Source organism: Enhydra lutris, unplaced genomic scaffold (genome assembly GCF_002288905.1).
Source record: "Enhydra lutris kenyoni isolate GAN:26980312 unplaced genomic scaffold, ASM228890v2 scaffoldscaffold8, whole genome shotgun sequence".
NCBI classification, from domain to species: Eukaryota; Metazoa; Chordata; class Mammalia; order Carnivora; family Mustelidae; genus Enhydra; species Enhydra lutris.
The window spans coordinates 22,010,229-22,258,922 of NW_019154092.1; the positions used below are offsets into that span (position 1 = coordinate 22,010,229).

General features: G+C 39.9%; 1 protein-coding gene across 1 annotated transcript; it reads right to left on the reverse strand.

Moving 5' to 3' along the window:
* Nucleotides 1-42,592: 42,592 nt before the first annotated feature.
* On the reverse strand, nt 42,593-228,527 carry LOC111142738 (carbohydrate sulfotransferase 9). The gene is given in 5 exon segments (XM_022496030.1): nt 42,593-44,194; nt 69,986-70,023; nt 141,992-142,033; nt 166,991-167,029; nt 228,416-228,527. Coding segments are annotated over 5 exon segments (1,317 nt in total). The 5' UTR covers nt 228,522-228,527; the 3' UTR covers nt 42,593-43,102.
* Nucleotides 228,528-248,694: the final 20,167 nt, after the last annotated feature.

The window sequence follows — 248,694 nt, forward strand, 5'->3', positions numbered from 1 at the left end:
CAGCAAGCCCTCTCATTCTCCAGTCATGAAGGAGATGAAAATTATCGGCAAGCAGGGACCTTAGCTGAGATAGAAAATGACTCTGGCTTTTCCTAAGTAGGGGAGACTTTACTGAAAGGATATTGAGACTCAAAGAAATGAAGTGGGGCTGGAGAACCAGCTTGCAAGGGGCCACATCATAGGCAGCTCCAGAAGCCGAGGCAGGACCTGCATCTAGGCTGCTGGGATGGGTGGCCGTCAATAATTCTTCTTCTTGCATAATCCCTTTTAGATGAAAAGTCCCAGGAATGAGCGCTCAATCTTATGGCATGGGGAGAGGTGGGTTGATTGGGGAGAGTCACCCAGAGTTATTTGGCCACTGAGGCCACACTCAGTGGGTGAGAGTTGATAAAGATGGCAGCTAACTCTTTTTTTTTTTAATTTCTTTTCAGTGTAACAGTATTCATTGTTTTTGCACCATACCCAGTGCTCCATGCAATCCGTGGCCTCTCTAATATTATGAGACTGACGCGTTACCTACTGCGCTAACGAGGCACCTGCCTCTCTAATATTAGAGGCAGCTAACTCTTTTATAGAAACTCGCGTAGTCCTCACCTCCCGCCATTGCTGACGCCCTCTCTTTCTACTCATACGGGACTGTGTCAGATTGCGGAGGCTGCCATGACAAACAACACAGACTGGGTGGCTTAGACAACAGAAGACTAGAAGTCTCTGCGTAGGTAACTCATATTTTGTTCTTCAAAATTCAAATTCAGTTTCACTTTCTCTGTAAAAACTTCCCCGTTCCTCTGATTTTTTTAAAAAAGATTTTATTTATTTATTTTACAGACAGAGATCACAAGTAGGCAGAGAGGCAGGCAGAGAGAGAGGGGGAAGCAGGCTTCCTGCTGAGCAGAGAACCCAATGTGGGGCTCGATCCCAGGACCTTGAGACCATGACCTGAGCTGAAGGCAGAGGATTTAACCCACTGAGCCACCCACTCACCCTTGTTCCTCTGATTTTATTTAGATACCATTTCTCTTTTCTCTACAACACCTTCTAAAATAGCTTTGTACACTTCTTGGGGTGCCTGGGTGGCTCAGTCAGTTGAGCATCCAACTCTTGGTTTCAGCTCAGGTCATGATCTCAGGGTCACGGGATCAAGCCCCAAGATGGGCTCTGCTCTTGGCGAGGAGTCTCCTTGCTCTTCTCCCTCCCCTTGTTCATGCTCCTGCTCCCTCTTTCTTTCTCTCTCTCTCAAATAAATATAAAAATCTTTAAAAAAAAATCAAATAGCTTTGTACCTTTCCAATTTTCAAGCATGTAAATCCCAAATTCCCCCCAAAAGATGTGGGGTACCTCAGTAAGGAGGTACAAAAAGCAGAGGCTTTAAAACTAGTACTTGACAACGAACAATAAGAATTGTGCATGGGGTTTCCAAATACAGTTGCCATAGTTATAAATAAACTGTTTGGCAATTAATGGTTAATGTCTATGCCTCTAACTTAAGAAAAAATTCCTTAGGACAAAGATTTTGTGTTAGATTTGTTTTTGTTTTGTTTTTTGATTGTGAAATAAACTATATTGGGAGTTTTTTTTTTAATATTATTTATTTATTTATTTGACAGACAGAGATCACAAGCAGGCAGAGAGGCAGGCAGAGAGGGGGAGGGGAAGCAGGCTCCCCGCTGAGCAGAGAGCCCGATGAAGGGCTCGATCCCAGGACCCTAAGATCATGACCTGAGCTGAAGGCAGAGGCTTTAACCCACTGAGCCACCCAGGCACCCTATATTGGGAGTTTTGTAACTGCTCTAGTTTTGTCTTCCTTTTTTGTTTTGCTTTCATTAAAACAAATTTATATATATATATTTTATTTATTTATTTAAAAAAAGATTTTATTTATTTATTCGACACACACAGAGAGAGATCACAAATATGCAGAGAGGTAGGCAGAGGGGGAGGAGGAAGCAGGCTTCCTGCTGAAGAGAGAGCCCGATGCGGGGCTCGTTCCCAGGACCCTGAGATTATGACTGGAGCTGAAGGTGGAGGCTTAACCCACTGAGCCACCCAGACGCCCTTATTTTATTTTTTCATTTCAAATTTTTATTTACATCCTAGTTAGTTAACATACAGTGTAATGTTGGTTTCAGGGGTAGAATTTAGTAATTCATCACTTACATACAACACCCAGTGCTCATCATAACAGGTGCCCTCTTTAATACCCATTATCCATTTAGCTCATCCCCCTGCCTGCCTCCCTCCAACAATCCTCAGTTTGTTCTCTATAGTTAAGAGTATCTTATGTGTGTTATTTTTTTATGCAACCCTGGAAAAAAAAGAAGGTGGTCAATACATTTTGGTTGGTTAAATGAATAAATGAATGAGTGAGGAGTTTACCAAAGTGGTTTCACATGTTTTTCTGTTTGTTAATGAGATAAGCAGTCTTACTTTCCTGGTTTAGATGTGAGTTAATGGAGAGTTTGAGTGATCTGGAAGGTCAGAAACCAATTAGACCAGATTTGTCATATATTAATATGTCATATAAGTACATTTCCTATCTACTATTGGGCTGTTGGCTGCTTTTGAAGTACATTAATTCTTTCAGGGTACAAGTGTACCTTTTCATATATTGTTCCACTTATTTGAGAAACTGGAAAGGAAGTTTATGCTTTGATTTTCTTTTGAAAATAGAATAATAGTTTGTAGAGGAATTGGCTAAGTTGGAGTCATTTGATAGTCTTTAACAAACACAATCCTATTCTTGTTAACTGGTTAGATTATCTTATTTTTTTAATTAGCCTTTTCATTTTAATTGGGAGAGATTTAAAAAAAGAAGTGTAGCGAATCAGTAGTGTAGACCTAATGAACAATGAGTCCTGTCCCTGTCTGAGAGTGGTTGTACAATAGAACATTATAACAAGGTACAAAGAGTTTATAGATGTGCTCAGTATAGTTCATAATTTTGTTGTCACAGTTTTCTGTGTGCTTTCTAATCACCCAAAGGGACATATGAAAACCACTTTATAAACTTACAAGAGCAATATAATGATTACTTATTATTATTGATAATAATTCCATTTTCAAAATGAGAAATTGTAGTGTGGAATAAATGAAAGAACTCTACAGTGTCTTGGTGCTAACAACATTACACCCTTCGATAGCATATTACATTATGATCTCACAGAAAAAGTTTGCAAACCTCATGCCGCCCTTCTCATTCTGCACCATATTTTCAGTAGAGAGAGTGCTGCATTCAGTGGCCTGTGGCTCATTGGATATTTAGGGAGGCAAAAAGAGATTATTAGTATCAGAACTTGTGAAAGTTGTTGACCTTGACTTCAGCTGAGAGGACCTCAACTTGACCTCAGCCCAACATGGGGATATTGCTTCTCAAACACTTCAGAGTATTATGTAATCCTCTGAGCCTTTAGCTGTGGCAAAAGTAGAGCAAGTGCTTCCACAGCTGGGGAGTCCGAACTTCTAAAGGTGGTCACAATTGCACAACCAGGGTCATGAACCAATCTAGACTTTGGGTTCTGAAGATTTCTCTTTCATGATTAGAATTTGTTCACTTCAGACAAGGAAGCTGAGCTTTGATTTTTTTTTTTTTTTTTTTTTTGGCATCAGATTTTCACTCTGTAATGCATTGAGTCAACAGTCCATATTATATCTTTTGAAAGAGAAAAGGAAAACAAATCCATTTGGCCGTTTTCCCTAGTCAAGCTGTTTGCTCTCTGAAGCTAAAGTAAAACAACATGATTGTCAATTGTCCAAATCTTCTAGATTCACATTTCAAAATCAATATTGGAAGTAGGATTAAAAACTATGTATTTATAAAATCAGAATATAAAGAGTGGACTAAAACTATTAATAAGGTATTTTAAGACATTTTGTAGTATCTAGCAATAACTTAGCCTAAATATTCAGTCTGTATTGCCTTACGGCAAAACATTAGTGTTGTTAAAATGGTGGTGGTGGACAGACAGGTATTTGAGATACTGTTCTTTCTATTTCTGTGTGGTTGTAATAGTAGATGGATAAGAGGATAAGAAATTTAATAATTATGGTAAAACCTGCTCGTGGTACCCTCCTGCCCAACTCCTTTGGCAGGGTCAAGAGCATAGGGTTGTTGCTGGTTCAGGAATGTTCTCCCCACCTCTATCCCCATGCTGTTCAGCATTTCCTCTGCATGGCTCTGGCCAGGTGGTTCTCCTTTTCTCCAGAGCTGCTCCCATGGGTCCCTCAAATTCCTGACCCCCCTCACTTTCCACAGATGAACGCAACCCCTATATCACAGAGAAAAACAAGACTTCAGATGGGAAGTCCTTCAAATTCTTGACACCAAACCCCAAATGTCTTGGCACCTGTCTGATCCTTTCCTTCTTCTTTGTTTTCTATGGGAGAAATTGTTTCCCTTCGTCCTCGGTGATTCTTCCACTCCACTTCTGGCTGCCACCCTCTCCTGCCTCCTCTGGTACCCTTCTTTTCCCAGCTCTTTGGACAAACTTTTGAGTCACAGGAGCCCTTTGTAATTGACAATTATTCAACACCCCAATGAACTTCCTGTCTTGTGAGCTATATGTACATATTGATGCTTAACATATTACTAACTGAAACAGAGAATTAAAAAAATTATTAATTTACTTAAAAAAATAAACCCAGTATATGCCAATTAAATTACACTTTTAAAGACAAATATATTTTCCAAAGCAAAAAAAAATTGTGAAAAGAGTTATATTATTTTATACTTTTGCAAATTTCTTTAATGTCTGGTTTAACAGAAGATAGCCATATTTTTGGTTCTGCTTCTGTATACACTTGTGAAATGACTATTTGGTTGATGTACAGGAAGAGAATCTTGCCTTACATGTATATGTAGTTGAAAAAGGGAGGGCTGTTTTATCAACTTTTTCAGGTAATTGTGGGCATTTTTATTTTATATTATACCAAAACTCAACAAGTATTATTTTTCTAAAGATTAGCTGCAATGTGAATTCTGAAGGCATGTTAAGGAATTTTTCATACCCTGTTACTTTAAAAATTCATTAATCATTTTGCACTTTGAGTGAATCTTTTACCAAGAAGGCATGATTTTAAACATTATGCCTAGTCTTTTGGAAAATATTGGTAAATTGAATTATGCAGGTCTTCCAAATGTTAGCACATTTTATTTTATAATATAAAAAATGTCATATTCATAAATATCCCCACCAATCACATCAGAAAATTATGAAAAGTATTGAGAGCTGTTGAACACACAGTGGCAGACACAAATTTCCCAAAATTATAATTTTCGTTTGAAAGCTCAAATATTATTGCCAACAAACACTGTCAGTTTTTCGTGAAGGGACAGGCTCATTTTGCTCACTTCCAAGACAATGTCCTCCGAACACTCATTCAAATAGCCACAGTTTGTAACCTATTTTTGGAAGTAAAAATGGTATTCCATGACAAAAGTCTAATTCAACTCTCAGCGAGGTCAATCCTAAAGACAACCCTCACACCGAGTCTACAAAGAAGTGCTTTCTGTGTACCTCCCATTTTGTCCTATGGATTATTGCAAAGATGTGCTCTCAAGGGTCAAGGTTTAATAAAATTGGTAATTTTGTGCTTCAGCAAGAACATTCTTTTGTTGTTGTTGTTGTTGAATATTTTATTTATTTATTTGACAGACAGAGATCACAAGTAGGCAGAGAGGCAGGCAGAGAGAGAGAGAGAGGAGGAAGCAGGCTCCCCACTGACCAGAGAGCCTGATGTGGGCCTCGATCCCAGGATCCTGGGATCATGACCTGAGCCGAAGACAGAGGCTTTAACCCACTGAGCCACCCAGGGGTCCCAGCAAGAACATTCTTAAGAGGAGCTGGCACTGATTTTACTGTGTGTGATGCTGAAGAAGAGAACCACCACCATGACCGTTTGGTGTCTTCATTCACACCAAAGTGCCAGCAGTTTTACCCACCATTGTTTTTGCACTGACAATACAAAAGCCATATAGTGAAAGGCAAGTAATACTTCAGTCTTTCTGAAAACAGTTGTGATTGCCCAGGCTCCCTGAAAAGGTCTCAATCTGAGACCTATAGATTGAATTGATTATTCCCCTTTTCTTATCTTAATTCCCATTCGATATTGTCTCTTTCTTTCTTTCTTTCTTTGAGAGGGAGAAAGAGCAAGAGAGAGAGCACATCAGTGGGTGGAGAGGGGCAGAAGGAAAGAGAGTCTTAAGCAGGCTCCATGCCCAGTGTGGAGCCCAATATAGGGCTTGATCTCATAACCCTGATATTATGACCTATGCAGAAATCAAATGTGGGATGTTTAACCAAATGAGCCACCCAGGTGCCCCCTTTCTCTCTCTCTCTGCCTCCCTCCCTTTCTTTATATTTATTTACTTCTTTGAGAGGGAGAGAGAGATAAAGTGGTGTGGGTCGGGAGGAGAGGGAAAGAGAAACTCAAGCAGATTCCCTGAGCACAGAACTTGATGGGGACTTCATGACCCAGAGACCATGACCTGAGCTGAAACCAAGAGTCTGATGTCTAACCAACTGCACCACCCAGGCACCCCAGGCACCTCTCTTTCTATTAGCTTTTAAACATGCTTATGGATTGTCCATATTGAAAAAAGAAACATGAAAATAAATTTCTCCTCAACTCCAAGTTACTAGAGAACATCAAATCTATTTTCCCCATTAGAGCCAAATATCCATAAAGAATTATTACCATTTATTGTCTGCTTTTTTCATATTTTATCCTTTGGCACCCATTGCAATCTAGTTTCTGTCCCTATCTCTTCCTGTAAATTGCTGTCTTCAAATTCCCAGTTCTTCACTGAACTACCAGTTCCAGGAAAGTGAGACTGTCTGCTTTTTACTTTGCACACCCCAGAGTCTAGCACAGGGCCTGGCACTGGGTCATCTGTCAGTATTGTTGAATAAACACCACGCTAGGTTTGAAGAACTAATAGGATGCTCCTGAAGACTCGTGTATCTGGAAGTGGTTAATGGGGAAAGGTGCTCATAAGAGTGATCTACAGATTTTATCATTATTTCAGATACATAGTGTTTGAAGTTGTTGGTATGGATTAGAAACTATCAGAGAAAGAAGAAAAAAGTGCTGAGGACAGTGTCTTGGGGAACGTGGATAGACGAGTTGGTGAAGAACATTCTACTAGATGAATTAGAGATGTCAAACAAGTGGGACCAATGCCATAAAAAACAAAAAAGGAGAAAATTTTACGAAATAGGGATACCCTAGCACACAATGGTTGCAGAATCATTAAGAATAAAGACCCAAGAAATGCTATGTAGTGTTGCAATTACAAAAATCACTTGGTGATCTATAGATTTTATAGATTTGAAAGAACTGTTTCAACTGAATAATGAGGAGAAAAATCAGAGACTGGGGAGGAAGTGGACAGTGAAGTGGACGTTGAGGGTGAAGGCAGGTGGTGTGGATCAGTGGTCCTATAGGTAGGTATGACTTCAGATTCATCTACAAAGGTGTAAAAATCAGTTCTGGGTCCCATTCTCAAACTTCTCTGGCTCAGTAGATCTCAAATAGGTCTTGGACTTCCCTAATTTTAGAAAGCACAGTGGGTGATTCAACCTCCGCTTGGAAATCATTAGGATGTATCCATTACTTCATTAGTTTGGTTCATGCAGGAAGAAGAAGAAAATGGTTAAGTGTTATGGACTGAATTGTATCCTCCCCAAAGTGTGTATTCTGAAGCCATGAGCTTCCAAGGTGACTGTATTTGCAGCTAAGGCCTTTAAAGAGGTAATTCCATTGGACTGAGGTAATAATGATGGGGCCCTAATTCGATAGGACTAGTATCCTTATAAGAAGAGGAAGAAACACCAGAGATCGATCACTCTCTCTCTTTCTGTGTGTGGTACAGAGGAAAGGTAATGTGAGGATAGAGTAAGAAGACAGCATTTGTAAGATGGAAGCCAATCCTGTCAACACCCCTGTAGGCCTTCTAGTCTCCAGAAAATAAATGTCTGTTGTTTAAGCCACCCAGCTGTGGTCTTTCGTTACGGCAGCCCTAGCTAAGATGTAGGTGGAGAACTTTATTTCTAGAACACTGGAAATCCAACCAAGTGAGAGGCAGAGAATGAGACAATAAATAGGAATGACTGGGAAAATCCTGAAATTACTGAAGTGAAAGGCCAAGTCAAGAGCCAGAATCCAGAAAATGTAAGGACTGAGATTCCAGAAAGGAGGTCAGCCTTGGAGAGAAGCACATTATAACTTGTCCACATATTTCTTTATTGATCTTTTTTTAAACATTTTATTTATTTTTTTGACAGACAGAGATCATAAGTAGGCAGAGAGGCAGGCAGAGAGAGAGAGGGGGGAAGCAGGCTCCCCGCTGAGCAAAGAGCCTCAATCCCAGGACGGGAATCATGACCTGAGCCGAAGGCAGAGGCTTTAACCCACTGAGCCACCCAGGCACCCCGTTATTGATCTTCGGAAAGCCTCTGTGAGATGAGTTGATGAGGAAGCTCAGTTTTGTAGGGGTCAGATTTGTACAGGCTGAGAAGTAAAAAACCTGGGATAAGGACAGTGTACTTTTCTGGAATGAGTACTCTTGTACATAGGGTTTCCTAAATTTCTATCATTTCTATTCCACCTTCATCATTTTGCCATATCTAAGTCAACTCCTTACTATGATCTTAAATATATATATTGTTAATATATTACAAATATAAATTAATATATTGATATATAAATTAATATATTAATATCTAAAAATCAAATATATTAAATATATTAAAGTAATATAAATATATTAAATTTATATTCATATATTTATATATTTAAGATCAATTCAGATTTTTACATAGCATCAATGTATGCAACAGTATCACTGGTTTGACATGTTAGATATTTATAATGCATATTAAATTTTGTAAATAATTTCAGAAAAGTTCACTCTGTATCCACCTTGCACACCATCTGCTGCTTCCATGATGAGGTAGGGCACACTTTCTGAGAAAGGGGAAAAAGAGTACAGGAAATGCTTTCTATCAAGAGGACATGCCTTATATCAAAAGGGAATGAAAAAAGGGAGGAAAATGAAGATTTGTGTGTACCTCATTGGAAGGGTAAAACAAATAGTCCTTCAGGCTGCACAGACCAAGGAATATTTGATAGAGCATCACAGAAATTGTTACAGAATTAATTACTTTGGAATAAGGGGATTTGGATTTTTCAACTGCAAGGCTAGAGTTCTGCCATCCATTGGTATCTGTTATACAAATCAGAGAGCCATGAAAATGGCAACAGTGCTGTCCTCACACCCAGGCAGTGGGTCCCTGCTGGGGGCCCCTGCTCTGGAAGGCTCTGCCCCAGTTCTAGGTGCACTGTCCTCCTCCTTGTGCACATGAGAGACCCTCTAGATCACATACAACACCCTCAGCTGAGACTCTAGAGTTCTGTGCCCCTGGGGCTTGGGTGCAGCTCTTCTTCTGCATCCGTCTTCCCACCTGGACTGCACAGCTGATATATGCAGACTTCGGGGTGGTCAACAAAGAGCTGTTAGCAGATGCCTACATATGGAGCTTGGACCGGGGTGTCCACAATTGTGCATGCAAGGCTCTGCGTGGTGTATCATGGAGCTGTGACTGGGAAGAGAAAGGGGGAACCTATGCAAGTATGAGGAGCAGGCTTGATTATCCCAGAGTTAGAGAACTGAGCAAAAGGGAGAAGTGATTCTCAGCCAACAGAAAGGTCAGTTCAAGGGTAACAGGTACAGCGAGTCCCATCGTTGCACATTATTTGTCAGTTCCTGATAGGAACAGAATTAGCTGGAGCTGAACAAGTATTATGAAGAAGATTATTTAAATGAACAATCATGGACTAAGAGAAGGGCTACAGTGTGCAACTAGTACAGAAGACTAGATTCTAGATGTCACCGCTGTGACACTGGTGATACAGACCCAGTTGGCACAGGGTGGGGTACAGAAGAACAGTAAAAGTAGAGGAAAGAAGATGATAAAAAGGGACCTGAATGGGATGAATCCAGAAAAACTTCCTTATGTGCATTTGGTTAAGATCTTCCCCAACTCATTAGAAAGAAGGAAATGGAGGTTTGTGTAGAAACCACCTTGAGTACTGTTGCTTGGGTTTCAATCAGATACCTTTAGATCAAACAAACTCTACCTTTCAGGAATTATGCAAGACACTGGTGTACACATAGAATTGTATGAAGATCCATTCCTAAGGAGATCAAGTTGGGGAAGAGATTTCAGATGGGAAAGAATTAAGAAAGAGAAGATGGGGAGTTATTCATTTAGGAAGTGTGCTAGGGGAGGGCATGCGAGATACATAAGTTTTTGGTCAGCTAGGGGTATGTTTGAACTTAGCTTGAGTTTATAGGGAGATGAGCAAAATTTTTTGGTTCTTACTATATGCCAGTTTCTGTTCTTAAGTCTTTAAATACATCATCTCTGGCCTAGGCAGCAGTCATGTGACCACCACAGGGTTAGCAGGCTGGAGAAGATGGAGGGGCAGAATGATTCCAGGGGTTGGTGAAGGTTCCAGAAATTTGTGTTCAATTGCTTCAACTTATACTGGGGATGGATGGCATTTTGATATGAAGAATTTAACTTTAAAGATTTGACAATTCCAGAATGAACACCTGGGATAGAGTATTAAGATCTTCCCCGAAGGTCATTTAAAAGTGGATGTGTTATTTTGGCTGTCTTGGCATATTTTAGATGTGACCTTATTCAGAAGCAGGGTTATGAAGAAGATAATCACTGCAAATCCCCTCCTGTCTTTAAGGATGTGAAATGAAGCCTGATAGTTTTTTTTTTTTTTTCTGTTTTGTTTTAGGTTTCTGATGACAGAATAAAAAAAGATGATTTAATCTCATTATTTAGAATTCAGAAGATAAATTTTCAAACAAAATCATTTGGCTGCCTGTACTATGGTTGGGAATTGTGGCTGTCTGTGACAGTGTTTCTCCCTTTTTAGGTGAAAAAAAATTCAATCCTGATTGGGTTCCTCTTTCATTGGGTAAAGATTTGTAACAGGGCCATATGAAGGAAGCAATTTGCAATCATGTCCAGAAGATCTTAACTGGCATTTGTAAATAACTAACTTGTAGAACTTCTGGTTAGAGGCATCTGGAAAAAGAGACACAGATTTGAGCCCACTTGGCTTGTTTGCCTGTGTGTAGGGATAGGACAATCTTCATTCAGATATCGCGAAATTCAATGGGCCATATAGCCAGAATCTTTGGTGAAGCTGATTGTTCATGCATGGCAAAACTCCCTTTCAATGACTGAAATCAATTTTTCCCAATGCCTCAAAGCGGAAATCATTCTGAGGCTTTTGAAAGTAATTTTTCATTTTATTTCTTTGCAAACTGACACACCCCTCTGTTTGCTTTGTAACAGGACAGCCGATGTAAAGCTCTTTGCAGCTCTGGCTTGCTCTCTCTGCCTCTTCCACCCTAGATCCCGCAATCCTCCCTACAGTTGTGAGTCCCAAGCCCCAAGATGGTGTTCTAAATAGGGGTTGTGCGGCAGAGTGATAAAAATGGCATGGATCTATGTTGTAACTACAGAGATTTTTTCCCCAGTATTGGTACTGACTTGATTGTTCTGATTCCTATGTCGATTTGGTTGCTTGGAAGATTGTAAGACGGAGCAAATGGGTTTTAAAGAATTTTCCTTTTCTACATAGGTGGGTCACCTACTCAAAATTGTATTTTCCGATTTAAATCATTTTCTGACTAATATGTTGTATCTGATCTCTCAAGTGTAAGCAAAATATGTTTTTTCTTTTAGTGATATATAGTAAGTTCACTGCATTTCTGAGAACAAAGCAGTCATCCCTGATAGCTTCTCCTCATCTCCCCAGCTTCCCTAGGTGGATATTGGCTTATAAGAAAGGAGTGTGTGTGTGTGTGTGTTCAAAATAAGAGGAAAGTCCATTGTGCTGTACGGTGAGTTTCCAAACAACAAATTTTGCCTTGCAAGTGATAGTTGTAAAGTACTTTGGATTCTTAAATTTATTACCACTTACAATTCATATTTTGTGACTTTGCTGTTAATCCTGGAAATTCAGTTACAGCCTTAAGTTTGAATCCCATTGAAATCACTTCCGGGAGCCTACAAAAGGGTATGAAAACACTCAGGAAGTATTTCATGGCCAGCATGAGGTGGAGTGGAGAGTTGGTGGGGAAGGGGTAGTTGGGAGGAGAGGTCCAGATGGAGTGTCTCGCTGACCAGAAGTCATGCAGATGATGCCTTTTCCCCCTTGTTTTTATAATATTCAGGAGATGTGCAGACTGATCAGTAGTTCTTCAAAACTGCTACCTTGGTTCTCGGGGAGTGTCCCTTGAGACAAATTTCTTGAACATATTCTATGGGCTTGGCACTGTGCCTCAGACCTCATAGGTTAACTATAGTGATAGACTAATGACTAAAAGTTATTTCATATTTGGATGTTTTCTGCCATTTGGTTTTTTAAATGTTTGAATTTTCAGAAACATTACTATAACTTGTATATGCCGACTTTGTTGTTGAAAATTAGTACTGGTTTTATAATTTTGTCTTGACCTCCAGGCTTAAAAAGCTTTATTTAGGACTGCAATACACAAGAGATCATGGGTCAGATTCACAGAATCACTGGGATTTAATTATCATGCATTCCTATTTCCTCACTTTCCAAAGATGAACTAGAGTCCTAGAGAGATTTATTGATAAATATGAAGAGTTGTATTTCTATGTATTAATTCATTTTTCAAATTCAAATTTAATTAACATACAGTATTATATTAGTTTCAGGTGTATAGTATTATGATTCAATACTTCCATACCATTTCGCAGTGTTCATCTGAGTGTACTCTCAAAGCATCTGGATAGCTCCATCAGTTAAGTATCCAACTTGATCTCAGCTCAGGTATCAGATCTCAGATTCGTGAGTTCAAGCCACTCATTGGTCTCCTTGCTGGGTGTGGAGCCTACTTAAAAAAAAAAAAAAAGTGTACTTTTAATCTCCTTAACCTGTTTCCACCTTCTACCACCCTTTTGGCAAACACCATTTTGTTTTGTATTTAAAAGTCTGGCTTGTTTGTTTGTTTGTCTCTTTTTTCTTTGTTCATTTATTTTGTCTTTTAAATTCCACATATAAGTGAAATCATACGGTATGTGTCATTTAGAGACGTATTTTTAACTGTACTCTTATATCAGAATTTTTCACAAAAAATTTAATTTGGGTTTTGTTGCAGTATTTAAGTATCTGATACTCAACAGGTATGGAGATTGAAGATGACTTCGTAGAACAAAAGATTGCACAGCAGCTGAGAGCAAAGAACTTATTCCTTCCCAATGCACTAGCTACTTTTAGGTCCCCTCCAGATGAGATCTTGACATCTACCTGAGCTTGAATTTGTCCAGTTTGTTCCTTCAACATGGAGCTGTTAGATAAGTTTTTATCTTAAGCCACAACCATTAAATAAGTATTCACCGAGATTTGTCTGTGAGCCACAAAAAACAAAAATAAACAAACAAACAAACACCCAAACAAACAGACATGATTCCTACTCACAGGAGGAGATGAATGCAGGTGAGACAGAGAATAACACATCTTTCAAATTATTACTATTATACGATGGCATAATGAAAGCTAGGTTGAATAGTATAGGTAATAAATAAGGAGGACATACCTGAGTTGCTTCTGAGGTCAGAATCTGGTTTGTGTCTACTAAACACATGACAGTTGCTGTCTTGGTTTCCCCATTCAGGCTACTTATCCTGTTGAGAAATGAAGATTGAAAAGATTAGTGGCTTCATTTTATGCTGATACCTTGAAAGAGAGAGCGTGGGACGTGTGGCATAAAAAAAATTGTGGATGGGCATCTTTAAGATCAGTTAGAATGGCTGCAGTAGAGAATCCAAGAAGACGTCTCTCGTCACCTTCACAACATACAAGTGATATTTGTTCACATGTGTGCCTAGTTACAGCAAGAGCTACCTACGGAGCTGTGGTCGTTCGTGGACAGGGTTAAGGAGAAGAGTGTATGTTAGGAAGCTAAGTCACACTGGGAGAGGAGATGTGTCAAGATAGGGTTCTGAGGTTTACTGGTCACAATCCCGGATTTGGGATGAAAAAGTTACTCTTTTGTTCAGTGTTCAAGTTGGGGGTTTGCCCTGCAAGAGAGTCAACTGCTGACTTTACTTGAATGTATTTGGAAAGAGAAGCACTTAAACCAGCCATGAACAGGAGAAGAATGCCAGGTTTTCTCGAACCATCGCCAAAGCCCAACAATTTCTCAGAATTTTCAGAGGTGCCAGAGGGGTGTTTGCATTTCAATGGAAAAGTTCTGAAAGCTCTGGAAACTATTCCCAGTTTTACTTTTTCATTAAAGGCAAAAACCATTACTGTGAATAAGGGACAGAAGCACTTGCTAGGGCTTTGTTGAGAGTTAAGAAAAGGGACCTCTGGGAAATTTTAAAATTGTTCAGTCCTTTGCCACAAAGCTGAGACAAAGGGGATCAAGTCGTAATGGCAAATAGGAAAGTACTGTTCGCTTTCATACAAAAGTACCCAGAGTCTGGAGCCCAATGTCTGGAGCCACTTTTCACTAGCCTGGCTCTGAAATAAAGACAGAACTTTCTAGGTTTAAAGAGATGTAGTAGCAACAGCATTGCAATAACACAAGGATTCCCTTCATAAGCACAGAGTCATCATAAGTATTTATTCTCTCACACACTGCAAATATCTGGTTAGTTAGCTTAGAGATTATAGTCCTCATGAAGACACTCTTCCAGAAAAAGAATAATACTATTTCCAGTTGCAGTTTGGAAGGATTTTAAGACTTTAGTCTTATAGTAACACTGGAAAGCAGAAAATCTCAGCACTTTTTTTTTTTCAAAAATTTTATTTATTTGACAGGGAGAGATCACAAGTGGGCAGAGAGGCAAGCAGAGAGAGAGAGAGGAGGAAGCCGGCTCCCTGCAGAGCAGAGAGCCGGATGTGGGACTCGATCCCAGGACCCTGAGATCATGACCTGAGCTGAAGGCAGAGGCTTAACCACTGAGCCACCCAGGTGCCCCTGAAGGCAGCACTTCAATAGAAATGTAATGCAAGCCACATAGGTAATTAAAGTTTTCTAGTAGCTACATTAAAAAACTAAAAACAAACGGGTAAACTTAATTCTAATGTATTCTATTTAATCTGATATATGTAAAATATTATCACTTCAAAATCAAATCGATATAAAAAGTTAGTAATAAAACACTTAACAATTTTTCCTTACTAAGTATTCGAATTTTGTTAGGTATTCTATAGTTATAGGCTTTCTCCACTTGGATGCTAAATTTTCATTAAAAATCCTCAACTGGTGGGGTGCCTGGGTGTCTCAGTCAGTTAAGCATCTGCCTTTGGCTCAGGTCATGATCCCAGGGTTCTGGGATCTAGCCCTGCATCGGGCTCCCTGCTCAGAGGGAAACCTGCTTCTCCCTCTCCCATTCCCCCTGCTTGTGTTCCCTTCTCTTGCTGTCTCTCTCTCTGTCAAATAAATAAAATCTTTAAAAAAAAATACTCAGTTGGTGTTCAGATGTCATGAAATTTACGGTCAAAAGAGTGGATTCACGAATATACTGTAACAACGTCTAAGAATTGAATGGAGTGACACTTTCTAGTTTTAAGCTAATTAAAATTAAATAAAATTGAAAATTGAATTTTTCTGATTTTCTTGCTCCATTTCAGGTTATCAATGGGCAACACGTGGCTAAGTGGCTACTGTATTAAACAGGGCAGCTCTAAGATGTTGCTAGAGATTTGGTTTTGTTTTGTTTCCTATTATGCTGTAATCTTTTTTTGTTTGTTTGTTTGTTTCAAATATGAGCTTATTTTTTTAAAGATTTTATTTATTTCAAATATGAGCTTATCAAGTGAATTTTTGGAAGTGGCTGATTATACCTTTTTTAAGTAGAGATATTTTGGGGGCAATACAAATGTTGTATGAGCTTTGACCTGTCTTTTGCCATAAGGCTTTGTTTCTCCATTTAAGATTGTGTGCATATCTTGCTAGAATTTTTCAAAACCCTGAGCCAGCTTGGCCCGTGGGGCACAAGGAGCCACTTGCTGGTGGGGTTTGGGGGTGGGAGAGGAAGATGAGATAAACCAGAGTCTGAAGGAGGAGCATTTTCCCTCCATGTTCAGAAATGTGAACATTATCTTTCAGGTAATAGGACCACATATTTTCTGACTATTAAACTGATGATTCTTTATTATAAAAAATTAACAGCATTTAGATTAGCCTGCAAAGATAATAAAAACCATCCATAATTCCACCACCCAGAGATAGCTACTGGTAACACTGAACATAGTTCTTTTTTGACATAAAAATTTATTCAAACAATGACTGCTTTCTAGAAGATTCTATAGCTCTTCAGGAGGTCTTCTCCTGACAGCTAGTAGGGAAATGTTGCTCAATAATGAACAAAATCTCAGTCTTCAAAGGACTTGCTTTCTGTTTCAATATTCAGTCTTTGCAGAGTTTAAGTTGCTGTCAGGGCTGGTTTACATAGTTCCTTTCAGTTGACCTAGACTCTGGAGTTCAATGCTCAGTCTTCCAGCTCCTTTCTCTTCTTCCCTCCAAGGTGACAACTGAGTGTGTAAAGCAAATTGTGCACCCTTCCAGCAGGGCGCCTGGGCTCTGGGACAGAGGGGCTGCTGTGATCTACTCCTGACTGGTGTCCACAAGATGTCCTCTCCCTCTAGTCTCTTGACGTGATGTATTGGTACCCACTGCTGGAGCCCCTGGTCCTTGCCAGTAAAGTCTGTATCTCTTAAGGGTCTCTTCCTCTGGAACCTTGCAGTCCCTGCATCCTCCCAGAACCTTTGTGGCCCCTCAGTGGGCTCATGGAAACCTCTGGATTTCCTTCAGGCATCACACCAGCCACAAGGAGCCAGACATACTCCCTGAGACGCACCTGAGTACCTACCTACAAGTGCTGCCTGACCTCACTGTCACTCCTGCCTTGCAGGAAATTGCTACCAGGAGGGCATTTCTGGGAACCCTACCGTCTCCTCACGGTTTGCCCAGGTCACTGTGTCTCCAGTCCTATCCGGACGTTTCCAGGTCCAGGTGACTTACTTCTTGCTTCTTTTACCTCTATTTTCTCTTGTTCCCTTGGGCAAGAAGGAGTGACCATTGTTCCTCTATGTTGGGAGTTCTTCAAGTGTAACTCACAGATCTCTGGTGTCCTAGAGACGTTTTCAGGGGGTCCGTGAGATCAAAACAATCTTCATAAATATATGAAAAATGATTTCCCCTTTTCGTTCTGACATTTGCACTGAGGATGCAAAGGCAATGTAGGTAAGATGGCTGGCTCCTTAGCTGGTCAAGGCAGGAGCTCTGTGCTCTACTTGGAGTCATTGTATTCGTGACACCATACAGTAAACACACACACACACACACACACACATACGCACACACGCACGCGCATACACACACTCACCTTCCAAGAGACAGAAAAAAAGTTCAAACAAAAATAACCTGTTAAGTTCACTTAGGAAAGTCTTTGATAAAGTAAAAATTTATATATTAAATCTCAACTCGGTACTCTGTGTGGCTAACTAGGAAGTAAAAATAAAGTACTTTCTGATTTATACTGAAATATGACAATTATTTTGAAGAAGAGCTGGTATGCCATTATTTGAATGTGAGCTGAATTAGCAGTTTTGTCCATGGAACTCCTATTTTTCCCTAAACGAAGAGCCGATAAACTATGATACTGTGATAAGCTGTATAATCAGAAAAACTGGGATGAATCAGAGTTGAATTTTTGATGGACATTTTCTCAAAAACGAATGAGGTGAGACTGTCATTTCATATCATTGAAAGCATTTGTTGCCAATAATAACATTGGAGCTTTCAACCAAAAAGTAGAAGTTTGGAAAACTTGTATCAACTTGTATCAACCACTATGAACTTGACAGATTCCCAATATATTTTTAAAAATTTAATCCAATATTTACAGATTTTTCTGAATGAGATTTGTGGTGATGGTAACTGATGTGATTTTTGACATTATATAACAAAATATGTCAACATTTGGAAAATTTACATAACTCTGTGAATTAATAATCTCCAAATGATCAAGATGTGATTTTTAAAATAAATAAAATAAAATGGGTAAAAGATCCATTCAGAATTCAAGAATAATAAATGGACTCCAAGGTAGTAGTATGAATGAATGTTCATATATATGGTTTCAGATTCCATATTGCAGGTAACATTTAAGAAAGTATTAATTGTCAAGTTAGTATCAAAGAAGAATATTCACAACTACCTAAAAAGGTTATTAAAATACTTTTTCCTTTTCCAGCTCTGTGTCTGTGTGAGGCTGGACATTCTCCCCCCTGTACTTTAAACCAAAATAATGTCACTCTTCTTGCTCATTGTTTTGGGGTATGAAAACTGGTTTTTCTTTTCTTTATTTTTTAAAAAATTCTATTTATTGATTTATTTGTAAGAGAGAGGGAGAGAGAGAGAGCATGAGCAGGGGGTGGGGTAAGAGGGAGAAGTAGGCTCCCCACTGAGCAGGGAGCCCGATGCAGGGCTTCATTCCAAGGACCCTGAGATCATGACCTGAGCTGCAGGCAGATGCTTAACTCACTGAGCCAGCCAGACACCACAGAAAATAGGTTTTCCATAAAAATATGTAATTGTGTGGTAGGTTTATTACTATCTTAGGTGTATTAATAAATAAATATTTAAAAAATTTCCCAGCTTTGATTTCTAATATGGTATCTTACTTTGGACTGCTATAGCAAAATTGTCATAGGCGGAGTGGCTTACACAACATATATCTATTTCTCACAGTTTTGGAGAAGATCCAAGATCAAAATGGCAGTAGATTCTGGTGAGTCTGGGGAGGACTCCATTCCTGGACTGTAGATTGCCCTCTTCTTGCTGTATCCCTACATGGCAGAGAAGTTCTCACGTCTTTTCCCATTTTTATGAGACCATTAAGCCCATCATGAGAGCCCTCTCCTCATGACCTAATCTAATTACTGCCCCAAGTCCCCACTTCCAAATACCATCACACTGGGGATTAGGGCTTCAGCATATGGATTTTGGGGGGCACAAACGTTCAGTCTGTGACATATAGTAACTATCAATATATGTGATCTACATAAGCAAATATCTGTCAGCAGTTAAAATAGTAGATATTATTAGGGTCCTGGGGCGCCTTGGTTAGGCATCTGCCTTCTACTCAGGTCATGATCCCATGGTCCTGGGATTGAGCCCTATATTGGGCTCTCTGCTCATGGGGAGCCTGCTTCTCCCTCTCCCTCTGCTGACTTCCCTGCCTACTTGTGTTCTCTCTTTCTGTCAAAAAAAAAAAAAATCTTAAGAAAAAATAATTAGAGTCCTAAATAATTTTAAAGAGTTGTGAAGGGGTTGGGGTGCCCGGGTGGCTCAGTGGGTTAAAGCCTCTGCCTTCAGCTTGGGTCATGATCCCAGGGTCCTGGGATCCAGCCCTGCATCGGGCTCTCTGCTCAGCAGGGAGCCTGCTTCCCTTCCTCTCTCTCTGCCTACTTGTGATCTCTGTCTGTCAAATAAATCAATAAAAATCTTTAAAAAAAAAAAAAAGAGTTGTGAAGGGGTCAACCCTATCCCCAACCAGGTAGCTGAAGGCTCAAGCTGACTATAGACAAGTCTCTCCTCAGAAATGCAAGAAAAAAAGTCTGACTGTGTTTCAAAACATTACTCCAGCAATACACATATTATTAAGCATACAGTATTTAAAAATTGAAAACCTAACGAGTATATTTATTTATAATTTGATTTGTCCCACTCGGTTGTCATGAGCATAGTTTCACGTCAGGAAATACTCCTCTAAAATGTGATTTGTAGAGGTTGTATTTATTGTGTCTCCTGCCATCAGCAAGGTTTAGTCAGAGGAATGATGTTTATGTTCTAAGAAGGTAACTCGAATGACAATACTGAGAGAAGCTGCTAGAAATCCAGGGCAGGAGTCTCAGTGAAGTAGATGCAGTGGTCCTTGAGAAAGCGCAGACTTTGGGATTGTGTTGGGGAGGGAGTGATTGTACATTAGGGTGAACCACTGAATGAGAGGGAAAAAAAGAGATAGGACCTCTCATGGGCTTCTCTAGCATAGAGATAAAAGACATTTATTAAAGTTACATGGCAACGTTCAGTAGGTAACAGTGCATTTTCATTCTTTTTTATTTTGAAATAGCCTCTTAATAACTGTTTACCATTAAATGTGGGTTTACATTTAAATGCCTTCATTTGTATTTACACGTGGTTTCTTTCCACAAAGGATTGGAGAGTAGCTACAGTCACAAGCATTATAAAAATACTACTACTACTATTACTACTACTGCTACTAATGCAGTAGGTAAGCAGATTTTGCAACTCAGTTTTATTTTGAATTTTAATATCTTGTAGCTATCATCCAGGAAAATTAAAAAACACATCACAAAATATTGAATTTTCTTTCATCATTTTCAATGTAAGGATGATTGTAGTTATTTCATGTTCATAGTGCCAAAAATTTATGGTCTTAATCTTTTTTTAATAAAAATTTTATAAAATCTCTACCTATTAGAAATGTCAGGAATAGATAGTTCAGGATATGCATTTCAGTTGTTTATAATAAAACATTTTCATAATTTTTCTCAATGATAATATTTCAATGATGTAAAACTAATTTTAACTTAAAAAATTTATTTGCCAGAAAAATGACCTCAGATTTTAAAATATTTAAAATTGTGTTTTTAGCTTTTAGGAGTATAATTATTTTATATGTAAGATGATCTAATGATCATTGTTAGTAACAAGCTTTAGTTTTACTATAAAAAGTCATAGCCAAAAAATTAGCTTAGGCATTTATTATTTCATCTGCTTGTTCATTCATCCATTCATTCTTCAAATGTTCAAGGATTCCTAAGTTATATTTCAGACTCTAGGCTAAATATTTATTATACGAAAATGACAATATCTTTCTTTAAGGACCTTGAAAGGAATATGGAAATCAAACAAAATGAAACAACTAGTAAGAAATGCTGTAAATACTAAAACACAGGTATTTTGGTTTTCTTGGTATTTAGGATTGTCCCAATCAAACTGGGATTTGAAAGAAGTAGAAATCGTAGTTCTCACTTTAAGAGGGATTATTCTGGAGGTAGACTGAATTACTGTTCACTGGTATCTAGTACCCTCTTTGTGGAAGGCTTATGCCCCCCGCCCCACCTTGTTGAACTCAGACTTGCAGTGATATCTTATTGTGGTTGTCTTTAACATATCTCTGATAACTAGTGATGATAAGCACTTTTTGGCCATTTTTAATTGGTTAGCTTGTCTTTGTATTATTAATAAAGGAAAGATAGTAAGAGTTCTTTATCTATCTCGAATACCAATCATTTGTTAGATAGATGTTCTGTAAATATTTTCTTCTAATTCCTGGCTTACCTCTTTATTGTCTTACCAGTGTCTTTGGATGAGAAGATTTAAAAAAAATATGAAATCTACCTTATCTTTTTTTCTTTTGTGGCTATTTACTTCCTATGAAATCTAAGAAACTTTTGCCTACCCTCAAGTCAGAAAGATATTCTCCCATACTTCCATTAAGTGTTTTATGGTTTTAGCTTTTATGCCTAAGTTTATGATCCATCTCAAATTAATTTTTATACATAATTTGAGGTAGAAGCCAAGGTTAATTTCTTTCCATGTGGATATCTAGTTCCTCTAGCAACATTTGTTGAAAAGACTTTTCTCATTGGAGTGTTTTGTTGAATTTGTTTGTAATCAGAAGATCATATAGGAGCGGGTCTATTTCATTGTGTTTCATTGATTTATCAAATCGTATGCCACTACTTCATTGTCTTGATTATGTAGCTTTGTAAGTCTTCAGGGAGTATATTAAATTCATTCTTTTAGATAGGTTAGGTCTTTTGCATTTTCATATAAATTTAAGAAACTGGAGCTCCTGGGTGGCTCAGTCGGTTACGTGGTCAACTAGATTTTGGCTTAGGTCATGACCTCAGGGTCATGGGATTGAGCCCTGTGTCAGGCTCTGTGCTCAGTGGGGAGTCTGCTTCAGGATTCTCTCTCTTCATCTCCCGCTGCCCCTCTCCCTGCTTGTGTGTGTGTGCTCTCTTACTCTCTCTAAAATAAAAATAAATAAATCTTAAAAAAATAAATTTAAGAAACAGCTTTTTAACTTTTACAGAAAACCCAGAGGGATTTTGAATGGGATTGGGTTGAATCTATAGATCAATCTGGGGAGAACTGACCTATTTATTATATTGGGTCTTCTGATTTATAATCCTATGTTTAAGTCTTTATTTCTTTTTTCAGCCAAATATTATAATTCTCACTGTAAAATTTTTGCACATTTTTGTGAAATTTATTCTTTAGTTTCAGGGTTTGACATCATTATAAACATAATTTTAAAAGTTTCACTTTTTTAGTTGTTTGCTGCTAGTATTAAAACATGCAATTGATTTTTATATATTAAACTTTTACCTTGCAATGTTAAATTTACATATTAATTCTAGTAGTTGTCTTATAAATACCTTGGGATTTTCTACATATATCATCATGTCATATGCAAAAAGAGACAGTTTTTATTCTTTCTTTGTAATATTTAAGCTTCCTATTTCTTTTTTTTTTTTTTTTTTTTTGGTCTTAGTACGATAGCTAGGAACTCCAGTATAATGTTGAATAGAGGCAATGAGAATGAACATTTTTACCTGTTCTCCATCTTTGGAGAAAAACATTTGATACTAGTTTGTGATATTTAGTTTCAGTTTCTAGTTTGCTGAGAATTAAAAAAAAATCATAAAAGTGTTGAATTTTATCAAATAAATTTTCTGCATCCACTGACATGATCAATTCTCATCCAAATTCTCTGACAATTCTCATCAGTTCTCTGCCATAGGGTTCATCCTTTCCTACCTTTCTTTCCAAAGTGACCTCTAGGCTCTGGGCAGTGGAAACAGCATCACAGCCTCTAGAAGGAAGTGCTTGCATCAGGGACTTCCTCTAGCTGGTGTAGCCACCTCTGAGTCTCTCGCAGCTGACCATTTCTGGCTGCTGATGCCTGTCATTCTGGCATCTTCTGAGATGCATTACATCATAGTGTCTCTGTGTTTTGGTCCGCATGCTGGGAGTTGTTCTCACCCCTGTGGGCCCCTTTATGTTAGCTGTCTGCTTGTTACCTCTCCTCGTTCCTCTGGGAGACAGAGGACACAGGGTACTGTGACAGCTTTCCTGCTGTTCCCTAGACATTAGGGAACTGTCTCAGGTTCTCTTTCGCTAATCTGCTTGCTCACCTACCATTCTGGCTCTTTTGTAACTCCAGTAATTTCTAAATAATTGTTTAAGAAAGTATATAGATAAAGCGGGCGGGGCATTGTTGTTATTAAACCTGCTTGCCAACTTCTTTATGGAACTAGCATGAGATTAAATCATTTGGATTGTTCTTTGATAAAAGACATTCCTCATGAAGGCAGAATATCAGAAAAGAATGTTTTCTTTTAATACAACTGTGATTTCTCTATGATTAAGTAAGCCACAGATCTTAAAACAAGAGTCCCTTATTTTAAGATTTCATTTTTGCAAAGTCTTTTTAGAGCTGAAGGAAAACTTAGGGATAACTGAATCCCCCTTCTGATTTTCCATAGAAGAAAATTGAGGTCCAGTGGAGGAAATGACTTGCCCTAAATTAGACAGAAGTTAGATTTGGCCCAGACAACTGCCAAATAAATCTTCGGGGAGCATTACTTTGAACTTGTCATTCTCCTATTTAAAAATTCTCAGTGCCTCTCTATGGACTGCTAATTAATTAAAGCACTGACTCCTAGACCCAGCAGTAGTTGCCTAATCTAGCCCCTCAAACTACCTTTCTTCTCCTCTAGATCCCACTCACACACCAGCTAATCTGGAATATTCTGTTACCGGAAACCACTCTCTGCTTCCTTTTTATTTTATTTTTTTTTTGTTTTAAATAAAGATTTTTATTTATTTATTTGTCAGACAGAGACACAAGTAGGCAGGGAGGCAGGCAGAGAGAGAGAGGAGGAAGCAGGCTCCCTGCTGAGCGGAGAGCCCAACGTAGGGCTCCATCCCAGGACCCTGGGATCATGACCTGAGCTGAAGGCAGAGGCTTTAACACACTGAGCCACCCAGGCGCCTCTCTGCTTCCTTTTATTTTTTATTTTATTTATTTATTTTTAAATTTTTATTTTTTATTTATTTTCAGCATAACAGTATTCATTGTTTTTGCACCACACCCAGTGCTCCATGCAATAAGTGCCCTCCCTAATACCCACCACCTGGTTCCCCCAACCTCCCACCCTCCGCCCCTTCAAAACCCTCAGGTTGTTTTTCAGACACACTATTGCCCATACTCTTTGCTCTTTGCCTTGAAAAATCTTTTCCTATTCCTCCACTGTTGTAGGAGCCTAGTTCAAGCTTAAAAATTCAGCTTGAATGCCACTCCTTTAATATATTATTTCTGAGTTTCTCCACTCATGGATGTGATTTCTCATTCTTCCATATTATCATAAAAAGTTCTTTAATGTTATTGTATTAAATTTATCATATTCTGAGTTTTAAAAAATTTGCATTTTCTCTTCTGAATTATACGATCCTTGGTATATAATCTTATTCATACGCCTATCTCCTACAGAGTTTGCCTGTACAAAGGGGGAGCTAAATAAATATTTTAAAATTAAATTAAATATAATGGGAAAATATAAAAAAATAAATCAGTGCAAACAGAGCTAGAATAATATAAATTACACTTAAGAGAATTTAGTAGCTTTATTTTCTCTGAATTTGTGCCACTAATTATTCAGAAAAAAATGGATGGTTCATTTATTGAAAGAGAATCTTGAATTTAATTTTAGCATGCAATTTCAGGGAATATGAATAGGCTTTTAAATATTCCTATGAATAATGAAAGACTATTGTTACCTTTTATAGAATTATTTTAGTTTGGTCTGACTTACAGATTAGAAAACACACTAGACATCTAGGATTGCCTCTGTTAGCTTCTCTAACTCTTGAGCCAAATGTAGCAGTAGCTCCATGATGAAGGTGATCCGCTTCTCATGAGGTCATTTCCATCAGCAAAGTTGAGGGCTTGGAGGCCGCGAGAGATAGGTGAAGGTTACCCTTTGTCCTGATCTTCTCCACTTTGTTTCTATCTTTCCTCCCCAACTGCCTACTTTGCTTACTACAGGACGTTCCAGACACAGAAGCATCACCATGCATAGACTGTTTAACCAGCTCCCAAATAATATAAGGTCAAATCCCCACAATAAAACTCTTATTGTGTTGTATATCACTCCTATGGTCTGCTTGTTGATCAAACTCTGACTGCTACAAAATTTGGTACTAAGGAACAAAAACAGAACCTTAAGGATTGGTTCTCTAAATTATCTGGAATTGCTTCTTTTAATCAATTAGATTTAAAAGCAGTAATAACACTGTTTACAGTCATAAGAGGAACACTAGTAGTTCATCACATCCAGTGGCAAACATTTAATTAAGTTTTCCTCTGTAATAAAGTGCTCATAGAAGGTATGGCTTTAGGTGATCAAGTATTTGCTACCAGATTAGTGGGATTAAGGAGTATAATAGGATTGGTTGGTTGCTTCTAAATAGGTGGAGAGCTTGGGGAAAGAAAATGATAAAATCCATGCTTTAAATTTTTCAGTACAAGATCTACATAAGGAACTTGAAAGTCTCTGTGAGTGTTCCCCATCCTTCCAACCCTTATATTCTGTAGGTACAGGGCTGAGGTTCCTGAAATCAAACCCAAATTCTAATCCTGTAGGTATCTGAGTTACAATATAAAATAAATTCCCAATTTCACTGGATCTCTTGGTTAAATAAAGTACTGATTGAGAAAGAGAGGGATTTTAAATATTAGAATGGAGAACTATGGGCATATTCTCATAAAGTTGGGGATCTTGAATCCTGCTGATCTTGAATCCTTGTTCTCTGCCAGTACATGCAGCCCTTATCTTCCTACCTGAGACATTTTTTTTCAATTTATAGCTCCAGATATCTGGGAACAGGTGTAGAAATGGATCATAGGGTGTAGGATCAGGGTGAAATGTATAAAAAGTTAGACCCAGCTGAAACAGTTCAATAGCGGATGACTGGAAGTAGTAATGAGAAGATCGCTGCTCCTTCCATAATGGGAGTGATGGTATATAATCATTGAGTCATCAGGTGACTGGTTGGTGCTGCTGGGGACTGATATGGTGTCATATTAGCATCAGGAGTCAGTTGGGAATGGACTAGGATAGTGTTTTCTACTGTTGGCAGGTTTGGTACTCAGTGGCTCTAGCCAGATCTGCTGGGGTGAATGGATGTACATGTTTCTGAGACCTTATATAACAGAACTTCCATTTCTGCCACAATGGCTGCTGTTTTCATAAGCCCATCGAGCCCCTTGTTTATAAGCCAGGTTATAAACCCGCATCCGATTTTCATCTTCCAGTTAACGGATTTCTGGTTCCCATAGGTCACCTGCAATCAAGGAAGATGGAGACTTCCAGGTGGCAAGTGACTGACACAGGTACACATTTCTCCAAGGCTAAAGCTTGCCCTGCTGGGTTCCAGTTTGTCCTGCTCTCACCCACTCCACATGCACTTATCTTTCCCAAATGCTTGCCCTGTCTAGCACCGCACACGTAAACATCAGCCACACACCAGCTCTTTAACGGTTTCACATGACTGCATAAAACAAAACCCCTATTTAAAAATCCCTCTTTCTATTCCACTCTTAGTGGTTCTTTTATGATCAAACTCTAACTGATAAAGTCTAGGGGATCCGTCCTAGAGAGCAAGAGTCAGAGACAAGAAGAGTGAAACAGAAAAGAAGAGAGAGAGCAGATTGAAGAATTCATTACCTAGCTGATTGCCATTAAAGGTGATTTATAGCCTGGTATTGAGGGACTGTCAGCTTCTGGAGCAACAACAACAACAAAAAAACCCCAGCATCTCAAGAAAGAGAAGAATTTATCTTCCAGTTCCTATTTTTCATTGGCCAGAAGTTCACCCAGTGGGATGTTGAAGCTCCCATAAGCTGTAAATCGGGAAGTCCTGGAGAAAGACACAAGAGACCATGAGTGCACGCCTAAGGTAAGGGGCTGTCCGTGTGAGTCTGTGTGAAGTTAGTTGGAGCCCATTCAAAGCGGGTTGCTTCCATGATAGCTGAATAGAAGATGGGTAAGGCTGAGAAGGTCTGAAGTGGTGTCTGTGAAGTTTCTGATACTGTCCACCCCTTGTACCACCCTCATCTACTTCTGCCTACCATTATCTCCTCTCACACTATAATATCAGCTTCCACTTTTGTGAAAACAAGTTACGGCCACTTTCTTCCCAAGTGGGAAATTATAAATACAGTCAGGTAGAGTTTCCTTCAAAACTGAAATTTCTAAAAGAATAAAATAAGAAGTTTCCCTCTTGTTGCAGCTTCTCTCAAGATCATCATAGATACTCGCCACCAGCCACCTCCTTCATGCATTCTAAATTTCCTCACTCTCATCTGGTACATTTGCTTGTTTGGAGTGCTTGTCAGGTGTCACCTGAAACATTTCATTGCTTTATGCTCGTTGGACTGTGGCTGCTGGGACTGTTAATTTACTTTTCTCACTGAGAATAAAAGCACCAGGAGATATTCAAAGAATCCTCTGAGTTCTAGGCTTCTGTCTTCCTGCCCTCATCAGGTTGTAGCATCTTTAGTTTCTTATGGAGATCAGAGTCAAGCTCTCTGGCTGGTGACTTTTTTCTTTGCCGTTTCCCCCAATGGCTTGAGGGGTTCAAAGTGTTCAGAAAGTTAATGGGAATTTATTGTTTTTCCTACTTGAAAATTTCCCCTCCAAGAATGTGGAAATTGAAGCCAGCAGAGTTTGTTTCCAGGGATGGGAAGCACAAATTCTGCAAGTCATCCACTGTGAGTAATGGCGAGGGGGATCAATCCTTTTTCCACCATAACTTGTATTCCAGTTATTGGGACACAGCACTGCCATTTGGTGCATGTGCTACATCATGGAGGTCAGCGCCCTAATGAAGGAAGTGTTCTCAAGCTGGTGCATTAGCTGGGTCTCTCACAGGCTACTCCATTTTTCGCTGGTTATTTCTGGGTAAAACAATACATGGTTAGTTTAGTGGATTCCATGGTTGTGTACATATTGTCATACTTGATTTACCATAAAATGAGCTCCCTGATTGGAGGCAGTTCTTGATGGGACCCATATCACTAGATCAGTCTTTCTGAGTGTCCTGGATAGTGGTGCCGATGATGATGCTAAAGGCAAACCAACATTTGGAGTAGATGTAGATCCCAGTAGAGCAAGCTGCTGCTCCCTCCATAGTGGAAGAGGTCCAATGCAACCATCTGATGCCAAGTAGCTGTCTGGTCTCTGCTGCAAACATGGCGCATTCAGTAGGAGAAGTAGCTAGATCTGTTTTGGTAATGGGGAGTCATGCTGTTGGGCCCAGGCATTGCTTTCATCCTTGCTACCATCATCACTCTGCTAGTGGGCCCTCTGTATCCACATTGAAGAGGTAGAGCCAAGAGGCAAGCTGGTGGTCGCCCTGCATGATGGCATTGTTGAGACCCTCCCTTGGGGTGGATAACCTGAGACTCAAAGATCTGCATGCACTGCTTGTGCCCATTCCCATAAGTCCCACCATCCACATACCTCCCCCACAGATTTTATTTTCCTTGGTCTTTCAATCTCATTTTTTTATAGGCTTTTTTGTGAACAAAGCCAAACCATGGGTTTCTACCCAGGGACCCTTGCATGTCTACCTCTCAGGCTATTCCCTCCATGTAAAGTGGATAAACAAATGCATTTTCTTGCAGTTTTGTTATCTGTGAGAAATTCCCTTTACCTCCGTCCTTTAGAACCACCCCTGAGGGGCTGTCATGGAGCCACAGTGTATTCTTGCCTAAAACTCAACCCATATTAACCCATCTGTGACTCAGATCTAAGTTATTTTCTCCTTCCTGAGTTGCTCAGAAAGAACCCGCGTTCAGACCATAGGTGTGAGCTGAAGAAGAGGCATTCATGCAATTGAGGCAGATGACATGGGAATATGGGCTACTTATTCATGATCTATTTATGTGGTTTACTCATACCTTCTAAAACTGCTGGCTCTGAGCCTAAATGTAACTTCTCTGTTATACAATGGATTGCTGTTGTGCACATCTAATATTATAAATTTGTGGATCTGGTAATACTCCACTCTTCACAGGAAGGTCCAGTTACAGAGACACCTGGTGTCCCATGGTCAAGTAGAGCTTCTGTTAGGTGCCAATAACTATTTTTCAAGTGGAGACCACTCTTACACTGCTGAAGGCATGTCTTTGCTCCAGAACCCAAGAAGTATGTGTTGAAACAATCCTGTTGGGACTTGTCAGTAAGCTTACACAGCATCTTTATCTATCATAGGAACATCTGGTACCATCAGGCATGCTGGGTCATATGGCCAGGGGGCAGAGAAACTTGTACCTTAGCCTGGGCTTGCTTCAGAGTCCTCTTTTGATCTCAGTCCCAGTTGAAATGGCAGTCTTCTGAGTGGCTCCCAACGTGAGTTAGACAAGATTCCCAATCACAGTATTTGCTGTCTCCAAAATTCAAAGAGGACCTCCAAGAATGAGGAGTCTTTCTTGGAGGTACAAAAACTTGTCATTTAGCATAAAGGGAATGCCCCACATCTCCCAGACTGCCATATCCCTAAAATCTTCACTGATGTAGCAGACTCCTAAATTTCTATGGGGTCTGGGGCGCCTGGGTGGCTCAGTGAGTTAAAGCCTCTGCCTTCAGCTTAGGTCATGATCCCAGGGTCCTGGGATCGAGCCCCACATCGGGCTCTCTGCTTAGCTGTTTCCCCCTCCTTCTCTCTGCCTGCCTCTCTGCCTACTTATGATCTCTGTCAAATAAATAAATAAAATCTTTTAAATTTCTATGGGGTTTAACTCCCACTCAGAGCACACAGGCATCTTCTTAGGACATCAAGGGAACTTTCCTGTTCTATAAGGCAAACTGACCTGCTGTTATCAGTTTAGGGAGTGAATGTGATGATTTGTAGAATGTCAAGCTAGTCCAAGTCCCTATGGACCATATTATGACAAACAACAACAGAATTAACATAGCCCTGGAGCAAGACAGTGTGTATTCGATCTCTTCTGTGTAAGGGTGATCTGTGTTTGATCTTTTCTACTGAAGGAGAAGAATGTTTTCACTAGACCAAAATCCACAAACTGGATATCCGAAACTGTGTTATTTTGTTGCAGCAAAGACACCAAGTATGATCAGCTATCACTTGGTTCAGATTACAGTTATCCCTTGAATAAGGATGCAATGAAAAGTATCACCCTTGCATCCTTTAAGTCTTGGAAGACTAATCTAAAACTACTACCAGGATGTGGTATTGCTTCTGAGTTAGCCTCTTGGCTGGGACAGGAAGCAGTTTCAGGGGATTCTGCCTGTCTTTTCCTATCATGATGGCTCTTATTCCACAGCTAAGTGGACCAATGTGAGAATTATGCCACTTCTAAGTATATCTATTCTGATTACAAAATCAGAGACAGTGTAGGTCTGTGAACTTATTAGACTCACTAAAAAACAGACATATGTTGGAATTTCATTTACCATCAGGTCTCCATATGCCTCAACTCTAACTGGAGGACACAATGGTGTTTTGCATCCCAAGGTGTCAATGTCAGTTCAGACTCTATCTTACAGACCTAGAAAAGTTTGGGTATTACCTCAATGCACAGTTACCCTAACATAGAGAGTAAGTCCTTTTTAAAAAAGATTGGTGAACATCTACCATATATTCTTGTAATAATTTTGCAAAGTTCTTCCTTGGAAGAATAGGATCTTTACAACCAACTGTCTATAAACCAACGTAAGTCTAGAAACTATGAGCACCCATGATTTTCCTCTGAGGCATTTTCACCATTTGTTTGATGTTTGATGACACAAACAGAGCAACGTCTAGATCAGTTGTCCAGATATTTCACCTCTAGATACAAATGACCTATTACCCATTGCCACAGACCCTGTAGACCATGCCCCCTGACCACCACTCCAGCCTTCTTGCCCATCATGGAATCACATCTACCTTGTTTCAGAAAGTGAAGTACATATGTGGCTTGTATCATTCTGAAAACTCACTTTTGGTCAACATAGAGGTCCCTTTTTAATTCTCCCCAGTCTTTTCTGCTATGGAACAAATGATAGAAGGTCTTGCCTTCTGTTACATGTAATGCGGTCTTTAAGAATTTAGTCATAAAGTAACTTCTATGTAATCCTTTTCAGTCTGGCAGGTGCCAATGTCCTATGACAGAGGAAGATTGAAACTCAGAGCTTTGTACATTCAGATGGTCAACATGAGGCTGCTGAGTGTTGACTACATGCTTGGTAATGAAGAATAAGTGAGAAATATGACAGACATTTTCTGACCCAAAGAATCTTCTCATTTACCAGAGAGAACATGTACCTTTGGAAAAGTGAGTTAGACAAGTGAGTTAGAAAAGTGAGTTAGACAAGACAACTTAAAAAAGACTGAACCTGACCTTGGGGTCAGGAAAGTCTTTTCTGAAGACTGATGAGATCTTAGATTGGTCCCTATTGTTCAGGCACTGGTGCCTTCACAGAGCTCCAAGGTAGGGAAAAGAGTAGCTTATCTGTGGAGATAAAAGTTCAGCCTGGTTAGGGCATAGAGCTAATGGAAAGAAAGGGGCTGAAGATGAATAAAGTCACAGATTTTTAGTTTATTTATTTGTTTCTATATTGTAGCTGTGGAGCCCACTATTTTAAACTATTATCTTATTAAAACGAATCCAACACTCGAAAGCTTGAAATTCAATTAGATGTACATTCATTGAGCAAGACATGGTTACTTTGAATCTAACAGAAAAGTTAAGACACATTTTCATAATGTTATTAAGTCAGAATGTGCCTTAAGGGAAAGGCAGAGCTCTATGTGAACATAGGAATAGGTGCGTGGGATTTGTTCTTGCCTTCTTTTCTTCAAGAGGTATTTACCAAGTACCTGTCTGGAGTTACAAAGATGAACAAGATAAATTCAATCTACTGGAGGAGCCAGATACGTACATAAATAATTGGAGTGCTATATGTGCAAAGATAGAGCTATGCACAGGCTCTAAAGGGATAATAAAAATAATTTATTGAGTGCTTATCAAACACTTTACACACATTTTCCCATTTATTTCTCACAGTAATCTTATGAGGTAGGTATTGCTATCCTCATTTTTTGAGATTGCAAAACTAGCACTCAGAAAAGTTAAATAAATTGGAGAGAACCCAAGTTTGAAAGTTGAAGACATGGAATTCAAATCCAGTTCTTTCTGTTGACAGCCCAGGCTCTTAAGCACATAGTATGCTGTCCTAGTCACACATGGTTGCTCAGAGCAGGGGGTCTCATCCAAACCAAAGAAGAGGTGAGGAATGCCTCCTTGAGCTGAGAGTAGTGATTAAAAGCTGTAGGGGAGCAGTGATGGGCATAAGTGGGTGCTCAGCAGAGGAACAATGTGAGTAAAGGCCCAGGAAGTGGGAAACCACCCAACATTGGGGGACCATGGCCATTCTGTGCTGTTGGAGACTCAGCAGGAAGGCAGGAATTGGTAACAAACATGACTGGAGAAGGATTGGATTATGGAGGACACTGCATGTGTGTTAGGAAACAGAATTGGAGGAGTAAGCCACTAAGGAGCTTTGCATGAAAAAATGCTGGGCTTGAGTTTACATTTTAGAGTGGTTCTAATGGCAGTGGTATCGGGAATAGTGTGGAGGGAACAAGATAGGAGAAGAGAGGAGGGTTTGGACTAGGATAGTGGCAGAATGGATGGGAAGAGAGGAGAAGCTTGAGAAAAATGTGGGTGGTGGAGTTAGTGGGCTATCCTTGGCCTGTGGGAAGTCAGCACAGGGAGAAGTCTGACTTAGCTCCTTGGTTCCTGATGTGGAAGACAGAGTAGATGGATGGTGATGTCATTAATTAAATAGGTTTGGGGTTCAACCATGAGTCAACGTTAGTCACGGTGAGTTGGAAGTGCCTACAGATTATCCAGGTGAAGTCCATCAGGAAGTTACAAATCTGAGTCACAGTGCACAATAGACATGTAGTCTGGAGAAAGAGATTTGGGACCATCAGCCATGGGTAGAGTTAAGGCAAGAAGAGTGGGAGAGAGTCTCGGGCATAGAGCGGATGAAGAAAGCTGAGTGAGGGATGGCTATGGGAGAGTGGGAAGGAGGGATGAGGTGGGTGAGGGGCAGGTTGGAGGGGTCACGTGAGGAGGTTGTTAAAGAGAGGAGAAATGGATACTTTAGGCAGTGTGAAACAGAATAAAGTAGGGGGAAAGGTAAGAATATTTTTAAAGACTGTAATAGATTTTTTGAGGGGGTGGGATTGGATATTAACGGGTTTGATGTAGTTATTTGGTGACATTGGAGTGTGGTCCTTGAATCTAGCAATGAGAACCTGGGATCAGAATGATACTGTAGAAAGTTTATTTTCAAAGTGTGCAGACTGGATTAAAGGGAAGAGTTATACATACAATGCAATATTATTCAGTCTTAGAAAGGAAGAAAATTCTAACACCTGTTACAACATGGATGAATTCTGACGATGTGATGCTAGTGCAATAAGCCAGTCACAGGACAAAAGCTGTAGGATTCCACTTCCGTGAGGGACCAAGAGTTGTCAAGTTCATGGAGACAGAAAGTAGAAGAGAGGCTGCCAGCAGCTGGGGGAGGGGGAGTGGGAGTTATTATTTCATGGGTATGGAGTTTTGGTTCTGCAAGATGAAAAGAGCCCGGGAGATGGATGCTGGTGCCGCTTAAAAATGGTGAAGATGGTAAATTTTATGCTTTATGTCTTTCATCGCAATTACAAACTTAAAAAGAAAAAGAAAAAAAAGGGAAGGAAATAAAAAGGAGGGGGTGGTGATAAGCAGGGCTTCTTTTTGGATGCTGTTTTTGATCCCAGGTGAGTGCTCATGCGACTAGAACAGGGTAGGGACCTGTGGACTGTCAAGAGTTCCTCTGAAATGAAAGGGCTGTGTTCGCAGGTCACAGAGGGTCAAACATTGGCAATGTCATATGGTTCATCCTAATAGGAAGGCAAAGGAGAGACAAATTCTTTAATGAAGTCCAAGGAAATGTACATTCTTCCCATTTAAGTTAAATTGCAAAATAGTTCCTGGGGCACTTGCTTTCAAACTAATAACCCAAATAGCAAATATTTTCCACTTTCAATCATCTTAGGTCAGTTTGAAAACAGCTTTTTTATTTTTTATTGGAGAAACCCATACTGTCTTCACTTTGTTCAGCATGAAGTAGAGTTGCCAAAATTGCCTTCAGTCCACATTTGTCTTTTGTGTTTCAAAGAGGAAAGTTCCCATTTCTTCATTTCATCCTGAACGCTTTCAGAGAGTTTGGGCAGTGACCAGTGCTGTTCCCGTAAGTCCCTTCCATCATTTCAGCCCTACTTCTTCAGCTGACCGGCCTCGGATGCCAAGTTTCAGCTTCGGCACTGGTCAAAATCCCACGGAGGGCTTTGGTACCAACAGCCACTGACCCTTCTCTGAGCCCAGAGGGGTTAGCTTTTTTAACAAAGTAACAGAGCAAAGGGAGCAGGCTTTATTATTACCCATAACCCACCAGGATTAAAAAAAAAAAATCACATACACACATACACAAGCGGCGCTCAAACCTTGTTGCATATGAGACTCATCCCAGGAGACTCTTTAAAAAAAAAGAAGATTCCCAGGGCACCTGGATGGGTTAGTGGGTGAAGGGTCTGCCTTCCGCTCAGGCCAGGATCCCAGGCTCCTGGGATCGAGTCCCGCATTGGGCTCCCTGCTTAGCCGGGAGCCTGCTTCTCCCTCTTCCTCTGCCTGCTGTCCCCCACCCCCTGCTTGTTCTCTCTCTCTGACAAATAAATAAATAAATTAATTAATTAATTAATTAAAAAAAAAAGAAAATTCCCGAGTGGGCTTCAGAGAGATTCTGATTCAGCACATGTCAGGTGGGGTACAGGAGTCTTTTTTTTTTTTTTTTTTAAATTTTATTTATTTGTCAGAGAGGGAGGGAGAGAGAGCGAGCACAGGCAGACAGAATGGCAGGCAGAGGCAGAGGGAGAAGCAGGCTCCCCGCCGAGCAAGGAGCCCGATGTGGGACTCAATCCCAGGACGCTGGGATCATGACCTGAGCCGAAGGCAGCTGCTTAACCAACTGAGCCACCCAGGCGTTCCTACAGGAGTCTGTTATTAACAAAGATGTGGATAACTCTGATACATGGTGCTGACCCATGCACTCTCTTCTGAGCACTTGATAAACCAAATCAGGGTTTATTTTTGCCTAATGATAATTACAGTCACCCTAATAATACTGTCACTTTCAAAGTTTGTGGTCACACTAGTGCTCTGAGTACGTTTTAGCTCATATTTTTGAAGAACATTTTTCTAAATTTTAGGACTATTTTAGGGAAATGAGCGGATAAAACCAGTACAACATGGTTTGCCCCAGGTTTTCCACTCTTTAGGGACAAAAGGCATGGCGATCACTTTTCATGGCTGGGTTCCCGTCTTCTCCAGCTCTCTAAGTATTCAAGTGCAAGAAGGAGGAGGTCAGAGCCTTAAGAAGGAAAGATAGTTGGAATGTCACTGGGAGGGCGAAAGTCACCCAGGATTGTACCAGGAATGGGGTAGAGAGGCGTGTTGTGAGCCAGATGGGGGAAATCCGAGGAAAAGTTGGGAAATAGGTAATTTTCAGAGTTAAGGAAGGGTGGGTACCCCTTTAAAACAGGAGGTGTTTTTGAAGAAAGGTTATGGAATGGCAGTCTGGATGCGTTAGAGCAACCACTTTCTGTCCTAGACACTGGGGTTCAAGGGCGTGGGAGAATGACTCATCTCTGCGGAAGCGGATGGGAAGGAATGTTGTTGCCAGGGGGACTCAGTGGCTAAGACAGAAGGATGCCAACGGAAGGTGCTGGATTTCTCCCAACATCTTTGTTGTTGGTCTGAAGAGATCCGCTCAAATAATGAAATATTGTTTGGCAATCCCACTGGGTATAAGACTAAAGCACAAGCAGCATTTTGAATGAGGATAAGGAAACCTGGATTGCATAACACAAATCTGGTCAAAGAAAATGTTCAGGGGGTGCCTGGGTGGCTCAGTGGGTTAAAGCCTCTGCCTTCGGCTCAGGTCATGATCCCAGCATCCTGGGATCGAGCCCCGCATCAGGCTCTCTGCTCTGCAGGGAGCCTGCTTCCTCCTCTCTCTCTGCCTGCCTCTCTGCCTGCTTGTGATCTCTGTCTGTCAAATAAATAAATAAAACCTTTAAAAGGAAACTAATAATTAAAAGAAAAAAGAAAATGTTCAGGAACCGCTTTTCCTTTGGGAGTGTGGTAGATGTGAGAACACATACGTCAAAGCAGGGATTAAAAGGTGGGGCACTTAGGGACTAGCCAGAGAAGGTAAACGAGGGATGATGCCCGCAGTGTGATAACATCACAAAGGCACAACGAACTACAGTTCTGTACCTACATTGTCAGGCACGTTTAACATGAACAGCAAGGGATCTCTGGCTTCTCCGAAGGGGCTGACCTTGACTCTGCCCAGCTGTTTTCAGGCGAGCACGTACGAAGCAGGGTAACAAATTCCCTATTATTGATGAAAGAGTTCCAGTTTTAAAATGTTGACAACTAATTCAAATATTAACTAAAATGCACTGTAGGCCAAACCAAACGAATCTGTGGCCAGACCTGGCTCGTAGGCTGCCGGGTGTGGTCCCAGCTTTGCAGCCAAAGAGACCCTGGCAGGAAGCTCCCCTGCTGCTAGCCATTAAACCTCTCTGACCCTCAGTTTTCCCATCATAAAATGACCGGTGGAATAATACTGAACTTCCGCTATTTTGGGGGGAAGGATTAGACCTACTCTTCATGTCATTAAATGAATGTATGTAGAGGCGCCTGGGTGGCTCAGTGGGTTAAAGCCTCTGCCTTCGGCTCAGGTCCTCTGCCTTCGGCTCAGGTCAGGATCCCAGGGTCCTGGGATCGAGCCCCGCATCGGGCTCTCTGCTCAGCAGGGAGCCTGCTTTCTCCTCTCTCTCTCTGCCTGCCTTGCTGCCTACTTGTGATCTCTGGCTGTCAAATAAATAAATAAAATCTTAAAAAAAAAATGAATGTATGTAAAGCAATTTTCCAGTGTCTGTTCCCTGCTCAATAAATAGCTTTCAGAGTGACCGGAACCATGCATTTTTTTCAATATTTCTTCCCCAAACCTAATATACAAATATGTCATCTTAGAAATCTGAAGGATTGCTGTGTCCACAGCTCTACTTCCGGTTAAGGTGTGACTGTTAGGATAGAGAAGACATGTGGCTTTGATAACTTCCCCCCAATTTTTTTAGGGCCTTTTCTTTAGATCCATGGACCGTACAGTCATAAAGCAATAATGCACATATTATGCACTAAGAGAAGCTGTGGAAGAGCCCTTAAACTGTATTGTCAAGAGTATTTATCAAGAACTTTTTCTTTCTCTGCAAGACTGTGCTTGTAACAGTGCAAAACAAATTAAACAGACACACTTCCTTTCTTCGTGGAAGATCTTGAACATATTCCAATGGCAACAGAGATTTTATATGCATATGAAGAGGGATGTAGCGAATGAACAAATGAATAAATGAAGCAAAAAAAAAAGTAAGAGAAGGAATGCCTGCATTTCTTGGTAAAAGAAGAATCCGACTCATGTCGCATCAGGGGAAAATCATTTTGCCTTTTTCTGTTGATCAGCGAGCTCATGAAGTCACGAGGTTGCAAAACCGAATCATCTAAAGAGATTCTTTGGTGACCTAACATGAACGGAGTGTCTAGATATGAGAGAGGAGAGTATTTCAAAACAGAGTTAGGATTTAAATAGAGGCCTAGAGATAGGAAAAATGATTGCTTAAAAGGATTTGGATATGCCTACAAGGATAGGATTGTGGTGGATAAGATGTGTGTGTGTGACCAGGCAGCTCTGGGAACTACATGGTGTGAGACAACGCCATTTTGCGGAGGTCCCCAGACTTGGCCTTCCTCATATGGGTTCTCCTGAAGACCTGGGAAAGTGTGCCCTCTTCTAGCCGAGCACTTGTTTACCTTGAACTTTTCAGGGTGTTTTTCAGTTAGTTTGAGTCAACCTGTTCCTCTGAGGACAGGAGCTCAGGAAAGAGACTATACATGACTGCTTACTTCTAGAAGTATTTAAGGAGCTTTCTCTTGGGCTGACCTGATAAGCCACGACCATCTTCAAGTGCCGATTTGGGGAAAGTTGGCCAGACTCCCTCCCTCTTTCATCTAAATTCTCCTTGACCTTGCCCATTTGTGTCGCTGTCTGGGCTTTCTTGTCAAAATGATATTTTGTTTTTGTTATGATAAATTTGTTCCAGGGACTTCTTTTTTCTGACACTGCATTCCATGATCAACTGGGAATTTAAAACAAGGGGGAAGAAAGCTTAATTTCTTATAAAGTCTTTGAATCTGTCAGTTTAACTCAACAGGAATAAAGGGATAAGCTGATTTGAAATGCGAAAACCAGCTAAATACACACACGTGTATATATCTATATTTGTACTGAAAAAGTTTCAAGATGCCAATATATGTTTCCTGCTTTTCTCAAACCAAGGAGAGAGTTTGGTAATAGTTTATGCTGCTTGGATTCATTCTGGCTCCCAACCCTAATTACCAGCTGTGATTCTTCTTTTTTTTTGAGAGTTATTTATTTCAGAGTGAGAGAGAGAGGGGGGTGGGGGAGGGACAGAGGAAGAGGGAGAGAGAAACTCAAGCAGACTCTGCGGTGAGTGGGGAGTCAGACATGAGGTTTGATCTCATGACCCTGAGATCAGACTTGAGCTGAAACCAAGAGCTGTCTGCTTAACTGACTGAGCCACCCAGGCGTCCCACCAGCTGCGACTCTTTAGAGAAGTCACTGAACCACTCTGATTTAGTTTTCTTTCTTTCTTTTTTAAAAAGATTTTATTTATCTGAGAGAGAGAGAGAGCACAAGAAAGGGGAGCAGCAGGCAGAGGGAGAGGGAGAAGCAAGCTCCCCGCCGAGCAGAGACCCCAACATGGAGCTCGACCCCAGGATCCTGGTATCATGACCCGAGCCGAAGGTAGATGCTTAACCAACTGAGCCACTGAGGTGCCCCTAGTTTTCTTTATTATATTATTGTGTGCGCGTGTGTGTGTGCGCGCGTGCGCACGCACGCATGTGGGCCTACATAGCATCTCAGATTGACTATGGAGACTAAATTAATGAATAATGTTTGATTATGATTATGATCTTGAATATTATTATAATGATTATGATTGAGATGAAAAAGGTATGACCTTAGAGGTAGGACTAAACTGAGTTAGCCTTGGCCTAAGGTCCTCATATGCTTGAACTGTTCTTAAAGGCCTAAGGGCAACTATCCTTCAGATTTCAGAGCATGTTGGGGACGTCAGCCATGGCAAAGTTTCTGCTTGCCATATTCTATGAAAGCCTAGAGGCTAAAGAGGCCCCAAGAGGTTGAGTGAGAACTTAGAGTAGGGCGATGTTTACGGTAGTCTCAACCTATGAATTCCAAGTTCTACCAATTCTGCTGGTGATCTTTCAAAGGGAACTCACATTCAAAATTCCCTGCATCTGCTTATATATTCTTTCCAGCTAAACACTATATATTTTAGGAGATAATACTTCTTTGATGAATAATTATTCATATGTAAAGTGGAAAATCTTTTTTCCTTTTCTTGATTATAAATGGTATCCAAGTAGCTCTTGAATTGCTGGATAATATTTTATAGCCTGTGAAGTTAGAGAATTTAACAAGTAGCTGCACATTTGCATTGACTTAAAGGATATTTCCAAACACGTGTGAGAAAATTAGCAAGTTGAGTGTCCTGTACATGCATTTCCATTGAAATTTATGGCAGTTCCCGGGCACAATCACATCAACCACACATATCCATAGATAGTTTACCATGTTAGGTAACTGATTTTGGATTTAACTGCCAACTTTTACTCTACTAGTAATTCCAGACAGGGGAATAACAGAGTGAAGGAGCCTGCTCGGGTCATTACTGTTGCCTATAAAAACAAATAGGATCCTTAGGGTTTAATTAGAGGACTTGCAATTATACCTAACACATGCTAGTGTTAGAATGTGAACATTGGACATATGGAAGACGAGTCTAGATTTGGTCACTTGCCTTTCAGAATCTAAATGGTGACCGTCCAAAGGAACAGTGATGTGCACACCTGGCGCTTGTGCCCAGGCAGAAACGATAATGGTGAATGTGAGCTGATCTGCAAACAGAAGAATTCAGAAATGATAAATGGAAGAGGTATTTAATATCACAAGGAATCCAAGATGATGACTGGCTTCTTTGGCTCTGCCATGAACAGAAGCCATTTAAAAGAAGAGTAGGTACATTAAAAATGTGTTCTTTCTTCATAACCCCCTTAGGAAAAAAAAAAAAAAAATATATATATATATATATATATATGTATTGGAGAGAGAAAGAGCATGAGGGAGAGGCAGAGGGAGAGAGAGAGAGAGAGAGAGAATCCTCAAGCAGAGCCCACTGTGTGTGGAACCCAACACAGGGCTCGATCTCATGATCCTGAGATCATGATCTGAGCTGAAACCAAGAGTCAGCTGCTCAGCTAAGCCACCCAGGCACCCCCTTCATAAGATCTTTTTAACATGTGGCCCCTGGAACTCACAGCCACACAGGATGCTTGCTGGTGTCGGAGTCTTTCAGGAAGAGCATTACTGAAGGACAACCTCTGGTTATGTAGGCTAAGTGGAAAGGGTACGGAAAGGAGAACAGACAGCGGAAGGCATAGAACAGCCGTAACGGAAAGCAACAGCCCTCTTCTCTCCCACCTGTGCCAAACAGTATTATAGACATACATGTGTGTGTCATATAGACATATATATGTATGTACACACACATACATATATGCATGCATATTCCATATATGTACTCCATCCTCATAAGTGTGTTAGAAATGCTAATAAGAGAAAGATAGGACACCTGTTTCCATTTTTTTCTTCCAAAGTTATGAAAAGAAGGTTTTTTTTTTTTTTGGTTCCTTATAAGGTTTTAGGAATAACGTTGAGAAAATTGCTTCTATACTTTATAATAGATTCCACCCATATAAAAACTAGGGTTTTTTTTTGTGTGTGTGGTTTAAGAATAAAATTTCAGGCTTCTTGGCATAGTTTCTATTCCTCTCTTCCTCCATAAAAAGATCATTTCAATGTTTCCAAGTTACAAGGAGTCCACTCTACATGGTACAGCAAAATTTAAATTATACGATTTAGATTACTCTAGAGTAAAACTCCTTAAAAACAGAGAGCACAGTTTAAGTGTATGGTCTAGAGGCAAGAGTAAATGGAGTGGAAAGTAGTAAAAGGTTAGCTTAGAAGGTTTAATACTTATGATCAGGGAGCCCGCTGTAGTTTCGTACTTGTCGGGAGACACAGATGGGACAAGCAGGCATGTGTGGAGTAAAGCAATTCATGAATACGCAGCCATGAAATGGAAAATCAGAATGAAATAAGTACAACTATAACTAGCTTGGTCTATTAATATTTAAATATTAATGCCTACTTTTCTCTGAGAAACGTTACTGTGTATTTACTGATGAGAAGCAATGATGGTTTGGGAAGAAGAACGTATTTGCGAGCCGCGTTTAAACAGGGTTTGAATGATATGTGGTTTTCTCAACTCAAAGCAACAGTCAACCAATTAAAATAAGTTCTCCATCTAAATGTGTCTTCAAACTTAAGGTCTGCTGGAAAAAATTTCCAAAATGCATTACGACTTTTGATAGGGGTGACACCTGGTCCTATTTTCCAAAAACTTGGATTTAATATTTGAATGCAATGGTGTTTTGCATTAGTATAGAATATTTAAACTTAAAAAGAAAATACCTTTATTTGTTTATGCATAAGCCTATTAAAAATGTTTCTAGGGCTCTAATTTTGTTTATTCTCTAGAATATAACCTATCTTTGAAGTGGTATATGAGTTTTTAAAAAGTCATTCCCAAGCTAAGTAATTAGACTGGAAACAAAAGCTATTCTTAGAGCACATTCTGCAAAGAAAGCTACGCACATGATGCTTTGATTCAAATAATATTCTTATAAAACTTTGTTATTGTTTGAGGCCATTCAGAAGGGCAACTTTGTTTTTGATGATTATTCCATCCTGAAACAATTTCCCTTCTGCCCAATTAAACCAGAATTAGGAGCACATTTATATCTGATGAGGCTTAAACTTCTCAACCGCCCACTTCAGAAGCGAAGACCTTTAGTGGTTATGCTCATTCTGTCTCTGCACAGAGGGCTCAAAAGAAAACAGAATCAATTCCCTTAAGTTTTTCTGGAAGGGGAAGGTTGTTGTTGCCGCTTTGATCGTAGCATGCTGTGCATTTTTTATTGGCTGTTGAATATAAAAAGCCATAGCCTCATCTGGTTTTTCTGCTATATTCTCATGTTGTAAATCACATACGCCTTCCTATCTAAAGTGAAATGCCTAGGTCCAAAATATTATTTCAAAATTGATTTATCATCACAGTTGATAGGAAGATTTCTGGGGTGTCAGAAAACTCTCCAGTGTGCAGGTAGTATGTCACAGACTGCTAAAAATACATCCATGCACTTTAGACATCAAATTCCAGGATGTAGACATATACTCATGCTATTTTAGATCCTTTTTCCTATCATTGCAAGAGGCTGTTGAAGCTAATGCAGCAGCTGGCTAGGTTATTGCTTCTATAATATAATCCATAATGCAAAAGCAGCTATTTCCCAAACATTTGAGAGCAACTCAAGTTGTTTACACGTCTCTGTAAGGTAATTTTCCTATAACTTTGTGCCAATTGGTGTCAGACTATCTGGGAAAAATCTTCATTAAATTGAGACAACTGCACTTAGTTAAATTCTCTCTCTTACAGAGAATGGTAGGAAAATTACAGTTAGCTGATTGGAGGCCATCATCATGGAGTAAATACAGGGTTTTAGAAAATGTATGCAAACTACAAAAATGGAGTCGTATAATTAAACATCAAATAGTCCAGGTAATAAAAGTCATAGATTAATTGTCTCTCAGTTCTAGTAAGATCCTTTAAATATTGTCTCACGACCTGAGCATTGGTTCTTTCATCAGAAGAGTGCCTATCCTTAAAGTTTGGAAATTTCAGCTCTTTTGGAGCACCCACGAGCTGTAAAAAGTAATTGGCATCTTCTTCCAAAGTTTCGAATTTCCCTACAAAATCATAGTTGATCAAACACGGATAGCATAGTTTGCTGACCTTCTCCCAGTGAATGTCCATTCCTACGGGACGGCGGGAATCCAGCAAATAGTGCACGAACTCTTTGAATTTGACTCCAGATCCATTATTTAATGCTTCTTCACAGGCATTTGGCCGATATTTCTTTATAATCGCTTTCCCAAATACCGGATGGTAATAGCTATTGGGGTGTTCAAATTTGTCCCTAAATGCTGACACTAACCTTTCCATGGGATCACGAACAAAAACAGCTTTGGTGTAGGTGTTCAGACGAGTGTATATCCCTTTTAAGTCGAAACTATCTAGTTTCTTCAAATGCTTCCCATAGTGAACAGCATCATGGGAGATGTTGTATGCAGACGAAGCCAACCCACTCAGTACCATCAGAATTCTCTTCCAGTTGGAGCAGCCAGCCTTGGGTACCTCACAATATAAGATTTTGTGTTTATCTTCCACGTAGATCCTGGATACCATATGAAAAAGATGTGACTGAGGACGACTCACCCCACCATATTTCTTGCAAAACTCCTGAAGGAAAGATCTGCGTGTCTCCTGGGCCACATCTGTTTCCTTCCATTTGTTGTCTTTGACTAAACTTTTGTTTAAAGGGCGGATGTCCAACGGCCACTTCATTTCGTTGAACTTCTTAAAAACAGTCCTACTTCCTTCATGTTTTTCACTCAGCTTAATTGTTGGTGGCCCCGTGGTCTTACCTAAAGCCCCATCCTCTCCTTGTGGGTGGCTGGTCTTCCTTAAGAGCCTAGTTGGCCTCTCAGAGTTGAGCAGAAGATTTTCCTTTTTTCCCTTGGGAGCCTCAGTTATATGGAACTTGGAGTTCTGTTAAATGGAGAAGGAGAAAAGTTGAAAGCATATTCACAAACCTGGTTATACAAGAATCATAACATATTTGCTTTAGAATACTATTGAAGAGAGCACATTTCATGTAAGCTGCCAAAACAATTGAGCAAATGACTATACATTTTGTAGTTAAGTTTCTTCAGAGAAAATATAACAATGAAGAATAGTATCTATGCTTCCTTCTAAACCAAAGTTTCACATTTTATATTATATATATTTGGGTTACTTACATGTTATCATTCATTTAATGTTAATATCCTGCATTACATTAATAGATTTTTTCATGCTATATTATGAGTATTATCGAGATAAAACTACTAGTATTGTTTTGAATGTATGATCATAGTGAATCAGTTATTGTTTTTGTACTATCTTTGTTATCTATGGTTATCAATTATGTAACCTTCCAACACACACACACACACACACACACACACACACACAGTAACCACAAGATGGAAAAGAGAGTATCCTGAATTTTCATCTTAGCTTTGCCTGTAAACACAATAGAACATACTCCATCATCCTGTAGGTCAATGATTCTTGAGCTGTTCAGGAACATATTACCTTCATCACTGATTCAGCACTAGTGCACTGAATGTAAGTACAAAATGCAGCTGTATTTGGATTGAACTTTTTTTGTTGTTGCTTTTGGGGTATACTATAAAGCACAGAAGAGTTCAAAGTCATAAATTACAACTTAAAATTGTAGCAAAGCTAACTATAAATCCTCAAGACCATTTCAGTATTCCAAGCACTTGCAAAAAGAGATATCTTTTTCCCTTGGAAATGTTTTATTTTATAAAATTTATTTATCATAATAACTTAGTAGCTATAATCATGCAATTTCATTCATGTATGAAACATTTCCTCCTTCCCAAATGAAGAAAGATTAGGGAATCCAGAAAAGTTTACTTGATATCCTGCTATATAAAATTGTATGAAAAGTAGAATAAGGGAGGTGAACAATGAGAGACTATGGACTCTGAAAAACAACCTGAAGTGTTTGAAGAGGTGGGGGGGTGGGAGGTTGGGGGAGCCAGGTGGTGGGTATTGGAGAGGGCACAGATTGCATGGAGCACTGGGTGTGGTACAAAAACAATGAATACTGTTATGCTGAAAATAAATTAAAAAAATGTTTAAAAAAAAGAAATTAGTTCTCTTGTCAGTGGGATGAATCAGTTTACCTGCCATCTACTGTTCATCTGACTACATCTGACTACGGTTCTGGCAATGAATGACTACATAAGGGAAGACATGGAAGATGGGATTTTAGGGATAAAAATTTTAAGGACTTTCGTTTTTACTTTGGGCAAACTAGGGAGATTTTGAAGGGCTCTGAGCAGAGAAGTAACATGATCTCACTTATACTTGAAAAGGATGGTTGAGGAGAAGACTGGAATGGATATATACATATAGAATTGTCAGCATGTTGTCGGAAAACTAATGAATAAATAATGTGCTGTGGGAGTAATGTATAGGGTCACCAGCCCAGTGGTGAAGGGAGTGGTGGGGAAAGTTTCTTAGAGGTTATCTATTTCTCTATCTATTTATCATCCATCCATCCATCCATCCATCCATCCATTCATCCAACCATCCAACCTTCCATCCATCCATCCAGTTAACCACTGTATCCCCAGTGTCTAGAATGGTCGATAGCCTATAATTGCTCTCACATATTTGTTGAATGAATAAATGGAATTAGGTCTTCCAGGTTGATTAGGAATATTCTAGCAAATTGAACAAAAGAGCAGAGAAATAAAGTCCTGTGGATGGGAACCACCTCCAGGTATCATTGTCCTACTAGCTAAGCTTTAAGTGGGGTAGGGTGCGGGTGGGGACTGCTTCTTTCAGGTGCAAGAAGATTGTGTGAATAACCCCTCATCATCATACACCAACTTGGTAGCCACATAAAACAGCTGCTCAACTCTTCCTTACAATTGAGACAAATGTTTGGAGTCCCAACTCTAAAACCATTTGTATTCTGTCTTCTCAGAGACGGCCAAAATGACGTCAAAATCCTGAATACATCTTTACTCTTCTTATCAATGACCTGAAGTCCATAAAATTTTCACAGATGATGTGATATTTGACTAGAACTTTGGAAGATCATGGAGTTATTGGTTGACTGCCTGTAAAGTACTTAGCATAAGCCTGATATAAAACTGTTAATGTATTTCTGCTGCTACTTCTTCTACTACTACAACTATAAATAATAATTGCTATTATTATTTTATAGTAGTAGTAATAATGTTTTATCCCAGTGACCTAGTAAATTTCAAGATTTCCCAGCTGTCCATTATTATCCAGACTGTAATTTGTGTGTCTCTACACGTACCCCAATTAGTTCTCTCCCTGCCCCACCGACAAGAACAAAAATGAAATCAGCCTTCCACCGTGCCCTCTGGACTTTCTGCTTGTGGTCGTCAAATTCCCCTTTAATCTCCAGAGACTTCTGGAATGTTTGTTTCCCATGACTTTCTCTACATGAAACCTGGCTGACCCCCAAGACTCTGCTTCCCTTGTACTTTCTCAAGTAGACACTACTTTATTTCCTTGAACCACTTGTCCCTCAGGCCAGAAGGGAAGGGAATGATTTCCTTGGACTTTACTGCTGCTTCCAGAACATGTCCACCAGCAAAAGCTTCGCACTTCTGTGAAGTGCGTGTGTCCTGCTGAAATTCCCTTCCTCCTCCTCACACCGTCAGCTGCCTTTGCCCCTATCTTTCTGTTTCATGCACTGAAGGGAGGTCCTAGCTTAGACTTTACTTCTCATCCCCATTCTTGTCAGATGACCCTGACATCCAATGAACTCTCAGCCCCTTGACCACCTCGTTTTTTGTTTGTTTGTTTTTAAGAATTTATTTATTTGTGAGAGAGAGTGCAAGAGTAATAGAGTGAGCTTGGGCAGGGGGAGGGGCAGAGGGAGAAGCAGACTTCCCGCTGAACAGGGAGACAATGTGGGGCTCGATCCCAGGACCCTGGGACCATGACCTGAGCTGAAGGCAGTTGCTTAACCGACTGAGCCACCCAGGCATCCCAACCACTTCACTTATAACTGAAGTGTTCTTCATTGCACGTGGACCTTGCCACCACCCGAGGCTGCGCCACTTCGATCATCTCTCTGACCACCATCCCCTAACCTTCCGGCTCATCACTACTTCCAGTTTTGCAATTCTCTACTTCTATGTTACTCAAGCTCTTAGGAGCCAGCACACCTGGTTCTTCTCTTCACTCTCAGAAAATCACCTCTGTGGGGAGATATTCCCTGTCCACCTTCTCTAAATTACGTTCTCCTCTGAGATTCTCTCCCATATAAGGTTCCCCAATAAGAACCCTGGTTATTTTCCTCATTGCATTTATTGCAATGTGAAATGATTTCATTTACTTACTTCTATGTTGTCTCCTCCTTTTCCTATCTCTATTGCACTAGAATATGACTGTAGAGGTCTTATCTTTTTAGTTCTCTTTTGGATCTCTGGTACCTAGCATGTTGCCCGACACATCGAAAATGATCAATAAATAACTGTTCAATGACTTAATGTGATTCTCTAAAATCAGAGGTGGATTCTTTATTTCACAAGTTTCAAGGTGAAAATGTGATTTTTTAAAACCAGAGGTGGATTCTTTATCTCACAAGATACAGTAAAAAAAAGTATCTGTACATCTATTAACGGGATTTATTTACACAATTATATTACACTTCCACCAGCCTTTATACCATATTTAGTTAAATAAAAAATAAATTTACAAAAAAGTCTACCAGAGTATTCTTGCCAATGCCAGCTTCTGGTCTTTGTAAACTTCTCCTAAACATCAATAGTGGTTATACCTTGATTGTATCAGATTATGATTTCTTCTACTTTTTAAATCAATTAATTAATGGATTAATTTTCCCATTCTTTTTAAATCAGAGAAACTAGTGTCAGTTTTTTTGTTATTCTAAATAGGAAAACAGTGTGGCACAATGACTCCCTGCACATAATTAGGACGTCCTTCTCATGTACACAAAGTGAGAGTTGTGCTTGCACAGTCACTTGAAAATACAAATCATTTTTGCTAGGGATATTTTAGATTGTCTTGAAATACCAAAAAGGAGAAATTCACCTTCTTTTTGATGACTACTACACATTTAAAAATCAGGCAGTGCCTCAGACAATATGATATTCAGAAATTTTACATTTTCATCTATGTTGGAGAGCAATGATGGAGGACAAAGATTTTCATGAAAATAGAAGTTTCCTTTGCTTTATTTCTTGTGGTAAATGTGATTTTGATTTAGTGATGGGTTTCCACACAATTGTTTTATAACCTTGTCGAAGAAACAGTATTAATCAAAAGGTCAAGGTTAACTTAAATACTTTGCCAATTCTTGTCAAGGTGCTGAAAATCTGTATTCAAACAAGACTTTGGCAGAAGAGAGCACAAATAAAATAGGTACACACAGCGCCGCTCATGAAGTAGGCATGGAGGGCTTGGAGTCCTACCTGCCTGGCAAATCAGATCGGTTCAAAGTCACTCCCTATTGCCTGGGAATGTCTGGAGGCTCGCCAGCATCCTCCAGCCTCACTGTGGACACACGGAAGCCCAATTTCTGGGGGTGGTGCTCCCAATTAACTTAAACAAGCTCTCTGGGCACTCTGCAGGCAGTAATGGCATTTGAGGAACTGACCACTCAACAGAGTATTGCAAATGAAAGTGAAAAAGTAAGAGTTCATCTCATACCATCTAGGAGAGAAAGACATCCAATATGGTGGGTGGAATATTTTAGTTAAGTAGAGACAAACGGTCCTCTATGGGTAGGGATGTCACATCAGTCTGTGTGAGGACACAGACCAGATAGAAGTTCTTATTCCCTAAGCTGCTTCCTAATGACAAATTTGGCTAGGGAGATAACTGCAGGGGGGGGGTTTCATTGTTCATAAATGAGACTTCACTCTCCTGTTAGTTTATTGAGTACTAATTAGTTTCCTCACCTCTGAGTAAATCAAGGGATGGGCTAAGGTTAATAAGTATTGACACCTCAGAGGCTTCTTGTTGGAAGGCCATTAGACCGCCTAGTGTCCCTTATCTCACCATCACATCACCTTATAAAAACCATTACTAAGGAGTGGTGGCCTCCCTCTCCATCCCCAGCCCCACTCCATTTCCTTCAGTCACAGCAAAGGCTTTCCATGACTGAGGGGTTTGGGTCACTAAAACTGCGATTAATGGTATTTTATTTTATTATTATTTTTTATTAAGTTTTTAAATTTTAATTCCAGTACAGTTAACATACAGTGTCATATTAATTTCAGGTGTACAATATAGTAATCGAACAATTCTATACGTTACTCAGTGTTCATATGATAAGTATATACTTAATCTCCGTCATGTGTTTCATCCATTCCCCACCCATCTCCTTTCTGGGAACCTTCAGTGTATTTTCTATAGTTAAGAGTCAATTTTTTGGTTTGTCTCCCTCACCCCTTTGTTCATTTGGTTTTTTTTGAGTGAAATTCACAAATGAATGAAATCATAGGGCATTTGTCTTTCTCTGACCGACTTATCTCACTTAGCATTATGCCTCCTAGATCTATCAATGTTGTTGCAAATGGCAAGATTTCATTCTTTTTTGTGGCTGAGTAATATTCCAGTGTGTGTGTGTGTGCGCGCACGCGCACGCGTGTGTGTGTGTGTACACACCACATCTTCTTTGTCTATTCATCAGTCAATGGACACTTGGGCCATTTCCATAATTTGCCTATGAGATGATGTTATTTTAAATCCAAAGCTTGTACTAGTGAATTTTCACCACCATCATTACCACGCTGTTAACAATGACAGCAGTAATAAAAAGAGTACACTCTTCCATCCCCATTTTCCTTCAGGACACCTTGTTCTGCTTGTCCCCAAGGCAAATGTCTATAAAGCCAAATGTATGTTGTTCCTTCTCAAAGTGGCTCCTCCTGCGCTTTTTTCTATTTCTGAAATGGTTCTACTACATTCTTGCCACCCACTCACAAAATCTGAGAGATGCTTTAACAATCAGAAAGTAAATTGGTTAATCTACATCTCATAATGCCTCTTAAAATTCTTTTTCATTTATTATCACTTAATTGGATATTCTTTAGTATCCTAATTGGTCTCCCTGAAAATTATTGCCAAATAAGTCTTCCTAAAACATCTTAATTTTCATCCCTTAAAATCCGGAATGGGCTCAACTATATATAAACCCGAGTCCCGATTCCTGAGCTGGTATCGGCAGTCTGTCGCCACTGGGCTGGTCACTTTGTGCTCTGCTCCTGTCTTGACGTATACAATCTTCTACTTTCTTCCTCTGGGCTCTCACCACCCTTCACTCACGTTCTCCCCCTTGCGTTGGACTCTCCAAATCTCCTAGGCTGATAGAAAATCCTGCTCTCCCCCTGAAAACCACCCATGACTCCAGCAAGGGATTCTGCTCTCTTTAAAACATTAGCATTTCGTCTGCACCACCTGTGAATAAAGTTATTTTATTCCAGCTCACATTGTTATTTGATTTTTTTCGTTGGGAAAACTCTTTCAGCCACAGCTAAATTGTACACCAAGGCAGAAAGCTATAGTTTTCCACAAATACCTTTGAAGAATGGATCTGCTTGACAAGTCAGGTGAAAGATAGATCATTACAGGTGAAAAAAATGAGTATTCAAAGAAATCTAATGGAAAAAAATTGTGGACTATTCATGAACTCTCCAGTAAATCTGAAAGCTTTGTTCTTAGTCCTTAAGGCCTCTGTTTCCATATGCCTCATCTGTACATTGACATTAATTGCCCTTTCTTCCTCTAAACTCATTGAGGGTCTACCGCACATGAAGCACAGGGCCAGATGCCCAAGATGGTGGACTGTGTAAGACAAATGTGACCCTTGCCCACACGGAGCTGATATTCTTATAGGGGAAAAGATCCTAGGCAAGTAATCACACAATTAATTACTCTATTATTACAGTGGCAAAGGCTCAGCAGCATTCTAGTGGAGGCCGGGGCAGCAGGGTATAAAACTAGTCTGACCTGGTTGAGTGTTAAGTTTTTGCTGAGCACCTTCTATTTTACCCTGGTTAGTTGTTACAGTTGGATGTTTAGGTGACTGTCACTCCCATTTAGTTTAAACTTATTAAAGGTCATTGTATACATCTGTGGAATCCCCACTAGCATCTATAATAGTCTTGAATAAACCAATGTTTTGCATTTAATTGAAGTAAAGAGCATTATCATTCCCATACTTCCCTTTATTTGGGTAATTAACTCATATTGGCTTTATGCAGTTGACAAGTACTGTACTTCTATAAAACTTGATCAACTAATGTGCTATTATGTAACTGAAGGAATTTGATCATTCATCTGTCACACATATATTGAACTACTACTATATGCTGCATTTGGCATTGTAGAAACAAAGATAAAATAGATAAATTTTACAGCCCCCTGAGGAGGTCAAAGTTTAATTGGATTGATAAAAAAGGAGTTTATGAAAAAAATATGATAATTGCTATAATAAAAGGATACATAGGGTATTGGGGAACAGAGATAAGAGTACTTAGTTTGTCTGAAGAAATTTTGTGGGGGAAAATTTCACAGAGAAGTGAAGCCTGGATGAATCTGGGAGGATACTGGGGAGTTGGTAGGTCAACAAGCCAGGGATGGGAAAGACTATCTAAGCTGATAATGAGAAGACACTTGGGAGGATGAGATGTGGATAAGAGGGAGAGGCAGTTGAGGTTGGGTTTGACTCCTCACACCCATATAAAGAGTCTAGACTTTGCCATGTAGATGACAGGGATTTTCCATAAGGCAGGGACTTAGAATGAACATTCTAGCCACAGTGGGGAGGTGCAGCTGGGGGTAAGCAGGTCTAGATGTAGAAGACAAGTGTGACATCCCATCAGGAATTCTTAGGACAGGAACCAAGGCAATGAGGTAAGAATGTAGAAGAAGGGAATTATTTGAAGTAAATTTAAGAAATTGATCAGACTGTAACGGTGGGGGCAAAAGAAGTGTAAGGAATGCCTCCCCATATCCCAGAGAGGGAGTAGAAGGTACCACGGGAGGCGATGGGGTGGTTGTAAGTGTTCACTGTCTTCAGTTTCAGACCTTTTGAGTTTGAGATGCCCTTGAGAGATAGGGGTGTTGGTATTAGGACTCCAAAGCTGGGTATACAGATTTGGAAGTTGTTGGCTGGGGGAGGTACTAGCTGAATTTATGGGCCTTGAAGGTGTTCCTTAGAGCTGCCATAATGATCATGGCGTCTGCCAGTTTTGAGTGCCTGCCACGTACCAGACCCGTAACCCACCAGCACCTGTCGCTATGGTCATCTTCCATTTCCATTGTACAGATGAAGAAATGGAGCCTCAAAAACATTAAGGAACTTGATTAAGACACATAGCTTGAGAAAAAGGACATTGCATGAGCCCAGGATTTTTTCTGAGTTCAGATTTTTTCTGAGTTCCACAGTGCCTGTGTCTTTTGTGGGGGGACCTTTGTGGTCTATTAACAGTTGCCCTTGGTGATGATAATATTGGTGATTAGATGTGCCCCTTCCTATCACTGAGTTTTGACATTTTTCTAGTTTAATGACATAACATTACTTTTAGCAATGTATCTTTTGTGATTGAACTTCTTTCTAGATATGAGCAAGTTAGAATTCTTCAGACCCTCCTGAAGCCCCAGTTATTTCTAGTGGTTAATAAGGGTGATGATGGCAGTGGGTGGGTTGCTAGAAAGTGGGTCCTTCCTAAGGATGCAAACCAGTGTGTCTCTGTCTGGTCCCTCCTTGCCACAGCTGTTCCTCTCAACTCTCAAGCCAAGGGCTTCCAAAGCTGATTGTTTAGTTATGAGAGGGATGAAGACAGACTGCATTTCCAGCAGGACACTGGGACAACGGGAGATGCATGTGAGCATCCAGTCCTACTACCAGCGCCCTCAGCCCCGTCTCCTCCATTCTTATACCCTGCTCTTTCATCTTTAGTTACACATCGAACAAATGTTTCCTGAGCACCTACCGAGTGCCAGGCACGGGGCTGCATTTTGGAGGTAGAGCTAGCATGTCATAGTTGGTTCCTGCTCTTATGGGGCAGCCTCAGGGGCAGGGGGTGGGGAGGGAGATACAGAAGAGAAAACCAAGAATTATCACACTTACAGCAGGAGGCAAGACAGGAAGGAGGTGATGCTAGGCGAGCATTAAAAAAAGGGGGGGAGCGTTTAATCCCAGCTTGGAGGGTGGGGAGGGTTTCTTGGAGAAAGTGTATGCTGTGCAAAATCACTTTTCTTTCCTGTCTCGGTGACTTATGTCCTTTCTCTAGAATATTCTTCTTCATTGTATTTGCCTAGTTAAAAGGCCAGGGGAATGGAGCAAGCTAATTTAACTATTGCATCAACCCCCAAACAAGATACAGATATGTTCATTCTACAGATGAAGGGCTCGAAGCTCAGGGAGTTTACATAACCGGCCCAAGTTAACACAGCTACTGCTGAAGTCGTGCTTCCCATCTCGGTCTTACTCATCCGTGGCTTTTTTGAGCTGCAGCATACATCAAGCAATTTACTCCCCGTTTAATGCCCATTTAATGAATTGATGTAAGTAAAGCATAAAGCATATGTCTGCCACAAGGGAGGATGGTAGTTGAGAACTGGGATTTCTCAGTCATGGGGACCTGGTTTTGTGGCCCCCGTTTCGATCATTTTCTATCAGAGCAAACCTGGCTACCCTGTTTTAGTTCTAAGCTTCAGCCTCCTTGTCACTAAAATGGGGATAATAACAGCATCTACCTTGCAGCGTAGTTGAATGATAGGAAGTGTGTGTGAAGTGCTTAATGCAAAGTTTGTTTTCTATAAATATTAGGTTTTTTTATTGATTTGTTCCTTAAATATTTATGAGCATCTCTATGGGACAAGCATTTTCTAGGCGAATAGGAAGGCTTTTCCTCTGCTTTTTCAGTCTTTTTCTCCTCTTCTCACTTAAAACATGACAGACTTAAGAGTCTATGATAAGAGGTGCCCGGGTGGCTCAGTGAGTTAAGCCTCTGCCTTCAGCTCAGGTCATGATCTCAGGATCCTGGGATCGAGCCCCGCGTCGGGCTCTCTGCTCAGCCCACTGCAGGGAGCCTGCTTCCCCCTCTCTCTGCCTGCCTCTCTGCCTACTTGTGATTTTACTCTCTGTCAAATAAATAAAATCTTAAAAAAAAAAAAAAAGAGTCCATGATAAATGCTAAATGGGGATAAAGCTGAGTGGAAGAAAGAAGGCAGAAGACAACTGAGAGACAGAAATGGGAAAGGAAAAAAAATCAGTGTAGTGGCGATAAAGATGATGAAAGAAAACAGAAGAAAAGAAAGCACACTTACAGTCCCAGGAAGAAATAATGAGCACGTGAAACTGGGGGCGGGAGGGGGGGTAGAGAGAGAAACTAGTGACTTTTGGTTCTCTCTCAGCTGCCACCTTCAAATCTTTGAAGCTGCTTGAACACAAAACAACACTTTCAATACTGAGATTATTCCAACTGGTCCAACGAGCTCATTTCTATAGTCAACTTGGATGCAGGGACTGAAATTCTAATTTCATTTGCCAGTCCTCTCAATTTTGGATTTAATTCCTCTCTCTATTTTCTCCCTTAAAGCCAAAGAAACGCAAAAGACGAGGACGTAGGGTGATGTCAACATCAAGGAGGAAGTTTCTACTGAGAATAGTGCCGTTCTCTGGTTTGGCGAGACCCGTGGAACCTGGAAACAGACATAACCTCGATGTGTGTAAGTAGGTAAGGCTTCTGTCCAAGGAGTCCATTGTGCTTTTATAGATTTATCATTTTATCTTTCTTCTAAGGTTTCTTGAGAAAAATGAGGCTATTGCTTTCAAATTCGTGGATAAATAAAACTGCTTGCGTCGTAATTTGCCCAAGGTCATTCTGCGGAGTCAGTGGCAGAGTCAGGAACACAGTCCAGTTCTCTACTTCCATCCTAGGAAGAATGAGCACAACACTTTGCTTTTTAAAGAAACTCAAAACTTTAATGAGGAGCTGCAGGGGGTTAACGTGAAATCCATTCCGAATGTTTGATCCTCACCAGGTTGTCGCCGGGGTGTGCCTTGCACGTGTCCAGTGGGGAGGAGAGTGACAAATACAGTCAATGATATTTGCAATAAAAGAAGGAGGAGATAAGTGGATGTTGCACTGCAAGGATTTTGATAGCTCACTGGAATTGTAGATATCTAATCGATTTGGAATAGGACTCTCTAATATCTCTAAGTTGGTGTTGAGTTTTCTAAAAATTACCAATTGTCAACCCGCTGCTTATCCCCTTGCACTGAAGATGAACAAAAACAAGAGTCTGTATACCTGAGGGTTCTGGAAGAGACATGGAGGAGGCAACCTTGACTCTGACACCTTCTTCTAGACAATGCAGTTGCTAGACCATCCTTGCTCTTGTTCAGAGGGGTATAATGGGGAGGAGGGAGCCTGCTGCCCTGGGTTGGAAGCCTGTGTGTGAAGTTTTCTTTCTTCTTTTCTCCCTTCCTTCCTTCCTTCCTCCCTCCCTCCCTCTTCCTTTTTCCCTTCCTTCCTTCCTTATTTCCTTCCCCCCGCCTTCCTTCTCTTTCTCTCTCTTTTGATGTTATAGGTATGGATTAGCAAGCAAGGGGAATGAGTAAATGGGGTGATACTGAAACAGGGGACTAACTTAGGGTGGACCAGGGGGCCAGGGAAGGCCAGAGCCCTGGGTCAGCCGTGGAGGAGGGGCTTGGCTGCTTCCGTAGGACGGAGATGTAAGTGCAAGAGAGAAGAAAGCCGTTGTGAGGCCAACAACATGGTGGCTGGATAGACCCACAAAATATAAAGAACATTTAATTTTAAGTCAGATCCACCAGGCTTTCCACATATTCATTGGGCGATTTTAGGGCAGTGTCTTTATTTGTGTTTCCCTAGAAGCAGACCTTGAGTCAAAGATTTGAGGCAAGTGGCTAATTCGGAGTAGATTCTAGCAAGTACGTGTAGGACAATAGGAAAATAAGATAGGGAAGAGAAGGCAGAGAGGATAGGGTGAATTTTAAAGAAAGTTAGCACAGTAGGAACTGGATCTCCGGTCCACTGGGGAACTTTGAGAGCTCCAGAGTTATCCCACCAAATCCCATCAGCCATGGTTGGAGGCGCTTACGGGGAAGAGGTCTGGCAATTCTAGGCTGCTCTACAGGAAGCCAGGGTAAGCTCCTTCAGGCAGTGAGTCACAGGTGTCGGTAGTCAGCTGGAAGTCTGGCCAAAATGCAAGGAAATATTAAGAGATGAGAGGATATTACAAAGACACAGCCAGTGTTGTTACAGGAAGTCAATTACCATTCTAATTCTGTTTTTCCATTTTTAAAGTGAGAATCCTAATATTTGTTCTTGGACATGTAGAAATGGAAGTGATGGCATTGGCTGGCATCCAGGATCCCAAACACCTCGCCCTTTGGAAGTGTCACTTGCCCTTTGGAGATGTTCATGGTGTGCGTTTGTGTACATATGTATAAAATAAGGCTGAGAAAAGGAACCCCTTATGGAATCTCATCTTATTGCGCTGAACTAGACTATATAGATTGGTAAGAATTCTCTTGCCCAGAGCAGGCAGTCCTATGACGTAGAACCAACTTTGAGCCAAAAAGCCTCTTTGGACCTATTTACCCAAGGCCATCCTAAAATCTCAGCCCTCTAATTCTGACACGCTGGTGGCAGGAAAAAAAAAAAAAAGGAGTCTTTTTGAAAACATATTAGATAAAGGCAGTTTCAAAGGGCCCAGTACAGTGTCTGATATATAGTAGGTTTCTCCAAAATGTTAACACATCCCGTCTCTGTGCCTTTCTTCTCTGGTAGTCCTTTGACACTGGGCAGCTCATGCAGAAGGCCCGCTTTCCCAGCGGCAGGCTGAAGTGACTAGAGCAACAGGTCCTATTCCTGTTCGACCTGATGGAGGTGGACACCAGTTAGGAGTAAGCACCTGCTGTAAAGGCTGCCCATCCCTAGGCCAGCTGGCAACCAGTAAGAAAGTTTGGAGTGATCACCTCTGCTCAGGGGTGTGGCCAGTGACTAGCTAAGTCCATTAATCCATCTCCCCTCTGGCTGTGGGCTGGAAAACTAGTTATCAGTAAAGAGGAAAAAAGGAACAGCCTTAAAGAGACACAGAGTCCAAGAGAGTCCAAGAGAAGAGCTACGTCAAGGCGGTGGTGGTGGTGATGGTGTTGGCGTGGGCGAGAACTCAGTCCCAGGAAGCGGCGTGTGCTCCAGGGCTTGTTTCGCTCCCATTCATTGCCTATCAGTCCAAAGTCACTTGAGTTCTGGGAAGGGCCACGCTGTGAGAGCCACAGTGACCCTGGCAGGAACACATTCCATTCGTCTTATTTGGTTAAGTGTCTGCCAGCCCCGGATCAGATTTGCCCGTGTCAGCACCTTTGAGTGCCACACAGGCCTCTCTGGCTTACTTGCCTGCATATTTGACAACTCAGCTTTACCCAAGTTTGCCTCCCCAAAGCCTGGCCCAGCCCTCTCAGTCCAGAGCAGGCCCCTCAGCCTTCGCTGCCCCCGTGGCTTACCTGGGCCCTGCACTAGGAAGAGAGGGTTGCCTTAGGCACCAGATCAGGCCTTGGCGATCGTGAGGTCATGCTGAGTGGGATCTCTCTTGGGGATTTCAGCGTGAAAAAGAATGCCAAGGGAGAAAGTAAGACAAACTCACAGCAAAGGAGAGGGACAGAGAGGCAGGGGGCAACAGAGTGAGTTACGAGATGAGGGCATCAGAAGGAACAGATCCCTGCTGAAACGAAGTGATGTTCAAAATGCGTATTTGTAGGTCTTACCTCTTCATGCCTTCAATTTTACCCATTTTATCTTACCGATATTATTTGAATCCAAATTTTGAAGCTTTTTGGGGTTTCTAAAATGACTTGTTTCTCCTGAAGGTGAGTCTACTTGATTCAAGAAGTCATGGAAACTAAGAAGCATTAAGGATACTGGCCCTGGATACTCCTTTGGGTCCCCCTTTCTTCGCAAGGCCAGGTATGAGCAGCGCTGGTCCCCATCCCTTAGCCTGAGGCTGGGAGTCTTCAGGGTCTGTACAACTTCATTCCCCAGAGCTGGTATAGAATGAGCTGCGAGTGGACATGGGAGGATGACAGAGAGGCGTCTGCCCTCTGCAGCCCGGACTCGGTAAGCGCAAGTGGGACCCTGGCCAAGGCGGGCGGTGGTGCTGGGGGTCGTCCAACCCTTTCTGTTGCTTTCTTTAGGCAGAGCTCAAGTCCGGGGAAGCAGCATATACCTGGGGAAACTCTTCTTCCACCACCCAGTACCTATTAGTCCAAAGCTACTTGAGCCCTGGGAACGGCAATGCCGAGTGGGAGGGCAGGGCTTGTGTTGATATCCAACTACAATTTTCTTTTCTTTTTTTTTTTTTTTTAAAGATTTTATTTATTTATTTGACAGAGAGAGATCACAAGTAGACAGAGAGGCAGGCAGAGAGAGGGAGGGAAGCAGGCTCCCTGCTGAGCAGAGAGCCCGATGTGGGACTCGATCCCAGGACCCTGAGATCATGACCTGAGCCGAAGGCAGCGGCTTAAACCACTGAGCCACCCAGGCGCCCCCCAACTACAATTTTCTTACATCCAGTCACTGATGGACTGTCTAACCTATTTATAGAGACACTGATATCATCCAGCCAGCAAGCAGAATTCTCTGAAGGTCCTTCAGACATGGCATCGTCGCCTCCCTTGCCTCCTTACAATGCTGTCATCTGCTCCTCGGAAGGAATGAACACATCTCGGCACCCCCCGCTCAGAAATACACCACAGCTTCTTGATTCCACCTACTTCCCACACAAGGGAAAGCTGTGCACAACCGGGGGAAGGAAGTCCCAGGCTCCACACAGGGGATTTCCGTAGGGTCTTCTATAACTGAAGGCCACTGCTAACTAGCCTGTAGCCAGTATGGTGACTGAAAAGTAGATGGAGGTGTGCTTCTAGATCGGTTCTCAGGCCCATGGGTTAAAGCCTCCTGCCTCACCTGTGACGCATGGTGCGTCCAGTGAGGCTCCCAGGTTCAGAGCACGCTCCCTCCTGAGCGAGGAGGGGTGTGCTGACACTAGATGGCAGGAAAGGGTCAGTTTGCCTGTCTCCACCCCCCACCAGGGCTCGGGTCTCCTTTAGTTAAAGGCAAGCTCCTGGACCGAAGCCACAGGGAGAGGATGAGTGGTGAGTTGGTGTTGGATTGATATACACACATTACTTAATATGCAATTGTCAATTACTATTATACCAGCGCTTTTCTACTAAATCAACCTCCCTCACTGGAATAGCATCTCTAATTGAACACCTTGGTGGGAGCTGACTCAGCTTCCCATCCATAAGATGGAGAATGGTGCCTCCCTAATGGAGCTGTGAAAAATAATGAAATATATATATAATGTCCAATGTGCAGTATATACTCATAAAATGTGGCTTTTAATTACGATTTTTATATTTCTGCTGAGAGTATCACCTTTCTGCAGTAACCCCAGGGGCCTCGTGTTAATCTTTGTCTTAGACCGTTACTTCCCTTCATATTCGGACACCAAATTCTATTCAGTTTTTCTCTAAAGTGTTCACTTCCACTATCAATATAGGACATGCACACATTTTTTTTCATGCCCAGACCACTGTTACTGCCTGCCCACAGGATGAATTAAGCGAAGCATTCGTTTGAGAAACATTTATTGAGCATCTAATATGTGTACTGTTTAATGCCTTGGGACAAACAACTCCTGCTCTCCTGGTACTTATGTTCTTGTGGGTGGAGGTAGCTAATGTGCAAATAAACAAAGGAATAATCGAGAAAAAAAGGTCACTGGTGGTAAGTGAGAAACAAACACCAAAGCGGACAGTGATGGGAGTGTGAGTAGCGGGGGCGGAGAGGAAATGGAGACAACACGGATGATAGATGGCTAGGGAAGATCTATTTCAGGAGAAGCTACTGGAGCAGAAGTCTGAATGACAAGCATGTCTGTCAGGGGTAGCGAGTGAAAGGGTCTTCGTGTGAGGGTGAGACAGGCCAGGTGGAAGGACGGAGGGCAGGGCCCGTGTGGTTGTTGCATGAGCGGGAGGGGCACAGTGACACAAGAGGAAATCGAAGAGGAGGGTGGGACCCTATCTTGTAGGACAATCAGATGGTGGAGAGCATAGGAAGGACCCTGGGTCTCATCAGAAGCATCATATTAGCTGCTGGAGGTCTCAGAGAGGTCAAGAACATGATGTGACTAATGTTTTATAAAGCTCACTCTCCCCGCCCAGTGGAGAATGGACCGGGGGCCTGGCAGGAGGGGAAGCAGAGTAGCCTGGAGAGAGGCTGGTGACTGGTACCACTGGAGACAGAGCAAAAAGGAAAATACAGGATATGGTTTTAAGAAAATTCCACACTCATTTTCCCGAGGTCATTTCTCAACTCTCAAAACTTTGTTGCCAGCTCATTGTACTTCCCGCTGAATCAAATCTAAATAAATGTGGTTTCAAGTTCTCCATGATCCTTTCCTGGCCTCTTTTCATTGACTGTTGACTTCTCCAAACTCCCACAGTGTCTATACTGGGTGGTTAAGAGCAAGTAAGCAATAACACAGTCTGTCATTCTATGCAGCACTTAAGGCGTGTTAGTCTTCTCTTCCAAGAGAGACAATCCCCTTAGAAGAGTGTCGGTGCTGGCACTTTCCTCCACATCTCGTCGCACTAAGCTCAGCTCCAAGCATAGGGCATGTACTAAAATTGCTTATTGATTGATTAAAAACATACATGAGTAGCATTCATCTCCTCCGTATTTCTTTCATATGAGGAAGGGTGATTATCTGTCAATATTCATTGCGCCATTGAACCAATATGCAATGCATTAATCATCTCTGAGATAACCAGATGAGGCTTTCTTGTAATCTTTCTATTTTGCTGAGATAATTTCACTTGCTTTGGAGCTTATGAGGCCATAAGTGGCTCCCATCTGTTGATGAACATATTTCTAAGAGTCATTTAGTATCAAGTATGGAATACTTGGGGGGAAGTTAAATTGTAACTTTTATATTAAGTGTCATCTTAGTAACAGAACCAAAATTGGAAGCATGTGTTCAATTTTGGTCTTTCATTTTCAAAGCTTTAGGTCAGGCAGAGAATTAATTTCATTTGTTTACAAAGTAGATTATGCCTAATAAAATCTATTTTGTTTATGGTCACATTTTAGTCAATCCATTGCCTTAGAAAATGAGAGAAATCTGATTGGCTAATCATTCAACAAAGTAAATTACATTATTCCACATCCACAGAACATTGGCCTAATTTAATTATTCAGTAATAGCATGATGAAAATACTCCCCTTTAATACATTTTGAGCAAGGCGCATACCCATGATGAAACAGTGAAGAATCGCGTTTATTCCTTCCTTGTTTGATGATTGACCATGGAATGTAACATAACATTTCTGTGAATAATAACTTTTTCCACAGGGAGGATAATAAACACAAGGTAGCTTTCACTAGGGATCCTTTCTGGTACTCTGAATTTTCACTACTCTTCTGTATATTTTACAAGAACAGAAATCGGTTCTCTGTAAGTACTACTTTACAAATAAAGTTGAAATGATATTGGTTTCAAGTTATGCATAATGAAAGAAATAAGTGGGATCACTTTTTATCTCTACTGAGAGGTAGAAAAACTCTCCAGGACACTTTCTTTGACTCCTGAGATTTTGACAAAAGACCAAGGAACATTTCCTCAACAAAATGCAGGTACACAGAAAGGTTCACAAAAACTCAAAAGGAATCTCTTGATGGATGCCCAGGGAATCTGCACTGAGGGGGTTTAAACTGTATATATAATGTGGTTTCTGGAGAGTTGGTCTAGTATTAATGATCACTTCTTGTCTTTTTTTCCTTTTGGGGGGTTTTAGAAATATGTAGGGTGGCCAAATATTGGAAATAGTGAAATTCACACTGATAAAGATCAAACAGTATTTAAAGTTTTAAAATGCAAAGGAAATACGGAGTACATCTGAATTAAGCAATGACAGGTATACACTACAAAAATACTTCTGATCCCTTAATCACTACTTCTTTTTTTTTTTAAGATTTTATTTATTTATTTGACAGATCACAAGCAGGCAGAGAGGCAGGCAGAGAAAGAGGGGGGAAGCAGGCTCCCTGCTGAGCAGAGAGCCCGATGTGGGGCTCTATCCCAGGACCCTGGGATGATGACCTGAGCCGAAGGCAGAGGCTTTAACACACTGAGCCACCCAGGCACCCCCTTTGATCACTACTTCTTAAAACATAAATTTTTATGGCAACCAGCCACTTTTACTCAAAATGATGACCCCTTAAGCACCTCTTTCCCACAATCCCAAAGATACCAAGTTTTCACTTGATGACTTACTCAATTCCTATCATGAGGAGAAAGAGCAATATGGGGAAAATAGTTTAAAGGTAGACAAAATCAAAACCAAACCAAACCCTGTGGTTTCGAGTATATACCAAACAAGGATGACATGTTGGCTTCGTGGCCCATTTTGATCAAAGCTTTAATCATAGAAATGAAAAAGAGACATTCCACTTGGAGGTGGTGTTTGAGCTGGGGAATGCTAATCATTGCACTCTTGGCACCTAGAACTTGGCTGCTGAAGCTCGTTGCTCCGCGTGGAGAGAATAATCCCAAACGAGGTGCTAACCATTTTGGCTCATAAAATCTGCTAAGCTGAAAAATTCCTATTACCCAAATTATTCATCTTGAGCTCCAAAGTGCTAGCAAGGAGGGAGGGATGTGATTAGAAAAACTCAAAAGAGGGGAAGAAAAAGAAGGAAAACAGATTGACAAGAAAATCATTCGTGGGATCCATTTCACTGGGTTATCTGTGTTCTAGGGTCTCACCATCATTGGCTTCAGGATTAGTGTCAAAATTGGGGTGCCAGATTAGGGTGGTCATGGTGGGATCATTGAGTTAATAGGAAAACTTTCAGAACAAGTAGCAATATAGACCAACAGTGAAGAGAAATTCAGAATGATATATATCTGGATTCTGATTCCGACTCTGCCACTCACCAGCCAGGTGACTTTAAATAAAGGTATTTCAAGCAGTATAGAATAGTGGGTGGTGCTTACATGGTCAAGTTCCATTATTTCAATCCTGACGTGCGATCTTGGGCAAGCCACTTAATGAACCATGAATCCCTTGATTTGTACCTACCTTGCAAGATCACTGCTTGTAAGGTTTAAATGAGGTTTAAATGAGATAATTTTATGTAAAATTGAGCCTTGTGCCTGCACACAGAAAGCTCATCAAGGGCCTAGTAACAGCGTTGACTGGTATTATTAATAATTGAGTGCAAAGCATTGCAGAACCTGAAAAATTATGAAATCTTTCAAGCTTGAGTTTCCACCTGTAGAAAAAGGAGGTTAAAATATGTATCCTCATAGTGTTGTTGTGACAGATAAATGAGATGGAGCATTGAGTGGCTGGCACAATCAGTGGTCGCAATTATTCAGACGCATTTTGAGTGCTTGAGTGAGAACTATCTGCATATTTGATTGCTAATAGATCATGCAGTGTTGCTAATAAACAATTCTCTTAATCTCCGTCATTATTTGCTTCAAGTGCTCATGCTTTTAAAGTACCCGAGGGCCATTTTCTCATCCTCCCTCTGTCTTAAGGGTTTATTTCCACAGACCGCTCTCTGTTGTCTGTTTCCTCAGACACCCTTACACAATATTTTAATTTCCTTGGCTTCCGATTAAAGAGGTGAGCCCCAGCCTTTTGACATTTACACCTACGTATTTTCTAGATAAGAAGCCATCTGACCTTTAATAAAGATCATCTTTTATAAATCCTGCTTTGTTAAACACTATGCACGCTACTATCACTTTGGGAGCCTTTCAGTCTTGCTTTCAAGCATTCTTTAAAAAGGCTCATAAATCGGACAGCTTTTCTAAAGCATAACTTCCAGTTCTGGAAGGTAATCTTCAAAGAGAATGAGGGGGGTGGGATCTTTATGAGTTCCATTAGTGCTAAACTTGAAGTGAAAAACTCTCTTTAGGTCAAAGTTTTCTCCTTGAGTGCATGGCCATTTTGATAAGAATAGTGCGAGGTAATAGAATCCCACTTTAAATTTAGAAGTTGTGAAGTTCATGCTACACTGAAATTCGAGAAATTCATTCAAGAAAAAAAAAAATCCGGTGCTTATGTCTTGACCCAAGCAAACCATTTAACATTCTATAGGCTGTGGCGGGATGTGGACACAAAGATAAAATAGAGGTGTGGGGGTCCCCCTGTCCTTTGATTCTTTCATCCCTCTGACAGTGGGACCATTATTCATAGAGACCATGTGCATTCTTAGCTTATCCTTTCTGTTTCTAGCTGAGATTTCTTGCTGAGGAGGGCAAAGGACAACACTTGGTTCCCATCGTGTAGGTATCAATGACACAACCATTTAGAGCAGCACCGTGTATAGGGAGTGGGCTGCCCACATTTAGCATCCCTCTGGCTATCCAGACAATAATTTGGTGACTTGAAAAATTTACATTTGACCAGCAATTGGTTGGTTATTTATGATGTGCAAGGTCTAATGGTAGACACTGAAATGAACCAAACATGACTTTGTCTCATTAGGATTAGATCATCCAGTTACAAAATCATATAGGGACAGATAATTGGAAACTAGAGTAGAACATGCAAGGATCAGTAGCAAAAGGACTGAAAAATAGTATGGGAGCATAGAAGAGGGAGAAATTATTCTCAGCCACATGATGAAGGAGAGTTTCATGGAAGAGGTCGTATTTAAGTTAGGTCTTGTAATATGAGTAAATTTTGCATGTGCAGGAAAAGGGGTTAGGATGTTCGTGGAACAGGTTTCTATAGCACACAATCGTTTTACAGAAAGGAGCAGAATGGGAAATGAATCTAGGGAGGAGCTTGCTGTCCAAAGTATTATGGGGTCACAAGGCCCTGGGTTTCATACTCAAAGGCTAGGGTTTTATCCTATAGACAATATATGAGTGGGTTCAATCTGGGCTTTTTATGACACTCACATATTGAGTTTCAAAGCTGCAGGTGTGTGAGCAGAATCATTCTCAACATTTTTGGGCCCAGAGCAAGAGCACGAATGGAGGCCCACATACTGTGTGTCTAAATATTTCGAATTTTCTAAGTAACCAATACCCAATACGTGGCCCTCATTTTCACCCAGGGTCTGCAGCTTGTCCAGAAGGGGACCGTCCTGGGCCTGGAGGCCATAGGAGACCTACTCTCCCGGGGAGCCACCCTGCCACTGACGACTTGAGTGGTCTGTGGACCTTTAGGAGGAAGTCAAGGCAGAAGCCATAGTCAGGCCAGAGACTAGATCTGCTGAAGGAGGTGGATGACTCAGTCTCTTTAGGTTCCTTGGCCAGGGTGGGGTGGGGGCAGGGATCATGCTTCACTTACCTCACAACTCACTTTTCTGACCTCAGGATTGCGAGACGTTTCTAAATATCACCCAAAACTGTATCCCCCACTCCACTTCTCTCCAAAGCAGAGAGAAGGGCAGAAGTACACCTTAAAGCTATTGAAGCCCCTCCTTCCTTGGTTTCCAAACCAAGCCCCACTCCACTGGACGAGGGGGCCTGACTCAGCTGCTCTGTCCTGATGCCCCTATTTTAGGTGCCCTCTGCTGAGTATCAAACTTCAATAAAACACCATGCTCCAAAGAAAAAAAGTCTTTGCATTTCTGCGTTTGTGATGTCTGGGGTCTTGGAAAGTATATGACCCCTTTTGGCCTGGTCTAAGGGTTGTGCTAGGTCTGAACCCAACTCCTGACCCAGAATTCTTGGGGTGGGGAAGGAGTTCAGTCTCGGGTTTGTGCAACAAAACCTCATATGGGAGTATAATGCACAAGGAGGGCTCGTCATCACTGCTAAATGTGGGGGAGGTGTTTCAGTTTGATTTTTGTTTTGCAGCAGAAGATGGATACAGAGCGTTGGTATTTTAGAAAGCAAAGAGGAGCAGCAGGGAAGGTGAATGGAAAGGCGGTGAACAGAAGCAGGAGAGTTACAGGGAGCAAAGGAGATGAGGGTCTGGAAGAAGAGGTGCAGGGTGGGGGAGGGCTGGGCAGAGGAGGAGCTGGAGGGAGGGGTGTCAGGAAGTCATCATAAATGATCAGGGGTCAAAGGGAAAGTTGGGTTCAAGGATCACTCAGAGGTCCCCAGATTTTTATAGTTGAACTGTATCCCCCAGATGGGTATATATAATTCCTAACTCCTGACACCTGTCAGTGTGACCTTATTTGGAGAGAGCGTACTTGCAGATGTCATCGAGTTAAGATGAGGTCATTAAGATGGCACCATAACCCCATATGGCTGGTGTCCTCATAAGAAGAGAAGAGATGGGGTGCCTGGGTGGCTCAGTTGGTTAAACATCCTGACTCTCAGTTTTGGCGCAGGTCATAATCTCAGGATCAGAAGTCCCACCTCCAAGTCTGCACTCTGCCGCGAATCTGCTTGAAGCTTCTCTCCCTCTGCCCCTCCCCCCCCACTCTCTCTGTCTTTTTCTCTCTCTCAGAGAAATAAAATAAATCTTAAAAAAGAGAGAGAGAGAGAGAGAGAGAGAGAAGAGACACGCAGGGAGATGCCACGTGCCGACAGAGACAGAAGCTGGAAGTCAACACCAAGGATTGCCGGCCGCCACCAAGCAGCTAGGATGAGGCAAGGAGGGGGGATCCTCTCCTACAGGTTTTGGGGGGGGAGCAGGGAGTCCTATCAACACCTGGATTTTTTGGACTTCTAGCCTCCAGAACAGAGACAAACCCATTTCCATTGTTTGAAAGCACCCAGTTGGTGGGAGTTTGTTACCACAGCCCTAGGAACGAACGCACAGCTTTCATGGCACAGCAACAGGGCTGGCTCTTTCTCAACTGGGCATTCAGGGAGGGCGAGCCTTTGTCCCCACCAGCGCCTGGGTGGGGATGTTCTCCCCAACGTGCATGTCCTCTCCACAAGAAATGAAGCCCCTCTCTGTCACCTCGCCATGTAAAAACAAAGTCCTAATTCACAATGGGTTTCAATCACCTACTATTCAAAAAGGCATACACAGAAGGTATTAATTTACTACAGGTTTCCCTTGACTACTCTGTAAGAAGGCAGTTTCCAAGTTGAAGTGAGAAGGTTTTATGCACCGTATTCCCATTCTGTATGGGCGATATTCTAATAGAGGTTTCAAAGGTATTTTTGGTAGCATTTTAGGGTATTATCTTTCATCTCCCCTGGTAAAAATTATTCAGAAAACCTAAAGGAGATTTCATCTCTAGAAGGAACATTTTTCAGAGAGGAAATGGTTGCAGCACCGAACTGCCAAAGAGACAGCTGAAAAAATGGGTCATGCTTTCATCCCATTCTGGGACATAAGCTGCCAAGCGGTTCACTGCTCATTTTTGTCCTCTTCTCGTAAACAAGCTGCGTTAACAAGTTACTTTAAAAAAGCATACTAATTTCCCCAGTGAATTACACAGGAAAGAATCCAGCGTTCCCTCCAGAGAACTCAAATAGTTGTTTGTTCTCAGAGCTCAGGTGTGGTAAAATTGCTCTCGGCTAAAAATGCAGGCTGGCTATTGGCCAAGGGACTGGAGCTTTCCATCCGCCCCAGCCCTGATTCCTCACATTGGTGTGCAATTCGTCACTTAACTTAATGGAAAAAGAAAAAGAAAAAAAGAAAAAAAAGGACTCGATTTTCAGTTTCAATTTAATTACACAATCTATAGTGCCCGATGGGAAGGATTTAGGGGCAAAGATTAATGCTCAACAGTGCTCCGTTTTACATTCTTTTCTGATAAAGAACACTGTATTGATCATCCAAAGTGAGTTTTCAAATTTGTTTTTTAAAAGCCAAATATGGGGGGCGGGGTTGGCCCAGTGATTTAAAGAAGGGGTGTGACTTCATTTCTTGGTTCTCTGCCAAAATCAATAAATTAGAGGTGTAAGGTGCCTCTTTGTATTGTACTGTCTGTGTGTTCGTGAGAGTGGAGAGCTCTTCTCTACTTGGGAGAAGAAAGAATAGAAATCCTATTGTAAAATGAGACATACCAGCTGCAGACAGTGAACAACACAACTGTCTGTTCTGAGAACGACTGAATAACAAAATATACTTAAGACCCTTCCTTGTATAATGAATGTACTGAAGACCATTCGTTATTATGTTAAAGTCCAAAGAATCTCACTCTCTTATTGGGACTGGAAACCATTATGATTTCATCTGGCAACACATCAGTGTTTCAGATTACAAGTAAATATTTGGTGTTCTATTTTGGTGTCCACATATTCTGTTAGTTTAGCCAAATGTAAAAAGAAGTAAAGTATAGGAAATGAAAATCTGCCCATAAGAGGTGGCCTTAATATATGTGTTGGTCAACTGCTTTAACTTGTTAACATAATAAAGAAAACAGGTATTCCCTATGTGACTTAAATAAATAAAAATGGTAGCAATAAACTTTACCGGTTAACTGTTGCTCAGCCTTACCAAACTACTTGAGCACATACAAATAACTGAAAATATAGTGATCAAGAAATGAAGCTCAAAAAGCAAATAAACTACTTGAAATGGCTCACTGATTTTTCCATTGCACAATGATGGCAGTTTCAAATATCAAGATGGCTGCTGCTATCAGTCAACATATCCAATTACAGGCAAAAGCAAAATGGTACCTGATCAGCATTAAATTTTGCCTCCTGAACTTGTGGTATAGTACATTAGCCTAATGAGTTAACTATTTTTAGAGCTTGATGAGTTACAGGGCATCTGGCACAGATTAGGTAAAGCTAGAACTTAATTGGGGTGGAATGACAATGAGGGCTAGACTTGGAATTTACTTGGGAGGGCATTAGAAGACTTTGGAAAATGTACCCTTGACTGGTTTAAAAGTAGACTTACCACTCTTCTCCTTGGCAAGGGTGAGTTATAATTTATGCCCGGGGAAAAATCATTAAAAAATAAAAGGACATGGAGATTTGTGTTTGCGAGTGGAGCCCAAGCATGCCGCTATTGGCTCTCCTGGAGTGTGGTGGCACAGGCAGCCTTTGGGGAATGACAGTCCTATCACCTATGGAAAGAAGAGGTGGGGTGGGGGAAGACAGGGTTTGGTGAAGTTCTCCCTTGGTTTTATGGGTGGCTGTAGTCAACTCCCTTCAAAGTGACACAGAGTGACTCCATCTACCAGCAAATAAAAATAAGTCTGTAACAAGACTGGGTAGGAAAGCAGTGAAGCAGACAGGAAGACGCTGGCTAACCATGCTGCATAGAAATCAAAGATCAGAATGGAAAGTCAACTTGTATATTTCCCCTGGGAGGGGTTCTGTTTGGAACTCTTTGGGAGGGAGTGACTTACAGCTGGCCAATTTAAAACTTGGGAAGCTCACACAGGGGAGTCACTCAGTTAAGGGAAAATTAGATACAAGTGTCTATTTGTAGCCATGAGAATATCAATGCAGAGGTCATGATATGTTCAGGGGAACCCTTGCAAATCAGAACTGGCAGGGTTTTACTTCACTGTTTCCTTCGGGGGGGTGTGTGGGGGGAAGGAAGGAGATGGGGAGACAGAGAAAGCAGATGATCATCCATGTCTGACCAATGTATTTGTTCTCAGAACCAACGGCATTGCTCATACTTAATAATAATACTTATTATTGCTAATACTTAATAATTAGCAAAACTTTTTTTTTCCATATTTACAAATGCTTAACTATTAACATCTAAAGCATAACTTTACAATTTATGAGAAGGGAAGAAATACCTGGTCGGTGACATGTTCCTGGATTTTTTCTCTAGTCACTGAAAGAGAAAGCAAAAATAAATGTGACATTAAAGTGTGAAAAATGAATAAAATGCAGTACTGATCCCGCTCTGTTCTCATGCAAATACCAAAGCAGTCAAGGGCTATCTGCGTAAACACTTATATTGCGATATGGACCTTTATGATCACTCCAAAAATTGGGAGGAAAAAAAAAAAAGCCAAATCTTAAATAAACCACATGAGGCAAAAATGTTAGAGAATGGAGGGGACATCCAGTAAGAGTGATACCCGAAGACTGCATGAAACTTTGGCAGAGAAGTGGAGAGAAAAAAGGACTGAGTAAAAACTTGAACAACAGCCAATCAAAGGTTTCCAAACCATGACAACCTGTTCAAGTATAATATGAACACTGAGCTCCTGGAACTTTGAGGACCAGAGAAGGAGCTCTAACATGGCAGGTGGCACGAGCACTACTTTTAAAATCTTTTCTTTTACTCCTGAAGATAATAAAGACGTTATTATACACTGTTGTTACAGTGCCGCAGAGATTAAAATGAAAACCAACAGTTTTATGAAAGGTATCTTGGTCAGGACAAAAAAAAATCATGGTAACGTATGAAAGGTAACAAAGATATAAAGAATAAAGATGCTAAAATGGTAAAGCTTCATGGTGAAAACAGCCTGAAAACGATCAGTGTCATGTCTTATGTAGAAGAAAAAAAAATCCTTAGTAATAATAAATAATCAACAAACCAACCAACCAAGAAAGAGGGGAAAGAAGAAATTTTGCACCACTAGAGTTATTAAATGCTTGTGAACATCTTGGTATGATACACACTTGATTAAACATGTCCTTAAAAATTTTTATTTTATTATTTTATTTTATTTTTATTTTTACTACTTTTATTTTATTCTTATTTTAAATAAGGTAACTGTGTAGTCACTTGCAATTTTAGGAAACAATACAGACCGATCCTGGGTACCCTTTACCCAGTTTTCCCTGATGGTAACATCTGGTAGATCAAAAGCTAGGATGCTGACACTGATGCAGTCAGGACCCAGAGCATTTTCATCACTGCGAGGATCCTTCCTGGTGTGCTCTTAGAGCCCCACCTATTTCCTACCACCCCCTCCCTCCTTTTAGCCCTGGGCAACCACTAATCTGTTCTCCATCCATTTCAGGAATATTGTATGAATAGAATCCTCCATTATAACCTTTGAGGTTGGTTTTCCACACTCAGCAGAGTTCCCCAGAGAGGCAGCCATGTTGGCCTGTGTATTCCTGTGCAATCTTTCCTTTTCATTGCTGCATAGTATTCCATGGTGTGGAGGGACAAGGTGTGTGTTGCCACTCACCCACTGAAGGTCATCTGGGTAGTTGCTAGCTATTATGAATAAAGCATCTATCAACATTTGCATGCAGGCTTTTTTGTGAGGCTGAGGCTTTATTTCTTTGGGATAAATGCCCAGGAGAACAATCACTGGGTTGTATGATAGTTGCAAGATTAGTTGTTCAACAAACTGCCAAACTTTTTTTTTTAAGACATGTAATGAATAATTGATATTTACTAATCAATTAATGAACCAAAAAAAGCACATTTGAGCATTTCACTAAGGATTCAAGCACTAGGCCAAGTGTTTTATGAGATACGGCAGAAGTGTAAGGAGCACAGAAATTGGAATGACAGCGTTAAGAGTGGACTATCACGCCACTGTTACAAAATGCCAGGGGCCAATCTTGGAGTCTTCAGATAATAAGAACCCATTTCCTTCCTTTCTTAATGGCATTGCTCTATGAGATACTCTTGATATGTTTTAATAATTAGATATCTTGTGTTGGATTATACACAGAATGTTTGAAGAAGAGGCAACATGATTTGTGGAAAAAGCTTGGCCTTTTGAGTTAGAGCACTAGTCTTGCCTAGAAAAAGGAGTAGAACATCCAGCATAAGGAAGAGCATGTGCAAAGTCAGGCTACAAGGGGGAGCAGGGCGGGTCCAAGGCATGGAGAGGAAGCCATCATGGCCAGAGTAGAGACATAGGGTGTGTGGTGTAATATGAGGCAGGGAAGCAAGTAACATAGACCACTTCTGGGAGATTTATGATCATTGCAAGAGCTGTGGGAAGTCAGTTATTAAGGAAATTTAGGGCAGGGTGTGGGGAGGAACATTGGAACTATGTGGTCAAATGTGCATTTTAAAAAAAGCACTCAGGGGCGCCTGGGCGGCTCAGTGGGTTAAAGCCTCTGCCTTCGGCTCAGGTCATGATCCCAGGGTCCTGGGATCGAGTCCCACATGGGGCTCTCTGCTCAGCAGGGAGCCTGCTTCCTCCTCTCTCTCTGCCTGCTTCTCTGCCTACTTGTGATCTCCATCTGTCAAATAAATAAAATCTTTAAAAAAAATAAATAAAAAGAGCACTCAATACAGTGTTGGTGGGAATGCAAGCTGGTGCAACCACTCTGGAAAACAGCATGGAGGTTCCTCAAAAAGTTGAAAATAGAGCTACTCTACGACCCAGCAATTGCACTACTGGGTATTTACCCTAAAGATACAAACGTAGTGATCCGAAGTGGCATGTGCGCCAGAATGTTTATAGCAGCAATGTCCACAATAGCTGAACTATGGAAAGAACCTAGATGTCCATCAACAGATGAATGGATAAAGAAGATGTGGTGTATATATACAATGGAATACTATGCAGCCATCAAAAGAAATGAAATCTTGCCATTTGCGACAACGTGGATAGAACTAGAGGGTATTGTGCTAAGCGAAACAAGTCAATCGGAGAAAGACAATTATCATTATGATCTCCCTGATATGAGGAAGTGGAGATGCAATGTGAGGGGGTTGGGAGTTATGAAAAGAGCAAATGAAACAAGATGGGATCGGGAAGGAGACAAACCATAAGAGACTCTTAATCTCACAAAACAAACTGAGGGTTGCTGGGGGTAGGGGGGTCTAGAGAGGGGGGTGGGTTTATGGACAATTGGGGAGGGTATGTGCTATGGTGAGTGCTGTGAGGTGTGTAAACCTGGCGATTCACAGCCCTGTACCCCTGGGGCTAATAATACATTATATGTTTATAAAAAAAATTTAAAAAATTATAAAAAAAGAAAAGAGCACTCAATGCTTGTTGCTAACTGCGAAGAGGCAGGAGAGGAGCCTGGGGTGGCAGCGGCAGTACAAAGCCTTCCTTTTGTTTCCTTAGGAACCGAGGGAACTCTGAAGTAACTCAAGAGAAAAATGAGAGCCCAAGCAATCAGATCATCGTCATCTAATAATGCAGCAGCCCACTGGACTCGAGTGAACAGAGCAGAGAACAATCTGGCATCTAATCACAGCCCTGCCATTTACTAGGTGTCTGATTTGGGGCCAGTTAACGAATGCCCAGCCTGTTTGGCCATCTATAACAAAGAGTTCACAATATCTCCTTGTCCCCAGAATTGGGAGGATTAGAAGGAAGGGAGCATGCATTTTGTGGGCAAAGGATAAGTGACGGGCATTCCAGGGAGTTGTGACAGGAAGAATAGTCTCAGAGGCGAGAAGAGGGTGTATTTGCATGAATCTCGAGAGGTTCTAGTGGTTTAGAGAATGAGAGTGTATACCAGAGCAGGTGAGAAGTAGCGGGGGTGAGAAGAGGGTAAGAGAACAGCTTTGGGGCGTCGCTGGCTTGAGGTGAGGTTGAGAAGCGTTTTTCAAGCTGTGGAAAGCCAGCAGAGGTTTTTCAGCAGGGGGGTGAGGTGACCAAAGCCGTACTTGAGAAAGATGACTTCGGTGATTGTGCGGAGGACGGGATGACGGGGAGTGGGAGACAGGAGGCAGAGAGAGCAATGAGCATGTCCAGTGCTCAAGCAGGAGGGAGGAGGTTTTCAGCCCAGGAGGGAAAACAGAGATGGAAGGACGCCTGGACTTCCTGAAGTAAGTTCTGGAGACTAAGTGGATGTGGCAAGTACAGGAGAGGGAGCGAGGCCAAGCCCTAGGTTTTCAGTGAAGGGAACGTGTAGGAGACTGGTGTCCTCAAATAGACGGGGGGGGGGGGGGGGAAGGAACAGAATGTAAAGAGAAGTTATAAAGGGAGCCCTATGGGCTTGTCCCCATAACTAAAATGAAGATATCTAGGTTATGAAAACTGACACGGCAAATATGGTAAATAGGATAATGCCCCCCCACCATGTCCATATCCTAAACTCTGGACCCTGTGAACGTGGTACCTTACATGGCAAAGGGAATTTACAGATGTGATTAAATTAAAGGTCTTGAGATGGGAAGATTATCTGGGATTATCTGGATATGAGCAATGGCATCACAAGGGCCCTTTTAAGAGAGAAGTAGGAGAATCAAAGACAGAGGAAAGGGGATGTGACAATGGAAGTGGGGGTCAGAGGGATGCCGTGGCCAAAAGAGGCCACGAGCCTGGAAGGTGGTCAGCCTCTAGACTTGGAAAAGAGAAAGAAGTGGATTCTCCCCTCAAGCCTCCTGAAGGTATGCAGTCTTGCCATACCTTTCTTCTAGTCTAGTAAAACTCATTTTGAACGTCTGACTTCCAAAACTGTAAGTGTAATACACTTGGGAGAGCCCTGGCTCCAGCTACAGGTAGGAACCCAAGACACAAACCTGGGCCATGTCTTGGGATGACAAGACAGGATGGATACAGATTTCCTTGGCAAAGGATCCAAGTGAGTCCGGGATTTGGGTCATCTGTCCAAAAGAGGAAGAGGCAGGTGACAGTTCGTGGTAGAAGTGGCAGGAAACACTTCCATGTTTCGGATGGACTTAATTACCAGGTCAGGTGCAGCTCAGACAACAAGGTGGGTGCCATGCTGGGGGATCGAGGGGTAAGGCAAGGGCTGATTCAGAAGATAACAGGGCAGGCTTCTAATTCCTGAGGTCATTCAGTCGCTAGAGGATCCCAGGGACTCAGAAGCCAGATAGACCACTTCTGTGAGTTACAGTTATTTAAACATAAGAAAAATCATCTCCTCCCTTTAGCTATTAAAACTCTAATGACTTAAAATATAAAATTATATAATTATTTTGTAGCCCTAGTGGTTATGACTGCGGTTAATGATAATTTTTCTTTTCTCCTGCTTATGGGTAGTCTTAGGCTGGTGGAGATGTACATGTTCTCTGGTCGATGCAGGAAAAAGGGAGGAAATCCCACTCCAGGAAAACCTAAGTCATTCCCAAGTTTATTCAAATCATATCTGAAAAAGAGCAATGGAATTTAGGGCATAAATTGTAACTGCATAAGCCTTTGCTAATAAAAGATTAAGAAGTATGCGTTTTAGCATCTTTTAATTATTTTTTCTAGCATCTTGAATATACAATGTTTGAAATCTCTGGTTGGATCAACATTATTTTGCTCAGAGGTTTGTGGACTTTGCATACTGATTCTTTCCTGTTTCCAAGTACATTTGCTTTTAGGCTATTTTTATTCACTTTAAAGGAATTTTAATAACTTTCTGTTGACAGCATGGACAGCTGGTCTTGAGAATTAAAGAAAATTCACTTGCTGACTGAGGAAGGAAGTGACATCAATGAGCTTCTAAAGTCAGCCCAGAGGGGGAAATTGGTTTGTGAGAGAGTGGCCTTTCATTGCCCTGTATTTATCGAGCAATGCCTTGAGATGCAAATTGCTGTATCAATCAAACCCTTGGTGCCTACCTCCAACCAACTTCGTGCAAACTGAAGGAACAATGCCCTGAAACACTGAGAGAAAAAAGGATGAGGGGTGCAGGAACCTAGGGGTAAGTGAATTATGGGAGCTCATGATCCCCTCTCTGGGCTGATACTTCCTTCTCTGTCAAGCCTCAGTTTCTTTGTCTAGAAAATGAGTTTGATGCAATCTGTTGGTTGAAGTCAGTCTGTTTCTGTGACAGATGGCTACCAAGACCACGTCCCCATATATATAGTGTAGAAATGTTATCTCTCCACTTGGTCCCGAAGAGTGCTATCAATTGCTTTATATCCCCCGCTGAGAGCTATCTGGAAAGAGCGATTGTTAGGTAGTCATATGTAGCTACTAACTTGATCTCTTGACACTTTAAAGATCGGCATTCATTGTTTATAACTCTACTGCAGAAAAAGTCAGGCACCCAATTGGGACTTTAAATAACAATGACAATAGTAATAACAATTTAATTGTCACAATAATGAATGGCTTCATTCTTCACCACCATCAGAGAACTTCCCTCTGGAGCTACAGCAATCCATTTTTCAAAGATAAGTTTGGTGCAAGTGGATTGCACACACGTGCGTGCGTGCGTGCGTGTCACGTGACACGCTTGTGTGTGTACACACATGCCAGTGTGAGGCAGGGAGGAAAGTACCTAGATACATTTTATGGTACGAGCTGAAAAATTAGATTGCTATTATTAGCTTACTTTAGTTAAGTTGGTTACAGTGGTTACACTGGTTACAGTGATGATTCAATAATAAATAATTTGAATTTGAGTTAATGGTATATTATCAAAGTGAATTTAATTCAGCCTAAGAGATAGATGCATTAATATTGGTTTCTTTTCTTTGTCTCAAAATATATTTGGGGTATTCAATTAAAAGTTCACATTTTGTGAATTCAATATGTAATCTGAACCACTCAAAAAAATACTGGTTAAGTAAAGAATGGATGAGCTCTCAATAGCCACTGTCCTCAGGCCAAAGGATTTCAGACTATCCTCAAGCCTAGAGATACTTTGAGTCTAGCAAAATTCATTCATTTGATCCTACAGCAATATTTTAATGAGCATCTATTCTGGACAATATGCTTGGTGTGCTGGAGGCACAGAATAAAGTGGAAGAAACAGGATGGGCACACAAAAAGGCAACCATGTGAAATCACAGCTGTAACGGATTATTAGTAAATTGTATACGTATGCAGATCAAAAGGTATTTAAATCTTGATATAGTAGAAATGGTGACAGATTTACTTTCAGACTTTTCTGGTCTTGGCTTTGCCGCTATCAAGCTCTGCGGTACTTAGTAAACAACTTTACTCCTTCAGTCTTTGTCTTTGGTACATAATGATAGTGCTTCAGGGACAAAGGGTTTCTAAGATTGTTTCTAAGTACTTAAGCTCTTTGGCTCTAAAAAGAATGAGGGAGCTTGAAAATTTCCATAGAATTGTCACCGCCCCCCAAAAAGAGGTGATGTTTGGTGGGGGCACCTAGGGATGCCTCATGGAGGAGATAGCATTGGATCTGTAGGACATTAGCAGAAGATGATTGGAAGAGAGTCATTTTACCCAGAAGGAAAAGCATGAACAAAAGCACAGAATCAGGAAGTGCACAGGGCAGGTATGGGAAGTCGTAAACAGTGGCGCTTGACTTCAGTGGAGTCTGTATCTTAGTGAGGAATAAGAGGCAAGGCAAAACCTGTAGGCTAAACCAATGTTACGGAGGGGTCTAAATACTTAGGGGGAGATTTTGACATTTGTTTGGTAAGGGAGCTCTGGAAGGTTTTTGAGCCAGAAATTGATCAAAACTGTTTAAAGATAAATCTAACAATGTTATGGCTTGAGGAGAGGGGCCGCTGGTAAGAATGAAGGTGAATGTGACACACTGGGTGAGCAAAGCAGGTAACAATTCAGATGGGGGCTGAGGTGGTGGGACAATGGAAAGAAAGGAATTAAAGATGGTCAATATCTTTTGTGTTCTTGCTTGGTGTGTGTTTCTTTATTTTCAATTTTTTATTCAAGTATAATTAACAAATCCTATTATTAGTTTCAGATCTATAATTATAATGATTCAACAATTCTATACATGACTCAGTGCTCAGAGGTGACCAAGAGCTTAAGCTTAAGTGACTTGGGAGAAGATGTGCTTTATGCAAATGTGGAAACAAGGAAGTAGAGCCCGTTTAAAGCAGGTAATTTGGCAAGTAATGGTGGAAATGGGATCATCAGCTCCATTCAGCACTGGTTAAGTTTAAAATACCAGTAAGGCATCCTAGAGAAGGCATAGAGTGAGCTCAAGGAAGAGGTCAGTATCAGGCAACCTTCTGCAGAGAGATGACGAAGACTTGTTTCACAAGTAGAGAGACGGAAATAAATGTCAAATTACAATTTGGGGCAACAGTTGTATTTTATTTATATTTGAGTGGTTTGATGCCTCCTCAGGTAACAGAATTCAAAAGTTTACATCGTCTGCAGTGAGTATGAAGAGATGCTGTCTCTCTGCTAAACTAAGCCAAGCTAACATAAGGATTTACTGTCAGGCACTAGCAAGTTAGAAGTCTAGTTTCAGAGCATATCTTCTCACTGGTCCTGGATCCGAGTCAAAGGTTATGAATTCTGATACCAGTCTGATGTGTGTTTTCTCTTTCACACCAAATAATTAGTTCTTCATGAATGCTATTTGGGTATCCCACATATTTAACTCAGTTTGACACTATTTGACACTGGAAAGAGTGTCAGGTCCCATAGATTGAGGGCTCAGTCCTATAGGACTAACTCCCTCCCCTCATCTCCCACTTTAGATACCAGGTGCTAGTCCTCGGGGCTTTTGACTGACTAGGTATAGATGGAAAATGTCAACAACCCCCTTCTTCCTGGGTTTAATTTGCTGGAGAGGCTCACAGAACTAAGAAATATTGTACTTACTGGATTACTGGCTTATTAAAAAAGGATACAACTCAGGAACAGCCCGATGGAAAATGCATGGGGCAAGGTATGTGGGAAGGGGGCAGAGCTTCCAGGCTCTCTGGGCAAGCCACTCTCCTTGGATCTGCACTGTTCTCCAACCCAGAATGTCACTGAACTCTGTGCTTTAATTAATTACTTGATGCTTTTATGGTGGCTGCTCTGCATAGCCAGGATTGATTAAACCACTGACCACTGGTGATCACACTTTAAAGAAGAATTCAAACAGGATTTTAAGTCAAACAAGTTTTCTTTTTTGTTGTTTTTGTTTTTTAAAGAGCGACACTTTTGTTTTTTAAAGAGTTCAGTGGGAACACTGAACTGAGCTGGTTAATTCCTAGCTAACTTGTAGATTGCTAGAAACTTCCGACAACATATATAGATGTTTTTTCAAATACCTCTTTTCCATACATCAACACCTACTCACTTAAGGCTAGAACCAGCTGAAAGGACTGTTAATGGGCTGTAATTGTTAGTCAATCTCCCAGCTTTTTATGCAGGAGGTAAACATACCTCCAGAGTTTGTTTGGATAGCTTAGATCACCATTCCTATGGAGAGAAAAGGAGAAGGCGAGGGTTTTTTCAGGGGTCCCTCTCTATGACCCAGGGTCATGCTGTGGCATGCAGTGGGTCTGTGGTTCAGGCAACAAAGACTGGGTGTAAATGGGCAACTTTTAGGTGGCTCCATATGGTACCATTTTCCCAGTATCAAACTACAAGATCTACCAACCAGAGAGGACAGATGCTTGATTTTTTTTTTTTAAGATTTTTATTTATTTATTTGACAGAGATCACAAGCAGGCAGAGAGGCAGGCAGAGAGAGAGGAAGGGAAGCAGGCTCCCTGCCGAGCAGAGAGCCGGACGCGGGACTCGATCCCAGGACCCCGGGATCATGACCCGAGCTGAAGGCAGCAGCTTAACCCACTGAGCCACCCAGGCGCCCCAGATGCTTGATTTTTATACTTTTATTTCATTTCCTTTACTTTTAGTATATTTTTTCACAATTTGGGGAATGTTGCCATTGTTAGTTTGTTTTACATTTCAGAGTTCCCAAGTATCTTTTAATCATGTCTCCTAGCCCAGGGGTGGGGGTATAGAGTAGGGGTTGGGGATGGGGGAGATGGTAAGGGAGCATAGGGAAGTGTCATAAGTCAATTCTGGGTAGGAACTCTTTTTCTGATACCCAAGAAATGGTAGAAATCACAAGGCTCAACATGTTGAGCTATGTTCACAATGGTTGTACCCTAGTGACTTCTTTCATCAAAGACGTACTTATTTTACATCATTAAAATTAATTAGAGGGAAATTATTTAATATTCATTTAAATCCAAATTGACCCCTAGCTTCTTGCTTTTTGTAATAAAAGATTTTGGGGTTTTAGAGCTCACCATTTTTTTTTTTTAACTTAACAGGAAAACATGTTGATTATTCTGTTTTTCAATGGTAACAGAATAATTTTCTTTTGTTATTTTCCTTCCTTTCGGAAAATTTATATCTCTGGTTAAGTTTGGCTGGTACTGTGACAGTAATAATTTGAACAAAGCACTTACACTCATAAATCCTTAAACCATTTCATAGATGAATTTTTATGTGATTTTTTAAATTTGAAAATCTCTCCTTTTTTCCCCCTTGAAAGAACGAAGAACATAAACCTTTAAAGTTTTATGGTAAGGCAAATAATAGCAATTCTGCCAGAGTGCCATAGTGAGTGCTTACATCTGTATAATTCTTCTTACATTTAAAACGCCAAATAGTATAAATAAGAACTTAAGATAAGAGGAGATAAATTCCATCATTCTCTGTTAACCAAATTAAGGTCAATAATATTTTGGTAGTTTGAATCACCAATCACAATCTTATGTAACTAGAAGATCCCTTCTTCTTGGCTTTGTTAAAATTCAGTACAGATAGAGATTTTCTTTTTTGTCTGTGAGGGAACACTTGCTATGTGAAAACTGGTTATAATAGCATGATGCTAGTTCTGAAATAACTGGATACATTCTGTTTCTTCTGTGACAACACTGACCCTGGGAGGGGTCTGTTTCAGAAAGCAGCCTGTGAATACTTGTTATTTTAAATTACTACCTAAGATTCCTTCCACACACATCAGAGCATTTCTGAAATCTAGATCCTTTGTAAGGATTAGCTATACAGCAATGATCATAGAAAGTTAATTCAACACCCTTGGTTGTAAACAAGACAGAAATTTGAAATCCATGAAAGTCTCATCATGGCCATTGTGTTGAGATGATTTTCAGAAGGTCTGGGTCAGAAGCAGAGGACAAGCGAGGATGCCATTTCAGCGCCCCTGGGGAAAGGCAAGAAGGTGAGGAGATCCTGAGGGCAGGCAAGTGGTATTGGGAAGTAGAGGAGGGACCCAAGGCTGAAATGTGCAGCAGGTAAAGGCAACTGCTAGATGGGTTAGTGAAAGGGAGAAATCAAGACAATTGGCGGGTTCCAAGTTTGGTGTCTCCTTGGATGGTGATGCCATCCATGGATCAGTTTTAGAGGGCAAGATAATGACTTTTGATCCATACATGGTGAGACACCATGTGTGACATCTAGGGATGAGAAGAAGTCTAGAATGAGAAGTCGGGCTAGGTGTGATCGGAGGAAGAAGTGCTCAGAAAGCTTAAGAGAGAGGCCGGAAAGTCATAAGAAATGAAATGAGGGAGTGATATCAAGGACATTAAGTCAGGAAGGATCCACTCCCACATTACTGGTCCTGGAGGCACAATGACAACCCCTTAGGAGGAGAATTCGTCAGCCTCTAACAAAACGTCATAACAATTTGCCCCTTGAGTCAACCTTTTGACTTCTACTTCTAGATCTGCCCTTGAAGATACACCCATGCCATATAAAAGGTATATGCACATGGTTGTTCAAGAAAGCACTAGAAGGAATAACAGAAGACAACAAACAACCCATTAGAAACAACTAAAGTACACCCACACAAGAGAGAACTATTTGTTTATAAAAGCACACTACGGAAAATCTCTCTGAGATAAGAACATGAATATATCTATATGGTTCTATTTGCAGAAGAAACGTAGAAGAAACAAACCAGAGACTACTGAAAATACTTCCTTATGGGGAAGGGTATGGGTGGGTGTGGTGGAAGAGAGTATACTTGGGAATAAGACCTTTGTGAGAGACATTTTATTAGAGTCGTGACCTTTGAACCACGTAAATACCTCACGTACCCAAAATATGCCACCCGTCTACTTCTCCACACAGTGTGCTTTCTGCTGCCTCAGGTTGTCTCCCTTCAAGAATTCGACAGACTCATTTTGTCAATATGATACTTAAAGCCCGACTCCTCTGCCCCTTCCAGGGACATCACAGACTCTGGATCTACTATTATGTCTTGTCTTCCTCCAGATGTACACTTTTACGTAAGGCTGGCAGTTACCTCCAAGCTTCTAGAAGTCTGCAGCCTGGAAAGTCATTACCGGGACTAGTCGTAAAAGCTAATGCGGGTGCTTATTACTGAGCTGTTGGGTCTATTTTGGGGAACTCAGAGAATGAAAAGATTAGCTGCCTTCAAGCTCCCCCATCTGTTCAAATGGAATAACTTCATGGAGCTCTAGGGTGCTGGACCTCATGGATTCAAGCTTGTACTTTTAAAAAGCATTAAAAAAAATAAGTGAAACAACTCTTTATGTGTCTCTTCAAATGTATACACTACTGAAACTTAAAGAATATTCTGTAATGGTAGGATGTAGTGATTAAGAACACAGACCTGGGTGTCAGACATACATGGGTTCTAAGATACATGAGCGCCAACTCTTCTGTTCACCAGCTGTGTGATCTTGGACAATTTACTTAGCATCTCTTAACCTTGTTTCTAAACTTCGTTTCTCTAAAGTGGGGATTATCAGAACAATACCTACCTCATGAGGTTTTCATAAGGGAGGAATGACATAAGGCATGTACCGTAATTAGCACAATGTCTGGCACATAGTAGATGCTCAGTAAATGCAGCCAGTATCTCTTATCACGATTATAGGAAAGACAGAGGAAATGAATGTAAGACCCAAGCATTTTTTGCCAGGATAGCCAAATCGTGGACTTACCAGAAGAAAATTTTAGGTACATTTAGAGAGAATTCATAAACTTCATTTTACACAAGAATATTGAAGCAAAACTGAGATCTTGATGTAGCTAACATAGGTCTGATAACATGTACTAGAGCTCTAAAGTTTTATAAACATTGGAGAAGAGAGAAGACAAATACTGTGTGATCTTACTTCTGTGAGGAAGTAAAAAAAAAAAAAAAAGAAACAAAAATCATAGGGCAAAAGATCAGACACGTGGTTACCAGAGAAGCAGAAGATGCCGTGGTTGGGGTGGGGGGATTGGAGAAAGGTAGTCCGTCAAAAGGTACAAACTGCCAGTTACAGATAAACATTATGATGAAACGTACAATCTGATGACTACAGCGAACACTGCTGTTTGATAGAAAAGCTGTTGACAGAGTAAATCCTAGGAGTTCTCATCATAGGAGAAACCTTTTTTTCTTCTTTCTTTTGTTTTTGTTTTATCTATTACAGTATGATGGATGCTCACCGAACCTATGGTGATAATCATTTCACAGTATCTGTAAATCCAACCATCATGCTGTACTTGAACTTACACAGGATAGGCATCAATTATTTCTTAATATAAGCAGAAAAAACTGGAAAGGAAATCTAAATCCATATCATGTCCTTTATCCCCTTGCCCACATTTAACTGGGTCACTAAGAAATCAGTGTAAAATTTTACAGGTTTACTTAGAGGCAACTCTTGTTTTGTATGTTTCAGTTAACTGCCTTCCCGAGATACTGGTTATAGGGAGTGTACATTCGTTCTCAACCATCCATCTGGTTCCTGGACTGGTGCCTAGAAAGGCCAGGCTGCCTCTGCTTTGGCCTGTTTTGGTCTGTTTGCATCTGTCCCCTACAGGGGGCTGGGAGGGTTTTGTTACCACTTCAGCAAAGGACAATCACATATTCATGGGAGTGTAGGCAGGGAAAGAATGCTTCCTCCCCCCACCCAGAAACAAATATCATTTCAAACTTCAAATTTCTTTTTCCCATTTCGTGCACATCACTTACATGTCTTTTTTTTTTTTTTTTTTTCCTTGATGCATAAGCCAGGAAAATCGAAACTAGGTCCAGGTCATGGTAATGGACAATTTAGTGTTCCCTATGGCCAAGCTTCTCAGGCCTGCACAAGGAAGAGGAAACACCTGTGCCAAATTAATGATCCAGCCCCCCACCCCCCAAGCCCTAGCTCCCAAGTCTCCAGGCCCTTCACCCTCCCAACTCCAGCAGTATTGTCTGCTTGCCACAAAAATGTACGTGCATTCCACGTTAGCAACACCATTTTCTATGTGCCTGGTGATGTGAAAAAGGGGGGAAGCCCCGTGTGGGAGAAGGAGCAGCTTGGGGTGCTGCGTTTTCAGAAAGGGACCAAAGGAAATGCACAGGGCCCAGCCTGTGTTTCACAGTATTGCACATGGATGGAGCACGAGGCGATCCCACACACAAAGGTGCAGAGCAAGAAGTAAGATGGGAGGTCTTTTTGTCTCGTGGTCAGTCAAGAAGGCAGGAGCTTTCATCTAGAAAATAAGAGGCACATCTCCTCCTTCATGTTCGGAAGCGTTATCTGCTGCTTCCCTTCATTCTTTGTTGTCCAAAGTCAACACCTTCTTGAGAAGCTTCTTTAAAACAATGTAAAACTTGGGGCACCTGGGTGGCTCAGTGGATTAAAGCCTCTGCCTTCAGCTCAGGTCATGATCCCAGGGTCCTGGGATGGAGCCCCACGTTGGGCTCTCTGCTCAGCGGGGAGCCTGCTTCCCTTCCTCTCTCTCTCTGCCTGCCTCTCTGCCTACTTGTGATCTCTCTCTCTGTCAAATAAATAAAAATCTTTAAAAAATAAAGTTTAAAAAACAAACAAACAAACAAAGAAACAAAAAAAAATGTAAAACTTAGTATGAGGAATCACTCCCAATGAACAGCATTGGGCCAGGCATTATTTGGGTTTAAAATTTCAGCTGTGACTGGCCTCTGAGCCTCAGGTGAGGAGGGTCACCTGGTCGGTGGGTCACGGCCCAGGCAGCCCAGTGCAACTCGCAGTGCATTTCACAAACATATTCCTGTGAGGTAACCCGTACTGGTGCCTGGAGAGTGTTATTGTAAGAGCAGTCCAGTTTGCTGGGAGGGCAACCAGTTGGTAACTATGTGAAGACTGGTATATGGAAACCCAAGTGAACTGGCAACATAGTATTCATTTACTCCAGTAACAGTCCTGCTTTTTATAGATGGGAACCCCTGGGCAGCGGGCCATCTGGCTTGCCCTTTAATTTGGCCCTGGCCTGTAGCACGGGCTTTGGCAGGGCTTTGGCAGGCACAGACCCGAGTTCAAGTCTGAGCACTGCCACTCATTAGTTGTGTACCTTAGGCAAGTTCTCTAACATCTCCAAGCCTCGACTGCAAATCAGAGAGCTCTGGGTAATGATGGGAGGACTTCAGGATGTTTCTTGGCAGACTCGATGAATAACCCACTGCCAAGGGCCTAGAAGAGCTGACTCCATGTTTTCTCTTCTCTTTATCCCCTGCAAGCACAGGACAAAGCACCTGGAAAGTCAATGGTAACTAGCTCTCTCCTTAGTACCATCAGAGGCTGAACCCTTTCATAGGCATCAGAGAGGCTTTGTGGCTGGACTGGTAGGCCTAGGGAGAGACTCAGGTAGGAAACATCTCCTAGTAGGACAAGAAAGGATAGTCAAGAAGTGAACACTGAAGAAAAAAAAAACCCTCTGGAATTCTGACTATCACTCAGTGAGATGGGATTGGCAATTAAAATGAAACAATGGTATATGATCCATCTCGGTCTGGTAGCAAAAATATGTAATTTATTCATAATGCTGCTTTCATTCCTTCAAATAATTGTTTTGTTCTTTTCAAAGTCTCTAGCATTCCCAATGGGTGGATCCAACAGATCGTTTAATGTGAGAAGTGTAAGTTAGGAAAATTCAATATTGTTCATAATTCCTAATAATTTTTTTGGTGGGGGGCTCCTGGGTGGCTCAGGCCACTTAGTGTCCGACTCTTGGTTTTGGGTCAGATCGTGATCTCATATGCTCTGGGATGGAGTCCTCCTCCTGGCTCCTAGCTCAGTGGGGAGTCTGAAATATTCTCTCCCTCTGCTCCTCCCCATGCTTGCACCCACATTCTCTCTCTCTCTGTCTCTCAAAATAAATCTTTTTTTAAAAAATATTTTATTTACTTATTTGACAGAGATCACAAGTAGGCAGACAGGCAGGCAGAGAGAGGGGAGGGGGAGAAGAAGGCTCCCTGCTGAGCAGAGAGTGGGGGATGCAGGGCTTGATCCCAGGACTCTGGGATCATGACCTGAGCCAAAGGCAGAGGCTTTAACCCACTGAGCCGCCCAGGCGCCCCTCTCAAAATAAATCTTAAAAAAAATTTTTTTTTGGTAAGTTTAAAAGGTGAAATACTTCATAAAAACTATACTCTCTATGACCACAATTGTAAAATAAACCAAAAAAACAAAAAAAAAAAAGATAAACTGTAATTGGTAGGATACATTCAATTTTTCTAAAGAAATTACTTTTAAACCGTTGAAAAAAACTAGACACAACAAAAGTGAGTCAAAGCCTGGAAAAAATATGTTCTAGTTTTACACTCTACAACAGAAATATACAACCGTTTTAAGTTGCAAGAATAATATCTAGTCCTTTGGGGCTTCAAAAACTTTCATTTCCCTGCCTTAAATTCTTTTGAAACAACATGGCAGGAATACAAATATTGCATTGAGTACTTCTTGATTTAAACTGAATCCTCGACAAAATGCTGATACTGGTTCAGAATCTGCTCTGCGTTGCACACATAGATCCATTTGCACACACGTGTGTGAGCACATACATGTACACATATATAGTTCTTTGTAACTGCTTGGCCTTCCAACGTAAATCTTATTATTATTATTCAATCACAAATCTTCTTATTACAGCGGGATGTCTTCACAACTGTCCCATCAATTTCCTAGTTCCCTTGGTGATGTTGGAAAGGATCCTGAGTTGGTATCAACTGAAGAGATGAAGGGCAGTTGGCTGTTTTGAGGCACATGAATTATTTTAGCATTTTAGGTTCTCCCTGGTTAGTATTTTGGTGATCACTGGTGATAAGAAATAAGACTTTAATTCTCCCTCTTTAGGAGGGATTTACGGAAGTTCCTGCAGAAGTTTAAAAGATTCTGGAATGCTATGTCACCTAATGCTCCCGCTGGCAAATGTCTTGGGTGAGCCTGAGGATTTGCATAATTTGAAACTCAAGAATAATCAAGGGAACACTACAGATGCACTGTTTGGGGGGATTGGTCAAAAAGATAGTGTGAATGAAGTGTTGAGGGCTTTATTCTTTCTTTTATGAAATTCTAAAAGTAGTCATATTCCCTGTGGGAAAAAATGTCCAATATTAAGAGAGTTTAAAGTAGAAATTAAAAGTGTCACCTTGCTCCCCGGCCCTGCTCCCCACGGGAAGCACAGTTAATAGCTTCTTGGACAACATTCTGAAAGTTTTTGCGGCACATGCAAGGATTTTTACCTCTGTCTTCCTCTCTCTTTTTGCCCTTTTTTTAAAAAAGTAAGTTCCATGCCCAGTGAGGAGCTCAATATGGGGTCCAAACTTATAACCCTGAGATCAAGATCTGAGCTGAGATCAAGAGTCAGATACTTAACTGACTGAGCCACCCAGGTGCCCCTGTCCTTTTGTTTTTTAACACAAGTGTGCCTTTGCTATCTGTGCTGGTTAGCTACTTCTGTTTTTTTCTTTCACTTAACCGTATTTTAAACTTTTCTTTCTCAGTCCATATAGATACACCCTATCATTTATGCGTCATATTCTCCTGAACAGAAGCCCTGTCACTTTTTGAGCAGTTTGGGGGAAATTTCTGAATTACAACCACTTTGTCAATGAACTTTCTTTTACCTTATGTGCTCATAAAAGTATATTCTGTAGCTTCAATTCTTAGAACTTAAACTGCTTGGCCAAAGGGTATGTCCATTTGAAAATTTGGTCATTAAAGGGCTATAAAAATAGTTACACAAATTTACATCTCACCCAACAGTGTATGACAGTATCTTTTCCCCATGTTCCTTGGGCTTTAGCATTCTCGAGCTTTGAAATCATTGCCATGGCTAACTAGTGGATTTAATTGGAATTCCAAAAATTACGAGTGAGAAAAATAGCCAAAAACTATCATGAATGAGGCTGATTCTTTTATGTTTATGAATCAGTGGTGATTATCTTTCTATGAGCTGTCCATTGTCCTCACATCTACTTTTTACTTGTAATAGTTTATTACCCATTAAATTCATTAGATATTTGTTGGAAAGGTCTGAAGAATTTTTAACTCTGCTGTCTTTTGACTTGGATCATGGAAAATTCATTTTGTGTGGACGGTATTACGATTTGTGAAGTAAACTGATGAAATGTTCTACTATGCTACATGCATTTCATGTCGTTCTCAGAACTTGTTTCTTAATCCCCAGCTGTTTTAAAAAGTCAGCTATTTTTTTCCCAGTTCCTTTACAATTTGTTATTTTTGACTTCTGATCTTAAACTTGGATGTGCCTCAGGTTCATTTTGGTGCAATGCTTGAGCAAGGGGGGTCGCGTCTCCTCTCATCTCCACTGTCGACTATCTCTTCTTGTTTGGATTTGTGTACTTTTATGTTTTAATGCTTTACCATGCTTCTCTCCCCCACCCCCACCCCGCCCCATCCCCTCCATTAATCCCTAAATAATGTAAGGTACGAAAGCCTCTATGCAGGCAGAAGGTGACCTCTGGTTGACAGTATGTGTTTGGCAATTTTGCTTGAAGATTGAGAACTTGTTTTACTCCACAAAATAGTTTTTGAAAGACCACGGGCCAGCCACTGTCCTCGCCTTTGAGGACAGAGCAATGGATAAGAACGAAAGTGTCTCTGTTCTTACTGAGCTTACATTATAGACAGGGACGGGGATAGATAATAGGCAAATCAACAAATACAGAATATAATATTGTGCCAGGAAGTGGCATGAAGAAAATAAATTATGGCGGTGACACTTAGAGAGAGGGAGGGGGCAGGTATCCTAGATTAGCTGTTGGGGAAGGTTTCCGAGTGACATTTGAGCATCGCTCTCAGTTAGTCAAGCTTCATATCTGATTTCTTTCTCAACAGCTTGACCTTGACACTTCTGCGTCTAAAAGAGAGTTTGTTATCTTTCTCTTAAAATCTCTTCCCCCGCCGGTCTTCATCATTTTGGTCAGGGCTATCAATAAATCTCGAAGTCACCCAGACCCTGAAACCTTCCAGTCCATTTGGCTTCTCTCTTTCCTTACCTAGCCTGCCCGTTGGAAGGTCTGCAGCCCCTTCTCTAGGATGCCTTCGACATCCGTCTCCTCCACGCTGTGGCCAGTCCCGTGGCAAGTGCTCTCAGGTTCCCACAACGAGATGATCGAATCTGCCTCCAAACCCATCTCTCGGCCCCGACCTTTCAACCCCTGCTCACCCTGCTGTAATATTAACCATCTAACGCTTTCTGATAAAAACTTCTGAAGTGCTAGTGGAAAATATTTTTGCCCACAGAATGAAACAGCAGATTTTTTCATCTCAGATTTGAGATCCTGCAAAATCTGCGGTCTGTGCAATGTTTACCTCTTCTTTCCAAATCAACCCATACCCTCAACCGGTACTTGTCTAAACACTACAGGTACTCACTCTCCTAGGCCTCAAGACAACGCTCTGACGCAGGTTCTACTGTGATTCCCATTCTACAGATAGAGCTGTCAAGGCCCAGAGGCAATAACTGACTTATCTGCAGCCACAGAGCCAACACGCAGACAGCCAGGACTTTAACGGACCTAGTCGAGCTCTACAACCTGGCCTCCGACCAGAGTGGTATATGTTCCTTTCTACTATTTCAGAACATGCTCCCACTGGTGAGTGATGGATGCTACTCCTCGAGGCAGGGATACTCCCTCCCTAGCTCTATTTCTGCTTGCCCAAGTCCTCAGGGCCCAGCTGAGGGAGCCTGGCGTCCCCACCTCTCACTAGCCTCCTTCTCAGTGGGTGGCCCCACCTCTGAAATCTCAGAACAATCCTGCGAGGTGTCGCCTACTACCGCAGAGTGGCACACGGGATTGTGTCCACGTGTTCTGTTTCTGCAACTAGTGTGCCCACGACATTAAGGCAGAAGCGGTGCCTTATTCCTTTGGGAGCCCTAAGAAAGACTGAACTCATGCAGTAGTTACTCCACGTTAATTGTTGTCAGGGTCGGTCATAGAACACTGTGGAATCCTGTCTCCAGATATTACTGTCTTTAGTGGGTTTACATTTAAGACATACCATATAAAAACTGATGAATTAAAACAGAGGAATTCACTCAGCAAACACTGAGCCTCTGCTGTACACCAGGCTTTGTTCTAAGTCCCGGGGATGTATCAGTGAACAAATGACACTCGGTCAGATGAGGCCAGGTGATACGTGATAACAAACCATCCCCAGGTTACAGGGGCTTCAGATGAAAGGTTTATTTCTCGATGATGCTGTATTTTTTTTTTTTTTTTGGATGGCTCCCAGGGGGATTTTGCTCAACTTACTCACTCAGGGACCCAGCCCAGTGGTGCAGCCTTCATTTTGAAAGGTGCGGGATGTTGTGTCAGAAGGAGGAGGGAATATGGTAGAGAGTGTGCTAGCTGTGAAAGGCTCTGCCCAGACATGGCACACATCCTCTCTGCTCATCTTCTGTTGGCCAAAATAAGTCACACAGCCTTTTCTCCATCCAAGTAATCAGAAAAATAGACTCCTACAGTAAACTTGGAAGGAAGAGCCGGATGTCAGTGGATGGCCCTCATGGCTACACACAAGGATTTCTGCCTTTTGGAATTTACTGTAGACTGTAGAGGGGGATGCAGACAATGAGTTATAGACACAATAGGTAAGCAAACCATAGCCTATGTTAGAAGATGGTAAGTAAGAAAGAGAAAGAACAGGTAGAGTAGGGCAGGAGGCTGGAGCAGAGATGGCGGCACGGGTGTCCATTGAGGCAATGGCATTGAACAAGGGCTAGATGGAGAGGAAAGAGTTAGTTGGGGCTATCCAGGAGAGAGGTTTCTGGATGGAGAGGACAACAGGGAGCCCACAGTGAGAGTGTCTCTGTGTGACTAAGGAACAGCAAGGAAGCTAGTGTGGCTGGGGCAGAGGGGGATGTGCAGGGACCTGAACCTGGGGCCAGACCGTGTGAGGCCTTGGAAGCCACTGTAAAGATTCTGGCTTTTACTCTGAATAAGCAGGGAGCCACGGCAGGGTTCTGAGCTGAAAAATAACATATTGCACTGAACTTCAAGAAGCGTCTGCATTAAGGACGAACACTGGAGGGTGAGTGGTTGGTGCAGCAAGCCCGGTGGGAGCTGACGGCCGTTCGCACGGGCTGATGGCACTTCTCCTAACCATGGGCTCTGATTGCAGATTTCCTTTCAGGCGTGTGCGTGTTTGAAGACGTGGTGTTCATTTCAAACGTTGCAAGGCACTGAGCGTGAAATCCGGTTTCTTCCCACGGTCCCCACGATGGCCTCTGCCTTCCCCCAGCCTCAACCTCTGACACCAGGTTCCCTAACTTCAAGCACACCGGCCTCCTTTCTGTCACTTGATCACCCCGAGTTCTGTCCAGCCTCACCGACATTCCCTTCACCCAGGGTACCCTTCTCATGTTCCACTCAAATGTCTCACGTGAGGGAGGCTTTCCCTGGCCAGGTAACTCAAGGGGGCTTCCCTTCGTTGTCCTTGGTCCCATCTCTCCTTCATGGCTCCCTTTACTGTCCGCGGTTCTAATGCTTCACTCTATCACAGTTTAATCCCTTGTTAATCGTCCCAGTCTGACCGCTCGAATGCAAGCTTCAACGACCGCACAGCTGGGATTGGGTCTGTCCGGTTCGAAGGGGTGTTCCTGGGGTCTCCAAGAGCACCAGGCATCACGGGTGCCAGGTCAGGGTGAGCTGGAAGAAATGAATGAAAAGTCCCGAAGGGGAAGCTGGAATCAATGAGGCAAGGACGCGGCTCAGTGGATAAAAGATCCTAGGGGAATTTCAAGAGATTTTCAAGTATCTCCGAAGGCTTGAGGAGGGGATGCTTTAGATGGCGAAGTGGTTTTCGAAGCCCCCTGGACGCCATTGCTCCGAGCGTGCTGGCAGCTGACCACATCCTGCCTTAATGGTATGTTTCTGTATCTGTGTCTTCCACCAGGAGCTATGGGGTTTTCTTCCTTCTATCCTGGTGCCTAAGCGCTTGACAAATACTTTTGGGAACAAACTGTAATGACCACTCATGTCTTCTAACTCTGTCTTGCTGAGCCCTCTAATGAGACCCTTATTAAAAATAAAATCTTATCATGAATCTCGGAGGGCCTCCGTGGAAAGAAACTTTGCATGCATGCCATGATCCTTCAGACACACCGCGGTGTTTCTAATCGAGCCACCATCTGGGCCACAAGTGTTATTGGCTCTATTATGTTGTGTCCCATCAATGGTGTCGATATTACAAAATGTGAATTATAGGAGTTGAGCTATGATCTATGACATAAATCTCACTGAAGGTGTCTATCTGCCCCTTGAAGTTTTAAGGCCCGATACATTTTGGGATGAGAGAAATGCAGCACTACTTACCAGAAAATTAGGGCTTAGGGACAGAGAGCGGACAGTGGTAGGCCTTAGAGCAAGTGCAGCAAAATTCTCTAACCAGGTGGAGGAGGGTGAGTAACTGAGAGAGACACAGAAGGCAATGCTGCATTCCCTACTTCCTCTAGCATCTATGCGGAACGCTGATGGGCTCCTTGAAAGAGAGCAAACGTTCAGATGAAGGAGGTCTGAGGAATGTGGGGGGAAAAGAAAGGTGGGAGGACACCAAGATGTGAAGTACGTTTTCTGAATCTTAAAAATTGCTTTGAGTTGGTTTCCTCTATAAACCTAGATGTGATTTCAGTATTAGGTTAAAACAGAGTCTCCTTATGATTGCGTGATGCTTGGCTGCTTTTAAATGCTTGCACGGTCCGCAGTCCCATCGGATCCTCCCAAGGACCCATCAGTAGGCAGAGCGGGGATCATTATTTTTCATTTTACGAATGATGATAGAGGAGGGCTGAGCTTCGGGCAACTTGCTGCTGGCCACACGGCTGGTACGTAGCAGGGATGCCGGCATGAGTCTTTTGATAACACACCAACTAGGTCCTGTCAACTCTGCCATTTAAATCCACTGTTTTATAGATGCGAGGGATGTAGTAAGAATGGGCTCCCAGGAGAAGCTAGCAGGGCACGGGGGAGTGGGGTGCGGAAGGGGAAGGAGCCAAACAAGGGCGATTTCAGAAATGCCAGACTCGGCTGGCTTTTCGAGAGGGATGCTTAGAGCCTAAATTACATCTCAGAATTCATTCCACCTCCAGGCAAAGGAGTTGGACTTTTATATTCCCATATGCATCTATGTTGGCCAGTCAACACGGGCTGACCCCCACCACCTTGGAAGGGCATCCGGTGCTCTGAGGCAATCCGCTGAAAAGTACCAAGCATACTTGATGGGACTCCAACAATATGCCCCAAATCTACGCTAATCAGGAGGATTATATGAGCTACTATACGTGGGATAAGTGAAAACAACTTAGAATTTTCCAAATTCTATTTGAATATAAGAAATTATCTTCTTCCGGTGCATTCTTGGGGCACACTGAGTCATCTGAGCACCTTCTTTGAAATCAGAATCAGATAGACCTGCGGGAATCTTACTGAATCTGATATGAGGACATTCGTTTAGAAAATGGAGACATGGCCAAGGCTGGTTGTTGTTCGATTGAATTTAAAGGAATTAGTTCTATGAACTCATTCTGTTCAGTGATGTAGACCCAAGTCCCTTAAATAGTAAATGGCAGGGCTTGAGTGGGAATCAGGTCCCCTGACGCCCCAACCAGGGTCCTTTCCAGGGCCCTCCATACCAGCAGTAGGAAGGAACTCTGTTTTTCTGCTGGGTAGGGATGAGGTCAGGAGGAGGGCAGGAACCAGGGGAGGGTTCTCCGACAGTCAGCAGTCCCAGGGCTTGCCCAGACAAGGAGAGATGATGGAGTCTTTTGCATATTTTAAAAGTCCTTCTCTACTGTGGACAGACTCTTATAGGACAAGAAGAAAAGTACCCTGTAACTCATTTCTAGAGGCTTCGTGGTGTGACAGCATCAGAAATATACCACACAGAGCTCAAATGGAAATCACCAGGGCCTGGTGAGGGGAAGAAAGAATCTGGGGACAGGAGAAAGCATTGCTCCTGGGTTTAGAAGGGGGAAAATATCTATCTCTGCACTCTCCACCATGCAGCCCTATCAGGTGCATACGCATAGCTGCCTGCCTACGTTGAGAGGCTGTATCCACCCCTCCCCACACTTCCCAATTTAAAAGGAATGGTCTTACTTGAAGGGACGGAGAGGGAAAGAAGGGATGGGGAGCCCCAGGTGCCTTGGAGCACACTCTGCAGGCCCTCAGCGGGTATGCAGGGCTGGCCTGGGCTGGGGGAATCCCGGGGAAGTCACAGCGCTGTCTTAGAACTCTGACACACACACTCTACTCTATTTTCTTAAATTTCTAACGAAAATGAACATCTCTAAAGAAAATACATTACCAAAAAAAAAAAAAAAAGAAAAAACGTTATTTTTATATATATATAAATAAATATATATATATTTATATATATATATAAAGCCATTTAATTTGTACTGAAGTTAAAGAAAAAAAAAAAGAGAAGTTTAAACAAAACCCATAAGGAAGCTGTCCAAATGCTTGGGTTAGAAAGAAGACTGGGTCAAATATAACAGCGGGTCCTAAAGCAATAGCCTGTTACAGGGAGCACAAATCTATCCACATTTAGTCTAAATGTAGAGTGACCTTTCACTACCAAGCCTTGAGCTTGAAGTCAGCAGCGGTTATTGGAAATCATTTCCAAAGGTCATTTGTAAAAAAAAAAAAAAAAAATAGTATATGGATTTAAAGATGCCTCCCATATATGTAGAAACCAAATCTGCAAGGCTAGTCAGGAGAATATGGGGGATATCCCTGTTGCAGTGATGAGTTTTAAAAACAAGCTAGAAGGTTCGAGGGTCACACAGATTGCAATTTCATTTTCTTTCCTTATCCATCAGTAGACATGTTCCTGTGTGTATCACTGAGCTGCTCACCATCACCACATGTATGGCAGGGAAAGAGTATGCAATATTATTTAGGAGGGACTCACTAAGAACCATGTGCTTTCACTAGATCAGGGCAATATGACACTGCAATCAGGCAGAGAACAGTTCAACGAGCCAAAAGTCTGACTCTCATTCTAAGTGGTGACATTTATGTGCAGGACGTCCAACAGGTCATTAGACATTTTTCAAAAGGCATCTAGAGCCGAAGTCACTAGGCCATGCGTGATTCCTTGCGCCACCTTAATAAGTTTTTTTTAAAAATGGCAGTAGTTCCACGGGAGTGCTGAATGCTCTTTCCCTTCATCAGTGAATGCTAAAGGAGCCCCCTTTCCAGATGCAGGCAGAAAGAGAGCAGGTACGTGGCTACGTAAGAAGACGTGCTTTGATGATTCTCAAAGACATTCTTTTCTCCCATCCTTTCCCCCCTCCACAATGTAAAATGATGTTCAGTGCGGAATATCAATTTGGTTTTTTTTTTTTTTTTTGGAGTGAAACCGAAAATAATAACCAACAATTCTGCTTTATTTAATGAGGACTCTTTGTTTCAATGTTTTACTTTTCACTCTTCCTCACTGAGCCTGCCCCTACTTTCTCCTGTTTCTGATATTGGCGTTTATATATATAATGTTTATGTTAATAAATATATATTATGTTTATATATATATATAAAAATATATATAATAGACTTTGCTTTTTTGAACTTCAGCATAGACTCCTAAAAAAAAGACACTATCAATTTGGATGACTTATTTAGGAATTGTATGTTTATTAAGTATTAAGTCAGAGTATTAAAAATTATTTTGTTCTTTGCCTCAGCAACAACAAAAAGTTGACAACATCTATCCTGTGCTAGAACTCACCTAGACACGGGAGCCCGCATAGATTATAAACAAGCCACTTCATCTGTCCTCATGACATTGGTCTGCTTTTGCTGGTTGAAGAGGAGTTGCCTACAGTTTGGTGTTTGTGATACACAGGAACAAACACCATATTCACTAAGAAACTTGGGTTCCAGTGTCGCTTTCAGCACTTACTGGCCTTGTCACCGGAGGCAAGAACATTCCTCTAAGTCTTACTTTCTTCCACTGTAAAATGAGAGAAAGAATGTCTGTCTTACTAACTTCATAGGGCAGTGGAGAAAATAAAAATAAAGACTTTATGAAAATGCTTCCTAAATTTCACAGCGTTCTATAAACTTAAGGGAGTGACGCACTGAGTCAGCGGTAGCTCCAGGGTCTAGCTCAGGGCTAAACAGAGTGGGTTCTCCACATGGAGATGAATCCAAGAGTCATTTCTTTGGCAGACAGTAGGAATTTGCTGGATGACTTATGTGACACATCGTAGATCTATGTGTGTGTGTGTTTTAGGAATGGGATGGTATGTCAGGGAGCAGAATGCAGTCCTGCGCTGTGGTGTCCTGGAAATATGCCCACTCTCTTTTGTTCTGTTTGACCATGAATAGTTCTCTTATAAGATGTGAACATCTTGTGCATTTTACTCCCCTGCTGACAACTGCTTGCATCTTTTTCTTTCATTATAAAAGCAGTATATTCATAAGAGAATATTTGAAAAAGGCCAAAAAAGAAGTAAGTAAAAGATCCCCTGTAGTACCACTGCTCTCAGACAACCACTATTAATCCTTTATTTTTTGCTTTCCCTCCCTCCCTCCCTCTCTCTTTATATATATGTATATGTATCTGGTTGGTTGGTTGGTTTTGTATAATTGTGATCAAACTGCATATTCAGTGTTAGAGTCTGCTTTTATTTCCCACGTAACATTATAAAATAAAAACATTTCTATGTTTCCATCTCCTTTCTCCTCTCTTGTCTTTCAAAACTCAAGTCTTGCACCATCTCCTTTTGGTAGCTTAATGTGTTCTGCTCATCTGATCACATGAGCTTCAGATGTTTTCCAATAACATCTATAGGTCAGCATTGGCATTCACCTCTCTTCTGTGAGTAATCAGAATCCTCTGTACTCCCATTTCACCACAAGCTCCTTCAAGTAGGAAGCACGTCTATTTGACTTGGTGGATACAGAGCCTAGAACAGCGCCTGACATAGAATGCTCCATAAATATACGTAGATGAAACCACCGAATGTTGTGATAAATTCTTTCATGAGTTTCTACTCTCTAGTCCTTTGAGTACATGAACCATAATTGCCTCAAAAACTCTCCATTGCTGGTTCCAATATTGTTACCACAAATAACTATGTAATTAATATTCTTAAATATATATTTTTTCTGTATTTCAGGTTTTTTAAAATTAAAGATTCAGAGAAAGGAAATTCTAGGTCTAAACATTTTTTATAACTCTTGATATATATTGACCAATTTCTTTTAAAGAAGGTGCATTTACTTTCATCATTTCCAGGCTATATCCCAGCATTGGTCAAGGCTCCATAAAGAGAGCACATGTTTCTTCCTCCAGGAAAACTTCTCTGTTCCCCTACCAACCTCTGACCTGTCAAGCTTGAGTGCGCCCCCTGTGTACTTCCGTATATCCCTCCACCACAAATTTATGATGCTCAATTGCATACTCTTTCTTCCAGAGCAGAGTATCAGCTCTTTGAAGGCAAGAGGCAAATTTCACTCATTTTTACAATCCTCAGCGCCTAAAAGACTTAACAGATTTTCAATACCTTCTTGGTGACTACAAGTAGCTGGTGTTTATTCCGACTAGATAATGAAACCGATAAATAGAGGTAATAATGGCAATAATTACTATGTACCCAACAGAGAGACAGAGAATTAGTGGAATTCTTTGCTCTGGAAATCTTGACAGAATTACTGTTCAACGCCTGCTATGATGTTCGGTTATTCGGTGATTCACATGCTGGAATCAGGAAGTTTCAGAACCATGAATTTCCATTTTTCCATCAACCTGCCTTTCCTCTGTTTTATACACCAGGATTCCTTCCTCTCAAAAGTCCTAGAAAGGTTTACAGCTTCAGCATACAGATTCAATTACTGGTAGTGCTGCCTTCGGCAAGCAGCCCTATCAGCTCCAAATCTGTTAAAAAGGAAAAAGTCTAGACTTTTCCTGGGAAAAAAAAAAAAAAAGAAGATTTTATAATTTATACCAGTTAATAATGAATATTTTACCAAGGGCAGAAAATGAGCAGAGTGATGTGAGAGAGGCCGTGGAATTATTTCATAGCAACCCATTGGCTAAAACAGAAGCTGAAGGAATATATTCCATGTTTAAACCTGAGTGCAGAAAGCAGATGTAAAAATGAAATAATCTCAAAGAACAGATACCACCTTTCACTTCTTTAGCCTTTCTTCAAAATGCTGATCAACGGTCAACTATAAAAAAAACATGATCCTTAAATATGTGAGGAGAATTCCGTGATGGTGATGGAAATGGATGAAGTCTTCAGGAGGATTCTTTTCCCCTTCATTTTTGCGCACATCTGCGTAACGGAATTGGAATAGTGCGTTTCACCCCGTAGTTTCCCAAATTAAGAAGTAGGCTGAGAAACTGGAATTAGTTGCATATTGCATTTTACACGTTAAAGAAAGGTTTTTGGTTTTGAAAAAAAAAAAAAGCATAACATAAAATACTGGTAAGAAGCAGCTTCCGTGTTCCCTTTTTTAAGGGGCCAAAGACATAAATACGCATGACCGGATGACTTAATGACAACTTATGAACAATGTCTTGCCCATGACCCACACGGATACACTGCATAGTCTTCAACGTGAGGTACCCGTCTTCATTCCGTTCACAAGAAATAACCACTCCCGTCTGGCATCAATCAGCATGTGAATTCCTGACATACTTAGCGCAGCAAGTATTTGCTAAGTGGCATGTTTAGAGCAGAAAGGCATCAATCATTCAAGTGTTACTAATTTCCATTGTAATGAGCACTTGAGAATGAACAGTAAGTTCATTGTTTGGGAGTACATGTGCGATCCTGCTGGTGATCACCAACAAACATGAACTCATTTTCAGACTCCCAGTGCTTGCCTCTGGCACCCGGACTTTGGAGGTATGATTTCTGTGGGTAATTATCCCACTTCGAATGTGTTCAGCGCTTTGTCGTTAACAAAGCCTTCCATTACATAACCTCGCAGATCCAGTAGAAGCGAGGCTTGACAATGTAATTACTACTATTAAATTCAAAGCTAGCTCTAATAATTTCTGACAAGTCCCCTATCTTTGTCAGCAAATTGAGTGGGTTGAGTAACTTACGGAATATCTATTGAACACAGTCCCTTGGTCCTTTTTTTTTTTTACCACCCCCCGCCCCCAATGGCCCTAGTTCAAGTCCTCATCAGCGTTCTCTCCGTCAGTATCAACATTTCTTTGAACTGGTCGTCCTCCGTGCTCCAGTCTTCGTCCTCCCCTTCCCACCTCCCAATCAATCCTCTGCACAGCAGTCAGAGTGACCTTTAGAAAAGCAAATCTATCACATTATTTTCCTTCCTTAATATCATTCGATGGCTTACAGCTGCCTTTAAGATAAAGTACAAACTCCTACACGCAGTAAACAAGACCCACAAGCTCTTCATGGTCTGGCCTCTGCCCAGGGGCCAGGTTCACAGCCTCTAAACACTGAAGAGATTATGGGGCCCCACTTCCTAGTCCCTTTACCCATATGTAAGTAAGAAAAAGAGAGGAAGAAACCATAAAACACGAAACACAGATGTATACTGTAGTTAAACGAATTTCTTAAAAACATTTCTGATTACTAAATTCTAAATACATTTATCAAAGTCAAACTGTTCTCACTTTTTTCCCTTCTGCTTTACTGGTGCTCTTAAAAAATTGTATACTCAGCCAACTGGGGGATCTAGAGCTGTAGCTGTCTCTCCAGCAAAGAACAGTCAAGCAAACAGAGCAGTAGCAATAACAAAACCATGTATGTCATTAAGGGACTCATTCATTCATTCATTCATTCATCCATTCACTTATGGTGAATTCATTGTGTACTGGGCACTGAACCAGCCTCTATTAAGGACTGGGGACACAAAGTGAATAGGATTTTGTTACTGGCCTCAAGGAGCTCACAGTTTAGAAGAGGCAGTGGAAAGGGGTTGCAGAGTCCTTGGAGATTTTCTAGTCTTTTCTTGAATGCCTCTTGTGACAGGTATTTCAGTGCTTCTTACTTCCTTGAAGTCTCTATTCACTGTACCTTGTTCTGGGATTTTGTTTCCACAGAAGAGTTCTTCAAACAGTTACTGATTTACCAAAATAAACAAATAAATAAATAAACCAAAAAATGTAATCCCTTTTCAATATGAAATTCCTTTAAGAATAAAGTTGAATACAATTCATTTACTAAAAAAATTGTAAAGAAAATCTGCTATATCCCTCACTCTAGGAATTCAAAGGCCCTTACCTTAAGCTCCTTGTGGTCTAGTGGCAGATATAGATAAGCAGACAATGATAAAGCAGTGTTGCAAGAAGACTGACTGAGGGACTGAATCCAGACGTGAGTGAGTGTGTGTGTGTGCACATGCACGTATATAAGGACAGGGAGTCGCTTATCCCTGAGAAGATATTAGCCAGGCTAAGGATCGTGACAGAAATCCAGGCAGAGGCATGGTCAACAAGCACTCATTTGGAGGTAGGACTATACATGACAGATTAGAGGAAGCCCTGAAGGGGGGTGGACAAAATGTAGGCCCTGGACCAGTGTGTTTCAAATTTCATGGACCTGAATAAGCTATTAAAACACAATTTTCCAGTTTCCACCTTCAGAATTTTTGACTGCATGGGTCTTGGGTCAGGCCCAATAAGTGTATTTCTAACTAGTTCGGGGGTGATATTGGTGATAGCAGATAGGGGAACCACACTTTGGAAACCACTGCTATAGACAGGTAAGGAAAAGATCACAAAAAGTTTGTCTATAAAAATCATCTGTGCCTTATGAGTATAAATCACAAAACTCTATATTTATTCTGATCTTTTTTACAATTCAGTAAATTGTTCCTGAGCTCTGCTATATATGAGGCACTAGTCAAGGTCCTCTTCTTTTCTAGGATCAATACTTCTTCACCTTCACATTCCCAGTGCTTTCCAACCCTTTCACTCTCTTGGTTTTCACTAACAAAATGTAATTATCCCTTTTGATAACACTGGGATTTAGGATTACCTTAAGAAAGGCTTTGAAGTCAAAAGACCTAAGCTCAAAACCCAGATTCCCAATCCCTACTAACCATGAACACTTGGGAAATTAATTTAACTCATATAATTGTTATTTTTCTCATTTATGAAGTGAGGAAACACCTATCTTATAGGGATTTGGTGAAGATGAAATGAAGCATAATCAATGCTCAAAAAACTGCTAACTCAGAAAGCATTGACTTTTCCATTAATTATGCCCCAGAACCTGGTTACTCCTGTCTTGACCCCTACTTCACACCACAAACAAAAATTAATTCCAGATGGATTATAGAACTAAGTGAGAAGGATAAACAATAAAGCCTTTAGAACAAAACACTGGGTAATAGTTTTATAAACTTGGAGGAAACAACTAACAACTTTCCTAAACAGGACACAAAGAAACTAACCATAAAAAAAATTGATAAACTTGACTACATAAAAATTAAGAAACTCTGATTATCCAAAGACGACATTAATTAACATAGTAAAAAGAAAATTCACTAATAAGGATAAAATCTTTGCAATGAATGTATCTGACAAAAGAATATATAAAGAATTCCTACAAATCAATAAGATAGTAAACCACTCAGAAAAATGGGAAAGAACTTACAAAACCACTTTGTGAAAGAGGATTCTCAAATAACAGAAACATGATAAAGCTACCCAAATTCAGGAGTCACCAGGAAAATGAAAATTCTATGCCGCACATACTCACCAACATGGCTAAAATTAAAAAAAAAAAGCAAACAATGCCATGTGCTGGGGAGGATTTGGAACAAAAGGAACTCTCCCACACTAATGGAGGAGTGTAATTTGCATAATGACTTTGGAAACTGGCTATCAGATTCCACTAAAGCTGAGCAGATACCTGTCCCATGAAATGGAAACATCATAGAAACTAAAGAGAATTTAAGCTTTAAATTTGATTCTCTTGGGAAGAGTCAGAACTTTAAAGTCTAGAAATGAAGGCAGATATTGAACAGTACGCTTGTGCCAATGGTTGTCCCATAAAAAATAACAGAAGAACCCAAGAAATGTTATTCATCTATTAATTTCTATGGTATTACCTTAGTGCTAAGATTCCTATCTAGCCACAAGTATTGTTACTAAACCACTGTAAAGGCAGCTTAATATTATCTTAGTAAAGATGAGGCAAAGACGATCGAGGAAACAATACCATAATGGGTAAAAGAAGAAAAGCCAACACAAGACAGAAAGAGTAAATTAATTTGTGTCCTTTGGAGAATTCCAAACAATCCTAAAAATAGAAAGGTTAGGACTATGTCCAGGGGAAACTAAAACAAAACAAAATAGAATGCTTACTTTGCTCTCTATGAGGGCACTAAGAAGTAATGACACATGAAAATGCACACAGAGATTTTGGTTAAAAAATAACGGGTTGTATGAGTTTGCAAGGGCTGCCACAACAGAACACCATGCACTGGGTGACTTGAATAACTGCATCCTCACAGTTCTGGAGGCTGTAAGTCTGAGATCAGGGTGTTGGGGGGCCGATTTCAATTGGTGACTCTCTTCTTGGCTTATGGATGGCCATCTTGTCCCTGCTTCCTCACATGGCCTTTCTTCTATGTCCCTGCATATGTGGTGTCTCTCTTGGTGTCCCAATTTCTTCTTCTTATAAGAACACCAGTTAGACTGGATTCAAGCCCAACCTAATGACCTCATTTTAACTTAATCACCGTGTTAAGAACCCTATCCCCAAATGTAGTCACATGCTCATGATGTTAGGACTTCCACATAAAACTTTGGTGGGGGAGACAAAATTCAGTCCATAACACTAGTCTTCAGAAAGAAATTTACATATAATGCATATATTTGAAAATATGCTAAGAAGTGCTCTATTTTTGTTTTCTTACGCTTCTCCAAGTACTAAAGTATCCTAATTTATAAAAGCTATGATCAGTCAAATGCCTACTATATGTGTTTGGGCCGGGGGAGAGCTGACAGCAACCTTTTCAATACCTCTTCTCAGTTTCCTTTTCTCAATTCTTTGTCTCTTTTGATTTTTGCTAAATAGCTCTATTAGGCAGCTGATAAAAGGTCTCTCAATGATCCCTCCCTTCTGGTATTCAAGCCCTGTGTAATCCCTTTCCCTTGAACATGGGCTGAATTGATTGATTCCCTTCTTACAAACAGCATACGGCAGAAGTGTTGGAATATCACTTTTAATTTTAGGTTATAAAAGGGCTGTGGCTTGTATCTTGGACATTCTCTCTTGGATTGTTCACTTGTGGAGGAAGCCAGTTGCCACGTGGTGAGGCAGTCCTGTGGAGAGGCCCATGCAACAGAACCCGGAAGCAGATTTTGTGAGGTCTGTTCTCAAGAGTGAGCTCGAAGTAGCAAGCCCTAAGAGGACTATAGCCTTCTGGGAAACCGGAAGTGAAAATGCTCTAGCTAAGTGGTGACTGGATTCCCGGACCACAGAAACTCTGAAATATTAAGTGTCTGCTGTTTTCAGCTGCTCAGTGTTGTGGTAATTTGTTCTGCAACAATAGATAACTAATATAAGTTCAGCCTACAAATATAGTCAGGGATAGCCTTCTGAAATAAAAAAAGAGAGCCTTCTGAAGCTGTAGCTCATAGACACATGAAAAAAATAGTGAGTGTTTATAACATCCATTTTGGACAATCTTTATTAACAATTTTAAAATCTCAGCTGAGACTATGCCAGTTTTTAACCTGAAAAGAGAGTTGTTTTGTTCTGTCTTCCTATTATTACATGAAAATGCTTTAAAATGTCTTTCTAATCTTTTTAATTTAGTTCTAGAATTATCTAGTTTAGGTTGTATTTTCCTTTATTTCAGTTAAAGTTTCAGTTTCCCTTTTAAGGGGGAACTAAAAAAAAATCCAAGAATTGTCAAAGATCTTGTTTTTAATAGTTTTAATAAGAAGAAATTACATGGTTAATAACGCAATATTCACCTGGGGATAGAGATGGATTCTCTATGCGCGGCTTACGCATTTTGTTGGCAAAGTCTAGAGCTGATCCAGCCTTTGGATCATCGTGCTTTGGGCAGCACTGCCTCCTGGGGTGCTCCCTAGCCTTCCCTGTCCATGCAGGATTCTGTGGGCAAGCCTGGCTGACGGCTCCAAGAGACTGTTCATACCACTCCATTCCCACACCTCATAGTTGGCACTTACTGCTCTTACTATTTATATCTGTAAAGGTGACTCTTAGCCAGCAACCTATCTTTTCTGGGAGGGCTCAAGACACAGGAAGTAAGGGAGAGGAAAGGTCTGGTCTTCATCAATGCTTTTATAGTTATTGGCTAACAGCTATAGTGGCAAGAATTCTATATGGAACAAAATCAAACGCCATGAGCAAGAGGTTGAAAGGAAGGAAGGAGGATTGCTGCCCAAATGGATGTTGGAGACTAAAAGTTTAAAATTTCCTAGACAGATGCAAGGATAGTAACTCAAGTAAAAGGACAGTTTAGTAATGTCTGTCCAACAGTTTCTTATTCTCCTACAGTGCATGCATGTGAATGTGTGTCTGTGTGCAGATGTGTGTGGAATCTAAAGTCAGCTATGATATCCACATGTATGTTTAGGTCTATAAATTATGCCCAGTCATTTCATTTGACCTTATGTTTATTGGAAAAAAAAAATCAGTTGATTTAGGGCATATTGTTCTGGTGTCAATAATAATTCTTGGTAGCTATCAACAAATGTTTCACAATTTCAGATAAACATACAGTATTTTTTATAAGTATTTTAAACATCTTTGGACAATGAGTTACTGCATGGTTCTTAAAATTTGACCACTCAAGTTCTGATTTTGCTCTAATACTTGCTAGCCAAGTGGGCAAGTTATTTAATTCTGTGAGCTTTACTTTTCGTCTCTAAAAGGGAACAAGAGCAGATTTTACTAAAAGGGTTGTGGAACGCTTAGGACGGCACCACCCTCCCCCCTTTCCTGCCCCCACACTTCCCCACACCATTGCTCAATAAGCATCAGCAATCATTCAGAGCATGGAAGATATTTGCCTAAAATAAGTAGTTCTCCACAATATAACTATGAACAAAATCCTCGGTAGAGAAAGTGCCATTATTAGTAGTACCATCTTTAGCCATAAAACCAAAATGTTTCAATATTATCTATTATGAGGCACAACAGTTATAATGCAATCCATATTTCTAGACCATCTGGGAGGGTTTGGTTTCTTATTATTACATAATGACATTTAAATTGGTTCCATGGCATGGAATTAGAGGAGGAACTGCTTTGTAATAGAGATAGCTCTCTGCATGGTGGAAGATTCCAGTAAAGCAGCTTGTAAAGGGATGGTCCCCTTGACCTGCATCCTTAGAGAACATGGAAGATTCCATGGAAGGGTCCCTGCAAACCGAGTTGAAAATTTTTGAGAAGGAAAAGATTAAGATGGCTGCAGCCTGTAGCAGACTGGGCATTCTTGTTTTTTTTTTTTTTTTTTAAATTTCTTTTCAGTGTAACAGAATTCATTGTTTATGCACCACACCCAGTGCTCCATGCAATGCATGCCCTCCATAATACCCACCACCTGGCTCCCCTAACCTCCCACCCCCCGCCCCTTCAAAACCCTCAGATTGTTTTTTAGAGTCCATAGTCTCTCATGGTTCATCTCCCCTTCCAATTTCCCTCAACTCCCTTCTCCTCTCCATCTCCCCTTGTCCTCCATGTTATTTGTCATGCTCCACAAATAAGTGAAACCATATGATAATTGACTCTGCTTGACTTATTTCAACTCAGCATAATCTCTTCCAGTCCCGTCCATGTTGCTACAAAAATTGGGTATTCATCCTTTCTGATGGCGGCATAATACCCCATAGTGTATATGGACCACATCTTCCTTATCCATTTGTCCGTTGAAGGGCATCTTGGTTCTTTCCACAGTTTGGCAACCGTGGCCATTGCTGCTATAAACATTGGGGTACAGATGGCCCTTCTTTTCACTACATCTGTATCTTTGGGGTAAATACCCAGTAGGGCAATTGCAGGGTCATAGGGAAGCTCTATTTTTAATTTCTTGAGGAATCTCCACACTGTTCTCCAAAGTGGCTGCACCCACTTGCATTCCCACCAACAGTGTAAGAGGGTTCCCCTTTCTCCACGTCCTCTCCAACACACGTTGTTTCCTGTCTTGCTAATTTTGGCCATTCTAACTGGTGTAAGGTGGTATCTCAATGGTTGGGCATTCTAATCCTCAAACAATATCACTCAAAATGAACTTGAACTGTGAATTACTTTTACGTTAGCGCATTACTGCTTTACTATGTTATCCTCACTGTCTTCCAGACCTGGGTGACGAGGCCCAACCAGCATCCTTCTAGCCTAACCAAGATTTGTGCACAGGGCCTGGAAGGGCAGCCTGCATACTTCCTGCCATTAATTTCCCCCACGAAACACACAGTTCTGCACTGTAGAATACACCTTAATTAGAAAATGATGAAAAAGCCTTGTTTTTATTTAAAATTCCCATCCTATGTTGCTAGTTACGTAGTCATCATTAAGAGTATCATGAGGAGAAGCAGTACTAGCTGCAGCAGCAGCAAGAGGCAAGACTCCCCCCACCCCTGCCATTTTTACAGGTGCAACCCGAGTTAGAGGTGAAGCGGGGCTTCTTATCTTCCCAGACAAACCATGGGAGCAAGCTCTAGGGACCCAGACTCGCCAGGGTACAGTCTGTAGTCATTGTGCCCTCGTGGCGCTCTGCTCAGACCTTTACTGAGGCACCTGTATACCGCTGGGTCTCACTTCCTGGTTTGCCCACCCATCTTCCCTTTTGAAGGCATAAACCCCTATCTCTGTCTGGGTTCGACACAAAACAGATACTAAACAAACAAACAAACAAACAAACAAATAAAAAACAAGCACTGGCTAACTGATGAATGGACAAGGAGAATAAAGATGATAAAAGATGAAAATAAAAAAAAATGGTAGTGTCAAGAAATTCAGAGAGACTCTAATGTCGAAGTCTTTCATATTGAATGTGAAGAATGTCTTATAAATGCTGGAAAGCCCCGATTATCATGTGAAAAAGGACAGAAAGGGCTTCTGAGGCCATGCTCTTTCCCTAGGGGACAATGGGGTGCGTGGCCCAAGGCACAGATGGGCTTTCCTCTGCGTAGATGTAGGTTCTGGCCATTCCATGGCCCCCACGCTCCTGTAAGTCACCCTGGTTCTCATTCCATTTGAAAGAATTGGAGCTACTTTTCACTCGGGAGAACATAATAAAAATCAGTCCTTCACTGCTAAATTAGGATGGACAACCCTTCTCTTGGGAAGAAAAGCAATAACTGATCACGATAATGAGATTGTGCAACAAGCTTTGAAAATGCTTATACCACATTTATACAGAACAGTGTTTGCTTACACTTCAGATATAGCCGTCAATTTACGGTTCGGAGCCACAGAGTAGGTAATAAATGTGAGTATAACAACTTATGGAAACCATTTTATTACTTTTTAAAAAAATAAAAATGCTATTTGCCTGTTCACTCCATATTAAACTATAGTATCCAAAATATTCCACTTCGAATTTCCAAAATCAATTCTGGCAGGATTTAGCCCATAACACAATAATTCATTTTCCAAAGTAAATACCACCAGTGATGCAGTGTGCTCTCAAAAATTGTGTTCCAAGCATGATATTATTTTTAGTTCATATCATTGGAACTGGCTTTACTGGGTCTCATAAAATCCACTTCCCAAAGTGATTAAGTGTTTTATAAAATCAAACTTGGTATTTAATTTAAAATTTAAACAGAACAAAAATTTTAAGAGTTTACATAAAGAAAATATTGGAAGCTAGAGAAAATGAAAAGATTTCATTATAGTTTATCATTTTTTTGTATATTGAGAAAGTTGTATTTTTCTCTTTAACTTCCTACATTGTAACCAAAGGGATAAAAATGACCTACATTTCAGAGATTTTATAAGTATTGTAATTTACGAAATGTCACAGAGTTGATAGCGTATATTCAAGGAAACCCATTGATAAAATGAAAGTCAAAATTCAAAATACATACAATTAATTTAGTTGGATACTGAGATGTTGAGTGAGAATAGTGTGTAATGATGCAAAGCTAGGTATTTAATGATGGATTATAAAATACATCAGTTAAAATACAAGAGAATAGCATAATGAAATGAAACAGAAAATGAGCTTGATGGTGTGCTCGGTTAACTCACTGACAGTACACTTAGCAAGGAGAGAGCCAGGCTCCCTTGGTTGATTTTTCGGAGCATATTCAGAATGACACCTTCTGCCTCCCTTCCCTCCCTGGCAGGATCACACTACAGAAACCGCTTTCCCAACCTTACTCCTCACCCTATTTCCAAAGTGGTATATGCGGCTAACTGCACTGTGCAGATTCACTCCAGCCTTCTAAATTGTCTCACCACATCTGCCCTGTTCTTCGTTTCCATAGACGGCCCATGAAGCTGTTTCAGCAATTGAGAAAAAACTAGTTATAGTGGTGTTTTTCGAGGAAAACAAGATGGATCTGGTGAGAGAGGTGCTCACTTACGAAGGGGTTTTGCAAAACTTTAGCTGAGGCATGCTTTGCCTTCCGAAAACTTAAATAAAAATCCAAAAGTATTGATCTATTCTTTCAAAATAAATTATAAAAATAAATAAATTATTGGGGAAGTGATATATGACCCACACATATAAAGATGAAGAAACTCTATCCTAGGAGTCCAAGACCAGAGAAGTCATCTTAAAACTTCTTCTTTGGGCACTAAACTCTGCCCCCCATGTATTTGTTATCTATCTATCTATCTATCTATCATCTATCTATCCCTATTCCACTGTGGTGGGATATTTTGATTTCATAAAATTTATTCTATACCAAAATAGAGAATGAAAAAGATAAAAAAAATACGCACAAATGGAAGTTCTAGTATTTTCTCCTGATAGATTATCTTGCATACCTCCTGATGTATGAACAACACACTTTGGAAACCACTGTCCCCAAAGGACAGACATAAAGACATGAGAACAGCTAACATTAGGCATAGAGACGGAAGCAACTAATCCTTTGGGGGAACTGGCAAGACTTTGTAGAGGAGGGAGATTGGAGTAGATATAGACTAGGTCTTTGAAGAATGAATAAGATACAAAACAGATAGTGTAGGATGTGATAATGTGTGTGTACATCATGACAAATGGATTGTTTTTGACATCAGTATTTTTCATACTTACCTTTTTTTTTTCTCCGCATCATTGAGCCCTTCTTTCCATTAAAATCCTATGTGGAAGCCCAATATGTAATTTAAAGAAAAGAAAAGCAGAATTGCTCCAGCTGAAGTGGGAGGTGAAGTCTGGAGAAAGGACTTCCCCAAGGTGAGAGGCTTCTGTGGGACTCAGAGCTCTAGAAAGTATGGTATGAAACAGCACTATTTTAGACAAAAGGTTTTCTTAAATAATGTCTCCCTACTGTAGTGTTAAAAACTCTGAAAAAACATAATTGTGATTTAAATTTGGCAAAAATTAAATTTAATCAGTTTGTGTGCTTTGAATAGGAGTGAGCTACCCATCTAAATGCTCAGTTTCCAGTTGGCTGTCAGCTTCTAGTGGAAGTGAGATTTCTCAACAGGGGAAATATGCTGAAAGTAGATGTTTACGACTTAGAAGTGTATCAGGTTTGGTCAAATATTTTTCTTCTCTGTTCCAAAGGACAAGAGCAAACAGAGTCATAACTATATTTCACAAGAATCTATTCATTTAAAAAAATTTACTAAAGAAAAAAAAATTAACTGAAGGTCTGCTCTGTGCCAACACCGTGTTGGGTACTGTGAATAATGTGAAACCTCACTGTGGTCCAGTGGGAGGAAGTAGACAAATACATCAGAGTGACAGATAAAACGCACACTTATCAGGTTTAGCAATATGAAATTGTCAAAATAACACCACAAATCTATGAAATTGTATTTTACATATGTGCCCTATTACCACTATATAGGTATACATTATATATTTAGACATAACTGTTATTGAACAATTTTTGCTGTTTTGTATAAAACTGAGTATTGACATTTAATATTATCCGTTTCAAACACCAAAATTTCTTCTTTTTTTTTTTTTCAAACACCAACATTTTTTTTTTTTCCCACTGCCTGTTCCCACACCCTGTGCTCAGTTGTACTAGGGAGTTTTAACTCCCACTGATTTATAAAAGCTCTTTATGTTAAGATTAGTAACTTTCTTTCTGTCCAATATACTGTATATCCTATTTTTCCTAGTTTCTATTTTGCCTTTTTATAGGACTAAGCATTATATGATTTAGAGATGATTCTAATGTTTAGAGAGTCAAGTAAAAAAAAATTGTGTATGTGTGTGTATTATATGTGGGTGTGTGTTTATCTCCTAGATGAATTCATAAGAACAGTAATATGGATTGAAGAAATGATCCAAGAAAAGAATGGCTGGCTTTTCCGAGAATCCACGCATCTTCTTCGAAGAGGAAAGGAAATAGCCTGGCTGATACCATGACTGGACATTAATTTCAGTCGATGAAGAGGAGGAAGTGGCAGAACTCCCTCCCCTTGGGAAAGAGGCCCCACCCCCAGTGCTCTCACTTCACACCCCAGGAGGAGGATGCTGAGATGTTGCAAATCCAAGGATATTATTTGACTAGAGAGCATTAGCAGGAGAGGCGTCAGGAAGCTTGTTTTGTGAACAATTTTTCTTGCTTTCCTCTGAGCGCTTTTACCTTCAGAATGTTAAGATGAGATGAGATTTGGATATGGACCTAATTGGGAGGGGAAAGGGGGTTCTATGGCTTGACTGGGTTGGAGGCCCATTGGTCTCTCTCTAACTTTAGACTGCAGAGACTTCATAGGGCTGGCATAAAGCATTATTATTTAAAAAAAAAAAAATCATGCCTTTGCCTGAACATGCACTGTGAAAGGGTGGTGGTAGTGGCAGTTTGACAGGACTGGATTCTTCAGGATCCCATTTCAGCAAGAACTACTTAATGATGGAACTTTATACTGGCTAAACCATCAACACAATGTGGGGAGTGGCATTCTCCACTAATGGTGGGGGATGGCATGGAATCAAGAAATCCTAATTCAGTGAACAGGTAATCCTCATAGCATTCTGAAAGACAACAAAGCATCTGCCAGGCAGATGAAGGGGAAAGGTCATTCGAAGCAGAAGAAAGAGTGGGAGCAGAGGCGTGGAATCATGAGATAGCAAACCGATCTCACTGGCCAGACATATACAGAGCCTTTGTGCTAATTACAAATGCTGCTCCCATGGAAAGACACAGTTTTAAAAAGGTTCCCCCTGGGGCTGGCAAAATAAAGACAAGGCACGTGTTCTGGATGGAAGAATTAGAGAAAGGTGCCCCTTCCTTTGAGCTAATTAAGCTCTGGGCTGGGGTCCACAGCTTGGAGACATTGTCCTTGGGCTTCCAATTCCCATTCCCTCCACAGTTCACAAGCTGCAGGACCCCATCTGGAGGCCTGCATCATTCACTTTTTTCAATCCAACCCTCACTTGGGAGCCTGCAATTGCCTTGTTAATTCCTTTATTCCACCCATATGTTTCGGCAACGCACCTGCTGCAGACTGCAGGATGGCCTTCCAAGTGCAAATTTGATCATACTGGTTCCCTGCCACTTCTTTGACTATCCTAGTGGTTCTTAGACCTCTCACTTAGACCCAACACTACCTTTTATAACAAATGTTTGTGGCCAGCTGTTTGCACACAATGCAGCCATTGTGTTCCTTCCCTTCCTGTACCCACATACGCTAGTAATGTGGCTTTGCAGTCTCTCCCAAAGGATGGAGTTTGTTCTCCCATCCTTTGCATCTGGGAATCTCTGTGACTTCTTTTGGTCAATGAAATACTGAAGGGGTGACAGTGTGACAATTTTGAATCTAGACTAGCATGATTGAGAGCCCTGCTTCTGCCATATGACCAAGTCTAGACTGGCCGACTAGAGGAGGTGAGACACATGGACCAGACCGAGGTAACCCAGTTGTCCCAGCTTAGGCTTTAGAGATGGGAGGAAGTCCAGACAGTATTGGCAAGCCTACTACCAGACCTCTGCACGTGTCTGCATTATTATGGGAAGTCCAGCCTAAATTACCAACCCACAGGATTGTGAGCTGAGTAAGTGGTGGTTGTTTGAAACTACAAAGTTCTGGGGTGGTTTATTATGTGGCAATAGCCAACTGACAGTTATCTTGAAATGCACAGATGGTAAAACTTATATGCACATGCACCCATAATTTCAGATAGTTAATGAAATGTCCTAAGTATAATAAAAGAGAACCAAAGGGCAGTAATTTATAACAACATCATACAAACTTCAGTATATAAGTCTTCCTAGGTAAGACTACCCAAAGGGCATAATGGAGAGTAGCAAGATAGGTGAACCTACACTTAGAACCTAGAACCTACACCTAGAACACTGACTGTATTAGCAATAATCCCAGACTGACACACACTATGTATTAGTGTTCCAGATGCTCAGAGCAGCAGTTGGTAACATAATTACTCAAAGGAATGACTCTTGGTCAAATTCTGAACAAAATTTTAAGAAAGTTTCCCCAGGTTTATATGGTAATTATTTTCCGGAAAATTTAGTGTTTCTTAAAATAGCAATAATTTCTTTTTTTATTTATCTCAAATACAGTAACGATCTAGGATCACCTAATTCTAAAAATGATTTCAAGAACATCCTTTAGGATTTAAGGAAGCCATGTGCAACTGGGGTCCGTTCTTTGTTGGGCAGAACTGACCCGTAGCATTGGCTGCCATTCACTAAATGTCAGCAACCCCCAATTTCTGTGACAACAGGAAGCTGTCCTCACGAACTCCCAGAAATTCTTCCTAGGAGGGCCTGTATCCCCTGGTGAAATCTGATGAATAAAGTATCATCTCCTGTTGTTATTACACATACTATATAGTACATTACATTGTCCTGCACTAAGATAGTCTGTTTACAGGCCATGAAAATGAAGCTCTTTGCATTCATTGGCTACCTTGGTATTCCTAGAAGCCAAGAAGTAGATGTGATATAGAAATGCAACATATCACAGTGCACAAAAAATGTAAACGTTCCATCTTCCTAAGAGAAATGTTAAGGAATTATACAATATTAATGACTGTGTAAATATATGAAGTCAGGTCAGTGGAGTAGGGCCTGATGGGAGAAGTCAAATGACAAAAATGAAAAAAAAGTTCTTTTTGAAATTTAATTGATATTTAACTTATTTTAAATAAATTGATTAAAATAAGTTAAATTAAAATTAACTTCTTATCCCTCAACCATGTGGGTTGACTAATGGGATAGGTATCTTATGATTGGATTTCACTTTAAATAAGTAGAAAAATTAACATAATTCATCCTAAAAATAATTTTGAAATAATGATACTGTGAAAACTGTGATCTGAAGTTGCATTTGTTGTTTGTGAGAATAAAAAGTTGACTTAAAGGTTGAGGGCAGAGTTGGGTGCTAAGGATGGCTTATCGAAATCAAAGCTCTAGACTAATCTGCATAACAATTACACTAATCATTTTCTTACTGGAAAAACTGATGATGTGTAGACTTTCCTGACCACATGGTGAGTCAGGGGAACACGGAACCAAACTCATGATTTCCTGTCCCAGGCTACCAAGTCATTATTCACAAAGACCTACATCTACCACTCGTGGGAGGTTAGCCCAAAGCTCACAAACTAGGTCGGTGGGTGAAGTGTTTCAATTTACAGGATGAAATGATGGGCACGGACCTGGTAAATTGTACTTGCAATTATTTTCTTAATTATAACTGCAGGGTAATTTCTGCAAATAGGGTGCATAATATAGGAAGATTTTTTTTCTCTTCGCATTAAGGAGTAGGGCGATTGAAGGTCTCCCATGTTTGCTGTAGGGTGTTGCTAAGATATCTAACATCCCTTAAATACAGAACTTCATAATTTTATATAGTTTATGACTTTGTCACATGACAACCAAAAGAAATGATGAATTAGGAAAAGATAATCGATTAGACTGGTTGTGTGGTGTCATGTGAACAAAAGCAAGCTTTTTTTGGCCACACCTTTCTCTTTTCAATCTGTGGTTTTGGTCTTGTATATAACACCATGAAATAGGTTTGTCTGCTTGTTGGTGTCCTGTAAGAGACTATAATGTAAGAATGTGTTTTTGGCTCCCCTTTTCCCCCTCCCCATTCACTTGACCAGTGTGAGAAACTATTTTCCTCTGGCTTCAGGTAACACGCTATTACCAGTTTAGGTAAAACAGATCCCGGAAACACATTTTATTGATCTCTTAAGGATATAGGGATGTGAGTGTCTGAAAAAGGGGAAAAAAGCCCAAACAAACCCCAAACCAAAAAACCCACAAAATAGGAATAAAAACCAAAACTGGAAGTCAATGTCACAGCTAATGACCACAAAGTAGAAGAACAGAGCTAGAACAGAAAGAAAAGACCAGTAAAAATGGAGACCAAATAACCAAGGGACAGAAGGGCCAGGACAGATATCCTCAGGGATGAGGACAGCGAGAAACCAGTTCAGAGGAAGCAAAGAAAAGGACTGGGTAGGATGGAGGATTTTGTCCCAACTCTTCTCTTCTCCCTTTATTACTGTTATTACTTTCCTCTTAGCATCACCTTTGTGCTTCCAGTGGTGAGATGAATGAGAAAACAGGACTTCTGACTTCAGTACTGTGACCACTTAGAGACTCCTTCTCTAATCAACATGGCAACTAAAAATAGTCCATCAGAAGATGTCCTGATTTCTTATGTCTGTACACAGGTATTATTTTTCTCCCTTGAAACGACACACATCAGCAACTGCTTTATTTCAGAAAATATTTTGGCAATGCTGATTTTATATCCCTAAGTGCCCCCTAGTGACAAGGTCCAACTTCAAAATCTCACAGTAATTTTGCTCTAAATGTTTCCTTTACCAGTTCAAATGTGGCCGTATCAGGGACAAAGCATCCAACTTATGATTAATTTATTTTAATTAGGAGAGAGGAAAGTTTCTTGGGTAGGTATAGTATACCATCACAGTGAGTTACTTATTTGCTCTATAAATTAATTTGTAATTGAAGAACTTTATAGTCTCCTATTGTAAGAGCAAGTTTCCTTGAGTTGTATATTACAAAATAAGCTATTCAGGAATGTGATCAGTCACATCCCCCTCTTCCTCTGTTAAGACTCACATCCTGACATGGTTTCTTTCTGTTCATCTTGTGAAACAATAAAATAGTAGCACAGAGGTGAAGAATGACATGACAGATGCTCTGCAACTCTTTTTGAGTTCTGATTTCTCTTGATCAGTTCTGATATTCCTAGAAACTTAGTATGGGAGCTAAGAGGCAAAATGTTGTAATCATAAAATTTAGGCTTAAATACTGATTTAGTAACATTTTGTGGGATACGAGGTATGCTATGTAATTTCTTTTAAGTGTCAGTTTGGGGGCCCCTGGGAGGCTCAGTTGGCCAAGACTCTTAGTTTCGGCTCAGGCTATGATCTCAGGGTTGTGAGATTGAGCCCCAAGTTGGGCTCCACACTCAGCATGGAGTCTGCTTGAGATTCTGTCTCTCCCTCCGCCTCTCCCCAACTCACAAATATTCTTTCTCTCTCTTTAAATAAAAAAAAAAAAAATTTAAAGGAAGTGTCAGTTTTATAGCTGTGAATTGGGAATGATGATAAAAGAGTGTTGTAGGGGATTACATAAGATATTATACGCTAAGCCCTTAGCAGTTTATCTGCATATATTTAGGGCTTAATAAATGAGAGTTATTATTATGATGTGCAGCTCAATAATTGATGCAAGCCAAACCTGTGTCTTTTCTTCTCTCTTTAAAAATATTTGGTAGAGGGTTGTCTGGGTGGCTCAGTCGTTAAGCATCTGCCTTCGGCTCAGGTCATGATCCCATTGTCCTGGGATTGAGCCCCACCTCGGGCTCTCTGCTCAGTGGGAAGCTTGCTTCTCCCTCTCCCACTCCCCCTGCTTGTGCTGTCTCTCTCTCTGTCAAATAAATAAATAAAATCTTTTAAAAAACACATTTGGTAGAAACAATCTCAATACTCTGAAGCAGTCATAAAGACCTTTAAATAGACTGAGGACCATATTTACTTCCAATCTATGCTATTTTTAGACTCTCTTTAGAACCTAAGTGCTCAGGACCTTAACTAAAACATCCAACAGATCCAGTTCCGTTGTACCATATTTAACAAATTGTCTCAATAAAAAAATGCACATGGGAGATATTAAATTTTTTCTTATTTCCATTTATAATTTACAGATTCTTGATTATAACACTTTCAGTTTATTGGGGGAAACTAAGGCACAAAAGAGGTACATCAGTTGGAGAAAAATGGACCAGGAGACAGCTCTAGAGGGGAGGTCTCAGAAGCTTCTGTGGGAGAGTGATTTTCCCAGATACATACTTCCAAGCTCCTTTAGGGGCATAAGATGCTTAAGAATATAACGGCTCAGGGGCACCTGGGTGGCTCAGTCAGTTAAGTGGCTGCCTTCGGCTCAGGTCATCATCCCAGAGTCCTGGGATTGAACCCCACATCAGGCTTCCCGCTGAGCAGGGAGCCTGCTTCTCTGCCTCCCTCTGCCTACTGCTCTGCCTACTTTCACTCTCTTTCAAATAAATAAAATCTTAAAAAAAAAAAATAAAAAGGAATATAACAGCTCAGCCCTTGCAGCCCCAGAACCACTATTATTGAGGGACATGTGTTGAGTTCTTTAACCATTTCTGGGATGGAAATAAGGTTAAGGACCACTGGATTGGTAACTGATCATGACCTAGAACTCCAGTCAATTATGCTTATATTTACTTATATTTCCATAGCCGCAAAAGAGGACTTGCTTCTAATCCTTGTATTTAGAATTCTTAGCCCCAAATCCTCTGGTTTTCCCTCACTTCTACTTTCTACCCTGCCCGAGTCCTATTTCTGTCACCTATTTACAGACTAGTTAAAAGGAAAACTGATTAGCATGAAGTTAAAAGGATCAGTGTACAATTGGAATTTTCTCTCTTGATGTAATCAGAAAAATGGAAAGACTTTAGCCAGTGCCCCAAAGAGAAGGAGGTTAGCTGCTCTAGGCTTTATTAGTTTTTCTTTTTCTTTTTCTTTTTTTTTAGCCAGGATCAAGTATTCATTAATGAATCTATTTTCAGAGATCTCTAAACCCTACACCCCAGGCATGGGGAGGGTATGTTATATTCACAGAAGCCAATTTCAGTGAATTTGGGACAAGTAAGCACTTTTTTTGTTCTGAAAACCTCTAGCAATATATGGATCATGAACTGGGTTTAAAGTAGTATTCCCTGCCATACACATTTTTATTGTCGTTCTCTTTGGCCTGTTTTATCATTTAATTTTCATTCACTTGGTTTCAGGTACAGTTGAAATCCAGAGATCTATAGTTCTTTGTCCTCATAGTGTCCCACGGTGTCACATAAACAGTAGTAACAATTGCTTCTAAGAACTATTTCCCATCTCCAGTGGCAGATCTGTTCTTTTGTACTAAAATTTATTACTCTCACTCCCCCTTTCCCGATTCAAACAATGGATGCGATTACTTCTCAGTCTTCCTGGGACTGTTGCAATTTGAGAAGTTAGTTGTGTTCAACATAAAAATGTTCATGGAATTGCTTAATCTCACTGGTCTGGACCAGGTCAGACCTGCAAAGCCAAGTTGTCTGGACAGCTTCAGGGCTGGTGAACAGGACATTCTGATGGGTGATCAGGACTCCTGAGTCTCTGGTCTTGTCAGGACAGTATCAAGCACAGCCTGAAAGTAGGTGAGAGGGCACGGTATGTTTTCAAGCCTCTAGTCCACACTGGTGTGTGTGTGTATGTGTGTGCATCCCGTGTGTGTGTGTGTGTGTGTGTGTGTGTGTGAGTGAGTGTGTGGGTGTGTTCTCATTTATTCACTGGAGCTCACTTTGACCTCTCAAAATCCCAAGTCCAACATTCACATTCCACACCTTAGTATCAAAGTCTCAGTGAGAAACCGAATTTAGTCTCTTGCACCTCCAATGTGAGTTGTTGACGATACGTTACCTCTGGACTTAGTATTTCCCTTAATTATGTCATGAAATGGCTGTCTCTTGCTAAAGAGTACTTTGGGCATCCGAGGAGGGGTGGGGAAATGCATTTGTGGATGGGGGTGCCCTGCCACAAAGAAGGCACAGGCCTCCTGCCTCGAAGTATGGCCTTGCCTTGGAGAGATGATAGAACCTTGGCAGATCCACATTACTTTTTTGGAACACCGCTGCTTGGTAGCTGGCTATACATTTGGTCTAATCATGCATTGATACTGTACTTGATTTTCCCCAAGGGATGGTGCTAGTTTAAAAAAGAAAATTATTTATATAATTTTTTATTTAGTAAATACACAATACTTGCCATATAATTGACATTCCATAACTTAGAGTTAGATGAACAAATGGATGAATTAATGATTCTCTGGATCTGTGCCACCAATTGTGTGTATATTTTTTTGTGTTCAGTCCATTTGCTCAAAGCACAGTATCACGGAGGCCACACTTAGGTTCTATTTCCATGTAGACCTGTTTGCTTTCCTTCGTTCTATGATGATCAGCTGTACTTTTGATCAGGCTGTCTTATCCATATATCCTCTTCAATGTAAAAGCAGTAACACAAAAGTGTGTGGACTTCTGGAAAAAAACCTATCATTATTGCAAAATCTGAATCAGGATGACACATCTATGTATCTATTTATTTTGGGAGTTACTAATCACATAAACCCAGGAGAATGAGAAGCAGAAATACCAAAATTCAATGGTGGGTGGAGGTGTCTAGGTTTGATATGTACTTTTGGCTACTTACAACTAAAAACATGCTTAAAATAGAACCTAAAGAAGTAGAAGATGAAGGAGAAGATGAATATTCATTGTATTGAAAATGAACTTCTCAATCTGCACCCTAACTGTGAAAAGGAAAAGAGGGACCAGCTGAACTCATGAAGGGCACCCACCGTAGAGAGGCAGCTTGATGAACAGTGGCTTATGAGACCAGATACTAAGTCATATACTCCACTGAGTATCTAAACAAATGGAAGTAAAATCCTTTGATACTTACTGTAAGAATAATGTAAATGTATTAATGGTCTTGAATTCCACTTGTATTAATTATTATTCTTTTAGTCCCCCTTTATAGTTTAGAAAAAAGCAGAGGACAAACAGTCTCAAAGAGAATTAGGTTACGACTAGGACCAAAATAGAACCAAAGCTCTTTCTACTTTTCATTCAGATTTTTCCTCACAAGATGGAAAACCTATATAAGATAAACGTGGAGTGATTGGAAAGGAGGTTTTAGAAAAGAGAAAGAAAAAATGAAGCTGCACATTCATTCATTCAACAAAAATTTTGAGACCTACTATTCTAGAAATATACTAGCTGAAGGAGGTTCAGGAATGACAATAGTCTGATTGGGAAGAGATGTCAAACAAAATGACAAAGTAAGTATATAATTACAGTTGTGGTGGGGTGCCTGGGTGACTCAGTTGGTTAAGCGTCTGTTTTCAGTTCAGGTCATGATCCCAGGGTCCTGGAATCGAATCCCACATCAGGGTCTCAAGGGGAGCCTGCTTCTCCCCCTCCCTCTGCCTGCTGCTCCTCCTGCTTATGCTCTCTCTGTGTCAAATAAATAAATAAAATCTTTAAAAAATTACAGTTGTGGTAATGGATATCACGGATTAAGGGTGTTAAGTTAGCAAAGAGCAAGGACAGCAAATCTAGTCAAGAGGAGTTGGGAAGATTAGAGAGTTCCTCTGAGGAACTGATATTTAATCTGAAGCCCAAGACAAAGCCTGGAGGTGGGAGGGGTTGGTGGAATGAGGCAGGGAGAGTATCTCAGGGCTTCAGCAGGAGCCTCTGTGATCAAGCTGCTGAGGGAAGCCAGTGCAACAGAAGGGTGAATGGGTCAGGTGATGGCAACAAGGAGTAGGGAGAGGGAGGTTGGTGGGGTAAAGGCAGATCACATACCATTGGGGAAAGAAATCCGCATTTTCTTCTAAGGACAGAGGGGAGCCTCTAAAACCTTTCAGCTCTGGAGTGACACGTTCAGGTCTGCATTTGGTAAAACTCATTCTGGCTATGACAAGGGCAATGAATAGAAAGAAGCAGAGTGGATGCAGGGAGAGCAGGTAGGGGGCCGTTCCCATAGCCAGTGAGAGATGGTGGTAGATGGACTAGCACAGAAAGAGAAAACATGATAGACATTTTGGAAGTAAAATGGCTAGGACTTAATAACTGAACATGTGAGCTAAAGAAGAGGGAAAGTGTAAGTCTCATGTTTCCAACAGGAGCAATTAGGTGACATTAGCTGAGGTGGAGAATGTTGGAGGAGGGACAGGCTTGAGGGAGACATGATAATGGCACACCATAGCCAGCTGGTTACATGGCTCTGAAGTTTCGAAGATAATACGCAGAGCAGAGAGGCTGGTCTATAGGAGTGGATGAAATCACTGGGGAAAGCGTGTAGACTACAAAGCAGAGTGGAGCTGGGCCAAGCTAGGAATGTAATATGTACAATTCAGATGGGAGATGACTGCTCCTTAAAGGAACAGTCAGAGAAGGAGGAGGAAAACCTATTTTTCAAGGAAAGAGGAGTAAGATGAAGACAGGTCAAGTCAGATGGACCGTGAAGTGTCCTTTGAATTTAACAACACAGGGATCAAGCCGGTGGAGTTGCTGGGACCGAAGTCAGACTGGTGCGAATAGGGAGGGAATGGGTGGGGTGTGTGAAAAGATGTAGGTAACTTTTGAGATGCTTGGCTCAGGAAAGATTTTTTTTTTTTAGAAGTTGTTTTTTTTTTTTTTTTTTTTTTAAAGCATTGTGAATACTGATAGAAAGTAGCCTTAGGGAAGAAGAGGTTGAAGATCTAAGAAAAGAAGTGAGTAATCCATTCAGGGAGATCCCCGGGAGGATGGAATAAAAGGGACCCAGGGCACAGGTGCAACAACTCATTACTGAGAGCCAGTGGGTCCATGACCTCCACTGGAACAGAAGGGCAGGAGTGGAGGATGGGAACAGAAGCAAATTGTTTTCTAGGTTTGGTGTAGGTATCTGAAATGGTTCTGTTAACTTCTCTGAAGCATGCAGGAATATCCTCCACTGAGGAGGGGAGGTGTTGGAGATGGAGTTTGGGGGATGGAATGTCAAACCAGAGGAAGTATGAAATGACTATTTCAGAGAATGACCTAGCTAGAGAAATAATTTTGGAATGACCAAGGGGTCCTTTCAAGTATTTACAACAACAGTCAATTTGTCGGAATTTCATGTATATCAGATATGAAACCTAAAAGCATTTGCTCCCCACTAATATGTCTCTCTTAAACATGTCTTAAAACCAATCATTTTAAATGTACTTCTTTGCATAATTTGTAATTCACCGCAACTTAAGAAATCTTTCATTTTTGAAGCAGTATGTATAGAGCAGAAATTTCTTTAAATGGAAAATGTTTAATTGATGAAAGTGAAATTTAATTGCAGAAAAGATGTTGAATAAATTCCTTGCTAGGCCAGGAGGCTCACCTTCATTCAAGCTCTCCCCAGCCTGGGCTTTTGGACCCGTGTATCCCCCTACATCCCTTCCTCTCTCTCTTATTCCTCAACAGCCAGCATGGTGCTGGGCTCACCCCAGGATTAAGGATCCCGCAATACCACTCTTTCTAATTGTAACTTTTATGCTACCGTGAAAAGAGTGGATTTTTAATGGTCCTCCAATTTTGAGACAGGATTGTGACAGGATTTTTGTCTGTTTTTTCCTTTGCCAAAAATACTGAAACACCAAATTGCAAGCCAAGGGAATCACTTGGGAGCACTGTCTCCCTCTGTTCCTGTGGTTCTCTCTCTCACGCACAGAAACATACCTCTGTTGTTTAGGTCAGTTTTTGCTCCAAACATCAAGAAAGGATAGGAGAACTTATTCGGTTCTACTTAATATTTTGTCACAATTTATGTGTATGTGCAACTCTGACTCAGTTGTGGACTCTCAAGACTTTAATGTTATAAAGGATCTGAGAGACAATTCAATCTCCCTTCCAGCCGGGACCACACTCCATTTTATGGACGAGAAAACTCACAGTTGTTAAACATTTGGCTTGAGGATCCAATTCTATGAATTGGTGGCTGTGGTGGTCTGTGACTAGGGCACAGAACTGCCTCCTAGGAGTGGGAAGAGAGGTTTGCAAGTTCACCTTTTTTCTCTGCCCACAGACTCGAGCAGGCTGTTCTGCACACATTATTGCTTAATGTACGGTGGGTCATTTGAATTTGTTGTTCAGGATCCCTTAGTAACCAAATGACAACAGATCTTTAGATTTAATGGAGGTTGACAGAACATTCTCAGACTAAGATCTAAGTTTTAATGTAATTTCCTCTCCTTCAGTTAGGAATTAAAATATTACAGAGAAATGGGTGAAATACTCCCAGGGAGTACGATATTAAATTTCTGACATGTGGTAAGCAATCTGTGAGGACATTCCTTCACTTGGTCTTACACTTTGGGGAGTAATGGAGTGGAAAATTAAGTTAAATAAGCTTTTATTATTCTGCGGCTCTGCTGAAAAGGCTACCATAAAATACTTCTAAAAACATATCTTCTGAAATACAACTTCTGAAGCTCTTTCACAATCAAATTGTGAAAATGCATTCCCTCATCTCCTTTCTGTTTTCTTTTTCTTTTCTTTTTGCCGTTGGTAGAATCAAATCCATGGTAACTCACTTTGAGTTGCATCAGAAATACACACTTAGTACCATACGCCTCAGAGGTGAAACCTGAAAGCATGGGTTTAAATTAAACCAGCGAAAGTAACAAGGTAATACTTTTATTGTTTTCATTTATATCACCCTTTAACCTTAGATTTCTGTGCAGGTTTATCTGTCTTAGATGTTGGGCTGCTAGGTTTTTTTGTTTTTTTTTTACTTAAATAAATTGTATCATATTCAGTAATCAATTTCATTTATAACATGTCTGGAGATACATAATTTTCTTCTCTTCAGATGAAATAATTCATCTATGATCACAAAATGATAGTTGACAGCTAGAAGCAGGACCTAGTATCCTTGGCTTTAGCCCAAGGATTTAAGGGATGTTACCTTTCACGGTCTATGATGTTTCTTCTCACTTCAACTGTCCTCTTTCAGAGGATTACAGTTTTAGCAACATATGCAAAAAGAAGTCCCTCTCTCCTGGTGCACTTGACAATGTAAGTTACCAGCTGTGTATGAACTTTATATTAACTTTAAGTAATTGTAAAGGTCATTCAAGACAGATATTCTCTTATGATCACCTGGGGTAATCCTGTGTTCCACAGACACACACAGGGCATGTGGAATAGGAGGAGTGTGAAGTTTGGGGTCCCACAGCCTCAAGTTTGTATGCCAACTCCACACCTTCTACCTCGGCAGCTGTGGACAAAAAAAGCAATTCCTCTGAACCTCGGGTTTCACATCTACAATATAGCACAATATAGAACAATATAGAACCTGAATAGCACAGTTCTCAAAATAGTATGCAAGGAGCGCTCTTAGACTGGCATATCTTTAATCTGTATATCTTTGAACACTTTTCTCCATGCATTAGAGAAAGGTTAACACATCCATTTAAACAAACAGACAGACAGACAAGTCCCCCCTCCCCCAAAAAGCCCCAACTCTTCCTTTTTTTTTTTTTTAAATTTTATTTATTTATTTGACAGATAGAGATCACAAGTAGGCAGAGAGGCAGGCAGAGAGAGAGGAGGAAGCAGGCTCCCTGCTGAGCAGAGAGCCCGAAAAAGCCCCAACACTTATTACATCATCGTTTTATAGAGGTACAGAAGCTTGGGGGAGGTTAAAGAACATGTTCCAGGACCTACAACAGGTCAAGGTTTGAGTTCCATTGTTTCTGATCCCAGAGTCCAAAGTCTTACAATGCCCATGGGAGGGTAAGGGGCCAGAGTCAAACATGAAGCCACAGAAGGAAGGTTGAGAAGGAAGGGTGAGAAAATATGAAATAGGCCAAAATGTTGTCCATTTCCCCCTCATCTGTACTTATCATGATCAGACAATTAATCCAGAAGCAGATGGTAATTAAACACCTGTTGCAGGAAGGGCAGAGAATCGTACAACTTTCATGGTATAGCCCCTTGACTTGTCCAGGAAGACAGGAGGCTGAACAACTGTGGAACAAGTAAATTCCAAACTGCTCAGCATTTAGTGGCATGAGTACACATAAATGAGAGACCAGTGTGGACTGCAATCATCAGGAAAGCTTCATGGAAGTCCACCACCAATCTGGTAGGTTAAAATGTCAGAGAGTTGAGGATGCAATACCATAAGAAGTCTGAGTGGAAGGGAGGGAATGGGACACAGACAGAAACTGGAAAGCCAGACACTGATCATGAAAACCTTGAGGGCCATTCTTAGGCAGAGAAAGAACATGACAAGGGAAGTTCTGAGAGACACCCATGTTTGAGGGGCCCGCTGGGGGTTAGCAGAGTGGAGGTGGCCGGAGTTGGGAAATGCAGCTGGAAGAGGGGAACAGCCACCCAGGGGCGGAAGGGAAAGGTAAAGCACAGTGCAGGGGTGGAAATAGACAACAGAGAGCCTTTATGTAGAAAGACAAAGAAGTAAACTCAGGATGCATTTTCACTGGAATGGCTGAAATCAGTATCTATTGTTTCTAATTCTCTTATTTAAATGTTTCCAGACTTTCAGTCTTGGGGAGACAAATAAGCTTGTCTGGTGAGTGACTCAGAAGGTCTCTCTAGGTTGCCAGAAAATGAGTTGGACTCGTGGCCTCTGCTGCCTACACCTCCCATCAGGAAAGGCAGCTCATAGACCCAAATTCCCACAAGGCTGGCAGGTGTTAGCCACTGATATCCCCTGACAACCAGTTGCACGTGGGCTCCTAAGTTTCAATTACTGTTCTTCTACTGACAAGATACTCTTGCCTTTGCTCTCTTGAGGAAAAAAGGTGTAAAAAGGGGGGTTTTCCTCCTCTCTTGGTGCACAGGTCCACACGTATCTGGCTGGGCCTTGGCCCAAATTTTCTCCTGGATGCTGGTGGAACGGAGCACATACAGCATCCCTGCCTCTGATGCCACTGGAGACATCCAAGCCCTCAAACCAGCAAATATGTAAATAAATGTATATTTGTTAATTGTAATTTATATAGCTCTTTATGCTTTAGAGAGATCTTTGGCATGGAAATGGAAACAACAAACAAAATGAAAACAGAAGACTGCAGCTCAGAGAAGTTAAACAAGTTTCCACAAATCGCACAGTGAGGGTATAATCGACTTAGAATTCTAGTCCAGGACATATTTTCCAAGTTCAGAATCCAAAATAAACAAAAGGGTGCAATGATAAATAAAATTTACCCTCAATCATTTTGGACACGGGGCTGAAAACTGTAGCTAGTGGCTATCTGTCAAAGAATTGCAGACTATGAAAATGTATATTAAATTAGATCATGTGCACATGGCACTTTTCATTGTGCGAGATGTTAGGCTCTCCCTGTAGTTAGATGTTACCTCTATAATACACTTCCAAGAAGCTGAAAATTGGAATCCTGGCTCGTAAATCCAGTTCTTCCACTTGGAGTATAAGCTTGGGTCGGGCTACTTAAACTCTGTCATTTATGAGATAAAGGACTGTATGATCCGACTAGGAAGGACTTTCATGACACATTCAGTGTATCCAACAGCAACAAGTAAAGTGGTGTTCATAATTTCCCATTCCGTGAATTTGTGCCATATAGAACACTCATTAAGACTGTAAAACTGCTAATTTTCAGAGCATGTGATACATGCTGAATCCACTGTTTGTTTCAAAGCTCTTAAACACACATTAGTACACTCATAAATTAACTTGTTTATCCTCCCAATATTGACAAAATAATTGTTAATTTAAGTATACATTTATCATGTGATTGCTCCTTTGGCATAAAAATGTTAGCAACAATAATCGCACAGACAACTGGGGAAGACAGTGGAGTAGGAAGACCCAAAAGTTACCTTGTCCTATGGATACAACCAGAGAACACTGGCATCAGAGCAAATGACACCTTATACCTAAAACATGGTGGGGGACAGGAGTAACTTAAGCAACCATGAACTCAATACAGACTGCTCTAGGCAGAAGATGTTCTACACAAAAGTAATGGTAACCACAAGTCAAAAACTGCTAATAGGCAAAGAGGGAAAGGAATCCAAGTATATCACTAAAGAAAAGCAGTAAACCATGAAAGACAGAAAGAGAAGAAAGGATCAGAGAAAAAGTACAAATATAACCAAAAAACAAGTAACAAAATGGCAATAAGTATGTATCAATAATTAATTTGAGTATAAATAGATGAAGTGCTCCTATCAAAAGACACAGGGGGACAGAGTGGATTGAAAAGACCCATCTGTATGCTGCCTCCAGGAGACTCATTTTAGGTCTCAAAAAACCTGTAGATAGAAAATGAGGGCATGGAGAAGAACTTATCATGTAAACAGGTGTCAGAAGAAAGCCAGAGCAGCAATATGCATATCAGACAAAACAGACACTAAAACACTGTAACAAAAGACAGAGAAGGACACTTTATAATAAAAAAAAGGGACAAGCTAACAAGAAGATATAACTATTATAAATATTTATGCACCCAGTGTGGGAGCACCCAAATGCACAAAACAGTTAATAACAAACATAAATGAACTAATCAATAGTAGGATACCCCACTTACATCGATGAACAGATCACCCAGTTAGAAAATCTACAAGGAAACAGTGGCTTTGAATGATACGCTGGACGAGATGGCAAGAGAGATATTCAGAATATTCCATCCCAAAAGAACAGAATAACACTTTTCAAATGTGCAGGGAATGATCTCCAGATATATCACATATGAAGCCACAAAACAAGTTTTGACATATTAAAAAAGATCAAAGTCATACCATGCATCTATCTCTTCTAATCACAATGCTATGAGACTAGAAATCAATCACAAAAAGAAAATGTGGAAAGATCACAAATACATGGAGATTAAATAACATGCTACTAAATAATGAATGGGTCAACCAAGGAATCAAAGAAATCTTAATGTACATGGAAACAATAAAAATGAAAACACAACGGTTCAAAACCTTTGAGATGCAGCAAAAGCTGTTCTGAAAAGTTCATAGCAACGTAGACCTACCTCAAGAAGCAAAAAAAAATTTCAAAAAAAAACAACGTAACCTAACATCCAAGAGAGTTAGAAAAAGAACAACAAGTGAAACCCCTAACCGTAGAATGAAAGAAATAAAGAAGATTAGGGCAGAAATAAATAATATAGAAACTAAAAAGACCAACAGAACAGTTCAGTGAAAGCAAGAGCTGGATCCTTGAAAAGATCAACAAAATTGATAAACCTCTAGACAGATTCATAAAAAAAAAAGAAGAAGAAGAAAAAGAAAAGAAAGAAAAAGAAAAAGAAAAAAAGACTCAAATGAACAAAATCAGAAATGAAAGAGGAGAAATAACCAACAGCACAAAAATACAAACAATTTTAAGATAATATTATGAAAAACTATATGTCAACAAATTGGACAACCTGGAAGAAATGGATAAATTCCTAGAAACATATAACCTACCAACACCAAAGCATGAAGAAAAATTTGAACAGATGGATTACTAGCAAGGAGATTGAATCACTCATCAAAAAATTCCCAACAAACAAAAGTTCAAGACCAGACAGCTTCACCAGCAAATTCTACCAAACAGTCAAAGAAAAGTTAATATCTATTCTTCTCAAACTATTCCAAACAATAGAATAAGAAGGAAAAGTTCCAAATTCACTCGATGAAGCGAGTACTCACCCTGATACCAAAACCAGATAAAGACACCACACTTACCAAAAGAAATACAGGCCCATATCTCTAATAAACATAAAAGCAAAAATCCTCAGCAAAATACTGGCAAACCGAATTGAACAATTAAAAAAATCATTCATCATAATCAAGTGAGATTTATTCCCAGGATACAGGGTGGTTCCATATTCACAAATCAATTGATGTGATACATCACATCAATAACAGAAAGGATAGAAACCATATGATCACTTCAATAGATAACACAAAAAGTATTAGACAAAGTATAATATCCATTCATGATAAAAGTCCTCAACAAAGTAGGCTGGGGGGAATCTATCTCAACATCATAAAGGCCATATAGGAAAAACCCACAGCCAACATCCTACTCAATGGGGACAAACTGAGAACTTTCTCCCTAAGGTCTGGAGCAAGACAAGGATGTCCACTCTCACTGATTTTATTCAACATTGTACTCAAAGTCCCAGTCACAGCAATCAGAAACAAAAATAAATAAAAGGCATCCAGATTGGTAAGAAAGAAATAAAACATTTCCTGTTGGCAGATGACATGATCCCATATATAGAAAACCCAAAAGACTCCATCAAAACATACTTGAACTGATAAATGAATTCAGTAAATTCACAGGATACAAAATCAATGTGCAGAAATCTGTTGCATTTCTATACCCTAATAATGAAGTAGCAGGAAGAGAAAATGATCCCATTTACAATTACATCAAGATAATAAAATACCTAGGAAATAACCTAACCAAAGGTTAAAAACCTGTACTCTGAGAAATATAACATATGGATTAAAGCAATGGAAAATGACTCAAGGAAATGAAAGGGCGTTCTCTGCTCATGGGTTGGGAGAACAACTGTTGCTAAAATGTCTAAACTACCCAAAGTAATTCAGATTTAATGCAATCCCTTTCAAAATACCAACAGAATTTTTCACAGAACTAAAACGAACAATCCTAAAATTTATATGGAACCACAAAAGACTCTGAATAGCCAGAGCAATTTTGAAAAAGAAAAACAAAGCTGGAGGTATCACAATTCCAGTCTTCAAGCTATATTACAAAGCTGTAGTGATCAAAATGGTATGGTACTGGCACAAAAATAGACACATAGGTCAATGGAAAAGAATAAAACACTCAGAAATAAACCCCCAACTCTATGGTCGATTAATCTTTGACAAAGCTGGAAAGAATATCCAATGGTAAAAAGACAGTCTCTCTAACAAACATGTTGGGAAAACTGGACAGCTACATGCAAAAGAATGAAACTGGAGCACTTTCTTACACCATACACAAATATAAACTCAAAATGGATTAAAGACCTAAAAGTGAGACCTGGAACCATAAAAATCCCAGGAAAGAGCACAGGCAGTTATGTCTCTGACATCGACTTTGGCAACATTTTTATTCTCTCTCTCTCTCTTTTTTAAAAAGATTTTATTTATTTGAGACAGAGAGAGAGAGAATGAGAGCCCATGCATAGTGTGTGTGTGTGGAGGCAGGGAGAGACAGAGAAAGAAAAGGAGAGAAGCAGACTTCCTGTTGAGCTGGAAGCCCAATGTGGGACTTGATCCTAGTACCCTGACATCATGATCTGAGCTGAAGGCAGATGCTTGACCTGCTGAGCCACACAGGCACCCCAATTTTTTTTAGATATGTCTCCTGAAGCAAGGGAAATAAAAGCAAAAATAAACTATTGGGGCTGCATCAAAATAAAAAGTTTCTGCACAGTGAAGGAAATTAATCAACAAAACTAAAAGACAACCTACTTCATGGTAGAAGATTTTTGCAAATGACATAACGGATAAAGGGTTAGGATCCAAAATGTGTAAAGAACAATTACAACTTAACATCCCAGAAAACAAATAATCCAATTAAAAATGGTCAGAAGACAAACAGACATTTCTCCAATGAAGACATCCAGATGGCAAAAAGACACTCCAAAAGATGCTCAACATCACTCATCATCAGGGAAATGAAAGTCAAAACTACAATGAAATATCACCTCACACCCGTCAGAATGGCTAAAATTTAAAACATGAGAAACAAGAGGTGTTAGTGAGGATGTGGAGAGAAAGGAACCCTCCTGCACTGTTGGTGGGAATGCAAACTATGGCAGCCACCATGGAAAACAGTATGGAGGTTCCTCAAAAAGTTAAAAGCAGAACGACCCTACCATCCAGTAATTGTGCTACTGGGTATTTACCTCCAAAATACAAAAACACTAATTCAAAGGGAGACGTGCACCCTGATGTTTATTGCAGCCTTAGTTATAATAGCCAAAATGTCTAAGCAGCCCAATGTGTCCACTGATAGATAAATAGATAAAGAAGACGTGATACCTGCATCTATAGCTATATAATGGAATATTATTCAGGCATAAAAAAGAATAAAATCTTGCCATTTGCAACAACATGGGACATGGATGGAGCTAGAGAGTATTATGCTAAGCGAAATAAGTCCATCAGGGAAAGACAAATACCATCTGGTTTCACTCATATGTGGAACTTCTGATACAAACAAAAATGAGCAAAAGAAAAAGAGAGAGAGAAACAGACTCTTACTGTAGAGAACAAACTGATGGTTACCGGGTGGGGGGGGGAGTGGGGGAAATAGGTGATGGGGATTAAGGAGGACACTTGTTGTGATGAGCACTGGATAATGTGTGGTATTGTTGAATCATTATATTGTAGACCTGAAATTAATATGACACTGTATGTTAAGTATACCGAAATTAAAAAAAAAATCAAACAAGAAAACCATAGCTTTAGCTTGAAATTATAGATATAGGACATGAACTTTAAATCCACTTGTAAGAATCTAAACATATTTCACTCTTCTAACAACCACTAAAGATTTAATTCAAGACCCCGTTTAAAAAAAAATTAGCAAAGAGTTTTACTCAAGATACTGTACAATTAATATTATATTACTATCATTATTCAGAATTTCTCTGGTTGCTCCTCTCTTTTATATGTAATAGCAGCAAGTGTTGTTTAGTATTTAAGTTATTATATACACTTTATTATAGTCACTGGCACTGAAGACTAAAAATTTCATTTTGAAGCTTTAATTACCTAGATGATTTGTTTATTCTTTGAAAATTAATCTCCTAGTACAGTGTCTTTCAAATAGTAGTCATGGAGTAAATGTCAGCTAATTCGAATTTAATGAATTGGTTGTCAACTCTCGCTTTTATGTAAAATTAGGTTGGGCACACCCTTGGTAATGTCCGTCCCTTGGAAAAGTCAATGAAACAAAAATTTTAAGTTCAACTGTGTTCATAAAATTTAAAAAGGAGGATTGTGGTAAGTAGTATCATAAATACAATATATGAGTGCAGTCAATATTAAACAGTAAGATTCAAGCTTTTTGCTACCACGCCATCATTCACAAGCCTGCAAGAACATGTACACTTCATTAAAGTCAATGGAGTGTACCATTTCATTTTGGCATTATTCATAATCGAAACATTTCAATTTTAGTTAACGCACAGAAAAAACTAATTTAAAAGTCAAATGAGGAAATTAGTTCTATGTTCCCCTGTTCCAATTCCACAGTGATATCAACTAACCAAATTTAGCCTTAGAAGGTATGAAAAAAGTGTCTAATACAATGAATAGAAAACGTAAAGAATCATAGATCTGTTAAAACTAATGTTTTTGCAACCCATTCAACAAAAACGTATTTAGTATTGTAAAAGAGCCCTCAAACTACTCCATTACAAAACAGTCAAGCTTATCTATAGATTAAATTCTAGATTTCAAAAACGATGAGTCAAGAGCTAGAGGATTTATTTATAAAGATTTATTTTATTTGTTTGAGAGAGAAAGCAAGAGAGGGAGCACAGTGGGAAGAACAGAGCGAAAGGGAAAGAGAAACTCAAGGAGACTCCAGAGAACCGAGAAAGGGCTGGATCCCCTGACCCAAAGAGAAGACCACCTGAGCTGAAACCAAGAGTTGGACACTCAACCAACAGCGCCACCCAGTTGCCCCAAGAACTACAGGATTTAATACAGTCCATTTCCTGAAAAGAAATTTTAAATTGAAGAGTGATCAATTGAAAAATATTTTCTGCAGACACACTATAAAGACTGGGGGAAGATTTTCCTGTTTTAAATTTCTCCAATTTCTCAATTATAGTCACCACTGTTAAGAGCACATTGTAGACATCTTTTGACCTTTATTTCTGTGATCCTCTTCGTTTTTGCTTTTCTTATTTTCACCATATAGAGTATCTCCCATTTTTCTATTAAAAAAAATTTCTTCATGAATCCCCACTGTGCATATCACCAAGGACTCTTTCCTTTATCCCTAAATTGTTTATCTCTACATCTACTCATTTGTCTCCTACTGATGAAGTTCACTGTTCTTGAATATTCCCATCTGAATATCTCCCAAAAGCTAGGGGTTATTTATTGTCATTTGCAGATATCCAGCTAGACCCTAAAGCTCAACAAAAACACCACGAAAAGATAATGAAATTCCTTGACTTTCCTAATAAAACATTTTTGAAACTATTGCATTCTGAATCTTCTGCAAGCTCACCATCCTGGTATTTAATCCATTTTTAGTCATTCCAATACCTTTCTTTTAGAGGGTTCCAGTCTCTTCAGTGTGGGAGGATGTGGTTTGCATTTTCCTATGATTAGATTATCACTAGAGATGGAGTTGTGTGTATGTCTATGTAGGCACTATGCACCTTTGGGAGAGAGCCAGAGGAATCTTAACTGAGGAGAGGAAGGGTTAATGCTGCTCGGCCTGCGATGGGGGCACAGAAGCAGGGAGAGGATTCTGACTTTCACCCTGCACGCAGCTCATTCATCTGCCTGCCCAGAGCTGTCCCACAGCTTCCAGCCACACCTTTGCCTCTCTTGAAGACCCCATGGGAAGGGACACATAGATGGCATGGTTTGTCCATACTTCCTAAAGACCAGAAATAACTTCGAGTCACAGAGAGAGTCATATAGGGGCTCTAGACCTGAATAAACTTGGCTGGTCTTGAAAATTGAGAGTTGTCAGCAAATCTGACCAACTGATAGAGGTTTCTGCACAACCATTCTTGGTTTCATGTCTTCCTATCCTTTACCATTCTGCATAAGTTACACAAACACTTTCAAACTCTTTTTAGTGGAATTTCTGTTTCTGGTTTCTCTCCATCCAGTCTGCATGGGGGATAATCTACAGATGGTTGGTGTACATGAGGTCTGACGTCCCTCACGTGGTCTTATCCTAAATCCTGGACATTATTTCAAGACTTCACCTCAACCTAATCTGACTCGAGGCCGTCTTCCTCCTTCTTCAGAATGTTCAGGCACTGGCACCGTATAGCCCTTAGGTGGGTTCTAAATCTGAATTCACTTGGCTAGTGACCCTCTCTCTGCCTCACACTTTCATGGAGCTTTTGTCATCAATGAACACCAGTGAGTGACTCCAGTCATCCTGGGCCATGTACTATCAGTTATCACTTATAAATAAATATGAGCTACTTTTCAGGGACTCTAAACAAAATATTAATATCCCTTACTCTAGCTATAAAAACCTTGCACATATTTTGTGAGAAATGTGGATCATGCTTACATGGTCCTGAAAGGTAGGGTAGTCTTCACCACCTTAACACTTGACCATGGTCAATAAGGCCCATCAGTGATCTTGCTGCTACCTCTCTCTCCTACTTCACCTTACCTCGTCTGTCCCCTCTGTGCACTACACCTTACTACCCTCATCTAGATCATACTGGTCCTTGCCTGTTTAAGGCTTTCACCTGTGCTGGTTCTGCACAGACTGCTCTTCCCCCACCTGTTACATGGCTGGGTCCTCCTCTACCCAAGTCTCTGATTAGATGTCACCTGCGGAGGCAGTCATCTCTAAAAGAAATTGTCCCCCTTGCTGTCTTTCACAGTGTCCTATAATATCCTGCAGGTGATCTAGCAAAATCTAGACAATACCTTTTCCCATCTAGAGAGTAAGCCCCTAGAGGTCTGTATCTGGTCTGTTTGCTCACCACAGCATACCCAGTGCCTAGCACACAGTATGGATTAATAAATATTAATCAAAGGAATAAAATATTTTCAGAGATTTCCTTAGCTCTAGGAGATGTGAGAGTATCATCTTAGTAAAGGTGACGAGAATTTTATACATATATACTGCATATATGTTTAAAATATTAAAATTTTTGTATATTTAAATCAATGTTTGCAGCAAATGATATTATTAGGAAAGTTTCATAATTTGCTTTCATCCTCTTGCTGCAAAGATGAGGCCAAAAAATAGAAATAGCACGGTCTGGCTCCCTGGAATTGAAGTCATTGCTCAAGGACAGTGAATAATGCTATAAAATCACTTGTACTATAAAGATCATTATCTAAAGTCATTATCATATATAGGACATTCAAACTTCACATTGAGCTTTCTTTCCCAGTACTTCAATCTTGACAATTCACAAAGCACCCAAATTTACTTTCTATTTCTCAGAAAAAAGAGGATAAATCAAGGAGACACATGCAAAGTAACAAGTAATCACAAATTTGTAAAAGTGCAGAGACAGCCCTGTGTTTCAGTCATTACAAGCAGGCTTCTTCATCTGCCTGCAAATGGTCATTATTATTCCCAATTTTAAAAAGTTGCTATCACCACTTTTTTGAGTAACAGCAGAATATCTTCACAATCTCAGGGTAAAGAAAGGTTTCTTAGGACCCTATAAAGCATTAACCACAAATGAAAAAAGTAATTTACAGTTCTTTATCAAATTTTAAAATTTAAGCTAATCAAAAGGCACTTTATCATTTTTTTTTTAAAGTATTGCCTATACCCAACATGGGACTTGAACTTAGAATCCCAAGATCAAGAGTTGCATGCTGTACTGACTGAGCCAGCTACATGCCCCAAAAGGCATTTTTAATAAAGTAAACAGGTAATCCACAAACTGGGCAAATATTTACAGTACATGTATCTGACAAAGGACTTACATCCAGACTGTGTGAAAAACTACAATCAACAATAGATAAGTGATTGGGCAAAACTTTAAAAAACCTGAACAGCCTCACCGAAGAAGATACAAATGGGCAAAGTACATAAAAAGATGATCTACATCATTAGCCATCAATGGTATGCAAATTAAAGCCACTAGAGATACCATTTCATGCCTGCTGTTGATGAGGATAAGGAGCAACTAGAACTTTCAACATTGCTGGTGAAGCGTTGGACAGTTACTTACAAAGTTAAACATTTACCTTATGATCTAGCAATTCTACTCCTTGGTCTTTATCCAATCAGAATGAGAACAGATATTCACAAACAGATTTATACTAGAATTTCTGAGCCATCTTATTCATAAAAGTCCCCAACTAGAAGCAACTCAAATGTCAAAAAGAGGATAACAGAGAAATAATTTGTAGTTCAGTCATCTAATAGAACATTATTCAACAATAAAAAAAGGAATAAACTCCTGATACATGTAACAATCTCAGAAATGTTAGGGTAAGTGAATAGAGCATTTACAAAGTATATGTTGTATGATTCCTTTCGGTGGAGGTCCAAGAATAGGCCCAATTAACCTACTGTGACAAAGACAAGAAAGTGACTGCTTGGAGAGAACACAGGAAATGAGGGGGTGAGAGGGAGGCGGTAGGGTCGTGGGCTGGAATTGACTGGAAAAGGCCGTGAGGGAACTACTTAGTGTATGAAATTTGATTTCTTACTTATTTCGGCCATTATACAGGGTATACACAGTTGTCAAAACTCACTGGATTGGAAGTTTAAGATTTGTGCATTTTATTGTACATAAATTGTACCTCAATTCAAAAAATTAAGGGGCTCTATTATTAAACAAACCTTTAACATTAAACATCACTCAGAATATTTCTCTACTTTCTAGGCATGAGAAATATTTAAAAATTCTTATTCTATTGAATTTAATATACCTGGTTTACAATGTAGGATGGCACTATTAATTTATTCAGTTTCTCCAAGTTAAGCCTCCATTCATTACGAAGCCCCAAAACGTAAAGATAAAGAATTACTCAGAAGAAAAGAAAATGCTGGAACACGACTACGAAAAACCCCTGCTCTGGACTGGGATCGTTTCGAAGATGAATGTCATTGCCACCATACACCAGCAAGTGGAGTAGTTACACTTCGAGAAGAATTCCATCTTCGTAATCACTGAATTATTCTACAGGGCACTTTAACCAGACCAAAAATTGACTTTTGGGTGTAGCCACAATGGAAATGACAGATCATTTTAATGCAAGAGAAAAAGATTGGAAACCTTGACCCTCTAGATTACTTTGCACCTCAATGAGAAGGGGAAAAAAACACTTGCAGATCAGCTTATTAAGATACGATGTTCATGTAATTCAGGTATGAGGAAAATATTTAAAAGAACAGTTAAATTAAGTGTGGGATGCCACGTTTTCTTTGTTAATTATTTCCGTACAAGAATAATAACATACATTCTTTCTCCCACCAAAAAACAAAACAAAACCCCCCACCCCCCAAAAAAACCAACAATGCCACTGTTTATTTTTAGAGATGTGGGAACAATAGTGTCAGTTTGTGCAGAATTTGCAAGCTCTTGGAGTACTGGAGTCTGTCTGAGAGTAGGTAAAGCTGGCAAAGAGTGCTTTTTTTTTTTTTTTTTTAAATCCTGAAGCATAAGGGCTTTCCAGTTGTGATGATTAGGCCATGAATCTGAAGGTTTATGCTGCATTTTTAAAAATATCACCAGGTTCATCAATTCTTATAAGATTTGTAAGGCTTAATTCTCCCATAAGCTCAGGAAGGCTGTAGAAAAGTCTCTAACTATCCCTTCCAATGAGCTTCTGTAATCCTGGGTTTACAGAAAGGAATGTTCTGGCTGACAATGCGAAGCATGTCCCAGGCACACGTAAATGCAGGGCTGCTAGTTAAGGGCCCATGAAATAGGGATAACCACCCCCTTTACACTCTAACTTTAATAATAACTTTGATTCTAACACCATTAATACCTCTTCTCAGTTCTCCTCATTCCCCAGGGAAGATAAGTGCAAAGGAACCAGCATGGTGTGCCCTAGAAGACGCCCCGGAACCATGCCCAGGTTGTGACTAGAGTCCCCTCTCCCACACCCCGTACAGAAACCACCCTTCTGCAATCTGGAATGCTCCTGGATAGGAGTCATGCTTCGTCTCCTTGGAGCTGCATGAACACAAGGACACTGGGTACACGGAAGCACCAGCCTCTTCCAGGAACTGTGCCTACGAGATCGCATCACAAAAGACAAAGGTCTAGGCGTGAGCACAGGTTGTACAGACTGACTCTCGAGGGACACCTCAGTAGCGACCAGGAGCATCTCTTCTTTAAAATCACACGCCACCACAGCTTTTCCACAAAGGTGGCCCCTCTACTCCGGGACACAGTCTGCTATCAACATGTAAAAAGGTACTACCCTCGAATGTGTGTATATACCATTTCGCTGAGACACAAACCTTGCCTGAAGATTTTCTTCCTGAAAATCCATGGAACATTTCACAGTTCAATGACCCTAAGAAATGATTTTGAATTACTTCCACTCGTGAAATAGAAGGAAAGCATTTTCCTCCAGTATCTATAAATGGAGGCTGCAGGGAGTATAGGATCCGTAGGAAGAGGGTTCAAGTTTTGGTCTTTGCCTTGAACACTTTATCAAGGTCTCCGAGTCTGTGATGTTCATCCAGTGGTTCACGGGATTGTCCCCCAGTGACCATCATTTCACTACACAGCAAAATATTTTTAAAGAATGATGAGAAAAATATGTAAATGAAATGTTGCTGCACAGAGACTCCTGATTTTGAGTTTGCCACCGAACTGACAGGAGGCTGTGTTCTTCCAACTAAGGGGCAAACAAGCCAAAAAAAATTTCGTTCAATGTCCACTAAACTCTGAGTTACATAAAGGGTAGAGATGAGGTGTAAAGAGGAAAATACATAAAGAACCTAGAAACAGGAGACACGCGGATTACAAAAGGAGACGGAAGGAAGGTGTACTCTGGGCTAAAGAAATGAAATGGAGAGAAAAATGTCTGCGTCTGTTTTTAATGAGAGGCGAGTGGCTTCCTCTGGCAGGTGCAGAATGAAGACTGCGTGCAAACCAGGCGGGGATGAAGCGGTGGTTGCAGAGGGCATTGGGCATGGAGAACTCACTCAAGAAAGAGCTGACGTACGTCTGCGGCAGGTGGGAGAATACCCGGTTTGACTCCGAGTCAGCAGAAGCATCACCCCACTCTGGGGAAGGGCTGCACTTCAGCTCAGCTCCCGGCATACAGGGGAGGATGTGTGGGGAGCAAGGATGTAACAGGTTTTGGAACAAGCCACACATTCACAGATTACCACAGCTGCCTGAAGGGAGTAGATAGGAAGCCAGGTACTTGGAGGTGAGTTTTGTGATCCCTGTTGGTATTCACAGCAGAGTGGACTGTGGGACCCAAGCCTGAGGAGAGAGAAGAAAAAGCTCTGGGGTTTCCCAACCCCTGAGGAGTCTCTGCAGTTGTCCATTCACAGAAACCTAGAATTTTGTCTGAATTTGACAGGGTTTTCCTTATGTTTCAAATGTTACCCATGGAAGATGCTTGTATTCATTATCTCCAAAGATCTTGGATAGTAGTACCTTGAATTTAATATATCCTTAATGAATAATTACCGAGTGAATGAATCAACCATGCTCCCAAATGAGGAATGTGTCTTACATTAATTAAAATAGGAGTCAATAATGTGCACAATATAGCCTATATTTTCTTTATTACTGCCATTTGGCAAATTGAGGACACGCTCTAGCAATTCATATCTCCCTCCGAGGTAAGTTTAATACCTATCATGATAGGTTTTGGCAGCTTTCTCCTGGGGTCCCCAAGGCTCACTAAACATTTTAGGAGGACACTGGGCATTATCCTAGTGGCCAGGTGAGATAATCCACTGCCAGGTGTGGGAGAGAAGTTTGGTCCTGCCTGTTGTAACCAGCAAATTCTGTACTGAGGAGGTCTGGAATGGGTGCTGATGGCATGAGGGACCAAGGGCATGCAGCCTGGAGCCTTTTTACTTGGTTCCAAATGAAGTTTTTTACTCCAGAGGAGGTGGAAAAATTTTCACTGCCATATGTGCTAGGGAAGAACTAAAACTCAAGCAGACAGGGAAGCTGGGCAGAGGATGGGGGAGACTGAGAACCAAGGGTTTTCTGAGCAGTAGCCCACAGCTGGAGCTTAGCCGAAGGGGGAGTATTTGACCTTGCGGTAGTTAGGCAACTCATTCATTACTTGGTAATGACAAGAGCCTTAGATCATAGGCAGATGACCCTGAATAGAAAAGTCAGTATTCTGCTAACTCAGCATTAAGGCTGGAGTACAGGTCTTGCTGAAGGAGGCTTGCAAGCTTCTGGGATCTGCACTGACCAACATTTCTAATTGTTCCCTCCATCACAGAGTACCTGCTTTGATCTTCCCCAACTCCAGCCCATCAAGTCATCCGCTTTGGCTGCTCTGGAGCTCATAGGTATAACTATACATGCAAAGTCATGTTTTCAGAAGGGGCTTTTAATTCCACTCAAAAACATTTTTATGTAGCCCCTTCTTGTTTCCATTTCCCATTGCAATTTTCTTCTCTTTCCCAAGGGACAAGATCCTTTTCCCAGAGGAGAACCATCTCACAGCAACCACGAGTAGAGCATCTTTATGTGCATACATCGTGCAAATCTTATCTTTAATAATCTCAGTAACTTTTAATCCCCACTTCATCCAGACAGGAGCTCAGTGAGGTCACTCAGGATGTGTTCTGGCCACTCATGTGTGTCAGGCTATGTGTGACACTCATGTGTGTCAGCATGTGTGTCAGGCTGCGTCTCAATACGGAGTGCTCTATAGTTTGGAACATGCTTTCACACACATTATAGAGTTCTCCAACCTAGGAATTAAATGTTATTATTGCTTCTATTTTACAGAAGATAACACTGAAATGTAGATAGGTTATGTGACTTACCCATGTTAAGTTATTCACGGCAGCTGAACTAGGATGCGAACTTGTGTCCTCCTACTCTACACTTCTTGGTTAACTAACCATGAAGAAAGAAATGGAAGCCTCTAGACATAAACTTCCTTGAATTTCCTTATATCCACATTCAAATTTATTTTTTTTTCTTTTTACTCCACTTCTCCTATCTCAGGGAGAAGTTGATTCTATTCTATGTTTTTTTTAAAGATTTATTTTTTATTTATTTGAGTGAGCAAGCGAGTCAGAGAGAGAGAGAGAGAGCACAAGCAGAGGGAGCAGCAGGCAGAGGGGGAGAGGGAGAAGCAGACTCCCCACCAAGCATGGAGGCAATCAGGGGCTCGATCCCAGGACTCTGAGATCATGGCCTGAACCAAAGGCAGATGCTTAACCGACTGAGCTACCCAGGTGCCCCTCTATTCTATGTTCTTAGAAGTTCTCTCAATTGTCCATGAATAGCCTTATCTTGCTCCATTTCTTCACCCTTCAAGTCTCAAATCTTTCTCTCACCTTAACTGCTGTTTCTAATCACCAGCTAAGGGCACATTTTCTTAACAATGTACTGTATTTATTCCATACACTGCTCTCCCACCCCTCAACTCTCCACAACTCACTATGTCTGTTCTGTTTTTCTGAGCACTCTATGTGCCTCCTTATCTCCATACTTCTGTTTATATTGATTTGAAATGTCCTATTTGCAGAAATTGTCTTCATTAAGAATGAGCTCAAATGTTGTACCCACTATAAATATTTCCCCAATTACTCCAATCAGATATAATGGTATAGTCTCTATGTTGCCAACACACTTTGCTGACAAGGAAAACACATCACTTATCACATCAGAAAATTATTTGTCTTCATCTGTTTCAGCTTATAGCTGTCAGCACAATGGAGATAAGAAGAGAATTTTATTTATCTCTACACACCTTGAAGCAATACACATGGTCCTTGACTAAACCTTTGTTGGATGGATGGATGGATGGATGGATGGATGGATGACTAGTGATTCGGTTACTACTGCAATTTTTCAACATGCCTCAAGAGGGGCATGATCTGATTTCAGGCTTTTTTCCCCCTCATTTTAAATTTACACTATTATTAGCCTGAGAATTTATCTTGCCTGCTTTGTGAAATTTTGGCTTTCAACTAAAAAAAAAAAAAAATGACCTGCTGTATGGAGTCATGGAAAGGGAGAGGGAATGATTGATCATTTTTCTTATAAAAGTAAATATACTTCTGTCATCCAGGTGATCAATGTTGCAAATAAGCATCCAAAAAAATAAAAAATTATATTTGTAAGTTTAAAAAGATGATAGGAATCGATCTTCTATTAATAAATGTTATATTCACATGTAACACAATAGTAAACTTCATTAGATTGGAATAATGAGTTTGGGGAGGTAGGGAGGAAAAGGGAGAAGCTAGCCTGAACTATGGAAGTCAGAATTTATTGAAAGCAATGCAGTTTTATTACTTTCAATACTATAACCTGCCAATAAAGTCTGTCTAAGGAGACATCTGCTTAATGACATGGATCCTTACTTTATAGCTGAATCTTCTTGCCTAAAGACCACTGTATATGCAAAAGCCATGAAAACAATTATTCTCTTTAAACAAGTTAGAGGTGTTCCCTTTATTTCTCCTGTCAAATTCATTTCCTGCAGACACTTTAAAGGTAAATTTCTCCTTAGTCTGGGTCAAATGGTCAAGATTGTATATTAGCAATATCTGAATTAATGAGGTCTTAGATATTTATAAAGGAACGCATTTCTGGGAAATAAAGTCCAATGTCCTGGAGAAGTGTAAGATGCTTTAAAAATAAAAACAGGGAAAATGTAAACTTTTTCAAATAAGATAAACACTAATTAATCATTAAGCTCGATATAACTGAAATCTATCTTAAAAATCTTTGGTTTCCTTTGTAAATTCCTTGGGGCAAGGATTATGATTTGCTCACTTCCCTTCCCCACCTTCCTAGATGATACACCCCAACAATGGCACCTCAGCTTTGCTTTCTGGTGACAGTTGTTATCAGTGTAAGAACAGGTGTTTAAGAGGGACATGATGGAGTTTTCAGATATTCCTGTTGTTGTTATCTATAGCCACCCAAGACTCAAACATAAGTCAAGTTGACTCACTGATTCTGGGTACAGGCTACAGGTAATTTACTGGCTCCCATCCTGGAAAAAAAGAGGAAGGAAATTCATATGCGCCCATTATGTCTAAATACATTTTAAGACTTTTTTCATAAACATGCCTCAATGCCTCTAGTCTTTAATTTCTAACAAAGAAAATCATAAAGTGCGAGGGCGAGGGTCAAGAAATAGAGTATCTCACCCTTGTGTTTCTAGGCTGCTGAAGAAGTGACAGGCTTGGTGTCACTTAACAGGAAACAGGGCACTTTCAGACTTTGCCACAGAAAAGACTGAGTCTTGTGCCTGTTGTCTCTGCATCAGAGAAAGAGAACTGGGGACTGGGGTGGGGGTCTGGTAAGTGGAACAGGAATATGTCCACTGAAGGGAAGAGAATTTTCCTGAATTTTTTGCATTCTGCTTTGTTCTGTGTCAGTATGTTAATAACCAATTTCATTTCCTGCCTAGGATATTTGCATAAATCTCTGTTTATATCCAATTATATTTTCTGCTTAGATTCTTTGAGTCCTTGGGACAGACCTCTTTGAATAACATTGATATTCGGAATAGATACGCTGTGTGCATCTCCTGGTGTTGAGTATCCATGGCTCACTGTTGGACACCTTGATCTGTGAAGCCTGGAAGAGTAAATGAACTAAAATCTAGGATGAAAGAAAAAAGGCTCTTTGAGGGAAGTGATCCCATGGATATTAAATCATCCAGAACTAATGTTCATTTATTCTGTAGTAAAGAGCACTGAGAAAGAAATCTTTGAGTTTTCCCTGAGCCAATGATTTTTCATCCTGATAATCAAGAAGGACCTCTGTCTGCTGGATGAAGTTGCTAAATGTAACATAGTAAATTCCTTCTGGCTTAGTCATCTTTGGGGAGAGGAGAGCCTCAACTCATTCAGAAAACAATTCCAGGGAGCCGCAACATGGTAAGTATGACTCTTTAGATTTCCACTTTCCAGATTATATAGTTCTAATTCTTCCCTTAAATAACACACTACACATATGTAATGTGTGATATGTATTATATACTGTATACCCTACCACATTTTATATAATCTATAATTTTGATATATTATATAATATATAACTTTACATGAATATTAAATTATATATTACATGCCAAACCATATATATAATATGACATGCCAAACTATATATTAATATAGATCCTGTATTAAATACATGTATATGTAATGTCTTGTTCTCTGTATGCTTTTTAAAAATATCCCTTTCAAAGTATGTTGATAAAAACTTGAAAAAATACTGAAGACTGGTGAGGCTTAAACAGTGATAGGAGTAAGTGTGTTTGCTGTCCTGTGTCGTTTAAATAACCTGCTGACAATGTAACTCATTGATGATATTTATTTTCTAATCCTAATTGTGACAAAGGTTCTATTGGCATTTGCCTTTTTAATCAATCTTTCACTAAATTTCATTTGTGCTAAAGTATAGTTTATACATATGTCAATTAAATGCAGTTCTGCCTTCAGAATGACTTAAAAAATACACCCAAGGGCATTCTGAATAGTATTGTCATGAGTTTCCTGGTATAAAGTATCAGCAGCTCCACTTGATTTAGAAATTCCTGCATTTTGGATGAAGGCATTTATAAGTCATTTGTATAGTTCATCAATAAGTTATAGGTCCTACAGTACAACTGATGCCCGTGGGCTAGAAATTGACATGTGATCCATGCTTCAACCCACTTTGATGTAATTGCAACTCTGTATTTACTCGTTCGCCCATGTAACAGTAGCATGATTGAGATCACACTTGCATGGCTTGGCGATAAGAATATTGTTTAGGCTAGAACCCAAAATCTTACTTCATACGAAACTGATTTTATTCAACACATTTTCATTGTTTATATAATCCATTACATAACCATGGTAGGAAATTAAATTGATGTGGAAAAAAATGGCTATTCAAAAAGCTAAATGTGGCTGCTCCTTTATCTCTCATGACATTCTGGTTTGCTTACGGATTGCATGAGGAATTGTTCTTATTGGGTATTGCTTTCAAGCTCTGGCTTACAGTGATCAAGTAATTTCCTTAAAAAATGTGAACATGACTGGCTATTTCCCCCATCTCTATGATCACAAAAATGTAAAGGCTGTGCAAGGTCATCTCCCAATTTCTTTTATTCTTTTTTTAATGTATTGTGGTAAAAACCAGACAACACGAGACCTATCCTCTTAACACATTTTAAAATGTGCAGTACAGTATTGTTGACTCTAAAGGATAATGTCGTATAGTAAGATGTCTAGAACTTGTTCACCCTGCATGACTGAAATTCTATACCCATCGAACACTAACCGCCGTTTCCCCTCTCTCCTCCCCAGCCCCAGGAAACCATGGTCCACCAATTTCCTAAGGGTCTCAGAAAACCTGGCATTAGCGCATAATAGTGAAGTACAGTCAGGAACTGGATACTCATCCCTGGTCTAGTTTGGCTCCCCACACATCACAGACTGAAGTGTATTAGATGAACGCAAGTCTCTGACATTTTATAGTAAATTTGCTGAACATAGGGAGGATCCGGTCTTTCTCCTCTTTATAACTTCCCTGAACCTAGTTTTGTGTCATGTATGAACAGGTACTGAATTAAATTAAATTATAAAATTTCTTTTTCAGGTAAAAATTTCTTATTTATTTGACACATGGAGAGAAAGAGAGTGAGCGAGTGCACAAGCAGGGAGAGCAGCAGGCTTTGCTTAGCAGGGAGCCTGATATAGGACTTAATCCCAGAACCCTGAGATCATGACCTGAGCCAGAAGCAGACACTTAATTGACTGAGCCACCCAGATGTCCCTAAAAACTTCTTTTCTGATAAAAAGGACAGAAAGTAAATACTGCTTATTTGTTTTATTAACTTACCTCAAGTTAATGAATTGTCTTCATAAAGAAAAGCACCTTCCCTCACTACTCAATAATAATAATAGTGTGTATAGCTCTTAAAGGCTTTGATTGTATCTTCTAAATCATTGTTGTTCCTATAAATATTTGACAGAGAGAGATCACAAGTAGGCAGAGAGGCAGGGAGAGTGGGGGAGGGGGAAGCAGGCTCACCGCTGAGCAGAGAGCCCGATGATGTGGGGTTCAATCCCAGGACCCTGGGATCATGACCTGAGCCAAAGGCAGAGACTTTAACCCACGGAGCCACCCAGGTGCCCCCCTATAAATATTTTTAATGGACTACCACGGATGTTGGGCTCAGTCCATATAATCAGTATAGATTATACTGACTTCCTTGTTGCATGATCATATATTAAATAACTATGAATGTTCTTCCATAGTCAACTGTGAAGATGACTTTAAATGTCAGCCTTCAGGCTTGTTTCACATAGCAGAAATTAACTGGGTTTTGACCACCACCCCTGAAATGAAGAAGAGTTTAAACCTCACATCCAGTGTACATGTTCTTATATCATGCTGATAAGATTGATTATGATATTAAGGGCTTAATGGTATAGGCAATCTAATGAAACAGGATCTTTCCAGGTACCCCATGACTTTCTTCTGAGTCATTTTTGGTTTCGGTAGTAAAGCACGTTTCACTTGTTGAATGAAACTCGGCATAAGCATCACACTCACTGAATAGTCCTAGAGCTTTGATGGGAAATCAATTAAAAAAATAGCATTTCACCGATCCTTTTCCTCAGGGTATGAGAACTCCATGCATCATCAATAGCATGCCGAGTCAAACAGGACTCACACTCAAGTGAGAGAACATTATATGACCACAGTGCACTTTTCTCAAAGTAAGTCCTCTGGCCACAGTGAGAAACTAGTCGGGTTGTGCACCATCATCCTTACCTAACAGAGAATACAAAGACAGGAAAAGGCTGGACAGTTTCCTAAGACTGTGTGGCAATTTGTTGTTAAAACTGAAACAGGGTTACCTTTCATGAATGAATCAGGGTTCTTCCCCCTCCAGCTAAGCCTTTCAGAGATGCGATGATCAATGCCCTCATTTCATATACTGGTATTCTGATACAAAAGTGACCGTGGTGAAGTTTAGGTTCTCTGCTAACATCTTATTGTTGTATTTAAAAGTTTAGCCCAATATTTTCTTTTGAAATATTAATTTGGTCTAAACTTAACCTTCTTCTCTGTTTTCTTCTAAAATTACTTGGAAGCACAATTATTAAATTAATAATAACCACAATAATATCTAGTATGTACTGAAACCTTATTAAATATCAGACATGTTGCTGGTATTTATGTGAACCTTATCTAATTTATATCAGACTTATTAGGATAAGCACTGGGTGTTATATGAATCTGATGAATCACTAAATTTTACTCCTAAAACCAATATTACACTAAATGTTAACTCACTATAATTTTTTTTATAATTTTAAAAAATTTTTTATAAATATATAATATATTCTTAGCCCCAGGGGTACAGGTTTACACATTTCACAGCACTTACCATAGCACATACCCTCCCCAATGTCCATAACCCCACCACCTTCTCCTTACCTCCATCTCCCCGCAACCCTCAGTTTGTTTTAACTCACTACAATTTAAATAAAAAATTGAAAAAGGACAAAATATTAATACCGGAAGAATTGCATGGGAATATGATCTGGATTTCTGCATACAGAATATAACTACATATTTCAAGTTCTGCACTTTTTTTTTTTTTTTACATAAACCATGCCCATAATCATTTATATTATCTAGTTTTGGTTTTGTTGAAGTGTATTGAGAACTTGAAGACATAAAGCAAAATCCTTTTAGATTTGAGTCTTTTCCTAATATTTAACCATTATATTTTCACTTCTTATTCTATAGGATTTTATTTTTAATGACTCAACCTCATTGAGTCTTTCCAGAACACTATTATAGGAATAGCAATTCTTTTATCCACTCATATGTCCTTGGTTTACCTATTTTATAAATGAACTGAATAATTGTATGAACAAGCATAATTGGGAACAAACACAATTGACTCTTGGTCCACAAATATCCCAACAGATGGGGTCAAAAGTTGACAGGTAGGCTAGAGAGACAGCAGGTGGGGCCCTGGTATTTAACTGGCTGTGATCATTGGTCAGTAGGTCCCAACTATGGAAGGAAGAGCTTTGCTTAACTAGGCAAATCGTTTAAGAGAGGGCTGGTTAAAAAAAAAAAAAACAAAAAAAAAACTTCTATTGTATTTGATATTTTAACTGCGTATGCATTACTTTGAAAAAATATATTATATACATTTATATTTATAGTATATATTATAATTATTATTTATATATTATATACTTACAATATATATTTATATTTATTATATGTACACTATATATATTTAAATGGAGAGAGAGAAGGAGAAAGAGACAGTGAGTTAAGCTATCTTGCCCAAGATTACAAAATCAGAGGTACAACAAGGATTGGCCTCAGAATTCTGTCTGCCATCTACCCGTCCAGTATCCTTTCCTTCTGTCCAGTAAGTCTTAGGACAGCTGTGGTGGGGTGGGTGGACTGCTGTCACTTAGAAAGGGGGCTTGAGATAGCTTAAGAGTGGTCATCAACAGAACACAGTAGTGGAAGAAAGAAGACAGAAAGTGATGAAATAATCTTAGAAATCGGCAGATAAGAACCCTGCAATTTTGGTTTCATTAAGTTGACCCACATAGTTCTTGACTTTGGGTCTCACCGGTTCAAAACAAAAGAGGCTTCTGCAAACAAATTTGGCCAACTGACACTGCCAACTATTTCAGAACCAGTTCTTGCAACCCTGAAATTGAAGAAACTCTGAAAGGGCATCCCTCCTGTCCAGCAAACAAAAACCCAGAACCTCCAACAGGGAGCCGAGGGGAGTGGAGCAAGCTTGGTCGAAATCTGTGATGACAAAAGCAATGACATTGAAGGCATTTGAACCTCACTACCCACCTCCTTCTAATCCTTGAGTCTTACAGGTTCTGTTTCCATCAAGTCCTTCTTTGAGTAAGACTAAAAGCACCGGTTTTTAAGAACTTTGCAGCCTCCTAGAAGGGATGATCTTATAGTGGCTGTTTTAAAATGTCTTGGAATGGATTATTATGTTTTTCCATTAAGTATTAATGATTTCAGTTTATGTTAAATGCTTTCCATGTTTCTTTTCTTGGCGTTTTCCAAATTATTTTCTTTGAGAAGCAAATGAGAAAGGCATTAAGATTGCTATGTCTTTATAAGGAATTCATAAAAAAAGGTTAAGATTTCAAATGGGTATCCCTTCCATAAAATTATCTTAAATTGTGCAAGATGTTCATACATGGGACATCAGTTTTATATACCTTCGAAAATAGCTATTTCGTTCTTAAATGATCTGGTTTCAAAAAATAATTATTGCGATCATTTGGCTATAGATGTGGTTTAGATATAAGCCTCCTTCCTTGAAAGCAGTTCTCATTTCAATATGTTTTTGGAAGCATTATTATAAATAATGGATTAATTATTTAATTAACATGAGTACAGATGTAAAGACCATATGAGCAAAGCCGTTTATTTCCTTTTCCAAGCATTGCGAAATCAGTTAACTAATTTTTAGTTCGTTAACAAAATTAACTGAAAGGAAACACAAATGAAAGAGAGAAAGAGGGCAAGATCCGGTGCCATTGTGTGTACTGAGTGCTCTTTTCACAGATCTGCATTCTCGCTGGAGAAGCCTTTGTGCTCTGCTGGCTGCCAAGGGCACCTGTGCCCATGCCAGGCTCCCCGGGCAGGGGGACCTAGAACTTCATGTCGTGCTTTGTTGGAAATAGAGTACAGACCGTATCCAGGGAGGTGCTGAGAAGGCGAGCCCAAGCAGCAGCCTCTGAAATCAGAACAGCACTGAAAAGGGGCAGGTCTGATTCTACAGCCATCTCCAGGGAAACCAATGAACCTAGTCTCCCTGGGTCCTAATTTGCTCCACTACAAAATGTCGTAATGTCCACTTCAGCTTTGGGGATTCTAGTAAACGGGAGAAAAATAAGTAAGAAAGTAAATAAATAAATAGGTTTTCATTATCATGCAGGCTCCACCTTTTCCCTCTTTACGTTGTATTTTTCCTACTCATGTTCCCATTGTACTGTTTCTTTCGAGAAGCAAATTAGAAAGGTATTAAGATTTCTATGACTTTATAAGAAATTCATAAAAATGTTCATGCTGTCAAGTGGCTATCCCTTACATAAAATTATAGCGAATTGTGCAAGATTGCCAAGTGCTGGAAACAAATCAGGGGATCTGGCCATGGGGTCAAGTCTCCTAACCCTAACACAACATAATCTATAGAAGTTTCTGTTGTATAAATACTCTGCTGTCACCTGGCCTTGCCCCATGCAAGGTCACTAAGGATAAGCATTTTGTCTCCATCCTGTCTGCACTTCTAACACATATAGACAGTCCACAGGAGCAAGATACAAGATACAGGAATGGGCAAACCTCTGAAATTGTCTTCCATGCTTAAAAGATACCCCTTTCTTCTTGATCTTTTCTATACCACATGAAAAATGCTGGCTGCATATCTTGCAGATCAAAAAAATGGGTAATATCAATAATAAAAACAGCTTCTACATTTCCACATTTCAGTATATGAGCCAGACAATGAAGAAAGATCTTTTAGTGCTAAGCGGTCCCTTGCTCACTTTCTTCCTTCTTGTTTTCCTTCTTTTGTCACTGTCTCAACAAATACTTGTTTTATTCCCACTACATGGAAATAAACCTCTGGGTGTCGGTTATTAACGTTTCCCTCCTAGATGCTAAAGGACAGAGGCAAGTAATATAAAGTAATATCAAGGGCAATAAAAAAGATTGCTAAAATTTATTGTGAACATACCGTGAGCTAAGTCTTAGGCCCAAGGCTTGATGGGTATTATCTCAACTCAATCCTCATTACAACTCTATGAGATAATACTAGTACTACCTCCATTTGACAAATAAGGGGAGTAAGTTGAGAGAGGCTGAGGTCATACGACTAAGGGACAGAGCAGGGACTCCAGACCTGGGGGTCTGAGACTATGGCTGGAAATCTTAACCTTTATACACCGCTCCCTCCAGAAGGAGAGTCGGGTATGAGGCATACAGAGGGCATACATGAGACTGGTTTCATTTCCTTTGAAAAAAGTCTTGTAAATAGCATTAGAGCACAACAGGAACGCTTCCAATGTCCTCATGGATTGCACCCCAAAGCAGGTGTATGACTTTTTTTTTTTTAAGATTTTATTTATTTATTTGATAGACAGAGATCATAAGTAGTCAGAGAGGCAGGCAGAGAGAGAGGGGGGAGCAGGGTCCCTGCTGAGCAGAGAGCCCAACACGGAGCTCAATCCCAAGGCTCTGAAACCATGACCTGAGCCGAAGGCAGAGGCTTTAACCCACTGAGCCACCCAGGCACCCCAATGTGTGACTTTTAATAAGCTACTGTCTCATGGCTTCATTCCATCTGTTTATAAAATGAAGATTAGCACCAAACAATCCCCAGGGCTCCTCCCAGACACAGACTTTCCATTATTCTAAAAAAGCAGCTGGGGGTCAGGGAGTGGTCACCAATTTTGGAGCCAGAAGACTTGGGTTTATGTGGATGGCCAGTGCCTTCCTTACAATCTGGTCATGGGGTCTGCCTCGGTCATTTCCTGTTTTCTGCTGAACTCAATTACCTGGAAGATAATCACTCAACTTGAATATCATCTGCAAATACAACGATCAACCCTCTTGACAAATTTTTAAGTGTGCGATATATGATTGTTGCCTGTATGTACAATGTTATACTGCAGGAGTCTAGAACATACTCATTTTGCTTGACTGAAATTTTATGTGTATTGATTAGTGACTCCCTATTTTTTCCCTTCCCCTTTTGCTTGGTAACCATGACTCTACTCTTTGATTCTATGACTTTGACTATTGTAGATACCTCATGTCCATGGAATCACACAGTATTCTTCTTTTGAGGTCGGGCTTATTTCACTTAGCATACTGTCCTCAAAGTTCACCCGTACTATTGTACGTTCTAGAACTTCCTTTTTTTTTTTTTTTAAGGCTCAGTAGTATTTGATTGTATGTATATATCACATTTTCTTTATCCACTCACCTTTCAATGGACATTTAAGTTGTTTCCGCATCTTGGCTATCGTGACTAGTGCTGCAGTGAACACAGGAGTGCAAATACCTCTCCTAGATCCTGATTTCAATTCTTTTGGATAAACAAAAACCCCAAAGTGGGATATGCTGGACTATACAGTGGTTCCATTTTTAATTTTTTGAGAAACTTCCATACCCTTTTCCCACAGCGGTTACAACATTTTGCATTCCCACAAGCAGTGTGCATGTAACTACCCAAGAATTCAAAATCGAAGTCTCAACTTCTAAATTCTTTATCATCCTGTTCTATGGTCCTAGATTTTGCTTTGGGTATGAGACTTACGTTCATGTCCTGTACTGACTCATTGTAAGTTCTGCTGAAGGAGGAGCTTGAAATGATCCATCTGATTTGGAAGGGTATTTATAGTATTCCCTTCTTTCTCTGTGTCTTTGGGATGGTTTTGTTAGCCATCATGATCCAAATCAAACTTTTTCTTTTCATCTGACTACAGTTTCCTTATGTTTTGCACTACTGGCTCTGAGTAATCTCATCCACTTTGTTGGCACTGGTAACAAGTGTCTTTATAACAATGACTCCTGAGTCCAGTCTCTAGCTGTGTCTTTTGTTTGAACTCCAGGCTCAAATAAGAACACACTCAGTGGGGGGCCCCTGGGTGGCTCAGCTGGTTAAGTGTCTGCTTTTGGCTCAGGTCATGATCTTAGGGTCCTGGGATGGAGCCTCACATCCCTCTGGCTTCCTGCTCAGCAGGGAATTTGCTTCTCCTTCTTCCTCTGCCCCTCCCGCCCATCATGCTTGTATTTGGACACACTCTCTCTCTCTCAAATAAATAAATAAATAAATAAAATCTTAAAGAAAAAAAAATGCACTCAGTGCCCATGGCTTTGGGTCTCCTATAAGTACTAAAACCATGACTATTTAAATATGAAGCTCTTCTCTTCCAATCATGCCTTTGCCCCAGGACTCCCTGTCAGGGACCGGCACCCCTCAGTCATCCAAATCAGAGGCCTTGGAATTCCTCCTGTGTTCCCTTGATAGGCTTGCTTGTCATTAATAATCAAGTTCCTGTTTATTCTTTCTTCAAACATTTCCCGAATCCATCACCCTCCCCCAGCCCCACTGCCACTTCCTTAGTTCAGGCCACTATTATTTCTCACCTAGATAACTGCAGTAGATATCCAAGAAGTGTCTTTGCTTAGGTAGGTAATAGTCATCTCAATTTTAATGTATCTAACATAGCAATCTCCTTTTGTCCCCAGCTCCCCAAATTGGTCCTCTCTTGTTCATCCACATCCCAGCTAACAGTATTATTACCAACTTACTCATGCCAAAAACCTAGTGCCATCCTTTATCCCTCTCTTAGTCACCCACACCTGTTTCTACCTCAAAAATACATCCTAAATCTGATAATGTGTCATTATTTCCACTGAAACTATCCTACTCTAGACCACTTAATTTTTCTCCTGGCTTACTATAATGGCTCTGTAAAGGTTCTCCAGACCTCTATTCTTGCCCCTCTAGAAACTGCCCCAAGCCAGAATTCTCAAAGAAAAAGAAAAAAAAAAAAAGAAGAAAAAAAAAGAAAGAAAAGAAAAATCTCACTGGGGGCACCTGGGTGGCTCAGTCGGGTAAGCATCTGCCTTTGGCTCAGGTCATGATCCGAGGGTCCTGGGATCAAGACCCACATTAGGCTCCCAGCTCAGTGGGAAGCCTGCTTCTCCCTCTCCCATTTCCCCTGCTTGTATTCCCTCTCTCAATGTCTGTATTACTGTGTCAAATAAATAAATAAAATCTTAAAAAAACAAAACAAAAAACCCCTCTAAATTATTTAAAAAAACCTAATTTCCTTGCATAAAATTCTGCAGTGATTTTTTGTTGTGATCATGATAAAACTGAAACTCTTCACTACAGTCTACATGGCTCCACATAAGTTGGACCCTGCCTACATATTCACCCTTGCTCACTCTGCTACAGTCATGCTGTACTGCCAAGCTTGTCCTGCCTCAGGGCCTTTATACTTGCCATTCCCTCTTCTGTCAGATTTGTTCATGACTGGTTCCTTCACATCATTCTTGATTCAGTTCAAATACCAGCTCCTCAGAGAGATCTTCCCTCACCACTTTAGCTAAAGTATTTAAATTTATCTTTTCTCATGGATAAAGACAAACTGAAAAAAAAAAAGAAAAATATGAACCTACTGAAGCAGATTATTTATAATTAGAAAAAACCAGTTAAAAAGTTTAAAATAAAAATGTGCAGAATTCATGGGCAGAATTCAAAAGTACATGTACTTCATGGCAGTGTCTCGCATATATGATGTAATTGTGAATACAGGTTGAGTACACACGCTAGATGATTCAAATTGGTGAAAAGAGGACAAGAAGCAGCATCAGTTAGTCTGATGGACACAGAGGAAATAGGAATCCTCCTTTGTAGGTAAGTTCCCAAAACTGAAGAAGACTGGCCTTCATTTCTTCTTTCTCTCCAGTTTCAGGGATGAAAGAAGAGGGAAGAAACCCTTCTTCCTTCATCTATTTGCCTGAAATATCTGGAAGACAGGATCTGACTGTCCAACCAAACAACCCCTTCTGGAAATATCATGTGACTAGAATTGCATTATAGGGTTTCAACAGGAGGAAAAACAAAGGCACAGTTGCCACACTTTCCTTATTTTAGTCTTCTGACATTTTATTTATTTATTTATTTATTTATTTATTTATAAATATTTTATTTATTTATTTGCCAGAGAGAGAGAGAGAGAGCACAAGCAGGCAGAGAAAGAAACAGGCTCCCCGCTGAGCAAGGAGCCGGATACAGGACTTGAACCCAGGACCCTGGGATCATGACCTGAGTGAAGGCAGCTGCCCAACTGACTGAGTCACCCAGGTCTCCCTCTTCTGACGTTTTATTATGAACCCACAGAAAAATGGAAAAGCTTCATTCCTTAAGATCATGTTTCTCTCTACTTCAGATGGAGCCAGGCAGTCTCAACTGCACCCTGCTAATGGATGGGACCAGTATTTTCTGAACCTTGAATAGCCTGAATGAAGGTCTAGACTATCCTATGATCAGTTTTGACATTTTGGTTACCATGTTAGTGTCATTACACCTAGAACCCTAGGTTAATCAGTGCCTCCTGCTATGTAGAGCTTGACTGTTTATTTTAACTAATTTATTTTACATTTTATTTTATTGTGGTAAGAATAATAACATGAGTCTACCCTTTTAACAAATTTTTAAGTGTACAATACAGTAGTATTGTTTAGGATGGGTACACTATTGCACAGCTGATCTCTAGAACTTACCAGGGACTGGGGGTGGGGGAGTGAGGAGTTGATAAACAGCTTTATTTTTGCTGGTTTATGAAGCTCTGAATTATTTCACTTTTAAGTTTTCCATCCCAGTGCTCTGGAGAAGATCTACTTGCTTTAGGGACACATTTGTTGTCTGTCCTTTAGATAGGCCCTTTATTAAGTACTGACTATGGTCTCATTTTGAGTACAAAACTATATTATACTACTTGTTCAAGTTCTGAAGTCAAATGTCAAAAAAAAATCTAAATTAGTGACATCTTAGCCTTGGTATTTACATTTCTATCAATAACTATGAACTAAAAGTTCAATCATATCTTCCATCTTATAGGCAAATCTTCTAATTTTCACCCAGAACAAAGATCTTCCTTTGACATTATTTCATGAGTGATGATGTTACAGCTGATAATTTACTAGTTGAAAGAGTACAGTGCCTGAGTAACACTGTACTAGATCCTGTTGTGTTGATATTGAACCCTGTGTGGTAGTCTTTGGAGAGAAAAGGAAAAAAAAAATACAAGCTGACCCAAGGCATCTGTTCGCTTTGTCTATTTCTGCCAACAATCACTATATATTACTTAAAAACAAGAGGCAAAGAAATCCATCTTTCAGGCCATTTAGTTTTTGTTTGTAAAATCAAAGACTCTAACTACTGCCAACTTAAAATGCTTTCTGTAAAGTTCAGTGAAATTCAAACGTTGAGACTATAATCAGAACACTAAGAATAGGACATTACTGGTACTTGAACATGAAACCAGGACCTAACCCAGTTGTGTGAGGAAGTTGTTACTTAAAGACTTCTGCTGTAGAGTTAAAAAATATTCAATTGGTTATCTCTCTTTTGATTTTCTTCTTCATGTGGAGGAGGAAAATGATTTTTTCTTGTTTTCTCCATAAATGCCAGAAAGGTAAACTAAATTCTGGCAGTGAATTTACATTTTACTTTTCAAAAAATATTCTACATTTCGGTTCGGGTTAAATAAAGAGAAAAAAGATGCTAATTATTTCATATACTCAACAATCAAAAAATATCATAATGTTCCAGTTGTGGAATAAACGAGTCATGAGGATAAAAGGTACAGCATAGGGAATATAGTCAATGGTAGTGCAGTGATGTTGTCTGGTGACAGACGGTACCTACAGTTGTGGTGAGCATAAGTTACACACTTGTTGAATCACTATGTCGCACACCTGGAACTAATGTAACATTGCACATCAATTACACTTTGATAAAAAAATTTAAAAATCACAATACAATACAGTCATAACCTTTTATGTGTCTCGTACTTTTAGATGAAAAATTGTTTCAGTTAAACCATGGTAATGGTTTTTAATGTTGCCATTTTTAAGTATTAAAAAAACCTGTAATTACACATGAATTAAGTACAACTTACACATTTTGAATATGACACATTTGATTTAACTTTATAGAAGTAATGCCACAAACATGTTGATTAAGGATGCTTTGAATGTGCTAGCTTGACTTTTCACAAATGCCCTTAAAATACCCAGGAAGTCAACACACAGCTGTCCCACTGGCACACAAGGACCACTACTGTTCACCGCTGACAAGGCCTGGCTAGCGACAAACATGGGGAAGGATGCAAACTCTTGTTAGGTTTGCTCCGCAATAGGAAAAAAAAAAAAAAATTGAACATTCCTTGACATAGAGAAATTGTCGCTCATAATCTATTATTTTCCAAAACTTAGTGGCTCCTATATCAATGACAAATGAGTTAACGATAAATGTGTTTGATTGCAATTAAAAGAGATGCAACAAAGGAATGTGATAAAGGTCAGAGATAAACGTGAAAGATGCTCTAAAATCTCTTCTCAGTCCATCCCCCAGATCACTTCTAAATGTTGACTCCCATTTCCACTAGCACAAAGGCAGGTAGAGAGAAAGGCTGCATGCAAATAATTTTAAAAATAATAACAGAATACTGAAAATCAACAAGTGCAATAATGACAGAATTATCAAAAAAAGGATTTTTGTTCTTTGTTTATAATGCTGCAGTGACACTGAAAAGGTAATATTCATTATCTCTTCAGGCAAGTAGGTTCATTCCAGAGCAATCAAGATTCATCAATCATGGATCTAAAGGCAAAATTCAAAAAATACCATCAAATCCTCTACTTCCCCAAACAATCAAATCAAAGAACTTTTTTTTAAATATCTTTGAGATTTCTCTCCATCTCAAATATAACTTTGGTGCTTTGCCCTTGACACATAGTAGCAAATAATAAATATGCTTTTAATAGTTCTCCAATAAATGAATGAATAAATGAATGCCTTCACTTCTAAATTGAATTAGGATGCAGAAATTTACATGCAGAATTAATAAGGTTTTCAGTGTAATTTATGGATAAGGAAATGCTTACAGCTCTGGGGTTGGTTGGAGAGAATTCTTAGTGCTTTTTCAAAGGCACAGTCTAGGGTGTCCATCTCCTTCTCATGTATGTTTTCATTTCTCTGGGTTTCTCCTGTCCTATCTTTGCAATTCCCTCCCCTAAGTCTTAAGGACTTCTTTCCTTAGGAAATCCATAGGGACATTTCTGCCTCTGGTGATTTAACAAAGCCAAGTGCTCCTTCGTTTGTTGAACTAATACTTCCTGAAAGTTTGTTTCTTCCAGGACCTGTGGGAGGCACCAGGGGTGAAACAGAGCCACACAAGCAACTTCTGGTTTTGTTTTTACTACATTTTTTTGATTTCATTAAAACATAGCTCAGAAAGGAAGCAAACAGAACCTGCAAGGATACCCGTCTCCAAAAAGACATTCCAGGACTAGGCTTGCTGCTGATAAAGGCTAAGTCTGCAGGCACCCAGTGCCACAACAGTGTTGTGTACGCCATTAATCTCTGCTGTAACACACGTGCCTGCCACATGCACTGCTTTCAGTATCTTATTTATAATTTTTTATATTGATTACATTTTTAAAGGAATATTTTGAACTTACTGGGTTAAATAGTGTATTATTAACTTAATCTTCTCTATTTTTAGTTTTTGAAAGGTGGCTACTCAAAAATTTAAATTTGCTTGTATGCTTTGCATTATATTTCTACTGGATTGCTGATCTAGAGTTAGGCAAGAGAAGGAGAAAAAAAAACCCAAATAAGCAAATAAATGATTATGAAATTGAATGTGGTGTTTTGTTTGTCTCAGTGTATCAATGAAACACAGAGCTGTATGTTTTAGGAGAAGGTATGGTTAGAATTGCATTTCAGGGATCTTTTTGAGGAGGAAAGGACCACAACTGGCTGAGAAATGCAGGTTGTTCCCGTGCAGTGAGAAATATATTAAAGATTTGCAGTCATGCTAATAACTAGGGCATAGTGAAGATGCGTAAGCAAAGACAGACAAGCAAGCAGAGATAGCCTTCAAGAGATGTTCTGAGAGGACTCCAATAAGGCAAAGTGTTCCAGGCATGGACCAGCGGAATCCTCTGCTCCTTTAAATGGTTCAAATGGAAGCCAAGACAGGGATGATCACATCGAATAAAATTTATATATGCTATCTGGAATCAATAATGTATGAATTCATGGCCATTCATTAGCCCCTCAGTATGAATTAGTTGGCCAGGTTACGCAGCAGCTTCTGGTCCTCTGGTGCTGATATTTCCGACACTGTGTTCACCGCACCCCCACCCTCCACTTCTCTAACTAAGGCTCCGCCCCTTTCAGAATTCCTCCACTCAGGTCATAACCTCATTTCTGGGGTAAGCTGTCTTCAGGGGCTTTTTGCTTCCTTACAGCGTCATGGCTTCTCTCCTGCCCTGCCAATCCTCTTATCTGGGAATTTGCAGTGAAATAATAGGACAGTTTATATGATCGATTCCTGTATTACTCAGCTCAAATGACTTACATTCACTTTAGAAGGTTTTCAGTTACACAGTGTACAAGTATATCATTTACAGTTGATTAAAATGTTTGTGGTCATTTCAAAAAAAAAAAAAGTTGGGCATCTGTTCCTTGGTTAGAAATACAAGTTCATTGTTTTCTCTGTGGGAAAATCAGGCATGACTTAAGACTCCTTTCAGAAGAAAACCTAAGGATCAGCTATATTCAATTCCTGGGGATATTTTTTAATCCTTTGCCATTTTTAGCTAATCAAAGTATGCACATACTTTGAATGCATCATTCCCAAATCATGTCTGATTAAAGTGTAATTACTATGATACTGACTGATATACGTAGAATACACAGATACACATAGATACACGTGGAATGCCCTTTCACGCAACTTCCACAGGACATTCAAAGTAGCATGAGCCTGACTTTGGGGACCTAACTTTGTGGTCTGTGCTGCCTGAATGAGCTCTATCCGCTCCTGAAAGTCCATTTGTATTTTGTTTTTAATTGGGAATTCCTTGTGGCTTTGTTTTTTTTTTTTTTTTTTTTTTTTACCAAAATATTTAAGATGAAAGCCTGAAGTAATTTTTGGCTAACAAAATTAGCAAACTCTTCTTCACTTTCTCACCCAAGTGAAAAGAACACATAGATGTTGTGCAAGAATCAACTCAGGTAAGTTTCGCCTTTTCAGTTATGCAAGGAGGAACAGCACATTAAGGTGAAATATTTATGATGCCCTTAGAGATAACAGGTCTCCCCCGCCACCTAAAGAAACCATGTTTCCAGTCTCTACTGTGTGCAAATACACCCAGCCCCAGATGCTGTAACAGCAATCCAAATTAAACAGGTGGAGAGAATTTCAGGGATACGTTTTCACATTTGCACTTTGTGTGGTTAGACATGGCGATTTCTCCTCCATTAGCTTCTAACCATTTCAGATTTGTTTAGTTTGCATCAAGGCACTGTTTTAAATGCAGTGTTATACAATAGAATTTAAGGTATTTTCGAAATAATGTGGCACAGCTGTGTGGTTATTCCCTCTCTATCATAAATTCGACTGGCTGGAAAATGAAGTTTGTTTAAAAATAACCTCTTCAGGACTTCTTTTAATGAACAGGCTGTATGTAAGTCTTCCATTTTGTGGGTGGAAAAATGCATCTAAGATACTTTATTTTGCTTAATAATAAATATTGTTGTGAAACCATAAACCCAGAGAAAATTGGTAATTTTTTTAAAAATAGAATTCATTAACATAGTTCAGAGAGCCAGTTCTTCAGGAAAGCTATTTAAAAAAGCAAACACACCCAGAGATGGATTGCCTGGGAGGCCAAAGCAGAAGATTGCTACCTTAGAACTGGAGGACTGATAAATATGAGACTTCATTTATCCCAACCTGGGCCATCTGCGGATAGAAGATGAAGAAGGAATATTCACTTATCTTTTCAGCAAAGCCCTAGCACCTCTGCTGGGCTGGGTGTGGGTCGCAGATCTGGATTCAAGTTTCAACTCTTGCTCTCTGTTCGCTAACCAAGTGACCTTGGCCAGATCTCACATGTGGGCGGTGGGAGCTGCTCTGGCTTTGCTGTGTGTGGCACAGACCACACCCAGCTGCACACTGTCATACAAATCAACCAACGCTGGTCTGTAATGTTTGCCAATTTCTGTGGTGTAAATGCTCTGGCTATAGCCAATTTAAGCCACATACATGACCTCACCTGATGCTGAACTTGGAAGAAAACCACACCCCCATTGTTTCCAAATGATCTCCCAGATAGTACCAGCTGGCTCCAGCAAGCCACTTCCTCGGTTCCATTTCTGGCTCTACCGGTTAGGATGGGGATGCTGAAGGCAAGTGAATTGACTTCCCTACGTCTCAGTTTTCTAATTTTTAAAATGTTGACCATACACAACCCTTATAAGCTCGTTTTGAGGGTCCAATAGAAGGGACCGCGCCCAGAGCCAGAAAGGTTTTCCATAAACATCAGTTTCCTAACTTGATGATTTCATGATTATGTCTCTGTTTCCTTGCCTTCCCCCCACTTGACAAACTCTCTGAGAGAACAAGTCTGCATTTGTGCTCATTTGTTTATAACTCCCTCATTCAGCCCATGAGGGAGCCCAATGCTCTCTACATTCCATTTCAGATCTCCTGAAAAATCATTTCTTAGTGGTGACCAACATATTTTCCTCCAATTCCAATGGACATTTTTCAGTGCTTATATTATTTGGTTCCTCTGTGGCATTTGTTATGCTTGACCAATCCTTCCTTCTTCTGAAGCAAGAGGTACCACTCATCTCATTTCTTAGGCTGGAAATCGAAGAGTCATCCTCCTTTACCTTCTGTATCCAATCTAACAGGCCAATTCTATTTTGTAAATATATCTTCATTCTGTTTTCTCTAGCTCCCTCTCTAATGCCACTGTCTTAGTAAAGACCCCTTGGACCTACGACTTTTCATTCTTAAGTAATTAAAGTGGCATACCACCTGATTTCCCTGCTCCCACTGAATTCCCCTTCCAATCCATACTTCCTCTGGAAGGATTTCTAGAGAATGCAAATAGATTGTGTAATTCCTTGTACTTCATTATTTTCTGGTATCTACTGCATAAGGTCCCAACTCCATGGAATGGCAAAATGGTGCCTGTTGATTCTGGCTCATGCCAGCTTTTGTGGCCAAGTGCCCTGCCTTTTGTCTGCTTATAACTGTGATCTCATCTTATTAGTACCCTCAACAGGCCAAGCTTTTTCTTGTCTTTGTCTCTCTGGACAGCCAGCCCTTTCCCTTTTCCTTTTCTTTTCTTTTTTTTTAGTACGAGTAAGTATTTATTGATTATATTTTTCTAGGGTAAAAAGAAGTGAAAAAGGTCAGAATGTGTATTACAAAATTTTAGCAAATGGGAAAGGAAGTACCTAACACAGCAAAATCAACCATCACATAAGCATTCCCCTGTGATATGGTCACAAAAGTCCAAGAGGGCTCAGTCCCCTGTAGTTCAGAGATGAGGGAAAGGGATCAGGGAAAGAACAGAGAGGTACACACTCTTCTACCTGCCCTTCCATCTCTCCCTAAATAAATACAATATTTCACAGGAAGCTTTCATTTCCAGTAGTAAACATGCAAGGAGCTACATTTGTCCTTCTATTATTAAATAATATTGTGGCACTTTGACATGTTTCTTATACATGCATAAAGTTCCCGAGTGACTGGGATATGCTTCCCTTTCTTGGTCTTTTTTCTCTTTTTTTTTTTTTTAAATGTTCAGTTAGTCACTGTATAGTACATAATTAGTTTTTGATATAGTGTTCAATGATTCACTAGTTAAGTATAACAGCCGGTGCTCATCACAGCAGGTGCCCTCCTCAATACCCATCACTCTGTTACCCCCTCCCTCATCCTCCTCCCCTCTGAAACCCCCAGATTATTTCTCAGGATCCACAGTCTCTCATGGTTCATTTCCCTCTCTGATTTCTCCCTCTTCAGATTTCCCTCCTTTCCCCTATGGTCCTCCACGCTATTGCTTATGTTTCACATATGAGTGAAACCATATGATAATTGTCTTTCTCTGCTTGACTTATTTCACTTAACATAATCCCCTCCAGTTCCATCCATGTCAATGCAAATGGTGGGTATTCATCGTTTCTGATGGCTGAGTAATATTCCATTGTCTGTTTGTACCACATCTTCTTTATCCATTCATCTGTTGAAGGGCATCTTGGCTCCCTCCACAGTTTGGCTATTGTGGACATTGCTGCTGTGAACATTGGGGACGCATGTGCCCCTTAATTTCACTACATTTGTACCTTTGGGGTAAATACCTAGTAGTGCAATTGCTGGGTCATAAGTTTGCTTTATTCTTAACATCTTGGGGAACCTCCATACTGTTTTCCAGAGTGGCTGCACCAGCTTGCATTCCCACCAACGGTGTAAGAGGGGTCCCCTTTCTCCACATTCTAGCCAACATTTGCTGTTTCCTGTTTTGTTAAATTTTGCCATTCTAACTGATGTAAGGTGGCATCTCATTGTGGTTTTGATTTATATTTTCCTGATGGCTAGTGATTTTCACCATTTTTTCATGTGTCTGTTAGTCATTTGTATGTCTTTTTTGGAGAAGTGTCTGTTTATGTCTTCTGCCCATTTTTTGACTGGGTTATTAGTTTCTACCTGGTAAGCTCCAATTTCTTTAAGGATCAACTCAAGGCAACACCCCCCCCCCAACGATGTCTTCTTTGACACCCTCATGACAGTCAGTAGTTCTATAAAAAGCACTCTTCACACTGTATTATAATCATCTATTCATTTTTTCCCCAGCTGAAAGTGAATGAACTGAGGACATAAATGCTATATTTTATTCACCATAACATCTACAATATCAAGCACAAAGCCTGGATCACAAAAATGTTTAGCAAACAGAATGTACCAACTTACAATTGCTTAGTCGGATTTTTTCTCTGCCCATGTTGAGACACCAAATGAGATGGGTTCAAGTGAAGAGTTTTTTTTTTTAATTGAGATGTAATTAGCATAAAACATCATATTCATTTCAGGTGTATGGCATAATGATTTGATATTTATATACATTGAAAAATTATTACCATAAGTCTAGTTAACATCTGTCACTACACATTGTTATAATTATTTCCATTTTTTCTTATGAAAACTTTAAAGATCTACTCTGTTAGCAACATTCAAATACATAATACAGGATTATTGAGTAACTAGAGATTTTGTAAGCTATAAGTAAGTTAGGATGATACACATTTTCAGATTTGATTCTAACTGGAATAATGATTCTCATTATTCTTAAATGATGGGCTTTTTAATAATGATAATTTACTTAAATGTATTTGTCCCAACATGATTTGCCTGTTAACTCTGTAAGTTTAATGTTGGTCATCAATAATTAAAACAATAACAAATTAGGTCATCTCGTGCTTATTTTTGAGGGTATTTTTTTTTTCTGAAGTGTATAGGAATCAAGGCAAAAACCAATGCAAAAATAGTAATAGTATGTAGAAAAATGCTATATAAGAATCCATTTGAAAATCTGCATTTAATAAATGAGTAACATACAAGAAAGTGAACATGCTGTTACTATACGGATGGAAGAATTTATTAAGCATCTTTTTAAGTATTTTTTTTATCCTGAATGACTGCATGTTAAATCTGTGTTAAACGTTTTAAAACTGAGGTGCTATTGATGCTTTAGGACATTTCAAAGAAGGGAAAAGCACAGTCAAAAGTAAGCAAGAGACTGAGCTGCAAAGCAGACGTTCTACCATTTGCTGAATTTTTGTTAATAAATCTCATCTTTTGAGTTGAGAGAAAAATAACATTTCTCTTCTTTACCAGTAACTTTTTGCAAATAATGCAAATGAACAAAACCTCTCCAACTTTAGGGATGATCTAATGTCATAAATGGAAAGTATGCAACTTCATTTTAAAATACTCATTATCATCTCTATCTATAAGTCCAATTCTCTGGCCCACAGGGACTGTTCTTTAATTAATACTTGACTAGAGTTGAAAATGTTTTCCTTCTCTAAAATTTTGGAACAATATATATTTAACAGATGGTGTCTCCATAGTCTACCTTAGTAAGACTTCTAATTAGTACATCTTTTCTAAACAAAGATTTATGAAGCACCTTTCTCTGTGAGAATTCTTCTTTATATTTTTTGCTGTATTTTTTTTTAATACCAAAGGATCCAAAAAGGGGTCTTTTTTCTGATAAGTTAAAATTCTTCAAATTAAATGGAGTTTTATATAAAATCTGTGGAATACACCTGGTCATTTTTCCCTATTTTTCTGGTAAGAAGATTGGGTCCTTGAGAAGATCAAGGGCAAATAGATAATTGATGATATGGGGGACTTGCCTCTTGATATTTTGCCTCTTTATCATCATGTCAGCATGTATTTTTAAAGTTCTTTACCAAATAGCCAAATTCAGCTTTGATCTTGCTGGCCATTTTATATGAATTCGAGACAGGTTTCTGGGCTCAGTATTGAGACATATGCTTTGACTTATTTTTCCAAAATGGATAATATTATCAGGTTATGCATATTTTCTTGGGACTTATTCCTGGTTTATCAAGAAGAGCATCATATTTGAAACTACAGCCAGGATTTCAATCAGGGTCAAAGAACTTTCTCCCCAAAGGAACTTAAATTGACCATAGGATAATATTATTCTATAGTCTTAGCCCCATTAGCTGTATGCTTTCTTGAGCAACTCACCAAAATAACTTAGTTGAAGCTCTGGAACATGATTCACTCAGTTGTATAATGAAATGTGAGCCATTTAGGTGTGTGTGTGTGTGTGTGTGTGAGAGAGAGAGAGAGAGAGAGAGAGAGAGAGTGTTGATCCAGAAACATATAGCAGAGCCATTTCAAAAAGTAATAATGGTAGATAGAATCACAGACACAAAATTGGAAAGCACTTTAGGAATGATCAGACTCTTTGTGAATCTCTCATCACCCTTCCTTACAGGTGATGGCTCAACCTGCATACACTTTTACTAACATAATCTCATTTTCTCCAGTCCTGGAGAGGTTCCCTTGTTAGGAAGTTATTTTTTATTCTGAATAAAAACTTACCTGTAGCTTTCATCTTAGTCCAAGATCCCATAAACAAAGAATTAACCAATCTTAACCAAGCAAAAAGTGAGGGTCCTGGAAGTTCCTGTTTCAATGGGTAATATTTTTGTCTACTATATTTTCTTTCTATATTCTTTGGTTCCCATCATGATTCATGCCACAAGATGGCTTAGACTGAATGGGTCCACAAACGAATACTGATCTCCCCAGCTTGGAGACGGATCTGCTGCTATCAACCAGAGGGTGTGGGAGCATGGTCTAATTTGGCATGCAGGACATAGAATCTGAACAGAATGAACAACAAGCAATAAAAAGAAGTCCTGGCAGGACCTCAGAAGCAGGGATGCCCATGACATTCTTGACATCTAAAGATACATCTATTCAGATGAGCATCACAAATTGAAGGTAATGATATTTATGGCTACTTTGGCAAAGGTTAGATCCCAACCTTTAGAAAACTCAGACTATTCTTCACAAATACAGATTTTGTGGGGACTGAGTTTGTATTCTTTGAAATTATGAGTCTCAAAATTTCCCCACTAATGTGAGCCCTGTCCATTAGCTGTCTCTGACTTCACTTTCTCGTGGAAAGTTTCTTTCACATTCTCATAAAAATCAGACACACTGACAACTGTGAATCAGTTGAGGGAGATTAGCTCCATTTTAATAAAAGGAGTTTCCTCATAACCCTGGTGACTAGGGTGCCCTGCAAAGATCTTGTTGCCTTAAAAAGATTTTCCGATAGTTGAAAAATATTATTTTAAGCTAGAAATTCAATACAGTATCAAAGTGACTAGCACTTTGATTTGAAAAGAAAGGTTAGGATGATGAGAGCTGGGACAGAACGAGTCAAGGAACTAGAGTTCTTGTCCTGCCTTTGTCTTTAGACCTTTGTGTCACCTTTGGTCACACAGAATATTAGAATCCATGAATACAAAGGGAACTTAAAGAGGCATCTGGTTTACCACTGTGGCTAATTTAGCTTTCTCTCAAACTATAAAGTTTCTTTAACCCAGTACCTATAGGATCATAACATCAGCATTTTAGAAACAATATAAATAATCTTTCCCCAAGGAGCAATTATGGAGGTGATCACATCTGTGAGGAGGACAGATATTTTCTTGCCTTCACATTTTTTCTTTTTTGTATTAATGATCAGGCTTTAAAAGAATGCAAAAAACATTTAAGAGCAAAGTCGTACAGGTAGTACATTGCTCAGTTGTCTGTGATGATTACTAAGGTTGGGAAAGAGAAAAGGGACAGGGGAGTAGGTTGTTTACACAGTTTTTGATTAATTCAGATTTTATCTTTTACTGAATCCAAAAATTACAAACAAACAAATTTTGTCTTGCTATGAGACAAAAAAAATGCAGTGAAGAGAGTGGTCAGGAACAATGTATTTTTTTGTGGGCAGCTCTCACATATCATAGAATAATGGGGTAGATACTTGGGAAAGGTGGTGGGCACAGGTGTATATGCCAAATTAGAATTCTCTAAGATTACTGGCAATTTTAAGGCACTAGAAGCTGGAAGATTGCCCTTATGCAAAGATTTACTTGGTAAATGAAATTTTATCTTACCTCAGGACTTTCAGCTAAAAGCCAAGTAATAAAAATATGGAAATTTAAAAATTTGTTTTTGTATTAGTCAGCAGTATTGGACCCTACTATGTGCAATGGCACTATGTTAAAACATCATTCACTCTGGACATACACTAGAAGTTAGGAATAGAATAATTCTTAAAATGTAAAGATTCTTTTTGGTTAAGCAGTCAACACTGTCCTGGAAAACATCAACTCCACAAATGGTTTTAAGAAGAATAATTAAGATTCATAGATATTTGGGAAAATAAAATGTCAACTTTTATAACCTGAATTTTTTTTAACAACCTGAAATTTTTAAAGTTGGTGCTTGTAAGACTTACCTTTTAATAGGTAATGATGAAAAAAATCACCTTCTATCTTAACTTCTTTAGAACAGAATGATAGAATGAGGACATGATTGATGTGAAAGTGAAAAAGCTAAGTGTTTAAATTTAATTAATTTAATAACAATCAATTGTAGGACCATAAACTATTACTTTTTTAATATGAGTTTTTGAATATTAAACTGCAGATAGATTTTTTTAAAGGCAGAAGTAAAAACAGGAAATAATTGGAACTAATTAGCCCAAATCTTACCTGAAGTTGTTTTTTGTTCTCTTTTCTTCTCCACTCTCCCTGAAATGAGAAGTGGCAGGTCAGTTGCAGAGTGTGGGTCGATGAGAACAAGCTATAACTAAGAGGAAACTCCAGTTTATGGCAATTTCTAAACACAATCACTCTTTCGGCTGTGTCCAACATGCTTCTAGAGTTGACTGGGCAGAGGTGAAAGGGGTGAAAAATGCTCTCAAACCAGTTTATGCAAATCAAAAATAAAAGAGGACATCTTAAACATGCTATTAGGTTTTACAAATCTTGTTAGTAACAATAAACTTACAAGGTACAAATCCCCATAGAATGAACTTGGGGATAAACACCCAAATAAAATAAGACCAAGACCTCTTGCAACCTACTGGGGAAAATAAAGGACAGACAATACACTATGAAATGGGATGTGCCCCAAAGGTACAATATGTTTAAAGAATATGAGAAGATCGGGGTGCCTGGGTGGCTCAGTGGGTTAAAGACTCTGCCTTTGGCTCGGGTCATGATCCCAAGGTCCTGGGATCAAGCCCCACATCAGGCTCTCTGCTCAGCAGGGAGCCTGCTTCCTCCTCTCTCTCTCTCTCTCTGTCTGCCTCTCTGCCTACTTGTGATCTCTGTCTGTCAAATAAAATAAAATCTTAAAAAAATATGAGAATTTGAAGTGATTTTTAAGTAATTCAAAGGATGCCCATGAAGTTGTAAAGAAAATGTTATTTGATTTGGACCTTGAAAGATACATGGGATCTGGGAAATTTGAAATAGGGTAAGTATTGATTCTTGGGAAAAGAAATAGTATGGGGTATGTAGGACAAGACCTTCTGAGCAAGAGCCATGTTTAAAGCTTGCTTTGGGAACTGTAGTTTTGCTCAGGAGAAGGGCTATTCCAAGAGTTTAGATAAGAGGTAATGGACGGAGTATGACAATGGGAGTAGGGAGGTAGAAAGGTGGAACTTATAAGACCCAGGGTCTTACAAAATGTAAAGTACAAGGGAAAAGGAAAGGTCAAGATGAAGGTTTCATGGGTGACTTTGGACATGATGATTCAATCTGGGGAAATGGTAAAATGTGTTGGGGGCATGGGGACAACAAGTTCAGTTTAAGACTTAACTGAGTTTTAGGTGTTACAGCAATGTGGATCTTGGGAGAGAGATCAGAATCGAAATTACAATGTAGAGAAGGTTTGTTTTGAGAAGATGGCTGGGGCTGAGGCGGGGAATGAGAACATAAAGGCAGGCAGCACAAAGGGCTGGGCTGAGAAGAGTGGATAAGAGAACAAAAATGCTCCTTCTAAAACTGTGACATAGGACCATGAGAAAACAGAAGCAGCAGAGTTCCACAAAGCACAGAGTCACGTGCCACAGATAATGTGAGGAAGTAGGGTGGGCACCCACAGCTTCTGATCTGGTGGGTTCACACGGTTGTTGCTATATTGAGAGAGAGAAGGTTTAGCAGAGCAAGGGTGGGGAACACAAGAGACACTGTGTGAGCCTCAAGAGTAGCGAGTGGTGAGGAAGATGGGGTTGAGGAAATGGCTTCTTGTTCAGGAAATTTGGAAGCATGCCAATGAATGAGACAGAGCAACAGTCTAAGTGGGAGCAAACCCCACATTTCTGCTAGGCTATGGGCCACCTCAGTGTGGTTACAGGCTTAGATAAGAAACTCTGCACCAGGGCACAGGTATGTGGAAACACCACCGTGGAGGTGAGAGCCTTGGTTTTGTGATGGTTAAGTGTGGGTGCCCTTCTGGTCATCACATTCTTGTCAGCTTTCAACATTTCCCAGATGGAGCTAGTTACTGAGAGTCTATGCAACACATGCGAGCTGCATGTAAACTTTATTCAAGTTTCTCTACCAGCTCTTCCTGTCTTCTAAAATCTTAAAATATAGGGTGCAAAATGTACAACCTTTCTCTCATGCAGCCGCCAAATGCGTAGAATGCATTTAACTGTCATCTTGATTAAAGGCACATGCTGTTCATTTGGGTGATTTCTTGTTTGATACGATGTTTCAATAATTTAAACAGATAAAGGACATGAATAGTCCATTTAAAGTCTTTATTCATTACCGAGTGTGATGGGGTACCTCCTCATTTAAGTTTTTTTAATTAGGTAAGCCATTGTTTCCTATCTGATTATACATTTTGGTATACTAGATGCCTCAAGCATTTCTACAGATTTTAAAAAATGTTATTCAAGTCCTGAATTATAAAATGTTTAAAGACAAACATCTCCTTGTAATGTAAGAATGAATCGTAAGTCCTGAAAGTTGAGAATGAAAGTATTGGAGATTAATAATATGGTATGGTGGTGAGTCTCCAAGATGCTCCCAATGACCCCTGTCTTTCCTTCTCCTGATAACTGTGTCCTTAAGTGACCCCTCTCACACTGATTAAGACTAAACTTTTGTAATCAATAGGATTTTGTAGAAAGGATGGAATGTGACTCCCAAGGTTGGGTCTTAAGAACCCTGGTGACTCCCATCCTGCACTCTTGGATCACTCTTTCTGAGGGAAGTCAGATAATACATTACGGGGACACTCAAGGAGCCCTATGGAGAGGCCTACCTGATAAGGTACCCAGCTCCTGCCAACTGGCAAATCAATCAGTCTCCCTGACTTTCTCTCTATAAAGTGGGGATCAGAACCTGCTTATCTGGAGTGGGGTGGAAAATAACAAATTCCACATGCAGAACTAGCAGGAAATGGAAGAAATTCACACAAGATATTGGGGTTTGATGTTTCAGAAGGGAGGCTGGAAGGCATCGCTGTAGCCTTTTTTTCACTGAGACCTTAAACAGTCCTCTGTCCCTGTGTTACATGCATGGGCTCCGTAAACTGTAGAGTGCAATATAAATGTTACTGATTAGTTTTATTATGCTGTTAGTTGTGTTATAGGAATCAATTTAGATTTCTATTCTTAGTTACATATACATTAGACCGCAAATTAGAAAAACGAAAACTAGATAAATAAGACAATATGATATTGATTAAGGGACACAGAGAGTACACTGCTTAACTGGAGATGACCTCTATGCTTCTCACTGCGTCCCGTCATCTTGCTCTGAACGAGGGGGATCCTGTCCCTCATTCTCACAGTGTCCACCCTCATAGAAAGAGATGGTTAGGAGACCCATATTTCTAGCTCCAACCTCTATCAAGCTTTTAGGTCTCCTGGAAATCTCTATTTGTATTTTCTACTGCACTACAACACACACCCTTAACTTAAATCACTATATTTCCCTGCAAAACTGCTCATCTTTGGAGTTGTCCTTCAGTCGCTCAGGCCCCCAAACACAAAGCCTCAGAGTCACTGGCTTCTCCCCTTCACTCAACGCCCATGCCTAATGCAACCCTCAGACTACTCCATTCTTTTTCCACAGGGCCTTTGGAGCTATACTTTCCTTTTTTCACTGTCCCCGCCCTAGTTCACAAACGTGATATGAACTTTCTTCCTGGTGTTATTTCCTACATGGTCCTAAGTGACTTCGTTGATTTTAGAGATGACTTTTCTGTCCTTGAGTTGGATCACTACTAGAGATTTAAATCCACCTGCCCAAATGGGAAAATGATGACCCTGGATGATTTGGCCACAACCTACCTTCTCTACCCTCCCTCAAGCCCCATACATAACACTGACCAGTTATGCCAAAAATCCCACCTTTCATCCCAACGCCCTGTGCAAGCTGTTCCTGCTTCGTGGAATGTCCTGACATGTCAGTCCTGTCTATCAAAAATCTGTTCATCCTTCAGAGCTGAGTCAGATGCCAGCTCTTCTGGGAAGCTTTCTGCTTTGTGCCACCCCCAACTCTCCACTCCCTGCAGAATCACCCTTCTGCTATGCTTGTTCCCTTTATCTGAACCTCTGTCACAGTAGTGACCCCAGTGTTTGGCTCATAATTAGTTGCAAGTTTGTTTCCCCAACTGGACTGTGGCCTCCTTTAGGGTGAGAGATATGTGTACCCTATGACTCTCCCTCTCTACATGCCTCACAGAGCCTTGAACACAAACGCTTGGGACTCAGTCAACACACCCAGAGAGTTAAGAAATGCCCCAGCCTTCCTTAAAATGCTAGGGAACAGGAAGTAAATTTCAGTGCTGTTAACACTGAGTGCAAGTACAACCAAGAACAGAGCTTTTACCAGGTATTTACATTACAAGGGACACCCTGGAAAACTATTCTATTAGGAAAATGGGTGATAAAATAACAGAGAAGCTTTCGGAATAATGAACATGCATTTTTCCCTCATTGTGCTTTAATGGTTAAAGATTCTAGTTTATTTTTTATTTTATTTTTTTTAAAAACAAAACACTAACATATGGTTTGCACCTTACTTCTTTTTAAAGCTGGATGCACATTCCTCCCGTGAGAATAAAAATGGATGGTACTCTCATAAAAATGGAATTTGAAGGGTGAAACTTTTCTCCTGAGAAAATGTATTTAACTCAACATTAACAGTCCACCTGTCATGACCACTTATTTATATAAATCGAGCACTGATATTTTTAAAAGCTCTTTTAGACTTGAGGTTGTTGATATTTTTCCATGGAGGAACATTAAATATATATCAATTTATAGCACATTTCTCTACCTCAGTATGGAAGCAGTAGCTTAATCGCAATGGTTGCTTCTGATCTTTTAAAACCACAGGCACATAAATGGCAATCCAGTGATGTCTTGGCAATAATGAGGAGGGGTGTTTGTCTGGCAACTCAGTATTTTATGTCACTTCTAATGGAAAGGAAATTTTTTACATATTTGCATAAATATATACTTACGTCTAGTTTGTATGTGCACGTGTGTATGTACATGTATGTGCATATATTTACACGTACATATACGTGCATTACATTCGTGTATATGTGTACTGTATTTTTACACTCAGATATAGTCTTGTCTCTGAAATACACTCTTTCTTCTACCTGCTTCCGTCTTTGTATAATAAAGTCTGTCATGGAATCTTATCAAGCTTCTCACTGCACTACCAATTTCTCAGTAGCCAATTCTGAGTTTGCGTTCCCTCGCAGGCATTTTATCTGCCCTGCGCTGAGAGGTATGATTAATCACATCCCGTTGCTAGGATACCTGAGAATGTTCATTTATGTCCGATGTTGCTTTGGCAAAATGCACTATGAAGAAGGCATAGAATCATGACAAGGAAAATTACTGTGCACATGCCACTTACTTAAAAAAAGGTGTCAGGGTGGGGGGTGAAGGAGAGAAATGTAGCCACCAGATAATATAATGTTAACTCCCATGAATTTTTTCATATCATTTTTGTTTCACCTGGATTTAATGGAAAACAATGGCAATACTTCTGGATAATGAGAATCTGTAGCACTCCTATACTTTTGAGTTAACGGGAAAAGTAGAAGGTGGTACGGTTTTAATTCTGTTAACCTTACAGGGTCGAAGAGAGGAAGGGGTTTTAAGATTTACTGGCTTCAAATGCCTTAATTACAAACAAGGTTAATGAGGTTACAGTGCTGGTTGATTTGCAGAGCCCATCTAAAACCCAGGCCACCGCTGCCATGTTTAGCTATTTTAATGTGAGACTGAAAAACAAAGTAGTCCTCAGAATGTGCTTTCAGGTAAGAAGAAATGCTTTTATCAGTATCTTAAGAATTTATTGCTGATTTGGTTATGTACATACCAAAGATTCCTGCTTAGTGATTGTAATGAGAGAGAATATGAATATATAAAGTCCACCTAAAGGTAGTTTTCTTAATCAACCTCTTTCAATGGAAAAACAGCATGGTCTAGGAACAGGAACAGGGACTTTGGAGTTAGATGGACTGACTTCCCATCTTAGCCAAGGGAAACCTATGAGCTACAAGACTCTGGGATGAAGCATAGAGATCTCATTACAGACTTTTGGTTCTTCCGCTTCCCCCCCCCCCCCCCGCCATCTGGCCCCACTCTCTTCTCCTTCCCTTCCTTCTCTCTCTCTCTCTCTCTCTCTCTCTCATATGTGTGTGTGTGTGTGTGTGTACACAAGACATAGACATATGTAAGATGTCTTTCTCTTCACCTCTCTTTGATATTCCAACTGAAAACAGAAACAATTGGAGTTTTACTTTATCATTTCTAATTGATACTACCAGAGTGCTATTATTATAATCACGCTCAGAATAGTAGCTAATGTTCATTAAGCAATGTTTGTGTGCTTGTCATTGTTATCATAGAGATTAACTCATTTTGTTCTCACAGTTTGATGAAGCTTTCCAAATATGCCCATTTTTGGGTAAGAAAAGAGTAAAAATAGAAAAAAAATAGTAAAAAAAAGAGCAACTTTGCCAAATCATTTACTAAGTAACAATAAATGAGAGGACAAAAATTGTTGGGTCAGAGATTAGGGAGGAGTAAAAATTGGGATGTCTGCAAGTTACATATAACCCTAGGTTTTGAGGGTTGCCTGAGTAAATTATTTTGTTAAAAACAATTCAGCAGGGGCGCCTGGGTGGCTCAGTGGGTTAAAGCCTCTGCCTTTGGCCCAGGTCATGATCCCAGGGTCCTGGGATCGAGCCCCACATCAGGCTCTCTGCTCAGCAGGGAGCCTGCTTCCTCCTCTCTCTCTCTGCCTGCCTCTCTGCCTGCTTGTGATCTCTATCTATCAAATAAATAAATAAAATCTTTAAAAAAAAAAAAAAAACAATTCAGCAATTTTTACTCACTGTTTATTTTTTATCAAACGATTTGTTAGAAGGACTCAATGGCTTATTCCAACTGCTAAGTATCCAATCACAATGTTTCAGGAGTAGAATGTCAAAAGACCTTCACACTTTGAATTTCTTTTTGGTAGTTTAGTGCTTATTTAGTAACTTAACAATGAATTGGGCCCTCTAAATGCCACCTAAATATTATTTAATTAAATCTTTGGAATAATTCCATGGAATAGATGGTAATTACTTCCATTTGCCAGTAGAGAAAGGAGGCTTGGAATTTTTTTTTTTTTTTTTTTGTAATGGTCACAAGATTCTGATGAGTGAATGGCAGGGTTGGAGTATGAGCAGGGAGATTTTTACCTTTTCCGAGATTTTTACCTTTTACCTTGGCTGTGGTGATGAGGGCAGTTCCGTGGAGTGGTGAAGAGCTCAGGTCTTGCCACTTAAATCAACGTGGGGTATTGGGCACATCATCTAACCTCTCTAAATCACACTGTATTTATCAGGAAACGAGGTTAAGAATAGTTCCCACTTGACAGGGTCATTGTGAGGGTTACATAAAATGATGTGTTTAATAATAATCCTAAATATTTGGAGTATATGGTGCAGTCACATTTCACACCTCAGTGCTTAGGACAAAGCGACACAGAGTACTTCTAGGTACTTCTCTTTCTAAACATACCATGTCAGGTGGTTCCTAGTAACATATGATAATACTTCATATACTCAAGGTCAATGGCTACATTTATACAAATATTATAAAGTTCAGGCTCTGAGAGTTTCTTGACAGGTTTACCATAACATCTCTCTTGCCTTCGCTTAGAATTTTTAAGAAGGAAGTGGCTTTGCTTTTAGAAAATTCCTTTCTTTTCTCTTTCATTTCCTCTTTTCAAATACAACTTGGTTTGATGAAACACAATTTACACTGCAAACCTCTCTCTGATTATGAGTGAAGCTGATATGATCTTAGAATCCAGGGTTTGGGGTTTGAATTCTCGTCTGTACTTTGTAGGGAGCAGCAGCTATGGAATTGTCCACAGCTGATACATTCGAAATAGAAAGGGAGAGCTCTTCTAGAAATCATGAGATCTCATTGCCAGTACTTACTTCTTGCAACAAATGGAAGGACCCTGAATAAGTAACTCAACTCTTCCAAGATCCAATAGTCCTTTGAGTTACATAGCACAGCAGACACTAGGCTCGTAAAGAAATCATATAAACAGGGCTGTGAGGGGATTGTAAGTCCTGCAGAGCAGGAACAGAGGAGTAGAACAGGGCCAATTTAAAGACCAGTTGGTCTAAAGTGGTCTACAGAAGACTGTAGAAGTTGCATAGTTTCTGTTTGGTCAACAATACGAAAAGGCTGTGCGTTTATTTGATCACTCATGCCTGGATTTATGCTGTTGTTGAAATGGGCCTGGCCTCAGCAGACCACAGGGACAAGCTTCTGTATGGTTGTGGATCCTCACCCCCTCCTGCAGGTTTAGATAAACTCCATTTGCTCTCCTGTCTGCTTCTATTTGGTCAGTTGATACGCTGCGAGGATGCTTCTGCAGAGATCCATTACGAGCACAGTGCACGCTGTGAGCTCCAGACCGTGTGTACTGAGCTACGGAGACCAGCCCTTCAGAAACATAGCACTACAGCTACAGCTAGGCCTCCAAGGTTGACCATCTGCCTTGGCAGACCTGACACTCCATCTGCACTCCCCAGCCTTGGGGTCTGCCATCCGTCCTCGCAAGTAGAAAGCCTACGAGGAACCGAATGCTCAAAGGTTTTTCCTGCGCTGACCCCTCTGCAAAGACATGGTAAAACCAGTATGAGAAACAGCAGTTTTACGTTGTCTTGGAAAGTCTCAAGCACAGAATTTCTTCCCACTTAGATCCACCTGACAAGCACATAATTAATGTGACAAGCAAATGCTCCTTTCAGATTCCCCACATTGGCCTGGGTGAATTAAATCTTAGAGCAAACCTTTTGATATTCAGGACCTCATTCTGGGGGAGTCATTTTTGGCAGAGAAGTTTTTTGGAAGACCTTTCGATGTTGAAGTCAGATTAGGGGAAAAAAAAAAAATGTGCAGTGACTGCCAGGCCTTAAATCTCTCTGCAAAATGGGAATGCTAGTTTTACTAACGTATACTTTACCTGCCGGCAAAAGCGGGGATGTCAATGTCTATATTTTCCATTGTGCAAGAGCATGTTTCTAGTAAGTTCAGTATGAATAATTATTTTCAAATGACATAATATTCTAGATGTCTCTTGAATGTTCATTATGCAAAAGAGATAGGAATGTATTATTTTGTAAAATAAAGAATCTTTTCATAACATTTATTCAATCCTGTGTTAGAAAAAAAAATGACCATATGTTAAGAGGTGGAGTTGAATTCCCCTCCTGCTGAATCTGCCCAGGCCTTACTAACTTGCATAACAAATTGAATATGCTAGAAATGCCACGTTTTATGCATTGAGACCATCTGGGCCTTGAGAATCAGGAAGCTTCTGTTCCCTGGGTCTTTGACTACTTGCTCTGGGAGAGGCTGGTCACAATGTTAGAAGCCAGACCACCCTGAGACCACCATGCTGTGAGGAAGCTCAAGCTAGCCACACACGGAGGCCACATGGAAAGAGCTTCCTGAACTGTACAAGGCCAGCAACTAGCTGTTTTTGCCATCCCAACCTGCTTGCCAGATGTGTGGGAATGAAGAAACATTTGGAAGTGGATCCTTCCGCTCCAGCCACCTCAGCAGATGCCATGTGGATTAGGGACCAACTGCTTGGCTGAACCCTTTCCAAATTCCTAACCCATAAAACCACAAGCAAAATAAATGTCTGTTTTATATCATTAAGTTTTGGCGAACATCCATGTGCAGCAAGAGAGAGTAAAAACAACTTCTCTTTCTGTTTTCGTTATGAGAATATTTACTGATATATCTATCAATATATACCAATGCTTATTACTATTCCTGCCCCCTCCCCCAGGAATGCACAGCTCTCCTCGATTCTTTCTTTCCTGAGATGGCTTGATCAACTATACCCATAAATATGTTCTATCACCCAACATTTTAGTATGTACACGTATTCCATTGCATGAAAAAGAGTAAAATCTGTTATTATCAGGAGTGTGGTTTAAGCACAATCTATGCAGATTAATACACATTTTGAATTTCTAAGAGTGTTACACTATCAACCTATTTCCAGGTAACCAGTCAAAAGGAAAGGAAGCAGAATCTCGCCATTGAACAAGCATCTTAAGACTTGTAAACCATCTACGGGAGCACCCACTGGAAACAACAACATGTAAATCTTCACCCAGGCTTCAAAAAGCTCGTGGCTTATGGTTAGGATGATAGAGAAGCCCTCTGAACTGAAACATGGAGAAGATTCAATAGCAATTTCGGCCGAATAATTAAAATTTACTTTATTTTCCCTAGGTAGATTTACTTTTAAAAGATAAATTATCAGAATCTACATTGAATGAAGAGTATTCATATTACTTAGGGTTAATTTTCTGTAGGACAGCAACAAGGGGAAACATTTCATTATAGAAGGTAATGATATGAGTCCAATCAGAATCTGTGCTTGTGAAGTCAGAATTTGTTCACTTTAAATGGCAATCTATTTGGCTAACAGACACACAGTCCTGCCCGGCTTTTCATCTGGAGGAAATAACCACATTTCATTGCTCTTTCTGCCATGCTCTTAATCATCGCCTCATTAGCTCATGGAGAAAGCTTATGGAGGCCAGAGGTGAGCTGGATTTTATTCTTTGAGATGTCAGCATGGTTTTCATTTCCACTAGCCCTAAGTTTTTCTTTTCTTTTCTTTTCTTTTCTTTTTTAATCTTTAAAAAATTCCCATCGTACTCATTTTTTCCTTCACATTGACCAGCATCAAAGGCTTGGGCCTTAGACAGTCGGAGAAGCTCGTATTTCACGGGCTGAAGGAAGAAAATAAGGAAAGTGTGCTTAGATCAGTGGATATTGATTGACTGCTTTTAGGCATTGCCATGTTCTTTGTAACCTTGTAAAACTATCCTCTGAAAATCTGGTTGACTCCCTGAGTTTCCTAGAAAAGTTAATTATCTAATACATTTTATGTGTAGAAGGGGCTCAATGACATTCATTTGGATACTTAGGAGAAAGCAAAAAGCAAATGTTGCTGAGGGCCTGTTACCGGGCAGGTGGAAAAGGAGGCTTGCAAAGAGTCAATGAGAAATTCACAGTCAAGGGCAGGGCTGTAGAGGAGTCTGCAGATTGGTTCAAAGGATGAGGCCTCCAGTGGCAGCTGGAAGGGGGTCTTCATCTCAAAACAGAGACAGAGTGGGAGATACTCAGGAAAGAAGAGAAATAAAGATCTGAACACCTAAGGCAATACAGAGTTCTCCGGCCAAATCTTTTACTGGTGTTCAGCGTGAGATGCTGATTTCAGAAAAAACAAAGCAGAGAGAAGCTCCTTGGGATACAACCCTCCCAAAAGATGGGAAGCGGAGCACTGCCACGGGGGTAGGGGTGTGGGGGTGGGGGGAGCACCGTGGTCAGCCACTGGACGCTTACTTAGATGCTGAGATTTGCACCAACCTGAGTCTGGCATTTCCCAGGAGAGGGAGCAACTTCCTAGCTTTATTGGCCGTGGCAGACATAGCTGAGTGCCTACCCTATGGTCATTTCTCCTCTCATTCCATGGTGGTACCCGACACTCCTCTCCCAAGACACCGATGAAATATGACTGATGCAAGCCAGTCACTGTGGTCCCATTCCCTTGCTTGAGGTGGTGGTTTGACATTTCTGGCTAATGACATGAATTCTGTGGGAGAATTTCGTCAGAACGTTTTCCTTGCCAATCAAAAGAGACAGATGGGAAAAAAAAAATCTCCTTTTTCTTTCAGTGGATGTAGTCACATCTGGGGATGATGCCTGGAACATGAGCATGTAGCCAAGATACTGGAAGGGTGACGGAAGGGCGCACACTTCAGGAGAATGTCACTGAGGCTCCAAGCTCCCATGGACCCACCCCACCATAGGGTTCCCTGTTATGGGTTGTTTATCCCTCCCACCCCCAACTCTTTTTAAAAGCTAGACCTTTTAGTCACTTGTAGCTGAAAGCATCCGATATTCCACACAGTCTAACTGCAAAATAAATATTACGCCAAATAAATAAATACTATGTCAAATAAACTGAGAATGTTAAATAATTATTTAGCTCAATGTGCTATGCTAAACTAAAAATTAAGCCTGAAGGAAAGAGCCTTACCTTTAAGATGGCCCCAGGAACTATGCGGTCTAGACTATTCGCCAGCCAGGGGCTGCATTTAGAAGGTCCACTCTTCCCATCTTCCAGACACATCCCCTCCACCTAGAGGGAGGAGGGCCACGGTGTTTGCCCTTTCTTACCTAGACCATGCACTGAGTACCTGGGATACCAGAATTCCCTGGCCAATCAGCCCCAAGGCCGGGCAGGGTCTACATGGGCCTTCTTCCCAGATCAGATCTCAAGATATGGGTACACCGGAACAGCCTGCATCATCTGTCGGGGGCATTACAGGGTGTGCAAAGGATGCCTGGGGCTTGGATGTGTGTGCAGATGGGTTCCAGTGCGTGTACATGAAGCTCCTCACAGTGCAGGAGGGGACATGATGGAGGTAGAAAGGAAAGGTGGCCTCTACTGGTTCTCTTGCCCCAAGCCCAGCAACTACAGGGCAGGTCCGTCATGACACAGACACCAAAGGCTGTTACTCTAAGGATGCCTTATATATATATATATATATATATATATATATATATATATATATATTATACGCATGCCTATATTGCCTCACAGGATTCTCACGCTAGTCAAAGGAAAGGAAGGGAGAGGTATTTTATCCACAGTTTATAAATGAGAAAACAACAGAAGCTCAGAAAGGTGACCTCGCCCAAGATAACCCAGGAAGTGTTAGATCCTGGATTTGAACCCAGAACTTTCAAGTATCTCATTGTTTACCACATATATTTCCTAGATTTTCTGTGATGGCAGCTTATTTTCTGTATGAAATTGAGAGACAGAGATTGATTTAAGTTCTCCTTTTTCTTTGTGCCATCTCCAGTTTCCTACCTCAAAAACACTTAGCAATGCTTACTCTAAAGAGGCGAAATATAAATAAAATTCAATCAAATTTCTTTATAAGTGAATCATTGTTAAACTTATTCGTAGAGTAAAAAATTGAAAAACTCTAAATAAAATACTATACTGTCATAAAGTAAATAAAATGGGTCAGGGTTAGCCTTTCTTCCTCTTATGGTATTATAGGATACAGATGATCCACTGTCATTTGTAAAAAATGTTCTCTGAAGTCTTCCAGAAATGGGTCAATTCTATTCTTTTTCCTTTGTTGTGCAAAATACAAGGTTTTTTTTTTACATAAAATTATCTGAACTGCCTGTGTAGATAGCCCCAATCTGTCACTTTGATTTTAAATTCCCTAATTCACTATTTGCTACAGATTTAAAAAAAAAATTATGAGGTGATTTGCATATATATAGATATATATATATATTTTTAAATTTCAGCTTTGTCCTTCAGTTGAAACAACTGAAGTGTTTCAATATGAGTGAGGGTGGGAGGAGGGAGGAGGGGGGCCAGAAGGGTTATAGACCCTCACAGCATTGCTTTCCATTTTTTCTGGGGTAGCTCTGGAAGGAGGCAATGTCAATCTCACATGCATATGACCCATTTACACAGCCAGGAACACCTAAGAGATTTCTTCCATAACCCTGAAAATCTAGGGGATACTCTTTCCTTTCCTTGATATATTATATATATATATATATATATATACATTTTAAACTGTTGTGACATGGCCAAATATTTTGGAAAGAAAACCAAGACTGAGTGTTAATAGGCAGGTTGATCTTACTTCTTGAGAAGCTGGTAGGAAATCCTAGAAAAGTGAGACTAGATATATACAGAAAAGAGTCATTTCAAAGGGTGAAGAATAATGTTACAAAATCGAGATCACACAGTTAGAGTAGCTAAGCCTTACAGTGGAAAAAAAAAAATGTAGGTTATTAGCTTTGTCATCATTTTCACCGAGTCAGCATGATCGAGTTCCCGGTTGCTATCTCTGGCTTCCAGCAGTATCTACCCATTCAGACACCACCATGATTAACGCAGGCACATAGCACTCTGTTGCCTACTATTCAGAGCAGGGACGTGTGTGTGTGTGTGTGTGTGTGTGTGTGTGTGTGTGTATGAGACAGAGAGAGAGAGAGAAAGAGCGAGAGAGGGAGAGAGGAAGAGAGATGGAAAGTACTATTTGGGCTTTAAACAAAACAGCAAGGTTATCTTCAACTCAAGATAGTTCAAAATCTAGATTTTGTTCTTGGCATCCAAATGACGCCCCCATGGGGTGAAATATGGTTGGTGCATATTTTCATTTTTTTGCCCTTTCAGAAATATTTGACAGAATTTCATGTGACACTGTAAACATTTGAAAGAGGTACAGAATGTAGAAGTCTCTTCTGTTAAGCTCATCATGCCTCTGGTGTTGTTGGGCACCTTGTTCTCTGGCTAGCCCCCAGAGACTTTCACTTAATCCTGTATTCAGTAGGACACTGCTCGGGGGGAGGTTGGCACTCATTGGTACACACTTCACCCTACAATGCACACACAATTTGAAATAGATTGCCAGCAGCTCAGGGCGGGAGAAGAAGAGGCCAGACCTGCTGGGCTATTTGTCATCTCAAACATTTCAAGCACTGCATACCACCTCCCTACCAGGGACTGGGAATACGTATCCCCTGACAAGATGTTTAGTTTTGATTACATACGAATAAGGACTCTAAAAGTAAAAACTTGGAGGGAGAGAAAGAAGAGTCACCAGCTGAACTTTTCTTCCTGTGTTGAAGCGACAGAAAACTTTTCAATAAACATCTTAACATTTCATCCTGAAGCCTGTGTAATTCCATGTAATGGAATCAGAACACAAACATATTAAGGAAGTTTGCCTCTTAAGAACACTTCACAGCCAGGCTGACGTAGGTCTGTTTTCCAAGGAAAGCAAGGGTGTTTGGGTGTTGTTGTTGTTGTTTTAATTCTAAAAAACAAAGAATTTTAGATGTTATGTTTGTCATTCTATCTTTCATAACCACGATGTGAAAATAGATGTGTATTAATAGTACTAATGAGAAAGAAAATTTGTTATTAAAAACAAAACAAATGGTAGCAACTTTTCTGCCTTCTAAGGAAGTGGCAGAACGCCATCTCCAGGGAAAGTGGTTCTTTAGGAAAATTCCCTGGTGGCGTCAAAAGCGAGACTCCTGGGATAGTCTGAGGGAGTGTGGAAAAAAGGAAAGGTGGATTTTTTGGCATAATGAAATAAGAGGAAATGTGGAGCTGTTTTTTTTTTTTTAATTTCTTTTTATTTGAGAGGTTAAATGATCCTGAAAAAAAAGTAAAGGGAAAATGGTCTAAAAAGGGAGGAAGGGACCCAATGAATACAGGACTATGTGATCAGTTGGATCCTAAAGAAAGATACGGCCAATAAGAAATCTCATTTTAGGAAATGGCCAACAGATGTTTGGAACCACAATGACTACCTTCAATATTAAATTGCTCCCAATTCTGTATTGAGCTGAACCCCATTCTATTAGGCACCCCCAAACCAACAAAAATTGGTGAAGCACAATGATGTATGAGGCTGACCTATGAACCATATTTGGACTCATATAAGCTGGAGAGTGTTTTGTTCTGGAAGATAAAACATGGAGTAGGAGTAAGAATTTAGCATAAGTAGAAGAAATGGATGCTGAGACCACAAGAAATTATATGCCCCCTGGGGGACTGGGTAGTGAATACTGGACTTTATATTGGATGAGGAAAGAGTTTGTTCATTAAAATATTTAAATTGCATATTAAAATAATGGGTGCATATTAAATATTGCATATTAAAATAATGGGTGACTCAAGAAGATTTGGATCTGGGCAGAAAAATCTAAAGAAGAAAGCACTCCATAAGGCTGCCATTTGTATGTTTTGAGTACTAATTGTTAGGACTTAACATGGCCAAGTAAAAGGAAGGCCTGCGTTGAGATCCTCATTCTTTCCCTTTATAATGATATGATCTGGGCCAATTACCTCTTTTTTGTATTTCTATCTCTTCATGTTCAAGATGGAAGCAACAGGAAACTATTAGAGTTATAATAAAAATAAAAAGAAATGTTGAATATTATATTCTCAATAGATCTTAAATCTTAATTCACTACTTTCAAGCCCACAATAAAATAAAAATCAGTATGATTCTTTAAACCTGGTCCTTTAAACCTATTCTCCCCAATATGCCTAAATTATTCACACATCTACATTCATTATGTAGTGAAGTGCCTTAACTAGTTGGGATATCATAATCTCATGTAAATCTAGTTGTCTTTTTTCATCAATTATTCTCATTATATATTCCAAAATATTTAGATTTCTTATGTATATTTATTTGGTTATTTAAAAAGATAATTAAAGTCATTTCTAAAAAGATTAACTAAGTAAGCCTCATCAAACTTTGTAAATATCATGACTTCCAGGAAATCACCATGTTTAGTAAATATCTTCTAGGCTTGCTAAAGGTTATTTCTAATAAAGCCTTACATTTCTATAGTGGTTTCCGTTTCATGCATAAGATCTCAATTGGTCTTGATCCCCTGATTTTTTTTTTTTATTAAGACAGAATTTTCTACATTTAAAACCTTACACTCAAGTAGTAAGACCCAATTTTCTAATGACCTTCTTGAAAGTAAAGTGGTATCGTTTATCATTGCACTACCTGATCAATATTTTCATAGTCAAGCCTAAGTTTCAAATTCATATACTCACCTATGGGAAATGTGTGTAGTTGGTTATTTGGCTGGTAATCTGTACTGGCATGTTACCACAACAGACTTTTTTTTTTTTTTTTTTTTGAAATCCATTCAGTTCAATTTTGTTTAGAAGATTAAGCATCTCTTTGGAGAACAAAATACCTAGATCAAAACTGACATTGCATTAAATTTACAGGGCGATGCTTTCTGGTTTGGTAGTTATGCTTTAATAATATTTTGTGGCAGAACAACACACTACTGCCTGACATTTTCCTCCTCTTTAGAAATTTAAAAAGAAAGAAAGTAAAAGGAAATAAAAAGCTTTCCTGCCACAGGTCAAAGGAATTCAACTACTAACACAATTTTGTCAATTTCAAAAGAGGGGGACAGTACCCGTGATATTTCTTTTCCATTTATCTGTTTTAAGGAAGAAGTGGGATGTTCGAGAATTTCTAGCCTGACTCCCTATCTTCATTTTTCTATGGGCCCTAGGTACACCCCTATAAAAGCAGAATTTAGAAAGGGGTCATCACGTGGAGTTTTGGGATGTTAAATCTAACACATTTAGGTTGACCAGCCACTGGTAACTCTGGGAATACCTATCCAGATTTTAGTTTATTAAAGCCTCTTTGCCCCTTCATCATTTTATTGCTATGTCATGGTCTGGGTAATGAAACTCAACATGGACTTTTTTTTTATAATCTTTGAGCAAAAAAGCAGCAAGTTATAACTGTTGCACATTATAGGACTTTGGGGACTCTTCTTAAATGATGCAGTTTCCTCTCTCATACACATAGAAGACTCTCAGATGTCTCCTTGCCCCAATTTCACTGCCTACTCCTCTCTCTCCCAGACTCAATCATGTCCCTACAAGGGATAATAACGAAATGATGATAAAATCCAATGTGCAGGACAAATATTCTGCAGAAATTAATCTGGAGAAGATAAGAGGAATAAAGAGAGGCAGGGATAATTTCTTTATGAAATACACTTCCAATCATTTAATCCTTAAATGGTTCTTCACCAAAGGCAAGACTAATAAATGCCAAAGGGCTCCCTCTTAGCCGTTTCTTGGAAATATTTACCATAGTTGATGAAATGGTTTAAGTCAGTAAGAGAACATACATGATGCAGGTTGAAGTTGCTGGCCAGGGTGCTCACGCGTGTGACCTGTTATAAAAATACAGCCTCAACACTGTACCCCACAGATAGGCCAGGCCTGCTTGGCCAGATGTGCAGCCTCACTTGGATCCAAACCCAGAATGATGAGATTCAGGGGGGGTCTCACCAACCCATCCTAGCAGAGAGGGACAGCCCTTCTCCTAACAGATACAATGTGTTGCTCCAGCCCAAGCCTTGCCGGAAGACTCTAGTCCAGTTTCCGGACGTGAAGCAACTGATGGTATTAGTGGCTGGTAGTTTTCCCTAAGAAGAGTACTTACTGCTCTCTCTCTGTGTGAGAGGGTCAACCACACTCTGCTAAGATTCTGGCAACCCAAGGTATGGAGGACAAGTGCATTGTCATCACCTAGGAACTCATCGGATGTGAACCATCCCAGGTCACACTCCGAGAACTACTGAAGGCAAATCGTCATTTTAGCTAGATCTATTTCGCAGGCCCACTGAAGTCTGAGGACACTGGCCTAAGTCACGAGGTGAGTAATTCAGAAATAGCACCTGGACCTCTTGTCACTGGCAATGAGAACTCTGGGCTCGTAGGTGAATATCTAACTGGACAAGGAGCTAGAATTCACACCACCGTGTCTCACCATGTTCTGAGAAATCCAACCGGCAGTTACTTGGCAGGGACAGAGCATGAGTATTTGAAGGACATGGCTAGCCAGCTGGAGGGCAGACCTGGTTGAGAGATTTTCCATGATCTCCTCTGGACACTGCCACAGCGTGACAATATCACTGCTGGGTTAACGAGTCAGGCTGGCACCTGGGTACCAGGCACCTCCACAGCCATGCCCTGCCCCTCCCTCCACCTCCCTCCTCTCTGGACAGCTGTTTCTGACTTCTGATGTTCAGTGTATCTTTAAGCAGTTTTTTTACTTACTTTTCACGACTAAATCTATTTTGTCCAGGATATCGAGCAGTTTATCGCCCTTTCTATTTCTCTGGGCTCACATTTATTATCTCATCATTTCTTATCTTCTTCCAGTCTCCATTGTGTCCACAACTCTGAGGAAGGTACAGGTATACTCACCCTTGATGAGTTGGAACTGAGCCGTACCTGTGACACAGAACCACTTCTCTCATCCCAGCTAGCATATGTGGCAACAAGGTTAAGACCAGAACGCAGATATTCATATTTTATCCTAGCACTTTTTTTTTTAAGATTTTATTTATTTATTTGACAGAGAGAGATCACAAGTAGACGGAGAGGCAGGCAGAGAGAGAGAGAGAGAGGGAAGCAGGCTCCCTGCCGAGCAGAGAGCCCGATGCGGGACTTGATCCCAGGACCCCGAGACCATGACCCGAGCCGAAGGCAGCGGCCCAACCCACTGAGCCACCCAGGCGCCCCTATCCTAGCACTTTTGAATAGGACACGTAGCTTGTTTACTGTTCACTTGAAATGTGGGAGAGCTGATGCGACTAACATCCCTAAGTTACGAAGCACGGAAGCAACTTTCTCCCAGAATGCAGCTTCTGTGATTCCGGAAGCTGCATTTTATTTTGCTGGCTTAGCATGAAGGCTCTTTTCTCCAATTCATTTCATTTTCGCTTTCATTATTTACCCCAAGTCACTGAATCCGTGTCTCTACTATCTATTCTGTAACCGATGGAATCTTTAATGGCTGGTGTGTGTTTTTAAACAAAGACAAAACTATAAAAATGCTTTCAGGTTAATGGCAGTGACCTACAACAGATTACCATTTAAAAATTAGCCAGGGGAGGGAGGAGTGGGTAAAGTGTGTGTGTTCTTTGTAGAGTCGAACAAAATGGAATCTATCAATGTTATCCTTTCTGTGCCCGACAAATCGTGACTTTCTATAGGCAAGGATGACCACAGAAGAATCTCACCCTCTTGACCCTGTCCCCAGCCATCCAAAGACATCAACACTGACGTAGAGCTATCAGCCTGGGTCTGGTAATAGGGTTGGGTGGTTTGTGTTCTGATGCTGGTATTCTACTCGGACAAAACATAGACAATATGTTCTGATCCTAGCTTTGCGTAAGCAACCATTATTACACTCTGTTTTCTAAAATACTGTTGAGGTTAGAAGACAGCACATCAATATATATGACTTAATATATATGAAATCCCAATATAAGATAAACAATATGAATATATACTAATCTATAATTTATATACAAGAATATGACTAATACACAATTTATATAATTATATAGATATATATGCTTCATGATATCTAGTATATATAAATCATATATTTATATTATCATATATTTATATACTGAGAGTGCAGCAACAGAAGATTTGACAGCTCTAACAATAGTCATTGAATAGGAGTAAAAGAAATAATTCTTTAAAGAAAATGTTTCCCCACCACAATTTCTTCTTTAATCTTTAAAGCTAGGAAGTAGAGACTGCAGATCACTAACAAATAAAAATGAAGTGTCCCCAAATTGGTGCAGCAACTGCGTCCCTACCTATGACTCCCACAGATTGCAGGTCTAATGGGAGGTGGCTTGGGTTTTTTTCCTCTGATACATTTCATTAGTTGCAAGGACCTCCACTGGCTGACTCATGTTTGTCACACTCAGTTTATAAACCTGCCCAACCAGATAGCAAACACACGAAATTTCCACTGCTTTAGAAAAGCAAAGTACTCAACACACACACACACACACACACACACACACGAAAAACGAAATCCTTATTTCCAGAGGGATATCAAAGAAGGAAGGATAAAACAAACTCCGGGCTGCCAACTGGTCTTATCTCAAGGTATCACTCGTTCTCACTTGGCCTCTGATTCAATGTTGGGAAAATACATTCCATCTGATTCCAAATGGTCTGAAGTTACGAGTTTACTTCACTTATCCTTTTGTAGGTAAAATTCACATGAACATAGCTTACTGGACCGTGACAACATGTAAAATTAGCCAATACAAGGAATGCTTTTTTGTAATAACAAAACTTACAAATCTCACTTGCTAGGTGTCAATTACTTACAGCGAAGTATCTCTTTCACATAAAGACTCTCAAAAGGGCAAAACTTCTTGTGTCTCCTATTACAGATGGAAAACATTCTTCTCAACGTACAGAGTTAAGAATGACTACAATTAATGACCAAACACTTAAATATTCAAAGGTCTGATATTTTTAGGGATTTCGTATGGTACTTAAAAGATTGTCTTGGATGCCTGAATCCAGGGAGCAAATTATTAAGTTCCAAAAGATCAAACAATTTTAGCACATGGGCAAACGCCATGCCCCTGTGACCCAGATGTGAAGTCCGCAGAGCTGAAGCCCTGAAACCCGAGGAGCCACTGGAGGCGGCCATGCCTTGGTAACGTAATTTACCATGTCATTATCACTGTTACCATGTCCTCAGCTTCAAAGCATGCGGTATCCAGGTGATAAATTATTAAATCTGACATTTCTCAACACTCGTGAAGTACTTTGGTAAAAGGACTCTGCTCTCTTATCTGAATGTGCAATTTTAAGACAATAGGCTCTATTTGAAAAGGATAAAGTGACTGAGAATTTAGTTAAATGACATCATTAGAAATTTGAGGCTGTTTGTGATGTGGGACAGTTCCAGAAGCAGTAGCAGTAACTGTCTTATTTGATTTGATTTCATTTAATTTTTTAAGGGGAAAACTTGTTTTTAATGAATCATATGTATGTATGCGTGCGTGTGTGTGTGTGTGTGTGTATGTGTGTATGTAATATTGGCTCATTTTAGTAGACTCAGCTTTTTTGAGGCCTCAAGGTTCCATTTAAAAAGTATTTGCAAAAGGGGACCTCTCTGGGGTGCTTAGAACACTTTAGTCCTTAGCAGGAAGTGAACCCTGGGATAAGTGTGGGTCAGTGTGGCAACTGAGAACCGAACGCCAGAAAGTTCAGAATGAACATGCACAGCCTCCAAGTCTGCGGCCTCTACCAACTTCTTGTATAAAGTCAGTTAGATTTTTGTTTGTGTTGTATCAGAAGGAGCCCAAAATAGACTTCCTGCCTGCACTTAACACCAGGGACTCTTGCCTTCTCCCCCCATAACCTTGGGAGTCTTGCAAATCTAATTATACTGAAGATATCAATCCTTTGTGTAAGCTTGGAGTCCTGCTCAACCCTCGTCCACCCACAACCAGGCCAATGAGGTGTCTGATAGGAAACTTAGTACAGGGGTTGTTCCATATTTTCTTTATACAATAGGAAAAAGAGACAAGAGCTATATGCCCAGTGAGGGGAAAGAAGGTAAACAGGGAGGATAAGCAATCATTTAAGCACACATTTAGCTCTTCAGAGAAGTGATCAGTCAAATGGATTCTCCTGGCTTTAGTACACAGCATAACTGCAAACATTGATCAGGGAATTCTCACTCCACTGGAAGAGGCAGTCCATCTGTGTTTGATACCATGTTCTTATAAGGTGCATAAAATTCTGAATTTACAGCTTCCCATGGTTCATTTAGTCCACTAAGCTAGGATTTATTGACTCTGTATGGAAACTTTAAAACAATTCTTTTAATAGTTGGTGTTAGTGGTGCTTTTCCCCTTCTTCTTTACCAGTACTTAGAATCAATCATATTGATAGAAGGGAGCAAAGTAATTATAACTTTGATTAGAATATACATGAAAATACCAAGTGGCTAAAATTCTGATCAGCACACTCTTCAAAAATTCTCCTGAAATGCTTTAAGTTGGTGGCTAAATATATAGGTTCCAATGTACAACATACACACATCTATTTGACCATATGCTTTCTTTTTTTTTTTTTTAAAGATTTTATTTATTTATTTGACAGACAGAGATCACAAGTAGGCAGAGAGGCAGGCAGAGAGAGAGAGAGGGGGAAGCAGTCTCCCTGCCGAGCAGAGAGCCCGACACGGGGCTCGATCCCAGAACCCTGGGATCATGACCTGAGCCGAAGGCAGAGGCTTCAACCCACTGAGCCACCCAGGCGCCCCAACCATATGCTTTTCTTATTCCTCTTTGTATAAGTCACTTATGGCACACCCTCCACCCTGCCCCAGATGTTAGAAATGCTTACGTGAGAAGGAAATATGACTTCTCTATCTAAATCTTTTTTTGTTTTGTTTTGTTTGTTTTTTAAATTTTTATTTATTTATTTATTTATTGGTCAGAGAGAGAGAGAGAGAGCACACACAAGCAGGCAGAGTGGCAGGCAGAGGCAGAGAGAGAAGCAGGCTCCCTGCCAAGCAAGAAGCCTGATGCAGGACTCGATCCCAGGACTCTGGGATCATGACCTGAGCTAAAGGCAGTGGCTTAACCGACTGAGCCACCCAGGCATCCCTCTATCTAAATCTTCTATAGCACTCAACACAGTGCCTAATAAATCCTTGTTGAATGGGTCTTGAAAACAAAAATTCCATTTCGTAATAGATAAATGTTGTGTGTGGGGAGGAAGCCTTGGTGTAGATATTTTTATTGCCACAGAGAAATAGACTTCTTTGGGGGAAAGTAGGAAGTGATAAAGTGACTACATCTATATGAACTGTGTGTTTTTAACCTATATCTTTGGAACGTCATCCTGTAGGAAAATATGTAACTTGCTAAAATAAATAAGCAAATAATGTATCTTGCTCATACAGAGACAGGAAAAATGTATGACATGGTAGAAGGCATTCATGATCGTGTCCATGATTGTTTCTACAAGTAAGAAACAGGATCCTAGAGCGTGGTATATGCCTGTCCTCACTCACTAACACATAATGAGCTCAGCCTGTGTATTTCCCACCGAGGTTTGTTACGGATGTCTTCTAAGTGGCAGCATGCCCAGCTCTAGCCACTCTTTAAAATAATTCACACAGAAATGTACAGTTGATTCTCATTACTTGTAGTAGTTATGTTCCATAAAGTCACCACAAACAATCAACTCAAACACTGAACACTGCTCCTAGGGGAAGTGTATGTGTGTGCAAATATCTCATATAGATTATACTCTTAAATCTTAAGAACAATTCATTCTGGTGGATTCTACTCTTCTTTATTTTACGAAAGAAAAATCAAGGTTCAGAAGTGTTGTGTGACTTACTTATGGCCGCTCTGTAACAGGTGCTGGGAGTTGGGACACAAACCTCATCCAACTGGCCCCAGAGCCAAGTCTCCTGCACTCACTCCTCCTGGCCTCTCCTGTCTCCATCCTCTGATCATCTCCATAGGAAAGCTGAAACCCCAAAAGCAGAGCATGGCCTTCTTTGACCTCAGCTCAAAACACATGAATGCGATGACACACGTTTTTGCCACTCTGAGTGCATGCATCCACATATGACTGTCAAAGTGCCATGGGTACTGATTTGGGATTTATAAATAAATTTTAGCAAATAAGCAAATCTGCAAAGCCAGAATCCACAAATAACGAGGACTGACTATATTTGTAAATCTTGCATTGGCATGGGACATTAAAGGTTAAAATTCTGGGTGGCTCAGTTCCTAGACCGATGTCCTGAAAAGGTTTGAGGTCCCCCACATACTTGTTTCTACCACCTGCTAGTGGTGATGCCTGTGTGTGTCCTCTGAGGACTCTCCTAGACACCTAGTACTGAATGTTCGCACTCTACACCACATTTCATGCAATGTCATTGCCTACCAACACCTATCACAATGGATTATGGATTTGCTTTTTTGAAAACACTGAGAAGCTTGCAATGCACACGAAATATTGCCTTTGTACTCTAAGTTATAGAGCTGGCTAAAGATAAATGTAGAATGGTATTTTGTAGGAATTTTAGTAAAAACTCACACTTTCTGATAATGACACCCTCCAAATTTTGCTTGAAACTATATTCCAAAGCAAAGGATATCATTAGTTGAAGAAAGTAGCTTTATCACAGTATCTGGAATTTCTTGTCAGACTTCTTAAATCCTCTCTGAAGATGAAAACTTGTATGATGAAAATTTCCCATTTGTTTTACTTTATCAAATGAGCATAGTCTAGTGGCCGTTACTTTTTGGATTCCCTCTACGAAGATTTTTAAAAAAACGATCCTACAAGTGTCATGCTAATATAGAAGAAAATATTAAAAATCATGCTATGAATCTATACATCATTTATAAATATTAAATACTGTATTAGTTTTCTATTGCTCTATAACATACTATCACAAACTCAGCAGCTTAAAACAACACAAATGTATTATCTTAAAGTTCGAAGGTCTAAAATGTGGGGGCAGAGTTGTGCAGTGCTGAGAGCTTCCATGCCTGTCCTTTCGCAGTTTCTAGAAGGTACCCACATTCCTTGACTCACAAAACCTCCTTCACCTTCACAGTCAGAAACCATATTGTTCTGACTTCTGTTTCTGCCCCCCATATCTCTTCCGACCCTGACCCTCCTGCCTCCCTCTTAGGAGTATCTTTGTGATTATCCAGGGCCCATCTGCATAGTCCAGAATAATCTCCCCATCTCCAGGCCCTTACCCACATCTGCAGTTTCTTCTGCCATGTAACATTACCAGTGGTTCTGGGGTTTCCATATGGGCATCTTTGGGGCCATTATTTAGCCTACCACAAGAGTAAACTGGGTCCAAGTGCTATTGTGAGTTCAAAGAGAATCCAGACATGGTCCCTACCCTTAAAATCTGTTATCTAGGCAGGAGTTGGCAAATACTACAATCACCATTCAACAGGGCAGAGTAGCTTTCATGTCCGATGGAAGTTCAAAGAAGGAAGGGATGGGTCACTATGAAAATCCTCCATCTGCTAGATCCACAGGTAATGTATGCCTTTGTCCTATTTGTCTCTCACCTGGAAATGCCATTTCCTCCTCTTGTGGTAAGTTAACTGCTACTCATCCGAGATGGTACTCTTATCACATTTTTTTTTTATTATTTTTTTTTTAGTGCTGAACAACTTTATTTTTTTTCAGTGTTCCAAAATTCATTGTTTATGCACCACACCCAGTGCTCCATGCAATATGTGCCCTCCTTAATACCCACCACCAGGCTCACCCAACCTCCCATCCCACTCCCCTCCAAAACCTTCAGTTTGTTTCTCAAGAGTCCACAGTCTCTCATGGTTTGTCTCCCCCATTTTTTTTAAAGATTTTATTTATTTATTTGACAGAGATAACAAGTAGGCAGAGAGGCAGGCAGAAGCAGAGGGAGAAGCAGGCTCTCCGCCGAGCAAGGAGCCCGATGCAGGACTTGATCCCAGGACGCTGGGATCATGACTTGAGCCGAAGGCAGCCGCTCAACCAACTGAGCCACCCAGGCATCCCCCCATTATTTTTTAAAAAATAGTTTAATAATGTGCCTCTCTCAGTAGAAAGAATTCTTATCTTCTAAGAAACTGAGCTTATTAAAAATTATCATATCCTCAACACTTCAACACTTGGTAATTGGCATATGGTAGACTCTCAGTAAATATTTAGATGAATTAATGTGGGTGGCCACTGTGCATAGAGAGCCTGATGCCTGACCATCTGATTTGGGACCCTAAGGATGTCCTGTAGAGTGGGACAGTAAACCTCATACCGGAGCTGGAGTAAAGAGGGCTTCTGCAACTAACTGAGGCTGAGATGTTGTGGGGAGAAGTGGGGGAGAAAGACCTAGAGAGAAGGATGGAGCTCCACTTTGATGCCTGGGTGACCAGCCAGATGGCCACGGCTATAACAGAAATAATGCCTACAGATGGGGAGATTTAGGTTTGATGCAGAGTGATCATGAATTCATTTTCGGTTTCATGAGTCTGAAGAGTTTAAGACAACAACTGACTGAGAGGAGCAGGAAGTAAAGAGGTGGAATTTAGGGAAAATCAGGGTACCATTTGGAATTGGTTTCCTTAGGAGGGACAGGATGAGCTGTGGGCATGGCTTGAAGGAAAGACTGTTAAAAAGAAAAAAAGAGAAAAAAATCAGGGACAGAGTATTGATGAGTATATTCAAAAGGAATTGACTGAAAGGACTCTTTAAAGAATCAAACCAACATCAGACGAAAGAGCAATTATTCTCACAGGACTCTTTCTCTGACCACAGGAGAATGAACGATTGCTTCCTTCTCCAAGCCTGCAGATGGCACAAAGTAGTGTATCTACTCCAAGTTCCTATTGTTCGAGGTTAGCGTTTGTCTGCCCCACTGTCCCGGAGGGTGTGCTTTCTGAAGGCAGGGGCTGTATCTTTTCATCATTGCATCTCCCAGGGGCGGAACTCTGCTTTTCACACTTAGTAGGTTAATCAATAGAGTAACAAATTAATGAGATTCAGATGTGATGCTATTTTTCTTTTTTTAAAGATTTATTTATTTATTTATTTATTTATGAGAGAGCATGTGTTTGCATACGTGCAAGCAGGGTGGGGAAGGTGCACAGAGGGAGAGAAGAGAGAATCTCAAGCCGACTCCCTGATGAGCATGAAGCCTACGTGGGGCTTGATTTCAAGACCCTGGCATCACGACCTGAGCTGAAACCAAGAGTCGGACGCCTAACCGATTGAGCCACCAGGCACCCTGATATTTATTTGTTTAATATTACATCCAGTTTCCCCTAGATTTGTTTAAGGTCTTGGAATTTAAAAAAAAAAATGTTATCAACTTGCTGAAAGACACTGTGCACAGATCCGGGGCTAAAAGCACACTCTGTGATAATTCTCTGCATGAAAATCGTCAGTGTGCTGCTCAACCGAAATTTCCTGCTACATGATCCTTCTCAACGGTTCAAATAAAGGCCAAAGTCTGCACTTAATTAACAATATAAATGGGATCTTTCTGTCCCAGGATGAGATTTAATCCCAAAGTCACCTGCCACATGTTTATTAGTCAGTTTGACCCAGTGCTCCCCACGGTGGGTAATTGGTACTTAAGTTACTAGAAATGTAGCCCTAACAAAAGTTCCACTAAGTTTACCTTAAAAGTGGATCCTCCCAAATTTCTGAAATACAAACACCTCTCCTAGAACACAATTTCAAGTGAATCAAGACAAAGGATGTCCGCATATTTGAAATTATTTAGGCAATGAAAATAGGTGTTTTAGTAGGGTTGCAATGGATAGTTTAAAAATTCATCGGAATGTTCATATTTTATATTTAAACATGAAAGAATTGACAATTTACTAACTTTAGTAAGTTTTCCTACTATCGGATAGTGCTCAGATTTAGCACCGATTTACATAAAGGAAAATATTGTAAGGAAAAACGTATAGTGTGCAGACTTGTGTTTCTACTGTACCCAAGTAAAGGCACGCTCATTTAGAGCCATACATCCGTCTTTCCAAGCGTGGTCTAAGGCAATGACCATCCAGCTGGTCCATTAGCCTTTTTAGCTGATTCTCCCATCCTCAGTGTGATACTTGCCCTGCCTGAATACCGTGAAAGATGGTAAAACTGAAAAATAAAACTAATGGGTGAATTACACTACTCAGGAACTGGGATTAATTTTTCAAGGCAAGCCAATTTCTAAGTAAAACTTTTGGGCAAAAATTTCAAAAGCTTTTCACAGCTGGTTCCCACTGTCATTTACTTGAAGTTTTGTGAATACCAGAGAAAAGACAACCTCGGGCATCTTTCCGCCTCAGGGAGCAAGATGACAGTGTAAGAGGAACACACTTAGGCTTTGATATGTCCAGTGGAAAAGGCACTCGAGCTCTAGAAAATGCTCTCTAAATGCTTATTTCGTGTTCTGTGTGCTATTTGTTAGGTTTAAATCCCTGTAGGAACCAGGAGATTTTCACACATCTTTTAGAAAATGGATATTTTTCAGGGTGAGACAACATCATGCTTCATTGGTAGGTGTTTTGGCTCTAGTGTTATTAAATAATATGGTTTGCTTATTTTCGATCCAAATGAAGGCCCTATACAGAAATAGAGGACCAGCACAACAAAAGAGCTATAAGAAAAGGTATTACATTTACTCTGGCAAATGAGTCTATATAGGTCTATATACTCATCAAGTCCCATTTAGCTCAGTATTTTTTTTTAAGATTTTATTTATTTATTTGACAGAGATCACAAGTAGGCAGAGAGGCAGGCAGAGAGAGAGAGAGAGAGAGAGAGGTGGAAGCAGGCTCCCTGCTGAGCAGCTGAGAGCCCGATGAGGGACTCAGTCCCAGGACCCTGGGATCATGACCTGAGCCGAAGGCAGAGGCTTAACCCACTGAGCCACCCAGGCTCCCCCGTTTAGCTCAGTATTAAGCTCTCTTAGGTAGATAGTGGAAAAGAAGTAATGCAGTGTCTGTTCTATTTACCACTTATCCTCATATCCAGAACTGTGAACAGCTTGTTATGGTGATTAAAATTTCGCATCCACTGTAACTGATTTTGTTATGAATTGTTTAAGGTGCATATTCGAGTGCATGAAAACTTCGGTGGGGTGAACATTTATTTTTGTATTTCAAAGACAATGTACATACGTTAACTCATGATTTGATTGCTTCTGAGTATATTTATAAGAAAAATTAAAAAAATGTTAATTTTTCTCTACTTGTTATAAAAATAGTCCTCACAGAGGCCAATTTGCCTACTGACCACACAAAGCCAATTCACCAAACATCAATTTGCCAAGTGACCGATTTGCCAATTTTTTCCCCAAGTGTTAGTTTTACCACATCTTTTCTACCTCTTTCCCCACTGGCTTATCAGCTAGGTTTAGCTAATATCCATTTGGCATGTTTCAAAATTCAGATGGCTCGGATTTCTGGAACTTCTGCCTCTGGTCTTCTCATGGGTCCCCACAACCCCTCTGCTCTTATTCCTTTAATTCCTGCCCAACTCCTACCTCTGGCTGCTCCAATCCATCTCGCACCTGGTTTGAAAGATCTATATAACGGTCTGAAGTAATTTTTTTTTTTGACTGAAAATTTGGTGAATTGACCCTTGCCAACTGCCTTGAGGAAAATGGTTTTTAACAAACTGACTTGAAATTCCCTAAAACTATCCCCCTAAATCTAAGAATAATGGTATCTCTTATTGAGTGCTTTCTTTATGCTTCACCCGAGTATCACCTCACTGAGTTCTAACAGTAATCAAAAGAGTTTCCTAACATGTAAGGAAACTGAAGATTAGAATGATTAAATAATTTGCCCAAAGTTTCAGCTATTAAGGAGCGGAACTGGGGTATGAACCCAGCCTAACAGATGCTAAAGCTGGTGTGCTTTATAGGTAACTACACCGCATTCTGGAAACGTTATGTTTTTAATGAAGATGGAGATCACTTTAAAAAGAAACCCATAAAATAATCGCTGACTTATTTTCTGATGGTAAACTCTGAAGAGACCTGAAATTGGATAAAGAGTATAACGATCTCAAAGAGTCAAAGTCTTAATAAATACTCAGATGATTAAGGTAAGATTCTAAGGAGTTTCTACAAGGGCCTCTATAAAGTAAGGGAAGGTTTTAGAACACGAGGCCCTGATACTCTTGCTTAACGAGAATGTGGGGTCTCTTAACTGAGTTGGTCTCTTAAACTCTCTAACACATTTGAACGGAAGAAAAAGCAGATTCTTAAAAAAAAAAAAATGGGGGCGCCCGGGTGGCTCAGTGGATTAAGCCTCTGCCTTCAGCCCGGGTCATGATCTCAGAGTCCTGGGATCGAGCCCCGCATCAGGCTCTCTGCTCAGCGGGGAGCCTGCTTCCCTCCAACCCTCTCTCTCTCTCTCTGCCTGCCTCTCTGCCTACTTGTGATCTCTGTTTGTCAAATAAATAAATAAAAATTTTTAAAAAATGCCTCATGGATAGCAGGATGGCTTTTATGAACAGATACATAAAGCAAGAATTGAAGGGTGTGTTATACTGTTTTAAAAGTAGGTCTATCAAGAGAGTGAGATTCCTCTATGCTTTTTACTGTGTGGTTCTAATCACACAGTACCAGAACTGCAGAACATATGCTGGGATGTCTAAGAGTTAGCTTTCCTGGATTGGCCTCTATTCTCTTCCCCAGAGGCTGTTCTAAAAGTTTATGTTTATTGACATCAGAAATGTCAGCATGGAGCTCGTAGGAAAAGGAGAAAAAAAATACCTCAAAAAGGTGTCCGGAAGCTTGTTTGTGCCTTGTCATGTCTGCTGTCAGTATCTGTCATTTTCTGTGTTCATCTGGACCCAACATTAGCAGAAACACTGGAAAAATCACCTTTCTAATTGAGCCTCTTTGCCCTTTTGTTGAGTACTGTTGCCCTTTTGGGTGGTTTTTCCAACAGCAGGCGCAGCAAGTCATCCAATCGTTCATTCTTTATGTTTACGGAGCATCTTCTTCCATAAGGAAAGTTATGAGGCACATTTCATCTCAATATTCTTAGTAGATACTTAGTAGATACTGCTTTGCCAACTTATAAGAATTTAAACGTGCAGAGCCATAATTCATAGGGACTCTATCTTCATGCATGCCTGCCCTCCCCCTAAAAACCCCACCCTTAAGATATTCATGGTTTAAACTTTTGGGATTAAACTGTGAATATTATAATAACTACTAAGCATCTATCTTCCCAAGAAATCTAATGTACACACGAGTCCCCTAGGTATGGCATTAGGGAGAGGAGACTGCCGAGGGAGATGACAGCCTACTAATACCCTTGACCCCAGACAGTGCCTGAAGTGATCTTTGTGTCAATGAACAATCGCCTGACAATTTCCGGTATAACAGGACAATCACCTTAGAGGTTCTTCACCTCTTCAATTCCTTCTACTCGGTGACTCCTCAAAAAGGACAAGCGTTCATTTTCAAAGACTTGGGAATGTTTTAGAAAATTACCTGTGTCCTTTAAGTATAATATTAGCTTATAAGGCTCTCACTTCATAATAGTGGTAATTCCCCCATCATCTCAGAATATATGCAGATGACTCTGTATACAGTTTTGGACTCCACGGCAAAACGAAAGCAGGAGGGAATTCACATTTGGCTCTAGGAGAACCGTACGAGCAATGAAGAGGTTGGAAAGGAAGGTCTACTGAGTAAAGCTAAAGGACACAGACCACTGAGAAATATCTTCTTCACATTCAAATTACATTGATCCATATTTCCACCTTTGTCCCTTACCCATGTGATTTCTCATGTTGCTAATATACTAAGTTACAACTATCTGTATGGCACCTCCAGCTACTAACACTTAAAAAAAATGTCCATCTGCAGGGAAACTTCCCTTAGGAACAGATGGGCTATCTATGCATGTTGCTAGGGAACTGAATGCCCTCTCTGAAAGGCACAGGTTTAGGAAAGGGCTACAGAGGAGCTGCCAGGCAGGGTCTCACAGACATGGCACTGGTCTAGAATCATCCTGCAGAACGCATAGGACAATGGGCTGATAGCTGCACCAGCTGGCCCTGGAGAACTTGTGTGCCCTGAGATGAGAAGGGGCTGCTCCTTAACCACTGTTTGCAATAAATTCTCATCAGTTTATCTGGCATTAAAGCATTTCCATTAACAGTCAGGTTAACTTTCCGTAGTTTCCAACTTCATGTTCTTTGCAACACTTACACCAATATTCCTCATAACTGTTAATGAAGAGCCTTTTTCTGTTTTTCTCTCTTTTTTTTTTTTAACCAAAGAGGCTGTGACATAATTAAATAATGCACTACAAACATAAAAAAGCCTGGTGCCAGTACTCTTCATCTTTACCTTAAGTCAGAATCAAAGGTAAAGGAGCTTCTATAGGAACATGTTGATTTTAGGTTCAACACACGAAATGGGACTTACGGTCATATTAGGGGAATTGAAAAATGTTACAGAAATGAATTCTTTTGCACTTTTATTTGTATGCTTTCCACAGATATATACAGGGAGCCACACACACACACACACACACACAGTGGCAAATGCTTATTTGCTCTAGTAGACAGAGTGGACCTGGAGTGGTCATAATTATCAAAAACAGACCGCTCAACAGAGCTGAAACATCTCATCACATTCGCTGTGTGGGTGTGGAGCAGAGGACAAAACTACCGAACACTTGTTAGAGGAAAAAGAAAATCTTACTCAGAGAAAATACTCTCACTTGTGTTTGTGTCATAAATATTACTAAATAAAAACCGTTGTTATATGCCAAGACACATAATAAATACTGGCGTTGGGACACTTTAGAAGTCTTGTCTGCCGCATGATAACATTAAAGTGATATCACCAAAATGCCTGTGACCGAGTTCTCAGTTTCTGTCATCAGATTGTTAAGTAGGTTTAGCAATCTCTTCTGTATAGTTATTTTTAAGTATCAACGTGTACATTTAATGAAAGGTTAGCAATGGAAATTATAGATGACATTTTATTTTAAGAGATTTATTTATTTATTTATTTATTTTACAGAGTGAGAGAGAAAAAGAGAGAGTACACAGAGAGGGAGAAGGAGAAAAGCAGACTCCCCACTGAGCCAGGAGCCTGATGTGGGGCTCAATCCCATGACCCATGAGACCCTGACTTGAGCAGAAATCAAGAGTCAGACGCTCAACTAACTGAGCCACCCAGGTGCCTGATGACACTTCATTTTAAATACACCAGATATAGAATCCAGGAAATTAAAAATGAAGGAATAGGCAGGAGTGGTCTATCAAGTCTTATGGTCACACAATAAGCCACAATCAAGGCTCACATTTGGAACATTGACATTTCAGTTAACCTTCATGGCAATCTGATGAAGCCCAAGCTACAACTCCAAATTTATAGATAAGGAAAATGAGGCTCAGAGAGATTAGGTACCTTACTAAAGGTGACACAGCTAGCCAGTGTCTAAGATAGGATTCATACCTCTATTTTCTGATTTAAAACCCATGAGGGTTGCCTGGGTGGCTCAATTGGTTAAACATCTGCTTTCCCAGCCTCGGCTTGGGGGCTTGGGCTCTCTGCTTAGCAGGAAGACTGCTTCTCCCTCTCCCTCCCTGCTCCCCCTGCTTGTGCTCTCTCTCTCTCTCTGTCAAATAAATAAATAAAACTTTAAAGAAAACCCCATGATTATCTCCAAATGTCATATTGCCTTCTTTTTAAAGATGAGATAATTGCATCCTAGTAAGCTGAACTTACTGAGATTTGTACAATTTTTACAGCACAACTAAAACCCAGGTTTTCTATTTTCACCAACTGCAGTCTATCTGCTACATTAACATATAGAGGGTAATAAAATATTTGGGGGGGGTGGATTCCCTTTAACATAATGTTTACTGAATCACAGCTTTAAGGGATATGTGAAATGTGCAAATCCTGTTTTTCTGGCATTGAGTAATAAGCATTAGATAATTAGTGGGACAGGGAATTTTTGAATGTGTACTACATATTCACAGGAAACAAGAGCTACTCTGAAGGAAAAGCCATGCACATTGTAAATTTCCTCATGATCCTTGAGTCTGGCATGAATGCATAGAGAACAGTCTTTTAACTAAAAATAAGTTGAACAGAGTTCAGTCATGAGTGGAATGCCTGATGTCTATTTCAACGGGCAACCAATGGGAAGGCCTGACACGATAAGGAAATCAATATGGTAGTCTCACATATCTTTCCCACAATTTTAGGTGTTAAATAATTTCAGATAAAATGAATAATAAGAAATTATGACATGCCGTTCAGATCTCTGAGTTACGGGTTTTTAACAGCAACCAATACACCCAAACCCTTGCTATAGTCCAGGATTCATCCTAATTGATTTTAGTGTTTCCCACTGGTTGGTACTGAGGAGATTGTTGCTAACAATCTTTATCAGCCAAGTCAGGTATATTTTCTTATCTGTGAAGTACACTGCTTGCTTTAATTCTCCCTTTTAAGAATAGTTTGCACCCTTGTCAGGAGAACTAAAGGAAAACTTGGTTCCCAGACACAGGTAAACTCTTGTTCTACATGCCCTAATCTCTGGTGATTTATTAATGCAGAAAACTAAATCCCTGAAAAGCCAAATATAATTGATTTTCTTTGCTTTCAAGTAATTAGAAAACAGTAATCTCTAAATTATTTTTAAATCCAAAACACATCAGCATGTAAGATGTAACCCTTCCACAAAGTTTGTGACTCAAAAAAATTTTTTAGTTATAATATTTGGGAGGAAGAGCCAAAACACAATTAAGTTGTTCAGAGAAATGGGGACTCTGTAGTGAAAATTCAAGAAATTATCTTATTTCACATGAATAATTATATTTGAATACCAGAGAGTGAAGCAAACATGTCCACAGAGGTAAAACATAAATTATCTTCCTGGCTTTAAACACCCTCTTCTTCAATAGCTGGACCTCTGTCACATGTCACTGTAAATGACACCTCTGCTATCAGGATTCCCAAGGGTTCTCACTGTGATTGCAAAGGCTTTGGATTACCTTTCTGAGAAACTATATATTTCAGTGTATTATGCAAAATTATATTAGGTATGGATATTTTTAGATGGAGGGTACAAAATACTCTTAGTCTTCATGTCAAGTCAAAATAGTTCTGAATTTCCAAATATAGTAATCAGGGGTCACTGTGTTTAGAAACTTTACTATACAGTTGGTCCATCTGACCACAGTTAGTCATAATTATTAAACTGATTAAATTAGAATCCACTGGAAATCACAGGTGGCTTCGAGAGGGAAATTTAAGAAAACTACTGAAAGGAAGAGATGTTGAATTGTAACTGAGCTCAGGCATCACCCACACGAATTGAAGAATTTTCCAACAGTACAGCTGGTGCATGCATGTCTGTGTATGAGGTCAGAGAGCATGGTCAGTGTTTCCCGAAGTTTGGTCCTCAAGACAACGTTAGGGGATATATAGATGACCAAGTTTTATTTGAATAGATATGAGATATTAAAATTTTTGCACTCATTTATGGATATCTTTGTTTAGGGTGAATCGAAGCTTCTAAAGCAGCTTCAGGAAAAGTATCAGTAATTTACAGTACAGATTATACCTGGCTATGGCAAAATTTTTGGAAGTGTTGTGACGATTAAATCTTGAGGAACAGGGCTGTAATTTCCCCCTATTTCGGGATTCAGTGTATTTCTGTCCAGTGGCACAGATTACTGGAAATTGATACTCTCAACCTTAAAAAGGATATGAGAAGATATTGTCATTTTCCCTCCATTCTAAACAGTAGTTTGTTCTGTAAGTATGTGGCATTCTTTCTTGACAAGATACAGAATCTTGTTTACTTAATAACAACTTCTTGGACAATCATTTATGAGTTCATAAAGAGCTGTTGAAAAATCTTGGACTCCTTACATGGGAGTATATAGATGCTTTTAGTGAGTCAAGCCAAGTGGCCTTTTGTATTACAGATTTCTTTGATTCATCAACTCCTAATCATTAATAGACTTCAAGGCAATTAATTAATTCTAACAACCAATCACATCACCAGAATTAATGTTTTTCTTGCTCTCACTGTTTATAATGGCTATTTATAAATGCTAGTGTAATGAGTACAAAGAAGCCAGAGGCCCTGAATTCTTTGAATATTACTTGATTTCTAGGATTTACTGATACCTTTCTAATGGATACCACCTGAGGCAAGGGGATGAGAATTCAATTCATTTTAAGAAACTTTGACTGCATATTATGTGAAATGTTCATTAAACAATATAACATGGCAGTTAAAATTTTCAAACAGACTTTGAATAACTATTTTGAATAGTTAATTTTTGAATAACTTTGAATAACTATTAATATTTTCCAAAGTTAATAACTACTATGTTACCACTCAGCCACCCATCACAACCACTATACCTTGCGTACGTACCTTAGGAGCCAGGCAGTATACTGGGTACCCAACAAAAAGGATTCATTACATGTGATATAATTAAATTCCATTTCCTTCCAAGGCAGTCTTTTAGACTGCAGATGTTGTACTGAATATATTGGAATATGTAGGCAGGGCATTGCTGTGTTTCTTCATGGCATCTGGGTAAGGGATTGTGGGGCTGTTGCAAAATTTCCTGTGTTCTGCTAACCTCATTGCCTGCTTGTCATGGGTAGACATTTATGTCAGAAGTCGTTCCTTTTGTTTTTTGTATAGTAACAAGACAGCCTTAATGAAGACCCTTTCCTTAAGTTACAAGTAAAGTAAAATTTTGTTCAGGCAAGAGATCCTATTGGGAAGTATTAACATATAAGAGGGGATTCTCGAAATCTGCCATTAAGACAGTCTCTAGCACTATATAGGTTACCGACTCAGGCGGTGCATCTCTACAAAATAAGCAGCACTTTGGCAAAGCTGTTGATTTGGATTATTTAAACTTTAAAAAATGATGGATGGTACTGTCGGGACATGCACTTTCCATAATCTTTCAAATCAAATTTTGTAAACTAGGGTGAAGCAAGGGGCACAATAACCATATTAGGACAAATAATGATATTCCAGAGATAATCTAAAATATGGCATCCTTCTTTTCTATGCTTTCTCTTTGTTTCCTTGAAGAAAAATGAAACTTGTCTGCATTCGAATGTCAGGAAGCAGCAGACCTATTCAGTGCCGAATGCACATTAGGCCTTCAAAAGATAGTTGTTAAATGAATAAAAGAAGCAATTGCTTGTCTTTTAAAGGATAGACACTGTCACTTCCACTAATTTGTGGGACTGAGGTTTAACTAACTCTAGTTCTCAAGGTTCCTTCTCTCTTCCTTTCTTCCCTTCTTTCCTTGCTTTTTCTTCTTTTTTCCTTTCCTTGCTAATAATATCTGACAAGGAGACAGCATTTGATGCCTTAGTAAAATAAATGAATATTTTAAAGAAAAAAAATAATTGTGACTGAAAATAAACATGGGTTTCTGCTTCACTTGAACCATCAAAGTTTGAATCATAAAGGCAAAATTGATTAATTTTGAGTTTTTCAAGGTCTTTTTTCCTCTCCCTCTCCTGAAAACACTCACCCTACTTGAAAAAAAGGAAGGAAGGAAGGAAAGAAGGTAGGTAGAAAGAAAGAGGGATCAGTTTCTTCCCTTTGCTTTGTCTCTAAGAAGAGTTCTGTATTTGCCAGACCAATTTGAGGACTCTCACTGGATTTAGAATCTGGAGAAGAGACGGAGAGACTCATAATAAAGAACCAAAAGGAAGGCGATGGGCAGAAATGTTATGCATGTCATCTATCAGGAGAAAGCTGTGAAGGTCTGGTGTAATGAGAAACTAAAGCAGCCACAGGTAGAAGAGAGGGAAGATAAGGGAGTGAGGAAAGGAATTTTTATTATTATTATTATGTTCTGTTAGCCAACTTACAGTGCAACATCAGTTTTTGATGCAGTGTTCAACGATTCATTAGTTGTGTATAACCCGCAGTGCTCATCACAACATGTGCTCTCCTTAATACCTATCACCCGGTTACCCCAAACCCCCAACCCCAACTTTCTGTAACCCTCAGTTTGGTTCCAGGAGCCCAGAGTCTCTCATGGTTTGTCTCCCTCTCTGATAACTTCCATTCAGCTTTCCTTCCTTTCCCCTGTGGTCCTCTGTGCTATTCCTTATGTTCCAATGCATTAGCACCTGTCATGTTTTTTCAATTCCAGTAGTGAAGTTCTATTTTATTTTTTTAAATTTCTTTTCAGTGTTCCAGAATTCATTGTTTATGCACCACAGCCAGTACTCCATGCAATACGTGCCCTCTATAATACCCACCACCAGGCTCACCTATCCCCCCACCTCTCTCCCCTCCAAAACCCACAGTTTGTTTCTCAGAGTCCACAGTCTCTCATGGTTTGTCTCCCCTTCCAATTTCCCCCAACTCACTTCTCCTCTCATCTCCCCATGTCCTCCATGTTATTCCTTATGCTCCACAAGTAAGTGAAACTATATGATAATTGACTCTCTTTGCTTGACTTATTTCACTCAGCATGATCTCTTCCAGTCCTGTCCATGTTGATACAAAAGTTGGGTATTCATCCTTTCTGATGGAGGCGTAATACTCCATTGTGTATATGGACCACATCTTTTTTAACCATTCGTCCATTGAAGGGCATCTTGGTTCTCTCCATAGTTTGGCAACTGTGGCCATTGGTGCTATGAACATTGGGGTACAGAGGGTCCTTCTTTTCACTACATCTGTATCTTTGGGGTAAATACCCAGTAGTGCAATTGCAAAAAGTAGTGAAGTTCTATTTTAATTTCTTTGGCTACTCTTTTGAATATTATGTTATACAAAACTGGGTCTATGTGGAATGATGCATGCCATTACAGAAACTCCTAAAAGTCTGATTATTTGCACCAGAAATATTCTTTAGCTCTCTACCCACACACAGGTAATAACCTGTATTTCCAAATTTCAAGTGGTAGTCAGAGTGGACAACTTAAAGTCAGAATGATATTTTAAGGTACTAAAGATAAAACATTTTTCAAATGTAGGAAAATCACAAAACATTAACAGATATAAGTTATCAAAAATATGTCTGCAAATTTTAGCATTCCCACTCACTTTGTAAATTTTGCATTTTACTTCAGTAGAAGTGGGCTATTTTACTCATGAGACAACAACAAAAATTGAATGTCTGGAGGAAAATTTCAGCTTTCTCAGATAGACATTCAAATAGGTTTCTGAAAGATTAATCAATGCATAAACATCCAGGAAACACAGTCACACATTATTCTTAATAATTGGTTGACATCATCACCCAAAGTATTGACCGACTGAATTGTGTATTTTTTCAACTGGTTTTGTTGGCCTCTGAGGAAACAGAGACAGTCCCACACTAAGTGTAAAATTAGCTGAGCCTAAACTTTGAACAGAATTATTAACTAAGGATCATTCTTCTTAGTCTCCTATCTTAATGATTAGCTCCATTGGAAAACTAGCCCTCTCGTTTTGTTAGTGCTATTATTGGATTTGGATAAATTCGCCTACTAGCCTAACCAATTTGTTCCCATTTTGTTGTAATTGCTGTCTTAGCAACAGTTTCTTATTCCCTAAGACTTTGCATATGACCTGAGGAAAATATGTTTATGACTTGTATAATAAAACTGGCCTCCTAAATCTTGCATATGTAATAATTTATTTTCAACTATGCTGAATGACAGTTTATTTAATATTTACAGTTTAGTTTTTAGCTAATGGTAAAAAATGTAGGGATAAGCTTAAATTAAAGCATTGCTCATTTTCATTACAGCACATCCCTTTACCATGCAAGGTCTAGGCCAAAAAACTGTAATGATATAATATGAAAATTTTAGTTTTAAATTTTGATAAATTCTGCAGTAAATATTGCAGATAGATGTCAGCTATCTAAGGGAGTTGACAAATTTGTCTCTGTATGCAATACCCTATTTTCATATAAAGACCATTTTTTATTAACCTAGATCTTCCTCATAATTGAAAAGGAAAACAATAATCCTCAGACTTTGCCAGTGCACTTGATGTATGTGGGTGAGTGGATGGGTATGTATTTGAAGACAAGTATTTTGTATTTTAGACAGTTCGTGGCTGGTATGGCTCAAAGCTGGCATTAAATGATAAAGAGGGTTTCCCTGGGTGGGAAAGACCTTTCAGTGTCCAATGGGTAGAAGAGTAGATGGTCTTGAAAGATAAGTTGTGGCAACACTTTAAATTGTATTAAATACTTGCCTACGGAGTTCGAATCCTATAGGCAACGGAGAGTTACTGGAGTTTTAGCCAATGGCATGATGGGGACTTATTTTAGGAAGATAAATTTGCAGCAGTATCTTTCTTAGACTAAGAAAGAATAAATCTGTTCACAGTTCTTCGGCTGTGGTCGCCCATTTTCAGTCCATTATCTAGCATTCTTCATGGGTGCCATCTTGCCCCTGGTTTTCACATGTAAGTAGCAGAGAAGACTCATGTTGAAAATTTTCCAAGGTCTCATTGTTGATGAGTCAATTTTGTCAGTTAAACGCTCTCTGAAATTACACAAGAAGGGAACTGTAACAGGTATCGTATATTTATAACTGACGGGCAGGTTTCAGTAATGAGCTGGGATAAAAAGGTTGAAATATTTTGGACTTGTAGGGTGCCTCCTAATCAAGCATCTGGTACTGCTCTGGAGTGTACATGGTCCTGAGCGCCCACTTCTCATAGCACCAGTGGAAATGGAAGATGGTTCCCTTGTCATCTCAGAGGAAACTCCACAGAGATAGCCAGAGATCTCCTGCTGTCAGTATAAACTCACCCCAAATTGGTAAAATATCCCCAGACCTCTATTCGACTTTTTTTTCCTCCAAATGTGCTGTGTTTGGTGGATGAAGTCTGGATGAGGGGCAACTGGAGGCAAGAGGGGAGCTGACCGCCCAGATTCTCTATCACTTGCTTTTCTGTTTATGTTGTAGTACGCTCAAACTGCATGACCCTGTTCTTTCTCAGGGCCCATCTACTTGCTGGTCCCCCGCCTATTTCTCCAGGTTTTCAGGGACTGAAGTCTTCCATTTTTCTGAGCTGCTCCCTCTGAAATGTCCTGATGTCAACCATCTACCCACCTAGACACCTACCTATTACCTGTTCCCAGAGCCTCCTACTAACCTACTTTGCTTGTCTTCTGGAAAATCCACCAATTATTCCTTGTTAGACCTGTATGATTTCCCTGTAATCATGGTTCACCTGGCTGTTTAGATTTTCCCTCGCAGCTGTGGCTGGAGCTGCTTTTACATACATGTCCTCATGCCCATGGTGTCCTGAGCGCCAAGACTCAGAATTCCCTGGTTTCAGTCTTTGTTTATCATCAGTTAAGTCACAGTTCTTTATGACTTCTGAATATAACATGAGGCAAGCAGATATAAAATAAATAAGCAAATGAGCCTTTCCTACTGTAGGTAAGTATTTAAATTATGTGAGAATAACATTAAATGATGTTTCATTTTGACAGAGGGTTTTTCATGATAAGCACAGACAGTCCCTTTAAGAGAATGAGGGTTTAGATTGCACATTTACACATTTGCAGGTATTGGAAGACAGATGAGGGAAAGGAAAAATGAAAAGAAAAAAATGCATCTAAGTAGCAATATATGTTTTTCTGTTCTAAAGAATATTTCTTTTTTTTTTTTCAAGATAATATTATTTCACTGTTTACCGAGAAATACCTAAGTAATTTGGGAGGAGTTGAAAGGAGAGCAAGGAATCATAGGAGTATTGAAAAAATTATGCCCTATAATCATGTCTTATCCCATCAAACAGTAAAATAACTGTCAATTATAAACACAATGTAACATAAAGATGTTATACTTAATGTACTTTGTGTTGGAGTACATAAATCTTCCTTTGTTTTCAATTCTGGTCTTTTATCAGAGCCTAGGGGGCAAAGACTTCATTTTTCCTGGAAAATTTTAAACTAAAATATCTTTAAAATATTTTCTCTGTTGTTTTTATATAACGATCACGCTACTTTTCTACCCACAGTACTCCTTAATAGGACAATGATGTCATGCATTCATAGCCACACCAAATACCATGATAATTCTCAAGGCAGTGAGGGATAATGGAAGGACCAGGAGGTCAGAAGTCTTGAGTTGTATTCAAAATTAGATGCCAATAGTGTTTCTGGAAAATCCCACTACACAGCAAGATTTATGTAGCAAATAAACAGAGCAGGCGAAAGCAGATAACATTGTAGTATCAAGACGCCATGCCCACACTTCAGATGTCCTCCGGCCACCTGAGCTGGATCTCATTAAGTAAGCCCTTAATCAAGGCACCACTGCCTTTTTATTCTCCTACAAATCCATGGGACAGAGCCCTTTGGTTCCTGGGATTTGCTGCCCCCATTTTACTCCAGGAAGTGGCATTCATTCATAGTCTGAAGGAGCTGTGTTATTTTCAATTGTGCTGAGAAGCTGCTCATTTTTGCCTTGGGTTCGGGCAGTGAAACACCGAGTGCTACACCTGCTGTCTTGAACCTAGATAGAAATGGCCACGGGACCACAGCTGAAGAGTACGCTGGCCCTTTGACTAATCCAACTGTGATCTGTGATGTGGCTAATAGTTCGGCCCCGACGTAGCTGTGACAGCCTGTTTATTCCAAGGGAGCACGTGGCCATGAGCGCACCCGGGCTCCTCTGGTGCCATACTCTAATTGGGGCTGACGCCAGCTGCTTGACTTCCATCACTTTCTATCCGAATCCGCTCATCACCGCCACTTCATTTGTCTGACAGTGGCTCCCGGTGAATTTCAAAATTGATTCTGACAACTTTTGTTTTTTACCTCAAGGCTGTGCCCTGGTTACCTAGGTGAGCTTGACAATTTGATGTTTCTCTTCATAGTCAGGGATGGTTCAGGACAGTCGGCCTCTGAGCCCTTGGCACCTTCGACAGAAGTTAGGCCTCCGTGTCTTATTCATTAGCATGAGGGGAAGCTCCCGGCCGAGCGGAGAAATGGGCAAGTCTAATTTTCTTTATTTAGGGATAAGCCGAGTTGAGTAATTTATTACCAGTTTGGTCTGGGAAGGCAGATGGAGGAAGACAGAGGTTTTGCCTCAGGGTTTGAACACATTAAAATAAATCCTACTGCAAAAGTGTAAATGTTCAACGTAGAGTTCCTCCCTGGAGTTTTGTAGCTGAGTTTTTTGCTCTGGATTGTTTCATTTCTGCCACCTAAAGAAAGGTTTGTTTTGGTAACTTGCTACTGGCCTTCACCTCATTGCTTTCTCTCATTTCGTTCAATGTAGGGTTTCTTCTGTTTGCTGTTGCTTGACATTGTGTGTCTGACATGTCCTCCTTCGTGCGTGATGGGTTTGTTTTTCTACGTACATTCTTTCCATTCCCTTATAGGTTTCAGGTTCTCTGACATTTCTGTGTTAATTAGGATACTTTGTGCTGTAACAAACAGCAATTTCCAGCTCAAACTGGCCAAAACAATAAAGATATTTATTTTTCTCACATAATTAGAAGCTCAGACCCTAGGCCAGGTGTCAGTAGAGCCACTTGTCATCACGGGCCCAGATTTCTTCCAGTTTCCTGCTCCGGCCAGGCTTCAAGTCACGATGAGGCACGTCCCTTCATGGTCACAGATGGTCACAAGATGGCCACTGCTGTTTCTAGGTTGCACATCCAGAAACAGAATGTCCCAGAGGAAAAAAAGATGGGGAGCCGGGAGGGGACACTGTTCATTCCCCAAATTAGGTATGTCGTGTCTTCCAGCAGAAATCTCTTCACGTTGCAGGGCTTAAATTTAGATCATATGCTCATTCTGTCACCCATGAACAGCTAGGACAATGCTCATCTTACACCAGTGGTTCTCAAAATGCAGCTAGAGGCCAGCGGCATCAGCATCACCTGGGGATTTGTCAGAGATGCCAATTCTCAGGCCACACCTAAGACCTGTGATAGCTGAAACTCAGGTTGGGATCCCTGTCTATGCTTTAACGAGCTCTTCAGTGATTGTGATTCAAATTCAAGTTTGATTTCTAGTAATCACCTGGGGTAGAATGGATCTAGGGCTCTACTAATAAGACCTCTCCCACATCTCTTGTAGGGCAGGTAAATTGCTAAGTCATTCTTTAAATAATAGTTTGCTGTCAAAATTTTGCATTTCTTTTATATAGTTCATTCTTTTAAGTGCTATTATATATATAATTTTTTTTAAGATTTTATTTATTTATTGGAGAGAGAGAGAGAGAGAGAGAACCAGCAGTGGAGAGGCTGAGGGAGAAGCAGACTCCCCACTGAGTGCGGAGTCCAATGCGGGGCTCGAGCCCAGGACCCCAGGATCATACCTGAGCCGAAGGCCTATGCTTAACTGACTGAGCCACCTAGGTGCCCCTATAAATGTGATGCTTAATTGCATTTCAGATTGCTCACTGCATGTATAGGAACACAAATTATTTTGGTCTACTGATTGTATCTTACAACCTTGCCTCACTCACTTATTAATTCTCATAGTTTTTTGAGGATCTCCAATACTGAAGTTGTTATCTATAAACAGAGATGCTTTTCTTCCTTTCTAACCAGGTACCAGACTTCACTTTTCACCAAACATTTAATGACCAAAGGATGAGGAACATACCCAAATGATACATGAAAAATGTATGCTATCTTTAAATTATCTGGATATTCAGGACAGGAAGAATCTCATCTGCCCTACTTTAGGTCTTGTGCTAAGTTAGTCTGACGTTATTTAATATGTTTACATCAGCCTTGGAAGAAATTATTAATAGTCCATTTTATGGATGAGAAAACAGAAGCTCAGAGAGCTCAACATCAGGGAGTTTGAACTCCATAGACTGAGTGGGATCTGAACCCAGGCTGTTGGACTTCAAAACCAGACTTAAAAACTCTTTCCAGTTAAGAGTACTTACCAAAGTACTCTAGAAAGAGATTTAATAAACAACAATATAATACCAACAACCTATAGATCTGCATTGGCTTTGGGGAATGCAGCCTATGGTTCCTACTAAGGCCTCTGAGGCTATGCTCACCGTGTACCCCGGACACCCGCTGCCATGGTCTTGGGACACCATCTCTGCTACCAGACCTCTCTGCCGGCTTCCTTCACATAGCCAAGGAAGGGGCCCGCAGTTCTGTCAGAGAATTCTGACTGTCTTGTCCACTATTCCTCAGAATGGCTGCTGTTTCTACTGACCTCTCCATTCCCATCCTACCTACCCTAAAAGCATTAGTTTCCAGGTATAATGAAATGTTAATGATTTCTGTTCAGTAATCGATGAAGTTAAGAGTTATGTTTATATGCATTTATGTGAACATACATTAATTTTGATTTACCTGTTTCCATTTTATATATTTATATGTAAATATTTATACCTAAAAATAAATATATACATATATATAAATATATATACATATACATGTATGTATATGTTTTGTGTGTGTGTATGTATCTATATACCAAAAAGTATGTCTTTCAGCACTTAAACATTGAACAAGTTCTCTAAAATATCAGACTCTGGGTATAAGGCTGATGAGAGCTGCCTCTGGAGAAAATCACCAAACCCCATTTTGTCTCCTCTTTGACTCAGTATTTTTCAATGATTAAACCACCAAACAAAATACATTCACTTCCTCATTTTAATCAATAATGTGGACATGTAACCTCACGGAGCTCATCTGACTGGAAGAAATGCAAAAGACTTCTGTTTTCTGTTAAGTCAGTCAACCAGATTACAGAGAAAGAGAAACTTCATTGGCCTTTCAGAAATTTTTAACATAGTCTACAAGCTCCCAGGATTCTAAGCACCTGGAATATGGGGACCTCAATGGGGTGACTACTGGAGAAGTGTTACTGAAAGTCTTTTTCAGTTCTAACATTTTGTGGAAAAAAAAAAAAAAAGCAACAACAACAAAATACTCCCAAGAACATTAGATCTGACTCTCAGGGAATTAGCTCTTGTTTCTCTAGTGAATGACCTGATGACTTGCCCCTTTCCAGGGAATCCTTAGCTATTTTCATAATTTATGGCTGTTTGCTTACAACTACCGTTGGTTGCAGGTGGTAATTGCCTCCTTATCAGCTTCTGCTTCTTGTTCCCTAAGCCCTTGCTAAGTTTCTCCCAGCCTTTCTTCACTACTTTCTTTCCTTTTCTTCTTCTTTTTTTAAAAGATTTTATTTTATTTATTTGAGAGAGAGATATCACCGAGGCAGTGGGAGAGGGAGAAGCAGGCTCCCCGCTGAGCAGAGCGCTCAACATGGGACGCGATCCCAGGACCCTGAGATCATGACCTGAGCCGAAGGCAGACACTTAATCAAGCCACCTAAGCACCTTGACTTCTTCTTCTTCTTCTTCTTCTTCTTCTTTTTTTTTTTTTTGAGAAATTCCATTAAAGGGGGTGTCTTCTTAAAGTCTTCTTCAGGTTATCAGTGACTTCTTAAAGACGTCTACCTGTTCATTTACTCAACAGAGAATTATCAAATATTTAACATGGGTCAGGCCCTGTAGAGCATGCTGAGAATATAGCACTAAGTAATCAAATATGGTCACTAATTTATAGTTCAGTGTGAGAGGTCAGTGCTAGACTATCAGACAGTCACACGAAGAAATTCGCATTTGCAAGTTATGATAACTGGTACAAGGTGCCGATAGAGACTATATCCAGGGAACCTAATAGATATGGGTAGGTCAAGGAAGACCTCCTAGCGGTGGTGACACTGAACCTGAGAACGAAGCATAAGAAGGAGTTAGGTGAGGGGATGGGCAAGACTATTTCAAGCAGAAGAAAAAGCATCTAGAATCACCCTGGGGTTTTACATTTCACATTATAAGAATGATTGTTAGCCAAAGAGATAACATGTTTTTTCACTATGGCTGATAGAGGAAACAGTTGCCTATATTGAGAATAAATTCTGGATACAGAAAAAGAAAAGCAGTGATTGCAGGAGAAAGCCAGTGTGTTACCACCAACCTCTTCCAGAATGAATGCTCTTTTCCTGATAGAACAGGTTATATCAAATTATATCAAATAAATTATTTTTTCTTGTTCTTTAGTATTGCTTATCCAATAGCTAAAACCCTCTGGCCCTTTGCCATTCTGCTTCTTTGTCTTGAGATCAGGGGCTCTTAAGCCTGGTTACCTGGTTACTTGTCAGAATAATGTTGGCCATCTTATAAACTGTAAGGTCCCCCAACTGATTCCACGACTACTGCACTGGGTGTCCCAGTGTGACACTTACATGAGCCACATTTTTAGCAAAACTTCTCAGGTGACTGTGATCTGAAAAAGGATGGGGAACCCTGCTCCACTACCAGCTGTGTGTGCATGGGCCTGTGCCCACGGAGTCCGTGACTCTGTTTCCTCTATTATAAATTGAGAATCACAATGGTGCCTATCGTATGGGTTTGTCACAAGTACAAAAGGAGGTAAACAATGTTGACTTCAGGTAACTTGTCTGTATAGGAAAGAGCCACTTAAGGAAATAGCGGTTCTGGGGATTTTAGAAACTTAGGGTTGTCCTAGAGATAGGAAGACTTCCGTGGAGTCATTGCTGGTTGTGATTTTTGAGTTCCCTTCCTGAGTTCCTTTAAGAGCTGGGCGACTGCACTCTGCAGAGCTGGAGGGGGCATGATGGATGTCAGCTACAGTTTTAAAACCTGCCTTCATGGCCCCTTCTGCAACACAGCCTGCATCCTGCCCACCCCCTTCATGACCATGAGGCTGTCAATTGTCACTTAGTGCAAGAGGCAGGAAGGTCTGTAACAGGCTGGGCATTCATCGTATTTATTTTCATAAGTAAACCGGTGCGTGGGTTAGTAGAAGGCCCCACCCCAGCAGGATGGGTAAGAGTCCCTTTCCAGTAACTGCTATGAGTGTCAGCGGAGAGAGGGTCCCATCTTTGCAACCGTTCTCAAGAAGGATGGTAAAAGCTTGGAATTTCCCCTGGGTATCTTTGCCGTCAGATTCTGGAGCCTGCGGAGGATGGGGCCGTGCAGAGGAAAGCGCAGCTGAGCGAGGAAGACAGAGGTGGAGAGAGTCCAGAAGAGGATGCTGCTGAAAATCTGGATGTGGCCATTTCTGAAACCACTGTGGACTTCCTAGCGGCTGGGTTAGGCGAAGAAAGTCTCTTGTTGAAACTATCTATTTATCTACAATAAGTTTAATTTCCATGGAGACAGATTTCTGTTACTTAAAACCCAAGGTTCTACACAATACCTTTGGGTGTTTTCCTGACATGTTGGGAGTCAATGTGGTATTATTGCAAGGTGCTGGGAAGTCGTGTTTGGGGAGAAAGCTGAAGACTCTCTCTCTGTAACGACCCAGAGAAGGAAGAGGGACAGACAGGATTGCCACTGCTGTGTGTTATCATTACTGAAGAGCAAATGTTTCAACATGCTGAAAATGAATGAAACAGATAAATTTCTTATAAAATGTTTAAAAAATGGATTTGCCTCCCAAACTGCTCAGAAATTTCACGACTGCCGAGATACGATCCCAGATGGGAGTGGGCCTGTCCCTTCCATTCACTGAACCAATCTTAATAAAAATGCTGTTCCTACCACTACAGTAAGAGCCTTTGTCTTATGTTAAAGCAATACAATATTGTGCTCTATTGTGAGTGGGACTCTATCCAAAGCTCTCTTGCAAGGCTGAATGCAACCTGGAATAGAGGTACAAACAGCATGAAAAGTTAATGAAAAATCAGCCTGGTATACGCACAACGATAAAAAATAGTTGAAGGGGAAAAAAAAGGTAATTACGTTATGGCTAGTTATAGTTAAGACTTAGGTAATTATTCTGAATTTGAAATTTATATCATTTCCCTCCCTCCTTGATGTAATTATCCATTAGATTTACGAATGCACATTTTTCATGTCAAGGCAGCAAGGGCTCCACAGAGAAAAGGTGGAGCTTCAAAAAGAAGGGGAGGGGCTCCTGGGTGGCTCAGCGGGTTAAAGCCTCTGTCTTTGGCTCAGGTCATGATCCCAGGGTCCTAGGATCGAGCCCCACATCGGGCTCTCTGCTCAGCCTGCTTCCTCCTCTCTCTCTGCCTGCCTCTCTGCCTACTTGTGATCTCTGTCTATCAAATAAATAAATAAAATCTTTAAAAAAACAAAAAGAAGGAGGGGAAAAGGCGAATCTGATGCACGTGGAAACAAAAGAGTGTGGGAAACTATCAGCGTTTATTGCACAATCGATCACTGAAAATGTGCAGGCGTGCCAAGGCCATGTTTATTTGGTTAGAGAATAACTTTTATTTGGTTATTTGGAAATAGATATGAACCCAATACATCTCCGGTTTGACTACTCAAGGAAAAAAAGTGCTGAAAGGAATGAGTTGTAAGTGAATCAAGATATCAGCATTTTAGGGCTGAAAGGCAACTTGAACAACTGTAACTAACTTCCTTACGTTTTAGGTCAGGAGGCACATCTAGGTGGGCCTCAGGCCTCGGCCAAGGCCACGAGCTACTCTGTGTGAGTTCTCTTGGTGGTCGTCAATCATTATATTTCTCTCTAAAATATATATCAGGTAGGAAATAACATACAGTTTTCTGGTAAACTTCTCTCCTGAGACCTTTTTTTTTAGCAAGGTGGAAATTCTGCTGGTAGTTGGGTATGTCTATTCCAATTGTGCATCCTGGAATCAGGGATATAATCACAGGATGGGCTCTGGATGACCCACTCACTGTGACACAGACCTGAGTTACAAACGTCCTTCATCACCCAACACCCTGCTCTAACAATGACGTTTTAAGTCTCCTGAAATTAGTGTTAATTCAGGGCCAGTGTCCTGTAATCCCCCCAAAGTCTCATTATATCCTTCTCCCCAAAGCACAGTCACCTGGTAAAAGGCTGTAGTATTCGGTCGCATGCTAGTGACTCTTTTTGAACTATGTGAGCTTTTTTAAAAGAGAAATTATCTTTGTAGAAAAAAGAGAGCCCACCATCCTGCAAAAACAGACTAGCATGCCATGAGTTTAGTTAAATTCTACAGAAACACAGCAAAAAGAAAGGAGAAGTCTGGGGGAGGGCTAAGAGGTAATGAGGAGAAAATGTCAAAAACAAGGGATGATTTACTCATTTCCCCAGGACACCCTATTAGTTCTCAAGACGACTGGTGAGCAGCTTGCTCTGAAGCAGACATAAACATTGTGGCGATACAAGATGCCATTTTTATGCACCAATGTCAGGAATGTGGTCTGTTAGGATCTGACAAAAGAGCCAGAGTCCAGCAACAAGGCTACTCTTGGCAAAGCCAGCACCGCGACCGCACTCCTAAGGTCTGTGCCTTTCCCACTGGGCCAGGCGGGTGAACTATCATGACACTAACCACAAACCCCACTTTGAGGAGTCCTTTCTCCTCTCTGCAGCCCTTGGCCGGCAGTGGCTCACATGAATATTCAGAGAGTACAAATGCCGAGACGTATGCCTTTATGAAGTTATATGAGCCTTACAAGGGAGCCTTCTGGAAGGAATGGCAACACAGTTGTTTGAAGTCAATATCATGATTCATGGAGCAGTGTTATTCACTGTACACACAAAACATATAACAACCCAAAGGGTCCCCAACGTCAGAACTGAATAAATGAATATTTAGGAATTCCAGATGCTAAAAATACACCTGAGGTCTCATTTTCTTCTTAATCAGAAATTGCTTCAGGGAAGAAGGCTCTTTGCCTTCTGGAATCCAACATCAGCCAAGTTAACTTGGCATCCTGGCAGGAATCAAGGATAACCTGACTCTTGCCAATTGTAAACAGAGGGTATGAAATTTAAATGCAAGAGATAGAGAGGAGAAAAGCTGCCTACCTGTTGCTGTGAACTAAAAAAAACTTGTTCTATTTAAATTTCAATGGATATTGCCATAGTATAATTTGAATTTGTTTGGATTTTTTTCAAATGCATACCTGCTATTACAAGCTCAATCAAGCTGATGTAAAATATTTCAGAAGGACGAGAAATAGAATTAAACCTATTAGACTTTTCCATTACAACCCATTTTCCATGTAATTACATCACCATTTTCTCATCCATTCTAGATTGCTTATCACTCTTCATAGCTCTTCCAAAAACATAGCATCTTACTTTTTGAATACAGGATTTCAGGCTGCAGTTATGTCTTTTTCCTCAGCTGTAGGTTATCGGACATACCTCTGATCCAAAGCAAACTGGGAGTCTCTATCTAATTTTCTGCCAGTGGTTCAGTGAACGGACTTCTGATTTCTGTTGATTATTGAATTGCTTCTGGGGATGGATCTAAAATGCAGGCACTGACCCTTAATGTCAATCATAAAATTCTGAGTCCAAAATTCAGAGGCAATTTCATTGTTTACAGTGTATTTCTGGCAGCGTGATCACAGCAGGCTGACTGCTTTATGGATTTGTCTCTCTCCTGAGCAAACTTAAAAGAAGGCTTAGTAAAACCTACATTGGTTTATTGAGTGTGTGAAAGCAAGCCACTATTCTTTTCTCCCACTACTAGATACCTTTTGGCTTTGTGCATCTGAAGATTTTCTCAACTGAGAATTTTTCTTAGTGTTACTACGTCTTAGCTAATTATTATGCGGTGGGTCATGTAGAAAGCACTGCGAATATCTTATGATAAAAATCATTCATATTTTCAAGTATATTTCAAATTGTAAGAAACGCCAATTGCAAGCCTAATTTACATGAACTAATAATTCATGATAAATTGGTTATTAAAATAATGTGAAAGCTGTCCCCAGCACCAGGCAATATATAAATATGTACATCTACCCTTTTCCATCTGCAAACAACTATTAATTGTGACTCTACCCACGTGGTATACGGTAAGCGTTCTAGAATTCTACATTTATCATTGTGATGTTTTCATTAAGAGCATGTTTAGGCATTTCCACGAGTGCAGTGCACAGTGCACGGCCACAGCATGGAACAGCTGGACGTTTTCCCTCTCCGCCGCTTCCTCTCTGAATCCATCTGAACCATTTTTGATGTCAATTTCTGGCCTTCTCAATTTTTGAAAAATTAATGAGGTAAATTCTCTCTCTATCAAGATTCTTAACTATGTAGCCAGCCACCGCCCACACAACAGCTAAATGTCATTTGAAAAGAAGAAAATGGCATGTGCAGGGGATCATTTCATTCTTTTTCTGAGATGGGGTCCAAACAAATGGGAGGCGTCCAGATACGATAGCTGTCGTTGTCATTGATGTCAACTCTGCTCCCACAGTCCTCTTTTTAGGCTTTTAAAAATCACAGATACTGTGAATAATAACTTTTGTAAAAGACTTATTTATTTATTTGAGGTGGGGGAGCGGTAGGGGGAGAGAAGCAGACTCTGCACCGAGGATGGAGCCCAAATTTGGGCTTGACCCCACGACGCTGAGATCATTAGTTGGATGCCCAACCAACGGAGCCACCCAGGCACCCCCTGTGGATAAGAATTTTGTGCTGTGTGGCACACAGATGGACTCCCCAAGTGAGTGTTCTGGAAAACAAAGACATTTCAGAAGTGTGAAATTGAGAAGATAAGAGAAGTGAGGGCACTGAGTAAAAGAACAGAAGTTTAATAACTAATGAGTAAATTAAAATTTATTCCAGAGAAAAACCATAAAATTGAATCATACTAAAATTTAACTCCGGAGTTGTGGAAGCATGTCACCATGACAGACTACCATCACGGACTTTTCCTTCCATGATATCATATGGTGGACTCTCACAGGTACCGATGGAAAACGTCATTTTCATGGTTGTTCAAGTTGAGGGGCTGACATATATGCACCTGAGAGAAGACATGTACTGGTATTTCTTTTACAAAATCCCTAACTCAATATTTTTCAACTGAGTTAGCGAAATCCTACCTATCATGGCCAAATGAAACACCTGCGGGGCATGGGGGACGCAACAGTGAAAGGGGTTGCTAGTGTCACCTTCACAGATCTTGTGGCCTGGTGGTTGAAGGTGATGTGACACACTGATGGCCAGTTCAAGCCACGGGAAGGAACGTAACACAGCTGGAGAATAAATGCAACACGTGCAGACATGAACTTAGAGAGTTAAGAAGGGGTCATATCACAAAAAGCCTAGACAGCCAAATTATGGAGTTTAGGTTTGTCCCAGGAGCCACTGGGGGGCCCAGAAGAACATCCACCCAAGAGGAGGAACAAGAAAATTGGAGGCATCCCAATTGGCAAATAGGGCTTTCAGTGAGACAACTGCCTCAATAGAGAAATGGGACAGACTTTGGAGAAAAGTGGAGTTTGGTTTTATAGCTACTGAGTGTAAGAGATCTGGGGGGCATTCAAGTACAGATGCCCAGGAAGCAGGTGGCACTATGGGAACTGTGGGGGAATCAGGTTACAGATGGAATTATATGAGAAAACCATGTAGAGTTACAAGAAAAGAGGGCCAAGGGTAGGGAATGTCAATATCTAAGGATAAAAGGAACATAGTAGTCTGGAGAGGGAACTAAGAATGCAGCCAGAGAAAAGTGGGAAAACTTGAAGAGTCTGTCTTTGTGGATGTCAAGGGAAGGTGGCATTTGAAGGCTGCGGATATCCAATGCTGCAGACAGCCAAGATGAGGATGGTCAGGACTTAGTGGATGTGATGGCAGGCAGGTTATTGGGCCCAGTCATTGATGGGGACAGACTGCAGCAAGGGGAGGGTGAGAAGAGAGTTACAAGTAGACGATGATGAGCACACAAAATTCTTTTAAGAAGTTAAAGGGGAGGAAGTGGATTGGGGGAAGAAGAAAACTGTGGTTGAAACATTAGATATTTGGGGCGCCTGGGTGGCTCAGTGGGTTAAAGCCTCTACCTTTGGCTCGGGTCATGATCCCAGGGTCCTGGGATGGAGCCCCGCATCGGGCTCTCTGCTCAGCGGGGAGCCTGCTTCCTCCTCTCTCTCTGCCTGCCTCTCTGTCTACTTGTGATCTCTGTCTGTCAAATAAATAAATAAAATCTTAAAAAAAAAAGAAACATTAGATATTTGACTTGTGTATTTTAGATGGGTGAGACTGAACCATGTAGAAATACAGATGTCAGGAAGTGCTGGAGAAAGTAATGAAAACGCAGAAGAAAACACACAGAGGATGGGCAAGATCACTGAAGAAACAGATGCTTTGGGAGACATAATATGAGTAGGATGATGAAGAGAAGGAAGATGGAGGAGGAGGAGGATGGAGGAGGAAGTAAGAAGCTAAGAGAAGAGCCAGAGATGGGGTGGAAGTAGAGAAGTCTACTTCTGTCGTCCTCCTGTTAGCAACAAGCTCTAAGAATTTCCTCTGATGCTCCCTCTTTTCTGTAAAGTAAGAGTAGAGGCAAGCTGTCTCTTTAGCTATTGGGGAGATGACGTGCTTGGAGGGCTGAAGAGAAAGCAGCATTTCAGAAACTCTCTCTCTGGAAAACAGGAGAGAAAAAGCTTAATAGGGAACAGAGGATTGTCAGGCAACATTAAGAGCCCATCCATTTATCCTGTACCAAACTGTCTCATGTAATTTTGTATCATAGTCTGTAGTTGCCAGAGATAAAGACAGACACCCAGACTGATCTTGAGGAATGACACCATGAAATGTCGTCTTTTGTGAACAGTGAGCTGATGAGGCTTCTTCATGACTTGAGCAAAAACACTCCCACAAGAATATTCCAAATTCACTATGTGACTCCATCAAAAGTACATTTTCCCCCCAACACTCTGATCCTAGAAAGCTGGGGGGTCTAGCAAGTGCATTTAGCTATTCTATAGGGAAGATACAGTTCCATTAACATGATAATCATTAATTAAATGATTTGGGACTTATACATATATCCCTATGTGAGTGTTTCATATGAATAGTCTCTCAAAAGTTGTTAATTTCTTCAGAAGAGGCAAAATGAAATTTCTAGAACAACGAAGTTCACAAACAGATCTAGAAGGTTATGATGACACCAAAGATTGATATATTGTCATTCCTGCATAAATTGTCAGCTGTTCTCTAGGTCTCTGGAATCTCTCTCCCAAGTCTTTCCGTTGATGTCTTAATTGGGGTCTTTTATGCCTCAGGCACCCTGGGCCTGACCCTCAGTGGGCTTCCAGCTGGGGAGATGAAAGCAAATGCTTACAACCCAGGCTGATTCACTTCACAAGAGATGGAGCTAAAAGCTGGACAGAATAGTAAAGGGGAGATTAGTGATTAATTCTGTTTCATTAGCACAAACATATTTACTTTCAATCTCCTGTATACACTTCAATATAATTTTGGTAATCTGTGACTTGGGGAAACAAGAGAGAACACTTAATGAAAGCTAACTTCTTTTATTTAGAAACAATCCCTGCTTAGTTTTTAAATTTTCTATCCCTTCAACCTGTGAGGAAATGGATACCAGGAAGTTTTCCACCAAAAATCTTAGTTGGTTGATTTACTCCTGAAAGCTACGTTTGAAAAGAAATGTAGAATACATTATTTCCAAAGACATTGGTTCTGCACTGGTGGACTTTCTTTTTTTTTTTTTCCCTCTTTTTTTTTTTTTATTAATTTTTTTTATTTTTTACCAACATATAATATATTTTTATCCCCAGGGGTACAGGTCTGTGAATCACCAGGTTTACACACTTCACAGCACTCACCATAGCACATACACTCCCCAATGTCCATAACCCCATTCCCCCTCTCCCATCCCCCCTTCCCCCATCAACTCTCAGTTTGTTTTGTGGGATTAAGAGTCACTTATGCTTTGTCTCCCTCCCAATCCCATCTTGTTTCATTTACTCTTCTCCTACCCCCCTTAACTCCCCATGTTGCATCTCCTCTCCCTCATATCAGGGAGATCATATGATAGTTGTCTTTCTTTTGAAGTCTGAGGCCGTTATAATACTAAAGGTCTTCTCTGTGAAGGCAGATTTTTTTTTCCAACAGGGGAACAGAAACTATATCTTTGCTCCTGGTGAGGCATCTTGTTTCTAGACTTCTCAGCTGGATTTTGGAATGGCTATGTTCAAGACACTTTAGGAAACAAATCAGTAATTCAAAAGCATTATGAGTCCAAGAGGGGCAGGAGGAGAGGATTAGGCAGGAAGAATCTCATCTCAAGGGGAAAACAGCAGGAAAAAACCATCTCAAGGGGAAGGCAGGAGGAAAATACCAGAAGGGTAAGGGGAGGAGTACTGTATGGAAAATAAGCAGTTATCAGGAAGTATGTTTTAGTGCCAGTTTCGTTATTATTGGCTATACAAATTTAAGCCTTTTAGTTGCTCCTTTATGAAAGGAGGAGGCTGGGATTAGGTGACACTTTAGCAATTGAGTTTATTTTTATTAGGAAAACGAGAGATTTTGGACTAGATGGTATTATACACCAAATCAATACTAACAGGCATTAACCTGCCTATTGCCATGAATTATTTAGTGAGTAGGTCTTTACACTCACACTCAAAGTCCACACTAATGACCTAGTAATTATTTTAATCGATTCTCAATGAACCCTTAACTACTCCGTTGGCATACCAATAAGGAAGAAGCATTGTGAGAGCAGGTTCTGAGCTCTGTGTTTGTATCTTCCCATCCATAATTCTGAATGGAAATCTGTGTATCCAAATATTTCTATATCCATTTTCCTAAGATTTATCATTTAACATTTGCGGTATTTTAAGAAGCCCTAATTTTCACTTGTGTGAGGAGAAGAGAGGATATAATACGGAAGGTTAGTTGAGTTGGAGACTCAGAAGGCTTGGTAGAAAGGCCAGGCAAAGGCCCCTGGTGAAGCAAGTCACAGTTGACTGGGGAGTAAGAATAAACACTGAATTTGGAGGACGCTGGGGGTTCGTAGTGAAGTGAAGATTCAAGTCAGGACCTGAAAGCTGGGGGCAGGGGGTGGAGTTACTCTGGTAACTGGAGTTACTCTGGTCACTTTGGTGACCGATGTGTAAGTTCCTTGCCCTTGAGAAGCTTATACTTTATTGAGAGAAGTAGACTGTACGTAAAGAAACATGAAGCATGACTACAGATGGGAATAAGTGCCATGAGGTCAGATTAGGAAATAATTAAAACAGGTGCTGGGGGAGAAAACATCAGGGGACACCTATTTTACATAAGATGTTGAGGGAAGGTGATATTTAAACTATACCCTGAATGATAAGGAAAGCCAGCAATGAAACAGCCAAGGAAACATATTTTAGGGAGACAGAACAGCTAACTCAGAGACCCTGAGATGAACAAAGATCGCATAAAAGACAAGATTCAGTGGCATCCAGAGGTGAGTAGAGGGAGCATGTGCTCATTTGATTAAAAAAAAAAAATGGCTGTAGGGGCACCTGGGTGGCACAGTTGGTTAAGCATCCAGTTCTTGGTTTTGGCTCATGTCATCATCTCAGGGTCCTGAGCTCAAGCCCTGCATCAGGCTCCGCGCTCCCCATGGAGTCTGCTTAGGATTCTCTCTCCCTCTGCCCCTCCCCACGGCCCTCTTTCTCTCTCTCAAATAAATAAAAAAATAAATCTTTTTAAAAAAATATTTTTGATGAGGTTGCCATCCTCATCAAAAGTGGAGGAAGTAAATCAAATGAGTGATTTTTTTTTTCTAAAAGAAAAACAACTCTATTTTCCTGAGTATGTGATTGACTGTAAGCAGAAAGTCCTTCCATGTTATAAGCGGCTTACTCCAGCTCAGGTATACAAAGATCTCCTGGGACAAAATACAATTTCAATACAGCAACATCACAATCAGGATGAACAGCTTGATTTTGGAGGAAAAGAACATACTTTCCCATCAGAGAGACTCAAGAGAAAAGAATTATGTCAATCCAGTCTAGTTGTAAAACTTTATATGCCACAAAATATATTTAGTTTGAAAAAAAGCAAGATGAAATCTCCTAAGAAATACCAAAGCACGAGGCCAGTTTGCTTATGAGGTTCTGAAGCAATTGTCTGAGAAAAAGCAATAAGGTGGCTTTACTTTGCCTGAAATCAGAAGCTTGTAGCTACTACATTTCACTTTCATACACATGTATGAGGGTTAAAACAACCTGGGCCTAATGATGTTTATTGTGCATTAGCAGAAGAAAATATTAAAAGTACTTATCTGTTTTGGCTATGCTGCCATTGATAATAGCATGCAGAAACTGAATAGAACACCGACACAGGAAGTCCCTATCACTGACCAAAAAAAGAACATACTTCTCGGGCTAAGTATGCTGAGTTCTGTCCTACAGACTCTGGATTGGTAACAATGAGTTTTGAGAAGGTGAGATTATAGCTATATGAGTCTTTCCTATGTTAACTATGATAATTCATATGTTAGCTATGATAATTCTTAGCTTAGATGCTAATGTTGAACCCTAAGCTTAATTCAGGTATCACTACTTATTTAGTGTAAATCAAAAAGAAACTAGTAGAAATCAGGAAAAAATGTCTATTTAGAGGTTGAAAAGAAAGTTAAACAAGTTTATATTTAAAGTAATCATGAAAAATACTACCAACAAAAAAACCAACAAATTATTAGTCTTGGCAAAGCTATCCTGAAAAAGAAAAAACAAAGCTGGAGACATCATGCTCCATGATTTCAAACTTTACTACAAAGCTAAAGTAGTTAAAACAGAACAGTATTTGCATAAAAACAGGCACATAGATCAATGGAACAGAATAGGTAGCCCAGAAATAAACCCATACTTACATGGTTAATTTACAACAAAGGAGACAAGAATATGCAATGGAAAAAGACAGTCTCTTCCACCAACAGTGTTGGGATAACTGGACAGTCTCATGCAAAAGAATGAAACTGGACCACTACCTTACACCATGCACAAAAAGTGACTCAAAATGAATTAAAGACCTAAATATGCAACCTGAAACTATAAAAGTGCAAGGAAACATAGGGTGGTATGTTCCTTGACATAGGTCTTGGGTGATTTTTTTAAATCTAATATCAAAAACAAAAACAACAAAGGAAAAATAAACAAGTGGGACTACATCGAACTATAAACCTTCTGCACAGCAAAGGAAACCATCAACAAAATGAAAAGGCAACCTACTGAATAGGAGAAAATATATGCAAATCATACATCTGATAAAAGGCTAATATCCAAAATAAATGAAGAACTCAAACAATCTGGGTGTCTGGATGGCTTAGTCAGTTAAGCGTCTGCCTTTGGCTCAGGTCATGATCCCAGAGTCCTGGGATCGAGCCCCGCATGAGACTCCCTGCTCAGTGGGAAGCCTGCTTCTCCCTCTCTCTCTGCCCCTCCTCCCTACTCCTGCTCTCTCTCTCTCTCAAATAAAAAAATAAAATCTTAAAAAAAACACCTCAATTCAATAGCCCAAAAAACCCAAAAAACAACCAACAATCTGATTAAAAATGGGAAGATCTGAAAAGACCTTTTTCCAGAGACATACAGGTGGCCAACAGACACATGAACAGATGTTCTACATCATTAATCATCAGGGAAATGCGAATCAAAACCACAGTGAGATATCACCTCACACCTGTTAGAAAGGCTATTTATCAAAAAGTCTAAAAATAACAAGTGTTGGCAAGGATGTGGAGGAAAGGGTGCCCTTGTTCACCATCTGTGGGAATATAAATTGGTGCAGGCCCTATGGAAAACAGTATGAAGGTTCCTCAAAAAATTAAAAAATAGAATTACTATATGATCCAACAATTCTACTTCTGAGTATTTATCCAAAGAAAATGGAAACATTGGTTCAAAAAGATACATGTGCCCCTATGTCCACTGCAGTATTATTTACAGTAGTCAAGATATGGAAATAATCTAAGCGTCCATCAATGAATGAAGAACATTACTCAGCAATAAAAAATAATGAAATCTTGCCATCTGCAATATGGATGGACTCTGATGGCATTAAGCAAATGAAATAAGTCAGAGAAAGACTAATACTGTAAGCTCTCTCTTATATGTGGAATCTTGAAAAAAAAATTAAGAAAAATCCAAGCCCCCTGATACAGAGAATAGATTGGTAGTTGTCACAAGTTGGGTGGAGAAATAGGGGAGAAAAGAGTGAACTGTTTTTGTTTTCTTTTTAGTTTAAATAGATTTATTAAAAAAAAAAAAAGGATCCTGAATAAAAATGCTCAGAAGTTGTTTAGATAGATTTTTACAGTGTCAGATAAATCCAGGGAACAATTTTAGTTTGGGACAGATGAGACTAAATTTGATTCTGGAAATTCTCAAGAAAAGAAGTAACATAAGTTATTTGGTAGGATCTGTTTGATTTTCACTACTTGGCATATTTAAAGTATGTGTATATAACTTCACTAGTTAATAGGGGATTTTGTTAGATGTGTATATTTCTAACAGAGGTTTCACACAAGAATAACATACATCATATTTTAAGAGATAAAACACATATAAAATACACACGTATCAGTTGACCTGGAAAACTAGAGAATTACAACCCAAGGTACAGCGTGGGATAAGGCAGAAGTCCAGCTGGAAATCTTATTGAAAAACTTTTCTTCAGTAAGATAGTTACTAAAGGAATCTTGGTTCTAAGATTTACACTCACTATCATGAGTAGATCATTTAAGACATATAGAGAATCAGAGAAAGTACTAGCAAATTACAAATACAATTTAAGAGAATAAATATATTTACTATTATTTATTACAGTATAAGCACATCTTAACTGGGGGACGTAATTCCCAAACTTGGAAAAATTACAAACTCAAAATTAAGAATCCAACTTGCAGAAGAGGTTACACATCTGTGAACTTGTGAATAGCTTAGGTTTACAAGTCAGTATCCATACTGATACTACAGCATTTATTATATGTGCATCTTATCTACCTTTTTAGATAAAAGGTTCTTTGAGGGCACATGAGAAGTAGGAAAGTCTGGGCATGGGTCTCACTTTGGACATTCAGCTTTTGCACCTTCGGGCAAGTCACTAGGTTTCCGGGTCTGAGTTACTTCATCTATACTATAGAAGGCAATAATACTCACCTTTCCTCACCCTCACCCCTGCCCTGCACAGAAGCCAAGTGTAGGGAAGGGCATGGACTTTGCAGAGAGACAACCAGAGCTTTCTCTCTACACATAGACCTCCACATGTGAGGTCTGGGATAAGTTCCTTGCCTACCCAAGCCTCAGCTTCCTCATCTATAAACTTAGAATATCACACCCTGGAAGATGTCATTAGGATTAGAGAAAATACCTGTAAACTTTAGGCACTTGCTAAGCTTTCAATAAATGGCCTCTATTGATGCTTGTGGCCCATTTTGTAAACTGTATTATATATGTAAGGCACTATTATTCAATTAATTAAAAAGGAATTAAAGGATATATTTAGTTGTATATTTAGTTCCTTTTAGGTTTGTGCCCAGTGCTTACAGGACACCCCAGAGGTAGGATACATGCTACACATTTGAGTAGACAATTCTCTACAAGCAATCCATGCTGGGCTAATGGGCCACGCTGCTCCCCCACTGATATAATAAAAATTCCAAGTGTTGTCCCCACCATGGAACAAATGCCCACCAGAATTGCATAATCATCCTTCCTTTTAGGAGCTGGGGATTACAGTTTATGTCTATTTTTTGTTGTTGTTGGAAACACTGTGACATTCTATAGCTCTGTAAACATTACAGCTTATTTCATTGAAAACGACCATTATGAGTAAAATAGGAAAAAAGAATGGTTACCTGTGTGCTGTTCTTCAATCCAGACTTGCAAATACATGAAGAGGAGCAGTCCCGCTACCCCAAATATGAGCACCGAGAGGAAGACTTGTTTGGGGTTCATGACCATTTCAGATGGCTGCCTTTCTCCTCATTTCTGAAGACCTCATGATTTGTTTTTCTGGGGAGCTTTGATCCTTTCTTGTTCTAGGAAGCAATCCTTCCATGAAGCCACCTAGAATTTTTAAAAAATCCACATTTTACCTTGCTGATGACATTTCTTCCCCAATACAACATAAATCTGCAGCATATCAACGCTAGTGAAGACGTAGGTGAACTTGAGCTCTCTGAAGACAGAAGGGACTGGAGGAGATTGTCCCTAGAATGGCAGTTTTCTACCGTAACCTTAGGAATGTATCGTCCTACCATTAATAAGTAAGACCCTCACATTTACTCAGGTGTAGCATAGCCAGACTGAGGCCACCCTATACTGGGAAGAGTACAGCAGGTTCAGGTTACCTCAAAATGATTGCGAGGGGAAGGAAGACTGTCAGAGCGGATTGTTGAAGGAGTTTTGAAAAACGTGTTTATAGAATAAAGGGGGGGGGAATCACTTCCTGACTGAAAAATATATAAAAATGGAGGGTTCAATCTATCATTTTCCTCTCATGTAAAAGTAATAGATTTCTCCACCTGAAAGGGTACATTTAAAAATCCCTCCGATGCACAAAAGGATAAATATTAAAAGGTCAGATTTAAAGGGCTTCCCCCACAAGAACATGGGAGTACAGAAATCAACCTCAGATTATAGAAATCTACTTTTGTAATGAAAGGTTTAAAGAAATATTGAAGTGACTTTGTTTTAGAACAACCTCATTTAGTGTAATCTTACCCTTTTACTTTTTGGAAGTTGCATCCATGTTTGAGAATCTAAGGAAAATGCAAACCCTCTTAGACAAATATAAACACACACAAAATCTTGCTTAAAGAGCAGGATGCTTAGTTATTGTCACTGGAACCCAATTTAAGAAGCCCTGCTTCCCATGAACTGCCATGCAAATACAGTCGCCTGCATGGTGAACTCACACAGTTAGTCCAGCTAATGAGGCCAAGGTCATGGCTTTGTATCTAGCACCAGCGAAAGACCTTGGCTCTGTTCTTTGGCCACAGACCACATCCCCTCTTTGGATGAGCTGAATGTTTTCTCACTGTCAGGACATCACATCCACTGCTGTGTCTAAAAATGATCTCTCTTTTTTCTCCAAATATGCCTCAAAAACTTAGGGGAGAATATTAATTTAGCCTTTTTAAGAGGTGTTTTGTGAGGGAGCCTGAGTGGTTCAGTCGGTTAAGCATCTGCCTTCAGCTCAGGTCATGATCCCAGGGTCTTGCGATTGAGTCCTGCCTGCTGCTCCCCTTGCTTATGTGTTTGCTCATTGTCTCTCTCTCTCTGTGTCAAATAAATAAATAAAATCTTTTTTTAAAAAAAGAGATGTATGGTGAGATGCAAGGAAAAATTTAAAAACCTGCTGCGGGGAATAAATAGTTGGTTGGTTAAAGGGTAAGATTTACATGTTCTTGGCAAAAACCATTTTCATATAAATGATGGCCTTCAAGGGTAACCTATGAGATCAGCATTATAAGGAAATGTGGTATGGTGATTCCCTGATTAGAAAAAAAAAAAAAATCCAGGGGAGCCTGGCTGTCTCAGTCATTTAAGTGTCTGCTGGCTCAAGTCATGATCCCAGGGTCTTGGGTTTGAGCCCTGCCTGAATCCATCATCAGGCTCCCTGCTCAAGGAGAGTCTGTTTCTCCTTTCCCTATGCCCCTCCACCCACTTGTGCTCTCTCTCTCTCTCAAATAAATAAATAAAATCTTAAAAAAAAGAAAAAAAAACAAATCCAACAAATAGTTAAAAGTGTATATGCAGAACAACATCAAAAAAGTCATGTTATAAATACCTTTTTTCCCTTATAGTTTAATTATTACCCAGAAGGGGCCAAAGGAAGAACAGTGATTGTTAGTATTACCTGAGGAGTTTTCTAGTATGCACTTGTCTGAGTCACCTGAGGAAGGGGCCACTGTTTTTCATGAGGGCTTTTGAGCATTTCAAGCATTTTCTTGATTTTGCTAGTAGAGTGAGTTTTTAAATAAGTAGAAGAACTGGGAATATCACCATACTGCTATTTGATGGGTGGCGCTTTGCTCTTATATTGATTGAAAGCTAACATCTTATGGGCTTTCCAAACATATGCAACAGAGAACAGTTCCCGAGGGAGAGCTGCAATTTGAGGTGTTCTGAGATTGGGTCCCTCAAGGGAAACGACGAGAAGCCAGCTTTCTCTTGTCTTGATGTTGCAGTTAAACAATGAACAGACATAATTCCTGGGTGCACAAGAAGATTCGTAAGGAAAAACCAGTTAAACAAAATCCAGTACTAACAGAGAAATAGCTGTTTACAAGAAGAAAAAGACTTTTACAATCTGTCTACATAATTAAAACTTATCTCAGAAGCAAGAGGATAGAAGAAGAGGCATAAATCAGAACAGAGACACGAACCTGTGGGAATAGTAGATGTGCAAAGCCAAAAGAGGTACTCCTTGAGGGTTTTCAGGGGAAAATTATTACCTACAAAGCTGGAAAGAGATGAAGAATTTGCCCTTCCTTTCTTCGGGAGATGTTGCTCTACTCTGACATATCCTCCTGGGTAAGAAGTCAGGAGAAAACCCGTAATTGTTATTATGGCAGATGTGAGTAGGATTGAGTGATTAAAGCCACAAGGCAGAAAGGCAATCTGGTGTAAAACGAAGAGATACGTTTGATTTTCTCCCATCTCAGTCCATTAACCCAACGTTGGCGTTAGGAAATGACTCTCATTAAACAAAGGTGAGGCAGGAGGAGCAACGCTGTTGCTTTAAGCAAACCTGAAGGTCAGTCGTGACGGGAAAACACACCTATTTGGAGATCATACATCTACCTCTACGCCTGCAGGAAAAGTGCAGACTACTCGAGACTGAAATTACTTGGAATAATGCTATTTTATGTACAAGCATTATACATTGCCATGGTCAGAGGCTTCCTGTATTTCATACAACCCCCTTCTCTCCCCAGTCACACACACAGTACCTTGAACCTTACCGGTACCTGACAGGGTGCATTGCACTGAACTGAATTTGGACCTCCAATAACAAAATACAGGCCAATTAACTAATTGTCTAGTTGTGCCTGTAAATCCTTCATCTTATCTTCCAAATGGAGAAATATGGACTATTAAAATCCTGAAAGAGGGATCTATGCGGTTTCGTTAAGAGAAAATACAAATTTATTTTTATTCGCATAGCCTCTTCATTTATCCCAAATGAACACAAAAAGATAGGTAAACACAATTGTTTCACTACCTTATCTCTTTTCTAGCACTTTAAAAATCATTCCTTTAAGATGTTCAGCATCATTCATCCTCAGGGAAACGCAAATCAAAACCACAATGAGATCTCACCTCGAGCCTGTTAGAATGGCCTCCATCAAAAAGACAGGAGCTAACAAATGTAGGCATGGGTGGGGATTAGAAAGGGATCCCTTGCACACTGTTGGTGGGACAGTACTGATGGGGCCGCTGAAGGAGAAGTGCACGGAGGCTCCTCAAGCAATTAAAAACAGAACTACCGTATGATCCCGCAATTCCACTTCTGGGTATTTATCTTGAGGAAATGGAAAAACTACGTCAAAGAGACATCTCCTCCCCCACATTCATAACAGTGTTATTTATAGCCAAGACATGGAAATAACCTCTGTCCACTGGTGAATGAATGAATAAAGAATATCACTCAGTGTATTCTTATTATTTTTTTTTGAAGATTTTATTTATTTATTTGACACAGAGAGAGAGCGCACACGCACAAGCAGGGGGAGCAGCAGGCACAGGGAAGAGAAGCAGGCTCACCAGAGCAGGGAGGCCAATGGGGGAATCCCAGAGTCCTGGGATCATGACCTGAGCTGATGGCAGATGCTTAACCAACTGAGCCTCCCAGGTGCCCCCTTTCTTATTATTCTTAAGGTACCATGCATCTTAAACTTACACAGTGCAGTATGTTAGTTAACATCTCAATAAAACTTGTCAAATTATTTTAAATTACCCTGGTTTCCAGGAAAAGCATTTTAGGACTTTAGTATACTAATTATTAGATGGAGGCAATTTATTTATTTATTTATTTTTAATTCTTAAAGATTCATTTATTTGAGGGAAAGAGTGCACCAGTGGGGGAGGGTGGCAGGGGCAGAGGGAGAGAGAGAATCTTGCCCATACATGGGGCTCAATCTTACAACCCTGAAATCATGGCCTGGGCTGAAACCAAGAGTTGGGCGCTGAGCTAACTGAGCTACCAGGGTGCGCCTGGAAGCAATTTATTTAAAAGGAAATTATGAGTTGTCCAGTTGGGCAGAAGTCTACAGTCTTGGGAAGGGATTTATGAAATGTAGAGAGGACAGTTTGGAACAAACTGGTGTAGAACAGTTTGGCACAAAAGAACCCTGGAGTCGGGAGATCACCTGCCTTTACTCTCCACCTTAGGAGGACCTCAGTAGTCCTTGCTGGTCTCTATCTCTTCCTCATACTCTGAGCGAGTGAGAGACCATCAGGGATGAACTTCCTCAATTTATCACCTGCCCTCACCAAGTTTACTATCATCTGTCCCGCCCACAGTTCTTTGCCTCTATCTCACCCAGATAACTGTGAAACTCAACTCCATCAGTACTGTGCCAGCCTGCGTCTTATCCTGAACCTCTTCCCCCAGTGACTTCCTCTGTAACCCCTCCAGCGACTGCCCTATTATCATCATTCCCAGATGAGCGTCAAGACAGCCCTTTGCCCGGACGGTCTCTGGTGCCCATCTCCCAGCCAACTCTCCCCTCATCATTGCCCAGGAAGCCAGAATATGTGAGGAGGCTCACAGGTTGCATAGGGACTGAAAACTTATAATTCCCTGGGATTTTATTTTGTTTTCCTTTTTCCTATTCTACTTACCTCCTCTATGAATTTCCTGTTTGTATTTCTTCCCCGTTTTATTGATGTGCAGCTCCTTTTGCATTTGGGATGACAATTCTTCATCAGTTCTAAGCATTACAAAAAAATTTTTCTTGCCTTTCTTTCCATCCTCTCCAGCTCCCTTCCCTTGCTGGTGGTGTGGTTGTCTTATTATGAAGAAGTTTTAAATCGAATTTTATCATTCTTTCCTTCTTGGTGTAGCAGCTAGTCTTGGGAAAAAGCACAGGGTATACTCGAGTGCATGAAATTGTGGAGAGGTTAGTAATTTCCGAAGACCGATCGGGGTTTTGGGAAACTAATAAAGGATAGAGTGGTTCCCAAGGGTCGGTAACAGCAACCACTTCCAGAAGTGAAGACAGGAGGTAGAGAGCTATTCTTGGAGGGGCTGGAAGGAGAGGGCTGGCTGATGAGAGCTGTCATTTATCGCAAAGGGACCATACAAGATGCTGCACTGGGGTGTTAAGGGAACCAGAGGAATCACTTTCCCATCCTCAATTTCTTCCTGCCCTGAGGACCCTGTCAGTGACTCCTGTTTGGCAAACTCTGTTGATACCTGAGGAGATCCTGCCATTTGGGACAACATGGATGAAACTCGAGGGCATGATGCTAAAGAGGGACAAATACTGTATGACCTCCCTCATATGTGGAATCTAAAAAGCCCCCCCAAGCCCCAAAAACCAGGAAGACTTTTTATGCAGCACATAGTGGTGAGCCTCCCAAATCACAAAGCAGGCTAGGGCACGGTAGAGATGGGAGATAATCAAGTTTGTGTTCTTTATGAATTTTCCAAGATAATATTCCTTAGCCTCAAATATTAACATTATTCTCCCCTATTTCCTTTCAAAAGTCACAAAGTTCTGCTCTTCATATTTTAGTACTTGAATCCACCTGGAATTTATTTTTGTGTATGTTGTAAGACATCCATTCCATATAGATACCATTTGTCCAACTCTTTTAATTGAGGTTATCATTTCACTACTGATTTTTAATGTTGATTTTGTTATATTTCCAATTCTTATGTATGTTTGTTGCTGCGTGTAGATACTATTCTGTTCTATTGGTCCAATGTCATATGTTTGTACGAACATCTGGGCCAATCTTGGAGGGATGGAAAATGAATCTGATTACTGATTTAATTTTGTTAATTGTTATTTGTTTATTCATTCTACTTTTTTGAGTCAGCTTTTAGAAAATTACATTGCCCACATAATTATCATTTCCTTTTGGTTTTCAAATGTACCAGCATAAAGTTGTTCATGGGATTTTATGATTTTAAATATCTTTCCATTCCTAATATTATGTATTCATGCCTTTTTTCTTTGATCATTCTTGCTAGAGATTTGTCTGTTTTATTTAAAAGTATATTGCATTTCTTCTCTCTCTCTCTCACTTTTTTTTTTTTTTGGCTTGTTTGTTCTCTATTTCACTGATCTCTTTTCCCATCTTTATTTCTTTCTTCATTCTATTTCTTGAGGGATATTCACTTTTTTCAGTCTTTTAATTGAAAATTAATTCATGTATTTTAGATCTTTCTTTTTTATAAAACACATTTAGGTAAGGCCACAAATTTCCTCCAAAACTACTTTAGCAGCATTGCCTTTTTATGTGTAGTATTTTCATTGTCATTCAGCTCTAAATATCTTGCAATTTAAATTGATTTTGTCTTTTCTTTTAATGGTTTTTCTTCTCCTTGTGTTAGACTTAGTTTTCCTAAAGTTACCTAATTGTCTCTGTTCCTTTCTGCTTTCTTGAATCCAAAGGTTTTGTTAGCTAAGTAGTACTTTAAATTAAAAAATAAAACTTTCTTAGCTATGAATTTTTCTTTTTTTTTTTTAAAGATTTTATTTAATTTTTTGACAGAGGGAGAGAGATCACAAGTAGGCAGAGAGGCAGGCAAAGAGAGAAGGGGAAGCAGGCTCCCCACTGAGCAGAGAGCCTGACGCAGGGCTCCATCCCAGGACCTTGAGATCATGACCTGAGCGTAAGGCAGATGCTTAATCAACTGAGCTACCCAGGTGCCCCATTAGCTATAAATTTTTCTAACAGTTTGCAGTTTTCACAGGAACTTCAGCATGCTTTAAACAGGCACTGAATTATTTCCTCATCCTGATCTGTTTTATTTAAAAGAAATATTCATTATTAATTATTAAGTTGCTGGTATTTTATCAATTTCTGTGTTCACTGTTAATTTTTGAGTGCTACACTGTCTCAGTTCACTTTCTTTCTTGTTGAACTACAGCCTTAAATATTTCTTCTAATGAATATCTGAGAGTTAAATTATCTTTGATTCAGTATGTACAAACTTATCTTATTTTTGTCCTCATTCTGGAATGATGGTATGGCTAAATACGAATTGAGGTTAAAAATTATTTTTTCTCTTAATTTTCTCTGAAAATTAATAACCATTCTTTTTCTTTCTAATCTGTAATCTGGGTTAATGTTTCTGAGCAATTTTTCCAGTTTACCAATGTCTCTGTTTTTGTCTATTCTAGTGTTTATTCTGTCTATTGTATTCTTTCCAACACTGTATACTTTTAGGGTATCCCAATTTCTCCTTCTCCATATCCATTTGTTCTTGTTTCATTTTGTTAGCCAGGATGCCACGGGAACTTACTCGAATAAGTTAGCTGAAAGCTATCAGCAGAAGTGAGGAGAAGGGACAAAAGCAGGGAAGGAATGTGTTTCATTTTCTAGAACCAACAGTTCCAAGCAAGGAAATGCCCAAGCAGGTGTTACACCAATAGCCAGTTGGAGGGGTGCCTGGGTGACTCAGTCAGTTGAGCTTCCGTCTCTTGATTTTGGCTCAGGGTCATGAACTCAGGGTCCTGGGATGAAACCTGCCCTGCCTACGGTTCTATATTCAGCGGGGAGTCTGCTTGAGATCCTCCCTCTCCCTCTCTCTCTGCCCCTCCTCCCTGCATGCCTGTGTTCTCTCTTTCTCTCTCTCTCAAATAATAAATAAACAAATCTTTAAAAGAAAATGAGCCTGTTTGAGCTAGATTGGAGATAAAAACCTGTGCAGAAGCCCCTCTGAGTTGTCCTGAAGTTACCTTTAGCTCATTATAAGATTTCCCACTATGGGTGAGTTTTCTGCCATTTTTTGAACACATGACATGGGCACTAGCATGTTGACATGCTAGGCATGCACAGTTGAACTGAAGTGTTTGTGTAGCTTCCCTAACCCCATGGAGAGACAGCGCTTTGAAAGCAATCTCCTGTCTCCTTACTTCTAACAAATAACAAAAAGTTCTTTGCTTTCAACATTTCTTTGGGTTGTGTTCAATTTGGTGCATCCCAAGCAGCAAACCCCTTGAGTCTGGTTACATTTTTTCTGGGCTTTTTGAGTTTGTTTTTTGGTCTTCCTCCCTGTTTCTCGCACAGAGCTCCTAAAACCCTTGACATTTCCTTAGACATAAGTGATAAAGGTATCTTTTGTTATGTTAACAAGGTGACTTTACCTAGCCTCTAGGTCAAGTAAGAATGGGTGCTGGCTGCCAAGGGAACTAACCCTGATGGAGAGTTGGAACTTTTCAGTCTCAGTCCCTGACCTCTGGGGACAGGTGAGGTGCTGGAAGTTCAATCAATCACCAATGCCCAATGATCTAATCAATCATTCCTATATAATATTAGAAACCTCCATAAAACCCAAAACAACAGGGTTCAGAGAGCTTTCAGGTTGGTGAACCAGAATGCATCCATATGAATGTGACACACACCAGTTCTGTGGGGACAAAATTTCCTGAGCTTGGCATATTTCCTTGCATTATGTACTTCGTCTGGCTATTCATTTATATCCTTTATAATATTCTTTTATGATAAACCAGTAATCTAGTAAGTAAAATGTTTCTCTGAGTTCTGTAAGCCTCTGTAGCAAACTAATGGAAACTGAGAAGGGGGTTGTGGGATCCTCCAATCTACAGCCAATTGGTTAGAAGCAGGGGTGACAACCTGGACTTGTGATTGACATCTGAAGTGGAGGGAGGCTGGGGTAAGGCTTAGGGTGAGCAGCAAGAGGGAGATGTCTTCAAGGACTGAGCCCTTAAACTGTAGGACCTGATATTATCTCCCGGTGGACCGTGTTAGAACAGAGTAAAATTTATGTGATACCTGGTCAGTGGTCATGGAGAACTGGAGAGCTGCTTGGTGATGGCGGATAAATCATACATCCCAGGAAGTTTTATATACTTTTACTAGAAACTATCCTTTACTCTTCAGATATTTTAAATGTATCCTAAAGTTTTTGTCAGACTGCACCAAAAAAACCTAAATTTTGCTTGTAAATCTCTTAGCATTAGATTTATTCATGATCTTGGAATTCTTATTAGTAAGCTCATTTCAGATAGAATAGTTTTTAAATTTTTATTTTGCCTCAAAAATCTTGGGCTCCTATCCAGAACTAAGGCTCCACCATTGTGGGCTTGGTTTTTGACCTAGGGTGATACTGGGGCTATTGAAACCAGTCAGCGAGCCTAGCTACCAGCTCCCAAGTGGGAGCTAAACTCCCAGACAGCCCAGCAGCTTCCACACTCAAAGCCTCACAAACTCATAATTTCTGCCTGTTTCACCAGTTTTGCTTGTTTACTTCTGCTCCTGATTTTGAATCTGGTTTTATATTTTTATTTTATTATTTTTTTAAACTTCGTTTTCCATTGTCTGGTCTGGGGAACAGACTAGGATATTAAAACATAAACATACTTCCTTCTCTTGACCAGAAATCCCCATGTAAACTTTTCAGACATAATTTTATCTGTAAAAACGGGACAATGAAATCTGCACTATATATCTGATGGCTTTAGAAAACATAAAGTCAAACAGAATATGTGATCTTTTGGGAAAGTATAATTACAGTGTAAAATTATAAAGCATTTTGGTAATCTGGCTTAAGTAAATTAAGTTTTTATTGATAATTATCGTAGGTATATAAACTCTTAAAAATCTATCCTTTTTATCAGCCATAGTGACATTAAATTGTGATATGCAGTCAAAGGATATTTAGTCAATTATGGACAGTGTTTTATTTAAAAGGAAAAATGTAGACAGTACCCATCTTATTTAGTTATTGTAAAATGTGTTAGCAACCAATACTGTAAATCTTCATTGAATTACTCTTAACTGAATGAGAAATATGACCTTTATTTATATTTATTATTTAACGTTTTTACTATTCTAAAGTTAAATAACTATTTTAATCCATTTTATTATTTTGCAATTTCTGAAATCCTATAAACAATTTCTATATGCTTTCACTCAATCCTTGAAAAAAAAATTTTAATCCTTAAAAAATGTTTAAAGCTATCATTTTGAAATTAATTTTAGACTCACATAAAAGTTGCAAAGATAGAGTCCCTGTGCACCCTTTGCTCAACTTCCTCGAATGATAACACTTTACGTATCCATAGAACAACTTAACAAGACCATGAGCTGATAATAGTACATGTGAAAGGCAGAATAAGCCCCACCCACCCACCCAAAGAGAAGCCCCTTCACCAGAGCCTGTGACTATATTACTTTACATGGCAATGGGGAATTAATGCAGATGAAATGAAGGGTTTGCTAATTCACCGACCTTTATTTAGGGAGAATATTCTCGATTACCTGGGTGGGCCCAATGTAATCACCAGGGTCCTTAAAAGTGTAAGAGGGGAGCAGCAGAGGAAATCAGAGATGTGATGTGAGAAGAAGGCAAATCATCTTCCTTAGCTTTGGAGATGGTGGAAACGGAGGAAGGGAATCACGAGCCAAGAAATGCAGGTACCCTCAACAAGACAAGAAAGAAAATAGGTCCTAACTGGAGACTACAGAAAGGAATGGGGACCTGCTGTCACCTTGACTTTAGTCTGCCACACCCAAACACAGGACTGCAAAATCATACATTTGTGCTGTTTAAACCACTAAATTTGCTAAGATCTGTGATAGCTGCAAAGAAAACTAATACAGTTCAATACTTTTATAAAGTAGCATTTTAAAAGGAGACAGTTTGTGAAATTGCTATGAATGGGTAGAATAATACTGATCTTTTCAAATACTTTTCGCATGGTTTCTCAAGTATAGTGTTTTCTGGTCTATTTCTGTGATAGCTCAATTGTTCAATTTTTTTTTGTTCTGTTTTGGCATACAGAACACAGAAACATATTCCTTTACTAGACACTAATTTATAGGTTCTTCCTTATGTATTTTGTTACTTTGATTTCCTGTATAATTTATTTAACAAGTACCTTCTCCTTTTAGCTGGTGTAATTAAAATTTAATTATAATTAAAGTTTTTAACAAGACAAGGCTTTGCCCTTATATTCTTTGTTTTAGAAGAATAAGTTTTAAACTCACATTTTATATCCTAATGTTCAGTGTAGAGTTATTTGTCTGTTTTTAGGCAACAATAGTCTGTCTTTATGGACCATGGGAGACTAAAAGCAAAAGCCTTTGCAAACATTTATTTAACACAACCATTTGTATGAGAGAGGGGAGAAAACCCCTCATAGAGATTATTGTTAAATGAATTGTTCATCTCCTCCTCATGTTTACTTGTGCCCTATTCTAAAGTGTTAAATACAGAGAACACAAAAATGTTGTCTTTCACATTTGTTTAAGCCTTGTCACAGGAATTTGTACCATGTATTTTCCTGTCAGCAGTCGTCAGGATCACATTAAGTAACACAGAGAGGGCCAAATCCTACTTTATTAAAGGGACCTATGAAGACAGAGGAAAGCTGCAAAATGTTTTTTGGAGTTCTGGGATTTGGCCATGGTGGTAGGAGAACATGACAGTTTGAGGGGGCCTGAGACAATGTGAAGCCGATATCGGCAAGGGATTATGCCAGATAAGGTGAGGGAGTTAGCAAGTCCGGTGGAGTGACTGAGTGTTAGTGACAAGAGAAGCTAATAATGGAACCTAAGAAGTACCACGTAACAGATGGCTTCCGGTCCACGACTGGGATCAACTGTGGTATAAGCAATAGAAATGCGTAGGTGACAAGTAAGAAGCAGAATTAAAGAATAAAGTGGGTGTTGGGGTGCCTCCCTAATGTCCATTCTGGTTTTCTGTCTGGAAGCCTCACGGTTTAGAACAGAACTTCCTCACCTTTAGCTCCAGTGATGGGCCCGAAATAGTGTAATCCTAACAGGACATTAATCCTTTGTTTCTAGTCAAAACAGTAATTTCAGAAATGGCCTGGTATATTAGTTTCCTGGAGCTGCCATAACAAATGACCACAAACTTAACAGACTGTAGGCATCAGGAAGAATAAGGTTAGCCATTGGCCAGGAAATTCCCAGGCAGAGATTGGACTAGATTATATTCCATTCCAGAAAACCTGTCTTTTTGTTTATGAACATTCTCTTGTCTTTCATTAGGAGGCCATTTATTGTAGTATAAGTTAAGTATGTAGTTACTTTGTATTACACACAAATGATATACTATATAACATACATACTATGTTACTATGTAGTGTATTGTTGCTAAGTATGAAGATTTTGGAGCCTGAATGCCTGTATGCAAATCACAGTTTGAGGATTTCCTTGTTCTGTGATGCAGCTTAGTATGTATACTTTGTGTGCCTCGGTTTCCCCACATCTAAACTGGGGATAATAAAAACATCTACCATGTGAGGTTGCTGAGAAATAATACATGTAAAGTATTTGGAAGACTGCTTGGCCCACAGAAGTGCTCTACAATATTAAGATATTAATATCTTTACCTTCTACATGCCCAGCACAGGGACAGGTGCACTATAGTTAATTGATAAGTATTTGTTGAAAGATTGGGTATTTTTACTTTAAAAGGCAGTCTGTTTTTGCTGTTAGAGAGGTTTATTCTTTCAATTCCAGCCAATTCAATCTAGTTAATAAACAACCATTAGGTTCAAATACAAGTAAGGCTCTGTGCCAGACACTGTATACAAAGCCAAAATGGGTAAGGTTTAATCTCTGATCTTCATCAGAGAATATTTGAAACTATCTCCTCATTACTCGCACAAGTTGTTCTGGTAGAGCCTTCTAGAACAACTCATAACAAATCTGTTCTCTTTTACATGACAGACTTTCCAATTATTGAAAACAATTATCCTGCCTACTCTTAATCTTTTTTTACTCCAGGATAAACAATAAATATACACAATTCCTTCAGCCATTCCTTACAGGACAGGGTTTAGGGGCATTAAATCAACTTAATCATTCTCCTCCAGACACATCTGAGTTTGTTAATGCTTTTCTTTAAATGCAGGGCTCAGAAGTAGATACAATAATCTGAGCATGATTGAATGGATGGATAGTGTAATGAGGATTTGTACTATAAAAATAATAGCTAAACTTGAGTGCATCCAGAGATAAAATGGGAGAATAAAACAGGTTATAGGTTAGAGCCTCAGGGGTTTCCTAGAAAGAGCTTCTCAAAAAATCAAAGGAAAAGATTGTGAAATAAGAAATGCCATAAAGAATGTGCATTACAAAACCAAGACAGAATATTTTTATATGGTAGGCAGTAAATAAAATATTCACTTAATAAATACACATAAGGAAAGCGTTTAAGAAAGAGTAGGGATAAGAATTAACTATAAAATATCATTTCCCCCCAAAGTGGAAAAAGATGAGACCAGAAAAGATGATTTGGTCAATGTGGAAATTACTGAGAGAAGATAAAAAAGACCAAAGGATTTTGAAGAGAGGAACTGCAAGATGAGAATTTACTATTCCAACCACTAGTTTGAAATGTTGGAAGAGAACAAGTATATGGACTTCAGTGCACAGTAGGGAAGGATATGATATAATTGAATAATAATGAATAACACCCTTAAACCAATAATGAAGTATTTAGAGTATTATGTAAATAAGCCATATATACTAATTTAAATTTTCTTTTCTGTTTCAGTGACAGCAAGACATGAGTTTTTCATGTTGAGTTATAGAAGGAGTTACTTCTCAGGGAGATAGTCCAGTGTATACAGGAAGTACATAACCTAGTCAGTTTCGTGGGTCATTACGATTGGAAAAGTGATATAATCCAAAAACATGGTAAGGTAGGAAAGAGAGACAAAAATGGGGGAAGGAAAGAGAATTTTAAAAGCTTCATCATGACATATCTATTTCCAAAAACCTCAAAAAAAAAAAAAAAAAGCAAATAAAACCTGGCAGCATTTAAGAGACAAGAGGCAATAGAACATTAGAAAAGCATTTACTTCTTATGAGTAAGCAGTAGTTCCAATTAGTATGTTAGCTACAACATAAAATGGAATAGGTTAAACTGGTTTTGAAATGTTAGTTTTTACAGTAAAATAGCAATATTTATACTTAACTAATAACAAATATTTAAAACTACTTCTAGTACAAAAATTCTTGTAATAAATGCTGTAAACAAAAGTCTGGCATTGCTCTGTATTTAACAAATTGTCTAGATATATTTTCTCTTTTTTAAAGATTTATTTGTTTATTTGAGCAAGGAGGGGCCCTGGAGGAGGGAGAAGGACAAGCAGACTCTTGCTGAGCACAGAGCCCAATGTGGGGCTTAATCTCAGGACCCTGAGATCAAGTCCTGAGCCAAAATCAAGAGTTGGCAGGACACTTATCTGAATGCATCACCCAGGTGCCCACAGACATATTTTCAAGCAAATATTTTTATGGTAAGACAATAAAAGACAGATAAATGCTATTATTACTGTTTACCATTTAGACAAAATGTCTTTTATATATCATCATGTCATCACCTGTATATTACATTATTTCTAAATCCCCTCTTCTGCTCATCACAGTAACAATAAAACCCCTGTAAAGGTGTTATATGTATAGATTATCCGGCTTCCTTATGTCAGATATATTAGGTAGTTATTTCTGTTAATGATTAATTAGCTAGACAGTCAATATCTATCTGGAAGATTAATTTTTTTCCTTCTTTATATGTTATCTTGATATCTGATGTGTTGCTTTTGTATAATGTCTATTATAGAAAGGTTAATATCGTTACCATAAAGTAGGAAATTCTACAGCTAACATAAAGCTCTCTAAAACACTAGAAATGCATTATATTCTAAAAGGAATATGATTTGTTTCTTATAGATAGTAAAGTTTGTAAGCCAAGCACTCACGGCTAGCTCCAAGCAATCTCATGCAAATATTTATTAAATTCTCCTATGTGCTCCCTCTCTCTCCTCTTGTTTCACATTCTAGCCCATCTGTGCTTAGCCTGCAACCATTTAATAGAGAAATAACATGAACAAAAACAGCAGAGGTGCTAATCTACAAATCTTGCTTTAAAAAAGGAAAATAAATCTGCAAAAATATCTACTGACAAAAATCATATAGTAGGCTCTTAAGGCATTTTTAGAGAACACACCACAAAAATAGTGCTCATATTACAATATCAAAGTGACTGCCTAAGGTAGTTATTGAAATAAGTACAGATACATTGGGAAGCCTGAAATGATGCCAACAAAGCAAAGCAGGAATAACATAGCATTCCCTAGAAAAGCAGGAAATACAATAAAACATAAAAAACAAAACAAAACTTGTGAAAAAACATTATGAGACTTCAAGGACGATATAAAATTATGAATAATTAGTGCTGCTTTTAATGTTATTATTGTACTAGTTGGTTTTAATTAATTTAGTTAATGAGTCAAGGAAGAGGATTTCTACTTAAGTAGTGGCAGATTAGACTCATGTATTCCCTCTTCAAACTCCTCTAAAATAAAAGCAAAGAATCTAGAAAAAAATGTACAAAGATATAAATAAGGAAAGAGAAGATGATTATAAGATAGAGAAAAAATAAATTTTTAGAAAATGAAATGCAAAAAGAAGGGGGATAACTAACTTAAAAAACCATAAATGTTGAGGTCAATGTGTTTTCATAGATACCCACAAGAAATAAGATGCTATGTGCTATCAAGCCTAGGAAAGGTATACTATGTTCTGCAGAAGAGTAAAGGCAAGAGAGAAGGTAATGAATAACCAGAAAAGAACCAAGGCAGAGAAGAGGGGAAAAGCAAACCAAAATTAACTAAACAATGACAACAACAAATTCAAACGAACTATCCTTAGAGAGAAAAGAAAACATTTTAGTTCCACCAAAGTGAGACAGGACTCTGTATTTAATTAAAAAAAAGAAAGAAAGAAAGAAAGAGAAGACAAAAAAAAGAAACGAAACTCTTGCAAATGAAAAATATAACCAAAATGAAAATCCAGTCTGTACGTTAGAAGATAGGTTAGGATGCCTTCTCAGAAGGCAGAGTAAAAGGACAAAGAGATGGAAAATTGGACAGGGAAAAAAAAAAACTCCAGGAAATATGATTCATCTAAGATATTCAACATCTGAATAAAGAGTCCCAAACAGAGAGAACTGAGAAAGCAAAAGGAAGGAGACCATTAGTGATATAATTCAAGAAAATTTCAGGGAACTGAAGGACATGAATTTACAGACTTGAAGGGATCTCTGAGTACGTCAGCACAAGGGATATGAAATAACTTTATCAAGGGAGATCATACTGACATTTCAGAACACTAGGAATAAAGAAAGGATTCCATGCATTGTCAGAGAGAAACAAACGATCATACCCAGGGAATCAAGAATCAGAATGACAGACTTGTTGACAGCAACACTGGAATCCAAAACGGAACAAGAATGCCTTCAAAATTCTCAAGGGAAGTCATTTCCACTTAAAATTCTTAAATGCTACCAAATTCTATCAAAGTCTCAATCAAAGTGGTGGATAGAACAAATATTTTCAGACAAGTTCTCAAAAAAGATTTAGCTCTCCAAAAACTACAGAAGGAACTGATGAAGCAAGGGCATAAGATGAGAAGAAATGGGATACAGAAAACTATATGTCCAGAAAAGGAGAGAGAGGGGACATGAGAGGTGTTTCTAGTTAGTAGTGAAAGGATAAAAGTTGTATAACAGGTGTAGAGGGTAAGCAGTTCAAACTAGAGCAAAACAGAGGCTTGGGAGAAAGTTTCTGGAAAGATAAATCTAGTAGACTCTCTGATTTGTCTGAACATTTAGAGAGGATACTTATTAAATAATTATGAAGACTTTGACCAAATTAGTGATTAAAAACTTAGAACATTAAACAAATGAAAGAGCAAGACACTATTAACTTCAGGGAAAACAGAAAATGTAGAAAAGGAAAAAAATTAGATTTAGCTGCATGGCTAGGCTTTGGATAACATATATGCAGCCCTGATAAAGAATTCACTGAATATGTATGCAAACAAAATGCTATCACTACATTGCAAAGATAGGAGGGTTGGTAGGTGAAGGACGGATGCGTGTGGTAAAATGAGGAAGGAAAAAAGACTAGGAAAGACTCTTCTGGTGGAAAGTCAACAGATAAAGCCTAAAACTAAAATATCAAGTTCTAAAATGTAGATATTGTTTAGAGAGAAGGAAGCAAATACCAAAATATGGAAGTTCACATGACTCATAATAGGCAAAACCAGAATCTAAATTTAGTTTGTCTGCCTCCAAATTACATTCTTTTCACTAAACTTAAGTATACCCCTCAAATTGAGGGATGCCAAAATTGTGATCTTTATTAAAATTTGCTCAAAATGAGATCATTTACTTTTTTATTACCGGAAGTTACTGAAAGTCAGAGATAAGTAAACTGAAAACCTAAACTGAAAACCTAAGTAAGATATAAGGGGTTACTTGTCTTAAGAAAATATCCTCTTTCCAACACAGGCAGATACTTTTATATCATTTACCCACATCATAGGAACTTATAAAAGTAGACATCAATACTGAAATGTAATGATTATGTTAATTGGTCATCCAGGCAAACACAGAGAACTTCCTTCATATGGCTACAAGTTATTTCCTTCTTGCTATTGCAAAATACGTTCCTTGTCTTCGTGACCATTTCAGGCCATTGACCTGTTGACCATTCTGAAAGGTCTCATATCTCTAGCTACTATGGTGATGGTTGCTTGTTCAACCTTTAACAGTATCACCCGTTTCTTTTTTTCTTTCTTTCTTTCTTGGAGTTCGACTTTCTCTTCTCTGTTCAGTCCCCCATGAAATGATCTAATTTTTGTAAAGATGAAAACAACCCATGTTCCACTTCTAATGTAACTCATCTAATCTGCTCTCATATTTTTAAATGTCTACTGGATATTTCCATCATATATTCTACCATTTCTCACACTTCTTAACTGTTCCAAATTCCTTATGATGACAATCAAGGCCATTTCTGATGTAGCTCTTGATTACTTCCTTAATTTTATCACCCATATCTTGATCTGAAAATTTACTCTTAAGGTAGGATAAATTATTTAAATTCTTAAGAACTAACCATTCATTTTTGTCTGTGGCCATAGGAACATTCTCTCCTTTCTTGTTCAGACCCTCTGCCAACCTCAAGCTGGTCCTTGTTTGTTCTTTAGGACTCGTCTTTGAGGTGATGCTCATGATAACCCCCATATCAAACACAGTGCCTTAGACATAGAGAGTGGAACATAAAGAGGTGTTGAATAAATGAACAAAAACACTTGTAGGTAGATAACTTATCTCTCGATAGTATCTTCAGTTCAACACCAATAAGCTGCTTCATCAGTCTTTCTTAAGTATTGCTTATTAAATAATTTTCCTTTTCTTAAAAAGTCATTAGATTTTGTTGTTGTTTTTGTTATTATTGTTGTTTGATCTAAAGGGAGAAACTCTTTCATCTGCCTTTTAGGCTCTTCATAAAGTGGTCTGCAACCTAACTTCCTGTTGCCCCCCAACAGAAACAATCCTCTCTATTCTACGGATTCCTGAGTACTCCATGCCCATCCGTACATACATCAGTTTGTTTTTCTTTTTATGACATCTGTCCTGAAACTTTCTTTCTTCTGACTTCAATCCTATACATGAGCAGCTCAAGGCTAACTTCTCTCACAAAATCTCAGAACTATTCTTGACTATATTGATGATAATAGCAACATTTTAGTCATTTATCAAATGTATTTTGAGAATCTGTTATCTGACAGGCATTGTTTAGGTACTGGGACACAAAAGTAAGCTGTAAAAAAGCAAGAACAAGCTAAAACAAATTAAACATAGGATTACGAAGTGTGACAAATGCTAAAAGCAAAAGCAAGGGGCAAGGTAACACAATATAGTATTATTAACTATATGGTTTCACACATGTTAGGCGATCTAAAAAAACCCAAAAGCTAAAAAACAACAACAAAAAAGAACTTATAGAAACAGAGTATAATGGTGGTTAACAGAGGCCGGAAGTTGGGAAACTAGGGAGTTGCTGGTCAAAGAGTATAAGCCTTCAGTTATAAGATACATAAGTTCTGGGGATGTAATATATAGTACAGTGACTATAGGTAATAACACTATATTGTGTACTTGAAAATTGCTAAGAGAGTAGATCTTAAGCGTTCTTAGCATACAACACCAAAAAAGGTAGCTATATGAAGTGACAGGTATGATAATTAACCTGACTGTGGTAATCATTTCACAATGTATATTTATCAAATCATAATGTTGTACATGGCAAAAAAGATAAAATGTATCTTGAGTTGGCATGACTTAATCAGTGATCACTTTAAAAGTGGGTCCAGGACTTCTTTGGAGCTAGAGATACTCTCCTACTGGCTTTGAAGAAGCACAAAGCTAGCTATGAACTTCTTATGTGGAGGAGTGGCCTTCAGAAATTGAGGGTCTCAATCCTGTAGCTGTAATAAATGAACTCTGGCCATAAGCCCAATAAGCTTAGAAGACCCTGGGCTTCAGATGAGAATGCAGCCCAGCCAAGAGCTTGATTACAGCCTTGTGATACTCTAAGGGGATCCAGTTAAGTTGCTCCTGACTTCACACCAGGGAAAGATATCAGAGATAAAGAGGGGGCATAACATAATGGTAAGGGAGTCAATTCTCCAAGAAGACAGAACAATCCTTAACATGTGAGTGTAACAATAGAGCATCAAACTATGTGAGGCAAAAGTTGATAGAACTGCAAGGAAAAACAGATAAATCCACTATTATAGTTGGAGACTTCAACAACCGTCTATCAGAAATGAACAGATCCAGGGGCACCTGGGTGCCTCAGTCAGTTAAGCATCTGCTTTCAGGGCAGATCATGATCCCAGGATCCCAGGATCAAGCCCTGCATCAGACTCCCTGCTCAGAGGTAGAGTTTCTCCCTCTCCCTCTGCCCCTCCTCCCCACTCATGCTTTTTCTCTCTCACTCTCTCTCTCAATAAGTAAAATCAGAAAGAAAGAAAAGAAAAGAAAGAAAGAAAGAAAGAAAGAAAGAAAGAAAGAAAGAAAGAAAGAAAGAAAGAA